This window comes from Dermacentor variabilis, chromosome 7, assembly GCF_050947875.1.
Source record: "Dermacentor variabilis isolate Ectoservices chromosome 7, ASM5094787v1, whole genome shotgun sequence".
NCBI classification, from domain to species: Eukaryota; Metazoa; Arthropoda; class Arachnida; order Ixodida; family Ixodidae; genus Dermacentor; species Dermacentor variabilis.
Genome location: NC_134574.1, coordinates 66,480,129 through 66,745,114, shown reverse-complemented (window position 1 = coordinate 66,745,114; position 264,986 = coordinate 66,480,129). Strand labels below are relative to the sequence as shown.

General features: G+C 47.0%; 4 protein-coding genes and 1 non-coding gene across 7 annotated transcripts; 2 read left to right on the top strand and 3 right to left on the bottom strand.

Moving 5' to 3' along the window:
- Positions 1 to 46,199: 46,199 nt before the first annotated feature.
- Positions 46,200 to 46,272, bottom strand: TRNAL-CAA (transfer RNA leucine (anticodon CAA)). Its single transcript has one exon. It is a non-coding gene; the product is annotated as a tRNA-Leu (tRNA).
- An 81,548-nt stretch (positions 46,273 to 127,820) lies between these two features.
- On the bottom strand, positions 127,821 to 200,802 carry Xpd (general transcription and DNA repair factor IIH helicase subunit Xpd). Its single transcript, XM_075698548.1, has 22 exons — positions 200,566 to 200,802; positions 199,955 to 200,054; positions 199,110 to 199,187; positions 192,126 to 192,188; positions 191,392 to 191,505; positions 186,730 to 186,843; positions 182,636 to 182,689; positions 176,895 to 176,957; positions 174,818 to 174,941; positions 169,258 to 169,354; positions 165,582 to 165,691; positions 162,556 to 162,579; positions 162,340 to 162,482; positions 160,103 to 160,247; positions 151,751 to 151,890; positions 147,413 to 147,514; positions 143,016 to 143,294; positions 136,613 to 136,685; positions 136,462 to 136,532; positions 132,314 to 132,457; positions 130,451 to 130,594; positions 127,821 to 127,992 (listed from the first exon to the last, which is right to left on the bottom strand). Exons 1-22 carry the CDS (start codon positions 200,568 to 200,570, stop codon positions 127,900 to 127,902), a joined length of 2,280 nt encoding a protein of 759 aa, XP_075554663.1. The 5' UTR covers positions 200,571 to 200,802; the 3' UTR covers positions 127,821 to 127,899.
- Positions 200,803 to 201,056: 254 nt separating this feature from the next.
- Arl2 (ADP ribosylation factor-like 2) lies at positions 201,057 to 219,169 on the top strand. The gene is made up of 5 exons (XM_075698547.1): positions 201,057 to 201,575; positions 206,688 to 206,798; positions 210,324 to 210,486; positions 216,271 to 216,351; positions 218,506 to 219,169. The coding sequence occupies exons 1-5, from the start codon at positions 201,511 to 201,513 to the stop codon at positions 218,641 to 218,643; spliced, it is 558 nt and encodes a 185-aa protein (XP_075554662.1). The 5' UTR covers positions 201,057 to 201,510; the 3' UTR covers positions 218,644 to 219,169.
- A 5,000-nt stretch (positions 219,170 to 224,169) lies between these two features.
- Positions 224,170 to 258,460, bottom strand: Snx6 (sorting nexin 6). Of its 3 annotated transcripts, none has more exons than XM_075698543.1 (13): positions 257,970 to 258,460; positions 255,195 to 255,296; positions 252,794 to 252,904; positions 248,434 to 248,555; positions 243,700 to 243,823; positions 239,454 to 239,658; positions 238,447 to 238,522; positions 234,897 to 234,936; positions 233,336 to 233,422; positions 232,951 to 233,046; positions 230,143 to 230,206; positions 227,111 to 227,196; positions 224,170 to 224,387 (listed from the first exon to the last, which is right to left on the bottom strand). In XM_075698543.1, the coding sequence occupies exons 1-13, from the start codon at positions 258,027 to 258,029 to the stop codon at positions 224,325 to 224,327; spliced, it is 1,236 nt and encodes a 411-aa protein (XP_075554658.1). In that variant the 5' UTR covers positions 258,030 to 258,460; the 3' UTR covers positions 224,170 to 224,324. The 3 variants fall into 3 exon arrangements, with proteins under 3 accessions (XP_075554658.1, XP_075554659.1, XP_075554660.1); XM_075698544.1 differs by lacking the exon at positions 257,970 to 258,460 and adding an exon at positions 257,848 to 257,955; XM_075698545.1 differs by lacking the exon at positions 257,970 to 258,460 and adding an exon at positions 257,262 to 257,414.
- A 129-nt stretch (positions 258,461 to 258,589) lies between these two features.
- LOC142587491 (uncharacterized) lies at positions 258,590 to 260,902 on the top strand. Its single transcript, XM_075698546.1, has one exon. The coding sequence runs from the start codon at positions 258,857 to 258,859 to the stop codon at positions 259,277 to 259,279; it is 423 nt and encodes a 140-aa protein (XP_075554661.1). The 5' UTR covers positions 258,590 to 258,856; the 3' UTR covers positions 259,280 to 260,902.
- The last annotated feature ends 4,084 nt before the right edge of the window (positions 260,903 to 264,986 follow it).

Below are 264,986 nucleotides of genomic sequence, written 5' to 3'. Positions count from 1 at the left end.
GTACTCTGGTAGCGCATATAAATTTCTATCGTCCGGTGACAACCATGTCTCAGACAGACAGATAAAAGAGAAGTTGTGATTAATTATGGAAAGAAATGCTATAAGGCTGTCATAGTTTTTTCGTAGACTACGAATATTGAAATGTATTAGCGATAACTTGGGAGTTTCATCACTGAAATGTTTTTTTAAGATCCTGACAAGAAAACATTCTTGCGCAGGTTTAAGATATGCAGCCGCAAACAATAGTAAGCTAGGTGAAAACAGTAAGATCACCTGCACTAGAAATCCGGTACACACGGCTGTCATCTGTCTTTCGCGCCTTGATTACGCAGTGGTCTGTCCAGAGGTGTTTCCAGCCTCTTCCTTTTTTCAGCTCAAGAGCTTGTGCAAACAGCCGCTTTCTTTCTTGCGTAACATGCTCATTAACGTATAAGGGATTCTGATCCTTTTGTGGAAACCCAAGGTTCACAGTGGTCAAGCGAGCCTTGCGTGCATTTTTCAGGAACTCAGTTTTTTTTCTCGGGAGCAAAAGCGTGCAATAATATTTGTTTCTTTTTTAGCTGGTACACGATGTGCAGTATCGACATCTTCAGGAGCGATTTTGCATCCTATAGCATCACCCATAGACTGAACAACCGCAAGACAGCTTTCACCTTTGGTTTCAAGGTGTTGCATCTGGGTTGCAAGTCCAAAGGGTAGCGTTGGCCTGGCGGCCTGGGGCACAGCTGGAAGCATGCGAAGGTCCTGGCAAAGCACGAGTCGACTGCTAACAGAACAACTTGTTTATTATAGCATCGCAAAAGAGCGGCCGGTCAGGTCGACCGAAGTGGAGAGACGGGAGAGCACGTTACTCGACGGAAGAAATCGGAGCCTCTCCCTTGGCGTCCGGGGGCAGCTGCTTTTATACTCTCGGAGTCGAGGGCAAGAGGAACGGCTTGCGAGAGGCGCGCACGTGACGGTGGCTCCCGGACACGTTGTGACAAGAAGTGACGCATCCGCCGGGCCGGCGCCGATCAGACCTCCTCGCTTCACAGTTGGGGAGCTCCTCTCCCCGGCTGCCGTGCTTTGACAAGCGTGGGCACCAACATGCACACACACACACACGAAGACACGTGGCATTGAAACATGCCTGGACGCGCTTGGAGGAGGCGTTGGGGCAGCGCTGAACGGGCCAAAATGTCCGCCGCTTTGAACGAAGCCCCGGCGTCCGTTGCATCCGCGCCGGCTATACCGCGCGTCGTAGGCGAAAAGTAACAAGGGACACCTTTTATTTCTACGTTATTTAGTCGGGAGTACTGTTCCAGTTCAGAAACCCTGCGTGCCAAGTCGACATTTTCATCTTTCAGAGCCCTGTGTTCAACAGCAAGATCTATATTCTGCTTCTTAACCGTCTCGAAAAGTTCATTAAACATGTTCAGGCTGTCACGCATCACAGCAACCTCAGCCCGTAAAGCGTCCATTTCTTTTGCAAACTCAGCATTGGTCGGCATTGTGTAAACAGCACGCAATTTGGCAGCAGCAGCGGCAGCGGTATACACTAAGAAAAATGTGCTTGGAAAGCAAAGGAAAAAAAAAGACCAACCTGTGGCAAAAGTAGAAGTAGATTAGCGACTTGCTCGCGACCGCAACCGCCGCTGCCAAAAGTGAGCGACAGCGTCAGCGATGCCTGCTTATATGTGGCAGCTTGGCCGGTAGAGGGCAGATGCAGCAGACCAGTCACTGTCGTGACGAGGTGGTCAGCTGGGCACCGCACGTGTAGAGGTGATAGCCTTTCCTTGCTTCGGCTCGTGGATTGTTCCGCATATGCTGTCCTGTGGCAAAAGTAGAAGTAGATTAGCGACTTCCTCGCGACCGCAACCGCCGCTGCCAAAAGTGAGCGACAGCGTCAGCGATGCCAGCTTATATGTGGGAGCTTGGCCGGTAGAGGGCAGACGCAGCAGACCAGTCACTGTCGTGACGAGGTGGTCAGCTGGGCACCGCACGTGTAGAGGTGATAGCCTTTCCTTGCTTCGGCTCGTGGATTGTTCCGCATATGCTGTCCTGTGGCAAAAGTAGAAGTAGATTAGCGACTTGCTCACGACCGCAACCGCAGCTGATGAAGAGAAAGAAATGGCGCTGGGCAGCTCATGTAATGCGTAGAGTAGATAACCATTGGACTATCATGGTGACAGAATGGGTACCAAGAGAAGGCAAGCGCAGTAGGGGGACGACAGAAGGCTAGGTGGTGGGACGAAATTAGGAAACTTGCGGGTTGGAATCGGTAGGCGCACAACAGGGGTAATTGAAGATCGCGGGAAGAGGCCTTCGTCCTGCAGTGAACATAAAATGTAATGATGATGAGGATGATGATGATGATTGTGGTGGTGGTGGTGATGATGATGAAATTGATGTCCTGTTGTGCAGCTTAGCGCTCCTGCTGTAGTGACATATTGTCCAATGTGCCACACATTATTCTTTTTTTCAAGAATATGACTAATAATCATAATTTTAATTTATACGGTACAATTGCTGCAAGTAAAAGAGTAGCCAAATCTCTTCTTCCTGTTATTAGTTGTCATTCGATATTCCGAGCATCTACTGAGCGGTGAACTGAAGAGGAATACTTGAATGTGAATATGGTATCATATCGGCAAGAGGCCTGCTATTCACAGTGAGTCACAACTGCAGAAAGAAAGACAGTGCATTTAACAGCACCTAAGTCGGAAAACCTCCTATTCTGTGTGTCAAACACTGAATTTAGTTTCACTTTTTCACTCACTGTCAGACGCTGAGTTCATTTTCCGCGCGGAACAATAATATGCAATATAACATCGCCAAATCTGAAACCATCTATATCGCTTCTTGATTTCAGTTTCTCTTTTCGTTTGTCTTTTTAGTACGAACATCAAGCTATGCATTATATTTAAGAAGGTAGGTAGGCTGTAAGGGTAAACAGCCGCAGTGAGGTACCTTTTCCTTCCGGATCACTTTAGTGCTGCGCGTGCAAAATGTGGAAGCGTAACTCCGAAAGATTAGCTTCCTCGCCCGACAACAGTTTCCGGAAACGTAGCCAAATTGGCGAGTGCTTTCTGAGAAGCACTGGAGCCAGCCATTAGAACCGCAGTAGGAGAATGTCCCTCTTCCATGACTGTTCGCTCGTAGACAGACAATTACAGAAAACGATATTGTATATAACTGTCACAGTTATATACGATAACTTGTTGGTGACAGCTGGGAGTTACAAAATGTGGCCATATTCACGAATGAATTTCAAGCAGGCGAGAAAATGACTAGAAAAAACATCGACAGAATTACTGCGGAAAAGGGCAAGGATGGGCTTCATGAAATAATACTATAATATAGAATAGAAATAATTGCCAGGAAAGACAGAGTGGTTGACCTGAGCTAGTGCGCTCTACTCTGCTACTCTGCACTGGGGAAGAGGGAAGGGGAGTGAAAGTACTGGAACGGATGATGATGATAAGAGAAGTGTTGAGTGCTTATGCACATATGAGACAGTTGTCTTGCTAGAGCCGCTCGTCGAGCTTGGTGTCCTGCAGAAACTTCAACAACACCTTAGTTGCACGCATTGAAGCTGCAGTATCAGGCCATCGGCCGACGATAGCTTCCTCCGATAGTGGCTGCCTGCGAACGCTGGCTAAGAAACTTTCTAACGTCCTTCGCTCCAGCATATATGCTGGACAGTCGCACAGTATGTGTTTCAGTGTTTCAGGCATCTGGCAGTGTTCACAATTAGGGCTGTTCGATTCGCCGATGAGGTGCGCGTAGCAACGGGTGAAAGTAAAGCCTAGCCGAATTCTATGTAGCGATGACGTTTTGCTTTTCGGGGGGCAAACAGAATTTACCATCGGGGTCGATCATAAGTAGGCGTCTGTGAATTTTCCCATCGTGGGCTATGTATGCCTTCGTAAAGTCCTGCATGGGTGCCTTGATCATGGAGTTGGTGTCAGGTCGCGATTAGGCAATCCGTACTTGATTCGGAAGAAGACAAGGCACATCTTGCCTCACTGTCACCGAGTTCATTGTGAGTCACACCACAATAACTAGGCACCCATTGACAAGTGATCACGTGGCCACTTAACTCAGCACTGTGATGACAGACAGACAGACAGACAATGAACTTTTATTGAGGTCCTGAGAGACTAGCCGGCGGAGACCCGTTGGGGCCCCTGGCTCGCCACTGGCTGCTCCCATGTCGGAATCGGGAGGCCAAGCCTCTCCGCTCTTTCACATGCCCTCTGGACGGCCATGGACTGGAGCTTGAGTTCCGTACTAGATGTGGCCTCGTCCCAGTCCCGTTCGCTGGTGAAGGACGGATCCCGTAACGCAGGACACTGCCAGAGCATATGAGATAGAGTGCTAACCTCCTCCCCACAATCCAGGCATTGTGGGTCAATTTCTTGGTAAATCCTGCTTAAGAAACCTCGCGAGGGATATCACCTCGTCTGAAGCATCCTGAGCTTGATCGATTGAGATCTCCATAGATTCGTGTGTGGAGGTGGGAAGTGCCTGCGTTCCTCTTTATAATGGGAGATGATCTCATGAAAGGTTAATAAGGGGTCGCTGTGGCCGAGCCCCTCCGGATCCAATGTAGCCCCACCGCCGTCGCGGCGCGTTAATTCTCGCGCACGGCGGTGAGCAATCTCATAGGGGTTCGGGCGGCCCGGCAGCACGTTGTCGCCCATGTGAGCGGGGAGCCATATAATATAACGCACGGGGTCACAATTAGCTCTGGACTTGCTTTTCAGAATCGCCTCCACCTGTCTCGCAACCATTCCCGAAGCGAAAGCCCTGACGGCCTCGCGTGAGTCAGTGTAGATACACGGCCTTTTTTGAATCCTGCATCGCCTGCGCAACCGCCACCTGTTCTGCCACGTCGGCCGTCACAGCGCCTACCGAGGCCGCAGATAGGAGCTCGCCCTTTTCGCTGACCGCCGGGACCGTGAATTTACCGGAGCGCCCATATTGAGCTGCGTCCACGAAGGCTTCTATGCCGACCGTTTTCTTCAATATCGCCCTGGCACGAGCTGCTCGCCTGCCCGCATTATGCTCTGGGTTAACGTTTCTAGGGAAGGGACCGACGACGTAGGTCCTCTGGAGTTCTCGTCCAGCTGAACCGCCTCGCTGTGACTGTAACGCGGCTGCAAGCCCGCCGCCTCCAAGAGGCGCCTACCGGCACTGGAGCCCAAAAGCCTCGTGATCTGCGCCGCTCGTGGCGCCTCAGAGTTCGAGGGTGGTGTTATGAACGCCGAGCTGAATTAGCCTGTCCGTGCTCACCGTGATCGGAATACCCAGTACCTTCTTGACGCTTTTCCGCATCAACGTGTCAAGCTTGTCTCTTTATGTCTTAGTCCACTGCAGGGCCGAGACTACATAGTTGATGTGGCTCATAAGAAAAGCGTGATGCACCCAAAGTAGGTTGTCTTCGCCCAGGCCCCCCTTCTTATTGGAGACTCTCATAATTAATGTGAGAATATTCTTGGTTTTGGTGGTCAGATGCGCAATGGTTTTGGCATTACAGCCCCTGGCATCGAGCAACAATCCTAGAACTCTAATTGAATTCATCCTGGGGATCTTCTGGCAGTCCCGCGTGTATACATCTATGGGGATCTGCTCGAGCGGCACGAGCCCCCGAACCCCCTGCCTTGCCGGTCTGTATAACATGAGCTCTGACTTGGTCGGAGAGAGTTGGAGAGCCGTGCCCTCCAGGAAGGACTGGGTCACATCCAAGGCCTCCTGGAGCGCCTGTTCCACGGCCGCCTCCAAGCCTCCCGGAAACCAGATCGTAATGTCGTCAGCGTACAGCGCGTGTCCCACGTTTGGTACGGCGGCCAGCCGCTTCGAGAGTCCGTGCATTGCAATGTTAAACAGGAGGGGGGGAGATCACCGCCCCTTGTGGCGTGCCTCTGTTTCCTAGCGAGAATGGTTCTGGTTTGGCCTGCCCCACCTGGACGACAGCCGTCCTGCCCCTCAGGAAGGACTCCACAAACGCGAAAAATTTACCTCCCAAGTTCAATGCCGAAATCTCATTTAAGATGAAGTCGTGCGACACGGTGTCGAAGGCTTCGGACAAGTCTAGTGTAAGAATGCCCCTGACGTCTCTAGTCCTGTTGTCAATAACCTGTCTTTTTAGCAGTAGCATGACGTCCTGCTTGGTAAGAGATGGTCTAAACCCTACCATATTGTGCGAGAACAACCCCTCGCGCTCTATGTGCTTTGAGATCCTGTTAGGTATAACGTGCTCGGCAACCTTACCTAAACGTGACGTGAGCGAAATGGGCCGGAGGTTGTCCAGGCTTGGGGGCCTTCCAGGCTTAGGAATCAGTAGCACCGTCGCCTGCTTCCACTCGTCCGGAACACTACCTTCCTCCCATACCTTGTTGATTTCCTTTGCAATGGCGCTAATGGACGGGTCGTCCAGGTTCCTCGAAACCCGGTTGGTTATGCCATCCTGCCCAGGGTCCGACCTGCCATTGAGCTTGTGGAGCACCTCCCAGATATCTGCCTCAGAAAACTGATCATCGAGCTTTGGGGCGTCCTCCCCCACGCATTGAGGGCATTCCCGTAGTTCATCTTTCCCTACCGGAAGATGCTACCTTGCCGTGTCTCGGAGAAGGGACGTATCGGAATGACCCCCCTGTTTTTGCTTATGCACAAGTCTATCTACGGCGAGTCTCTGATTACCCAGTTTATTATCGAGCAGGTGCTTAAGAAGGTTCCATTTTCCTCCCGTGCGCATTCGCCCGTCTGCTGCCGAGCAGGTTTCGTGCCATTGTTGTCTGCTGAGCTCCAGACAGTGTGCCTATATGCTGTGATTAAGTTCCGTGATCTTCTTTCTCAGCCTGCGGTTTAGCCTTTGCGTTTTCCACCTTTCCAGCACAGAGCTCTTGGCCTCAAGAAGATGCGCCAGGCGCGCCCATCCTGGGGGTCTTAAGGTCCGTGGATATTTCCTTGGTGGCCCTTTCAACGTCTCTCTTGACCTGCGCGAGTAGATCCTCCAGTGCACCGTACTCCGACTCACCTTCGTCCCGTATCTTTCGGAAGAGATCCCAATCAACGTACTTAAATATCCTAAACGGGGCCGCTCTGATCCTGATTGATAACGTTACAATGTGATGGTTGCTTCCTAAATTTTCTTGCAAGTTAGTCCAGGCTGCGTCAGTGTTTCTAACAAAAGCCAGATCTGGCATCATGTCCCTCGAGACCGAGGTGCCTATCCTCGTGGGAAAGCGGGGGTCCGCCACTAGGGTCAACGCGCAGTCTTCTGCCATGCTCACTAAGTTCACTCCCTTCGCCGTTTGTCCATTATAACCCCAGGCCATGTGCGGGGCATTGAAGTCCGCTGCCACTATCAGAGGGCAATCACCCGCTATGGCGACTGCCCTGCCTAGGAGTTCGCGAAAAATTCTGCCTCTGATCGGTCGGAGGGCTGTACACATTGAGGACGAATATGCTCTGTTTGATCCTGCCACTAGGGATTATCTCAACCAGCTGCGCCTCCAACCTAGTGCTAGCATCAGCTCTGCCTATTGTGATCTCGTGCTCCTGGAAGGAAATTGCCTTCTTAACCATCGTGATTGCCCCTCTCCTATGGTCTCCTCTCGTCGAGACAACGCGGTAAACCGAGAAGGTCGCCTCCTTACAAAGGGTCTCCTGTAGGAGTAGGACATGCGGTTTGTCCGCTTGTGCTTTCACAAAGTGTTGTAGCGAGGCCTTGCGCCTCTTGAAGCTGGCGCAGTTCCATTGCCACACAAATCATTTGTCTGTGCTATCCACCATTGTGTCTCTATTTAGTTAGCATCCCCTTGAGCGCGGTGCACTTTCCCGACGCTTCGGAATCCTGATGTGCTTTCTTAACCTTGCCGGCCCCCTTCAGTCTGCTTACGTCAACAAGTTTAGCCTCCATTATCCCCATTCTGCGGTTGAGGGTAGCAATGGCCTCAGATTGTTTCTTGATGGTCTCGGATTGCTGCTCGATAGCTCCGGACTGTGTTTTAATCGCCTCCGCTAATCGAACGAGGAGTTCCGCAAGCCGTCCTTTCGCGATGGTCGCGGCGGGCATGGAAGCCGACACGGACGCCTCCTCCATCAGCTCCACCGAAGCCTCGGTCGACTCGGGAGGGGGCACCTTATGCTTTGCCTGACCCAGCACTGGCTGGTGCGGGCGACGTGCTGCCATGACTGTTCTGACAGTGCTTAACCTCGAATTGATTCGTAAAGCCCTGTGATGAAGTTCGGCGATTTCCAGCATGTGCAGGTAGTATGGTCCTTTCTTTAAAAAGCATGTTAGTGCCTGTAGCACTGATTTGGCATCGCAGAATACCGTCCCTTTATGAGGAGTCGGTGTTCTCGTAAAACGGACAGCCTCCCGTATTCCCGCAAGTTCCGCAGCCGTAGATGTCGATTTGTGGTCTAATTGAAATCGCCGAGTAATCCCAAGTTGTGGGATGACAAATGTGGCCGTTTTGGCAGATGGCGTGACCGAGCCATCGGTATAGTTCCAATATATAATGTAAATATATGGGACACGGTGAGCTGTTTCAAGCCAATGAAGGAAAGCTGGGATTTCTTCATGATTCCGGGTATCTGAAGCCTCATTAGTGGTCTTGACAATGTCCATCGAGGTGTCTCGGGGATGTTGGGCGCCTGGAACCTTGCAGGTATAATGCTTGCGTGACACGCAACTGCTTTAGAATAACCGCAGTGAAGGTTGGTTCTTGGAAGTTTTGACAGAGAACGATGTGAGTGTCTGCTCAGCAGGCGAAGATAGGTTCGTCAGGTTCACAAGACCTGCATATGTCGATTGAACAAGCCCGTGCTGCCGCTATTGTGCCCTTAGTTGACGTGCAGCGTGGCATGCCAAGGCATATCCGCAGTGCTTGTGCCTGAAGGCACTCCAGCGTGCGTATACAAGATGATCCCATATTAGCTAGCACAGGCATGCTGTAGCGTATGTAGCCCACAAGAAGTGCCTGGTACACTTGGAGCAAAGTTCACTCAGCGGGGCCCCATCTCGGTCCAGATATTATACGAAGAACGTGTATGAAGTTGGTCAGTCTAGCCCAAAGTGCAGTAACATGTTTGGTCCAAGAAAGATTGCGTTCTATTGTCACGCCAAGAAATCGGTGGTGGGTGACTAAAGGGAGCGCCATTCCGTCGACAACGATTGGTGGGACATTGACTTGCACGTGAATGCCAACGCTGCACACTTATTTGCTGAGAGTTGCAGGCCTCCACAGCGCAAGTACTTCGCCGTGATGGTAGCCGCACGTTGAAGCCTTGCACGCACTTGTGGGCGTGTGACCCCAGATGACCAGATACAGATATCATCCATGTACGTGCTGATATGTGTTGTTTCACGTAGCTCGTCTGCAAGGCCCACCAGTATGACACTGAGCAATATTGGGCTAAGGACGCCACCCGGCGAAACACCCCTGCGAACGTCATGTCTATCAGTCTCGCCATCCTAATTGGACATGAAATTCCTACAATCCCTTAAATGTACTATTTCTGACTAACGAAGATGCAAATAATACCAATGTGTAAGGAAGAAGAAGGGCATACGTACAAGGCCAGCCAGATCACTTATTCGTAGCCTGGCGTGCAACCACTGAGCCAGCCGCATGGAAAGTGCTCGGCACGACCAATAGCCACTCGGCCATCCAGCGGTTCTTGCTCTGCGTCGCCCGACTTCTCGGTTACGCTTGACGCTACCAGCTGGATTATTAAATACACCCCTTTACAAATGCAATAGGCTCTTACAAAATAGTTAACTCCTGCACACATTTGCACAGCACCATTCTCAGCACACGTTTTATGATACATACCTTGCTGAACTCCTGCTTGGCCTTCACTGCCACCTTCAGAAAATGAAGTGAGTGGTCACCTACATGAAGAAAAGCAGTGTCACCAGTCATTTGCCTCATGGCGTCTGCTAGGATATGACCACATGATGGAACTCAAAACTTACAAATCTGACGTCCATGCACACACAATTGCATGAAATTTAATGTTCTCTTCGAGAAATAGTAAGTACGTCTTGGATAATCTCAGTAAGCTTCGCCATAAAATACATCATAATCTTACTGAAACCACTCAGAGAAGCTTACCAGAAGCTAGATCAGAAGGAGCAGCCAACGTTGCCTCAGGTCCTCTTGTACAACACAAAGTTGAAAAAACACCTCGCTACTGCGTGAAAAGACTCACCTACAGTTGCAGCTTTCAAACGAACACAATTTCTGCAAAGCAAATTGCACCTTAAAAAAGCGCAAACTGCTGCATCGCTTCTGTGTCCACCATTGAAACAGAACAGTGTGCAGCATATACTGATGTCACGGAAAAGATGCTCAATATGCCCTCACCTTCTACATCCGCTCAAAGCGTTGATCGTGCCTCCACGTTGCGAAAGAAACCAACATGGACCTTGAACGACAAATTTCAAGTGTTGCAAGACGTTCGATAGCCAAAACAAAAGGACAAGTCAGGCAGGTAGCTTCGTTACGATGGCACTGAAGACATGGCAAATGTTCTTGAAGAGTGCAAGACTCACAGCAAAAACTTTCCGAGGTTGTCTTCCCTTGCTAAAAGTATTATTTGTGTGCCAGTCATAAGGGCAAGAAGCGAAAGAAATTTCAATGCAGCCAGCCATATTTTGCAAAAGTGAAAGAGATGCCTCAAGGCAGAACGATTGGAAAATATTTTGTTCCAGCTCGAAAACAAGTAGACTTTTGGCAGCAGTGAAAATGTAATGCATGCGCTAAGTTGTCTGATTTTATTTTATTGCAAAAAGCAAAATGAACTAATTTCATAATGTACTGAACGAAATCATTACCGCTACAGCCAATATGTTGTCGAATAAATGTTCACAAATTCAGGTATTCCTTGGCCACGGTACAGCTCACTGCTGGCTTTCATTTAATTTCCTCATTTCTTGTTCAAGCGAGTTGAGTAATATGCCGTAGTTTATGGCATTATTAGTGGGTGGTCCCACCGAACACGCACCAGGATTTGTATCCAATAAGGATACAAATCAACTACCTACGCGGCAGAATAGGGCACGGAGCGCTCCGCATACTCCGCTCCAGAGACCACATAACGCAACGACAACCAAAAGAAGAAACAATTAGGCATACGATAGTATGGACGCCGGGACACACGGGAGTGGCAAGGAACCAAGAGGCGGACAGGATAGCTCGAGGGTACACTTATTACCGAGCATCCAACGTAGGCGACCTCGAGGGGACCGAACCTGTACTCCAAGTCTATTCGGGGATACTAAATTACTACAAGGGCTGCAAAAAGCGGTATCCACCACCTCACAACTCCCTTAGCAGAGAGGACTCTCTCGCGTGGAGGCAGCTACAAACAGGCTCGTTCCCGAACCTAAACGTACTCAGCAAAATGTATCCCACACAATACAATGTCAAATGCCCCTGGTGCCACTGAACACCCACGCTGTATCACGTAACGTGGGCGTGCCAGAAGATAGACATGGTACCCATTATACCAAACCCGAGTGCGGAGCAATGGGAGGGAGTGCTCTCCAGCGATCGCCAGGTCCACCAAGAAGGTCTGATTCGGCGAGCACAACTGGCAGCAGCATCCAGCGGAGCCCTGGACTAAGGGCAACCGACCGTTGTGCTAGAAGATGGACGAAGCCATCTGAAGACCGCAGAAGACCAGCGAATCCAGAGCTAATAACGCTTTCCACTCACTCACTCACTAACACAGCAACGCACCCGCCGTGGTTGCTCAGTGGCTATGGTGTTGGGCTGCTGAGCACGATGTTGCGGGATCGAATCCCGGCCACGGCGGCCGCATTTCGATGGGAGCTAAATGCGAAAACACCCGTGTACTTAGATTTAGGTGCACTTTAAAGATCACCAGGTGGTCGAAATTTCCGGAGTCCTCCACTACGGCGTACCTCATAATCAGAAAGTTGTTTTGGCACGTAAAACCCCATAATTTCTTTTTACACAGCAACGCGAACCCTTGCCGATATTTAGAACGTACTAGAACAAACAAAGTGCAATCATGTTAATGGTCCCGGGCACGCTAAGGCGAGATAGATATTCACATAAGGAAAACATAATTAAAATGTAAATACTTTATGCCAGAGCGTTCTCCACCTGATATTTGTTTCCCTTGCGTTCCCATTGAGGCAGGCTGCCAATACAGCCAACGGGCTAAGAGGACACTCTAAAGCTACATTAATCAGTCTTAACCCACAAGTGAGTACCAGTTTCACAGTCATGTGGTGTGATATCTGCATGTCAATACTGTGAATATCGGAAGGCGGTGGGTCGAAACATTGCGGATATACGACGCTGTCTCCCCAACCTGGGGTATGATGCCTGGCGTGTTTATATCGAAGACGCTAATGAACGCCCGCGAGGGTTTGACTCAACCGCCGGTGGTACTGCGGGCCTGTGTGAGGGGCTGCATCCAGACACTGGATTAGCTGTCCGGGAGAAGTTTGCAACAACGTACCATTTCTTTTTGTACTAAATATATTTTTCGGCCTTCACAACCAATCGTTATTAATCATACAGAACCATTTGAACAAAACAATTCGATATCAAACCATTAAGCTTAAACACATCTTTAATCCCGTGGACTGATAACATCTGGGGATAACCGCAGGGCGCTGCGATCAAAATTTTATTCTTTATTCTTTACCAAGTGTTTCTGCGAAGACAGCAAAAAAATTCCTCACGACAAACAACTAAAGCCAAATATAAATTAGAAAAAACTGCATTATCGCTAACGACAGCCGGCGTAAAACAGTTTATGTTCTAATTGTCTGCCTAGTCAGTTTAATACAACAATGCCATTGTTATTTAGCACAGTTACGTGGCTAGTGACAATGTAAACTTTGTAGCTAGTGACAAGATTATCAGACATGAATATTGAAATTGCTCGAAATGTTCTTCTCCGATGTCGTGCCGCATGATAACCTGTCTCACTTCTGCACCGGCAAACTTAAAGTGAGCGCTTCAGTAGCGGAAGAAAGCACGTGCCCAAGAAAAGTCACTTGTTGATGTCTTCTGGCGCCTTGCTGTCTGCCGCCACGCAAACCGAGCCAGGTTTTCGGGACTGTAGACTGTACTACAGGCCGCGTTTTCCACAAGCACAGTACTACACAATATAACAAGCAAGCACGAAAACGTAGATGCAACCTTTGAAAGTATTTACCTCCTTTATTGTTTTTATTTTCTATGATTTTTTGTTTTTAGTAAGGACACCAAACAGTCCAAAAATGAGCCTAATCGTCTACTATTGTGAAAATCACCGCTTCCTTTGCACTTTTACTGAACACTAAGTTTTTTTTTTCATTTTATTCTTGTGAGAACTTTATTACAGGAACTTTAGAAATAGACCCCAATGAGCGTTGCGTACTCAAAAGCCCAAGTACACTAGAAAAGCCCAAGTACGCGTTTTGCATTATTTGGTATTTTCTCTGCATTATTTTGTACGCATGGCCCACGGCATCCACTAATTTTGGGTGCAGTGTTTCTAAAAGCTTCCCCTAAATTCCAGAATCTGGCTGTGCGCCCGCAACCAATGGGCGCGAAAGTGGTCTACGCTGCTGAAGACGACGTTTTTGTCTCCACCCTGAACACGGCGCTCTCCAATGGCTGTTTGTATCTTTTCCAGCTTTAGTTCTATAATTGAAAGCATTGGAAAGACAACGAACGCAGTATACTTAATGTATCTGCTATACCACCACCTGATATGGTCGCCCAGCGCCTATGGCGTTGCGCTGCTAAGCTCGAGGCCGCTGATTCGACCACGAACTCCGCATGTCGATGGGGGCAAAGTGCGAGAACGGTCGCGTATACATAAATTTAGGTGCAAGTTTGGCACGTGACATCCCAGAATTTCATTTCTTTAATAAACAATTTTCATTAACCACACCCTTCGTGGGCAGGAACAAGATCTCGTGACTCAGCCATTAAGCATCGTGCCGAGCGACTGAATGAGCCTACGCATCTTTTGCACTGAAGCATGATCTCACGGCCTATTCACTAAACTTCGCGTTGGCTCACTGGTATTATAGCTGAATACAAATTTTTTATTTCGCTGACAGCTCTAGTAACTTAGTGTTACATATGTGAAACGTCTAATTCTATCAGTTCTATCATGTTTCGCAATCCTCAAGAATGCGTTATACTACCTTCAGGCAAGCAAATCTCATGACCACTTTCTAATGCAAAAGTATGGTTTGTTTAAATTAGCATAGGATTGTTTCTGTGCGACGGACTTTCAGACTACTGAACATCACACGAAAGACATCACTTTGTCGGCGTAGAAATAAAAGTATTTTTATAAAAAAAAAGAAAACACCGGAACGCCAGTGAACATTTTATTGAGCCTTTATACGTCTACATTTCCATCTCCCTTTATTCTAACTTTTTTAGCGCTCCAGCCACTTATTCTGACATGTACCAGCCATCCTGAACTTCTGCATTTTCTTGTTTTGCTATTAACTACGTATGACGCTTTTACAAAACAAAGTATATTGAATACGGTGACCTAAGCTAAGGTTGTCACCTGTTTTTACAGCGCTAGTTCTCACCGCTGGACGAGCCTAGCCCGGAAAATATTCTCGCTACCCATGGCAGGAGCAAAGAAAGAAAATGTTAGGCTGAGCAAGTTGCAGGAGCCAGCTGTGTCACGATGAAAGTAATTAAGCTGCGAAGGTCGTCACAGCAGCCCGAGACTACGTAACTTGGTTTGTCCCACTAATTTTGTCCGCCCTTCTATGAGGCATTTCAGACTGCATCTTGAGTCAATGCTGCTAAAGCAGTGCTAGCATTAACGCACCGCAGCGACCACTTCGTTTCCTGGGAATGGCATCGTACGTCCTTCGTGATTTGCTTAACGCGCTGGTAGCAACAAAAATGGAATATCTGGCCAACGGAGCCGCGACCAAACACGCAGCACGCGCTGAAGAGACAAACGCCCTATTACAGCGCAGACGCAGTAGCTGAAGGTCCAATGCTGCTACTCATTGTCGACAGCATATGAGTGCGCCGCGACAACGAAACACTCGCACTTCAAAAACTTGAGCAGGACAGGCCAGCCGACACCGCCAAGTTGCCTTCACGTAGCAAGCGCGCATGCGATGCGGATGATGATGATAGCAACCTTATTGTACCACCGGATAAGGAGGCCCCCTATTCCCCGTCCCCGGCACACAGGCCTAGGGGACTTGCCCGGGATCTCCGCGATTAAAAGCAAGCAAAGGGGTCGTGACACTACGCGGCTCCTTCCGCCAGGCGGATGGCGTGTCGCTGTGGAGTAGGGTCCTCGCTCCGCGGCAGGGCTTCCCAGGCCTCTCTAGAATTTATGTTTGCTTTAGCCCCTGTCGAACTAGCGCATCGCCAGATTATGTGATCGAGGGTCCCTCTCGCTTCACCGTGTTTACGCTTATCGTTTTCTCTATCATGTATAACATGGTATGCCCAGACCGGGTTTACGAAGTTCCCAGCTTGTAGGCGCCGCCATGCGACTGTCTCTCTATTGTTTAGACTTTTATCCGATGGTGGCACCAGTCTCCTGCGTAGCCGATAATTTTCGACAATCTCCGTATAATTTTGCAGATGATCGTCCATGTTCGGGCAGTCGCGCGGTTCCACAGCCACCCGGAAGTAGAGAGCTCGGGCTAACTGGTGGGCCGCCTCGTTGCCAGGAGCGGACGTGTGTGCGGGGGTCCAAATTAGGCTAATTTTTCTGTTCAACCATCTACTGGCCAGAACCCTCGCCACTTCCGGCGAGATCCTACCCTTTTCAAAATTTCAGATGGCCGTTTTTCTATCGCTAATTATAAAATTTGCTTCCGTTCCCACGCAAGCGAGCGCTATCGCAACTTCTTTAGCCGTTTCTGAGTTGCCGCTTCTAATGGTGGCGGCCGATGCGGGGGCACTTCGGCCGTCGACCACCGAGGCGACCGCTGCACTCGCCTTGCCACTTGCCGCGTCCACCTACGCAACCGACCTGCTGCCCATCGAATCGAAGCGTTTGAATAGTGCTTCTGCTCTCTTTTCCCTCCTCTCCCTGTTGAATATGGGATGCATGTTACGAGGCAGGGGGGAATTATTAGATTTTCTCGGCAGTCCAGCAGGATGTTTGTCTTGCCTCGTAGTGCCCTATCTGTTTGCAGGCTACCAGTTCGAGGATAGCTGTGCCCGTGGTCGTTCGGCTTAATCTTTCGAGCTGCGAAATTCTGACAGCCTCCGCTATTTCGTCCCAGGTATTGTGCACTCCCATAGAGAGGAGCTTCTCTGTGGAGGTGGTAACTGGTAAGCCTAAGGCCCTCTTTATGAACCATCGAATGAGCAAGTCGAGTTCTCTCCTCTCCTCTGACCTGATGTTTAAGGAAGGCGCTGCATAGCACACGCGGGTTATTACGTATGCTTGGGTAAGTTTAAACAAGGGCCCTATAACGTAAAACTATTCCAATATGTTTCTATTCCAATCTACTGATGTCAAATTTGCGTAACCACCAACGCAAGCACAGGGCGGTCACCCGCAGGGTTGTCTGAACAGACCAATCAAACACTCTCCTCGTCCATAGGAGGTAACTTTTGTTTGCTTGAATAACGAATAACGTTGCCTACACTGAGCGGCTTGTCGTATCTAATTGACTGACAAGAGGTGAGGAGAAAGCTCAAGTGGAGAGGGATTCGATGGGGCCGAGCCACTGCACTGAAAGTCGATAACCGGATGAAAAGGGTGGTGCCGGCGTCTGCGATTGGTCGGCTTTCCCTTACTTAGCTTGCGGTGGCTGGTCGAAAATCCCGGCGGCATGCGACGGAAGCTCAAGAATGACGCTAAAACGGATCCTCAGCAAAGAAGAGTTGGCAGAATGAGGGATGAAACGTGTCGAAAGTGCTCGAAAACGTTACATGGCCACGCAAGAAGTTATACTATACGCAAGTACACCCATGCTCTCCGGCAGGTGCGAGTAGCCAGCGTCTGAGCGATCGGCGGCAGCCATCTTTTATTCCTTTCGGAACGGGGCAGCCTGCGGCTATTGCGAAGAAAATGCAGTTTTGTTCGGCATATTAATGCATCTTTATCGCGTACACGTCACTTTGACGCGGTGAGTTCTTGCGATTTTGTAACGTCGCGTGACAGGCAGGTCAAGTGGGTGCAGCCCGAAAACGTTTTACCAATAGCCGAGGGCTAATGGCGAAAAGGGTTCGAATCACAAATAACTGTTTTTCTTTTTTCTGTCAAATCATGCATAATCAGTGTGCACACGTCATATCAGATGGGGAGGTATCGCGGTTTTCGTGACGTCGCGTGACAGACAGGTGAGGGAATCGTGGAGGGCTGATAGCAGAATTGGAATAGAAAAGTTTGGAATAGTTTTACGTAATAACGCCCCAAGATTGTTTCCTTCAGGCCTCGTCGTTTCAGCGCGATCCTTCTAAGTATGCCAAGGGCTTGCGTGGCAAATCCCTCTAGATTTTTTATAGTCCCATCATTATATCCGTTTTCCTGTATGAAAAGTCCTAAAATTCTGATTTGGTTTACCTTTAGGACAGGTTTCCCTTTTACTTTAATGTCAAATTCCCAGCTACGCTTGCACCGGAGCAACTTTGGGTTGCAGATGAATAATTCCGATTTTTGCGGAGAACATGAGAGACCCCTACTGGCAGCATAGTCCACGACAGTAGAGACTTTTAGCATGTCCGCTATTCCGGCAAACGGGGGCGGTTTGGGCGGATTGCCGGATTTGCGGGGGCGTAAACGTGAGCGGCCAGAGCAGTGCAGCCGCCTGGTAGCGTAGAGTTCAACCAGACGCACAGTGCTAAAACTGCAGTGACCCACTATATCCTGCTTCGCTAGTGGTGCAAATTTTTGGCAGCGCCGTAATTGTGAACACGATTACGCCGCTGTCGAAAATTTACACCAGCACCTAAGCAGAATATAGTAATTAGCTTCCTGCTTGTGTGGTTCAGCTTTGCGCCACCAGCTGGCGCCACCAATCTGGCCGCTCACGTTTACGCCCCCACTAAACCGGCAAACCGCCCGCGCTTGCCGGAATGCCGGACACGCTAAATGTCTCTAGTGTCCGCCGCCGCCCGCAGGCGCTCCTCGATGCTCGCATCACTCCCCTGGCTGGTCCAGAGGGTGATGTCATCCGCATACATACTGAAATTTAGCCCCTGTATACTTCTCAGAGCTTCGGGGAGGCCACTCAAGGCCACGTTGAACAGGAACGGGGAGAGAACCGAGCCTTGCGGTGTGCCCCTGCTTCCTAATTTTAGTGTTGGAGATTCATTATATGGGAACTTCATGCATGCTGTTCTGTCTGACAAGAAGTCCTTGACATAGTCGAATGTTCGCGCGCCTACCCCGATTTCTTGGCGATCGTCGAGTATCGCTTTGTGTTTAACATTATCGAAAGCCTTTGTCATATCCAGGCCGAGGATCACCTTGGCGTCTCTAGAACGTGAATCGATTATGTCATGTTTTAGTCGGAGCATCACGTCCTGCGTGCACAAGCCCGGTCGGAAGCTGATGATCTCGTGCGGCCACAGGTGGTTCTGCTCCATAAAGCGCGTCAGCCTTGTCTGGACTACGCGCTTCATCGATTTCCCCATGCATGAGGTTAGGGAAATGGGTCTTAGATTTTCTAGTTCTGGGGGTTTTCCCTGCTTTCGGATTAGGATCACGTTTGCCATCTTCTACTGGCGTGGCAGGTGGCCTTTAGTCCAAATTTTTTGCATGTACTCCATCAGAGCGCTGATGGAGGCATCGTCCAGATTTCCCAGAAGTTTTTTGGTTATCCCGTCAGGGCGCGGGGCTGAATTAGTTTTTAGTCCCAATATTACTGCCCTTGGGAGCTCCGTCGTACTCCGGGAGGGGGGTGCTATGAGTATCGCCAATGTACATGGTGATTACCTTGTCCATAAATTCCGCGTCTGTACCCTCATGCGCGCGCCTGGCTTTTGATAATCTAATTCCCGATAGGGTTTTCGAATAGGTCGGATCTAATAGGTGTCTCAGCAGACCCCACGTCTTGGAAAGGCTCATGCCCCCTCCATCTCCTCGCATCTGCTGCACCAATTCTGTTAGCATAATTTGATCGCGTAATTTTCGATTGTTTTGTTATGTCTAGCAATCCGTCTTCTTGCATTACGGTTCTATTTTTTCTTCTTTAGTCTGCGCTCCATACGACGTTTTGCCTCCCCCATGTGAAGCAGTTTGCTATCGACTATTTCCGGGGCATCGTTTCCTTCAAGCGTCTTGGTTACCTCTTCGACGTGACGCGTGATGACCTCCGTCCATTTCTCTGTGTTTGTGATTCTCCCTATGGCAGCTTTCTCTCGCTTCTCCCTAAATAATCCCTATTCGGTGATCCTCGGTTGACGCGCACGACGCGTCTTACCCCCTTTTTTAAGGATCGAGGCTAGAATGAAATGATCACTTCCGAAATTGTGCTCAGAGTTTTTCCAATTCAGATCAGTCAGATTTTTGGAGAAGGTCAGGTCAGGGGAGGTCAGGTCTGCGCACACGCTGTTACCCACCCTGGTCGGACAACTAGGGTGCCTTGTAGGGTGAGTCCCAGCCCGCGCGCGTCCTCCCATAGCTGCCTACCTGTTGGATCTTGTTTCGCCTAACCCCCTTCCGGATGCGCTGCAATAAAGTCACCGACTATTAGCAAGAAATTAGTCCCGGCTGCCTGAATATCTTTGCGAAAGAGGGCCTTGAATCGCACCTTTCTCTGCTGTGGAGCAATGTAAAAGTTTAATAGGAACACGCGCGGTTCCTCTTTTCGACCCGTAATAATTTCCAGTAGCACTGCCTCAATATCGCTCGAGTTGATTTCGTGCGCGATTGCCGCAATATTCCTCTTAATGAACGTTGTGACGCGAGATTCCTCACCCCTGTCGCTCGAAAAAGCTTGGTATCCCGAGAGTTTTGCTGCTTTGCCCGTCTCCTGCAGGCCTATAGCTAGCGGTTTCTCATCTAATGGCGTGAAGTGCTGTTGCACTAACGGCCGCTTGCGCTGGAAGCCGCGACAGTTCCAATGCCAGATTAAAGATTCACTTTGCGCGCCTCTGGCCATGTTGGAGCTGGTCGAGTTGTTCCTCCGCTTTTAGTTGCCATTCTCCGATGGCTACTAATTCTGCCCTTTACTTTTGACCTTCACCCGTAAGGGCTTGGATCTGGCTTTGAGACTGCTGTATTGCTACCATAATTTGGGCCACGAAAGAATCGAATTTAGCTTCGATTTTCGCTTCTAATCTTTTCTCTAGTGCCACCAACGAATCAACGTCTTCCCCTTTACGTTTCACTGGGGGTGGTCTAGCCGTTTCGGTAATCATATTTTCCTCCTCCGGTTCCGCAGGCTGCATGGGAGTTGCAGCCGTGGGGATCGGGTGGGTTGGTTTCGATACCAATTTTGATTGCGCATTTGATTGTAAGTTTTCTCTATGCAACTCTTGAGTGAGCTCATTAATTACCTCTTGAAACTGCTCAACCTCTTCCCGTAATTTATCGATCTCCTCATCCTTCTTATCTTTTGCCTGGGAAACCCCTCTGCCAAGGCTTACATTGCTGCGGTCCCTGCTCTGCTTGCGCTTCTTAGTCCATGGGTGCGCCGGGTCCATGGAGCTCTATCTCCCCCTTTGTCTGGATCCGGAGCGCCCCCTGGTGCGGGACCGCCAACGGCCACGCTGCTAGTGCCCTCCGGTTGTCTCCTCCAGCCTCGGAAAGGAATCGCTTCTGACGCGAAAGACCTCGTTTCCGCGCCTGACCTTGGAACGACCCCGGAGATTAACCTCGACAGTCGCTCCGGCTTGCTGCTGCTGATTCTGAACTTGCTGTTGTAGCATGTTGAACTTTCGTTCCCACTGTCTCTTCTTCACCTCGTAAGGAACACGGTAGAGTTCTCTACATTTTCTGTCACCGAGCGGGTGTCCTTTCCCGTACAGTTGGCACTTGGGTTCACATAAATGGTCTTGTTGCTCCATACCACAGCCACGACACTTCAGATTCGTGGGGTCCGGGCAGACGTCCTCGCGGTGTGCGAGCCGCCCGCAGGCGTTACAAACCTCGTACTTTTTGCGGTAGATTACGCAGCGTTGCGCCACGGGATTGAATCTCATCCAGCGAAGAAAATCTGTGTCTTCGAACAGTAGTAAAACTGTCCTCGACGTTACTCCGAGTCGTCGCACTCCCAGGACCGGAGGATTACCATAGATTTGCAGCGTTTTCAAGATATCTGCTGCCGAGAAAGACAAAGGGACTTCATGCACGACGCCTTTCCCGCAGTCCTCCGGCATAGCGACGTACGTACTCATTTTGATCTTTTCCCCTTCGAACACGAGGAGCTTAAAGCCAGCGTATTTTCGCTTCCTTACCGCGCTGACGGTGGCGACGAGAATGGAATTTTGCTTCACATTCATCGAGATGACGTCCTCTCCGGTGGCGTCGGGCTGACGCCAGCCGCCCTAAGTATTACGTCTGCCAAATACGCACTTCCGTATTTCATCAGACGTACGAGACCGCCGTGCGGCCTCATGAATACTTTCTCTGCGCCGTCCGGAAGTCGGGGAAAATGCCTTCCAACCGATTTAGCCGCCATCTTCCCTGCGAGCTTCTCGGCGGCTCGCTGCCGTTCCATATGGCGTGCCTCGTTGTTCACTAGGGCGACCGCTTTCCCTTTCTTCTTTCCGACGTACCATTGCCCCAGCACGTAAAATGTTTTTTTTTTATTGATCTCCGTTCCTTGCACTGTCTCCATCATAGTCGTCGACCTGAGCCTCCACCGCCGCCGGTGGCTTCTCGTCGCTATGTCGAACCTAAGATTTAGCTCACCATGCAGTGCGTCAAAAACTTTTAAAGTCTCAAAATTGGGGGAAAACGAGGGCCCGCCTTAGTAAAATTGATATCATCGGCGTCCGTTCGTCGAGTGCTGTTGATTCTAGCTAGAAACCAAGACCGTCGAATCCAACTTGTGCTGGAGCGGCCGTAGTCGACGGCGGTGCCGAATCCCCCCTCTGACGTCACACGCTAGAGGACACCACTCAGTGATCTCATGGCTAATAACAACCTGTGCCGCTCTTTATGAGCTTCAAAATTAGCTTCCGAAAGCATGCAGCTTAGCTATCACGCGTACATCTCTCTGCGCCCTTGGAAGCAGTCTCATCGACTTGCTGAAAATAGCCAAAAGCGACATGAGCGTCACGAAAATACGAGAATATGACGACGCAGTAGAAGATAGTATTCGTTATGCTCTTGCGGCATAATGTTGTCAAATCGAAATAGAAATTAATCAAATACCTTATAAGCATCCCCTACATAGGTTCCAGCCACCCAGCACAGTTGCGCTAAAGAAATTAATAAGGCGTACCAGAGTATATAGAACGTGCAATTTCGTCCTCTGCGGTGTCTTTTTCTTCGTATGAGACCCCGGCCAAGTAACACTTATCAACAAGCTGCAAGTAGTTCAAAATCGCTCAGCACGTTTCGTACTTTCGAACTATCATCGAACATCCAGTGTAACTACCATGAAAAATAGCCTTAATTTCCCTATTCTTGTAAAGATCCCTTAGTACAATCACGTACCTAAATCGCGCTGGGTACAGCCTGCTCCTTTCCTATCTTCACGCCTTGATGACCATTGCAATGTTCATATTCGTCGAGGTAACACGGTAACATATTCCCATTCATTTCTACCCAAAACTAGCCGTGACTAGAAACACCTTCCAAGTTCCAACCGTCAATATTACTAACCCAGAAAGATTCCGCGAGCAACTTAAGAGGTCCGTTTGACGTACCTTTTCTTTTTCTTATTTTTTCGTATATTTTTTTCTTTGGCGCGTGTATACGTGCATAGTGAATTGACCTATGTGACATCATGTCATTACATGTACCCTCTGTCAACATGACATTATCTCTCACTCAGTAACTTTTTCTGTTTTTTCTTATTTTGTTTTAGGTAAGGTCCTTCTTATAAAATTTGTAAGTGTTCCTTCTTTCTGTGCCCCTCCCCTCTCCAATGCTGTGAAGCCTTGATGGTGCAATAAATAAATGAATAAATAAATAAATAAATGTTCAATTCCTTTGATATCTCGTCTGACCTGAAGAGTAAGCAAGAGTTGTGCCACTTTGAATGACATCATCTATCCCTGATCTCTCCTTATTTATATCCCTGTCCATAGTAATCGCGTATTAGAATATCGAACTATACTTTGTGCGGGTTTTTCTCGAAATGAAATGTTTAATTCTCCCACAGTTACAAAGTAGCCCTGAAAAGGGTGCGTATGACAAAAATCTACTTTGTGCAGCTTAAGGACCACTCGGCGCCCGTGCACCACATGTATGTATATATATATATATATATATATATATATATATATATATATATATATATATATATATATATATATATATATATATATATATATATATATATATATATATATATATATATATATATGAGCCTGGCGTGGTTCGCTCCTTGATCAAAGATCAAGGACCGAACCGCGCCAAACTCAGGTGGGCTTACGCATGGCACTTTCGGTCTCGAGCTGTGCGCGGGCCCGAAATAATAATAATAATAATAATACTTTTATTGCCAATAATCAAATCAGTACATTCATACAGGCCTGCCAAAGCCTTTGAAGGCTTGAGCGGCAGTGCCTGGCAGGCAGCAAAACCATACACGATACATTGATATACCAGTTATAAGCAGCGAACTCAAGTATAGAACACCAAAAAAGGTAATTAGAATTTATAGTGTCTATGAAAAGAAATTTCATTGAGCATAATGAAACACAGAAGTACAGCAATGCGTGTGAACAAAAATTACCGTGAGATGATGCATAACCATATACCAGACTGACCGTCATGCTGCAAAGGAATGGCACAACCACATGCATAAAACACAAGCAGTAACGGTAAATAAATGGAACAAGTACGTCTTTACGAACAGACACGCCTTAGTAGTCTCTTTAACTTATATTTCGTTTTTGCACAAAATGTGCTGTGCGGTAATTTATTGAAGTAGGTGGGCACATAATGGGCCCGAGCTCTAGTGCCGTACCTTGTGGAACAACGTGGCCTCCAAAAGGGGTCCCTGGGCCTTAAGCATCGGGAAGCTGTGTATGGAACTAGGAATTGACTGCACCAGAAGTGTTTCAAAACAACCGTTTGCATTAAAAGATCATTGAAATTCGGCATCGAAAGTACTTTGAAACGGTCTGTGTCAGCATTCAGGTTCAGATCTTAAGATATGTTTTTTAAGAGGGAGTGCAGTATCGCATTTATTCTGTTGTGCCAGCGGACAGCACAGTGCCCGTAAATTGTTATTCCATACCGGAGTAGACTGTAGCCTAAAGCATGTGTTATAGTTTTCCTTACTGATAAGGGCATGTAGTATCTTATATTGTACAGTAAACAGGATACGGCGCGAAGCTTTTTACAAACGTAAGCAAGGTGACTGTTCCAAGAAAGCTCGCTATCAAGATATAAACCAAGATATTTTACAACAGGTGAGTACTTTAAAGGTCTACAAGAACAAGCTGAACAATCTGAAGAATGCAAAACAAGAGGATAGTCAAGGGCTACCCTCCTTAAAGGATTATGGAAGCAGATTAATTGCGTCTTAGATACATTTATAGTAATTAGGTTGTTTTGAAACCAATCCATAGCTTTTGTGGCAGCAGACTGTAAAGAAGCAATCGCATTATAGTAGCTGTGGGCGGTAGTTACGATCATCGTATCATCGGCGTATTGATAAAGAGAAACGGGTATCACGCTAGAGAGGTCATTTACAAAAATATTAAATAATAATGGGCTGAGTATAGATCCCTGTGGAACTCCAGCATTAATAATAGAGAATGCACTATGAACTTCCCCAACTGAGACGACCTGACGCCTACCCCGAAGGAAATTTGCTAACAACGACCAGAAAGCACCCCGAAATCCTAACAAGAAAGCTTATTTAACAGCAGACCATGATGAACACTGTCAAAAGCCTTGCTACAATCAAGAAGGAGCGCACAAGCAACTTTGTTATTATCGAAAGCTATATTCAACTGATCGGATAAATCTTCCAGAAGGGTTTGAGTGCTTCTGCCGGGTCGGAAACCATACTGACTAGGCGACAAAATGCTGTGGGCGTCCAGAAAGCTTGTCATTGTTAACAATAAGTGTTTTTCAAGTATTTGAGCGATAGAAGGCAGAATTGAAATGGGGCGATAGTTTTCAATTTTATTACGTGCACCGCTTTTATAAAGAGGTATAACCTTCGCTGTTTTCAGTTTTACAGGAATTTCACCACTTGAAATTATGCGATTAAGTAGTGTTAGCAAAATTTCTTGGATGTATTCATATGTTCTGTGCAACTCAATAATGGAAATGCCGTCAATTCCAGGAGATTTATTACATTTTAAATTGAATATAATCGATCTCAGCTCTTCCTGAGAAATTGAAGGCAGATATGCCGATTCACTAATGCTGTGACGCAAAGTACAAGAATCTACCTGCAGGTTTGCGTTTCTCATTACACGAGAGAAGTGATTATTAAACTCATCAGAAATATTCTGTCTGCCGCTGGATAAATTGGAAGGAAAATAATTCATTATATCAGCTCGCGTATTAGTGCCTCTAAAGCTGTTAATTAACGACCATGCTTTCTTACTACTGTAACTAGCGGCTTTAAATTTGTCTCGAAAATGTATTCTCTTTGCGGAGCGGATCATGGCAGTAACTTTGTTTCTGAGCAGCTTAAATTGGGCCCGTAGGTCTGCACAATTCGGGGCACGCTTGCATTGGGCCCACAGTAAGTCTTTTTGTTTTATTGCTGCGAGTATGACAGACGACATCCACTTGTTATCCACGTTACGTTGTTTGATATGTATTGTTCGGGTAGCACTATCTTTTAAGTTTTTGAACACTTCCACGAGTTTATCATATATGGCAGCAGGAGACTCTATTGCTAAAAAAGATTGCCAGTCATATTGAGCCACCAGATTATCAAATATTTTCGGATCAAGCACTGAAATTAGTTTTTTAGAATCTGTGGGCGCTGTCGCAGTATCTGGATAACTCATTGAGGCGCAAACTAAATAGTGGTCAGCAAGCTTAATTTCTACAATAGCGGATTTTATGGCTAGATTTTGAGCACGAACGATAACGTGATCAATGCAGGACACAGTGAGCTTACCAGCCAGAAATTCCTCACGAGTCGCTTCACCAATGACGCATTCCAAGCCCCATTTGGAAAGGCTATCGAGGTAATCTGCGACCAAGCCTACAGTAGGACGCAAAAGGTCAATATTGATATCACCTGTGATACACACGTGTTCCTCGAGCGATAAGATTGACAATGTGGAATCGAGTTCGGATAAGAAAAGCCGCGCATTAAAACTAGGAGGTCGGTACACCGATAACAGAATCACCGAAAAAATATCTATAAAAATATAAATATAATTAAATAATATATATAATTAATATATTTAATAATAATAATATAATATATATAATTATATAATTATATATATAATTATATAATAAAAATATAATTCCGATATCTGTTTCATTTACGTTCCCATCCAGCCATGCTGTCTTCACAACCACTGGCTAATAGGACACTCTAAAGCTACATTAATCACTCTTAACCCAGAAGTGAGTACCAGTTTCACAGTCATGTGGTGTGATATCTGCATGTCAATACTGTGAATACCGGAAGGCGGTGGGTCGAAACATTGCGGATATACGACGCTGTCTCCCCAACCTGGGGTATGATGGCTGGCGTGTTTATATCGAAGACGCTAATGAACGGCCGCAAGGGTTTGACTCAACCGCCGGTGGTACTGCGGGCCTGTGTGAGGGGCTGCATCCAGACAATGCATTAGCTGTCCGGGAGAAGTTTGCAACAACGTACCATTCCTTTTTCCAGTGAACATACTTTTTTGCCACTACAACCAATTAGTATTATTCATACAGAACCACTTCAACTAAGCAAATCGACATCACTCCGTTAAGCTTAAATACGTATTTAAGCCTTTAGGCTGGTAACATCTGGCGGACCACAGGGCTCTACGATCAAAACTGCCGTTCTTTATATACTTATTTGTAAAATGTCTTGCAAGGCCCCTACATGGGGCATTGAGTAAAGAGCCATAGAACCAAGTGCACATATAAAAAGTGGCAATCGCTCAACAACATCAAGGTTGAAAAAGCAACGCCAGCTGGGTGCGCCGCCTAAAAATTATAGAAACATATTAACGACACGCACTTGTGTATTAGAACAATAAGAACAACTGAACTTGATACTGGGTGTTTCTGAGATGTGTGCGAAAAATTCCTGAAAGCAAACAACTCTAGGCTGTGTCGTATCGCGACAAGTAACCAGCGTGTCGAAAAGCAGCTCAGAAAAAATTGCGGATCAATTTCGCCATCTCTTTTCTGGCATAATATCCAGCGCCACTATTGCATCGTACAGCGCCACGGAGCACTCCCAGTCGTCCAGCCGGCGCGTCGAGTACCACTGGCCTTGAAAGAGCAGCTTCGAGACGAGCAGGAGCGGATGGAGTGGGAAGAGATAATCACGAAGGTGACTGACCCCACTGAATGGGTGAGCCTTCTTGGCATTGTGCGCAAGAAAAACGGTAAATACGCGTGTGCGTGAGTCCGCGTAATATAAGTGAGGCCATTAAACGAGTACACTTCAAAGTGCTAAGGCGAGAGAAGTGCCTAGGCAGAGGACGCAGAAGCTAAAATTCAGGTTTCTACCTGATTCGGCTTCACGACGAAACGTCGAGAATCTGCACTTTCGCGACGCCTTTCGGTCGCTACCGTTTTCTCCGATTGCCTTTCGGCATATCGTCAGCATCGGAAGTGTTCCAAACGGCCCTAAACAGCATTTTCGAGACAGGAACACAGGTATATGTCGACGACATATTAGTTTGGGGCTCATCAAGGCAAGAGCATGACGCCGGGAGAGTCCTAGGAAGCGACGCCAGGAGGAGGCCAACCACCGGACCGGGAGTTCAAGACGGGCCGTCGGTTTCCGGACCCGAGCCACCAGGACTTCACCCGACCGGGGCCTCCTGCCAGCCCGTTCCTGTGCGTCGCCCATCTACCCGAGCGTGCCGCCAGCTGCTCAAGGCTGGTGAGCTTCTGCGCCCGTGGGCAGGACGAGAACAGTCGGGCTATGGGCCCGAGTTCTACGCCAGCTGCCCGGCAAGGACGCCGCCCCCGTCTGTCGTGCCACTTGCTGCCCGAGGCCGGCGTTCAAGCTTCTGTGCCCGTGGGCAGGACAAGAACAGTCGGGCTACAGGCCCGAGCTCTACACCCAGCTGCCCGGCCAGAACGCCGCCACCGTCTGCTCGTGGCATGAAGCCGCCTGCTTTACCTCTCCAAACCAGGGCTGACGCACTCCGGTTGCCCGGACGACACCACGACCGTTGGTGAGACCGGCGCAACTCCTTTCGTCAGCGTGTCGCCGCGTCGCAACGTCGAGACATTTATGTGTCCCTGGCGTCGTGGCAGGCCCGGACTCGCGCACTAGTTAACTTCATACTAGCCCCAAGTGTGTTTCTTACTGCCGTGATGTCTATTTGAGTGTTTCTTTTATGTTTTATATTTTCTTCTCTTTATTTTAGGCCTTTTTTAGTTCCATTAAAAGTTTGTGTGTGTGTTCGCAACCAACGGCTTTGTCCTCAATTGGTTTCTCGGATGCTTCGCCTAAGAGAACCACCAGAACCTTTGAGTGCACGAACCTTTGTCCCCATATTTGGGCATCACAGACATATTAGTTTGGGGCTCATCAAGGCAAGAGCATGACGAACGACTTGGGTTGGTTCTAAAGACTGCAGAAAAAGCAGGGCTAACATTCAGCCCTGAGAAATGCGTTGTTCGAGTCAACGAAATACACTTTCTAGGGGACGTAATTTCTGCAGGAGGCATCAGGCAGAGTTCTTCCCTTGTTCAGTATATGCTCCAAATTGCAAAGCCGCGTGACAAACAAGCCGCGTAGAGAACGCTCCGAGTTGTAAATTATTTCGGCAAGTTTATTCCAACACTGGCAGAAAGGACGAAGCTTTTGCGCAGCATAATCAAGAAAGACGCGGTGTTTGATTGTACGCCGAATCACGCGGAAGAATGGCGTCAGATATGCCACATTTTAAGTAGACAACCGTTGCTGTCTGTGTTCGACCCAGCGTGTGACGTATCACGCAGTGGCGTAGGCGCCACACTCTAGCAGAACTACAACGGCACTTGGAAACCGGTCGCGTATGGATCGAGAACACTTTCGGAAGTATTCGGAAATAGAAAAAGAAACGATGGTCATTAAATACGGCTGCGAAAAATTCCACCACTTTGTCTACGGCTGAAAAATCGTCATTGAGACTGACCACCGCCCTTTGATTGTTATCTCTAAGAAAGCAATCGGTGGCATGCCACCCAGCCTACAACGTTTCTTTATGCGATTGCTCAGATATGACTTCGACCTGCAATTCGTTCCAGGAAAACAGCTCGTGCTCGCGGACATGCTGTCTCGAGCACCCAACAATTGGGACACGGATGCGGTTGGCACCGCTGACGTAAAAGTCCACGCCCTGAGTACGGTAACGTCACTCATCAGCGACGAAACATGGAAGCGTCTCGCAGCAGCAACAGCCAAGGATAGTTATCTGAAATTGGTACCGCAAAACCTAAACATGAATGAGCCAATAGACGGTCCGTTGAAACCATTTTCACATGAGGTTTCTCATATGAAAGGTGTCCTATTCAAGGGGTGCAAGGTCGTAATTCCAAGCAGTATGGGGCGAGCGACTTAACACAGCATTCACGAGGTTCATCTAGGAATCGGCAAATGTAAAGCTAGGGCTCGTCGTCTCGTCTTCAGGCCTGGCATGAACTCGGAAATCGAGGTGTTCGCTCAGAGGTGCGCTGCATGCAAAACCTATGCGTATAACCAGCCGAAGGAGCCACTTATGATGCATCCCGTTCCGGACCATTCTTGGTATCGCGTGGGAATCGACATATTCCACTACGGCGGCAAGTACTACCTATGCGTCTATGACGCCTTGTCTAACTTCCCAGAAGTAGAATGGCTCCAAGACACTACAGCCAGGACAGTCGTTGAAGCGACTAGTGCTATATTTTCTCGTTATAGCATTAACTCGCCGCATTTTCGCGCACTTACGACTTCAAACACACTACCTCAAGTCCGGGATTCCCAATTACCAACGGGTTATCGGAAAAGGGGGTACAGGTGGTGAAGGGACTCCTTAAGTAAACGTCTGAAGCTGAACAGGATTTCTTGTTGGCACTTTTGCATTACAGGACTTCCCCCTTGGAGTGTGGCCGAGATACTCCAAGGCGGTCAACTACGAACACTTCTGCCTCCTTACGAATGTGGACCAGCCCACCAAGTTTTCAAGCACTTTCAGCTTCAAACCAGCGCGTAGCGACTAGCACCACTCCACGAAGGCAATGTCGTGCGGGTCTAGACCAGCACGATAGCCACTAAAGCACAGGTTCTGAAACCGTCGACGTACCCAAGCTGGTACCATGTCATCACGCCGTAGGGGCGGTCCTTTAGGCGCAATGACACACACTTATTACCGACCGGGGAGGCCTTCCCGCGGGACTCCATTCCCAACGGTAGCTGGGAATGGAGTCCGAGTGCTCGACATCTGCTTTGCACAGCGACGACGCAGCGCCGAGTTACGATAGCGGCGGAGATGTCCCACAGTACGCCGCCAACGCCAGCCAGTGTTACGACAACTGCAGACATTTCGGATAGATCGCCGCCTACACCAGCACCGAGGAGGTCCCTGAGGCAAGCTAGACCACCCCGACGACTGCAGTATGATCAGAACTCCGAACAGAATTCCTAAACACGCTGCGTCAATATTTATACGCTCTACTTTCGTTACAAATGTGTAACTTCGGAATAATCGCTATACCACATCTGTAAATAGTTACGCTGTTTATCTTATATTTTTCTTTCTTTCTCGTAACGAAAGTGGATGTATCGTATCGCGTCTCACACGTGTGCTATGCATGATAAGCTGAGGAGGCGTACTCCTGCTTCTGTGTATATCGTGGCATGATCATCTGAGGGGCGTTCCCCCCTTTTACTGTATAAAACAACTGCTCAATAAATCCAGGGCACTCGTGCTCTGGCAACCGCAAGCACGGGGCCATGTTGATACAGGCAAAATTTTTTATTTTTAAGAAAACTGGATTATCCGGAACAAGACACGTTCTCTGTTCAAGAACAGGTTATCTGTTCTGATTGTCTGGGTTATTAGTTAAATAATTTAATACCATAGATATTTAGCACACTTACGAGACTACTGACTATGCGGAGTAGGTAGGTAGTGACAAGGTGATCCGATATGATTTTTCAAATTGCGCGAAATATATATCTCCTAGGCCTTGCCCACACGAGGAATTGTCTCACTTTTGCGTTGGGAAACTGAAACTTGGCGCTTGAGGAGCGTCACAAAACACGTGCACGCAAAAAGTCAGTTGTTGAGGACTTCTGGCGTCTTCCTGTCTGCCGCCACGCAAAACGAGCCATGTTTTTGGGGCTGTAGAATGTATTACACGCAGCGTTTTTTCGAGCGTGTTATCGAGCTAGCACGATAACATATTCCCTTTCATTTCTACACAAAACTAGCCATGACTAGAACCACCTTCCAGGTTCAAAGGTGAGTATTACTAACCCAAAAAGATTCCGCGATCAGCTTAACAGATCCTTTTGACGTACTTTGTTCTTTCTTGTTCATCATTTTTTTTTGTCCTTTGTGGCGTGTATGCGTGCATGGTACATTGACCTATGTGGCACCATGTCGTTCCATGTACCTTCTGTCAACATGGCATTACCTTTCACTCAGTTCTTTTTTGATGTTTCTTCTGATTTTGTTTTAGGCAAAGTGCTTCTTATCAGAGTTGTAAGTGTTCTTTCTGTGCCCCTCCCTCCTTCAATGCTGTAAGGCCTTGAAGGTACAATAAATAAATAAATAAATAAATAAATGTTGAATTTCTTTTGATATACCCTTTGTGCTGAAGAGTAAGCAGCAGTTGCGCCCGTTCAAATGACAGCTGAGCTTCTATCCCTGATCTCTCCCTATTTTCTTCCCTGTCCATTGTAATCGCGCATTTGAATATCGAATATCACTTTGTGTGGGTTTTTCTTGTAATGAAATGTTTCTTTTGCTCAAAGTTTCAGAATAGCCGGGAAAAAGGTGCGTAGGGCAAAATACTACTTTGATGCAGCCTAAGGACTACCCGGCGCCCGTTCACCACATATATATATATATATATATATATATATATATATATATATATATATATATACATAAACGAGAAGAAAGGGGGTTATTTCAATTGGTAGAGCATCGCACGTGAAATGCGAAGGTTGTGGGTTCGGTCCCCACCTGCGGCAAGTTGCTCCTTCATCCACATTATTTTCCATTATTTATTGTTTGTTTATTTCTTTAATTAATCACAAGTAATTTCCCCTATGTTGTCCTTGGTGTCAGTGTTTATTGGGTTCTTATGATATTACTGTGTATATATACATATATATATAGCTGTGTTCGCTACATATATATATATATATATATATATATATGTGCGTGCGTGCGTGCGTGCGCGCACGCGTGTGTGTGTGTGTGTGTGTGTGTGTGTGTGTGTGTGTGTGTGCGTGTGTGTGTGCGTGTGTGTGTGTGTGTGTGTGTGTGTGTGTGTGTGTGTGTGTGTGTGTGTGTGTGTGTGTGTGTGTGTGTGTGTGTGTGTGTGTGTGTGTGTGTGTGTGTGTGTGTGTGTGTGTGTGTGTTCGGTAGGCTCGCTCCTTGATCACGGATCACAGACCGAACCGCGCCGGGCTCAGGTGGGCTAACGCACGACACTTCCGGGCTCGGCCTGTGCGCGGGCCCGAAAGATTCCGATATCTGTTTCATTTACGTTCCCAACCAGCCAGGCTGTCAACACAACCACTGGCTAATAAGACACTCTAAAGCTACATTAATCAGTCTTAACCCACAAGTGAGCACCAGTTTCACAGTCATGTGGTATGATACCTGCATGTCAATACTGTGAATACCGGAAGGTGGTGGGTCGAAACATTTCGGATATACGACGCTGTCTCCCCAACCTGGGGTATGATGCCTGGCGTGTTTATATCGAAGACGCAAATGAACGCCCGCGAGGGTTTGGCTCAACCGCCGGTGGTACTGCGGGCCTCTGTGAGGGGCTGCATCCAGACACTGGATTAGCTGTCCGGGAGAAGTTTGCAACAACGTACCATTTTTTTTCTCGTGAACGTATTTTTTTTCCCAATACAAGCATTTAATATTAATCATACAGAACCCCTTGAACAAAACAAACTGACATCACTCCGTTAAGCTTAATTACATCTTTAAGCTTCTAGACTGGTAATATGTAGCAGACCACAGGGCTATACGATCAAAACTGTTGTTTTTTATATTTGTTCATTTGTAAACTACCTTGCAAGGCCCTTACATGGGGCATTGAGTGAAGGGGCATAGAACAAAGTGCACATATAGAAAGCGCCAAGCAAGCGACATCACGGTTGAAAAAACAACGCCAGCCGGGTGCACAGCCTAAAAATTACAGAAACACACTAACGACATGAAGTTGTGTATTAGAACAATAAGAACAAGTGAATAACAATAAGATACCGGGTTTTTCTGCGATGATTGAAAAAAATTCCTGAAAGCAAACAACTGAATGCAAAATTTTTATTTTTAAGAAAACTGGATTATCGGGAAGAGCAGACGTTGTCTGTTCAAAAAACAGATTATCTATTCTGATTGTCTGGCTGATTAGTTAAATAAAATAATACTCTAAATATACAGCGCACTTACGTGGCTGCTGACTGTGCAGGGTTGGCACATAAAGACGAGGTGATCTTACATGAATTTTCATATTGCGCGAAATGTCCTTCTCCTAGGCCCTGCCCTCACGAGGCATTGTCTCACTTTTGCGCTGGAAAACCTAAACTGGGCTCTTGAGGAGCGCAACAAAGCACGCGCACGCAACAAGTCAATTGTTGACGTCTTGTGGCGTCTCCCGGTCTGCCGCCATGCAAACTCAGCCATCTTTATGGGGCTGTAGCAGTGCTAGGCGCCGCATTTTCCACAAGCACAGTAACATGCAATAAAACGAGCAGTCATGAAAGCGTAGCATTGCACACTCTAAAAGTACTTACCGCCTGCTTTGTTGTAATTTTCGTTGATTATTCAATACGAACACCAAAAGAATCCACCTGTGAGCCCTAACACCTGCTATTCTGCGAATCACCACTTTCTTTGGACTTTTACAGAACACTAATCTTTCTTCTGTAAGAAAGAAGAAGTGCGCCGTCCAGAGATCCGCAGCCAGATAGCCAGCGCTTCTGAAGTGGGGCTCGGGCTAGACGATGTTCCTGGTGCGACTGGCTAAGCCTACGCTGTTGTGTCTTCCTGCCGGCATACTTCGTGTCGTCCACAGCCATGTCGGACTTCTTTGCCATAATTTGTGGAGGTTCGCTGGGTCTCCTGTCATCCTGGAATTGCGCAGCCGGACTCGCCCTGCCATCATGACCACCGCAAGCGCCACGAGCTTACCACCACCTGCTCCCCAGTCCTCCGTATGCCCCGGCACACTTCGTCAACGGGACCCTCCCATTTTCAGCGGCACTGACGACCACGACGTTGATGACTGGCTCTCATCATGCGAACGCGTCAGTCTGCACAAAAAATGGGATGACATCACGAAATTGACGACCGTCCCTTTTTGCCTCACCGGAATTACCCACTTGTGGTTTCGTAACCAGGAAACGAAGTCCCAAGCTGGACGGTGTTCAAGACAAAGTTCAGTGAGATCTTCGGCTGCCCTGCTGTTCAAAAGCTTCGTGCCGAACCGCGGCTGCAGTCGAGCTCTGAGCAGCCTGGTGAGGCCTTTATCTGCTATATCGAAGATATTGCCACCTGGTGTTTTGAGCCACCGTTGCGTGCCCAGCAAAAACGGTGATTGAAGACGACGAAGTCAAGGATCTTGCGCCAGCTGGAAAACCGTCCTTCTCGTGTCTGACATTTTCGTATCTGGCTGCTGATACTGCTGCTTATTCTTGCCTTAGTGCGTGACAAACTGGTGGAGGTGCGGGGTAATCTAATCTATGCACCAAACCCCTCCGGGCAGCAGGAGCTCCAGCCCCGTACCGGTGGTTACGCCTGTACACCGCGCCATCAGAAGGATCCGTGGACAAGCCCCTGAGTTTGGACTCCTCCCAGAGAGAATGGCAGCTCCAACCACCCCAACCGGTATGGAAGGCACAACGCCGATTCATTGTGCGCTATTCAATCCGCGAACGCCGAATCCCTTCCACGGCGCCATACAGGAGGACGTTGAAGATTTGCTGGTGCACTATGAACGTGTTGCGGCGTTCAACAAGTGGGATGACGCAGACAAACTGAAAAACGTCTATTTCAGCCTTAACGATGGCACACGTGTTTGGTACGAGAACCGTGCAGATCCCTTAACTTCATGGGCAGAATTCAAACGCCGGATTCTTGGGACGTATGCGAGCCCTGATCGCCGAGAGCGACCTGAGCGTGACCTCCAGTCCCGTATACAAATGCCGAACGAGGGTGTCGCAATGTACGTCGAGGACATGACGCGTCTCTTTCGACGAGCCGACCCCAGCATATCGGAAGAAGGTGCGGTACCTGATACGCGGAGTGAAAGAGCAGCTGTTCGGCGGTCTCGTGCGCAGTCCTCCCAAGACTGTGTCAGAATTTCTTTCCGAGGCCATCACCATGGAGCAGACTCTTCGCCAGCGGACACCATCATACGAACGTCAAGTGAACACTGCCTCACCTACGGACTTCTTCGGAGCTCTCGGGGGTCACGTCGATTTCTTTCGAGAGCTCATTCCTTCCGTGATCCGCGAAGAACTCCAGAAACTGTCGGTACCTTCACAGCCGACGCTCAGCTCCTTGTCCAGCGTTCTCCGTGACGAAGTCCAGCATGCGCTTAGAGGACCACCCTTCAACACAGAAGCTCGACCGCTAAGAAATGACAGCCCACATATGTCATATTCGCAAGCCTTGAGGCAACCTGCCCCACCTCCCTCCCCGCTTCGCGCCGCGCGCCCGGCCATGCTAGAGCCCGTCCAAGCTGCCTCGTATTACCAGGACCACCGACAGGCCCCGAGGAAATCAGACGTGTGGCGGGCACCTGATCGCCGTCCCCTTTGCTTTCACTGTGGCGAAGCTGTGCATGTCTACCGACAGTGCTCCTATCGAGAGCTCGGACTACGCGGATTCTCAGCGAACTCGCCGCGACCTAGGTTCGGCCAGCGTCCTCCTGAAATTGAAGAATACGTTGCCCAGCAGCGCGGATCTCCATCAGCTCGACACCAGTCACGCTCCCCTTTGCCGCAGCGGTTTTCTCCGACTCGCCGTACGTATTCAACCGTGGTGCAGGGTTGGTCTCCCAGTCCACGACGGGAAAACTAACCACAGCGACCTTTGGGGGCGAAGCCGCTCAGTCTGGACGTGCTCAAAGACCCCTACTGATGCGTACGCGGACCGACGATACATCGACGACGACAGTACCTGCTGATTACAGAATTATTTCTTTAGACATTCCTGTACTGCTTGACGGTCGTGAATTGACTGCTTCAGTGGACACTGGAGCGGATTATTCTATAATCAGCGGAAAACTGGCCACCCTTCTTAAGAAAGTGACCACGCCTTGGAATCAAACGCCAGTTCGTACAGCTGGCGGGCACATCGTCACACCACTCGGCATGTGCACGGCACGAATACAGATTCGCGGCTCTACGTTTGTTGCCAGTTTGAGCATTCTCCCTCAGTGTTCTCGAGACCTAATGGACTTTCTCAGGGAGCACGGCACTATCATCAACATTCGACAACGCCTCGTCACTTTCTCGACAAAGAGCGCCACAGCGACGACCAACACCACCCACGCTCGGGCATCTCTTCGTGTCATCGATGACGTTGTCACGTTACCACCGCGTGCAAGTGTCGTGGTTCAAGTGGCATATACAAGCTCATACACGGTGAGGCGGTCGTAGAAAGCAATCGCTCTCTCCTGCTTTCTCATGGAGTTTGCGTAGCAAGAAGCCTTGTCGATCTCCACGATGGCCACTGTGAGGTTCTTGTCACCAACTTCAGCTACGAACACAGGCACCTTTTCCCCGGTACTGTCATCGCCTACGCCGACCCGATCGCCGATGTCACTGAGTGTTTTCTTTCCGAGGCAATCGGCACTGCTGAAGCACCTCTACGCAACGTCGACATTAGTCTAACGCTTCCTGAAGAGAACAGACAACCCCTGCGCGAGCTGTTGCTTGAGTTCCACTCTTGCTTTGCACGGTCGTCGAAGGTACGTCAAACATCGATTACGAAACACCGTATCATCACCTATGACGACGTGCCCCCCATACGGCAACAGCCTTATCGTGTTTCCCCGACCGAAGGACATGCTATTCAAACGCAGGTGAAGGAAATGCTTCAAGACGGCGTAATCCAGCCTTCATGCAGTCCCTGGTCATCGCCAGTCCTTCTTGTTAAAAAGAAAAATGGCACGCTTCGATTTTGTGCAGACTACCGGAAGCTAAACAACGTCACAAAGAAAGACGTGTACCCGTTGCCTCGTGTCGACGATTCTCTGGACAGGCTGAGGCACGCGAAGTATTTCTCCTCTATCGATCTGAAAAGTGACTACTGGCAAATTGAAGTAGATGAGCGTGACCGCGAGAAAACTGCTTTCGTAACTCCGGACGGCCTTTACGAATTTAGAGTACTCGCTTTCGGCCTCTGTTCCGTTCCAGCCACATTCCAGCGAATGATGGATACCGTTCTCGCTGACCTCAAATGAAAAAGCTGCCTCGTCTATCTCGATGATAGACGAGGCAGCTTTTGTCGTTGTCTTTTCGGAAACTTTTGACGAGCACCTTCGAAGCCTTCGGAATGTACTCGAAGCCATTCAATCGGCTAACCTGGCACTCAAGCCAGAGAAATGCCATTTCGGTTACGAGGAACTGAAGTTCCTTGGTCACGTCGTAAGCGCGGCAGGTGTTCGGCCCGATCCCAAGAAGACTGCTGCCGTAGCAGCTTTTCCCTCTCCAACCGATAAGAAAAGTGTGCGACGATTTTTGGCCTTGTGTGCATATTATCGACGCTTCATTGAAAATTTTTTTGAAGATTGCAGGTCCGCTATTTCGCCTTACGCGTGACGACACGCCATTCCTCTGGACTGATGAACAACAGACCGCCTTTGGGGAGCTACAACGTCGCTTGTCTTCTTCTCCCATACTCGGTCATTTTGATGAGGATGCTGACACAGAAGTACGTACTGACGCCAGCAATATCGGTCTTGGAGCTATCCTGGAGCAACGACAAGGCGGGACTGAACGAGTTATCGCCTATGCGAGCCTCACTCTGTCACGCGCAGAGTCCAATTATTCCACCACAGAGAAGGAGTGTCTCGCGGTTATTTGGGCTACCATAAAGTTTAGGCCCTATCTCTACGGGCGGCCATTTAAAGTTGTGACCGACCATCACGCTTTGTGCTGGTTGACCAACCTCTGAGACCCTTCTGGACGATTCGCACGTTGGAGTTTGCGACTCCAGGAATTTAACATCACCATCGTGTACAAGTCAGGCAGGAAACATGAAGATGCTGACACGTTATCACGGGCACCTGTTAAATCTCATAATCCTGACGAGGAAGACGACAGCGCCTTTCTGGGAGCCCTCAGCGGGCCGGATCTGCTCGCTAAACAGCGATCGGACGCAGAGTTAAGACCCGTCATCGATCACTTAGAAGGCAGCATCGCGTCCATTCCTCGCCCACTTTCGCGACGGTTGTCGTAATTTTGCCTACGAGGGGGCATCTTATACAAAAGAAACACAGGTGCCGGCGACAAACCACTTCTGCTAGTAGTTCCTCAAGCCCTTCGCGACGACATCCTATTAGCCTGCCACGACGAGCCCACATCTGGTCACTTGGGCTACTCAAGGACTCTGGACAGGGTACGGCAACTGTACTACTGGCCTAGACTGACTGCTTGCGTCAAACACTACGTGAAAGGATGTCGTGATTGCCAGCGCCGCAAGTCACCACCCGTCAAGCCTGCAGGCCTTCTACAACCCATCGACCCTCGGCGTACGCCGTTTGATCAAGTTGGAATGAACCTTCTTGGACCATTTCCCTTGTCTTCCTCCGGCAATAAGTGGATCATTGTCGCAACTGACTACTTGACGCGTTACGCTGAGACGAAGGCACTACCACGCGGGACAGCATCTGAAGTTGCCCAGTTTTTTATGCATCACATTGTGCTTCGGCATGGCGCACCGTCATACATCATCACTGACCGAGGGATGGCATTTGCGGCAAAGCTTCTGGATGACATCTTCAAGCTGAGTTACAAGAGTCATCGAAAGGCCACTGCATACCACCCTCAGACTAACGGCTTGACAGAAAGACTAAACGAAACACTGGCAGACATGATCGCTATGTAGGTGGATGTGCAGCACAAAACGTGGGACGAAATCCTACCGTACGTAACGTTTGCGTGCAACACTGCCACGCAGGAAACTACACGCTTCTCGCCATTCCGCCTCGTTTATGGTCGAGATGTCCAAACTATGCTAGACGCCATGATTCCATATGAAGATACCGACCAGCTCGACCAGTTAGCTCCTGACGTTGAGGAGTACATTCAGCGCGCCGAGGAGGCGCGTCAACTGGCCCGCGTGCACATAAGACAGCAGCAGTATACCGATACAATAAGGTACAATCTCCACCATCGACAAGTGACCTATGAGCCTGGTGACCAAGTTTGGGTTTGGACACCCATTAGACGGCGAGGCCTCAGCGAGAAACTCCTCAGCAAGTACGTCGGAGCATACACAGTACTAAGGCGTGTAAGCAACGTGAACTGTGAAGTGATTGCATATGGAGACCTGCCATCGCCCAAGCGCTGTTTACCACGCGCAGAGACTGTACATGTGGTCCGCCTCAAGCCGTATTTTACACGGTGAAGTGTACAAACGAAACAACCTTCTTTTCTTTTTTTTTTTTTTGCTGTCGTCGCGTCTTCCTCCAAAGAAATACGAAGCGTTTTTTTTTGTTCCCGACCACAGAACACATTTTTCCGTGTGCATTTTTGTATGTGTGCTAGCGCGTTTCCCCCCCCCCTCCACTTTTTTTTGTCTTACCTAATTTGTGTAGTTTCCATGTACATATTGTGTTTGAGCATCGAGTCGGGAATAATGTCACCTGGTGTTTTGAGCCAGCGTTGCGTGCCCAGCAAGAACGGCGATTGAAGACGACGAAGTCAAGGATCTTGCGCCAGCTGGAAAACCGTCCTTCTTGTGTCTGACGTTTTCGTGTCTGGCTGCTGATACTGCTGCTTATTCTTGCCTTAGTGCGTGACAATATTATCGATCTCTGTAAACACGTCAATGCATCCATGACTGAGGGCAATAAAATCAAGCATATAATGAAGTGTATCGACGAGGACGCGTTTCAGATGCTAATTTCAAAGAGCCCCTCTAGTGTTGCCCAAGTTATTGAACTGTCCAAAGCTATGAGGAGCTCCGCCGTCAACGCCTCCTCACCCGCCGTCCTGTTCCCCATCAGGAATCGTTGTCAGGCTTGACCTCTCCTTTTCAAGATTCCACCCTCCTCTCGCAGATCAAGGCTTTCGTCCGGGAAGAAGTTGCTCGCCAGCTCTCCCTCATCTCCAACTGGCCGGAGTCAAGTTCGTTACAGAAGGACAAGCGTCCGAGGTCCTTCCTCAGAAACGGGCGCCTTAACTCACCACCCCATTGACTTACGCTAACGCCGTCGCATGACCACGACCACCGACCTTCCGGGCTCCGCCTCCGATGCCTAGCCCTGTTTTCACCTCCACGCCGCCACGAGCCCCTGTCCATCGAGTAATTAATCCCACGCGCACAGCGGACAATCGGCCCATTTGCTATTCGTGCGATATTCCCGGACACGTTGCACGCCTGTGCCGCCGCCGTCCACTTCACCCACGTGACGACCCACGCACAGCCGCGCACGACCGTCCGTTCGCTTACGCTCAAGACTGTGATTTACCCTTACCCGCTAAAGCCTTCGTCCAGTTTCTGACAGCCGTTCTCTTTCTCTTCGTCGTCACTCCCTCTCCCCGATGCGTCGACGTCCCTCTACCGCTGACACGGAAAACTAAGTGGTGCAGTTACCGAGGGAAAAACTGCGTCATCGCCGCAACGCTTAAGCCCTATTCTTTCGCTGCCCAACGTTATTGATGTCGCTGTTGAAGGTGTCGCTCTGCTTGCCCTCATTGACATAGGTGCCGCCATGTCTGTGATTGCCGAATAACTATGCCGCTCAATACGAAAAGTCACGACGCCTTTCTTCGGTCCATTACTCCGCACGCCCACAGCACAGAACGTCCAGCCGGTGGCTGCGTGCACCGCCAGACTTGAAATTCAAGGAGTGTTCTACACAGCCGAGTTCGTCGTTATTCACCACTGTTCCCACGATATTACTTTAGGTTGAGATTTTCTCTCGCATCACCAAACCGTCATTGATTGCTCCCGTGCAGAAGGCACCTTCTCCTCGCTTGGCGATGCCGTATCTGATGATGTTTCGCTTGCCTGCACCAAGTTGTCCTTCACTGACGACACCCAAATACCTCCGCACGCGTCCGTTCTGGCACCTGTATACTGTTTTGTTGCCTCCAACTCTACCGTACTCTTCACACCTTCCGCTGCTTTCGTTCATCGCCACCTCTCACCACTCCCAACTGTGCTGCTTCGCATTCCAGCTGGTACGACTCACCTATACCTGTATAAAACCACTTCTCATTCCAGAATACGCTGTTTTGCAGTGAATCTCCCAGCACTGTGAGCTTTACGACACCATTACCACGTTGGAACTTCCTATTGGATCGTCAGAGGTCAACACCCTCTACTGTAGTCCCGTAACTGCCACATCGCCTGAAGGTGTTTTCAGCCACGTCATCGACAACACCTTAAACCCCAAGCAACTCCAAGACCTTCTCCATCTCCTCGAGAAATTTCGCACTGTTTTGACAGCCATAACACTTCTCTGGGCCGAACGACGACTGTATGTCATCGGATTGACACCGGTTCTCACTCACCGCTACGGCAGCGACCATACCGCGTATGGTCGACAGAACGAAGCGTCATTGGTGAGCAACTAGCTGACATGCTAAAGCGTGGTGACATTGAACAATCCGACAGCCCATGGGCATCGCCAGTTTTAGCTAAAAAGAAGGATGGCTCGATCTCCTTTTGCGTGGATTACCGTCGATTAACTACGTCATCGAACCTCTGACGCCCCCTACGGACCTGCGTCGCCGAGGCCGCGAAACTGTGCACGTAGGTCGGCTCAAGCCGTATCACGAGCCCTGCGTCCTCACAACACCTTAGGCCTCCAATGCGGCTCCGTCTTCAGCGAGGAGGGAAGTTGTAAGGAAAAAGAAGTGCGCCCTGCAGAGCTCCGCAGCCGGATCGCCAGCGCTACTGAAGTGGGGCTCGGGCTAGACGCTGTTCCTGGTGCGACTGGCTAGGCCTACGTTGTTGCGTCTTCCGGTCGGCGTACTTCGTGTCGTCCACAGCCGTGTTCGACTACCTTGCCATACTTCTTTTTTAACTTTTTTTGTGAGAAATTTGTTACAGGTACTTTAGAAATAAATTCTCCAATCAGCGTTGCGTACTCCAAAGCCCAAACACATTTGTACGCGTTTTGCATTATTTTGTATTTTCTTTGCAATCTTTTGTAAGCGTGGATGACAGCTTCCACTAATTTTGTGTGCAGTATTTGTAAAACTTTCTCATAAATGCCCGCATCTGGCTGCGAGCCAGCAAGCAATGGAAGCTTAAATGGCCGAAAGAGAGAAGTGGTTCTTTATGAGGAAGAGAACGGTTAGCACTGTCTTCTGCAGCCCCTGTGGGAGCATTGTTCAGCGCGGCTGCAGACGACGCCTTCTTCCTTCCCATGAACAGTGCAGGCGCGGCGGAGTTCTTGGTGGCACCCTGCTCCACGCTCTTAGACTGACCCGCACAACTATGGGCCTCTTTGTCTTACGCTGTGGAGCAGCGATAGGAAGTCATGTGAGCAACACGCTAAGCGCTGCACCGTAATTTCAAGTAGCCCCATGGTTGTTACCTAATAGTCTCATGCGCGACCGATGGCGGCGCTGAAAACGGCGCTCCGGTGTAAGAGGCGATTGGAAGATAGGTGGAAGAAAAGTAGGGAAACGACAAAAAACGACGACGTATGGGGTCAGAAAATTTTGTTTTGGGAGTTCATAGTGCTTGTTTTTCTTTTTTAACCTACACTCTTAAGCAAAGTTACATACACCCTTTTGCCAATTTTGCCACTGAACGTGGCATACACGAACAATTATCTGTACCGCATAGGACTTACCACTAACCCATGCTGTGATAACTGTCGCAACTTAGAGACAATTGAGCACATATTACTAGAATGCCCCGCGTACCGCGACGAGCGACAATTTTTTGAGCACCAAATAAACATGATTTGCCACGAACCCTTAACGTTACCGAGCATCGTAGGTCCAATGCCCGGCCCTTCAAAACAGCGACGGGTTTTGGATTTATTGTTCAAATACCTGACAGAAATTGGTCAAATAGGAAAGCTTTAAAAATTGCATCCTTCCTATACAAAAGCCTAAATTTACCCGCCATGTCACCTGTAAATATTAGTATCAGGTCCACTCGGCCATTTCATATTTATTTTTATCCTTTTTTTCTCCCACTGTTTTCTGGAATCTTTTAATCCCATTCCCCATCCCTATACAGAGTAGCATGCCAGCGGTTATATACGCACCGGCAAAATTCTCTGTTTTTCTAATAAAGAGCCCTCTCTCTCTCTCTCTCTCTTTTGCCACTTTTGCCAATAATCGTCATTTGTCTTGTCCGTATTTCGTTTCTTTAACGCAGTGACTACGGTACTTCCAAGTCACGAATGTCATGCCCGTTATCAGCATGACAGAGTATTCTCGACAGAAGAGTAGCGAGCGCAGCATTTTCAAGGAAGGAAACGCAAGCAAGACAGATGACGATTATCGTTGTGTGGCAAATATACACCCCAAAGAGTATCTATTTGCTTAAGAGTGTAGGTGGGACACAAGGCAGTATAATAGGAAGAGCTTGGTGGCGCAACCCATCGCCCCGTTCCAAAGTGGCTGCTCATAACATCCATCCATCAATCCGGTGACACCAGTAGACGGACCCGCCCTCGTCATCCGCTACGCTCACATTATATACCTTTCATTTTCATGCGGGTTCTCGCGCTCTCACTGTGCCTCACGTAGCACGGCGCTCTCCAAACACTGTCTATATATTTTGCTTGCTTTAGTTCTATAAATGACAGCATATGAAAAACAACGAACGCTGTATAATTATAGTATCCGCTGTATCACCACCTTGTGTGGTAGCCCCGCGGCTAAGGCGTTGCGCTGCGAAGCTCGAGGTCGCTCGCATATACTTAAAATTAAGTGCACATAAAGAATCACAAGTGGACGAAATGAATCCGAAGTCCACCATTACGGTGTTCCTCATAATTATATGGTGGTTTAGGCATGCAAAATCTCAGAATCTCACTTCTCTATAAAACTATTATCATTAACCACAGCCCTCGCGGGCAGGAACAAAATCTCGTGACTCAGTCATAAAACATCGCGCCGGGCGAGTATATAAGAGTCTACGCAACTTTTGAATCGAAGCACGATAGCAGGGGGTGCATTCTCTAAGTATCCACCTAGTGGACATGTCCATTTCGTCTGCTGCTGAAGTGCTCATTGGCTGGGGGCGCCTCTCACGTCACCCGCGAGAGGGAGCCACTCTACGATCTCGGAGCGAATAACAACCCGTGCCGCTCTTTATGAGCTTCAATGTTAGTTTACGAAGGCATGCAGCTTCGCTAGCACGCATATACCTCTCTGCGCCCCCGGAGGCACTTTCATCGATTTGCTACAAATAGCCGAATGCGACAAGAACATCACGAAAATAGCTAAAATGAGAACTCAATAGAAGATAGTATTCGTTAGGCTCTTGCTGCATAACGCTGTTCAAATGAAATTGAGGTTAATGAAATAGCTCATAGGCATAGCCTCGATAGGTTCTAGCCACCCAGAAGAGTCGCGACACAAATCTGAACAGGCCATACCAGAGTATACACAACGTGCGATTTCGTCCTCTGCAATGAGTGAGTACTATCAAGCACTCTTTCTTACACGTAGGCATATAAGGCTCCGTACAGTCGAGTTTGCGGCTACTCTGGCGCCATCTGCCGTAGCGATGCGACAGTACTGGGAAGGTGGCTCTGCGGCTCGTCCGGCTCGACGCCTATTACTTCACGCGCACTGCACTTCGTGTGGGACAAGGTTGGGGCCCTTTCGGTTTGTTAATTCGCTTTACCGCCTTTTTTTTTTCGGATACGTCTTGCGACAGTGCAATGGCATGCACTTCATGTACAGGCGTCCAAATTATGGAGGTGCTAAAAATAACAATTGCAACCGGCGATACTGCTGCGTAAGGCTCCCAGCCACGAAGGAAAGCCCGAGAAAAATTGGTATGTTTCCTGGCTCGCTTTACGTACTAGAACGGTAAATAAATGTTCAACTTCTTCTGCTATATCGTCTGTTTTGAAAACTAAGAAGGAGTTGGTGCCGCTTTAAATAAAAGCTTCTATCCCTGATCTCTCCTTTTCTTCCCTGTCCATTGTAATCGTGTATTGGAATATCGAATAATGTTTTGTGCAGGTCTTTCTTGTAATGATGTTTATTTCTCTCAAAGTTACAGAGTAGCCAGGAAAAGGGTGCGTAAAGCGAAACTCTACTTTGATTCAGCTTAAGGACCCCCCGCCGCCCGTTCACCATATGGCAGTATACTTAAAATGCGCGAGAACTCAGCCTATCTTCGTATAGCATCACGGAATGTGTGTATGTATATATATATATATATATATATATATATATATATATATATATATATATATATATATATATATGATAAGAAGCCAACAAACAATCACACCAAGGACAACATAGGGAAATTACTTGGGCTTAATAAATGAAACAAAGAAACGATAAATTAATGCTAATTAAAGCGGATGAAAAAACAACATGCCGCAAGTGGGAACCGAACCCACAACCTTCGCATTTTGCGTGCGATGCTCTACCAATTGAGCTACCGCGGCGCCGTTTTCCCATCCACTTTCTTGGGTATTTATTTGTCCTAGTGGAACCCTGGAAATGTTAGCCAGCGCCACCACTCACAGACCTTGGCGGCGGACGTGGAACGTCCTTTTTGGCGCAGGCGTCACGAGAACGAGATCTTTTTTTTTGGGTGAAGGCAACTGGTCAACGAGGGTCTCGAATCCAGCTGCAATGATGCCTTCGGGTAGCATATGTGGGTTTATTGACCAGTATATATATATATATATATTGTTACGTCCAAGCGCGTAAAAGGGACGCGTGGATCAAGAAGAGGAAAAAAGAGGAGAACGAAGACTGTGCAGCGGCCATTCCTGTTGTTCGTAGCCTGCCGTTCCTGCTCTCGCACGCCTCAATAAACCCCTTTTCCCCGTGCTTGTAACAAATTGGTGGACGGTGCGGGGTACACCTCGTAACCACGGAGCCTACGCTGCTACAACTTCGCCGAAGCCGTCGACTTGCCGGACTTCCGCCACCATCACCTGACATGACTGAATACGCCTGCCAGATTCCCGAAGGTTCTGACGCGGCTTCAAGGCCAGCACCTGGCCTTCCCTGGCAATACTACCGGGTGCCACTCACTTTCGGAGGAAAAGCCGGAGAAGATGTCGACGAGTGGCTCACAAACTACCGAAGGGTGAGCCGATCTAACGGTTGGAACTCGACCGCACAGTTGTCAAATGTTGTGTTTTCCCTTACCGACACAGCACTCGTCTGGTATGAGAATCACGAAGACACGCTCACTTCATGGGAGTTTTTCGTAGAGGAGCTCAGAGCGTGTTTTGGAGACTCTAGCGCAAAAAAGAAACGCGCCGAACAGACGCTTTCGCAAAGAGCTCAGATTCCCGGCGAGACCTGTACGACTTATATCGAAGAAGTGCTGAAACTGTGCAAAATAGTGAACTCTCAAATGTCTGAAGAGGACAAAGTTGGACATTTGTTGAAAGGGATAGCCGAAGACGTCTACAATTTTTTGATCGGTAAAGAAAGCTTGGATTCCGTGTCTGACGTCATTCGCCACTGCAGGACCTTTGAGACGCTGAAGATGCGACGGATAATACCGAAGTTTGGTCGCCTGGCTAATGTCACAACGGTGGCAAGTGTAGACCCGAGTTCGTGTGTTGACCTTCCATCAACAATACGGCAGATTGTTCGCGAAGAGTTGCTCCATCGGGAAGAGATGTACCGTTGCACACCCGGCATCGCTGGTGCGTACTTACCACACGAGATTCGAAACACGGCCGTTTCGACCGCATGGCAACCCACGGTTCACTCAGCGACCGTCGAGTATAGGTCTACCCCACAAACGAGAGGGACCCGAAGCTATCAAGATCATGACTACGACCAACGCCCTCGCCGCACGCACGCCTCCGGGCGGCCGATGCCTAGCCATGATGAATGGGACCCACCTGCTGGCTATGCAGTCGACAGCAACATGCGTGACTACGTGCAAGAACATCGAAATTTGAGGCATCTGCCTGCGTGTTTCCAATGCGGTGTCGCGGGCCACATAGCGAGATTTTGCAATCGTCGCCCAACAACGTGGAATCGTCGATCGGGGTCTTCAACAAGGACCACACCTCCTACGAGGACAACTCAACAGCCATGCTCCACCTCTTGGTCAGCTGGCGTCCCTCCTGGCAACGATTACTGGCAGAGAAGCTTCCGGAGCCGCTCGCCGGCATCTGACAGGAGTTTGACGCCACCGCCAACTTCTCGTGCACCCCGTTTACGTCAATCTCCATCGCCAGTGCGCCGCTCAGCCTCGCCTTCACAACCGGAAAACTAGCTAGCGCGGCCGATGGGGGTGAGGTCGCTCGACACGTGCTATCGACAGAAATGCCCCCTGCAGTTGCTATGATTAAGAACAAAGTGCATGTACTTGTTGATGGTGTTCCTACAATGGCTTTAGTGGATACCGGGGCAACTGTATCCGTAATGAGTCTCGGTTTTAAAGGTCGGTTGGGGCGCAAAGTTGTATTTCCGTGGGACCAGGCTGCAACATTTTGTGGAGTGAGCGGCGAGTCGTTGCGCCCTGTTTGTGTGTGCACTGCTGAAGTGTCCCTGGCTGGTGGAGTTTTCGCGACGGAGTTTGTAGTTATTCCCCGATCGACGCACGAAGTGATTTTGGGCATCGACTTTTTGCGGCAGTGTGGTGCGACCGTTGATTGTCGCACGGGGGAAGTTTGCGTCGATGACCATGTTTCGTCCGGGCTCTTAGTGGAGACTTGCAGTCAAGGTGAACTTTGTGTGTCTGCAGATACTGTTGTGCCTGCGTCCACCTCGGTGTGCGTGCCGGTTGTATGTCGCGGTGAAGTTCCAGGCAGTTTCGATGCCTCCGTAGAACCACTGCATCTAAATTGTGTGAAGAAGAACGTTTTTGTCCCTCATTGTGTGGTATCCATCGACAACGGGCGTGCTGGCTTGTGGACGGCCAACTGCTCGGCAGAACCCGTCCTGCTTCCAGACGGCTTGAAACTCGCCTACTTTACAGAATACACGTCTTCGTCCGTAGCCGTACTAACAGACTCGCCGTGTGAACCTGCTGACGCTCGCCAAGTCTCAGACAAAAAGCTTCTGTCGATGATAAACAAGTCGCTCAGCACAAGGGAGCGCCATACCTTGGTGGATACGCTTTCTAAGCATCTGTCAGTGTTTGACTTTGCGCAGCCGGACAAAGCGTTCGCGATTCCCGAGTCACGAACGCGCCATACTATCGATACGGGATCTGCGCGCCCGATCAGGCAAAAGCCTTATCGCGTGTCGCCTAACGAGCGCAAGATAATCGGGGAACAAGTGAGTGACATGATGAAAAATGGAATAATACAAGAGTCCTCGAGTCCTTGGGCAGCTCCGGTCATACTCGTCAGAAAGAAAGATGGTAACTGGAGATTTTGCGTCGATTATCGAAGATTAAACGCCGTGACTAAGAAGGATGTCTACCCGCTGCCCCGGATTGATGATGCAATTGATTGTCTTCATTCGGCCTCTTATTTTTCTTCAGTGGACCTGCGCTCAGGATATTGGCAAATCCCGATACACCCGACAGACAGAGAGAAAACAGCCTTCATAACCCCGGATGGATTATTCGAATTCAATGTGATGCCATTTGGGTTGTGCAACGCTCCAGCAACCTTTGAAAGGTTCATGGACACCATTCTGCGTGGGTTAAAATGGAACATCTGTATGTGCTATCTTGACGACGTTGTTATATTCGGGCGCACATTCAATGAGCACAATACGCGCCTGGATATTGTCCTCGACTGCATCAAAAACGCCGGCCTGGTCCTGAACTCCAAGAAATGTAAATTTGGTGACCGTCAAACCCTTGTGCTGGGTCATCTTGTTGACAAAGACGGTATCCGGCCTGATCCCCTCAAGACGGCAGCTGTTGAGGCATTCAGTGCGCCGCAGTCAGTGAAGCAACTTCGTAGTTTTCTGGGTCTTTGCTCTTACTTTCGCCGATTTATTCCTGGTTTTGCTGACGTCGCTTATCCTCTGACAAATCTGCTACATAAAGACGCACGGTTTGAGTGGACACCCGAGTGCGAGTCTGCATTTCGTCAGCTCAAGTTCCTGCTGACCTCCCGACCTATCCTTCGCCACTTCAATCCTACTGCGCCGACAGAAATCCACACAGATGCTAGTGGCGTCGGTTTGGGTGCCGTCTTGGTCCAACGTTATGACGACCGTCAGCACGTGATTGCTTATGCAAGCCGCTCATTAAGCAAACCTGAACGAAATTACACGGTGACAGAGCAAGAATGCCTCGCTGTAATCTTTGCAGTTCAGCGATTTCGCTCGTACTTGTACGGACGCCCATTCCTAGTCGTCACAGACCACCATTCCCTGTGCTGGCTCGTGAATCTTCGCGACCCTTGTGGTCGCCTTGCGCGCTGGGCTTTGAGGTTGCAGGAATATAACTTCACTGTTGCCTACAAGAGTGGCCGAAAACATGCTGACGCAGACTGCCTTTCCCGTATGCCGCTTACTACGACGGACTGCGACGCGGACGATTTTGATCATCTCGTCGCTTCTGTGACATCCGCGTTTCCAGAAATCGATGTGTTCAAAGCAGAACAACGGACAGACACCAAATTGGAGCCACTCTTCACTTCTGCCCATTCAAGTGCAACAAGCAGCTACTGTCTACGTGACGGGCTCCTGTACAAAAGGAACTACTCAAGCACGGGTGCACGCTTCCTTCTAGTGGTGCCGGAGCGTCTCCGGCCAGCAATCCTTCAGGCTATGCACGATGACCCTACCTCCGGTCACTTAGGCACTGTGCGCACCCTTTATCGCATTCAAGAACGCTTTTACTGGCCCCGGATGCGACATTCGGTTGAGTTGTATGTCGCCAGCTGCATACAGTGCCAACGTCGGAAACGCCCAACCACTGCCCCATCTGGTCTGCTTCAACCTGTGCCACCTCCCAGCTCACCCTTTCGGCAAGTTGGAATTGATCTGTTAGGCCCTTTTCCAAAGTCGTCTAAGGGGAACCGCTGGATAATTGTCTGCGCCGACTATTTCACGCGCTATTGCGAGACAGCGGCTATACCATCAGCCACCGCCACCGAAGTATCGCTCTTCTTACTTCACGCTATTGTTCTGCGACATGGACCGCCTGGTGTTATTATAAGCGACCGGGGACGTCAATTCACGGCGGATATCGTGGAAGAGCTTGTGCGTTTATGTAACTCGCACCTCAGGCACTCGACGCCGTATCATCCGCAAACGAACGGCCTCACTGAGCGCACTAATCGGACAATCACAAATATGCTTTCCATGTATGTTGCGTCCGATCACAAGAATTGGGATGAAGTTCTACCGTTTATTACTTACGCCTACAACACCGCCAAGCACGAGACAACCGGCTACAGCCCCTTCTTCCTTCTATATGCTCGGCCGCCCCGGTATACTCTCGACACTGTCCTCCCTTTTTACCACCACGACAATCCTACGGTCGCCGATACGCTATGCCTTGCTGAAGAGGCTCGGAGACTTGCGCGTCTGCGGACTTTGGCATCACAAGAAAACTCCAAAGCCCGCTACGACGCACGACATCGGCCTGTTGCATATCACCCTGGTGATCTCGTTTGGCTTTGGACTCCTACAAGGAAGCGCGGTTTGTGCCAAAAGCTGCTGGCAAACTACGATGGACCGTTTGTTGTCATCGACAAAGTCAGCGAAGTGAACTATACTCTCGCGCGCCTCACGAACAATGGTAGACGTTCTGCTAGGACACAAGTCGCGCATGTAGCACGGTTGAAATCATGCACGCCACGACAAGCTTGTTGACTCGCCCAGTGGGCTTTGTCTGCGAGGAGAGGTATATGTTACGTCCAAGCGCGTAAAAGGGACGCGTGGATCAAGAAGAGGAAAAAAGAGGAGAACGAAGACTGTGCAGCGGCCATTCCTGTTGTTCGTAGCCTGCCGTTCCTGCTCTCGCACGCCTCAATAAACCCCTTTTCCCCGTGCTTGTAACAATATACATATATATATATATATATATATATATATATATATATATATATATATATATATATATATATATATATATATATATATATATATATATATATATATATATATATATATATATAGATAGATAGATAGATATAGATATATGGATATATATTGTCGCAGTATAACGCGGACGGTAGACAAGGAGACGTTCAAGAACCGCAGGACAACTTCCTCAAATACAAAACAGGCCAGAGACACGTCTTCTTCGTCTTCGCCGAATCTCGCTGACCCACTAGATGAAGTCCGTTAATGTCCCCATCTGCGTTGTCGTCTGCAAAGAACAATAGACGCATCATTGGTTCCTCCCTAAGAGAGCATCGCCCCGATCCTAGACCAGAAGTGTCACTTGCGGAAGTAAGGGTCTGTCGCATAGTTATTCGCTCACATACGGCTTCATGCGGACAACGTGTACAAGTTCAGGACGGGGCGTGCGGCGCCGCGTACAATTAGGACTGTCGGGTACGACCTCGTGCGTGACGTCACTGAATCGGCGCAATACACGATATGGTCCGAAGTATCGCCTTAACAGCTTCTCGGAGAGGCTTCGTTTCCGTATGGGTGTCCAAATCCACACTCTGTCGCCGACGTCATAGATTACTATTCGACGGTGAAGATCATAGCTCCCTGCGTCGTAGTCTTGCTGCTGGCAGATCCGCAAGCGCGCGAGTTGCCGAGCCTCTTCTGCACGTTGCGTAAACACAGCGGCGTCCGTATCAGTGTCGTCAAAGTCATGTGGAAGCATCGCATCCAACATCGTTTGTACATCCCGCCCATGAGCAAGGGTGAACGGAGCCATGCGGTTCGTCTGTTATTTCGCCGTGTTATATGCAAAGGTGATATACGGTAGGATGTCGTCCCAATTTTTTATGTTCAACATCCACGTACATGGAGAGCATGTCTTCAATTGTCTTGTTTAGGCGTTCTGTTAATCCGTTGGTTTGTAGATGGTAGGCGGTTGATTTCCGATGCGCCGTTCCACTTAGCAGCAAGACGTGATCCAAAAGTGCACCCGTGAATGCGGTTCCTCGGTCTGTTATTACGATGGTTGGTGCGCCGTGTCGCAACACAATGTGCTCAATGAAAAAGCGCGCCACCTCGGCCGCTGTGCTTCTGTGGATTGCCTTTGTTTCAGCGTAACGTGTGAGATAGTCGGTTGCTACGATAACAAAGCTATTCCCTGCAGTAAAAGTAGGAAGCGGACCCAATATATCCATTCCGATTTGGTCAAATGGTCTTCGAGGAACCTGGACGGGTTGCAGGAGGCCGGCTGGTTTCGACGGAGGCGACTTGCGCCTCTGGCAGTCGAGGCAAGTGCGGACGTGGTGTTTCACGGTGGTATTAAGTCTCGGCCAGTAGTATCTCTGCTGCGCTCTGGCCAGCGTTCTCGTATAGCCTAAGTGACCAGAAGTCACTTCGTTGTGACAGGCTTCAAGTACTTCCGTACGAAGAGCTGCAGGAATGACGAGCAGATAGGGGGACCCGGTCGAAGAAAAGTTTCTTTTGTAGAGGACTTTGGCCCGCAAACAAAACGACAACAGGCCTCTTGCGAAAACTCTAGGCAGTTTCGCAGATCGGCCCTCTAAGTAATTGATGAGTTGAAGCAACTCAGGGTCGTCCCGTTCTTGTTGAGCGATGGTGGATGTGTCCAGAACACAAAGAAATGCCGAGAGTTCTTCGGGTGCAGCAGATGACTATCGGCCATCGAGACAGGCAGTCGGCATCCGTATGGCGTTTCCCGACTTGTTAAGTATGGACAGCTGGGCTAGTTGGTTGTGATTAGCATTGTGAAACATCGTTCCAACGCGCAATTGAACACGGACGAGACGAGAAAGACCTTGCCCTATTAGTTGGGGACAAAGAGGGCGGCTTTGTTGTGATGCCAAAAGTTCTGTTCCTACAAAAGGCAAATGAGGCTATCGCAAAAAGCTTTGTCCCAGTGAATGTGTCATTAGCTAAGGTGAAGAAAAAGGCTATTGCTTTATTTGAAGAGCTCAACCTAGAAAAATTAAGAAAGAGCGTCAACGGTGCTGACATTGTGTCTTTGAGTGTTTTCTTTACTGTAAAGACCCATAAAGAATCTGTTCCGTTCAGGGCTATTGTCACTGAGAAGGGCTCCTGGCAGCGCATCTTGTCAAGGTATCTGCAGAAGCATCTTAGTGCCATTCCGTTAGAAGACCCTTTTCTGGTAAAAAATTCTTCAGAGGTTATCGCATATTTTGCTGTCTGCGAAACCTCGTGTCAAAAGAGGTTCGCTTTCTCTATCGATGTAGAAGACTTGTTCTACTCATTGCCTCATCCTGAGCTTTTCCGCGCGGTTAGAAATCACATTGAAGACACGGTACCAGTGGCCTTCCAAAACATTACTGGGTTATCAACCGACAATTCTTTAGAGCTAATATCCTTTTATCTCTCACCCACCATTATCACTTTTAATGACAGCTGTTTTATCCAAAAAGAAGGAGTGTGCATCGGCTCTTGCCTAGCACCAATTTTAAGCGATATTTTCTTAGCAAGTATTGACAAGCGCGCTCAAGCGTCCCTTTACAACGCAGGCGTGCAGAAACTTTTTATATATGTCGACGATAACCTCGTGGTAATGAGTACGACTGATGCTCAGGATAGAGGCAATAGTATAAGAAACATTCTCGATATTTTTGCTAGTAACGCCTTTGGAATGAAGTTCAGGCACGAACTGCCGCAAGATGGTCGCATCCAGTACCTCGACCTGTGTCTTATTTTTCATGGAGCGCGCGTGTGCTGGCAGTACAAGCCGCGGTCGAAAAAAAACAAATTCTTAATTATCAATCGGCCCACTCCAAACTCGTAAAAAGAGCTATAGCAAAAAACTGCATCCGCTCTGCTCTAGAGAAGTCATGCGAACATCAAGTTCGTGACAGCGTCGACGCCCAGCTAAGGCGTCTGGAGAAGGCTAGGTTCCACGGAGAAATCGTGGCCTCGGTGGTAGAGAGCCAGATTCGCGAGGTAAAGGTTGGAGGGAAGCGCAGGCTGGAAAAAGACACACGCCTGCTACAACGCCCTTTCGTAGTGCCCTATTGGCACCAGGTTTCTCACCGCCTCAGGAAGCTTGGTGACAGGTGCGGGGTGCGTGTTGTGTTTTCAGCGCCGGAAAAGCTGGGACGAATGTGTCGCCTAGTAAACGAATCCCAGAAGAAGCCAGCCTGCAAAATAAAGCACACCAAAGCCCTCGTTGAATGTCACGTTGGTGTTGTGTATAGTATTCCCCTCGCCTGTGGGAAATGCTATATTGGCCAAACCGGGCGCTGTCTGAATGAACGCTTGCTAGAGCATCGCAGGAATGCTACTTCACTAAGTAGCGCTGGTCATTTAGCCGACCACATTCGCCGTTGCTCGCACAAGCCAGCATGCAAGGCGTTTTTCGAACGAACACGTGTGTTGCGCAAATATAGCAATCAGAAAAACCGGGAAATTTCTGAAGCATTTTGTATCTCCAATGAAAACGATAACTGTGTCAGCGCTCCTTCTGTTGTACTCTGGAAAAAAATTTATTATCTCAGGGCAAACGTGTGTGTCGATTCAGCTAGGTGGGGCGGGAGATGAGCAAGATTGTACTGAGTGAAGTGAAAAATGTGAATTAGAGGGGAAGAAAAGAAAGAGGGAAAGGTTTTTACACTTTCTTTTTCACTTTTTGCTTTTATTCCTTTCTTCTTTTGGTTTCGACACTTCTGATGACTGTTGCTTGCACCAAGGAAAAATTTTTTGGGTGGTCCTGCGCACTAGCAGGCCCCCCCCTCCCCCTGTGTACATAAAGCCTTGTTTTCCATGAATAAAATCCAGTTGAAGTCCGGCGTTCGTGTTGTTTTTGTCCTCTCGTCCGTGTTCAATTGTGCGCTGAAACGATGTTTCATAATGCCCGCCGACTTGTACTTGACAGTCATGTCAAACTCTTGCAGCCGTAGGCACCAACGCGCCAGTCGTCCCGAAGGGTCTTTAAGGTTTGTCAACCAACACAGTGAATGGTGGTCGCTGATAACTGTGAAGTGGTGTCCATACAAATATGAGCGAAATTTCATAACCGCCCATACTACGGCGAGGATCTCATTCTCAGGTGTGGAGTAATTGGCCTCTGTGCGTGAGAGTGTTCTGCTTGCATAGGCAAGTACTCTTCCTGTGCCCTCCTGCAGCTGCTCAAGAACTGCTCGCAAGCCAACATTGCTGGCATCAGTGTGGAGCAATGTAGGAGCGGTCTCATCAAAGTGAGCAAGCACTGGAGGTGTCTGGAGACGTTCCCGCAAGTCATTGAATGCACCTTGCTCTTCGTCGCCCCATACAAAAGCAACGTCGTCTCTCGTCAGGCGAGTTAACGGCGACGCAAGCGAGAAAAGTCCGCAATAAACCGCCGGTAAAAGGCACAGAGGCCCAGGAAGCGCATGACAGCCTTTTTATCGGATGGTACGGGAAACTGTGCTACGGCGGCAATTTTCTCAGGATCTGGGCGAACACCTGCGTGGCTGACGGCGTGACCGAGAAACTGTAGTTCCTCGAAGCCAAAGTGGCACTTCTTCGGCTTCAGGGTGAGGCCGGCGGACCGGATGTACTGCAGAACCGCTTCAAGCCGTTCGAGGTGTTCTTTCAAAAGTTGCGGAGAACACGATGACATCGTCCAGGTGCACTAAACATGTTTTCCATTTCAGACCCGAAAGCACAGTATCCATGAGGCGTTGGAATGTAGCAGGGGCAGAGCTCAAGCCGAAAGGCAAGACTTCAAATTCGTATAGGCCATCTGGCGTCATAAAAGCAGTTTTTTCACGGTCTCTAGGATCTACCTTGATCTGGCAATATCCGTTTTTTAAGTCCATTGAAGAGAAGTAACGCGCGCGACGAAGCCTGATGAGTGAATCATCTATACGGGAAAGCGGGTACACGTCTTTCTTTGTCACTTGATTTAGTTTTCGGTAGTCCACACAGAAACGCAAGCTGCCGTCTTTTTTCTTAACTAGAACGACAGGAGATGCCAGGGACTCGTTGATGGTTGAATCACGTCATCTTCCAACATTTTTGTCACTTGTTTTATGCCTTCACGTTCTCTGGGAGCCACACGATAATGATTTTGGTGAATTGGTCTTGCCGTATCCTCTGTAATTATGCCATGCTTCGTTAGAGGCGTCCGTCCGACGCTGGACGTCGACGCAAAGCAGTAATTGAACTTCGACAATAGCGTGAGAAACCGCTCTCGTTCCTGCTGCGACAAAGCAGTGCTGACGTCAAGTGGAGAAGCTGGGTCTTGCGTAGGTGCTTCATCGAGTAGCGAACAGCAGTCGCAAACATCCGCAACACCATCAACATAAGCCACAGCCGTGCCCTTTGGAACGTACCGTCGCTTTGTGCTAAAATTGGTTAGTAACAAGTTAGCGCACCCGTCGGTGACATTTACGATTCCTCGTGCGACCGAGATACGGTGAGTAAGCAACAACGTGGTTATTTGGTCTAAAACTCCCTCGCAACGAAACGGTGCGTCACATGCTACCGAAACAAGGGTACATGATCGAGGTGGGATGACGACGTCGTCTTCTGCTAGACGAAAGGGGTTGCGTTGCGGCGATAAGCAATGGACTAAACCAGGGCGGCTCTTATAAAACGTAACCATGCGGTCCGGAATGTTAATTACGGCGCCATATTCTTTCAGAAAATCCATTCCAATTATCAAATCTTCACAGCACACAGGAAGAACGATGAAAGTGGCCATGAAAGAAGAACCCCGGATGCTAATTCTAGCAGTACGTCTTCCAATAGGCATCAGTAATTGCCCGCCTGCCGTCCTTATGCGGGGCCCCGTCCATGGCGTCTTTACTTTCTTCAGGTGGAGGACGAGTTCCTGACTCATCATACAGAAGTCGGCACCAGTGCCGACTAACGCTGTCACCGGCTGTCCATCCACCAAAATATCAATGTCGGCGCTCACAATTTGTTCGGTGTCGGGGTTTATCGGCTTCACATCGTTCTGCGGCGAGAGTGTCGGGGGCTTTTTATTGTCTTGCGGTGGGCCTGCAACGTTAGCCCCAGAAGTCACCGCCTTCACTTTCCCAGGCGTGGGCTGGGCGACTTTCGTCCTCGGAGGTCAGCAAAAGTACGTCCAGTAGGGGAAGGCATTTGAAGTGGAGAGGTTGGAGAGCGCGACCGACGGCCGAAATCGGACTGAACATGCGGCACAGATTCGCCATTCGGGTGCGCTATTGGAGGTCCCTGAAAAGCAGTTTCGTCGCGGCGTAGCATGGAGTCGTCATTCGCACGTCGACAATAGGACCATGGACGAAAACGTCGAAATGATGTGTCTCGACGCCAGCAATGACGCGAAATGTGGCCGGCGCCTCCGCAGTGGAGACAGAGTGGGCGCCTATCGACGCTGCGCCATGCGTCGGTTCTCCGAAATTGCGGCCGTCCCGTAGTGTCGTTTTGCGGCTTTTACCAAGGCGCTGTGAACGCCGGCTGGTGGTATGACTGTAGCTGCGTAACAGGTGCGCGCCTCGAAGCCTGCTCTTGCGGCGGCGACCAAAAAGCGACTGTCGGAGGCTGGTGGTACGGTGGTGTAGCTGTAACGGGTGGCGGACACCGGACAGCGGCTGCGTAGGACATGGGACGCTGGTGATCTTGAAGACCGGCTGCCGGTAACGCCTGGCTGATTTCGTCACACACCACTCCGGCGATTGACGCTATGGGTCTATCCACTGTCGGTGTCAGAATCTTTTGAACTTCTTCTCTGACGAGTTCTCTTATCAATTCCTGCAAGCGGTTCTGATACTCACCAGTCAGTGCGGCGGCATTCATTCTGGTGCTGGTGGGCAGTCGATCGTACTGTCTGCATCTCTGGTGAAGGGCCCGCTCAATAGCCGTAGCCTCTGTGATAACGTCAGCGACGGTGACTGGTGGATTCTGCACAAGTCCCGCGAACAACAGCTCTTTTACACCTCGCATGAGGTAGCGCAACTTTCTTTCTTTGGTCATGTTTGGGTCCGCTCTACGAAAGAGGCGGGCCATGTCGTCGGCGAACATTGTGACCGACCCAATTCGGTTGTTGCACCCGTAGCTCCATCATCTGCTGGGCACGGTCGCGTCGGTCGGCCCTAGCAAAAGTATCCGTGATTTTCTGAAGCAAGTCATTCCAAGTCGTTAGGCTAGCTTCGCGGTTTTCTCACCAAGTACGGCCACTGTCGTCGAGGGCGAAATAAACGTGAGTGAGCTTTTGCTGCTTAGTCCACTGATTAATCTGTGCGACGCGTTCATATTTGTCAAGCCAGTCTTCAATGTCTTAGAAGACTGCTCCGCGATTACGATCGGGAACCAGAGGATGCAAAACGGTTACTTGCTGGGAACAGGAAAACCGGCTGCTTTGACGTGCTTGCGGTAGGCTGGTTTCGGCCATTGCGAGATGTGTGGAGCTCCTGGAGAGAGGTGGTGGGGGAGACGTTCGGGGCAAGGCCTAGCAGTCGACGACTAAAGCGACGCACGGGTGTCGTAACTGGTGATAACGCGTCCGGGCTAGAGGAACGACTGCCAGAAGGACTACAGAGCATCAGGCGCGGTCAGTACCCCGCACCTCCACCAGTGTCACACTACAACGCGGACAGTAGACAGGGAGACGTTCAAGAACCGCAGAACAACTTGTTCAAATACCAAACAGGCCAGAGACACGTCTTAATCGTCCTCGCCGTATCTCACTGACCCACTAGACGAAGTCCGTTAATGTCCATATCTTCGTTGTCGTCTGCATAGAAGAATAGCCACATCAATATATTTTATATACATATATATATATATATATATATATATATATATGTGTGTGTGTGTGTGTGTGTGTGTGTGTGTGTGTGTGTGTGTGTGTGTGTGTGTGTGTGTGTGTGTGTGTGTGTGTGTGTGTGTGTGTTTGTGTGTGTGTGTGTGTGTGTGTGTGTGTGTGTGTGTGTGTGTGTGTGTGTGTGTGTGTGTGTGTGTTCGGTACATGTTCGGTAGGTTCGGTCGTTGATCAAGTATCAAGGACGTATCTGTTTCATTTACATTCCCAACCAGCCATGCTGTCAACACAACCATTGGCTAATAGGACACTCTAAAGCTACATTAATCACTCTTAACCCACAAGTGAGTACCAGTTTCACAGTCATGTGGTGTGATACCTGCATGTCAATACTGTGAATACCGGAAGGCGGCGGGTCGAGACATTGCGGATATACGACGCTGCCCCCCCAACCTGGGGTATGATGCCTGGCGTGTTTATATCGAAGACGCTAATGAATGCCCGCGAGGGTTTGACTCAACCGCCGGTGTTACTGCGGGCCTGTGTGAGGGGCTGCATCCAGACACTGGATTAGCTGTCCGGGAGAAGTTTGCAACAACGTACCACTCCTTTTTCTGCTGAACATATTTTTTTGCCAATACAAGAAATTAGTATTAATCATACAGAACCGCTTGAACTAAACAAGTCGAAATCACTCCGTTAAGCTTAAACACATATTTAAGCCTTTAGACTACTAACATCTGGCGGACAACAAGGCTCTGCGATCAAAACTGCAGTTTCTTTATATATTCATTTGTAAAACGCCTTGAAATTACATGGCGCGTTCAGTAAAGCGGCATAGAACCAAGTGCACACATAAAACGTGGAGAGCGCACAACAATATCAAGCTTGAAAAAGCAACGCCAGCCGGGTGCACAGCCTAAAAATTATAGAGACTTGTTAACGACATGCAGTTTTGAATTCAAACGATAAGAACAACTGAATAACAATTTGATACCGGGTGTTTCTGAGATGAGTGCGAAAAATTGCTGAAAGCAAACAACTGAAGGCTGTATCGTATCCCGACAAGTACACAGCGTGTCGAAAAGCAGCTCAGAAGAAGTTGTGGATGAATTTCGCCATCACTTTTCTGGCATAGTATCCAGCGCCACTATTACATCGTACAGCGCCACAGAGCGCTCCCAGTCGTCGAGTCGGCGCGTCGAGTACCACTCGCCTTGAAAGAGCAGCTTCGAGATGAGCTGGAACGCATGGAGCGGGAAGGCATAATCACGAAAGTGAGTGAGCCTGCTGAATGGGTGAGCCCTCATGTCATTGTGCGCAAGAAAAGCGGTAAAATACGCGTGTGCGTGGATCCACGTAATATAAGTGAGGCCATTAGACGAGTACACTTCGAAGTGCCTAGGCGAGAGAAGTGCCTAGGCAGAGGACGCAGGAGCTAATATTCAGGTTTCTACCAGATTCCGCTTCACGACGAAACGTCCTCGAGAATCTGCTCTTTCGCGACGCCTTTCGGTCCCTACCGTTTTCTCCGATTGCCTTTCGGCATATCGTTAGCATCGGAAGTGTTCCAAAAGGCCCTAAACGGCATTTTTGAGTCTGTACCAGGAACAAAGGTATATTTTGACGACATATTAGTTTGGGGCTCATCAAGGCAAGAGCATGACGAACGAATGAGCTTGGTGCTAAAGACTGCAGAAACCCTGACCCTGACAACCAGAGTTGACAACGCATTTGTCAACCCTGACAAATGCGTTGTTGGAGTCAACGAAATAGACTTTCAAGGGGAAGTAATTTCTGCAGATGGCCTCAGGCCGAGCTCTTCCCTCGTTCAGTCTATGCTCCAAATTCCAGAGCCGCGTGACAAACACGTCGCGCAGAGAATGCTCCGAGTTGTAAATTATTTCGGCAGTTTATTGCACACTGACAGAAAGGACGAAGCTTTCGCACAGCATAATCAAGAAAGACGCGGTGTTTGATTGAACGCCGAACCACGTGGAAGAATGGCGTCAGATATGCCACATTTTAAGTAGACAACCGTTGCTGTCTGTGTTCGACCCAGCAAAGGAAACAAAACTCTCGTGTGACAGATCACGCAGTGGCGTCGGCGCCGCACTCTAGCAGAACTATAACGGCACTTGGAAACCGGTCGCGTATGGATCGAGAACACTTTCTGAAGCGGAGAGACGCTATTCGCAAATAGAAAAAGAAACGCTGGCCATTACATACGGCTGCGAAAAATTCGACCACTTGTGTACGGCTGAAAGGTCGTTATTGAGACTGACCATGGCGCTTTGATTGTTATCTCTAAGAACGCAATCGGTGACATGTCATGCAGACTACAACGTTTCTTTATGCGATTGCTCAGATATGACTTCGACCTGCAATTCGTTCCAGGAAAACAGCTCCTGCTAGCGGACATGCTGTCTCGAGCACCCAACAATTGGGACACGGAAGCGGTTGGCACCGCTGACCTAGAAGTGCACGCCGTGAGTACGGTAACATCACTCATCAGCGACGAAACCTGGAAGCGTCTCGCAGCAGAAACAGCCAAGGATAGTAATCGGAAAGTGGTACTGCAAAACCTAATAACGATTGAGCCAATAGACGGTCCGTTCAAACCATTTTCACCTGAGGGATATCATATTAAAGGAGTCCTATTCAAGTGGTGCAAGGTCGTAATTCAAAGTAGTATGGGGCGATAGACATTGCACAGGATTCGCGACGGTCATCTAGGAATCGACACATGTAAAGCTAGGGCTCGTCGTCTCGTCTTCTGGCCTGGCATGAACTCGCAAATCGAGGTGTTCGCTCAGAGGTGCGCTGCTTGCAAAACATATGCGTCTAACCAGCCGAAGGAGCCACTTATGATGCGTCCCGTTCCGGACCAGCCTGGGTATCGCGTGGGAATCTACATATTCCACTACGGCGGCAAGTCCTACCTGTCCGTCTATGACGCCTTGTCTAAATTCCCAGTAGTAGAATGGCTCCGAGACACTACAGCCAGGACAGTCGTTGAAGCGACTAGTGCTATATCTGCTCACTATGGCATTCCAATGGAGGTTCGTTCGGACAATGGTCCCGAATTTTCGAGCAGAAAAATTGCCACGTTTTCGCGCACTTACGACTTCAAACACACTAGCTCATGTCCGGGATTCCCAATTTCCAATGGGTTATCGGAAAAGGGGGTATAGGTGGTGAAGAGACTCCTTAAGAAAACGACCGAAGCTAAACAGGATTTCTGGTTGGCATTTTTGGCTTACAGGACTTCCCCTCTGGAGTGTGGCTGGTTGCCAGCAGAGATCCTCCAAGGCCACCAACTACGAACACTGCTGCCTGCTTGCGAATGTGGACCAGTCCACCAAGTTGTCAAGCACCGTCAGCTTCAAACCTCCGCGCAGCCACTAGCACCACTCCACGAAGGCGATGTCGTGCGAGTCCAGACGGGCACGTAGGCCCCGAAAGCGCAGGTTCTGAAACCGTCGATGCATCCAAGGTCGTACCATGTCATCACGCCGGAGGGGCGGTCCTTGAGGCGCAATCGCACACACTTACTACCGACCGGGGAGGCCTTCCAGCGGGACTCCATTCCCAACGGTAGCGACGCGGAACCTGAGTGCTCGACATCTGCTTTGCACAGCGACGACGCAGCGCCGAGTTACGACAGCGGCGGAGATGTCCCACAGTGCGCCGCCAACGCCAGCCAGTGTTACGGCAACTGCAGACATTTCGGACAGATCGCCGCCTACACCAGCACTGAGGAGGTCCCTGAGGCAAGCTAGACCACCCCGACGACTGCAGTATGATCAGAACTCCGAACAGATTTCTTAAACACGCTGCGTCAATATTTATACGCTTTACTTTCGTTACAAACGTGTAACCTCGGAATCATCGCTATACCACATCTGTAAATAATTGCGCTGTTTATTTTATTTTTTTCTTTCTCGTAACGAAAGAGGATGTATAGCATCGCGTCTCACACGTGTGCTATGCATGATAAGCTGAGGGGACGTAGTCCCGCTTCTCTGTATATCGTGGCATGATCATCTGAGGGGCGTTGTCCCCTTTTACTGTATAAAACAACTGCTCGATAAATCCCGGGCACTCGTGCTCTGGCAACCGTAAGCACGGAGCCACGTTGATACAGGCGAAATTTTTATTTTTAAGAAAACTGGATTATCGGGAACAATAGACGTTCTCTGTTCAACAACAGGTTATCTGTTCTGATTGTCTGGCTTATTAGTTAAATAAAATAATACTACAGATATTTAGCACAGTTACGTGGCTACCGACTATGCGGAGTTGCTAGATAGTGATGAGGTGATCCGATGTGATTTTTCAAATTGCGCAAAATATATTTCTCCTAGGCCTTGCCCTCACGAGGAATTGTCTCACTTTTGCGTTGGGAAACTGAAACTTGGCGCCTGAGCAGCGTAACAAAACACGTGCACGCAAAAAGTCAATTGTTGACGTCTTCTGGCGTCTTCCTGTCTGCCGCCACGCAAACCGAGCCATGTTTTTGGGGCTGTAGAATGTATTACACGCCGCGTTTTTTACACGCACAGTAATATGCAATATAACGAGCGACCAGGAAAGCGTAGATGCAACCTTTGGAAGTACCTACCTCCTTTCTTTTTATTTTCTGATTTTTTTTCTTTTTAGTAAGGACACAAAAACAATCCAAATGTGAGCCTCATCGTCTACTATTGTGAAAATCACAGCTTCCTTTGCACTTTTACTGAACACTAATATTTTTTTCCTTTTTCTTCTTGTGAGACCTTGATTACAGGAACCTTATAAATAAAGTCCCCAATCAGCATTGGGTACTAAAAAGCCTAAGTACACTACAAAATCCCAAGTCCAAGTACGCGTATTGCATTATTTTGTATTTTCTTTGCATTGTTTTGCAAGCCTGGCCTACGGCATTCCCTAATTTTGGGCACAGTATTTCTAAAACATTCCCCTAAATGCCAGAATCTGGCTGTACGCCCGTAAGCTGTGGGCGCGGAAATAGCCGACGCTGCTGCAGACGATGTTTTAGTCTCCGCCAGGAACACTGCGGTCTCCAATGGCTGTTCGTATCTTTTACAGCTTCGGACAACGAATCCAGTATATATATATATATATTGTATCTGCTATATCACCACCTGACACGGTAGCCCAGCGCCTATGGCGTTGCGCTGCTAAGCTCGAGGCCGCTGTTTCGACCACGAAGTCCGCATGTCGATGGGGGCAAAGTGCGAAAACGCTCGCGTGTACTTAAATTTAGGTGCAAGTTTGGCACGTAATATCCCAGAATTTCATTTGCTTAATAAACAATTTTCATTAACCACACCCTTCGTGGACAGGAAGATCTCGTGACTAAGCCATATAACATCGTGCCGAGCGACTAAATGAGTCTATAGCGCATCTTTTGCACTGAAGCATGATCTGACGACTCAAACTAAATTTCGCGTTGTCTCACTGGTACTGTAGCTGAATACAAATTTTTCATTTTGCTGACAATTCTAGTCACTTAGTGTTACATATATGAAACATCTGATTTTCTCAGTTCTATCATGTTTCGCAATCCTCAAGCATGCTATATACTATCTTCTCGCGAGTGAATCTCATTACCACTTTCTAATGCAAAAGTATTTCTTGTTTAAGTTAGCATAGAATTATTTCTGTGCAATGGACTTTCAGACTACTGGACATCACACGGAAGACATCACTTTGTCGGAGTAGAAATAAAAGTATTGTCACGTGGTGGTGAGGTTCAAGAACACAGTAGCAATACTGTGAAAGACAAAACTAACTTTCATTGGGCGAACCTGTGCCCACAAAAACAGGCTACACTTATAGCACAACGATAGCGGCAAACACGGCCGGCGATCGTCGAAAATCTGATCAGCGGGTGGAGCGTGTCGGCTTTTATACAGCAGTCGTCGAACGTTCCAGACTAGTCGCTTGGATCCGCGTGTTATCCACAAAGTTCTACACCATTCGCGTCTAGCAATGAAATCAGATAACATAAGGTTCGGCGACAAAAAACAGCGGATAGAAGCATCGATAACTTTCCTGAAACTTCGGATACATGCAGGCGCGTTCCGCGCTGTGCAATGACATTTGTTAGGTGGCGCAACGTGTCCCCCGATAAAGACAAGTACACATGTCAGTACCCTCCTCTTAAATAGCATCGACCCGATGCTGCAAACAAACGAAAGTAATAAAGAAGCACTCATAGCTAAGAAAACATAAGGAAAGTTCGTCAGCGTCCGAAAATGGGTTTAAGACGCACCACGTGGACCACTTCAGATCGTGCGCGGCGCCGCTGTGAAAGCGAAATGCCGTCTGGCACGACCTCATAGTCCAGAGCGCCAATACGTCGGATGACCTTGTAGGGTCCGAAATATCGTCGAAGTAGTTTCTCACTGAGTCCTCGTGGGCGTATCGGGGTCCATACCCAAATACGGTGGCCGGGCGGGTACTCGAAGAAGCGTCGTCGAAGGTTGTGGTGTCGGCTGTCCGTCCTCTGCTGGTTCATGATCCGCAGGCGGCCGAGCTGTCGGGCTTCTTCGGCACGCTGGAGATAGGTGGCGACGTCAAGATTTTACTCGTCAGTGACGTGCGGCAGCATGGCGTCGAGCGTCGTCGTCGGGTTCCTGCCGTAAACCAGCTTAAGCGGCGTGATCTGTGTTGTTTCTTGCAGCGCCGTGTTGTAAGCAAATGTTACATATGGCAGGACGGCATCCCAAGTCTTGTGTTCTACTTCGACGTACATTGCTAGCATGTCGGCGAGGGTCTTGTTCAGGCGCTCCGTGAGACCATTCGTCTGCGGGTGGTAGGCAGTTGTCCTCATGTGGCTTGTCTGGCTGTGTTGCAGAAAGGCTTGCGTGAGCTCTGCTGTAAAAGCCGTTCCTCTGTCGGTGATGAGGACTTCTGGAGCACCATGTCGCAGCAGGATGTTCTCGACGAAAAATTTCGCCACTTCGGCTGTGCTGCCTTTCGGTGGAGCTTTAGTTTCAGCGAAGCGGATGAGATAGTCCGTCGCCACGACGATGCATTTATTTCCGGAAGCTGATGTCGGAAACGGTCCCAACAAGTCCATCCCGATCTGCTGGAAAGGTCGGTAAGGAGGCTTGAGCGGCTGTAATAATCCCGCTGGCCTTGTCGGTGGTGCCTTGCGTCGTTGACAGTCTCGGCATGTCTTGACGTAACGGGCGAGATCGGCAGTAATACCTTTCTTGTATCCTCGATAGCGTCAGGGAGAAACCGAAGTGCCCAGCAGTCGGATCGTCATGTAGGGCGTGCAGTACTTCTGGACGCAGCGCCGACGGAACAACAAGAAGGTAGTTGGCGCGGACTGGTGAGAAGTTCTTCTTCACGAGTAGGTTGTTTTGAAGCGTGAACGAAGACAATCCGCGCTTAAATGCCCTAGGGACAACGTCAGTGTGTCCTTCCAAATACTCAACGAGGCCTTTTAGCTCCGGCTCTGCTCGTTGCTGTTCAGCGAAGTCTTCCGCGCTTATTATTCCAAGGAAGGCGTCGTCATCCTCGTCATCTTGCGGCGGCGCGTCAATGGGGGCGCGTGATAGGCAATCGGCATTTGAGTGTTTTCGTCCGGACTTGTAGGTTACAGTGATGTCGTATTCTTGTAGTCTGAGGCTCCACCGCGCCAGCCATCCTGAAGGGTCCTTTAAGTTAGCTAGCCAACGCAACGCGTGATGGTCGCTGACGACTTTGAATGGCCTGACATATATGTAAGGGCGGAATTTTGCTGTTGCCCAAATGATGGCGAGGCATTCCTTTTCAGTCGTAGAATAATTGCCTTCCCCTTTTGACACGACCGGCTAGCATAAGATATGACCCGTTCATGGCTGTCTTTCTTCAGGACTAGGACGCCACCGAGACCTAGGCTACTGGCGTCAGTGTGGATTTCGGTATCGGCGTCTTCGTCGAAATGTGCAAGTACCAGCTGCGACTGCATGCGTCGTTTTATTTCTTGAAATGCGTCGGCCTGCGGCCTTTGCCACTTGAACTCGACATCAGATTTGGTTAGATTTGTTAGCGGCTCAGCGATGCGTGAAAAGTCCTTGACAAAGCGCCTGTAGTAGGCACACATGCCAAGGAATCTACGCACTGCCTTCTTGTCGGCGGGCTGAGGGAACTTTGCGATGGCAACTGTTTTCTGCAGGTCGCGACGTACTCCAGATTTGCTGATGACGTGGCCTAGGAACAGAAGCTAATCGTAAGCAAAGCGGCACTTTTCCGGCTTCAGAGTCAGCCTTGATGACTTGATGGCCTCTAGTACTGTTGCAAGCCGCCTAAGGTGATCGTTGAAATTTCCGGCGAAGACAACGACGTCATTCAAGTAAACGAGACAGGTCTGCCACTTCAATCCTGCGTGATGAAGGCGGTCTTTTCGCGATCTCTCTCGTCGACTTCTATTTGCCAGTAGCCAGATTTGAGGTCCATCGACGTGAAGTATTTAGCGTTGCAGAGCCGATCCAATGCGTCGTCTATCCGCGGAAGGGGGTATACGTCCTTCTTCGTGATCTTGTTCAGTCGACGATAATCCGACGCGGAAACGTAGGGTTCCGTCCATTTCTGCAAGAGGACAACAGCAGATGCCCACGGGCTTTTCGACGGCTGGATGGTGTCGTCGCGCAGCATTTCGTCTACTTGTTGCCTAATAGCTTCACGTTCTCGCGCCGAAAGTCGGTAAGGGCTCTAGCGGAGTGGTCGAGCGCACTCTTCGGTTATGATGCGATGCTTTGCAACTGGTGTTTGTCGAATCCTCGATGACGGCGAAAAGCAGTCTTTGGATCGTCGGAGAAGACTTCTGAGCTGTTGCTGCTTGCTCATGGGGAGACTTGGATTTACGTCGAAGTCAGGTTCGGGGACTATGGTCGGCGGGGTAGCTGCGGCAGAATCTGAGAGGACAAAAGCATTGCTCGTTTCTAGAATTTCCTCGATGCACGCGATTGTCGTGCCCTTGCTGATGTGCTTGAACTCTTGGCTGAAGTTGGTTAGCGTCACTTCCGCTTTCTCTCCGTGGAGTCGAGTGATCCCTCTTGTGACGCAAATTTCACGGTGGAGTAGTAGATGCTGGTCGCCCTCTACGACGCCCTCGACGACGCCCTCTACGTCAGCGGGTGTTTCGGTGCCGACGGAAATAACAATGCTGGAGCGCGGCGGGATGCTCACTTGATCTTCAAGCACACTCAAGGTGTGGTGACCACGAAAACTCTCCGATGGTATCGCTTTATCTTGCGAAAGCGTTATCGATATCGACTTCAGGTCGATGATTGCGCCGTGTTGGTTCAGGAAGTCCATGCCAAGCATGACGTCTCGTGAACACTGTTGGAGGATAACGAAGGTGGCAGGGTAAGTCCGGTCATGAACGGTAATTCTTGTCGTGCAGATTCCAGTCGGCGTAATGAGGTGTCCTCCAGCAGTCCGAATTTGGGGGCCCTCCCATGCAGTCTTAACCTTCTTCAACTTGGCGGCGATGTGTCCACTCATTACGGAGTAATCGGCCCCTGTGTCGACTAAGGCAGTGACTGCGTGGCCATCGAGAAGCCCGTCGAGGTCGGTGGTTCTTTGTCTGGCGTTGCAGTTGGGTCTTGGCGTCGGATCACACCTGCGTCGTGTTGAACTGAAGCTGGAACGTCGCGTCGTCAAGTCGTCTTTCGTCGGTGTAGTCTTGGCTTCGTTACTTCGTCGGGACGGCGGCGTGTCGTCATTAGGTCGTCGAGATGGTCTCTTCGTCGTCTTCGTCGGCGGCGGAGGATCTTCGTCAGTTCGACGAACAGCAACCGCACCTCCATCGGTTGCTGCTTTTAGTTTTCCGGATATGGGCTCGCAGAGCGGCCCGGGGCTGGGCCTGTGTATGGTCGGTGCTGCGGCGACAGGTAGCGGCCTGGTGACGGCGAACGGTACGGTCGTCGAGGGCTCCATTGAGTAGCGGCGAGGTAGTCGGCGATGTCACGTCGGCGCCCTCCAAACTGTGGACGCAGCGCGTTGACGGCGAACCCTCTCAGCCCCAAGTCGCGGTATGGGCATCGGCGATACACATGGCCGGCTTCTCCGCAGTGATAGCAGAGCGGGCGGTGGTCGGGGGCTCGCCAAATGTCCGCCTTCCTCGCGTAGGTACGCTGGGCGACGGGTGGGCGTGCTGGCGGCGGCGGCGGTGGACGACGGAATTGCGTCGTTGCAGGGCCCTGGCGCGGTCGCGGAGGTCATCGCTCCTGGCTGTGGCTGCGGTAACTGAGGTTTCACCTCAGGAACTCTAAGCGATCACTGAACGTCATCTTTCACGATGTCGGCGATCGAGGCCACTTGAGGCTGCGACGAAGGCAGGACCTTGCGCAGTTCTTCGCGCACAATGGCCCTGATGGTCTCTTGAAGGTCGTCGGAACAGAGTCCATGGATGGCGTACTGCGGCGTGAGCCCCTGGCGGTTATATTGCCGGGTGCGCATCTCCAGAGTTTTCTCGATCGTCGATGCCACTGTAGAAAACTCAGCTATGGTCTTCGGCGGGTTACGAATAAGTCAGACGAAAAGTTCTTGCTTGTCGCCCCGCATCAGCAAGCGGACTTTTTCCTCCTCCGACATTTCCGGGTCGGCGTGCCGGAAAAGACGGGCCATCTCCTCCGTGAATATCGCGATCGTCTCGTTTGGCAGCTGCACTCTGGTTTCTAGTAGAGCTTGGGCTCGCTCTTTCCGCGCGACGCTTGTAAACGTTTGCAAGAAGCCGCTTCGGAACAGGTCCCACGTCGTTAAGGTGGATTCTCCATTCTCGAACCAGGTCCTGGCAGCGTCTTCCAATGCGAAATAGACATGCCGCAGCTTGTCGTCGCTGTCCCAACTGTTAAACGTAGCGACCCTCTCATACGTCTCCAGCCAGCTTTCCGGGTCCTCAAATGTGGAACCGCGGAACGTCGGTGGCTCCCTGGGTTGCTGCAGAACTATTGGGGCTGCTCCGGCTGCCATTGGGGCTGTCTTGGTCGTCTCTGGACGAACTACTTTGACGATCTTCTTGGTCGTCTCTGGAAGAATTCCGTGTCCCGGGGGCAGCTGCTGTAGCCGGCGGCTTGCTCGATGTTCCGGAACGGCGCTGGTGTTGTCTTTGCGGTCCGGGCATGGATTACGGCTTGTCGGGGGCGTCCGGTAGGTGAACGTAAAGCACCTCCACCAGATGTCAAGGGGTGATGACGTTGAAAAACACAGTAGCAATACTGTCAAAGACAAAACTAGCTTTTATTGGGCGAACCTGTGCCCACAAAAACAGGCTACACTTATAGCACAACGATAGCGCCGAACACGGTCGGCGATCGTCGAAAACCTGATCAGGGGGTCGAGCGCGTCGGCTTTTATACAGCAGTCGTCGAATGTTCCAGACTAATCGCTTGGACCCGCGTGTATTCCTTAAAGTTCTACATCATTCGCGTCACGCGATGAAATCAGATAACATAAGGTTCGGCGACAACAGACAGCGGATAGAAGCATCCATAACTTTCCAGAAACTTCGGATACACGTGCCCCCGATAATCCTAAACTTCGGATACAAACGTGTCCCCCAATAAAGACAAGTACACGTGTCAGTATTTTTATTTAAAAAAAGAAAACGCCGGGACGTCTGTGAACATTTTATTGCGCCTTTGTACGTCTGCATTTCCATGTCCCTTTATTCTAATTGTTTAGCGCTCCAGCTGCTTATTCTCACATGTACGAGCCACCCTGAACTTCTGAATGTTATTGTTTTCGTATTAAATACGTACGACGCTTTTACAGAACAAAGCATATTGACAACGGTTATCTAAGCTAAGGTTGTCACCTGTTTTTACAGCGCTAGTTCTCACCGCTGGACGAACCTATCCCGGAAAATATTCTCGCTACCCATGGCAGGAGCAAAGAAAGAAAAGGTTAGGCTGAGCAATTTGCAGGAGCAAGCTGTGTCACGACGAAAGTAATTACGCTTAATTAAAATTATATTGCGAAGGTCAGCACAGCAGCACAAGACTACGTAACTTGGTTTGTCCCACTGGTTTTCTCCGCCCCTCTAACAGACATTCCAGACTGCATCTTGAGACAATGCTGCTAAAGCAGTGCAAGCATTCACGCACCGCACCGACCACTTCGTTTCCTGGGAACGGCATCGAACGTCTTTCGTGATTTGCTTAACGCGCTGGCAGCAACAAAAATGGAATGTCTGGCCAACGGAGCCGTGGACCAAACACGCAGCACGCGCTGGAGAGACAAACGCCCTATTACAGCGCAGACGCAGTAACTGAAGGCCAAATGCTGCTACTCACCGTCGACCACATGTGAGTGCGCCGCAACAACGGAAAATTCGCACTTGAAAAGCTTGAGCAGAACAGGTCAGCCGACACCGCCAAGTTACCTTCACGTAGCAAGCGCGCATGCTGTGCGGAATGCCCCCCCCCTCTGACGTCACACACTAGAGGGCGCCACTCAATGATCTCGTGGTTAATAACAACCTGTGACGCTCTTTATGAGCTTCAAAATTAGCTTCCGAAGGCATGCAGCTTCGCTATCACGCGTACGTCTCTCTGCGCCCATGGAAACAGTTTCATCGACTTGCTGAAAATAGCCAAAAGCGACATGGGCATCACGAACAAACGAGAATATAACGACACGCAGTAGAAGATAGTATTCGTTATGCTCTTGCTGCATAACGTTATTAAATCGAAATGGAAATGAATCAAATGCCTTATAAGCATCCCCTAGATACGTTCCAGCCACCCAGCACAGTTGTGCTAAAGAACTTAATAAGCCGTAGCAGAGTATATAGGACGTGCAATTTCGTCCTCTGTGGTGTCTTTTGTTTTCTTTTTTCCTGTGAGACCCCGGCCAAATAACACTTATCAACAAGCACGAAGCAGTTCGATATCGCTCAGCACGTTTCGTACTTTCGAACTGTCATCGAATATCCAGTGTAACTACCATGAAAAATAGCCTTAATCTCCCTAACCTAGTAATGCGCGAAAAATTATCTCACCTCTGCCTTTTTCAAAAGATCTCTTTTCACAATCACGTACTTCAATCGCGCTGAGTACAGCCTGCTACCTTCATATCTTCACGCCTTGATCACCATTGCAAAGTTCATATTCGTCGACGTAACACGGTAACATATTCCCATTCATTTTTACCCGAAACTGGCCGTGACTAGAACCACCTTCCAGGTTCAACTGTCAGTATTACTAAACCGGAAAGATTCTGCGATCAACTTAACAGGTCCTTTTGACGTACATTGTTCTTTTTTGTTCATCATTTTTTTAATTCTTTGGCGCCTGTGTGCGCGCAAATTGAATTGTCCTATCTTACACCATGTCAGTCCATGTACCTTCTGTAAACATGCCATTATCTTCCACTCAGTCCTTTTTTGCTGTTTCTTCTGATTTTGTCTTAGGTAAAGTGCTTCTTATCAGATTTGTAAGTGTTCTTTCTGTGCCCCTCCCTTCTCCAATGCTGTAAAGCCCAGAAGGTACCACAAGTAAATCAACAAATAAATGTTCAATTTCTTTTGATATATCGTCTGTCCTGAAGAGTAAGCAGGAGTTGTGCCACTTTAAATGAGAGCTTCTATCCCTGATATCTCCCTATTTTCTTCCCTGTCTTTTCTAATCGTGCATTTGAATATTGAATAATACTTTGCGCAGGTTTTTCCTGCAATTAAATGTTTATTTCTCTCAAAGCTACAGAGTAGCCGGTAAAAGGTTGCGTAGGGCAAAAATTTACTTTGATGCAGCTTAAGGACCACCCGGCGCCCGTTCACCATATATATGTGTTCGGTCCCTGATCAAGGATCACAGACCGAACCGCGCCGGGCTCAGGTGGGCTAACGCATGACACTTCCGGGCTCGGGCTGCGCGCGGGCCCGAAAGATTCCGATATCCGTTTCACTTACGTTCCCATCCAGCCATGCTGTCAACACAACCACTGGCTAATAGGACACTCTAAAGCTACATTAATCACTCTTAAGCTACAAGTGAGTACCAGTTTCACAGTCATGTGGTGTGACATCCGCATGTCAATACTGTGAATACCGGAAGGCGGTGGGTCGAAACATTGCAGATATACGACGCTGTCTCCCCAACCTGGGGTATGATGCCTGGCGTGTTTATATCGAAGACGCTAATGAACGCCCGCGAGGGTTTGACTCAACCGCCGGTGGTACTGCGGGCCTGTGTGTGGGGCTGGATTAGTTGTCCGGGAGAAGTTTGAAACAACGTACCATTTCTTTTTCTAGTGAACATATTTTTTTGGCCTGCACAACTCATTAGTTTTAATCATACAGAACCACTTGAACAAGACAGATCGACATCACTCTGGTAAACTGAAACACATCTTTAAGCCTTTAGACTGGTAACATTTGGCGGACTACAGGGCTCTGCGATCAAAACTGCTGTTTTTTTTTATTTGTTTATTTGTAAAATACCTTGCAAGGCCCGCACATAGGGCATTGAGTGAAGGGGCATAGAACAAAGTGGCCACATAAAAAGTGGCAAGCGCGCGACAACATCAAGGTTGAAAAAACAACGCCAGCCGGGTGCACAGGCTGAAAATTACAGAAACATGTTAACGACATGCAGTTGTGCATTAGAACAATAAGAACAAGTGAATAACAATTTGATACCGGGTGTTTCTGCGATGATTGCAAAAAATTCCTGAAAGCAAACTGAAGGCAACATTTTTATTTTTCAGAAAACTAGATTATCGGGAACAGCAGCTGTTGTCTGTTCAAAAACAGGTTGTCTGTTCTGATTGTCAGGCTGGTTAGTCAAATAAAATGATACTATAGATGTTCATCGCAGTTAAGTGGCTACTGACTATGCTGAGATGGCTGATAGGGACGAGGTGGTCTGACATGAATTTTCAGTTTGCGCGAAATGTCCTTCTCCTAGGCCCCGCCCTCACGAGGAATTATCTCACTTTTGCGCTGGAAAGCTTCAACTGGGCGCTTGAGGAGCGCTACAAAACACGTGCACGCAAAAAGTCAATTGTTGACGTCTTGTGGCGTCTCCCGCTCTGCCGCCACGCAAACCGAGCCATCTTTTTGGGGCTGTAGCGGTGCTACGCGCCGCATTTTCCACAAGCACAGTAATATGCAATATAACGAGCAGTCATAAAACTGTAGCATTGCATACTTTGAAAGTACTTACCGCCAGCTTTGTTTTAATTTTCGTTGATTGTTTAATGCGAACATCAAAACAATCCAAATGTGAGCCTTATCGCCTGCTATTGTGCGAATCACCACTTTCTTTGCACTTTTATAGAACACTAATCTTTCTTCTGTAAGGAAGAAGTGCGCCGTGCAGAGATCCGCAGCCGGATCGCCAGCGATACTGAAGTAGGGCTCGGGCTAGACGCTGTTCCTGGTGCGACTGGTTAAGCCTACGTTGTTGCGTCTTCCTGTTGGCGTACTTCGTGTGGTCCACAGCAGTGTCAGACTTCTTTGCCATACTTCCTTTTTATATTTTTTATGGGAAATGGGTTAAAGGTACTTTACAAATAAATTCTCCAATCAGCGTTGCGTATTCCAAAGCCCAAACACAGTTGTATGCGTTTTGCATTATTTCGTATTTTCTTTGCAATCTTCTGTAAGCGTGGACGACAGCCTCCTCTAATTCTTAGTGCCGTATTTATAGAATTTTCTCATAAATGCCAGCATCTGGCTGCGCGCCTGCAAGCAATGGGCGCCGAAATGGCCGAAAGGGAGAAGTGGTTCTTTATGAGGAAGGGAACGGTTAGCACTGTCTTCTGCAGCCCTTGCGGGAGCACTGTAAAGCCCGTGACACATAGAGTTATTATAACCAACTCTAGAGGAAAAGCTGGCCCGAAAAAGTGGGAAGCGCTAGGGCACCGCCCTGTTGCTACTGGTCAATGAGGCCAGCGCAGTTACTATTGAAATAGCCGAAAACAAGTACAGGTCACCTTATGCTTTTTCATTTGAAAACGCATACCTGATGGCTTTATGAAGGTGATTCGTTAATATTAAGTTTACGGAAAGTGCTTGCTAAGTGCGTGACCTATGTAAATCATGATGTACACATTCATGCAATAAATGATGACACGAATTTCGGTTTCGAATCTGTGTTTGTTGAGATGCGTAGTAGTTTCGTACAGTTTAGGTGTGACATGCGATGGTGCGTCAACATCTGACGCTATGGCAGATGCGTGCCTTTTGGGCCACCGAAGCCCCCCGTGCTCAGGCATATACCTTCACATGTAAGTAAACGAATGTGTCTTCTTGTTCAGAAGACCACACGAGTAGACAGCTCCTGTCATGCATAATAATCGTTTGGGAAGTGTCACAGTAGATCATTTTTTACATGCGGAGCGGTGTTTTTATTTGCAGATTTCCCTTCAGTAGGAAATTGCTGTACAGGCGGACCAGCGCACCGGAATTGTACTGGCGAATCCACAAGCAAGTCATAGAGTCTGTTTAATTGTTGCACTTTGAACAATCATGCTTCTACAAAGGCCACAGCAGAAAAACAGCCTGATGCCGAGTATTTCTGTCCCACGAAGCAATCAAGAGAAGAGTGCCTAATACAGGCGAAATCGAGTGCATGAACCCACATATTAATAGCGCAGGCGTTTTATTAAGTGTGCAATATTTTCAACACTTCCTTGCATGCCAGTTCATGTGGTATATTTTTTCTGGTCACAAATGTGTGGGCAGCGAATCTATTTGCATGATCGACTCCTGGCCTCTGGGACAGTTCACTTGCACTTGATGCTGAGTATTTTACATGTATCCATAGACTGCAGATATGCACATCAGTTCCCTACGAGCATTTTCAAAATTCAATTATTTTATACATCAGGCACATATATGCAATACTGACATAATCTCAAATACCACTAAGCAGCTTGGACACATTTTTGTTGAGTCTACACGCAGGTAAAATAGGGAGATCATGTGGACAGCTACAGCTCATTTTCCTTAAATCAGTGTGTACAAGGGGTATGCAAAAATAACTTTTTTCTCGCACACCGATTATTTTGCTGTATCAGCAGGAGAACCCACCACGTTAGTGTAACCTATGTTGTACATCACACTAATATGTGCTTTAATTTACCAAGTCAGATGAGTTACTTTTATGGCTCATTCAGTGAAATCACACAAGCTACATTCATCAATCTTCTATTGGATTTTGCAAATGTTTAATGACACATGTTTCCCTTTTATGTAGATATGCAATGTCAAGCCCTTCCGTGTGTTCTAAAGGTAAAATTTAAGCTCTAAATTAAAGAAGACATTTCTAGTCAGAAACAACAAGCAAAAATAGTGAATGCATAGTATCAGAAGCCCAAGGTACAGAAATTATGAGAAATGTCGAATCATGTTAAGGAAAGAATGGTATTTGAAAATGCAAGACTCTTTAGTGAAGGTCAGGCAAGTCAATATACTTAGAATACTCTGCAAAATTATGCGACTGATGCAAAATTACGCGAGTCACTTAGGCATCATGAGACCGTTGTTTCATAAATTCAGAAACAAACCAAAAAGCAAGACACGCAAAAATAAAACAAATTTAATGATGCTCTCTCCACACTGTGATAAATAAATATAAACGAATCACATCTAATGTGGACATATCAGACGCCTTGTGAAACACTGAAGGAAAAATTCAGTTTCGAGCTATGGCACTTGCCACAAAGATGTGGGGGCCTTGCACCAATAGTGATAGTTACCACTGCATTTAGAAATTGAAAGCATTCGTGGAGACAAGGATGATTCTTTATATTTTTGGCTACCACTTCAAATGCCTCCACCAAGTGTTACGATGCTGCACGCAGCCATATTAAGGATCTCACAGCAACACCTGCAGGTAAAAAGCAAAAGTAAAGTGCTGGTGTATTCTGGACACTAGCTTTGAAAACTTCTAAGCAAGAACAGTGCAAGAAGTAGACGTGAGAACTGCATTTGTTTCCATAATTCCCCTTTTGGGAATGGCCTTTTCTTTTTTCTTAGACGATACCTACACCTAGCCACAGCAGCTCCCTCATGCAGACTCTGCAAGCCAAGAGGCCGTGGAGGCAAATGCAGGTAAGAGGCAAGAAGCAATAGCACTGGTATTGACATTCATCTAATTTCTTTTTCTTACATTTAGGCAGCCAGCACACCCTGAACAGCCACCTTGACTGCGGGTGTGTCACCGTAGTCGCCAAGGAAGCATTTAAGGGAAGGCAACAGGCAATGTGAACAGCCACTTCTCCATATAAACAATACCCTTTCTCTAGGATGACTCCTACGCCTCGCCACGCCAGCTCACCTGTGCAGACTCCACCAGCAAAGTTGCCGCGGAGGCACGTGCAGGTCAGAGGCAAGAAGCAGTAGCACGGATGTCGACATTCACCCAATTTCTTTCTTTTTCTTACACTGAGGCAGCCAGCACACCTCGAACAGCCACCTTGACTGCGGGCGTGTCAGCAGGTTCCTCTTGTACATATGCTCATAATAAACTTCAGTAAACTTGAACTTAATATTAAACTTGAAGGGGGGGGGGGGGTAATTGGGACATTGATGCATTGCTTTTCTGAACATTTAGTGTACACATACATGTTATACTTTGCAGTGCTACAGAGCGTATTTTGAAGCTTCCCTCTATATTTTGCACCTTTAGTTACGTACGTGTTAAAAAAATTAAATTATGGGGCTTTACGTGCCAAAACCACTTTCTGATTATGAGGCACGCCGTAGTGAAGCACTCCGGAAATTTCGACCACCTGGGGTTCTTTAACGTTCACCTAAATCTAAGCACACGGTTATTTTCGCTCCCATCGAAATGCGGCCGCCGTGGCCGGGATTCGATCCCGCAACCTCTTGCTCAGCAGCCCAACTCCATAGCCACTGAGCAACCACGGCGGGTAACGTACGTGTTCTGTGGCCCTCAATGCAGTTGATGTTGTAGCAGCTGCTTTGTCTGTGTATTGCACATTGGATTAAGCTTTTGATATCCACATGTGCAAAAGGCCTATACTTCTCTCACATACACAAAATAAGGTTCTATGTAGTTCTCAGTGTTACAATAAAATAAAAGTAAACAATCCGATCGTGAAATTGTGTTTATTACAGTAATTCCTATGAGAGTTATTGACAAGTTGACAACTTGAACTGGTCAGTCCGTCATCGGAAGGAATTGTATGTATACATATAGAAAACAAGGGGTTATGTGTGTGTTTTTGCAGGGGCGGGGTATAGTATTAGCGCAGTACGAAAAAAACGTATCAACACCGTCCTCTAGACCCATTGCTTTAAGGTACTGTAACAAAGCGTATTACACATAAAGTTCATAAACTAACTCTGATCTTAACGCACGCCAGGCGACGCGAGCTACATTTGCCCCGACTCGCGTTCGCGACCGCACCGGATGCCCTCCATATTATTCTGGTTAATCTTGCTCACTGCACCGCGGCAAAAGAACGATCATGAGGGCAGGTGCCTTTAAAGTATATCCACCTTGCGAGGCACCGCTGTGCGTGCCAGAGCAGCTGTCCGGGCGAACATACTTCTTTGCACACACCTGCCTCGGCGGCACCGACCTACGTACCGTTCTGCTTCGAGCTTTGATTCGCTCGCACTTGTCCCTTGGGTGCCCTGGTGTTCCTGCGCCGCCTGCTTTATTATATTCTCAGGTGCTCTCCTGAGACTTCCGTTTGTCGGTTACATGTGCCCTACCAGCTGGATCAGTACTTGTAATAAAAAAAACCCCGATCTATCGTCGCGACGTTAGATCGCGACAGCGGCTTCTGCAACATACCTCGCCCGCGCGAAGAGAATTACGGAACGCCAACGAAGAATTTGACCACAGCTTCGAGCTCCAAACTCGTAACCTCGTCGAGTGACACTTCTGCAACAGGCGTGACCGCTGAAAACCGCATACCGCCGGAAACTTCAACAGGACCATCCTTAAATTGTATAACTGCCACCTGCACGGCCAACATCGACCACACCCACACCATCCCGCAAAATAGAAAAAAGAGCCCAAACACACGGCTGCACGCACACCACATCCCCACACCATAGAGCACACTACAAGCGAGACGCCATGCTGCTACGCTGCTACGGATACCAGATTAAAGCTGACCACTGTCACCAAGCCTTGCAAGCGTCTCAGGAGCTGGCAACGTCGGCGCGTAGCAACATGGCGGCGCTCTTGCGGTTCCCGATTTCAATGCATGGGCCCTGTGGGTACAGTGGCTAGAATAGGGAAGTGTGATGAACGCGCCAGCTCGCGCGTGGCGCTTTGGAAGGAAACTTCCAGGGGGCGCTGCCACACGCATACACGTCGGCAGCGACGGCGGCTAGCAGCCGCAGTGCAGGGGCCCTGCGCGGAATGCGATCATCCACGCGCGGTCAGGAATGCAATAACAAATAAGAGAGCTTCACACTACGTATATGCTCGCTCGTTCATGGCTAGAAATTGCTATATAGTAGCATAGCTCCTTACGAATCACAGGGCGCCAACGTAACAATCCGATTGAGCGCACATCGATGGTAGAATGCGCCTTGTTTTGTCTGGTTATCGAACGCAAAGCAAGAAAATTCCCAGTGGTAACTCGGAAGCAAACATTTTATTTTCAACACATTGCTTTCACAAACAACTCATATTTTGAAGAATTGCTTAGAATCTGTAGAAAGCAAACCATTCTCAGTAATCGACGATATTTTGATACACGACACGCCAGAGCTAGTGCTCTTTTTTCACGAGAACAACAACAAAAAAAACATTTTGTTTAAATAGTTTACAAGCAGTTCAAACAGAACGTTGTCAGCCTCTGCTAAGTGACGCGCCTGAGCTTCAGTGCTTCTTTTCACAGGAAAACGCGCTCTCTTTGTTGAGTGCCTTCGTGTAGAAATGTGCAAACGGGTGACCAAAATAAATTTTGTAACCTGGTTGGTGAATTTGGGGCCATGCTGTGCACAGCCTAGCATGGCGTCTTTTCTTTTTTTTTGCAGGCAGAAGACAAGCTTTTCCAAGAAGTCACTGTGCAGCTCGTTGTAACTGAACCACACCGAAAAAAGTAGTTTCAAGGGTGTCTACATATGAGAAGAGCTTCTCAGAAGGGTATATGAGGCCCCGCAGAACTTGATGAACATCGCCAGCTATTCTTTGGATTCGTCGGCGAAAACAAGGAGCTCGTCAAAGCATTCCTTGCACGCAGTCCTCAGGATTGTTTCGTGTACAACATGCCCTGCCATGTAGAAGACTAGCTGCGGATCACTCATCTTTTCAAGGTACTCATGGTATGGAAGCATTGCGGACTTCTTTATCACGTGAGAAGCTTCTACCTTCCTGCTATGGCTTGCATCCTAACCACTGAGGAGAAAGGTCAGATCGCCCTCTTCACAGTTGCCACTGCTGGGCGCATTGACCAATTCGTAAAAATTCAAACAGTTCACAACGAGCAAGAATTGGGCAGAAGAGGGATGGTCGTTGCCACCAGAAAATCGTCTAATGATACCAAACAATTTCTCTAGGCAGTCTTGCCTCAGCCGGCGCGTCAGCAGCTACTTAAAGCCAAGTTTCTCACGAAGGTACTTCATTAGATCAAGCATGGTCTGAAGGGTGACCCTTAGTCCCTTGGCAGTGCTTGCTGAAAGAAATCCTGCTGGTGACGTTCCCGCGTGAGCCTCCCATCGGTTTAAGCAGTCTCATACATCCTTGACGTGCCTTTCATGTTCAGAGTCAGGTTTCAATCCCTCAGGTGGAATCCGTGCTGTCATTGCCTTTACTAGCTTCCACATTAGCAGAACAAAGGCTTGACTTGGTGCGGGGTCACCCAGTGCTCCTTTTTCTTGTAGAAAAACAGGCCCCGAAGCACCTGGGGAATGAAAAGGTGCAATGCCAGGTTTACCTTCATCTTTTCAAAGTTGTTAGGTCTCACGTGAGCAAGAGTGATCTTCGGCATCACTTTAAGGGTAAGTGGACACTTATCCTCTATGTGTGCTGCTCTGATGTGCTCAGTATAAACAGAATCTTCAGGCCTTTTGCACCTTGCTTTAAGAAGGCCATTTCGAACGCATGTTATCCGGCTCGGAAAATCCGAAATGAAGAGGCGTCTTCCAGTGTCAACAGGATATGGTGCAGATGGTTTTATGGACGTCGAGGAGCCAGAAATCACAAAAAGCCGCCACATTGAACGGTTCCATGAAGCTCCTTCCGCCGTGATATAATCTACCTTCAGTCCAGCCTTTTCTGCGAGCTACACGGCTTCTGTTAAGATCTTGCACAAAAGCAGCCTTCACATCTCCCCTGGAAGCGAAAACGCCGAATATCTGGTGCCAGCTAGGAACCAGTGAAAGGTTGAAACATGATCACAAGACCGTGATTGCAGGGAAGATGTTTGTAATTTCCCAATGTGAATTTTCCCCAAGTCCACCACTCCTTCTACTTTCCCTCCTGCGCCAACATTCAAGAACTCTGACAGCTTCATTTCGTCCACAATCAGGTCACCATGGCACTTGAATTCCTCCATAGATTTGGTTTTTCTTTCAATGCCTGTCATAATAGCAGGGTTGAGGCCAAACCCATCCTTGTATTTCCGCATGTGCACCTTCAAACAGCTTCCGCTTGGAAGGATGAGTATGCCATCCCGCCCGACATGCTCGTCGAGCCTCAAGTTTTTCATTAGCATCATCACGCAATCCAGCAACCAGTCCGGATTGTACTACATACCTTTCGTTGATTTTTGACGAGCAGCTTGAAAGCATTGCATAACAGCAAGTCTTTGCTTCGGTGGAAGGGCGTGTAACCGGTCTGCGAGGAAGCCCTTTTCAAGTTCTGTATTTTTGTCTGTTCAATTTCTCAGTAGTTTGAGTGTAAAGTGACAGCTAGGCTTTGAGCCGGCAAGTGGCTTTTGCGTGCGCTCTTCTACGTTTTTAAATTGCTGCAGCAGAAAAAGAAACGAGCACTACTTCCCAGAGGTCAGGGCGCGTGGCGTTGCTTAAGCAGCAGAGCCGGCGCAACTCGCACCGGGCGATGTGTAAACGTCAGCGCGCGCCCCCTCGCGGCTCCCCTGTGGGCGGCTTCACTGCGTCTCGTAGGCGCTCCGTGCAGGTCGCCACACTTCCCTATTCTAGCCACTGTACTGTGGGTAGCTTGTCCTCTAGAGCCAGTAAAGTAACTCTATGCCGTGACATTCCCATAGAGAAAATGGTACCGATGTTCGCAGGCGATGCTAGCGCCGCCTGGATTCTAAAGGCAGTTACACTAATACCACAAAACTGTTTACTTACTAATAATAGATAATGTTTCAAATATTATTCTCTTACAATCTTAATTTAAAAATGACAGGCGACGTCTGAATAATTTCTAGTTGCCTAGAAAGTTAAATGTGTATCGAAAGCGCAATGACGCTTGTGAGGAGTACCGCGCAGCAGACGACCGACGCCGGTGTCGTCTGCTTCTGTTGTTGCTGCTGCGCTGCCCGCTTGCTTTGGCCAGGTATATCCCAAGATATATATATACATACATATATTCTTATATAAGACTCAAAATTAGCGTGTACATTTACCTTTGAAAGTTGGCACTGCTGCATAGGCCGAGCGAAATCACGACACTAATCACAGTAACTTGCCGCCAATAAACACTTTATTATAACATCATCGATGTTTAACTCTCGACAGGAAAGTAGCGAGCGCAGCGTTTTCAAGAAAGAAAACGCAAGCAAGACAGACGACGATTATTGTTGTGTGGCAAATATACACCCCAAAGGGCGTCGATCTGCTTAAGAGTGTAGGCAGGACATTAGGCATTATAATAGCAAGAACTTGGTGGCGCAACCCACCGCTCCGTTCCAAAGGGGACGCTCATAACTGCCATCCGTCAATCCGGTGATATCAGTAGGCGGACCGGCCTTTGTCTTCTCCTACGCTCAGATTATACAACTTTCATTTTCATGCGTTTTCTTGCGCTCTGAGTGTGCCTCGCGTAGCACGGCGCTCTCCAAACACTGTCTATATATTTTGCTTGCTTTAGTTCTATAAATGACAGCATGTGAAAGACAACCAACGCTGTATATATATATATATATATATATATATATATATATATATATATATGGCGTTGCGCTGCGAAGCTCGAGGTCGCTCGCATATACTTAAATTTAAGTGCACATTGAAGAACCGCAAGTGGTCTAAATAAATCCGGAGTCCTCCATTACGGCATCCCTCATAATCATGTGGTGATTTCGTAAAACTATTATCATTAACCACAGCCCTCGCGGGCAGGAACAAAATCTCGTGACTCAGTCATAAAACATCGCGCCGGGCGAGTATATGAGAGTCTACGCAGCTTTTGACTCGAAGTACGATAGCAGGGGGTGCATTCTCTAAGTATCCACCTAGTCGACATGTTCATTTCGTATGCTGCTGAAGTGCTCATTGGCTGGGGCCGCCTCTCACGTCACCCGCGAGAGAGCGCCACTCTACGTTCTCGGAGCGATTAACCCGTGCCGCTCTTTATGAGCTTCAATGTTAGCTTCGCTAGCACGCATATACCTCTCTGCGCCCCTGGAGGCACTTTCATGGACTTGCTACAAATAGCCGAATGCGACAAGAACATCACGAAATAGCGAACATGAAAACTCAATAGAAAATAGTATACGTTAGGCTTTTTGTTGCATAACGCTGCTCAAATGAAATGGAGGTTCATCAAATAGCTCATAGGTTCTATCCACCCAGCAGAATCGCGACACAGATCTTAACAGGCCGTACCAGAGTACATACAACGTGCGATTTCGTCCTCTGCAATGAGACAGTACTATCAAGCACTCTTTCTTACACGTAGGCATGTATAGGCTCCGTACAGTCGATTTTGCGGCTACTCTGGCGCCATCTGCCGTAGCGATGCGACAGTACTGGGAACGTGGCTTTGCGGCTCGTCCGCCTCGACGCCTATTACTTCATGCGCACTGCACCTCGTGTCGGACACGGTTGGGGCCGTTTCGCTTTGTTAATTCGCCTTACCGACTTTCTTTTTTTTTTTGGGGGGGGGGGGGGTACGTCTTGCGACAGTGCAATGGCATGCACTTCATGTACAGGCGTCGAAATGACGGAGGTGCTAAATATAACAAGTGCAACCGGCGATACTGCTGCGTAAGACTCCCAGCCGCGAAGGCCAGCACGGGAAAAATTGGTACGTTTCCAGGCAGGCTCTATGTACCAGAAAGGAAAATAAATGTTCAATTTCTTTTGAGATATCGTCTGTCCTGAAGAGTAAGCAGGCGTTGCGCCACTTTAAATGACAGCTTCTATCCCTGATCGCTCCCTATTTTCTTCCCTGTCCTTTCTAATAGTGCATTTGAATATCGAATAATACTTTGTGCGGGTTTTTCCTGTAATGAAATGTTTATTTCTCTCGACGCTACAGACTAGCCAGGAAAAGGTTGCGTACGGAAATAATTTACTTTGATGCAGCTTAAGGACCACCTGGCGCCCGTTCACCATATATATATGTTAGGTCCCTGATCAAGGATCACACACCAAACCACGCCGGGCTCAGGTGGGCTGACGCATGACACTTCCGGGCTCGGGCTGTGCGCGGGCCCGAAAGATTCCGATGTCTGTTTCATTTACGTTCCCATCCAACCATACTGTCAACACAACCACCGGCTAATAGGACACTCTTAAGCTACATTAATCACTCTTACCAAACGAGTGAGTACCAGTTTCATAGTCATGTGGTGTGATATCTGCATGTCAATACTGTGAATGCCGGAAGGCGGTGGGTCGAAACATTGCGGATATACGACGCTGTCTCCCCAACCTGGGGTATGATGCCTGGCGTGTTTATATCGAAGACGCTAATGAACGCCCGCGAGGGTTTGACTCAACCGCCGGTGGTACTGCGGGCCTGTGTGAGGGGCTGCATCCAGACACTGGATTAGCTGTCCGGGAGAAGTTTGCAACAACGTACCATTCCTTTTTCTAGTGAACATATTTTTTTTGCCAATACAAGCAATTAGTACTAATCATACAGAACCACTTGAACATAACAAATCGACATCACTCCGTTAAACTGAAACACATCTTTAAGCCTGCAGACTAGTAACATCTGTCTGACTAGTAACCACAGAGCTCTGCGATCAACACTGCTGTTTTTTAGACATGTATTTGTAAAATACCTTACAAGGCCCCCTACAAGGGGCATTGAGTAAAGGGGCATAGAAGCAAGTGCACACATAAAATGTGGCAAGCGCGCTACAACATCAAGGTTGAAAAAACTACGCCACCCGGGTTGCACAGCCTAAAACTTATAGAAACATATTAACGACATGCAGTTGTGTATTAGAACAATAAGAACAACTGAATAACAATTTGGTACCGGTTGTTTCTGTGATGATTGCAAAAAATTCCTGAAAGCAAACAACTGAAGGCAATTTTTTTTTTCTTTTTAAGACTTCGGGAACAGCAGACGTTGTCTGTTCAAAAACAAGTTATCTGTTCTGATTGTCTGGCTGATTACTTACAGAAAATGATACTATAGATATTCAGCGCAGTTACGTGGCTGCTGACTATGCAGAGTTGGCAGATAGGGGCGAGGTGATCTCATAATGAATTTTCAAATAGCGCGAGATGCCCTTCTCCTAGGCCCTGTCCTCACGAGGTGTTGCCTCACTTTTGCACTGGGAAACTTACAGTGGGCGCTCGCAACAAAGCACGTGCACGCAAAAAGTCAATTGTTGACGTCTTGTGGCGTCTCTCGGTCTGCCTCCATGCAAACCGAGCCATCTTTATGGGGTTGTAGCGGCGCTACGCGCCGCATTTTTCACACGCACAGCAATGTGCAATATCACGAGCAGACATGAAAACGTAGCACTGCATACTTTTAAAGTACTTAGCGCCTGCTTTGTTGTAATTTTCGTTGATTGTTTAATGCGAACATCAAAACAATCCAATTATCAGCCCCATCGCCGGCTATTGTGCGAATCATCACTTTCCTTACACCTTTTACAGAACACTCATCTTTCTTCCTGTTTATTTTTTCTTTTTTGTGAAAAATTGGTAATAGGTACTATAGAAAAACGAGAAAAACGGAAGACACTTTGTCGAGATTAAAGTGTGAAACGGCGGAAACATGGCACCATTGCCAATGGCGATTTGTTGCATCGGAAACACCACGGATGCACACAACTCGTACACTGTTATGTGAATGTTTGTTTGTTTATTAAATGCCTGTAACGTCGTTTACGCCTATGTCTATCGTTTAGTTATCTTCACAGTCCATCATTTCAAAGCTGTCATCTGGGAGGTTGTCGGCTTGCAACTCATGGCCGGTAAACTCCTTGTGCTTTAGTTGGTCCACATCCAGGATGGCTGCTTTTCAGCGCCGGACTGTTGCAGCGCCGTTTGTGTATCAGGAGGAGACGCGTCTTCCAAGGCGGTGTCGGGGTGTAGTTGGCCATCCTCATCATCCACTTCGCTCCATTGACTTGTACTTGGTCGGCTTGCCGCGGCAAGATGGCGGTCACGGAGCTTCCGAGCTTCATTTGCCTTGGTACCCGGAGATGCAGCGAGTCGCTTCAAACGCATTGCCTCTCTTGCGTTGGCCCTTAGCGTCCCTGGGCTCTGTGGTGTCGGACGCGTTTCGCCGCCCTGATGCATGCTACGTATACGCTCAGCCTCTCTTGAACGCCGCTTACGTTCAGCGACTGCCGCACGTCACGTGTTGGGAGACACTGTTTTGGCGAGACAAGGCATCCTTCCCTACACGATACCGCAATGTAAACTGCCGCAACCGCCGCCGTCACACCACACCCAAACAGACAGTCGCCTCGCACGCCTCGCGAAAGTGACGTCAGGCCACACGTCGACCACTCGGGAGGCCACCTCAAGCGCCTGACGACAGTGACGTCAGGGCGCACCGCCGAACACATGGCCGCCAAGCGTGCCGATGTGATGAGTCATCCCGCGCGGCGCCGAACCACCCCGACACCCGCAATTGACGACAGTGACGTCACGCTTGGCCTAGCGACAGTGACGTCACGACACAGAGGAAACCAATCAGGAGGCCGGAAAGCTGTGACAGTTTCTGCTAACCACAGATGACCTTGACAATGAGCCATTTATGACCTTGACAATGAGCCATTAAAGGCTTCCGCCTTAATAAATTCTACAATCAGCGTTGCGTACTCCAAAGCGCAAACGCATTTGTGCAATTTTGGCATTATTTTGTATTTTCTTTGCAATCTTTTGTAAGCGCGGAAGACAGCCTCTAATTTTGAGTGCAGTATTTATAAAGCTTTCTCATAAATGTCAGCATCTGGCTGCGCGCCTGCAAGCAATGGGCGCTGAAATGGCCTAAAGAGAGTAGTTGTTCTTTATGAGGAAGGGAAAGGTTAGCGCTGGTCTTCTGCAGCCCTTGCGGGAGCGCTGCTCAGCGCGGCTGCAGACGACGCATTCTTCCTCCCCCTGAACAGTGCAGGCGTGGCGGAGTTCATGGTGACGCCCTGCTCCAGACTCTTCGACTGACCCAAGCAACCATGGGTCTCTATGACTTACGCTGTGGAGCAGCTATAGGAAGTCATATGGGCAACACGCTAAGCGCTTCACCGTGATTTCAAGTGGCCCCATGGTTGTTACCTACTAGTCGCGCGCGCGACCGATGGCGGCACTGCGAACGGTGCCCAGCTCATTACTTTTTGAAGCGAGATCGGGATGCCTTAGAACACGCACCTATAAAGCGATATAAGAAGGAAGAAGAAGCATGTGCTTGGCTGCGGTAAAGCTAGGGAAACTATGGAACATGTTTTATTAGAATGTGAAGACGTCTACCCAGCGGTCGATTTAGGCACCACTGGCCTCCTTGAAGCCCTTAGGTTCAGCGGGAGCAGTGGAAAAGTAAACATGTCCGCAATAGGCATTAGTAAGAGGCGATTGCAGAATTGGTGGAAGAAAAGTAGGGAAACGACAAAAAAGGAGATGTACAAAAGCGCAGTTCGTAATAGGGGATCAGAAAATTTGGTTGTGGGAGTTCATCGTGTTTTTTTTCCTCTTTTTTAACTTAGATAGGACATTAGGCAGTATAATAGCAAGGGCTTGGTGGCGCAACCCACCGCCCCGTTCCAAAGGGGACGCTCATAACATCCATCCATCCGGTGACATCACTCGGCGACCTGCCTTTCTCGTCTGCTGCGCTCGGGCTATATAATAGCTTCATTCTCGCGCGTTTTCTCGCGCTCTGACTGCGTTTCACGTAGCGCGGCGCTCTCCAATCACTGTGTATTTTTTTGCTTGCCTTAGTTCTCTAAATGACAGCATTTCAAAGACAATGAACGCTGTATATTTATTGCATGTGCTATGTCATCACCCGATGTGGTAGCCCAGCACCTATGGCGTTGCGCTGCTAAGCTCGAGGTTGCTGATTCGGTCCCTGCGGCAGCTTGTCGACTGGGGCGAAATGCGAAAACGCTCGCATATACTTAAATTTATGTGTACGTTAAAGAACCCCAAGTGGCTGAAATTAATCAGAAGTCCTTCATTACGGCGTGCCTCATAATCATATGGTGGTTTTAGCACGTAAAACCCCAGAATCTCGTTTTTTTTATAAAACAATTTTCATTAACCACAGACCTCACGGGCAGGAACAAAATCTCGTGACTCAGTCATAAAACATCGCGCCGAGCGAGTAAACGAGAGCCTACGCAGCATTTTAATTGAAGCACGATAGCAGGGGGTGCATTCTGTAAGTATCCATCTAGCAGGCATGTCCATTTCATATGCTACTGAAGTGCTGATTGGCTGGGGGCGCTTCTCACGTCACTCGCGAGAGGGTGCCACTCTATGATCTCGGAGCTAGTAACAACCGTGCCGCTCTTTATGAGCTTCAAAATTTGCTTCCGAAGGCATGCAGCTTCGCTAGCAAGCATACATCTATCTGGGCCCTCGGAAGCACTTTCATCGACTTGCTACAAATAGCTGAATGCGACAAGAACATCATGAAAATAGCGAACATGAAAAAGCAACAGAAAATAGTATTTGTTAGGCTCTTGTTGCATAACGCTGTTCAAATGAAATGAAGGTTAATCAAATAGCTCAAAGGCATAACCTCAATAGGTTCCATCCACCCAGCAGAGCCGCGACACAGATCTTAACAGGTCACACCAGAGTATTGACGACGTGCCATTTCGTCCTCTGCAACGTGTCAGTAGTATCAAGCACTCTTTCTTACACGCAGCCATGTATGAGTGGAACTACATTGTTATGGTCTTTCGAGGAAGCAATTGTACAATGCGGTGTTTTTGATTATCTGGCAGCCATCGGACCTTGTAAGCGCTGGGTGCACATATGCAATTATTCTTGAGATAAGAACTAGGAAAAATGCTTCATCTAACCTAGAAGGGACGCGCATATCACTGTTGAATGGATCTGTGTAATAGATGAAGATCAGCACTCACTAAACAAGGGAAATTATATTTTCTTTTTCAATTCCAAAACTTACCTGCGTTTTCGTGCATACTTAAATATTGACGTGTGAAACTACGTTACCACATTTTATTCAGGTGTGAGTGTGTTCACGGCCTCAAAACTTGTCCCCTTTTTCTGAAATTTCGCATGAACGCAGGGATAGTATTTCGTCTGCCCCATAACATATCAATTGTCACGACACTTGCTACCTTCTTGCAAAGTGGCGTGGTGTCACCGCCTGATGCAAGAACTACAGACACTCCTAATTTCACGACATGTAACTGTGCCACACCTCGCGAAATTGCAGCACAAGAGCTATTACGCTTTGACTGAATATGCTCATCTTGTGCGTTGGTGCCCTTCACTACCATTACAAGCAAGAATGCTGTCCCTCGCCGTATACATAGTTTTATCAAACTACACGACATAAGAATGAGAGTGCCCGCCGTGGTCGCTCAGTGGCTATGGTGTTGGGCTGCTGAGCACGAGGTCGCGGCCACGGCGGCCTCCCGGCCACGGCGGCCTCATTTCGATAAAGCGAAATGCGAAAACACCCGTGTACTTAGATTTAGGTGCACGTTAAAGAACTCCAGGTGGTCGAAATTTCCGGGGTCCTCCACTACGGCGTGCCTCATAATCAGAATGTGGTTTTGGCACATAAAACCCCATAATTTAATTTTTAAGAATGACAGTAAGTCAGTGGCTGCATGGTGAATAAACACACATGGGACACGTGTGTGTCATTTTTTGTAGCTATGTCCACTGATTCTTCAGTGCGAAACATCGACAGGGCACTTGCGAATTCTCTCACCAAGGCTGCACTGTGCGGTATGTGTATCTGGTGCCTTGGAAAGAATGTTCACCATGTGAGCTCGTCGAATATTTCAATCTTTTTGACAAATGCTCAAAACTTACTTTGCAACAGAGCCTGACGAGCAATTTGGTGCGCCACCGCTAAAATTATAGAGTACGCCGTATCGCCGCTGTCTCGGAATCTGGCACATGCGCCAATGTAGAACGTGGTATATTGGATCAAATAAACCACGAAATAGGCCATTCCTATCTTTGGCCATACAGGTGCAATAATTTACGACTGACGTGAGCACCAACGCCAGATGAACCACGCTACATGCGTACTTCGCCCTTGAGTCTAACGAATGAAGTACAGCGTTCAATGGTCACTTGCATGCCTCGAACAAAAAAGTCAACCGTCCAGCAGACAACAATCAGGAAAGGGCAAATGCTACGATGCTGGCCGCAGCTGTTGCACCTTGTCCAGTTCATCAACCCACTTCAGCCTTTCAGACGGTGTGCGTACTGGCAATGGTGGTTCTTGGCTAACCGGGTCTGCTGTCGGAGCCGCCATCGTGGCGTTCGCGGCGGACAGCGAATCGCATAAAGGGCAAGGTATTGTCAGTGGCAGTGGGGCCCCGGGAATCTGGGCCTGGGCTACTGAGCACAGTTTACAAGCCTGCCGAGATGACGCACTGGAGGGTAGCTCGGACAGAATAGACTTGACCTCGGCTGTGACACGAGAAGGTTGGCCACTCGCAGCAGCGCCGCAGGTCGTACCTTGCGACGAAGACTGTGTGATCGAGGATGGCACCTGAGCTGCTGAACATTGAGGCTGGCCGGTGGCCGGAACATCGTAAAAATGAACTTTCGATGGTTCTTGTGTCATGGAGGTGGATACCAAACCTGGGGTGAGATGGGACTGGAAGGTCGGCCCAACATCCTGCACTTGGGCGCTTTGTGGTGGCTGAACACACGAAGAAGGTTGCGGCTGGTTGCTGGATGGAACGTCGTGGACTTGTATACCTGGCGTCAGTTGTGTCAAAGGGGACATAGTTGCGGAAAGTTGAAAGTACTCGTTCACTGGTACATTGTACATTTGAACGCCAGGTGGCATCTGTGCCACAGAGCCTATCGGTGCCATAGTTGTGCAAGATTGAGGCTGGCCGTTGACGATACCCTCTGACATCTGAAGGCCCGACGATGCTTGCGTTGCAGGGGACGTTGCCTCGGCCTTGAAAGGCTGAGGCTGACTGCTCGCTGAAAGGTTGTAGATATGTGCATCCACAGGTGGTTGTGCCTGTGGCGACGTTGCCACAGCGTTGGCTGTTGGAAGCTGGCCGGGTGTGGGAACTTGTCGCATCTGAACAACTGGTGGCGCTTGCGTCTGAACGGAGGAAACCGGCGCCATAAAAGGCTGAAGTTGGCTGTTTGGAAGTTGGCTGTACATCTGCGCGTGAAACGGTATCTGCGCGGTAGACGACGGTGCCACAGCCGCGGATGGATGATTTTGGGTGCCTTCTAGAAGGCCGTGCATCTGGACGCCCGGCGGTACCTGTGTCGAACTGGTCGGCGGTGCGGTTGTGGGCGGTTGAAGTTGGTCGCTCGGAGACATATTACACATCTGGATTTCCCATGGTACTTGTGTGGGAGAGGGTGTTGGAACAGCCGTGGGTGCTTGTTGGGCACTCGTCGTAATTCCTAACGTCTGGATTCTGGACGGCATCTGTGACGGACTGGGCGGTGGTGCGGTTGTGGTCAGATGAAGTTGGCCGCTCGAAGAGATATTGCACATCTGGATTTGCCATGGGGCTTGTGTCAGAAAGGGCGGTGACACAGACATGGCTTCTTGTTGCTGGGTGCTCGTCGTAATTCCTAACGTCTGGATACCCGACGGTGCCTGTGCCGAATTAGTCGGTGGTGTGCTTGTTTTTGGTTGAAGTTGGCCACTCGGAAGACTATTACACATCTGAATTTCCCATGGTACTTGCGTCAGAGAAAGAGGTGGCCCAGTCGTAAGTGGTTGTTGCTGGATGCTCGCCGTATTGCCAAACGTCTGGACTCCCGACGGCACTTGTGCCGAGTTGGGCGGCGGTGCGGTTGTGGGCTGTTGAAGTTGGCCGCTTGGAGGAATATTACACATCTCGATTCCCCATGGTGCTTGTGTCAGAACGGGCTGTGGCACCACCGTAGATGGTTGTTGTTGGGAGCTCGTCGTATTGCCTAACGCCTGCATTCCAGAAGATACCTGTGTCACAGGGCTTGGGGAAGTGGTTGCTGATATTTGAGGTTGGTTGATAGGTACACCGTTGTACATCTGAACTTCTGGCGGTACTTGGGGCACAAAGGGCGCGGACGTAACCAGGTATTGTTGAGGCTGGCCGCTCACTACCTGTGGGGCCTGTCCTGCGGGCGATGGGGACACGGCACAAATCTGTAAGCCCAGTTGGGAGTGACAGTTTGCACACATCAGTGTGGTGGTCACAGGCATCGCTGTGGCGTCTGTCTCAGAAACCGATCGCATTATCACGTCAGGCTCTGAGACCGAGGCCATTGTGACGTCGGATTCAGTCAACGACGCCATGGAGACGTCCGGCTCTGTAATGGACACCATTTCTACATCGGGCTCTTCCACCGTAACCATGGCAACGTACTCTTCTGTCAAGCTCATCATCTCCGAAGCTGCCTCGAAAGTTGACCCCGTGACGGCTTCCATAAAAGTCACGATGTCAGGCGTCTCGAAGCGTTTCCTCGCGACCTCGTCTTGTGGCACGACTTTCCCTGCTGCGACAGAATCGATCACGGCACACGCCTGCACATTGTTTGCCGCATTAGATGTGTTCGCGGCGCACTCCATCAAGGAGTTTTGAGTATGACCCGGCTCTCTATTAACCGCGCTTGGCGCATTAGCGCCGGTCTCTGCCTGGGTGCTGTGGTCATGTCCCGCCTCACAGTTAACTCCATTTGACGCGTTCTCGGGGGATACTGTCTGGATGCTCTGGTCACGTCGGGGCTCGCAGTCCACCTTGCCTGATGCCTTTGACATCTTCGGACGATGGCGCTTCCGGCGTCGTCGATGTGATCTGCGCCTCATCTTCAGTCCTTTCAGTCAAATTTCGATTGCAGGAAGCTGCCCCACAGGCCCTTGCTGCAACTACTTCGATGTTCCGAATTTCGCCCACTGTTTTCTAATCTGTGTGTGCGCCATCCTGTCTGCAAAAAAGAAAAGTGACATGATCAATCTACTTTCGCGATGTCGTGTACAGACCATGCTGTCCGCGGGCAACAGCGATGTGCCTGCGAAGTCATAATGCTCCTCGCTGCACGAATCGTTAAGCCTACCTTATGAAGTAAAAAGTACAAGTGAGTTAACGCGTCACCATACTGCTTTGGAATACCACCCTCTCCTTACAATAGGCGTATTGTCGTATTACGCCTGATAAATAATTATGCCTTTCTTGTTATTAGGTTAGTATTGCGTTTTTTGTAAGGTTGTCATGTAGCATTGTAACATATCACGTAACAGTACCTTATCTACGCGCTTGAGGCGTACCACTTAACATATATTGTCACTGTATTGCATCTATTGTATATATATACTTTATATACCTTATTATTATTATTATTTATTATAAATGCTCTCTCTTGCACATGCCCACTTTAGCTAGCTTGGTTATATATATATATATATATATATATATATATATATATATATATATATATATATATATATATATATATATATATATATATATATATATATATGTGTGTGTGTGTGTGTGTGTGTGTGTGTGTGTGTGTGTGTGTGTGTGTGTGTGTGTGTGTGTGTGTGTGTGTGTGTGTGTGTGTGGGTGTGTAACTTCCCTTCCAAAAATGAACTGAGTTGCGAGTCGGCGCTTGTGTGTTACCTTTGCTTTGTGTCTCGTTTGTTGTACAGGCGGCAGTTTCTCGACATGAAGCACAGCATAAATAATAAATAGTTTGGCAGTTTCTGCATAAATATGCACCACGGTAATTTCACTGCGCATTAGTGGAAAATGTACTTCCGGTCATACACTTAGAATTATTGAATTTGAGCCATTATATTATGACTGTGTTTATTGCTAGCGACTGAGAAAAACAATTCGCATCTAATCGAGGCTTGACTAAGCACCGCACACATGAGGACACAACTGAAGGATAGGCACACGCCGAACAATGTTCCGCGTGTGTGTTTCTGTCATGATGCGTTGTGAGCACTGTTCTGAGGCAGACATTAATCGCAAGCTCACCTGCGCTTCCACCATAGAAACTGAGGCTTTCTTTTTTGTTCCTTCGACCGCAGCCTCCTCCAAGGCTCTGTTCATATTAGTTCACCTCTTTGGACTTTATTGTCTCTGCACGTACAAGTCAACACAGAATGTGGCACCACTGCAAGTAACACCAAGGGCCAGAATACTCACATGGCATGTTTCTAAACACTTCCCCTTGAACCGTGATTTGTTATATTATACTAACTTTTGTTTCCCATTTATTTGTTTGTTTGTCATGGCTTCATCACTTCTCTTTTCAGGAAGACTGACAAAAGAGGGAATATTGGCCTGCAAGCTGCCCATGCCAAACTATAATGAGCTCAATGGTCCCCGTAATGACAACAGCTCTTCTTGGAACTTCGTGCCTCACCATGAACAGTTTTCAAGTTTACCAGATGGAGGGGTGGGATTCCTATACAGAAAAGCAGTCTACAGTTTTGTATGATACCGAGCAGGAACGCTAAAGTTTAACATACACGCTTACATGATTTTAAGATCATTTTATAACAAATGGAGAAGTAACATGTTGGGTCCTGATTTGCTAAAACGATCAAAAGCACTGAATGAAATTTTGAGAAAATGACAGCTCATGGTTACTGAATCCCTGGTCGCCACTCTTACTTGGTTCATCAACAGTTAGCATGAAATCAATAACTAGACTAGCTCTGAGCAGTAAGATAAGAGGTCCGAATAAAGGCAATTAGGGTTACAAGAAAACTATGAGCCGACGCGAGAAGTCAGATACTCAGCAATTTTTTCTTGCGTTTTCAACTTCTTCTCATGCAGTCCTAGCCTGCGCACGTTTATTTTCTTTTTCAACATCCTCCCACCTCAAAGGGTTGTAGACTAACTCGAGCTTCTAGAGTTTCTGAGCTGGTCTCCGCATGAACTTCCCATCTTGTATCCTGACTCGCAGACCCGCAATGCACCCCGTCTTGACCTGGAAAAAACTTCTGCTACCCGCCCAAGGGGCCACATACATTTTGAAATTCCGGGGTGTTTGGCGAGAACGACGTCATCCACTTTTAAGTCGCTAGTAGCAGCCGATGGGTAGCAATGCAGTGAACGCAGCTCGAGGAAGTACTCTTTTCTCCATCGTATCCAATGGTGGTCAAACAGTTTTTGACGTTGCCGCCACTTCTTAGTCAAATCGTTCGTTGTTGCTTGCGTGCACCAAGTTTCATACTCCGGGCTGTGTTTTCCTTAAGCAGCAATCAATTAACGCCCGACCAGAAAATGAGCTGGGCATATTGCAGAAGGTTCCGACGCGTAAGTATATGCGTAGGTCAAGGGTCGTGAATTGATCACCGCTCCAACTTTAAGCAGTACTGTCTCGGTCTCTTTGGTAATCAGGTAGCTCTTTCCAACCACTTAGGCAGGGAAGACCTTATTGAGTGGATCAACCTCTCCCACCAACCTCCCCACCAGGGCGCTGCTGGCCCAATGAACGCCCGCTAGACGCGATGTTTGGCGAGGAAGGACGGAAAACAAGAGCTTTTAACAACATCCCATATGTCTCTTAGGCTCTGTGGTGCCTTCTTGAAGGCCACTGCGTTATAAGAGTACAGTGTCAACGGCACCCCTTTGCGAACTAGAAACATTCGGAACGCTAGGAGAAGGCTTCCATTGTGAGCCCGCTCGTCAATTCCAGGTGTACCGATCGGATGATGGTGCATATGAATAGCAGAATAGCCTTGTTCAGGCGGGGACTGTCAGGGCTGTTTGCTTTATATGGAGTGGTCCTGCAAAGTCTAGCCCAACTACTTCAAAGGCTCTCGAAGAAACCAACCGATCGAGTGTCAGGCGAGCATACAGCACTTTTGTTGGATTCGCGCAATACCTCTTACAGACAAAGCAGGCATTTATAACTCGTTTGGTTTGCCACCGAACAATAATAATACAGAAAGCCGGTGAACTTGTACCATGGTGCCCGCAACCCCTCCATGCAATGCTCTACAATGCGCCTCGATGATTACCAACGTACGTCGTGAAGCGGTGGTGTCCCGGTAAAATAATGCGATGTTTCTCCATGTACGCGGTTCCATTCGTTTAAGTCGACCTCCAAGTCGAAGCTGTTTCTCTGGTCAATGAAAGGGTGAAGATCTTTTATGACGAAGTTTTTATGAGCAGCATTTTCATGCAAAAGCCATTGTATGTCCGCAAAGAAAGCCTCTCGTCGGACACGACAAATTTAAAACGTTTCAGCGTTGATGAGCCCTTCAGCTGACATTGTCTTCGCACTCGCTGCTGGCTTTCTTCGACTTCGATTCGCACGCTAAGCAGTGATACGCAGACGTTCTCGCAGATCGTTGACCTTTTTCATATCAATTAGCATGTCCGCATGATGTGATGCTTGAAGAAGAACGCTTGGCGGGTCATACAATGGCTCGAAATCCCGGCTAGCTCTAGGAACTGCATCTAGTTCTTCAGGCCATGCTGATATCAGCTGGTCGTACCCTCTGGGACCATTCCACCAGTTGCTGTTCTACCTCATGGCTCTTGCAGATATTCCCCGAGTCAATGAGTAGCATGGATTGTGATCACCTGGACAGCAACCAGGCCAGTGGCGTCTAGTATATCTGTCACTCTTTTTTTGACGAATTGGCCCAACTTATTCTGTTGCCCACGGATCCAGCTCAACAAGATCATGGGGTCAGACCACATTAACACACAGGCCTTGAATTCCATGACGACCAGATATATTTCATTAGCTTTACTTCTACGACTGCTGCCATGAGCTCTAGTCTCTGATGCATCAGAGCTTTTGTCGGTGCTATTCGCGATTTGGCTTCTACGAGCGACGTGATTGTTTTGCCACGGATGTTGACTGCCCTCGAATAGGCTCAAGTTCCGCATCCTTTCAAGCTGGCGTCAGAGGAGACACGAAGCTCAGCAGTCGCTATATCCGTGTCCAGGCCAGCCCTTACACATATTTAAATCGTCACAGAAGAGAGTTGGATGACGTTTGCGCACCATTTTTTCCACTGGGTTTTTATCTCTTCCGGCAGCTCTTCATCTCATGGGCTCTTTAAGACCGATAAGCTCTGAAACAGCAGCTTTGCAGTCATAGTAAACGAGGGGACTATGTCAAGCGGATCGAATATTCTAGAACCAGTTTTAATAGGGTGCGTTTCGTGTAGCCTTGGGCTTGACACATGTATTGGAACAGGAAATTTGCAGAGAATTCGAAGAGGTCATTCGTTGTGCCCCATTGCATACATAAAACGAACGTTTTTTGTACCCCTTCTACTTGTTCTTCGTTGTGATCAAACACTTGTAGTACTTTGTTATTCGTTTTTCACTTACGAAGGTTCATGTCTACGTCTCTCATGATGGTTTTCGACCGCCTGTAGATGTCTAAAATTTCTTCGAAATGTTTGCACCCACGAACAAATCATTGACATAAAAAGCTTTGTTCAGGATTGAAGCTAATGCCTTGTCTTCATTTCGTACGATGTCTACGTGATGATAGACAATCGTCATTAGCAGAAACGCACTAGATGTTGACCGAAAGGGCATCCGAGTCATACGCCGTTCTACGATGTCATTGCTCTGGTTACCGGGGACTGTATCGAACCGAAGAAAGCGGAATGCATCTCGATCAGGCTCTTGTATTTCGATTTGGAGAAACGTCCTCTCGACGTCCGAGCTAAAGGATGTGGAGTACCAGCGAAAGCATATCATGACCTGCAGCAGTTTCATGACCTGCAACATGACCCATTTCCAGGCAGTCATTAAGGGATGGGACACCTTGTGCATGCGACGAAGCGTCGAACACTACTTTCAGCTTCGTAGTCAGTAATTACTCTCTTATCACTTCTTTATGAGGCATAAGCAGCTCGCTAATTAGGAATGCTTTCGGACACCAAGTCCGAGTGTCAGAGAAAAATATATTGCCTAATGACCATGTCGCATCACTGTAGCTGTTCGTCATGTAGCGATAGCCTTTAACCAGCTTTTGTAGGCGAGTGAGAGCCGCATCACGGTTATCTCCGAGTAAATTATTGCGCTTTTCTTTCCACGGTAGCGCAACGGTAGATCTGCCATCATATTTACTGATCGTCTAGTGGAATCGCTCCAGAGACTTGTACGTGATTAAGTCGTTTTCATTGGTGATACGTATCGCTTCGAGTTACCAAAACAACTGCAAAATCTGCGAGGTTTCTTTGTCGTCAGGAAGACTCTCCACTTGTAGAGCATAGAGCATCAAGTTCGTACCGCGTTCGATTAATACTTGTATAGACTTGGTCCTTGGAGTGTCCATCCGAAGGTGGAATTTATTGCGACTAATCCTTGGATGTCTATGCTGCGTTCCAGTTCTCCGGTCAATACCTTCCGGAGACGATCTGATCCGATGAGTAAACAAAGTCCGGGTTCGGCGTCTGGTCCAAGAAAACACCATTCTTCCGCAAAAAACCTTGCGTTAAGCCGCAGCTGCCTCACAGAGTTGTTGTCGATTGATGGTGCAGAAAGTTCGTGGCAGATAAACGGTACCATGATTGCTTGCATAATGAAGAATTGAGCGTTGTGCTGGCTACGCAACGGAACTTCCACGATTTTACGTTTTTCAGCCCTTGACTGAGTCCCACTCCCAAACGTGTTGAAAGCAATTTTTCTCTACCCAACGATCTTCAGTCGTAACCTTATTGCAAAATCTTCTTTGGTAAATGACCGTTGGCTGCAACCATCAAAAATACCTCTGAAGCATCCAGAATTAGCGTCGTGACCAGCCCAAGCACGGAACGTCTGCAGGTATACTACGTTGTCTGTCCTAGAAATAATGCACGATGACTCGTTACCTCGGAGTATTGCATTTGACGACACAAATGCTGTCGTGCTATTAGAGGATATTGCTGTACTCTCGTGCTTCTTGTAGTTCGGGTCACACATGGTGGATGCATGTCTCGCGTGGTAAAACGAAGGAGTGAGTTTTAGATTACAAGACCTTGACTGATGACCTCGTGACATACTGCTGAAGCAATGTTGTCCTTAATTAGTTATTGCTTTTTTGCAGCCAGAGAAAGCTTAGCGTCCCAGATGCGTGTGACATGCCTATTGGATTGACAGAAGAAACACTCGCGTCTTGCCAAAGACGCATTATGTAGAACAGAAGCGGTGCTGTGGTCTCGTGACTTTTGATGTGCATCTTCTGAACGCGTGCCGTCGGTGTGAAACACTGCTCCCGGCTTTTTAATTCAACCCATATGAAGTTGAGCAGACCTATAAGCTCGGCTTCTGAACACGCAACCGCCATCGTTTCTGCCGAAACATGAATGGGCAAGGCAGCACTTGAGGGATGCAGTCACGGATAAACCTGTTCGTCTTTTTCATGCAGGTCTTTGTCTCGTGCATCGACACTGCTTCTTTTCATCCCATCGACGGTCAGTGTGCTGCGCCGTGGAATGAACGACATCACCATGTGCCAGTGACGATGCTCTTCCATGTGAACACTGGATTTCGCAACGACACCGATGGCTGCTGCCCTGAACGTTATCGGCATTAGCGTTGGCTATCCGAAGTAGCATCGACATCATCAAATTTCTTGGAAACCGCCCCTCATGGTTTCTTCGCCAGTGGGCAAGGCACCACCCGAGGGATGCAGTCACGGCTAAACCTGTTCGTCTTTTTTATGCAGGTTAGTAGATATCGCAATTCCTGTGAATTTAAATGTGATTCCCTCTGTTTGGTTGTGCTGCCTTGCCCAGGCGTCTTGCTTGAATGTTTTACTGAGTGTTTTGACTCATTTTGTCTACTTGCACTGTTGTTAAGCGGGGACGTTGAGCTTAATCCAGGCCCAGGGATAGCAGATCAACTCGAAGAAATTCTTCAAAATCAAAAAGCTTCTTCATGTGAACTAAAGGCTATCGGAGTTAAGCTAGACTCGCACATTACTGCGACAAACGTGAGACTGTCTTCCATTGAAGGTAAACTGGAAGTGCTTTCACAGACAGCCAAAAGGATGGAGACATTCGAGCAATCGTTTGCGGAACTAAACGAAGAGATTGCTTCACTAAGGAGAAATGTGGACAACATTGAAGATTATTCTCGACGAAACAATATGCTCGTGTATGGTATTCAGGAGTCTGAAGCAGAGACTGTAAATAGTCTTAAGGAACATATTCTAACAGAAATTTTTGAACGCAAACTTGAAATAAAAGTAGAGAGCCTAGAAAGTTTACACCGCCTAGGAAAAAAAGTGGTAGGGAAAGCGCGTCCGGTGATTATAAGGTTTTTTTACTTCGCTGAAAAGGCGGAACTTCTCAGAAATGCTTCGAAGCTGAAGGGAACTCAAATGTACATTTCGAAAGACTTCTCACCTAGGCTAAGAAAAATTAGAAAGCTGCTCTGGGCTACTGCCAAAGATAAGGAGCCTGAGGGTAAAGTGTACTTTAAGTATGACAAATTAGTCATTAACAAAGAGGTCTACGCGTGGGACGAAAGGAAAAATCAAAGGTTTAAAGTAGCTGAAGCCGCTTCACGCGGTATTTATCTCAGCTATGAGAGTGGTAAACGAAAGCATCACAACCGGGGGAAAATGCGGGTCGTCCGCGAAGGAAACGCGCCAATGCTTCTAGTACTTGACAAGCCACAGGTTCAGAATCACTGTCCTTTTTTTTTACGCCCATGGTTTTCCGAATCAAGCGAAGCATAAACCGCCATCGGTTAATATTAACGCCGGTAGTTCTCTTGACGTCAAGACGACCCCATCGCTAGGTACAGTCGCGATCAATATGAAGGTGATCGCGCGAGCATCGACCGGCGGGCCTTTCCAGTTGCATAGCGGCCGATATCGGAACTGCGTCGATAAAGATTGCGTTGCCTCTTTCCCTCGTAGGCTCTTCCGGGCTACAATCGTCACCCCTTCACTACCTCGCCACCTTTTTCCTGTTTGTTCTCTGGGCTTCGGTTTATCTGCATTGTATATCATTTCTTTTTCATTTTTGCCGATATAGCAGGGGCGGGTCTTTCTGCCGTCACAGGTTTTGATAACACTGCCACTGTTTCTACGGCCCACTTGCGCCGGACTGGTAATGCATAGAAAAAAGAAAAGTCACCGGGCGTCCTCAGTGTGCAGCTTCCGGCGAGCATGTCAGACTTATCAGAGCCTCTTCGTGACACATAAATGCCGTTTCTTTTGTTCCCGCCTTCAGTCGCTCCCAACATGCCACGGCCGTTAACTGCGGAGGAAAGGAGCGAAATAATCGGTCTAGGAAAGGCAGGCTTCTCTCAGAGAAAAATTGCTGCCATATAGTTGGCCGTGCACCGAAAACTGTAAACCGTACCCTCCATGCCTGTTTCAGAGATAACCGTGTAGCGGATGCCCCTCATCGTCGCAGGCCCAGAAAAACGACTTAAGACGAAGAACACCTCATCGTAGCTGCAGCCGTCCAAGACCCCTTCAGAACAGCAAAAAAAATTGCCGAGCAGCTCGACGTTGATGTTAGTCTGCCCACTATTCGAAGGCGACCTCATGAGGCAGGACTCAAGAGTCACGTAGCCGCAAGGAAGCCCCTCCGTACAGCAACTCACCTTCAGAAACGGCTAGAATTTTCCAACCGTCACAGAAACTGGACGTCGCACCAATGGCAGCAAGTTATATTCAGCGACGAGTTCTCCACTTGCTGGAATCCTCCGCGTCTGGAGGGCCTCCGGGTCTAGGTAAAATAGTAAGATAGGAATGCGCATGCTTTTTGCGCATTTCAAATTTGATTTTTTCTTTCTCTTTTCCGGAAGGTACGATGAGGACAACGTCCTGAACTTTGCTGCCAGCGGATGTGTATCTGAACGTGTGGGGTGCCATCAGCTACGCAGGCCTTGGCCCGCTGTACCACATTCCGGGGAGGCTGACAGCTGAAGCTTACAGAGAAATTTGTAAGAGCATTCTTCTCCCATACTCTATTAATGGACCCTTCCCGGACGGCTGCTTGTATTTTCAACATGACGGGTGCCCTGTACACACTGCATCCGTAGTGCAGGAGTACCTGAACAGCAGTGGCATCGCACAGCTGGAGTGGCCACTGCAGAGTCCGGACCTCAACATAATTGAAAACATTTGGGGAATTATAAAAGCTAACCTGGATCGCATGCATCCGGACAGAGGGAGTCCAGAAACATTGTGGCAAGCGGTAGAAGGCGAATGGAATCGCATTCGAGGAGACCCGACCATAGCACAGTCACTCTATGCATCTTTGCCCAGGAGAATTGAAGACCTCCAAAGGAAAGGAGGGCGCCCTATCAAGTATTGATAGAAAGTCAGTGCATGTCTGAAGCGGGCATTATCGACAGAGTTTATGTTGCATGTTATGGATGAGCACAGCGTGCTGAAAATTATCCTTTTTTTTTTTTGCTATGAATAAAATATTGATCAATGTTGTGCCTTAGTTCGTTGTGACTATCTGATAGCAACTTTTGCGGCTGCAGGCAAAGAGTAGAAACGAACGGCAGTGTTAGACAACGAAACAGTTGATAGTATTATAGTATTGTAGTATTGTAATTACAGGAAAATGAAGGCGCAGTAGTAGACGTCACCCCTGGTACCGAAGGGAGTCAAGAAAAGGAGGGAGAAATTGCGTAGTAGAGGGCACCGGAACGATGCGGGGGCACTTGAGACTATTTTCGTGCTGCTAATGTGGAAGTGCTGATTCGAGATGTCATAGATCAGTATCTGATCTTTAATCGGTTGACTTAAATAATCCCAACCATGAGTATTCATTTATAACCCCCCCCCCCCCCAAGAATGACATAGATCATGCCTTCACTTTCTTGATTTTCCTCCATTCACTCTATTGCTAACCGAAGTTCAGGTGTGCAGTTATCCCTTATAGAGAGGTATCGGAGCCCACGTAAGTAATGGGTTAGAGAAAGCACCTTTCCATTCCTATCACCAACTACCTTAGGCGGTTTTCGGTGTCGTTTTTTTTTTTCTGGACGCTACCACGTCCGCCGCTTTCTCCTGCCGATTACTCATGTATCGCTTTTGCGTTAATAATTTCGATCAGCTGGGAGCTTCAAAATGTGCTGCCCTCGCAGAGCTAATAGATGCGGCAGTGTGCAGTGCAAATGAGGAATTAAAGAAAAAAGTGAAACCTGACACTATCGTTACTGTGAAGACTGCCCACTCTTTGTGGAAGAGCATGAGTGCAACGGAAGCTAGCGTAACTTCATTCCTGAAAGGTAAAAAACAATGCCGCGCAAGGCGGCTTTTTCTAGCATAGGTTGACGCTCGCACGATTAACTTCCAATTGATTGCGTCCGGTCTAGCAGTATACACAAGATTACGACAAGTGCGTATCTGCCTGCTGACGCGTAAAAAAAACAACGAAATTTGGTACTTGCTAAAAGGGAGTGACAGAGCTCAAGGAACAGCGAAAAGAGAGAGGGAAGCTACTCTAATGTTCCCCTCGCCATCGAGGGTGGTGACGTAACGTGTGGCTGCTCCTTTCCTCGGTCGCCGCTCGAACGATCACCTTCATATTGATCGCCACTGTACGTGCCAGTTACGTGTGATATCCCTGAACGCTAGAAGAATTGTAAACAAAATGGATAGCCTTGAAGTTCTGCTCATTTCTTACGATCCTCACCTACTGGTGATTTCCGAGACATGGTTACATAGTGGCATTCTTGATGAAGGAATTGTGCCACCAGACCACGTCATATACAGGCGCGATCGCGGCTCACGTGGTGGAGGCGTCGCTGTGATTGCAAAACGTACAGTAAACGTAACGCTGCTTGAACAGATTGATCAGCATGAAAGTTTGTTGTTGCGCGTTACTGCGCATGGTCTCACTTTTTTTTCTTTGTGCTGTGTATCGGGCACCTGATGCAGCGGATTCTCTCATGTATAGTTTATTTGACCGCTTACTACTTTACCAAAACCGGAACTTAATTATTACCTGTGATTTTAATTTGCCTGCTATTGATTGGGATAAATCGTAATTTGGCCTGTCTGCCTCATGTGATATTATTCTTGATCTGATGTTTTCTTTAAACCTTAAGCAAACCGTTCATGCATACACCAGAGAGACATCTGTCTTAGACCTTTTCTTTGTTAGTCAAACCTTTTTTTGATGGAGTGCTTAGTGTTGAAGCTGGAATCTCGGACCATCGTCTGTTGTTCTTCTGCTGTGTTTCGCCAATTGTTTCCGGGATGCGTTCGGTTAAAATTATCAAGGACTACGCACGTGCTGACGATAGCGCAATCATCGACTCTTTACAATCACGGTTAGATAACCCTTGTAGCAATGACATTCATAGTTTATGGCAGCACTTTAAGAATACAGTACAGTATACTGTTGAACATTCTGATCCCCTTAGAAAGGTTCGTATTAATCGCCGCAATCCTTGGATAAGTCGTGAAATCATTCAAATGAAACGCTAAGTAAGGCGCTGTAGGAAGAAAAAAATACATTGTCCGCAACAGTTCCAGGTTCGAAAAGAGGAACTTGCCTATAAGTTAAAATTAGCGAAGTCCCGTTATTTTGGCACGACACTCCCCGAATTTATCAGAAGTGATCCCCAAAAATTTTGGAATTTTCTAGGTCGCAGGACTGACCACTTGACCAAAATTCGAGTTAATAACAGCGTTGTAACCGACTCCACGATCATAGCGCAAGGTTTTAACTCGTATTTTCAAAGCGTGTTCTTTATGGAACGGGCAACCACAGCTAGAATTCCAGTTGAAGATCCTGGTGACGTACCAACTATCTCTGTGAACGGTGTTGTGCCTATGGTGCGTAAACTCGCAGATAAAAAATCCGCAGGTCCCGATGGGCTTCCAAATGCCTCTCTGAAGCGTTTTGCAGCACAGATATCTATTTTCCTAACGAGGATCTTTCAAGTCTCGTTACTTTCGGGAGATGTGCCGGAGGACTGGAGAATGGCCCGAGTTGTGCCAATTCTAAAAAAAGGAGACAAGCAAACCATTTATAATTATCGACCAATCTCAATCACTTCCTGCTGTTGCAAGCTGCTTGAACACGTAGTTTCTGGTTATCTTAACTCCTATCCTACTGAAAATAACATTTTATCACCTTCACAACATGGCTTTCGGAAAGAAATGTCCACTGTGACACAATTAGTTACAACAATTCATGATTTTTCTGTTGTGCTTGATAAATCAGGGCCGATTGATGTACTTATTTTAGATTTCCGCAAGGCATTTGACACAGTTCCCCAAAGTAAACTTATTTATAAACTGAAAAGTATTGGCGTCCCTACTCACCTTGTTAATTGGATTAATGCTTATTTAAAACACAGGACACAGTACGTAGAGGTTAATGGTTGTACATCTGAAGTGCTTCCAGTTACGTCAGGAGTACCCCAAGGAAGCGTTTTAGGCCCGCTGCTTTTTTAATTTATATTAATGATTGGCCGGCTGCTATTTTCGAAAATGTCTCTGTCAGGCTTTTTGCAGATGACTGCATTCTTTTCAAGAGCATAAACGAGCGTAATGATCATTACCTCTTACAAAACTCGCTATTAGCTGTTCATCAATGGTGCCTTAGATGGAATATGCAACTTAACCTAGATAAAACTGCCCTCTTGCGAATTTCGCGCAAAAAGCAGGTTTCTCCTTTCTCTTACAGCCTTCCGAATCATTCTATTATGGAAATCACACATCATAAATACTTAGGGGTTGCAATAACAAACGATTTAACCTGGTCTGCGCATATTGCAGACATTTGTTCCTCATCATTTTCCAAGCTGTGCTTTCTGAAGCGGAAGCTTAGAGGCGCTCCAAGTAAGCTTAAACGTCTTGCATACACAACATTTATTAGATCAAAATTAGAGTACGTGTCGGTCTTATTGGACCCGTTCACAAAAAAGGACATTTACCAGCTTGAGATGGTGCAAAGGAAAGCGATTAGGTTTATTTATAACAAATACAGAAGGCTTGATTCACCTACGACACTAATGAAAACAAATAACATCCAACTACTTCAAGTACGTAGGAAAATCTCCCGTTTGTTGTTCCTGCATAACCTTTTAGCACATAAACTAAACATTTCGCATCCCACTGTACTTAGACAGCTATCGTTTAGACGAACACACCACACAGGAAGTCATTTACTGGAACCAATTTTTGCTAGAACTGAAACATTCAAACACAGTTTTTTCCCGAGGACCGTTTCCGATTGGAACTGTCTTCCGGGGGCCAATTTCCAGTCCCTTAATTTTGTTAAAGCTCTAGAAGAGCATTTGTTTGAGTGAATGAGTGCTGTATAAGTGCGTATACGTGTATATATGTATAAATATGTATGTGTATACATATTTTTCTGCTTGTTTATTAGCGGCAATCTGTTAAACTGCCGTTCTTTTTTTTTATGTCACAGTGTATTTCCATGCCTTGTGTAGCCCTTCCTGCATGGGCCATAACTGTTGGCCTGCAGTATTCTGAAATAAATAAATAAATAAATTTCCTGGAGGGTTGACAATGGTACGTTTCCTTACTGCCTCTTCCCGCTTCTCGAACACAAAAGCAAGTACAATGCCACTAGGTAAAGCGTTACGCATGATGTCTACCAGCATCGCCAAAAAATTAAGCGCTGGTATGTTCAGTGCAGTCGGGCAACAAATACGCACTTGCGCGGCATCGTACAACTTCCGAAGACCTCTTACATCGTTTCCCGACACGACGCGCAGAAGGTTTGTTAGGTTTGACAAGTGATATTGTTCGATCTTTTTGCGGTCACCAAATCTTTCCTTAAGAATCTCGACGGCGTCCACATAACACGATTCTGTGATCGGTAAACGAGCGATCGACGCCACCGCCTCTCCCGCGAAGCAATTCCGCAAGTAGTAGAACTTGGTCGTGTGTGATAATGTCTTGTTGCGATGAACAGTTCTCTCCAACTGTCCCCAAAATCCTGACCATCGATGAATGTGTCCCTTAAATGTGGGAAATGGTAATCCCGAATGCGAGATCGCGAATGCAGCAGGTATTGGCGTCGAGGAGTTTGGGAGTCACCATCTATCGTAAGCTCCTCGCGGGCGTAGTATAAGGGATCACGCGGCGCGTTCCTCATAGGTTTTGCTATCAGCGCTCACTGAAAACACCACGCGGGAGCTCTCCCGGACATTTCTGTAAGTACTTTCGAAACGAGAGTAGGTTTTTAATGTCTACATTATAATCTTGGGCAAACTGAAAGCACGGAATCGTTTACAGACGCTATCTCTTTACCGAATACGTACAGTGAACGCCACTGCGCGCGGTCGCCGTGATGGAGTCTCCCGAACCGGCTCCTTGCGTGAAAGGTAGGCAAACGCCGAGAGCAAACTATGTGAAATATGTTATAGTGTTTGTATAACTAAATGGAGCGTAATAGAATGAAGCCTCAATGCACTGCGCGTCTGCATGCAAGTCCGCGCACAATGTTCTGCTTTCGCCGTGTGCGCGTTTTCGCACCGTGTCATGAGCTTTAGGCCGCACAATATAAGCATTTGACAGTATACAAGCAACCATTGTTGCGTGGGCGCTATCAGAGCTGTTCAAAAATAATTTCATTGTAGAGACTTCGACGCCTACGCGGACTGGGATGCGCCGTCGCGACGATTCAATCTTTTTTTAACGCGATAGCGTTAAGGAACTCGTGTCGCAGAAAAGCCGGTGTCGTCGGCGTCGGCGTCCGCGGCGTTGGCCGTGAGCGATAAATCACGGCAGGCACTTCATAAATAAAAAGCAACTTCCAAGATGGGCTGGGTGGGAATCGAACCAGGGTCTCCGGAGTGTGAGACGGAGACGTTACCACTGAGCCACGAGTTTTTCTAAATTCTTGGACGTTTCAATATTATTTCTCAAGTTGCGTCGCACTATATATTTATCGGTGTTCTCAGCGGGCGATTTCCCGCTGCTTCTTTTTTTGTAATCCAGTGCATTATTTCGTAACACAAACATGATCATATGCCACGCTTTTTTTAATGTGCTTCTTACCGCTCCCTTTCCACTCCAGCGAACTTGCCAGTATTCGCCTCGAGCTCCACCACTGGAAAAGCTGGCGCCACCGTCGGCGTGACGTGTTAGGAGGGATCACGTGGACATAGCGGCCGCGTCAGTTGCTTCGGGAACTCCGAAGCGAGCTGAAAACGAGTTTGAATTCCCTCGTATGCTGCGGTCTTCATTTAGTGGCGAAATTGTCCCGCTTCGAGTGTCTCCTTTACAACGCTTGGACGCACTACAATAGATAACGGCTGCCTTTGATGGCGCGCAACATGGTAGACTACTGCTCGGTGCCGGCCGGACGCACGTAACGGAGGCCGGTGTCTGCCTTATTCACACCTAGCCGCAGGACAAGAAGTTGCGTGAAACTTGGCTCGCGAAACATAAAACCGGCAAACAGTCATCGGCTACAACTCGAGTATGCAGCAAGCACAGACGCGAGGAAGATTTCTGCTACGGCGCCCGGTCTGCGATATTCTGAAGACGTGCACTGAGACGCTCGCCCGAGTCTGCTGCACGACTAATGTCATCACGGTTTGGTCTTTGAACTTGTCGATGCTATATATTGGCGGCGAGGAGTTACGGAGTCCTATACACGGAGTTTTTAACGCTACAGCGTTAAGGAGCTCGTGTCCCAGAAAAGCCGGTGTCGTCGGGGTCGGTATCGGCGGCGTTGGCCGTGAGCGATAAATCCCGGGAGGCACTTCATGAATAAAAACCTTGCAAGATGGGCTGGGTGGGAATCGAACCAGGGTCTCCGGAGTGTGAGACGGAGATGCTACCACTCAGCCACGAGTTTTTTTTTCGATGCTTCAAAGCGGTATAAAAGCGCCTCTAGTGAATGCGGTGTTGCCTTAGAAACGAGCCGTAGAAAGTGATACTGCGGTGTATATCGGTAATTATGACCATGTAACTTACAGAAGTCGCAGTTACACGAGTAGCGAAGAGCGTTTCCGCTACATTTCTTCTGCACTTTCCGCACACGCAGAGCCATCTTGCGGCAAACACAGAAGACCCCCTCCTCTCAATGTACGGCGCTGCCCCGACAGGTGGCGCGCCACGCGCGCATTGGGGCTGTGCGGGGACCGGTGCGAGGCGCGTCGCGGCCCGGACACCCTCTCCCCTGACGACGCTTCGCCATGCTCCCTCACGGGTTGCATAATCAAGCGTCCTTCCTTTCTTTAGATCACTATCTGTATCTCTCTGCCCGTGCCGATCACGACGTTTGGCTGGCGTACATCGTTTCCCCCTCCGAGACACCGAGTTTTTAACAAGCTTGCCCTCCCCCATCCTTCGTTGCAATTGCACCTTGCGGCGAAAGGAATCTAGGGACGAAGCACTTCTGTCTAGAGCAATATTTTCCTCCTGGTGTTTCTGCGTGCTTGTGAGCCAGTAAGAGGGAGGGATTGCATAAATTGATGTGGGATGTTGAATTCTCTATAATTATAGGTTAGTGTGAGTGAGAATGTACGAACCTGGGCGACCGAACCAACAGCAGTGCGCTAGCCTCGGAAAGACAGCCGTGGTCTGTGGGGATGCGCGACTCTCGCGCGTCCCCTGATATGTTTTTCCCGCATGGCGCGTCTCCTGTAATCCGGCTTCGCCGCGTGGCCTGCGTGATACCCGCGGCGGTCGATGTGGTTGGGGCGCAGTGCGAGAGATGGCGCGAGTGTTGCGCTGCTAACGCCGCCTCACGGCAGGGTTACTTGGGGGCGCAGGGGTGAACAGGATGGCTCTTTCCCGGCGGGTCGGGGAACAGCGTGGACGTCCCACGTGCCGACCCATGCTTCTGCGAGACCGTCTCGCGTGGCCGCCTTGGAATGCGCCACCGTTCGTGTGACAGTACGCGCGAACGACCAGGCGTTGGGATCCAGCATCGGGCGAACATATTCGATCGCTATCCGGTCGCGGTGAGTCGGACTTCTAGATTTGTCGCGCGCCCATCGGCATGTTTTGTGGATAGCAACTAGGCTAGCAGGCATTGATCTATGAAAGGTGCAATAAATGCCCTTGTGATTGTTTGCACTACTGTGTTGTCGTTCCTTTGTCCCAAGAGCACGGGAGGAGAGAACCCACATCTGGCGCCCAACGTGGGGCTCTTGGGTCATCGGACGATAGATTTAACAGTTTTGCTTCGTTCGAGACCTTTGTTTGAACCGAAGCCTTGGGCTAGCGTGGATGTTGATCGCTGAGCGAGGCGACGGTGGCTGTAGTGTGTTTGAACATGTCAGCATGCTAGGCCTTTTCACAAGTGTTTTTTTAATGACATTCGTCGCTACGAGAGCCACGTGGTCTGCCTCCTGGGAGAGCGAGGCTCAGCGCCCGCGGAGCATTGGCAAGCCTGAAGCGAGTGAGTACGGAAGCCTCGTGTGTGGTTCGAATTTCTCATGTAAATAGCTTCTCCTATCTCTTTGACTCTGATGAAGTCGCGGCTCTGGGAGCCGGGTGGCCGCGGGCCACGGGTGCCGCTACGGGCTGACTGGTATTGCGGCCTGGCACCGGGCGCTCCGACACCGTCTGGGACGGTAGGCGCCGTCAACTCGGATGCTGTGTGCACCGAGCGGAGTAGGGCCACCTCACAAAGCTGACGTCTCCTCGCGACTGCCTGTTTTGCGCTCATTTTGGGTGCTGTTTTTGGATACCGGTTGTTGTCAGTGTAGCGACGCTTTAGGCCTAAGGCTTTACGAAGCTGCCTGTCGCACGCGGAGGGACACAACCTGGTGGCCCTTGGCGCTGAGGTGTTGCAATTTGCTTCCCTCATTCTATTTAGCCTCGCACGAATTGAAATTACTCGTTCGACTCAAGGAAGCGAGCTTCGTTCACGTGAACTTAGCATCTGAGTAGCTGACTGATATTTTGCTAGCCGAGTTGAACATCGTACCACGTGGGCGATGAGCATGCAGACTTCCTCTCCCTTGCACTACTTTAGTGTTTGCCGAGTGTGTTGAGTGTATGCAGCGTGAGTGGAGTCACCCCTGGTTTGCTGCCACCTGCACATCGCCTGCGCTGTTGCCCTGGACTACGATCGAGCCACCCCGGGCGATGGTGATGCTGTGGCCAGTTCGGCGCAGCGACTTCGGCGGCCACCTGTCTCCAGCTCACAACCCTCGGCGGCGGACAAAAGAGCCGGCGGTCACCGACAGCTACGGCGGCTCTTGCCAGCAGGGCGCGTCGGCGCGAGCGACGCTTGCTCGTACCGACTACTGCGTCGTCGTTTCCGGAGTCCTGGCCTGGCATCGTGCCGTCGAGTCTGCAAAGCTGCTACTGTGACCGGCGGACGCCAGCGGTGTACCCATGGACAATGTCGGCTCGCATGCTATGGACAGCGTGGACATTTCCTCGGCGCGGCCACTGTTGCGTTGCTGTTAGACCGTGGGACATGTCTCGCCGGAATATGTGGTGATTTAAGGTTGGGGGGATGTGGGGATGCGCGACTCTCGCGCGTCCCCTGATATGTTTTTCCCGCATGGCGCGTCTCCTGTAATCTGGCTTCGCCGCGTGGCCTGCGTGATACCCGCTGCGGTCGATGTGGTTGGGGCGCAGTGCGAGAGATGGCGCGAGTGTTGCGCTGCTAACGCCGCCTCACGGCAGGGTTACTTGGGGGCGCAGGGGAGAACAGGCTGGCTCTTTCCCGGCGGGTCGGGGAACAGCGTGGACGTCCCGCGCGCCGACCCATGCTTCTGCGAGACCGTCTCGCGTGGCCGCCTTGGAATGCGCCACCATTCGCGTGACAGTAAGCGCGAACGACCAGGCGTTGGGATCCAGCATGGAGCGAACATATTCACTCGCTATCCGGTCGCGGTGAGTCGGACTTCTAGATTTGTCGCGCGCCCATCGGCATGTTTTGTGGATAGCAACTAGGCTAGCAGGCATTGATCTATGAAAGGTGCAATAAAGGCCCTTGTGATTGTTTGCACTACTGTGTTGTCGTTCCTTTGTCCCAAGAGCACGGGAGGAGAGAACCCACAGGTCTGAGCAGCCTGTTGCGGAGAACGAACGCCGATGTACTTTTCAGCTCACCTGTTTTCATCAGTGTCGTTTATGGAACGAGCACTCCGGTGTGGGCAGCCCCATGCTCGACCAGAGGCGCCGAGGGACCGGGCATGGCACTGCCACGGTGCGTGGCACTCCCGTGCCACCGCTGGAAATCACCGCTACCACGTTGTTATAGTTGCTGCTCATCGATTATGGTAAGCACCCACTATGTGGAATAGGCTAAGAACCGGGCCCTACAACGGTATAACAAAGCATACTGCGCCCAAATGCAGCAAATGTTTTATTCATATAGAGAAACATAGCTAGGCCTACTGGCTCACAATTACACTGACTCGATCGTACTCCCTCCACACAATTTTCACAGGCTTGAGACAGAGCTTTTGTGAGCGACGAAGGCTGTAAATGGGAACATGAGTATATATGAACGGAAGTGACTGCTGTGTTTGAGTAGAGGTGTGTGTGAACAGTAGTGGATGCCAGTGAGCTTCAAAAGGCGTATCACCATGTTTGACTAACGGCGAATATGATTGTATGTTTGTGTGAATATGAGTGAGTACTGTTCAGTGAGCGTTGACGCGAGTATGAGCGTGAGTGGGTGCCGGTATGTATGTATGTATGTATGTATGTATGTATGTATGTATGTATGTATGTATGTATGTATGTATGTATGTATGTATGTATGTATGTATGTATGTATGTATGTATGTATGTATGTATGTATGTACGGAAGTGACCATTAACGTGAATCGGTAGCAACGCGAGTGTCGGTTGATTGTGCACAGGATGCGAGTGAGCGCAGGTGCGCACAAAAATCATTCAATTGCACCGCCAAACTAAAGCATGCTATCAAAACGACGATCTGTCGCCTCACGGCAAGGCATGCGTCTTCCGAGCTAGATACAGTTCCTGCTACCGGTGCCCGTGCACAAAAGCACATTATAGTGAGGATATTCCTGCTGCTTAAAAAGGCTCTGAACTACCTTTCATCTATGTTGATAAATGCATTGAAGTTAAATTAGACTTTGTGGCAAGGTATTTCTGAAATGAAGTACTTCAATCCGTTCAGCAAAAGCGGAGTTCTTGGCAGTCAAACATGCCGTTTGCGGTTGGTATTTCCGCCCCATCTTAAAAGACTTGCACTTGGCCGGAACGGGGTGTGTTCACAGCGTTCCGCCTTCTGAACATAGCCTACGCCAAACGCGGTTGTCCTCAGCGAACCTCGGTGCGCTCAGTCGTCTAAAGAGCCATCTAAAACCCCTCAATTTTCCAAAAGTAGCGCCATTCTTAGATCTTGCCGCCGCCCCGCTCTCCCCGGCGTTTCCTCCTCCCCGCCTCCTGTCGCCCCAGCGCCCTCCACTTCCCCATTGGACAATCTGTGTCACGCGGAAGCACGCGTCCCGCTTTTGTACATTTTTTTTCTTTCCAGCGCGCTCCGACCGCCATTGCTGGCCCAATGCGATGAAAGTACGCGCGGACGGATTGATCGCGAGAGGTCGCGGGATCGAATCGCGGCCGCGGCGGCCGCATTTCGTTGGGGGCGATATGCAAGGACGTCAGTGTCCCGTCCATTGGGGCCACAAGGAACCCCAGCTGGTCAAAAGGAGTCCCCCATTACGGCGTGCCTTTGATTAGATAGTGGTTTTGGCACGTAAAACCAAAGAACCAATTTTCCTTCTCTGTGTTGTGTGCCTTCAGTGTTTCAGTTAAGGCAACACTGCTTCCCTGCGAAAACTTGCAACGCAAAAGAATACAGACGCACGTAGTATACAGATTAAAATGAGCACTTCAACAAAAGTGTTACTGCTGCTAATGAGGGGGGCGGGGAGATAATTATTTTCGGAACATCTGTCCAGTTGTCCGAACAAGCTGGTTGTTGCTATCAAATTACAACCACTTGCACTGTAATAAATAGATAAATAAAAAAACGATTTCATGTGCTGGTACATTGTTCAAATTATCAATGCTGTCTACGTGTGAAAACGTTGCTCATGGCCGCCACAACCCGTGCATGAGCTACACACATCTGTAGAAGGCGCGGAGCAGAAGCGCCGCTCTTGCTAGGTGTTGCTGGCACCAGACACTACGAATCTCTCACGTGCTGGCCGAACAAAAGTATCCAGAAGGTACGTAAATCAACCTACGAAACCACGTATACATACTTTCACGCAGTCAAAACCTGAAACTGAGGTAATTACGCACCTGTTTGGACACACCGTGTGCATGCGTCGTGTCTGAGCAACGCGAACTCTCAATGTGCGGGCGCTTTGCGTCTTCAATAATGGTCCTTTTCTCCATATTTTGGCGCATTTCCAACACAATATTAAGGCCAGTTACCGACTGACGAAGCAATATCTCGCCTCAAAAACTGCTCCGCAGGGCCCGAACGAACTTTTCTGTTGATTTCCTCCGGTAGCGTGTTTGTCGTCGTCTGCTACATCAGGGAACTACTAGCAGAACAACAACGAACTAACGCATATATGCAACGAATAACGCAACTAACGCATGTTATAATTGCTTCGTTATAACGAAGCAACTATAACATTTTATCGGTCATGCTTTAAAAATTAAATTTGGAGTTTTGACCAGCCAAAAGTACGATTTGATAATGAGGCACCTGATACAGGTACATGCATGAACGTTATTGCATTCCACCCCCATCGGAATGCGACCGCCGCGGCCGAGATCGAACCCACGACCTCAAGCTCACCAGCGCAATGCCACAGCCACCAAACTACCGCTGAGGGTCCGGCCATGCTTTATTGCAGTGAGTTTTCGACTGCTGTAACGATAATTGAAATGCGGGACCTTACACAGTAACGGTTATAGCAAAGCAGATTTTTGCACGTGGCTCAACGTATGTATCGGGTACCAAAACATGACAAATACAGTCACTGATGGAATTTTCAGGTGCCTCGTTTTTCTAACCTGCGCGATTATGCGGACGTCTGCGGCGACACCGCCCCATGTCGCTGAGATAACGTAAACGGCAACGAAAATTTTGGAAGGCGCACAGTGCTCCACTCAATTTTGTTAACACTATACGCGCGCGATGCCGCAAACAGGGCGGCCTTGAACATTGCCGCAGCGTCGACGTAACATATACATGGACGTTGCTCGGAACCAAAGCGCATGTTTAGTTCCCAACTACCGACGAAGCGGCGGTAGTTAGGCCTCATGGCCTACGCCTAACCACTTTCGCCACGGCTGCGATGGACTGCCGATGTGTGGCGGCAGAGCAGCCGTAGTCTCGTCACCAATATGTTCGTACCCGGAGATTTCACCAGTGATCGAGCGTCAGCTCTCACGCGCGGGCTGGTCGGACGACCGCAATAGCTGAGTTCGCGAACGCGCGCGCCGCTCTCCGTGTACGAAATATCGTTCGACGATTGTACTCAGCGAGAGCTACTTTAAACTACGCACTCGGGACCGCCGTGCGCGTTTTCGGCCAGCTGCTTGGCTGGGCTATAGACCATAGCCGTCAAGCCAACTTTCTGAACCCGTTTAACCACACCAGGGGCGTAGCCAGGGGGGGGGGGGAGGGGGGCTTATGGGGCTTCAGCTCTCCTCCCCAATCGAAATTTTTTCGTGCTGTCAATGCACCGCCGAGCAAAGCAGCCCCCGGCACCGAAAATCATACTGGATTTTGTCTAGAATATCTTTTTCATGCTCGAAAAGGCATTTCACCGCGAAAATAGCACTCGGTCTGGATTTCGTGGCAGCGCCCATGCACCGGGAGCACGGAGCAAGACATTTAGGAGGTGAAACTCCCGTCAGCGCGAGCGAGCGCGGGCGACCAGATAAGGTCACAATTGTTGTATGCGCCAACGGCGCCGTATACAGTGGCGGCGCCATGCGGCGCGTCGTAGAAGCCGCAGCGAAAAGAATTGGAGGACGCTTAAGCTTCGCCTTCAAGAGTGGAACGCGACAGCGTTCCCGTCGACCCGTCAGACAATGGGCTACGGCGCAGCGACTACGCGCCCCGCATCGGACGCGGTGAGCGTCGAGCAACGCAACGTTCGGCGCGACAACGAAATGTGCGCCTGAGCAAGCGACGCACGCCTGAGCCTTAGAAACAGCTCGTTTCTAAGGCAACACCGCGTTCACTAGAGGCGCTTTTGTACCGCTTTGAAGCATCGAACTCGTGGCTCAGAGCCATTCCACTTCCGGCCACCACAGCGAACGGACATGCAATCATGAGCTCCTATGGAGCGGCTCAGGCGGGCGTGTCCCGCGGTAACTGGCTCAACGAGAACGACGATAGTGACTATCAGATTGTTTTGCCGCAGCTGCCTACGGGTCGTGTCGCGTTGAACACCGTGTTTTTACACGGCGACATCCCGGCGAGGCCTTTTAAGGTTGAAGATTTTCGTGACGGCCCTGCGCCCTACCGGATTGCTGCCTGAAGTCGTTGCGCTGGGAGCGTACCAGATAAACCATGTCTGGGCGGTCACCATGTGTGGCGCTGATGCAACAAAGCGTCTGCAGGCCGTCAGGGAGCTTCAGGTGAAGGGGCGGCGCTGCCTCATCATCGATCCGCAGGACCGGACGGTGAAGTTGCGGCTGCACTGGCTACTCCACGGTGTCGACGACGAGGATGTGAAGACGGCATTTGCGGCCTTCGGCAAGGTGCTGGAGGTCAGCCGGGAGCGCTGGCGCGTTGAAGGCATCAGTGACAAAGGCTCGACGACGAGGACCGTGCTGTTGAACTTCAAGAGTGGTGTCACCGTGGATGACCTGCCCCATGACATCCGGGTCGCCGGTGAGCTGGCCCTCGTCGTCGCCCCTGGACGGCCGATGCAGTGTTTGCGCTGCAAAGGAAACGGTCACATACGCCGCGACTGTTAAGTACCCCGATGTTCTCTGTGCCGACGTTTCGGGCATGTTGACGCCAAATGTGAGCGTTCTTATGCCGCAGCGGTAGGTCAGCCTGAAGGTGACAAGACAGCAGAGGAAGCCATGGACGCGGCTGAAGCTGAGGAAGCTGCCAGAGGTACAGGAGATGTAGCCAAACTGCAGGAGACCACCACTACAGTGGCACCTGCTGCAGAGAAGACACATCGGCCCCCTAAACTCTCGAATAAATCTCCGAGGACACCGGCAACGGCAGAGAAGGACGTTGAGAAAGGGGAGTATTTTCCGCAAGTTGTGGTCGGCGCGCTGACCGACTGCAAGGACGAGGCAGCTGACGGGACCACCAATACGTCGGTTGCTGGCGCGGCCGTCAAGCGACCGCTGGAAAAAGACCTCAAAGGTAGCCATGAGGCAAACAAGACGGATGAACCGCCTGCAAAGGCGCCTCTGGGGGGACGCTCCGGTTACAAGCCAGTGCCGAACGTCGGGGCAGGGAGGCGTGTCGGGGACAATCCGGCGCCGCAACAAAACGACACCGGGCAACCGGACAAGCATGGTGACGTCTAGCGTTGTGCTAGACGTTAAAGGTAAGCACCATGCTTCGGGTTTCCCTATAAAAATATTAGTGAATGATGGCTTCCAACCTGTCTTTTAGTTCCGCCACACTTAATGTGCGAGGACTGGCTGCCAAGAAAAAGCAGAGCCAGGTCTATCGACTCTTGGTGGACCAGGACATTGACGTGTTGGCAGTACAAGAAACAAAAGTTGAAGGGGAGGAGGAAACCGGAGGCATGGTGCTTCGTTTCACGTCTAAGTATTTTGTGTTTGTTAGCCATGCCGTGGGAACATCTGCTGGCTGCATCATTTTTGTTAAAAATTTGCAAAGCCTTGTGATACAAAATTATTTCTCATGTGTGTCGGGTAGGATTGTGTGGTGCGATTTTTCGTTGGGCGAGCGTGACTGGCGGGTCATTTGTATTTATGCACCAAACGCGGATAAAGACCGAACCATTTTCTTTTCGGAGATTAAGAAGCATCTCAATGTCACGAAACAACTGGTTTTGCTAGGGGATTTTAATTGCGTATTGAGTGGGAGGGATAGAGCGACAAAAAAGAGACCGGACGACAAGAGCACCGTATTGTTAAAAGAACTGATAGACGAGCATGATATATTGCCGACGTTGCCGAATGTCTAGAAGGGGAACGCGAGGTGCAGTACACGCATTTTCAGGGCTCTAGCCATGCTCGGCTAGACAGGATTTACGTGTCCATTCAAATCATACCTGCATGTAACACTTACACTGTGCTACCCATCTCTTTCTCGGACCATTGCTTAGTGAAATGCAATGTGGGTGAACAAAAAAGATGCAATAGTTTTAACTGGGATCTGTAGAAATTTAACGCAACGCTACTACGCGACGAGCACTTTATCCGTTTTGTGTCAGAAGAAATAAACGAGGTTAAACTAGACGGTAATAAGCAGATAGGTGTTGATTGGGAATTACTAAAACAAAGTTTTAAAATAAAGGCAATTGAAAGAAGCAGCGTCTTGAAATACCGTGAAAAAATGAGAAAGAACGGGCTGAAGGAAACATTGCGGAAACTAACTGCGCTGGAAAGCAAAGCGCCAGGTCTTTTTAAAGAAGACCTACTTAGGATAAAACAACAGCTGGAACAATTCGAGGAGAACCGCCATCGCGGGGCGCTCGTTCGAGCCAGAGCACAATCATGGGCCGTGGGTGAAACGCCCACGAAACGGGCGCTAGGTATCGAGAAGACGCATGCGCGGCGAAACGAAATAGAAGTGATGGAAGAGAATGGCCAAGAACTGAATGACCGGGAGAGCATCGCAGGTGCCTTTCACCGGCATTACGAGCGGCTCTTTGCATACCAGCCAGTCGATATCGAGGCATACAGAGCAAACTATCTTTCCCGTATGCCTCAACTATCAGCGGAAACGAAGTCACTTCTAGAAGCACCCATTACGCATGCTGAAGTAGAAAGTGCTATAGATAACCTGAGCCCTAATAAGTCGCCAGGCCCGGATGGTCTTGGCGCGGCCTTTTATAAAGCGTTCAAGAACGAGTTGGTGCCTTTGTTGAAAGCGTTGTTTGACGAAGTTTTTGCTACCAACAGATTACCACCGTCTTTCTCTGAAGCCCATACCGTCCTTATTCCTAAGACGAACCAAAAAGTAATGCTGAGGCTAGTCACAGCATACAGACCCATTTCATTGACCAACACGGATGACAAAGTTTTAATGAAAGTTCTTGCAAGCTGATTACAGTCAATGATTAAGGATCTTGTAGGACCACACCAAACTTGTGGTATAAAGGGACGCACTATTGCGACAAATGTACACACGATGAGAGGCGTCTTGGAATGCTGTGACGATTTTCAATATGCCGTTGCCATCCTGCAGATAGATTTAGAAAAAGCCTTTGATTTTGTCCCACATGAAATTTTGTTATTAGTTCTTGAGTACGTGAATGTAGGATCAATCATCGCTGATGGGGTAGCTCTGGCGTACCGGAACTGCTCAACACGGCTGATTATTAACAAGACACTGGGGGCCCCCGTTAAGATAGAGCGTTCCGTGCGCCAGGGGTGCCCTCTCAGCCCGCTTTTGTTTGCCATCTATCTAGAAAGCTTATGTTTGGCAATTATTCAAAACAGTAGCATAAAGGGCTTCAACCTCATGGAAGCCGAAGTGAACCTCCTGGCATATGCAGACGATGTAGCGGTGTGCTGTATAACTAAAGAAAGCATTACAGAGGTAACAACCATTGTTTAACATTTCGGAAACACAACAGGGAGCTTTGCAAATAGGAATAAGTGTCTCGGTTTTTGGCATGGTGAATGACAGTCAACACCGGAAATGTTCACCAACATTAGATGGATTAAAGCGCCAGCTAAATACTTGGGCGTTCCGCTCGAACATTACCGGCGGAATGAGGACTATTGGCTAGAAGAGGCCAAACGACTCAAGGAAAAAAACAGATTGGAAAGGTGCTCATCTCTCGATGTTTGCGAGAGCTACTGTATGTAACTTGTTTTTAATAAGCAAAATATGGTACGTTATGCAAGTTTTCTGTTGCTCTCGTTTAAATGTGCAAAGGTTCCACAGAGTTTTTGCTGTGTTCATTTGGGCATCAGAATGGGAGAGGTGCAGCCGCACGAACTTGTTTAGGAGAGTCAAGGACGGGGGCTTAGGCCTGTCACATCTTTTTGTGAAGCAGCTAGTAAATCGGTTTTCTTTCTTTCGAGACGTGCATGACCCCTTTCTGCGCACAATGTGCCAGTTACGACTGAGCAAGCATCTGCCGATGTACGTGGTCTGCAATTTAAGTATGCCTGGTGCTCTTCGAGGGTACCTAAGGGAAGTCGTTGACAGTGTCCGTTTTCTGTCCGTACGTTTTTCTAATGATTATCTCTTTTCGGTGTCGCAGAAGAAATTGTACAGGGATGTAGTTGACATGATTATGCCGGTTCCGATGCACAGAGCCATAAACAGTGGAGGACAGGGAAACGACGTGTTAAAGCGTGTTAAGAAAATGCAGGTGCAGCCAAGCACTAAATCCTTTTTCTTTAAGTTCCATACCGGAACTTTGCCGGTACGGGCCTTTTTACAAGAGAAGGGTTTTTATTTACCATGGGGAGCAAACTGCCTTATATGTAAACAATTAGAAACAATTGACCATGTTTTTTTGCATTGTTGGGCAGGGGTTTTCTTTTGGGACGTTCTTCAAAGAACACTACAGAAAGAATTGCCTTTAAGCCCATTAGGTATTAGATTTTTGACGGTAGAAAATGAGGACGGCATGCCATTGGACTTAATTATGCTAATGGGCCTCCACTGTTTATGGAGGGCTCGAATGGCCGGTTTCTTTTGTGAGCCTGACAGCCGGCCTGCGCGGCTTTCCGGGAAGCTATTTCCAAGTTCATTGATGTAATTAAAGAACAAGAATGTCCTCCGGATTGGCTGGCGAGGATTGAGCCCCTCGCCACATTAAAGGAATTTTAAACTTGGCATGGCCAGCCACAATGTGACTGACCGCACAATATGCATGCGCACAAAGTTGAATGTGTGTGAGTGTGTATTTATGTATCGCTTACCTTATTTCAAGAATTGATGCCCTTTTGTTAGCTTGGTGAAACTTCCGGCAATAAAGAGAAAAAAAACACTCGTGGCTCAGTGGTAACGTCTCCGTCTCGCACTCCGGAGACCCTGGTTCGATTCCCACCCAGCCCATCTTGGAAGTTGCTTTTTATTTATGAAGTGCCTGCTGGGATTTATCGCTCACGGCCAACGCCGACGACACCGGCTTTTCTGCGACACGAGCTCCTTAACGCTGTCGCGTTAAAAAAAATGCAGCGTCCGGGCAGGCGGCTCCGGCGTGCTCTCAACGGCGGTAATTTCTTTCCAGGCCGCCAGCACGATAACGGCTCCGCGGGCTTGTTACCTTTTCTGGTCGCCGCAAACAGCGGAGTTTCCACTCCTAAATGTTGCTTGCTCCGTGACCGGGAGTCACTTAACGCAAGCAGCCCCATCCGAGCACAAAGTTTTAATGGCGTTTTGATGTCAAACGGGCTCACCACGGCATCTCGCGGAGGCCGCGGAATCTACGGTGTGCATGTATATAATTTCCGAAACTTTATGGGTATAAATATCAAACTTTTGATGTGAAAGGTGCATTGACATTTCCAAAGTAGTGCTTTAGATTTTCAATTGCGGAACTTTGTGGGTCTAATGCTGTTATAAAGATTTGATGCCAAAGGTGCATTGACTTTTCTAAAGCCTTGCATTGGAACGTAGAACGGGACAAGCCAAATCAGCACACTGTTAGACAAGTTGACAAACCACGCAGCGAGGTCCGATGAAACGAAGCGTTGTGGTGGTTCATTTGTGCCGTCATGTCTCATAAGAAAATACCAAATTTTTTTTCTCCTACGCCAAAGCATCCATGTTAAGACATTAAAGCCCGCCAAGGTATGTTCTTATTTTTCCTACTTTGACTTTTATTCGCTAGGACACATTGAGCGTCTTCATTTTTTTTTTTTTTTTTGGTCTTGCTACCCTACACACAGGCTGCCAGAGCCAGCCAGATGTTCTTCTCGTGTTGCCCTGACCACCGCACGGCGCACTTCGCTGCGTGTTCAGTTTGCTCTGGCCGAGTGGATTCTCGCCTGGCAGAGTTTTAGACGCTTTCTGGCTAGCAGACGAGAAAAAGAAACAATGGTCGCTCGCCGCCATCACTGTGGGGACTCAACGGATTGCACCGCCTTTGCTTGAGGGCAACCTCTCCGCCGGTGTAGGATACCGAGCAGTATGCGTATAAAGCCCCTTTATCCACGCGCCACTGCCGCTGCTCGGTGGTGGCGCGTGGATGCAGGGCTTTATATGCGTATTCTCTGTGGACCAAGCATCTCACATTTTCTTTTTCAATATTCCTTCGGTAGCCACATTAGGTGCGCAAAGTAGGCATTCAATTGTGGCTAACATATTTTCCTTGGTTTTTTTTTTAAATTTCGGTGTCCCTAGCCCAACAAAAGGAAAAAGATACATTGTTGCGGCGCAGCGAATTTGTGCATGGTGAAAGTTCGCTTTTGTTACTTCTTCCTTTGCGGAAAAGTAATGGACCACGGGACGCTTCAGTTGCCGGATACTCTTATTATATTATTGCGATAGCAATTATATGGACACTGCAAGCGCATTCCTGCTGTCACCGTCGCCCTAATGTTTTGTTAAAGTCCAAGGGCGATAACATCGTTACCGAGCGCTACAAGCTGTATGTGCGAAAGCGTATGGGAAGGGGTGGGGGGGGAAGGGAGAGCTGGAATGGGTGAGCCGACGATGGTGACTCAGTCTTGTGTGCGCGAAGGAGGAAAGCGGAGAGCAAGCTATTCACCTTCCATCGCGCGCGATACATCGGGGGGAGTGGATGGAATGGGGCGGCAACTAGGAGTCTGTGAATCTGTGATTGCGCAACATGTTTATTTGCTTCGTTTGACGCATTATACACCGTGACTTTTTCTTAGATACGTACATTGGAGACTTATACGTATATTTAAAGATCTTGTTGGGAGATTTTGTGTATACGTGCAGTGAACTTTGTTTACACTGACACACTGATTTTGCCCTTTAGCAAGCTGTGTCTTCGCACTTGCATATCCCATTGTATCTTCGCATTTCTAATGTACGAGGGCGAGTCAAATGAAAGTGAGCCTACCCACTCCACACAATAATGGTTCGGTTCATTATCTGCGAGGCATGTGTGTAGAAGAGAGGCATGTCTCATTTACAAAAGTGACAAGGAAGTGTGAGGATAAAGGTTCTGTAATGCTCTCATACATTCGGTTGAACATGGTTGCGTGGTATATTGGAAACTCCAAAAGTTGAACAGCATGGTGCCATGAAGTTTTTGACTGCTGAAGGTACTTCGTAAAAAGAAATTAGTCGCCGTATGGCTGCCGTGTACGTTGAACATCGCATTTTATTGGCCACTGTGAAGCGTTGGAGCAAACGGTTCAAAGGAGGACGTGAAATTTGCAAAGACGATCCGAGACGGGAGTAAAACCATCGTGAAATCACCCTTCACAATATTGCAAAAGTTGATGAGGTGATGAAACAAGAACGGAGGATAGCATAGATGAACTGGCAGAGCGTCTGAACATCAGTCACGATTCGGTTCACGCCATAATTCATGAACATCTCTGTCATCGACTTTTGTGTGCGCAATGGATGCCCAAGATTTTCACAATCACACATTTTCACAGCATCACAATGAGGGTGATGATTTCTTGCCTCCAATTGTGATTGGAGACGAGCCATATGGTGCCATTACTACGAGCCTGAAACACGACGGCAAAGCTTTCAGTGGAAACATTCGAATTCACCACGCCCAAAGAAAGCAAAGGCCATCATTTCTGCCGGAAAGGTGTTGTTTACCTTTTTTTTTATTGTCAGGGACCATTACGGATAGAATTTGCTAACTCTTGAGAGACTATCAATTGTTTCCGATAGTGTGAAACGCTGGAACGGCTGCATGTTGCAATCAAGACGAAACGATGTGGAAAAATTGACGAATGGGCTCATCTCGTTCCACGACAATGCCCGTCCCCACATTGCTAATGTATTTAATACAAAACTGGCAACGTTCAAGTGGGAAACGCCGCAACATCCGCCACACAGCCCAGATCTTGAGACATCCACATTTTGGGGCAAAAAAAAAAAAAAAAACCTGAAGGGAACCACATTCGCGTCGGACGATGACGTGAAAGAGTCAGTTGCAGATTTTTTGAAGCAGCGACCCAAGGAATTTTACGAGACCGGAATCACGCGACTCCTTAGTCAATGGGACAAATGTTGAAATGCTCATGGAGACTACTATTAAATGAAGTACCCCGTTTGTCATATATTCGCATTGGCTCACTTTCATTTGACTCGCCCTTGTATATTTTGTAGAACTCCTGCTTTTTATACGAGCTCTCTGTTGCGACTACAATTTCGGTGCAATTACTCATTATACACGACCGGTAACAGCTGCTCCTGCGTAATAGATTGGAACAAATGCCAGAGTCATTGATATTTTGCACTGGCTGTCGCATACGTACATGAATATAAACATGGTTCTTGAATGACAAAGTTTGATTAACGTATTTGTCCTCAACTTGTTCATTTCATGGCCTTTACATTTTTCATATCAGCGGCATGCACTGCTTTGCTGGTGTCGAACTGATATAGTTCCAAAGTTCGTGTGATATTTTCTTTACTTAGTAAATAGACAAAAACATGGAAGCATTGATATCAGTTACTTCAGGCACAATTCTTGGGGCATACGGGTATATTCCTTTATAAAAAAATACACATTTAACTTGTTTTGACAGTGTGTAACATTCGACAATTCGTTTGCATAATCTTTGGCAATGGCAATGCAGTTATTATTCATGTATTTGATCCCTCGACAAATTGTTTAAAAGGAATCTTTAGCTCGGGCCCCACTCAGACGTGGCCTATTTAAGTACATGTAAAACACAGAAACGCTTTTCTGAGATAACCTCTGGATCGCTTTTAATGGAATTTGTTGCATTTGAGAGAGAAAGTTAAATTGTATTGTCTGTTGGAAGCGGAAGTTCGATTTAGGGCCTGAATTTAGTTTTAAAAAATATTGAGAAATTTGAAAGTTCGAAAAAAATAGGAGCACGACGTTTACAAATTAACAGCTTTGCATCAAGAACAGATATCGCGGTTCTGTCAACAGCATCTATTATAACAGTCAAAGCAGACTAATTTGGTATGTTAATGTGTATCTTACGTGAATCGGTTACGTTGTGTACAAGGGTTCTGCAAAAGCCGTGTTTCCTGAAATTTTTTAGATTCATGTTTAACATATCAATTTTGTCCGCTGTAGATGTGCTATTAGAAGAAATTCACAGAATTGTGATATCATTTTTCATTGTTGAGTTGCAGTTTTAAACTTGATAGTTTCATTTTTTGAAAATTTGCGATTTTGGCCAATTCTTAATAAAAAATTGATGACCTAAATGAAAAATTTGAAACCAGCAGTCACTAGAACTCCCCCCCCCCCCCCCCAAGTTTTTCTTTTAAATGCAACAAACTTCGTCAAATTTGGTGCAGTGGTTGCCGAGAAAAATGAATTTCCCTTCTACATGTATTTAGATAAGAGCACCCAAGCTAACGCTTCCTCTTAAGGAGGATGCCGAGCTACAATGTAAGCCCCCTCCGAACAAAATTTCTGGCTACGCCACTGGACCGCACCTCTCGCACGGCTGGTATTAGCGACAGTGCAAAACGCTCATACATAATTGTCGTTGTTCCTGAGTCACGTAACCGTACGGCAAGCTGCCGACTGGCAATTGAAATTTGCCAGGTACCTTTCTTTCTAGCGTGTCGAAACCATCTCGCTTGCGTTTATTTATCGTAGACAAGATAGCAACATTTCTATTTTAATGCTATCAGAGCATGTGCTTAAACTAATATTGGGTATAACGAATTTATTTTCGTGTCGGATGAGTCATTGTTGCAACGAGGTTCAACTTAAGAATGTGCTTATCATTGAGAAATTTCTCTATGACGGCATCATTAGTACATTTAGATAACTTCGACATTCCAGAAAATATGCCACATATTCTTGCATGTAAAAGGATGACCCTAGGCAAGACTTGCCATGGCAAACCAGTGCCTGTGGCGCTGTTCTGCAGAGCTTGAGGTCTCCAGTTGAATCCCGGCTGCATGCTGATGGGGGAGCATGCAGAAACGCACATGTACTTCGATTTAGGTGCAGGTTAAAGAACTGTACGCAGCCAAAATAACCTGGAGTACCCCACTACAGCATCCCTCATAAACAGATAATGGTTTGGCATGTAAAACACCAGACTCCTATAATTGTTTTACTGGAAGCATGTCTGAAAGTTGAAAAGAAAGCAACCGAATGTCAAGAGGGTTTTGCAAAGTGGAGAAGGAAAGCTTTATTTTACTGTCTCGTTGTATAGCATGTCTCTTTGTACAGCATTTAAGTAAGATGTAAAATAAAGTACACTTAACGGAGATTTCTAGAGTTGCTCAGTAATTAATCGATCAGAAAGATGTTATTGTAATTCCACTCCTGCCATAAGCCACATAGGACTGTGGTATGTAATTACAAAACAACTAAAATAAATCGTGTCAGCATCCCACCATCACCACTTACGTTTTCATCCTGGTTCTGGTTCTCATCCTCGAAAAACTGAAATGAGAAAGGGTAGAACTTGTTGCTGGGCGAGTTGGTTGGGATCTAATGAATACATTGTTGCGCCAAGAAGGAAAATAACCTCTTTATATTCCTTTTTGGCAAAACAATGTATTCATGAAAGGAGAAAGCAGCATCTGCCTCACTGCAGAATGCCTCAAGTTCATGCCATCCAAACCTTCAAGAAGCGATTAACAAATGTGCATAGACGCTTTATTAAATTATATTGATGATGGGAACGATGCCAACTGTAGTGATCCCCCCCTCACCCCCGTCAGTGAAGCTGCACCCTGCTCTCCAGTTTGCGCTTAGTTTCATCGGACTGTAGTTGCTCAGCTGTGAGTAGAGACACTCCAAGCTGGTCCTCCTGCAGCCAGAAACACGAAGTGTGAGTGCAATGGAAACTGGTCAGTGCACACAAATAGCACATACACTACACATGCACTACACAGCTGTACATTACAAATAGCACACACTGAGCACTGCACAATACTCACTGTAATGTCAGTTTTAAAAAAAGTGCAATATAGGCAGTCCATGCAAACGAGTTCATTCAATTAAATCAAAATTAGTATATTTGCGATACTACAGACGAACTACATGGAAGAATAAACATACTAAATAAATACTGGAGAATTTGAAAACAAGAGTGCCAAGCTTGTCATCCTACTAATATAGTCCGCGACAACACAAAAACACAGAGAAAAATACACATCTGTCCATTCGAGAATTTGCATAGATGTGCTGGCCAATTACATTCACTCATTTCCATGACGTCACAATTGCAGTGCAGCTCTTTCAATATAAGGGTCTCTTGGGAACTACATTTTGAGCAGGAAGATGCAGTGTGGTTCTGTGGGCAAAGCTCGTCCTGAATTCTTAGCTTCTCATAGAGCATAGTTGCACACTCAGGCTACACTTTATGCTAAGCAGCCGTTTCCTATTTAGCCACTATATTTATTTGGCTGGGGGCAAAGCACTGATAAAACATGATTGCCAGAGACGGAAATGGAGCTCATAACTTTGAGCTGCTCTGCGATGACCTTCATGATCTCATTCTCGTCATGCTGTCACCGTCACGCATTCTACTATGACCCAGTGACCCAGGTTGTCAAGTAGTTTGACCACTAGGTACGTGTTTGTGCTCGTGCTGCCGCAGCAGCCATTGCATCGTCATCATTCCTGTTTTGTCCTATGAACCTCGTCATGCCATCATCATGCCATCGCCATGACGCTATTGTTGCCATACACCGCATTCGTTATGACACTGCTGCGTGATGTGTTTCATTGCATCACTCTAACTTCGTCACACCATTATCATCACGCCGTCATCATCACATTGTCGTTTTACTATCATCATTCAGTTCAGTAAGGTCATCTAATTGTCATCATGCCGTCATCATACCACCTTCATTGTTCCATCAATGCCAATCTTTTTTCATCATTCTACTGTACCGTACTTACTCGCATAATGATCGCACTCGCGTAATGATCACACCCCTGAATTTTGTCGTCAAAATTCTATTTTTTTTATTTCCCGTGTAATTAATGATCGCACCCCGAACTTGCTGCAGCAATATGTCGTGTGCCAAGTCTAGCTAATATTGATCACGCTTACCATCTGTCGAATGCTACGTGAACGACTCTTCAAGACAAACTAAACGGTCTGCACGCACCAAGCATTCTTAAGTAGATGCCTCATTTCATTACTTTCATCACTTTCCGCACTTGCACGACTAAAAAAAAGCTGCAACCAAATTTGCCTTTATTATGTGAAGGCTTTATAATGGTTGTGGTCAACAACAACAAAAAAGGCACCTTTCACTTCTCATCTGCACTCGTGGGCACACAATAAATCGCGAGCAACGATAGTAGCCATATTTACACTGATACGTTAAAAGTGTACCCTATTCATACGCTGACGCTTGTAACACAGCTAAGATATTCACCCACCCTTAGCGGTAACGTGCCGTATTAGGATAGTAGCGAAGACAGATGCCGCAGTTTCCGCAGCATGCCGGCCACGCGTTTCTATGTCACTGGCAGCTAAGCGCGCCCATCTGTTTCTGTCCCCTCAAAGTGGACATGGCTATGTTATTGCCGCAAACTTGCTGATATTAACAATACTATTCATTACTGATACGGAAGAAACTGTTTCAATGCACGTAATGTACTCACGAGAAGAAAAAAATCAATCGCGTTCGGTGCGTTCGACTTGCTCCGCCGGCCGCCATTTTTGTTTTGGTGTCCCGCAGCAAACGCGGGACGAAAAAATTTTTTTTTTCCACAGGACATTTAACCCACGTAATGATCGCACCCCTGATTTTGCGTCAATATTTCTGACAAAAAAGTGCGATCATTATGCGAGTCAATACGGTAATTAACTGTCATCATTCAATCGTGGTTATGTCCCCATTGTCATACCATCATCATCAGAGAATCACAATTATGCATCCATTGTCAGACTTGCCACCATGCCATTGTGGTCGTTCAATTATCACTACAGATTTGTCAACAAATTCTCGTCATGCAGTCACTGTCACGCCAATGTAGAGAACATAGATATAATGAAGTATCGGATATACAAGAAAGAAAGTAGGAAATACACATAAAATTTGGAAATTTTTTCAGGCCAATATCGGCATACATGCTAGTATGAATATCAGGTATAACAAAGGAGGCATTTCTGTGTTGGTTGCAACTGCGTTATAACAATGTTTGACTGTAGTACTATGCAGATGACTACCACAAGAGGACACTCATCTATACGTATGGGCACACATCTACCGAACGCGGCGAGAGCGGAGAGGGCAAGGGGTACTGACCCTTGTGAAAGGCTGTGCCATCTGTCGCAGGAAGCGCTTGACGACCTGCAATGCCTCCTCCGTGCTCAGGTTGCAGAGAGAGTCCTGCAGGTGCTCCTGTATCCAGCGAGGCAGCTTGCTACGCTTGTCCCACCGTGAGAAACGCTGCGTCATTGTTCGCATAGCCAAGGTGTCAATTCATACAGCACAGATTTCGCTCAACATTAGCAGCATTCTCAGACACAATCACCGCTTCAAAATGTTGTAATGGTGTGTAAGGAATCGCACAGAGAAAAAAAGCACAAGCCATTGAGGAATTGAAGGCCTTTTTTCATAGGTATGAGTTGGCATGCCTTAGGTGCATCTAGCAAGCATTCTTAATTTAGGGCAGTTTTCCCGCTGACTGCGCCCAGCAATGTTGTGGTTTACAGAGACTATTCTATTCTTCCTTCCAGCAGATATCAGTGTACAATATGATATTTTTATGTTTTCCATATTAGCTGCAGGAATAAGATAAAGAATTGATGTAACGTCCGATCTTTCCACTGTGAACAGTGCCAATAAACAAACAAGATACATAGTTTGTCTTTCTTGGATGCATCATTGCGGACCTACACCCGCATTCCCCGGCATCTACAATCAAGTATGTTTATATCAAACTAAAAAAAGTGTCTGACAGTTACCCCAAATAAAGTATGACTGCTCAAGACACATTTGATACAATACCAGGGCAGCTACAGCAGAAAAATATGTTTGCCTTAGCCATGACAGCGCCATTTTAACCCGTTGAGGGTAGATTTTTTCCGCCATATGCGACTGCCCAGGGTTGATTTTTTTTTTATTGCAGATTTAAATTCTTCTTGGGGACTTATTTTGAAAAAAAATTTACCGCAATTTTTCTAGGGTGACCGTAAAGTGAGAAAATGCATATTGCGTTTGTATATATGTACTCTTCATTCATGAATAACAACAATAAAAAAGGAAATAAACTTATGAGAATTAAAAATTTTATGTATTTTTATCCACATAGTTCAAGGCCTTGAAAATGCGCACACGAGAATATTTCGCAAGACTCCTGCTCTTACACCAATATCTAATATGTACGTCCATAGCGTAATCGAACTGTGTAGGTGCAAGCACTCAAGAAAACTGTGTGGTTGTGTGCCCGTCAAAAAAGCACAATGTGTGACAAACTTTCGCTAATCGTCACCTGATCGCCAACCAGAGGCAATTAGTTTTCGCGAGTGTAAAAAAAAAGCAACGGAAACGCATGCACGGTGGCATCCTTTCTATGCGCACTCCCATGAGCACTAAACGAGCAAGAAAGAGGTGGTAGCCTTTTTGAGCTATTAGGAAACCCACATGAGTTCCTCGAAAGAAAAGCCTCTCAGTTGAAGAAAAATTTTCCTTTGTAGCAAAAAAGTTTTCTTTGTAGCAAATGCTACGATTGGGTGGATGTCTTATTTTCCTTTAATTACTTCTCTCCAACGTGCGGGTTTCCACAGAACTATTACGTCAAATTCTTGCCTTTGCTTCAAGTTGTTGACAAATTCGACTTCGCCCTGCTGTCTGGTTAGCTCAGATGGTAGAGCGGCTGCCCCAGAAAGGTGGTAGTCCCGGGTTGGTGTCCAGGACCAGGACGAATTTTCCTTCAACTGAGAGGCTTTTCTTTCGAGGAACCCGTGTGGGTTTCCTTTGTGGCAAATGCTACGATTGGGTGGGTGTCTTAGTTCCTTTAACTAATTACTTTTTCCAAGACTGTGAAAGTGCATCACAAGATGAATATGTTTCACTGCTACCACACCTCTGCTGCAGTTGTTTGTTTACACCTTGTTCAACTACTCATTAAGTGCAGATAATAGTTGTACAGCAGCGTTTGCCGACCTTGTCCGCAAAGATCATGATGCCGTAGTCAGTCTTCCCGCGAAGCGCTCGGCCCACACATTGTGCAGCGTGCCGCATGGCATCGAAGGTGAGGAAGTCGTTCTCCCGGATCTGGAATTGGTCCCGCAGAAACTCCAGCCGGGCCTAGCAAAGAGAAAGTGGTGAGGCATCATCATTCTCTTCTCCGTCAAGACCACAGTATTGTCAGTTGCCACCGCTATAGATGGCTCAACTCTAAACGTTCTCCAATCACACCGACAACCTTGGCTCATCCTCCATGCATTCGACTTTTCTAAATTTATCACTCCGTCTGATCACATGCCACTCGTAAATATTGCAGCACATTGCTTTTATTTTACTGTGTTTCGTTATCATTGCTGACACCACATCCAAACATCTAGTGTTCCAAAGTGTGAGTTCTTCAATTACCTTAGCATGTTGGTGCAATACATGCGTACTCGAAGTTGTGATGTCATCGCCACATCTGAGAGCACCTTCAGCTCGAGCCTTCCAGCCATACGTAGGAATCACGAGTACATCGATTCACACTTGCCCCACGCCCATTTTGCATGTGTGAGATAGCGCATTAGTGAGTGATGAAGGGTGTGAAAAGACGCAGGTGTGAATGGGAGTGAGTGTCGGTGAAACTGACTGGACACAAGTATAAACAGGTGTGAGTGCCGCTTAACGTAAGCACAAACTGCATGGTGCTCACTAAGTGCTGCCTGCTGCAGATAATGGCAAGATATTTAAATTATCACCTATTAAAAGTGGGCAGTACGCTTCCAATGGCAGTATGCCACATGCGCTGTGAAACAAACAGGTCAAGAAGCTCATCACAATATGGTTGGTGACAATAGTTGTGAATGCGATGTGCAGTGACAACCCGTGCAGAGATTTGCTTGTACCAGAAGAGAAAAGTGAGTGCGGGCCAGTGTTTTCACACAAGACGGGCAGTCGAGTACCACAAGGAAAATACCGTGGCAGGCGTCTACTGCTCTCGATCGCACGTGCCTCATACCTTTTTTTTGTTGACATTGTATATGGATGACGGAAAACGTGTCATATGATCGCAGCTGGGTGTTGTACTGAACGTTATTGCTGAAAGATTCTGTCTTCCAGGAGCATATCGTCCAGTAAAAAAGAAGCGCGACTGTACTTGGCCATTTTTTGTGCTCTCTATAGCGAATGCAATCACCAGAAAATCATATTAAACAGGATTGTATCAACGAGGTTCTACTGTTTACGTGAAACCCTTCCCCCTATTAAATAATTGTAAGGGCAGTCGACTCGCGTTACAATGGACCCTGATAATCTGACATAAAACGTCAGTTTTCTCCGAAGTCCGTAATATCCAAAACGCCTCACTTCCAAAACTTTGGTCGCAGTGTCTAACAACGTTTTTGCAAAGAGTGAGTGACGAACATGCAAAGTAAAAAACAAACAAGAAAGTCGCAGTTTCAATTGAAGGGTGAAGCATGGATCGCAATAGCAAATTGGTAGACAGCTATGCAAAGTAAGGATAGTAGTTTTGTCTCGCTTGTTGACCATGGAAAGTCGCTGTCAAGACGATGGAGTGAGGAAGCGCAGCAGCAGCAGCCAGTGAATTGACCTTCGTGCTGTCTCTTGCTTCAACGTGAACTCAACGTTGAAAGCACAGCACATACGACGCTACAGATCACTTTCAACATACGGTGGCTGTGCAGCCGTGCCATAAGGAGCAGCCGCCAGAGTAGAACTCCCCTCTCCCTTGACTCCCCCGGTGCCTCGTGTGCAAGAGAAGGCGGCGCGTTTCTGGCCCACCTTCCTCTCTCATGCATGCAATACTGAGCCGCAATCGTCAGCTGACCTACGCAAGTCAGTTGTTAGCCCATGTCGACAAGGCAGAAACACGTTTAATACGCCTGATTTTGAAAACAAGTGCGGCTAACTTCGTCTGCGGTAGCCAATATTCCGTTGTAGCGTGGTCTGTCAAAAGCGAACTTTGTTGCATTCTTCCGTTGCAGTGGGAAGAGAATCACTTAAATTCCAATTCGTCAACAGCTACTGTGCTTGTCACGATCATCACCACTGCATTGGTCCTTTCTTGGGGAGCAAAAGTTCAACCAATGAAGTGTTTTTTATTCAGTTAACGGCTTCGCTGTTGCCTAGTTCCTACAACACATGATAATTACTATTCCCCCCTCCCCCCTTGCTATCCAATCACCACAGCGATAAAAGAATAACACAAATTTATACATCACTGTTCACACATCGTGGCCAAGTCTACAAATTCACTTAACTCAGAATTGGTTGTATTTGCTCCATGACTCAGGACCCTCTATGAGCTATTGTTATGCTTTCTGTCTATCATTTCTTTTCCACAGCTTAGCACATATACAGTGCAGTCCACTTATAACGATACCAAGAACGAAAAATCCAATGGTTATAAGCCATCATCGCTAGATCTGTACTGCAGTAAAAAAAACTGCCGAACATTTCTTTGTAGCTTCAAAACCAAATTTGCCACTTGCGATAAAAAATCTACATTTTAGAAAGTAGGCTGTAAAAATAAGATGTTTATTTATACCTCTAAGCAGCGTGTCAAGCGCTACGCACCCTGAAAGTCAGAAATCTGCACTAACTTTCGCGGAAGTTTCAGGCTGACAATGGCAGTGTGCATTGTGTCCAGCTGCTGCACAAACACCGGCGGCTGTAATTTAGCGTGCATGAAATCAATGAGTGGCTCAAATGACGACAGTGCTGTTTGGGTGAAAATCGGAGTCCGTGTCAAAGACTGGCCATTGACGATTTCGATGTCACTGCCACTGCTGTCGTTGCGTCTGCCCCACACTGCCAACATCTGTCGCAACAATGATCACCCCGTTGGAGATCTCTTAGCACTGCCTCGTTCTGCGATCTGCACTCAGAAAGTTCTCCATCAAAGCAGCACCTATTACATCATCAGTAGCAATGTACTCCCAGAGTTTGGTAATGTCAGTGGCTTCCACCCTGTTGGATTCACCCATGGGTGTTTCAACCTGGCGTACGAAGCCCGTCTCAAAGCTCGTACGTTGAGTCTTGCAAAATTGGCAGCTTCATCTCAAGTGACACAGCTCTACGCTTTGAATCACACACCGAACATTCTTAAGCAGATACCCCATTTCATTCCTTTCATCACTTTCCGCACCTCCATGAAAAAAAAAAGCTACAACCAAACTTGCTTTGGCTATTTTATTTGTAGGCTTTATAATGGTTGTGGTCAACAAGAACAAAACAGGCACTTTTCGGTTCTTCTCATCTGCACTAGTGGGCACACAACAAATCGCGAGCGGTAATGATAGTAGCCACGTTTACAGTGATACGTTAGATGTGTACCCTATTCATACGCCAACACTTGTAACACAGCTAAGATATTCGCCCACCCATAGAGGAAGCAGTAGTGAAGACAAATGCTGCAGTTCTCGCAGCATGCCTGCCATGGGTTTCTATGTCACTTGCAGCTAAGCGCGCCCATCTCTGTTTCTGTCCCCTCAAACTGGACATGGCTGCATTATTGCCGCAAACTTGCCGGCAGTAACGATATTATTCATTACTGATACGGAAGAAATTGTTTCAATGCGCGTAATGTACTCACGAGAAGAAAAAGAAAATGCATTTGGCACGTTTGGCCTGCTCTGCCAGCCACCATTTTTGTTTTGGTGTCCCGCACTGTTACAATGGTAGCCGCCTATTTATTGACCTGTTGTCATCCCGCAGCAAATGCGGGATGAAAAAAAAATGTTTTCTTTTCGCGAGAAATTTAACTCGCGTAATGATCACACCTCTTAATTTGCGTCAATTATTTTGACAAAAAAGTGCAATCATTATGTGAGTAAATATGGTAAGATACTTTTGTTGTGTGAAGTAAATAAATACTACATGTTTTTTACACTTGCATAGCACTCTCTCGTAGTTCCGTTTTTGACAGGTAAGTGGGCAATCTTGCGCTATTTCGGTTAAGCGGTACTACCATTTAGTACATACATTTTCTGAAGTACGGTTTAACGAGGCTTCACTGTATCCATAAGATGATCTTCAGCCAACGGTGAGATTCACTAATTGCAAGATTTAACTGTGTCTTACATCTAGCTGTGGTGCCACTTAAGAAGGATTCCATATACACGTACCCGAAGGATCCTGCTCTGCGTGTAGACAAATGGGATGCCAAACATGAGCACAGCCCTGCCAAGGTGGTGGTCTGTAAAAGAGAGCAAGCTCTGAGACACTCCGCACTGAGGTCAACAAGGCGTGGAAAACCAACCAGTCAAGAGTGCTTACCAAAGTCAACACCTTCGGACACCTTGCCTCGAGCTACAGAAAGGAGCACGGCCCCTCTTCCATTCTCGCAGGCCTGCACCAAGGCAAAAGATTTCAGGTTCACTGGTGTAAACACTGCTCACTTGCAACATTTTCCAGCTAGTCTTGAAGCCACTCTTGAAGCTACAAAGCTTCAAGAGTGGAGCTCCTGCACATGCGTTAGCTTGCCAAGTGCAGTGGAAACCCGATTATATGACTTTCTCAGGACCGCGAAAAAGCATAGTAAACTTGGGCTTGGAAACAAAAGTTACCAAAAAAGTAAATGCGATAAGAATTAATGCTGCAGTAAAGGTAGCAATCATGCTTTATTCAAACAAATCTTTACAGCACTCCACTGCTCACTGCCGCGATTCCCGCCAGCCGGCGCGAGCTTTAAAAGAAGTCGGTAAGTTTCTTTTGAACCTTGTTTGATCCGTGAACCAAGAGCTTTCACTCGAGTTGGGGAACGTCCAAAACGAGGTCCTCTGTGGCGTTGCATGAACAGATGAAGTTCCGGATGCCGTCTATGTGCCCTAGCACCTTGGCGAATGTGGTAGGCACAGGCACGGCATCTGTAGCCTCGTCATTGTCCTCGTCCGATGTCGTAGCGGTGTCGGCACTAGGCAAAGTCTCCTCGATGGCGTCATCCAGCGACACCTCGCCGCAGATCACAATGTTGTCGTCGGCCTCCACGTACTCGGCGAAGGTCGTGGTGAGGTTTAAACCTTCGAAATCGTTTTCGGCGAAGCCTGCATCGGCCTCGAGCGGCATCAAGGTTGTTGCATCCCCAGCAGAGGAGGCAGTCTCTCGCTTAAAGCCACGGTGCTTGAACGAGTTAGCGATTGTGCTTCGCGACACTGCGTTCCGCGAACTGGCAATAAAATGCATGGCGTCGAGCACAGTGATCTTTTTTTCCGACTCGCTGCGCTCCATAGCCACTAGCCGATGCTGCACTAACTGCTTCCGGTACTCTTGCTTGACACACTTAATGATGCTGGTATCCAGTGGCTGCAGCTGGCTTGTGCAGTTGGGCAGAAAAGAACAACTTTCATGTTCCTCAGGCTGGACATATCGGGTGGGTGGCACGGTGCGTTGTTCACGAAAAGCAATATTTTCCTCGCCTTAGCACCCATTTTGTTATCCAGCTGCTGCGAAAAATTGCTGAAGAGAGAAGACGTCACCCACGCCTTTTTGTTGAAGTTGTAGCTGCACGGCAGCGTCTTCAAGTTCTTAAAGCACCGTGGCTTTGCAAACTTTCCAACAACGAGCACAGGCAGCCTCTCGGAACCGTCCTCGTTAGCACAGAATAGTGCTGTCACACGCTCTTAACTACGCTTGCAACCATGACAGCTGTCACCCTTAAATGCAAGGGTTTGCTCGGGCTGCATATGGTAAAAAATACCGCTCTCATCGGCGTTGAAAACGTTGCTTGGCTTGTATGCAGCGATCATCTCCGGCAGCAACTCCATCCAATCGTCCACCGTCGAAACATGCCCGGAAATGCTTTCTCCGCAGGAGCGACTGTACACAATCCTGTTTCATTTTTTAAAGCAATCCAGCCACCCGTTCGATGCCTGAAAGTTGTCGATGCCCAGATGCAATGCCACAAGGTCTGCCTTTTCTTTTAGAATGGCACCGTCAATGTTGATCGCAGAGCCCCGTGCTTGATGCAGCCACTTGACGAGAACTTTTTCTAACTTCTCATGCTGTCCTTCTTTTGCCACTTTCCGCTTGAGCCCGAACTTGTTGGCATTCTGCAATATCACTGCTTTGTTTGCCAGCATCGTCTTAAGCGAAGATTTGGGTATCTTAAGGTCCCGGGCAATGCTGGCTTTTGTGGCCCCATGCCGCTTTTCCACTACCTCGATAACATTCAGCTTATCGCCGAGCGACAGAACTGTCCTCTTTCGGGACATCGTGCGTCGCATTGCTCCACACAACTCAAAACCTCCGCTGAATGTTGGTCGCTAGGATTACGACAAAGAACATGTGGAATAAACCTAGGCCTCTCTGCACTACCTTGTCAGCGATCTGCTGCTGGGAAACTGGAAGGAGAGAAATGCTTCCCCAACGCGACGAGAGGCGATTCCGCAGAGATGAGAGGGAGAAAGTGATTGCGGAGAAGAAAAGGCGCTATTTCAGCACAGCAAGTGTCATGGGCGGCTGCTGGTGGGGGAGAGAGAAACGAACGATGAGACGAGGCAGGGAAGAAAGCTGCGCCGAAGCAAACCAGTCGAGCGGTGTCAAACGCTCTGCATGCGGAGAGACGGAGCGAGGAAAGAAACCCGCGGCACTTTTCTTTCGTCCGCCGTTCCATCCCGCACTTCGCGAGGGTCGTCGTATAACGTGGGTCAGGCGTAAAATTGCGTCAGATAAGCGGGGTTTTTAATGCATTGCTTCTATGGGGACTTCATCGGGACTGCGTTAATCCGTCATAAAACCCTGGTCGTCGCAAAACCGGGGGACGTATAAGGGGTTCCACTGTACCTAGTTTGCTCGCAGCACTGTCAGCCAACTTTTATTGCGATAGCAATTACACAGACACTCCAGCAACATTTCTGCCGCCGCCTTGACATTCTGTATAAAGTCCAAGGACTATAAAATCGCCACTACGTGCCATATGCTGTATGTGCAAGTGAAAGCATGCGAGGGTGCAGCTCATTCTCATGCGTGCATGGGAGAAAAGCGAGGGAGAAGCGCACTGTCGCAGTCTTCCATTGCCGTTGCGCACTAGGTACTAGGAGCAGGGTTCTACTTCGGCAGCTGCTGAGTAAGGCGCGGTCGCGTCGGCCCTACCTTAGAAGGCGATCCGCGATGGGACAGAGTACGCGATGAGCTTTGTGTGTGCTATTTTCGCTGCTTAGTTCCCGTTGAAGCAAGAAGCGGCATGAAGGTACATTCGCTCGCTGCTGCCGCGCTTCCTCTCTCCAGCAGTTTTGACAGCGAGTTTTCACGGTCATTGAGTGAGATGTACTCATGTTTGCTTGTGTGAGCGTGACAACATTCTTGTTAATTTAGTTAGTATGCCCATGTCTACATGTTTATATGGCCGATAAGGTTACTCTTCTTGCTTTGTACAGCTGTCTAATAATTTGCTATCCCAGTTGATACTTTGCCTTTCAGCTGAAACTGTGACTTTTTCTCATTGTTTTGCACCTCAGCTAGGGATCGCTATGCTGCTCGACCCTCTAACCATATTCTAGAACACTCTAAATAGAGCCGCCCCAGCATGCCCGGGCCGTTCCAACAGGAGTGATGACAGCTGGGAGTGGCCACATGCTCCTCACTGGCCACTTGCCGTAAGCACCGAAAAGTCCAGCGTTACAAGCGAGAAAATTATGAGAAACAGTGTCAGAGGCACCGTCGCGTAGTGTGCGGAATGTGAATGGCTGCACCCTTTCGCAGACAACGAGTCTGCTCGCTGTTGGCAGCCTCTGACGGAGCACACATGCCGAAGCCCTTCTGGTGCAGCGTGGTGCAATTTTGGTCAGCTTTCCGTGTTTGGCGAAGTTTCGCGCAGGAATTTGCGTTTGTATTACCGCAATTGGCGCAGCAGTCCCACCCTGCACATGCGGCAGGTTACCTCTAAAATAGAGCACCAGGGCTGCGAATGCGCTCAGATGTGCCAACAGCTATGCGCAGCCATGGCCGTGCTAGAAAAGGAGATGCGTGCCAACCTGCACCTCACTCCCTTGCCCGTCCAACTCTCAAAAGCACTTGATTGCGTTACCGCAAGCTCGCTCCCCCTCCTTTCCCCTTGCTAGCGCGGGAAGACTGCCTTCATTAAGCTACTATCCTTCTTGGCTCACCTTCGCATGCTTTCACTCTCATCCAAAGCATGCAAAGCATCTCATTACACTTGGACTTTATGCGAAACATGATGCTCTTCCACTTTGGCGGCCGCTCCTGGTTGCACGGCACATAATTTGAGAGGTACGTTCGCAAGCAGCTGCTTGTAATTTAACCATTTGATCATCTGTATCCACAGCAGTCTCTATTTACCGTCTCAGTATACTTTCATAGCAGCAATGAAATTTCCATATGGTATTGAAATTGTAAAATTCTTTATAGCATTGAAATTATTTATAAACACACTTCGGTATTCTGAGGTCCTAAATACATGGTGTTCTAAGGACAAGAAGTTATAAAAAGCTTAATACTTTGTTATATTGAGAATTGATTACATTGAAGCTTGTTATAGAGTCACCGACCGATTTTCCGGACTCCAAAAATTCGGACATGCTCGATTATTCAGTCTGCTTCGCGGCACCGCCATTCTTCCCATAGACCATAATGTATAACAACTGCCGAAAGCTCGGACATCTTACAACCTCTCATCTAATTTTTTGGACACTCCTTGAGCCAACTTGATTGAAAGCACCATGCACTGACTCTGGTTCAACTTGCTGGACGCCATTTTTGTTTTGAACGAAGGCTCCTTGCTGCCCCACGGAGTGGCGCTACTGCAAATCCCCGCTCATCATCATCGTTTCTGCCCAGTTCGATAGAGTCATGGAGGATAGAGTGGCTCTACAGCAGTTCCAGTTTCAGCTTAGTAAGCCATGTCAAGACAATCCAGCAGCTGATTTGTTTCTTCGCGCACGACGCTGCGAGTAGGTCACGTTTTTCATTTGTGCGACTGGTGTCGGCATGGTGGTGTTTGCTTTGTGTGCTGTGTCAAGGCCTCCTTTACTAGATGCCTGCCGTATTGTCCGGTAGCTCGGTTCCGGGCCCTCTCCCTTTTCTCTCCTCCGCGAAAAGGCAACGAGCGCCTCTCATGGCAAATGCCTGAAACTTGCAATCATGTGCTGCGGCCTCTGAGATTAACATGGCATCTGTCACTGTCTCGGAGGCCTGCAATAACGCTCACTAACAGACGCCCGCGCATATAACGCGCCGGCGGATGCGTTCAGCCGCCGCTGCCACATCCGCCGGATGTTGAAAAGGCAACGAGCGCCGCCTCACGGAATTTATGCTGAACTAACTTCAACTCATGGAAACGCCGCTACAATGGGAAAGCGAGCAACGCGGCGGGCATCTAGTAAAGGAGGCATTGGCTGTGTCGAGGTTCCGGTGATCCAACGCGGCATACGGAAACATCGCGTCAAGTGTCTAATGGCGCCGACAGTGTCCGCGCAGATTGCACTGGGGAATGCCGGCAAGCGGGTGCGAGCAGGCCTAACATTTGTCGCCTTCCAATGTGCTCCTTACTGACGCGAAAATGTTCTGCTGAGACCTGCGCAATGGTTGCATTGAGATTCCGGACACCATCTCATTTGACAGTTACACAGGTGCTGACACTGCTTTACTGACATGTGCAGAACTTGACGACAGCGAGATCATTCGTCAGGTTTCTGCTGCACCGCCGGACGATGACTCTTGAGTCGGAAGATGAGGCACCATGTGCTACGCTGCCGTCGCATGTGTAGCGTGTACAAGCAGTGACTGTGCTTTCATGACCCTCTCTGAGATTCAGGCTTATCTGATTGGGCGTAAACGGAACAGCGTGCAACGGCGCTTTCACGATTTCTTCAAGCCTACTGCCGAGCCCGAATAAGTGCGTGGAAATAAAGGATTTCATTTTTTTTTCTCAATCTGCTTTATCGGACACCTGTTTATTCGGACATTTCCGCAGTCCCCATGAGGTCCGAATATAAGGTTGGCGACTGTATTGAGGTTTAACTGCATATGCATCGGCTCATGGACAATGAGTTTAAATTATGTACTCCTCAAGTACCTGCAACTTTCCATTACGATGCATTTGCACGAACATACTGTGATAATAACAGGCATAACATTAAGAGATAGGGCAGTGGCAGTATGAATTACAGTACAATTGTGGATACCTGATATTCTAGTTAAGAAAGACATAAAAATGGGCACATCATCTAATGCATGCAGTAGAGCAGGTAGTCGGTTGTCTATGAAGAGCAACAGAATGAGTGCCAAGAGAATAAAGATGCAGTTGAGAGAAACAAAAACAGATTAGGTCTTGCAGTGGACACAGAAGGCTGATGAAGACGTGAGGACGATAAATGTGACACCACAGTTAATGCGAGAAAGGAACATCTGCGACTGAGAAAACGGAAAGAAATGCAAGCAGGACCCTTGTAAAACTGTGAGATGAGGCATGACAGCAATGGTGAGAATAGAGGGGCTTTGAGGCACAGATAGAAAGCAAAGAGGATCAGTGCTACAAGTTGCACCGGCAGCTGTTTCCTGCCAGAAAAAAAGGAAAGGAAGCATCACATCATACTTGTGCAAATATAGTAATTGCTCCCGCTTGGCATTCTATGCGAGCTTAACTTAAATAAATTCGAGTGACTGAACAGCCGATGGTCATCACGCACATACCACCACAAACAAGCACATACACATTAAGTACCTTGACATAGTTTGCCAGTGCAAGCGCTGTCTCAGCTGAATCGGGCGTCTCGAGGAAAAGCAGCTTGCGGCGCTGCAGCTGGTCGAGCACCCCCTGCTCGTACCAGGCAGCCACCACCGACTCGAGGTACACGTACGAGGTGAAGAAGCACACCATGCCATCCGGCACGCACGACGCCAGCTCCACCAGCAGGGCCCCATAGTTGCGCACCACCGACACCTCATCACGCGTCTCGAAGCGCGAGCTCAGGGCCACCTGGTCGCTGCCCTTGCTCACAATCTGCGTAGTCATTGAATGGCATTTGTGAGAAACGGATTGCGCCATCATCCATGCCCTGTGGGAAAGGCACTGAGCTTATCAACAGTAGGAAAGACATTGCTGGGAGATTTTCTTGAGCAGAAGAGCTCAGGATGTTCACAGGTGCTCTCACAAAAAAGTGGCAGCTTCGTCCAAAGTGTCAATGACAGCAAGGTTTAGTGCTGCACTTGACTCTATTGTTTAGGGCCTCTACTGTGGGATTCAGCCACACGATGTTTGCTCCACAGCCCAGAAATCTTGTATGGGGTCCAACTGAATGCCATTTTAAATTTGTATGTTTTTCTTTTTAATGCAATTAGCATTCTTAGATTACTACACATACTTTTTGAAGGCTGTCCGAGAACGTTTTCCCGCGAACTTGGGTCACTGCGCATGTGCCACAAGGTATGTGCTACAAGGTATGTGCCCCTCTTTAATAATCGTCTTTTATGTTGAGTTCGGTCACTAGCTATGAATAACTGGGTATGTGCCGCTCTCCAATGAACATCTTTGACGTAAACACGGGACACTGGTATATGTGTTACAGGGTATGTGCTACAAGGTTTGTGCCACTCTTCAATAACCGCCTTTTATGCCGACTTCGGTCACTAGCTCTGAATAACTGGGTATATGCTACAAGCTTTGTGCCACTCTTCAATACCCGCCTTTTATGCCGACTTTGGTCACTAGCTATGAATAACTGGGTATGTGTCGCTCTTCAACGAACATCTTTGGCACAAACTCGGATCACTGGTATATGTGCTACAAAGTATGTGCTCCAAGGTTTGTGCCATTGTTCAATAACCGCCTTTTGCACCGACTTCGGTCACTAGCTGTGAATAACTGGGTATGTGCCACTCTACAACGAGAGAGACAGAGAGAAAACTTTATTTGGTCCATTAAGGGTTTAGCGTTCGGTCTTCGTCTTCATCACGGCAGACGCTTGACCTTCTTAGCAGGGTTGGGCCCCTAGTCCAGGGCTACACTGAGCCGCGCTGCTTCGCTTGCGTGCTGCACCATTGCCTTTGGGCGGCAAGCTCGCAGCTGGTGAGCCGGCTCTCCCACTACTCCGCACTCTGGGTTTTGTGTTGGTGGAATGTGTAGTTATGTTTACACTCCCAGATTATATGGTAAAGTGTGGGAGTTGCCCCGCACCACGGGCATGTGTTCCTACATTATGCAATGAACATCTTTGGCACAAACTTGGGTCACTGGTATACATGCTACAAGGTATGCGCCACTGTTCAAGAACCACCTTTTGCACCGACTTCGGTCACTAGCTGTGAATAACTGGGTATGTGCCACTCTTCAACGAACATCTCTGGCGCAAACTCAGGTCACTGGTATACGTGCTACAAGGTATGTGCTACAAGGTTTGTGCCAATGTTCAATAACCGCTTTTTGCACCGACTTCGGTCACTAGCTGTAAATAACTGGGTATGTGACACTCTTCAACGAACATCTTTGGTGCAAACTTGGGTCACGGTATATGTGCTACAAGGTATGTGCTACAAGGTTTGTGCCACTGTTCAATAACCGCCTTTTGCACCAACTTCGGTCACTAGCTGTGAATAACTGGGTATGTGCCACTCTTCAACGAACATCATTGGCGCAAACTCAGGTCACTGGTATATGTGCTACAAGCTATGTGCTGCAAGGTTTGTGCCACTGTTCATAACCACCTTTTGCACCGACTTTGGTCACTAGCTGTAAATAACTGGGTATGTGCCACTCTTCAATGAACATCTTTGGCACAAACTCAGGTCACTGGTACATGTGCTACAAGGTTTGTGCCACTGTTCATAACTGCCTTTTGCACCGTCTTCAGTCACTAGCTGTGAATAACTGGGTATGTGCCACTCTTCAACGAAAATCTTTGGCGCAAACTCGAGTCACTGGTATATGTGCTACAAGGTATGTGCTACAAGGTTTGTGCCACAGTTCAATAACCGCCTTTTGCACCGACTTCGGTCACTAGCTGTGAATAACTGGGTATGTGCCACTCTTCAACGAACACCTTTGGCGCAAACTTGGGTCACTGGTATGTGTGCTACAAGGTTTGTGCCACTGTTCAATAACCGCCTTTTGCGCCCACTTCAGTCACTAGCTATGAATAACTGGGTATATGCTACAAGGTTTGTGCCACTCTTCAAGAACCGCCTTTTATGCCGAGTTCAGTCACTAGCTCTGAATAACTGGATATATGCTACAAGCTTTGTGCCACTCTTCAATAACCGCTTTTTACGCCGACTTCGGTCACTAGCTATGAATAACTGGGTATGTGTCGCTCTTCAATGAACATCTTTGGCACAAACTCAGGTCACTGGTATATGTGCTACAAGGTATGTGCTACAAGGTTTGTGCCACTGTTCAATAACTGCCTTTTGCACCGACTTCAGCCACTAGCTGTGAATAACTGGGTATGTGCCACTCTTCAACGAACATCTTTGGTGCAAGCTCGGGTCACTGGTATATGTGCTACAAGGTTTGTGCCACAGTTCGATAACTGCCTTTTGCACCGACTTAGGTCACTAGTTGTGAATAACTGGGTATGTGCCACTCTTCAACGAACATCTTTGGTACAAACTCGGGTCACTGGTATATGTGCTACAAGGTTTGTACCATTGTTCAATAACCGCCTTTTGCACCGACTTCAGTCACTAGCTGTGAATAACTGGGTATGTGCCACTCTTGAACGAACATCTTTGGTGCAAACTCTGGTCACTGGCATATGTGCTACAGGGTATGTGCTGCTCTTCAATGCATGCCTTTCATGCTGACTTGGGTCACTAGCTATGAGTAATTAGGTTTGTGGAGCTCTTCAATAAATCTCTTAGATGCAACCTTGGTTCACTGGGTGTGAGCCATAAGGTATGTGCCCCTCTTCAATGACAAAAGAAAATCATTTAAATTTCTCTGGTGCTGGATGGAGTCGAATCTTCATCATGTATATTCAGACAATCTTGCCTGAATATATATTCACACATGCTTCATGCGGGGATTTCCCTGTGGTAGCACTAGTTGGCTCAGCATGTTTGGCAACAAGTGCATGAGAGCAGCCGAGATGCACAAGCGTCATACATGACGCGTTTTGGCGGTTGCAATATAGGGTGTCAATGCACTGGTTCAATGATAATCACAGTAACATCAACATTCATCGTGAGATTAATTCTGCTGGATCCTTTTTTGTTTGTTCTTCTCAGTCAATGAATATTGAATGTTCTTGCTCTTACTGGTTTCATTTTAACGTGCAATTTCACCCTTCAACAGTCCTTACTCTATAGCAGTCCTAAATGGTTATTTATGTTTAGAATTTTCACTAATCAACCCATTTCTTGGCCAATCCTCGTTAGTGGGCATTAGCCACGACTTGGGCAGACAACAATGGAGTCGAAGCATAGAAGGCTCCAGGGTACTGCAGAACTGTAATCCTTACACCAGTCACAAGCACAGCAAAAATGGCAGCTATCTGAACCAGCGCCTTCTCTAACTAGATGCCTGGAACTAGATGCTTGCTTTCCGATAGAAACCATTAGGCCCCTTGCTGCGAGGAGGCATACACAGATAGCGCTTGCCACCACTCTGTCCGCAATCACATGATCCCTCTCTCCCCCCCCCCCCCCCCCCCCGGGTGCAGCAGTAGCCATGGCCTTCAAGATTGCGAGCACTGACCGGCCATGCATCTGGGTGGCTGTTTACAAGTGGCCAGCAGCACCCTGGCCACAGGTACCCTACCGACACAAAAGGACAAAAAGGAGAGAAGGAACAGCTGTGCATTTGCAGCTTACATTCCAGGCAATAGTTAGAGGAGGCATTGATTCAAACAAAAAACCAAGTTTTGAATACGATTGACTTGTCTATGGACTGGATTGAGACATAAATGCACAGGTTGCCAACGTAATGCTGAACACTGTACGATTTAGAATATTTATCTTAAAATGGTAAATTTTGCCATTATTGAAACCTAATGCGAGGGTTGAGTTGAAGCAATGAAAATCATGAAACAAAGCTCCGGTTACAATCAAGTAAACACGGTACAGCCAGTAACAGGCCGGAAATTAATGTTTTCTATTTTGCACAGGAAATGACTGTATGCTCACCAGAGGGCATATGCTGGGTCGTGCCAAGGTTATGCTGAGAGAAGCAGAGACGACGGGCCGAAAGTCAAGAATCTTTGGGTACATCTCTACTGGGGACAGCGTCTGCAAGACAATGAAATCTTAAGCTGCTGCCATACGTTTCAAGTGATATACGCTAGTAGATACTGCAGCGATCTGTCAGTAATTCCCATGACTAACATCCCTGATCAGATGTGCAATTAGCGCCACTCTGAGCAAGTGTCGTTTCAAGGCTGGAACCTTGGAAAAAACAATGTTGAAAGCATTGGTAGCGTTATTGCCAACAAGGACACTGCAATGACAATGGCACAAAGTTTTTTTTTTTTTACTGTCACGAGCAAAGACTACACTTCAGTTACAGGCATTCTCTCGGTGTTACTTAGCTCCACACATAGCTCCATGGCTCTGTCTGCCACCGCGCCACACAAACTGCACCCTCCCTGTCTAAGTCCCCACCACCTCGTGCTCCGTGCAGCAACCCCACTACTAGGGAAGTCCGCTGGTACTGCCACTCCCTCCTCGCTTTACACAGTAGCTCACACAATTCACAGTGGTGAAGCGTCCAATAATCAGCACTGCAAAAGTACACAGAAAAATATTTCGCACAAATATTGTATGTGACACTGCATCATTTCGCTTCTGGCATTCGTTGTAGAATTTATGGCCTCCGAGGTAGATGGTCCCCATCTGGGCCCCTGTAAACGAGTCACAGAGGATCAAAGGAGAAAAGCCTTTGGGAGAGCAGCTCGTCAAAGGATGCGTGTTTACCATGCATGCCAAGTGTGCTTACTTTCAATACATTATTTTTTCAACAGCAACCACCCACTACCCCCTCCACCACTTTACAGTCACTTTGTCCTTGGCCATCGCCCCTTAAAGGGATTGACGGCCAATTTTCATGGTACCTATTTTTTTTAATGCAATGGAAACCTTACCGGTCACAGTGTGTAGTCATGAATTCATAATGCAGAAAACATTGTCGAACATTTCTTTTATCAGAATTTTTTGATCTGCAGCAAGGATGTAGTTGTTTACTGGAACCATGCTGAAAATGGTGATAGGTGAGTGCAATAGCAATCATGCACCGGCATTAGTGGGAGGCAGACGACAAGTGTGGTCGTAATTATGAGAAAGTATTATTTTGTTTATCAAGTCAATGTTCCTGTAAGTCATGTTTTCCGAAGTGTTAAAGTATTTCAACAACAATAGCTACATGTTTTCGTGGTTTCCTGCCCAACTGAATTAGTACTTGACCAATCAAAATGAAACCAATCGGATTGAAAACGAAATGACACTTTTATACATGATATGCAGTGCAGCGTGTTGCTGTAGCCATGTGTACGGTTTTGATTTCCGAAGCATAGATTAAAGCGCAAGTGTCTAATAATATAGAAACTACAATTTTAAGCAATACCTATGTCGTACTTAGTCACAACCGACTTACGTACAGTAATCTCAGACTAAATCCTAAGTAACATGATCTTACTGCCAGGCCTCGTCACTGATGGTTTTTCAGACTTTCTTTGCCAACTTAAAATTAGAATTCCCACTTAAATCGTGAACAGCGTGCTGGATTCCACCACTATAAATCATGGTCATGCCATTTCAATCCACGTCTCACTACACATTCTGGCCAGTTATAAGTCCCTTTAAAGGATGTCTTTAAAGGAAGTCTTCTTCCTTTCCACCTCACCTAATTTAACCACTGGTTCACACTGCACAGTTGTTCACAAAGGTACAGTGGCAATATAGAAATATAAGTGCACGTGACTTGCATTACGCAGCACTGATTTGCAAAAGTAAGCAAATAGTGAAAGCGAGGGGCTGTTATGTTTGCAGCATGGGAAGGTTGGCAGTTATGTACAACAGTGTCCCAGCAAATCGTTAATCTGAATCACTATCTTTTCATATCATGTTTATGTGCTGGCCACCCATCAAAACAAAAAATAATTACATTCGAAGCCATTCATAATGATCCCCGACATAACGGTCTAGCGGTTACAATGACCGCATTTCAGTGCATTTACGATTTTCCAATCCGGCCTATTGAAACTGCTTCCAGATATAATGAACGGTTTTCCAATCACTGTACTCTTACAAAGAACACTATGAATCCACTCACAATAAAAAGAGGGTCACAGGAAGTACCAAGACATGAAAACAGGACCAAACTGGGTGCATAGCAGCGTGCACCGCACTCCAGTCCAATCATGACAATGATACGGCCTTCGAGATGATTGAGAGAACGACCATCATGTGTGGACTTCGGAAGCCACGAAGGTCACTCGCTTTCAAGTCACGCCTCCAGGAAGGAGGCGTATAGCATAAACAGCGAGGTGCAGGGCATGCACAGGCATAATTGTAATGCTCGATCGCAATGCGCACTCGTATTTTGTGACCAAAAAAAAAAAAAGAAACAAAAACTCCCTTGACTGTAATGCACACCTGTTTGCCACAACCTAAAAGATGATAAGTCCTTCACAGTACTGTGCAGCTCATTCTTTTGTACAGAAATACAACCTTCTCTCGTTTGGAAAAACAAGATTTACTCCAAATGCACTAAAGTTGCGATAAATAAAAGTCACAGTTTTGCCCAAAAGGCAAAGCATCGATTTCGATAGCAAATTAGTAAACAACTATACAAAAAGTGAGTTTAGTAGTTCTATCGGCCACATAAACTTTTAGGCATTCGCTTACCAGCTAAATTAACGAGCATGGTGTCACGCATGCACAAGCAAACATGAACACACCTCACTGAATGACTGCAGAAACATTTTATCAAAACGCTGGAGCGACGAATTGTGGCAGCAGGAGCGAGCCCATTGACCTTTGTGCGGCCTCCCGCTTCAACGCGAACTAAGCGACAATAACACAGCACGGTGCGCCTGGATGCGTAGACTTGTCTCCATCGCAGATCGCTCTCAAGATAGGGGCCGTGCAGCCGCTGCAGTAGAACGCCTCTCCTATTTGTGCCAGTCCCGCACGCAAGCTTTGGGAACTCCGAAGGCCCGTGATGCGACCCGATTTCCGAACTCAACGTGTCTTCGCAGTTGGCGCTTCCATGCTGATAGAGCAAATGCAGAAAACGGGAAGACAGATGGTGGACTAACCTAAGCACACGTGCTCCAGCACATGGAGGAAACTACAGCAGCTGGGCTCGAAGCACTACGAGGTGGCCATTTTGAAATGGCGATGGCAATATGGTAATGCACATTTATGGTTGTACCCGTTTCTAATGCGCACGCAATTCTTTCACCCGTTTTATCGAAAGAAAAGTGCAAGTTAGATTCGAGTAAATAAGGCATGTCCTTCCACCGTGGCAACAATGGCCACTCAAGTGTTTCTGTTGTTACTGTCGATATTCCCGCAGCCTGAGTCGGCGAGAACATTGCATCACGCACTACCGCCACACAATGTTGCAAACGATCGGCGGTTACTACGCTGTTATCAGGCGATTGTGGTTTGGCGGCACATCGTCTACGCATTACCGTTTGCCGATAACAGTTTGCGATGATGAATGACGTTTTACCCTCCAAGCATCAAAATTTTTTGACAACTTTACAGCTCTTGTCTAGCTGACATGCAGTCGTAATGCGGAGACTATGGTGTGGTCAGATGTAGAATGGCGGCATGCCACAGTAGTTTCCAAAGTTTACGCTTCGGGCCAACTAGAACGCTTCGCTCTCTTGTGCAGAATAAAGTGATGTCCCACTGAAAGTAAAATGTATCGCAAGGTCTCAAATAAAAAATAATGGCAGCACTTGGTTTTGAAATTACAGGTGATCGAAACCGGGCGCCATTTTGGAAGAGCTATACGATGTCGCATTTCACTCTTTAGATGGATGTTTTTTAAGGAAATTTCCGGCTAGATGTGGGAACGCACCAGGTACAAAAATAACACTGGAAATCCGGTTTTTGGACCAATGTGCTGCTGAATTACAACTGCTGACGCCAGCTTCCGTGTGATTAATTTTTGAGGGTATATAACAAAACTACTGATATAACGACCACTTTTCATGGATTTATCGAGTTTCTTATAGACAGGTTTAACCGTATTAGAAAGCTGCAACTGTCTTCAAATGAGAGGAGTAAGAATGGCCTGGCACTCTTGTTATCGTCAGCTGCAGTGCTGCAAATTGCAATTTCGCCGCTCTAACGCAGGTCGCTCATACTAATTTTGTTGCACGTAAACATGTGACTGTCGTCATTTATACATATACAGGTTAATTGACTCACTCTGTTCTGGGTTCACAGCTGGACATACGACTGCATACAGCCACATAATGCGCAACTTTCCAGCAGCACCTTGCCGAAACTCACCCCTGATGTGATGATGACAGATTGAAAACGGTTGAAGACGGGCTTGATGGACAACGAGGCGTCCATGCAGGACAGGTTTATCACAGGGTTTGGCACACCGGGACTCCGCTCGTCGTACGGCTCGACAATCACCGTAAAGCCTGCAACACCAAAGCGATGGCTCAGCCACTATTGCACTGGCTCCAGGGGTAGACACCTACACTGGCAATTGTCTTTGTCAGAGCACCGTCACACTAATATGTTACAGAACTACCAAGTCTCTGGCTGAAGAGACTGGAAGATCCATAGATGTTGGACCACAAGTGTGCTGCAGAACTGCAGCACAGCCAACTTCGGTGAAATTTTGCACTTTGTAAAAAATGTTTCAGATGAACAGTGTCAAAGTGAAATTTTTTGGCACTGAAGTGATTTTTGCTGAGGTCTCCCGCAAATTTTCATTCCTATTCAAATTATGTCATCAGCTGACATGACGATACCTGACCTGCCTAGGCCGACATGCATCAAGGCGAACAGGTAGCCATCTGTAACTCATTTGCCCCCTTCACTGAAAGTGAATGGTGTTGCAGAAAAGAACCCAAGAAAAAACATACTAACCGGCAAAACGTGCAAAACGTACGACCCAAAGTCACTAAAATATTTGGCAGACTCCCAGCTGTGGTTGATGTCTACATAATGCGAAGCATTGCATGAGGAGACACACAAATGCATGCCAAGCCCATGCAGCTCAAGATGTGCGTTGTCATCCAGCCTTGCTCAGCAACTTTGTTGTTCTGAGCACTTTCGCGGGAAGTTTTGACTTGCCCAGGTGGCTAGAATCGTGGCAAGTTGGTGGTGCTCGAGCAGCCCGAGGCATGCTTTGTTGTTGTCCTATTGCAGGTTTTTAATGGGCGACAGCCTATTATAAAGCATTCAGTATGCTTCCAATGGCATCATGCCACATATGCTGTGAAACAGATAGGTGAAGATGCTTATTGTGATAGGATGGCCGGTGATAGCATTGAATGTGACGTGTGACAACCCATGAAGAGGTTTGCTGGAACTGGAAGAGGAAACCGAGGGCGTGCCAACATTCTCACGTGATACGGGCGCATAAGTACAGCAGGAACTACTGTTCTCAATCACGCATACCTCCCACCATTTAATGTGAGTGTTAAGGGCCCCGTGTCGCAGAAAATCTGGCGTCAGTGTCCAGTGTCAGACATCGCTACAGCAAAAAGAATTTCGAACCACGCATACCCAACCACGCAGGCCCTCCATGTGGCACAAGGAAGTTACTGAACTACAGTAAAATCTCGTTAAACCTTACCAGCTTAAACAGTAGTTTCGTTTTAAAAGTGGTAAAGTCATATCCCCGATTCAGTGGCCACTGAACATAATAAGTTTTGTATCCGCATAAACCGTACCAGCTTATTGCGTGCATATCAGTCAACACATAGTGTTTCCACTTTTCGTCGCGCAAACACAATGGTGCATTGTCTCCATCGGGCGGCCCGGCAGAACAACAAGCCTCAGAGATCAAAACAACGGCCTCCAAGCGCCCTGTGCGTTTGAGTGTGAAGCTGCATCAACATCAACATCATTTCGGCACTGTGCCAGGCCATGCCAGAGAGCATTGTGGCATCATACAAGCAACGAGTCGCATCATGCCGAAGCTCGGGTAAAAAAGATACTGGGTGCTCAGCATAGAAGAAAAATTAGACATTGTTCATGCTATCGAACGCGACACGAAGAAGTCTGCACTGGCACACAACATGGATCTACTGTTGACTACGGGAACAAGAACAAGAAGACTACGGTGCAGCATTTGGAATGCGAAGAAGTTACTCAGCAGCGCTGCTGTGACCGCGAAGAGATGTCGGCTATGACGTTCCGACTTTTCGCCATCGTTGCCTCTGTTGTTGCCGAAGTGTCACCTAGCGAGAGTGATGAGGACAACACAGAAAGCGACAGCACGGACTATTCAAGCCCGCCAGTGGCAGAAGCTGCACGTTACGTCAGCCTCATGAATGCATTCGTCGTGACGAGAACAACACCCCGCAATGAAAGGGGCGTCCCGAGACTTCTGCAATGCTACCACGCCGGTGCATGGAGAATATACAATGCCAACAAGGAATCTGCCATGCAAGTGTTTGCCGAAAAGAGGGGCTGGCTGAAAAGCTGGCTCGCAGCTTCAGTAAGTTTGAGGCCGCTGTCATCGCTGCTAGGCCGCCATGGCATCAAACGAAAATAACACTGTTGTCGTACGAAGTGAACAAACACTGCATGTTTTCCCCCCTTTCATCGCATTCTCACTGAGTTCCGTTTTTGACAGGAAAGTGGGCGATCTCATGCTATTTCGGTTAAGCAGTACTACCGTTTACTACATACTTTTTCCGAGCTCTGGCCTACTATGGTTTAACGAGGTTTGGTATGATTTACAACCTACAGACATGGTAGCATCGGAGTGTAATTTGAATATACGAGAAAACACAATTCTGTTACACGGAAACTCAAACACAAACCCCTTTTAACGCAATAGCATTTTCCAGCTTCCGTTTGAGGTCTGTCTTATATTAGGAGCAGCGCAGCCCCCTTGGTTCCTTGCACACCATCAAAAAAAGAATCGCAAAGCTCGCCTTGGTGCATAGTGTTCACCACCAGTGTTTCCTGGTAAACATTATTTACATAAGTTGCAGTTGCCAGGAAGCGTGAAAAGCACTCAGGGATTCAGGGATCATTGAATGCTATCGTGTTCCACTCTTAAATGCGAAGCTTAAGCATCCTCCAAATTTTTCTTGTCCACATGTAATGTAGCAGCCGTAAAATGTATCATATAACAGTTTGGCAATGTATTGAACACTGGTGCTGAAAGTCTTCCAGGAACGTACGAGCCAGTAAGAAAGAAGCGCAACTGTATTGGTAAATTTTTTGTATTTTTGATCGTGAACGTTGTTGCTAGGAAATTGTAAGAAACAGGATCACATCAACAAGGTTCTACTGTATTCACCAAAAATTGTCTATTGTTATTTCTATGAATACGTAAATTTGCTGACAATCCTGTTGTTCTGAACAAGCGTGGAAGTTACCACAGCACCAATACAGAAAGTAGTAAGTGTGCCTTCCTTATCTCTCCATATACAAGAATGGTGCCACATGAGTGAAACGTGTTGGAATTTCAGGAACGTAACGCCATCTGTTACAGTAGCACTCTGTATTCTTTTCATGGATTGTTACCAGATGGCGCTTGACTCATGATAACACAATAAAAAGAGCAAATGATAGGCAACAAGTGACATATGACGGACGGTGTGCAGCCGTAGGAACTTGTTGTGGAATGGCTTAGAGCTGAACCACAGGTTGCCATGTCAGGTCGTAGTGTATTTATTTCATTTCATTTTTATTCCTTAAAGACCCCGTAACAGGGTATTACATAAGAGGTGGGTTACACAGAAATAAGCAGAAACAATGTGTTAATCTATGGTGAAAGGCGATTAGTGACACTTTCTATGAAGGTGGATGGACAAGGGATGGCAGCGGTGTCGCTTGGAAGGCCATTCCAGTCAGCAGCTGTACAAGGAAAAAATGACGTAGAAAAGGTAACGGTGCATGCACGTGGGCACACGACCTGAAGAGAATGACCAGTGCGATTAGATATGCGTCTTGGTGGAACAATGTATGGCGGTATACCCATCGAGCTATGAAAAAGTTTATAGAATAAAGAAAGACTGGCGATACGGCGGCGACATGAGAGAAGGGGTAAATTAGATTCTAATTTTAGTGATGACACACTCGCATCATAAGAATATGAACAATGAGTGAGTCTAGTAGCATGGTTTTGAAGTGACTCAAGGGCGTCTTGAATATAAGCTTGTCGCGGGTTCCAAATTGGTGAAGCACATTCCAATTTTGTTCGCACGAGAGTTTTATAAGCTAACAATTTTATGTTCTTAGGTGCGTTATGTAGATGACGTCACAAAAATCCGAGTGTTTTATTTGCAGATGATATGACGTTAGTGATGTGTAAAGCCTAAGAAAGGTCCCGGCAGAAAGTGACTCCCAGATACTTAAACGATTTTAACTGCTTAGACAGGAACGCTGCTAATCGCATAAGAAAAACAAGTGGAAAGCGGCGGAGGTTGAAAGATAAGGTTTTGCATTTGTGAGGGTTAAGTTCCATTAGCCAATCACCGCACCATTGCTTTACATGGTTAAGATCACTTTGAAGGGTTAATTGATCAGAGGCGTTGACAACAGTGCAATAAATAACACAGTCATCGGCAAACATTCTGATATTACAAGATACATGAGTTGGTAGGTCATTAATGTATATAAGGAATAAAAGCGGGCCAAGGACGGACCCTCGCGGAACATCTGATGTTACTGGAAGGGAAGCAGAGGTAGCATTGTTTACAGAAACAGCCCGAGAGCGGTTATTTAGAAATTCACTGATCCAATTTATGATGTCGGGGTGAAGATTTAACAGTGAACGTTTGAGTAGAAGGCGCTCATGGGGTACTTTATCAAACGCTTTCGCGAAGTCCAGAAAAATGGCGTCAGTCTGAAAATTGCAATCTAAGTTTGCACATAAGTCGTGCGTAAACATGGCCAATTGAGTTTCGCACGAAAAACCCCTGCGAAATCCATGCTGCATAGGATTGAAGGAATTATTTGAATCTAGCTCGATAGTTTTTTTTCAAACAATCATATACCAAACTCTAGGGTCGGCCTAGATTCGAAGATTACAAGATAACACGCCAGTTTTTCATTGAAATTGATAAATATGGTGCATAGCTAGCTACATCTAGAAAAGTCAGTATCGCAAACGCTACTAGCCACACCAGTAGTCAACTGAAGTACATGAGTGATGCTGCCATTTTGAGCTGTGTCGTATCAAAGTGCGGCATGGCTACACACTGTTACAGTGCATACTAGAATAGAACAATGTAGTGTGCCGTTATCATAATGACACCAAACAGGTGATACCAGTATGCTGCCGCTTTAAAACGCAAAGTTGTACTAGCTGTAGAGGCATCGTCAAACGTTCAAGCTGGGCGGGACTTCGGCATTGATGAAAAAAATATCCGTCGTTGGGGGGGGCAAGGGGAGACTCTTTTTGCATGCGACCGCCACAATGAGGAGATGACAGCTAAAGAAAGATAGCAACGTATATTGAGCTCGGTGTGTTCATATTCAATAAATGCTGTTTTCATTTTGTGAATGCTTTTCTCACTTTTTTGTTCGACCTACATTCGAGGTAAGTTTTCTTTTTTCTTTTTCCTGGCTTCAGACTTTCAGGGGTCGGCCTAGAAATGGGGCCAGCCTAGATTTTAGTAAATACGGTATTTATATTCTGGTTACTTCGTTGTCTGAGTTAGGTTGCCACTGTTTGATGAATATTTTGTACTTGTTATTTTGTGTCCCTAGAACCACTGACCCCCCAGCAGTAGGATCACTGTAAACATTTTCCCACTGGATATTCATTCGGACATAATGTTTCGTCAAGCATCTCCCATCACTTAGCCAACTTTCAATAAACCAGACACCTTTTCCTTTAGATGCTGCCTTTTCTTTTACAGAACTGAGGCCAGGCACAGATATAGATGACATGTTTGGAGAACTTGAGCCCACCGCCAAGATTCCTGAAGTACAGTTGACTTCCATTATTTCAACCCTGACGGGACTAACGAAATTAATCAAATTATCCGGCGGGTCAAATTAAACAAAAGGGAAAAAAACACCTAAGGAAACCATGATTGGCAGCATCTGCTTGATTTTAAAATGCCCCAGAATCAAATGTGCACCCACTCTTTACCTGTTCCATGTAGAAAACTAACAGAGCAATGACATTAGACCTTCTAAACAATTTATAAGTTAAACATGCACCCCATGTTCTGCTAAGAAAAACGTAGAATGCTGCCAATTCTGGCAAGAAGAAGACAAAACCAATATACTTTAACTTCACAGAATAGAGATTCCTTTACCTTAGTGGGCATGTCAAAACTTCCCGCCAAAACACCTTGCCCGAAAAAGCTGCTGACCCAGGCCGAATCTGAGGAGCACACACATACCAAGCTTGCTGAAGTCACGAATGCAACAATGCGCATCTCGGGCCACTTGGACCCCACCAGCTCGGCCGAGTCTGCTAAATGCTTTGTTGACTTTGGGTTGTAGGTTTTCTCAATAATTACGTCTTTTCTCGCGTTCTTTCCCAAAACTTACAAACGAGGTTCCGCTATTCCTGGGTAAGCCGAAAATAGGCTTTTTCAATGGGAAATGGCATGTGTGCAAAGCACTGACTGTGCCCTAACTGCCACCAAAATGACAGCTAAGTGCCAACAAGGTGACAGCAAGATGACAGCTGCCACTAGGGGAGGCACCAACTGCAATCACCACTGGAGTAGGGATCATGCATGATGACCTGGCAAAGACTAAGTTCAGGATAGAAATAAAGAAAGTTTAATCCCATAGAAAGGTATCTGTGCCAGCCGAGACCTTCGATCAGGATTGAGTTAACCGAACAATCAAATTAACGGGAGTTGGATTAACAGAAGTCTACTGTATTAACATTTTAAGCCCTTAATTTTGAGCTGGATTAGTTTGTACCAATACTTCTGTGTACAAATCCTACTTTTTTATGCCGAACTTTTCCTTGGTTTGCTCTGCAGTAAAGAGTCAAGCACATCAACTCATTCATTTAATATGTGATGGCTAAATGCTCTTGTAACTATAATTTAATGGTATGCATTTGTTTTGCTACCATGAGTGTAGAGGATATCGCAGAATTTTATGCATTCTTGTGAAAACGCTTTGCTGGCACCTTACTTAATGTTTCTACTGAATTCAATGTATAAACTATCCAATTAAAGGGGTGGAGACGTCAAAATTTTCGTTCATGCATTTGTTAATTCAAACGTTGCGTCATACTTCAGGGAGCACGATACACACAGCGGGATTCATATATATCCGATAAATAATTTAATAATAGCATTATTATACCGAGCGATTTCGGTTTCGGTTTTTGGGCTCCGGGGGATGCTATGACGTCACAGAGGAGGAAACGCAACATGGCTTGGTCACGTGAGCCACAAAAAATAGTGACGTAAAACTATGCTGCGTCGTCTGCTCGCGCATATGCGTGCTCTGCCAGCAGAGGTCAACAACTGGCGATTCGAAGTGCATGTCGCGATTATTATAATTATTGCGAAGAGCGACAACAACGGTAAGAAATTATTGCGGCTTGTGAGAGTCGGTGATTTATTCCGAGGCGCCGTAAGTTTTAGCTTTGAAGTGAACCGGAAAAGGCCTAGCGACGATATCGGCGGCGCGGAACGATCAGAGGCGGTGAAGCTGCCATCGCTGCCAGAGTGACCACTCCTCGGTCGCTGATTGGCCGCTTCGCTGTACGGCTGCCGCACAAATGGGTCCCGGGCCCGTCCTCTCTACGGCGAGGAAATCTCGCCGTTCGCGAGCAAAACCACTGTCGCATGGGGGCCCGCGAAGGGCAAACGGCGTGCGGCGAGTTTCCGTGCCGGTAACGTGGGCGGGCCCTCACATTGAGAAAGGCCAAGGGAACGAGAGACTGCTCCGAGCTGCCGAACTATGCGACTATGCGAGGAGAGAAGCAGACAACACGAACGCCGCATATCCTGGTCCCTTTCGGAGTCGGCCGGCTAGTGTTACACTCAAACGCGTCCGCACGGCAACTCGCCGCTCGCAGTTTGCTGTTCGCGGGCCGCCGTGCAGCGTTCGTGTTGTTTACTTCTCTCCTCTTGTGTCCGTGTCTGCACGCCTTACCCCTTCTTTGCATTAAGAAAGGATTTCTATATGCCTGTAGCTCGGTCATAGTGGAGGCTATGCTCGGTCGCTCGGCTCAGCAGGCTCCGTAATCGGCATTTCATCGCTACTCATCATACGTCACGTTTTTGTGCTAGTGTGCTATGACGTCAATATTTTCGTTCCTCCTCTGTGATGTAGTAAATGCCGCGCTAGCGATGGGTCTCGACTACGAGAAGGAGTTTTTAATGACTTTTTGGAGCTGAATTAAAATTATTTTGAAATGTTTGCAGCGTCCAATACCTCGTTCTGGGTGTCCTTGCATACGGATGCAGCCTACAAGATGCTTTTTATAGCCTCAAAATTTGGTGTCCCAACCCCTTTAAGATTTCTTTAATGATCACATTATGTGCGAAAAATCTGCAAAATAAGAGAAGTGCCGGGGACTCAACACACTTTTCCGGAAAAGGACTCGGGAACTAAAGGCTTAAAGTGTGCTGGGCAGACCACTTCTCGAAGCAAAGGCACCAGTATGTCTTGTGTTTATCTGAATACCAAGTGGAGGAGTGTCAGGATGGACCGAGATGTGGGACCACACACCTTTGGTGTAGGTGCTCACGAGGCTGGCGAAGTGGCAGAGGCGCACCAAGGGGCTGAAGTTGGTCGGGTCAGGCACTTCCAGGGTTCGCAGCAGAGACCGCAAGCGCTCCGCCGCAAATCGCAGGGGCTTGCGCTCCAGGCACACCTGCAGTCACAAGAGCGGCAAAGTTCAAGCGGGTCGATGATCCCCGTCATCATAAAACTTAGCACAAACTAGAGGCAGTCAAGTTAAATGCACACGTACACCCGGCGTCAGAGGTTTACGGACCACACAAAGCGCAGAAAATGTAGAATTTCCAAGAGCTTTGCGACTGTACCCAGTAAAGCCACAAAACACTACGCTGCGCAATTCTCATCATCTCGTGACTAATTAGCACTCGCAGCGGCAAAGGCCTCGCGACTTCCTTCGCAGTACGACCCCAGTGCAAAACCTGCGCCTTTATCCAAGACATGCTTTTTAATACTGTGCTAATCTTTTGCCAGTGGGCTGGTTGGCAACAGCCTCGCGATGAAGCCAGCGGGTTTGATGCCAGAGTGCGGGACCACGTTAAGATCACTCTTCATCCTTAACACCTTCCGCCATGTTTGATATTGGGCACGGATTGCACCGAGTCAAAATGAAACTACTGTTTGCCACAACCACTGAGGACAAAACCGTGGTCACTACAGACGTGATCATGAAAGGCAACTACCAGTTCTGACAGCACACCACCAACACGGTGTTGCGCGCAGCGATAGACCCGAGAATAAAGGCTATAAAGGCACAAATTGCATTCGTATGTCAGTTCCTCTTGTTCTCATACAGTTTCCGCTGACCACTATGGCAATGCAGATTCTGCTGCTTAGTTTCGGCTGGACGCTAGCACAACATTTACTGCTTTGCATCGCACATTTTTGATGCTCCATGGTCGCCATGACCCGAGGGTTGTCGCAAATTAACCAGTGTCTAAATAGGTCCAAATTAAAAAGTTTGAGGACATTAAATAATTAATATGCCTGCTGGAACCTAAGAATAAGTCCAAATTGTACGAGTTCCCAATTAACAAACAATACGAGCACATTTTTGCTTCCCTATTTGCATCATGCAGTAGTTTATGACACCTGGCTTCCCACTAGCCCTCGCTAGCTTTGACCATAACGCATAACTGTAAAGCTATCTTTCCTACAAAGCAGTTTGCTAAGCTAGTCAAATTTTCAAAAGGGGCACCGTGCCATGAACACCAGGAAATGTGACAAAAGAAATGTATGCATCACAGGATGTCCTTTGTAATGTTCTCATCACAAGTTAATCAGCGCCCATGCTACTTAGAAATCTTGCAAGTCTTTAGAGGAATCTTCGCAAGAAAACACAGCACCACTGTTCATTCCACTTGCTCTCCGGCACAGGGCCTCTCCCTGCTCCCTAACATGCTCACACAGTGTGCACTGGAAATAACGTCACACTTTTGTCTTTCCCTGAGCACTAATCAATAGAGAAGTCAAGCCCACAGTAGTGCTTTCCCCAACAGCGCCCGTCTTAAAGTTGGGCTGCCAACCATGTCAGCAACTCTGTTATTGAAGTGTCTATATGATTGCAAGTTATGCTGGGTGTTTCAGCGAATACTTTCAAAAATCTTTTAAAAGTTGCCTGTGGCAGATATCACAATTCTAGTTCATGAGCTGCTCTACTAGAAGCGGCGGACAATACCTGCGCAAAAAATTGAGATGCAAAATTGACTAATTAATAAAAATTCACTAATTAAGTTTTACACGAATTACACCATGGCCCATATTGCAATTACAAATTATAGCCGTGGAGTTTCATGCATGTCATTTCATGCACTGAAGCACACAAATAATTGGAACACCAATGCATTTCTCCGCAAAGTTCGGGAATTTATATCTCGAAACTGGTGTCGTCCTGAGAATTTGTTCCACATAGATCCGCCTTGCGAAGTCCACTGCTAGAATTTGTAAATTGCAATATGGGTCATAAGATTATTAGCTAAAAAGTTAATTAGTGTATTCTCGTTAATCAGTCAATTTTGCATTTTAATTTTTTGTGCAAGTGGTGTCCGCCCGCTTCAAGTAGACCGGCTCATCAACTAGAATTGTGATATCTGCCACAGGCAACTTTTAAAAGATTTTTGAAAGTGTTCGCTGAAACACCCTGTGTGTTGCTCCAGTAGGCATGCGAACCAGCAGTTAGGTGCATCGCTTGGCATGCCGAGTGCGTTTCGATGCGGCGGTTTCCTCACCTTCTGCAGGATGTCCTTGAGGAAGGCGGCGGGGCTCTCCTGCACCATGTGCTGCGCCCGCAGCCGCATCTTGAGGTACTCCAGCAGGCGCCGCAGGAAGGCCACAAAGTGCTCCGCCAGACGGATGTTGCCCGGAACCGCCTCTACCCGGAGGAGGAAGCACGGTCACTCACACCGGTCGTGCCAGGAACGAGAGAGGCACCAGAGGCCGCTTACCTTGCAGCACCTCGTCGGGAAGAACTGGAAAAGAGAGACAGCGCGTTCACCACGTGCATACACACCTTAAAGACTAGCAAAAATTAAAAATTAGATTTTGGAGTTTTTTTTTTACATGCCGACAACGCAATTTGTTTAGGAGGCATGCTGTAGTGGGGCATTCTGGTATACTTCTGACCATCTGGAGTTTTTTTTAATGTGTGCCTAAATCTAAGAACATGAGTGCCCTTGCATTCTGCCCCGATCCAAATATGGCTGCCACACTGGGGATTGAAACCATGAACTCAGCAGTGTGAAACCATAGCCACAAGCTACCGTGGTGGGTAATCCTCAAAAGTTTCACATGAGGGCGGTTCCAAACTGACATGCAACAAATGACGTGTAATTAATTCTTGTAATGAATTATATGCTTTCTGGTAATTTTGTAATATAATGACTACTTTGTTTACTCGGTAACACTCACTGTAATTCAATTACTTTATTGAGCAACACGTAACCAGTTTCATTTTTGACTAAACAAGCTTTAACAGATGATGCAGCCTTGGGCACTTAAATTTAGCAGGAACTGCAGGGTCCAAAAGGTTGAAAATATGTACGTGGGTTACCTTCTTCCCGCAAGCAGCATCCTGCAGCTACGCCTTCAATTATCTGGCAGGCCTGCATCTCTCTTGGAAATCAGACCTCTGAACCTCTTTCAAATAAGAAATTTCTTTTTCTCTCTCTCTCGCCTGGAAGCATGTCTAAGCGGCCTTCGTAGGCAGTAAGAGCTGCTGCGAATTGAAGCCAGTGATTTCACAAGACGCCTCCTCCACTTGGAACAAATTTTGTAACTAGCACCAGCTTTGACATATCTGCACTCAAAATTGCTGAAGAAGCACTCCTGTTCCACTTCTAGAAAACTACTTTTTGTGCATAGAAGCTCAAAAGTTCATGGATCCCCAATATTGTAGCACGCTATGGGAAAGCATATCTCAAAACTGGTACCATTCTCAGGTTTTGTTCCACATGGATATGACTTTTGAATTCTCCAGATACAATTCATAAATAAATATATGTTCTCTAAAGTAATTAGTTAAAAGTCATTTGGTAAAAATAATTAATTATTCAAATAATAAATTTGATTTCTTGAGGAAATAATGTTCACCTCCGAGAGTATTCTATCTCAAGAAGTAGAATTGTGCGACATGCCCCTGGTGATTTTTAAAAGTGATGTTAATTATAAAACAAAAACATCCTGTACACGTGACTCATACCTATTTTTGCAATTGTAGCACACAAACGGTATTTTAAGGCTGAATATGCCGCTTTAGATATTTTTTTACATCACAGCTTTGCCCACCTTTTCAAGGAATGTTAACATTTGCTGGCGTCTGTAACAATCAGTCGCTTAAGAGGAAGCTTTAGCTTGGGCGCTCCTATCTAAACACATTGGAAAAGAGAAATCCGTTCCTCTCGACAACCACTCAAACAAATTTGATGCAGTTTGTTGCATTTAAAAGAAAAAGTTAAGCTCTAGTAACTGTCAGTAGCAAATTTATGATTCAGGTTGTCAATTTTTTAATAAAAATTGTAAAAGTTGAAAATTTTTAGCAAACGAAGCTATGAAGTTTTACAGCTCAGCAATGAAAAATGTCACAAGTTTGCAGACTGCATCTAATAGTACATCCAAAACAGACAAAATTGATGTGTAATATGTACAAGGCTCCTAAATACACCACTTAGTAGGACTTTTGCAGACCCCTTGTAAACAATGTAACAAATTCACATAATATATAAATTGATGTATCAAAATTTTCAGCTTTGGATGCTCTAACGGATGTAGTTTACAGAACTGCGATATCTGTTCTTGGCGCAGAGCTACAAACTTGTAAGCATAGTGGTTCTATTTTTTCAAGCTTACCAATTTTGAAAATAACTTTTAAAGAATTCAGGCCCTAAATAAAGATTGCTTTTCCAACAGTCACTGAAATTTAACTTTCTCCTTCAAATGCAACACATTTCATTAAGATCGTCCCAGTGGTCTAAAAAAGTGTTTATGTGTTTTACATGTATTTGAATAAGTGGCCTCAGAGTTTGGCCCGAGCTAAAGCTTCCTCTAAAGTCTAAATGGCTAACTAGTGCTGTATAAAGGGCACAAGAAAGAGGTCTATGAATTGTTGGCCAACAAATTCAAACTACACTTTATAGTCTCGCTGCAGATGTCTTTGGAAGAAAACGAGTAGAAGATTACCGAAATTTCTAAACGCAATTCTTGAACTGAATTCTAGCATTTTATGTGCCAAAAGCATGATTCAATTATGAGGCACACCGTAGCGGGGGACTCTGGATTAATTTTGGCCACCAGAGATGTTTAATGTGCCACAATGCATGGGACATGGACGTTTTTGCATTTCGCACCCATCGAATTGCGGCTGCTGTGGCCGGGATTCCCGCGACCTCATGTTTAGCAGCACAATACCATAGCTGCTAAGCCACCGTGGTGGGTAAAGCAGTTTTTAGTGAAGATAAACAACATATGAAGGGCTGCAGAGGAGGCTTTGAAAAGGGCCAGGCCAGCTCATTCTATTTGAAGTACATTTGTGCAATTTTAATAAAACAGGGATAAAAGTAATGTTAGAGTAATAGAATGCTTTTTAAGGATTTCTCATATTTCGTGTGGCAATAACTGGTAACCGTAATCAATTATATATTTGAAATAATTAGTCGTCATTGGTTACATTTATTCTGTAACACACACAGGTCTGGATGATTCGCAGGGTTATTAACTCATATCAGCCCACTGGGCTGTGAGGGATTCTACAAGAGAAGGCTACGGATTAAATTTGACCACCTTAAGTTTTTTAACATTCGATTACATTTAAGTACACAAGAATCTTTGCAATCCATTTAAGTTGCACTGTGGCAACTGCAGCTGGGACTGTTGACTTCTCATTCTCAGCACGAGGAGGCAACTACGGCAGAGACAAGTGAATCACAGACGCTTTGGCAGTACCACAAGATCGTGTTGGGTGGGAAAGTACACAGACCAGGGTTGGCGAGGATGAGGTCAGCCTCCCGGGCTTCCCGTGCCTCGCGAAGTCCTTCCAGCAGCTGCTCATACTCTGTGCGCAGCTTCTCGGCATCCTGCTCCTTCAACCTGCACGGGAGGAAAAGGTTCTGTCCAGGAGTTTTGCAAAGGCACGCTTCATACCCCAGTCCGAGGGAAGGGACCCCTCTCGGAAGTGGCTCTGCTTCACCTGTCACCTAATGCATTGCGAGCATCTTGCTGGAATTCGGCACTATCAGCAAGACTACTAAATAGCACTCGCTTGCTGATTTAGGTGTTTGCAGGATTTGGATTTTGCATCACACTGCAACACTGCTTCATGCAAAAGAATGTCGGCATTGATGCTTGAAAGCAGCACGGAACTTACACACGATGGGTTTATCAGAAAAAAAAATGCTTTGTAGTTGAAGCTAACTTTGTGCCAATCTGTTGACCCAACTCAGCAATACCATCTTTCCAAGGAAGTCATTCTAGTGACTGAGCTAACGAGGAGGTTACCATACGGCATGGTGAGGGTGAATTAACCACTTACTTATTCCCTGCATTTTCTTACCTGAAGAAAAGCATCAATGCTTCTTATACATACTTCCATAGGAGGTCAGGGCATCGAAAATTAATTTCATACCATTTGATACTTGAGGATGAAATTCACAGACTTGTGATGAAAAACTGAACCTGGTCTCTGGCACAAAAGAGGATCTTTTCACTGCAAGCCTCTTCCCTTGCAAATCAAACCGTTGAATACCTCATGGCAGCCTAAATAACGGTGGGTACTACAGAGATGTCCACTACTACATTGGCACCTGAATTAATGCAGCCTCATGAGTTCCGTGGAATATTCAGCCTCACTGGTCTCAATGGCTTCCGTGGCGCCTGAATGTAGAACATGCTTGCACACTTGTATTGCTTATATTCCTTTCATCTGCGCTGCATTGTTCGTGTTTGAATTTATCCTGATATTTCACTTTGAGTATAAGTAATTTGTGACAGTTTATTTGTGACACGTGAACTTCTCAGCAGCACCACCAGATGGCACAGCGTGTACAAAAATAACTGCAGGTGAGGAGCCCGGTGGCCGATTGACATGCTTCTCAGTGTTGGCATGTGTTGGTGCGCCATAAATATTGGACGTCATGCGCAGGGTTCGCGACGGTGGCGCTAGATGGTACCGAGTGTTCTTGGGGTAGTACAGAATAGGAGTCCCAATACGGCACACCCCTCATACATAACTTGTTTCAACGATGGCCATACATTGTGTCAATATATTGATTCCATGCGAAATGCATTACTGTCGACAATCCTCGTGAGATGGGTTCTCCAAATTTTTTTCTATATCAGTATCAAAAACTGCTCCTGCTATCCTTTCGCGATGCATCCAGTCATACTTCAAACCTAACATTTGGATGGAAGCTGCTCTGTGGACACTATCTGAAACTGCGCTTCTTATGCAGCCTAAAGCTTTGTTGCAGCTGGCCTTTAAAATTATACATAACTCATTCACTCTAAGTAACTAAAGTATGTCACCATAATCATCATCAGCTTATTTACGTGCGGTGCCCAGTGTATTAACGGCCTCTCCAAGCAGTAGCCCATAGTTTATCTTGTGTCATCTGACTCCACCCTTCACCTACAAATTGCCTGATCTCATCACACCACCTAATTCATTGCTATACTAAAATGCATTTCCCTTCCCTTGGCCCCCCATTCTATTACTCTTGTTAACTGTTAATAAACCACTGGGTATCTGCTCTATGCATTATGTGACCTGCTTAATTTCTCATCTTCTTAATTTCAATTACTGTAACCCCTTCAGGTACTGTCCGCACAATTGTGCATACCACAGTAGTGCATCAAGAGATGAAAAAAAATTGCACAGAAACTATGAACGATAATTGTCAATGTAAGCAAATAGCCAAACACATCTAGAAAGCAATTCCCTGTATTAAAGGAATGATGGACTTGAAGGCGCATATCATATTGTCACGTGGTGGTGACGTTGAAGAATACAGCAGCAATACTGTGAACGACAAAGCTAACTTTTATTGGGCGAACCTGTGCCCACAAAACAGGCTACACATATAGCACAACGATAGCGGCGAACATGGTCGGCGATTGTCGAAAATCTAATCAGCGGGTCAAGCGCGTCGGCTTTTGTAGATCAGTTGTCAAATGTTCCAGATTAACCGCTGGGACCCGCGTGTCTTCCACAAAATTCTACACTATTCGCAACGCACATACATGCAATCAGATTACACAAGTTGCGGTGAAAGACAGTGGATGGAACCATCGATAACATTCCAGAAACTTCTTTTACATGCAGGCGCGTCCTGCACTGTGCGGTAACATTTGTTAGGTGGCGAAACGTGGTCACCCGATAAAGATAAGTACACGTGTCAATATATGCTTGGGTAATGAACATACTTGCATAATAAATGCATCCTCATAATCGCATCCCCAAGTTTGGTCCGACACAGCCCGTGGCTGAATGGCCGTGCTAAAGATTTTACAGCGTAAGCCGTTGTGGGCTTGTGGGTGAAGAAAAATCAGACAGACACTGGTGCCTGGTGTTCACAAATTCCATTTTTAGCCAAGCCCACTCAATCAGGCGAATCTGCGGCCCATCTGTGGGAGCCAAGGAGAAAAAGCGTGCCATGGGAAGCGTGCGTAATGGGCACGTGAGGAGAATCGAGGAGGAAAGCGCATCATGGAGGAGCGTGTCACTACTTTGAAATCATCGAGGGGCTTTGGGCCTAACCAGTGCTGCCTCGTTAGTCGGTGACCAAAGTTGCAGTGTGGTGCCAGGTCAACCAGACGCTTCACAGTGGCTGTATGCGGAAGGCACTTGGAAAGTGAAGAAACCACCTTGACAAAGAAAGTTGGGGCCCGGATGGCATGTGGAACAGTCGAATGGCGGCAACTTGGTTTGCAGTCAGCGTGTTTTCGACACTGTGCCCATGCATCAATCTGCAATATGGAACGAGGCACCGTACGGTGCGCGCAATTTTGCTTGCCATTCTACATTAGTTTAGTGGCGTTCGCGGCACAGTGCCACGAGGAAGTCCAAATAATCAAGCAGGTCTCAAAAATTAGTAGTTGCCAACTTACTTCTCTTTTCTTTTCCTGTACTCGCTTGTCTGCTTCATACAATGACCGTGGGTTTTTCGTCATTAAACTTTCAACGTCCACAAATTTAAATGGATAAAAACAATCCAGTCACATGCTTCGATTCTCGAAAACGTGCGGCTGTTTTGTCTGCATGCTTTGCATATGCAAAACGTCTAAAAATGCTGTATTGGTTACGGTGTGGTATCATTTACAGTGCAGGTACTCGCAACTCCCGCAACTTATAAGCAGTCTATGCTGTAATCAACAGCAGAACACTAATTACATGCTGCTTTGAACATTTGGAAATATTGTACAACTGGTAATTAGGGGTCGTTCGTGCCAGCCACGGTAACTCCTAACGAAAGACTCGTGACGTGACCCAACACATTCTCTGTAAGTGCAATTCGCACAGACCTGGAAGGGTCAGCACGGTGATGGCACGCCAAAGATGATGAGAAAAGAAAATGCATCACAAAGACAGACGACATAGCAACACGGGCCCCGACACGAAACCCCTCAACATCCAAAATGTACATAAGTAGCAGACTCACTCCTTGATGGTGTGCTCAAGGCTGTCAATGTTCTCCATACTGCCTTCAATGGTCCGCTTGTTCAGACGCACACTCATGGACTCGATGCAAACGTTGTCTGCACAAAAGACGTCACACTTTGTATGCCCAGAAATATCTGCATATCTGAACAGAACTTCCCACCCGACAAATTATTATTGTTTGCACTGCACCTTGTTCACCGTTTCTGGGTGTATACCTCTATTATATATTGCATTTGCGCTCCATTTCGTGTCATATTGTTTGTTTGAGAGCTAACCTCTCTCTTCCTGTTATCTTTGTTTTCCGCCTTTCCTATTCCCCCAGTGTAGGGTAGCCAACCAGACGTTATTCTGGTTAACCTCCCTGCCTTCTACTTATCGCTTTCCCTCCTCCTCCCTCCTAACAACCATGTATATAGAGTCGTGTGTATTATTTTATTAAAAATAAATATTCTTTTTTGTAAGGCATTCTTGGCATTATCTGAGCAGTACTAAATACGCGAACTTAGTTATTTGCAGGTTTCTAACATTGGAAACCAAATTTCCCTTAGCGCTCTCATTATGCTGAATTTTGGCCATTGGTGCCTACGGTTCTACCTTTCATTGCAAAATTAAATAAACTTGAAATAATCATGGTTCACTCAAGCGGCCCGTCTCAACTGCTGAGACGCGCACCATCCAGTCGACGATTAGGAGAAGCGCCTGTAGCTCCAGGCACTAATAAAGTCACATCAGACAGAACTGCATACGGCAAACCATAATAGACCCTTAGAATGTAAAAGCGGCACTGGCAAACCACAAACAACCGCCTACTGCGGAAGCTTTCTCTGTTCAGTGCAATTATGAGTTTCACAAGTGTTGCAGTGAGCGCAAAGCTAAAGCACGGCGATGGCCAAATGACCAAAATTTAGTGCATAGTACGTTAGGCCAGCTGCAGTGATAAAGTCGCCCAGCCTTTAAAATGATTTTTCTATGCGCGTTCTGCGCTCCAAGAAGCCGCGGAGCAGAAAAGCACTTCACAGTGGAACCAACTGAATACAGTGGAACCCCGTTCACACGTTTTTCACCGGACAGAGAAAAAAAAACGTAACAGCCGGGAAAACGCAAGTGAGGAAAGCTCCAAAAATGAATGAAAAAAGTGCAGCTTCAACTATAGACAATTTATTTCCACAGAGTGCGCTTAGACCTTAAAAAAGTCCAGTATGGTGGCTTGCCGTTTCTTTCGCTCGCTAGAAATCACCACACGTTTCTCAATAGCCTGGAAGGCCGCATTGCTGTCAGCATCGCTGTGAGGTGCGACGTACCAGCGGAGGAGGTCCAGAGCCGCGACAGCTTCTCCAAAGCTAGGATTTGGCAACTCCCCGGCATCATGCGGCTCGTGCTCCTCGTCGTCACCGCGCCACGGCAATGGCAACGGACGAAGGAATATCCGCGGGAAATTTTGCCCTCTTTGGCGTAATCAGGCTAACCTGCTAACGATTGTTTAGTATTGCTGCAGAGCGCGCGCGTCCGAGCAGCCCGGTTGCGCGCAGCGCGGCGTGGTTTCGTGAGAAATGTAAACAAGAGAGGAGAGCTGGCCCGATAGGTGGAGCAACGCCATGAGCAACGCCAACTTCCGGCTTCCCTTTAGCTATAGCTTCACAAAGAGTAACGTCAGGGCCTCTCCTGAGTTCCCTTCCTCCGTGAGTCGACCCGTCCAACAAACCATGCGGTGACCGTAATCACAGTGATAGTGAGAGCATTTTTCACGTATGGCCATCTATTGGCGGCCTCTCGAACTGGCATGCGGCTTCTTGCAGCAAGTTCCATAGCCAAGCCCGGCCAAGCCCGGTCAAAACTCGTCAAAAACCAAAATGGCAGTTGAAGCGCGTTGCCTACTTTAGCCCAGGCGGGTTCGGGTTGCGACACATCATGCGGGAACGTTTTCACAGCTACTACGTAACAGTAGGGTTCCTTATACATTGGATCCTATGGAAGCTATGCCGGGACTGGATGAAAACGACGTAGCAGCTGGGAAAATGCAGCAGTGAGGAACGTAACAGCGGGGTTCTACTGTAACGACACTGGACCTTAGCCAGCGTACGGGAGGCATCTCGGAGCCGACAGCAGCGCCGCCGCATTGTCCTGAACAAATGCTGCCTCTCGGGTGCTCCGATGCCGACACCTACCCCTCTAGCCACCATAGCGCAGCGTATGTCAAGGCGTGTGCTGTGATGTGTGTTGGTCGAGGGCCTTGGTGCGTGTAGCTCGTTGGCTAGGTTGTTCCGCGGGTGGTCCTACGCTTCGAAATTGACTCTACATAGTCACACAGTTGACAACCACAGCAAATCGTGGCTCTTATTGCACGCTCGACGTGGCAACGAAAGTCAAGGTTTTGAAGGAAGTAGAGAAGGGAGGTGCCCCCAAACAAGACATAGCGCGGAAGTACGGGATCAAGCCGAACACGCTCTCAAACTAAATCAAGAACAAGTGCACAATAATGGATGCATTTGAGAACGACAAGTTCAAGATGTCTTGGAAGTGAATGCGCACCGGCGCTTCCCCAGAGTTGGAGAAGGCTCTGCTGGTTTGGATTAGGGAGGCCCGGAGCAACAAACTTCCTCTCAGCGGAGACATCGTTGCGATGAACGCCCGAACGCTTGCAGCAATGTTGGGGGTCACTGACTTCGTTTCGTCAGATGGATGGCCGACGTACTTTAAAGATCGCCATGACCTGGCTTTTAAGAGCATGTGTGGTGAAAAAGCCCCCGTTAACCAGGAAACATGCGCCACGTGGAAGGACAGAAAGCTGTGTGAATATCTCGGCGAATACAGACCGGAAGACATCTTCAGTGCAGATGAGACTGCACTCTTCTATCAGCTTCTACCAGGGAAGATCCTAACATTCAAGGAGGACGACTGTGCTAGGGGCAAACACAGCAAGGACAGGGTGTTGGTGCTGATCGCGGCAAACACGACTGGCACGGAACGATGTCGCTTACTTGTGATCGGGAAAGCCGCCAAGCCGAGGTGTTTTAAAGGCGTAAAGACGCTGCCTGTGGACTATGAGTCGAACAAGAAAGTGTGGATGATGGCTGAAATCTTCAAGAGCTGGATAATGAAATTGGACCGCAAGTTTGCTTCTTCGAACCACAAGGTGTTGTTCCTTGTGAATCCCTGCAGTGCTCACGTGAATGTGTCAGCCTTGAGTGCAATACACCTCGCATTTTTGCCTGCAAACACAACAGCTGTTTTGCAGCCAATGGACCAAGGCATCACCAAGAATGTTAAAGTCCTGTACAGGCGGCACCTCCTCGAGCGCATGATTTTGTGTATGGATAATTCCGCAAAATACGAGGTGAGCCTGCTCAGTGCCATTAACATGTTAGCGCGAGCATGGGATCGTGTGAAGCAAGGAACAATTGCAAACTGCTTCAGGGCTTGCTGTTTTGTGGCAGCTTCTTCTGAGGATGCCTCTACAATTTCATCGGAGGAAGCATCAACAAGCGAGCTTGACGGCACTGATTTTGGTGATGCTCTCGGGGACGTCAATTTTGAAGATTACGTCGCCGTAGACAAGGCGGTCGAAACATGCGGTGCACTAACGGATAAAGAGATTGTGGAGATTATTCCGCCCCAGGAAGCGACGATGACGTTGAAGACGAGCCGCCATCTAAGGCTGCCGATGCAGCTGCGGACCTTGCTCTCGCGGAGCGCTTCTTCGCCGCTGAACGTAACGCGGAAAAAGCGTTCCACCACATTTACAGCCTGCAGAACTTGCTTTCAGCAGCGCGATTCGGCAAGAAGAAACAGAACAAGATGACCGACTATTTTTCTTAGAGAAAATACTCGATTTCGCTACTAATAAAGTGCTGTTTTTGTGTTTTTTGCTTAATTGGAAGTTCGTTTAATTCGAAGTTTTTTGCGGTCCCCGTGAACTTCGTATTAACGGGAGTCGACTGTATGTATGTTACTGTATACTATATCTAGGCCTCACCATGTTTTACAATGTTAACAATACACGAGAAGATTTCTAGGTCGTATAGTTCCAGCATTCCCATAATTGGACCAGTATGAGAGATGCGAGTGAGCATGCAGCAAATAAACATGTCAATCCGGGGCTGTGTTAAGCGCATGATTTACTTTTTTTTAATAAGTGCTTCCGGTACGTGTACAAGTGCAAGGTAACACTAAGACTTCTCACCAACAGGAATTTACAGAATGGGAAACTGTGTACCCTTCCAGAAACCAGGCTCTAGACAACAGCAGCAAGAGAAAGTGCTTGTTCAGCCCCCCCTCCCCCCCCTCTACAATTGAGGTACGCGCAGTTGACTAAAAAATAGATGTTTTTGGGTTCGAGCTGTGGTAGCTACATAATTCATTGGCAACGAAATCAAAATACTTTAAACAACTGCCTTTTTTGAAGCTAGACTAACACAGGACCTTTACAGCGAAGCTGTATACGGCTAGGTTCTCATAAAAAATGTGTTTGTGGGCAAAAGCCGTGTAGAATGGAAAAAAGTATACAGGTTGTCCCACATAACTTCAGCCAATGTTATAAAAATGAAAGGCAGTCCGGACGTGAGTTGAACTGAATGCATAATGTTGGCCCTAGCCTAGAGTTACTGAGGCTATTTTTATTTGCCCCTTAATTAACAGATTAGTCACGTTCAATTAATCAACTTTTTAAGTATTGGCTGCAGACCCCAAGTGGGATACACAAAGTTGTACAGCACCTTGAGAAACCTCTAAAAAACATTGTTTCCAACACGTTATATCTCATGTGGTCCTTTCTTCCACGTTCAAAAGAAAGCCCACAAATATGAGAGTCTTTAAAAAAGCTTAGTCTGCCTATTACTACGCACAGCTGTAAGCAACCGTGACAAGCATAAGCTGGAACTATTAACTCTGAACATGACCGACGGTTGTACTTTATAGCCGCTCTTACTATTTCTAATTCCTTTTGCTCTCTGTCATTGGCTTGCAGACGTGAAGTCACGCACTGCCATTATTACTGTGACTGGCGAGTTGGTGCGACGGATGACAAGACGTGTGCAAAATAGCAAGAAAATAATTGCTACAAAGTAACCAGCATCTCTATATGCATCTAAGATGCAATACAGTTGAACCTTGATGCAGCAAACAGCAAAAAAGTAATAAAATCCTCTACATAGCAAATCAATTTACTTTTCAGAACTTGATGTTGGCAGAACGCCTTTACTTTAGTCTCAATATAGCTATGTTTATCAGCTGTATCAGCTGATGTACAGGAAGACAAAATCTTTAAACAGAAACTGTACCGTGGCCAGCAGTAGTGAGAAGTCTGCATTATGTGCTGTTGCTTTCATACACCCTACACTCAGCAGGATGAAAAATCGGGCAGGTTGGTGTAGCGTCATGGTTGCAACGGCACAAATGGACACGGACAGAGTAAAAATGAAGGGAACAAGAAGAGCAGCAACGTGTGGTGTTCCCACCTGTTCGCTCTGTCCGTGTCCAGTCGCACTGTTGCAACCACGACGCTACACTCGGCACCTTGGGCAAGTTTGGTGCAGAAGTGCGCGAAAAGAGGGACCACCCACCAATGTTGTGGGCCTCGTCAAAGATGACAACAGCGTTGCGGCTCATCTCCTTGGAGACCACCTCGGCGATCTTGGGGTCCAACAGGTAGTGGTAGCTGTACACCACCACGTTCGCGTGCAGCACCTGCACTCAGGAAACAGCCTGTACGGTCTACAGTCACCGACCAATCATTCAGACACACGCATGAAATGCCCAAAAGTCTGAATAATCAGAAGTCCGAAATACTGGATTCACCCAAAAATAGCGATATTATATTCCACAAATGGCCAAAAATGGTGCGCTGTATTTTCGAATCATACTTTCAGGGACATCTTCAATTTCGTGTGAACAACGCAATGTGCATTGGCATCTACGAGCGATGGCATTCTTGGCACAGTCCCAAGCACGCTACCTTATGACAGCAGGGAAATGCTACCGCCCATCAACACACCCGGTGCCAGCCATGTCAAATATCATGAAAATGAAAAGTTTCTTTAAAGGTAATCGCCTGAGAACACGGTGCAAGTGCGTGAACTTGTTGCTGCATGCCTGTGGCCTAGACATTGTGTTGTCGCAATATTATCGCCAATGCCTTTTATGCTATTTCTTTTCACACTTTTCGTGCTTTGTCAGTGGTCAGAGCAATCATTCGCAGCCATTATCAATGAAATCGGCCGACCATTAACAGTGGATGATAAGATTGGCATAGAATTGAGCGGAATGAATTGCCACAAAATTGCAGCCCATATCTCTACCACTGTCGTGTTGTTGCTACAGAGGGACGAATGTACAGTCAATGCATGCACTAAATTCTCATTGGCGACTACTTGATTGACTAGGCTTCGCCAACTTCAGTCTCAAGGAGTCGCCGGCGACGTATCAATACGAAAATATCGCTATTTCTCCTCAACTCGATTGCCAAATCAGCGCGCGGTCACATAGTTAGAGTCCAAATTATCGCACAGCGTGCTGCAAGGTGTCCAACATTGCAGTCGTCCTTATGCATTAAGTCGATGTGGCTAGAGGCAGTGCCGTAGAGCTGTCCGATAAATAGGTGTGTGCGAATACTCAAAAATACCGAATTTTATCGAATAGTATTATATCTTTAATATTTGTATTCAATTCGAAAACTAGGTATTCTAAATGCTTTAAATATTCGACTGGACACGAATATTCGAAACAAATCAAATATATTGCTGGCTACGCGGGAGTAAACTTCGTTCTTAGCATTTATTTCTATTTAATATAAGAAAGTGTGCCAGTGGGAGAATGCCAGTGGGAGAAGAGATAGGGGTCGGTCGATCCTTGCCCAGGCTATACTCGTGGGCAACTTCTGCGGCTATGGAGTGAGAGCTACCAAGGCAAAGTAAGTGCAAGTAAGATCGCTCTTGAAAGAAGTTGCGCATTGTCATTCACATTTGTTCAAGCTGGGGAAAGGTAAAATAAACACATTTTCACAAGAGAAAAATAAGACAAAAGCACCACTCAGTGTCAAGTTTGAGTTGATCTTATGCTTTCCTCTTCTGTGTTAGGGCAAATGCGAAACCACCACACATGGATGCCATGCCGATTCTGTACATGTTCCAAAGAACTAAAATCGCTGCCAAGCTATGCCAGAGTATCTAGCACAACGTGTACGCACTGAAGCTTCATTCTTGTACATTTCTCCTCATTACCATAGAATGTTGTTTGCAAATATATAGAGCTTCTTAGCCTGCATCCTGTTAAATTTTAATTAATGAAATTCTGGAGCGTTATGCGCCAAACCAAAATCTAATTATGAGGCATGCCAAAGTGTGGGACTCCAGATTAATTATGCCCACATATGCACTTAAACCTACGTACACGAGCATTTTTGCCTTTCACCCCCATCAAAATGTGGCCGAGATCAAACCTGCAACCTTGAGCTCAGCAACGCAAGACCATAGCCAATAAGTTCGTTGTAGTTGACAGGCTGACTTAGCGACTCATCAACAGGATTCAATTGCCCAGAGCAACAGAATGGATAAAAGATTCGACTAATTTATTCAGAGTTTACTTATATGCAGCAAGATATGGTACACCACCATGAATCAGCAAGAAAAAAGAAGGACTCACGGCTTGCCGTGCCATGAAGTAAGGACACAGCTGGTGCACCCGCCCATACTCCTTCAGGTCATCCTGCACGAATGAGCAAATAGAATCGAGATCGCAAACTGAGCCACCATCAAGACCACACAAAGCTGGCACAGTAGCAAGCAGCACACCGCTTCCAGCTTTCCAAGAAGCCAACCGGCATGCTATCTCACTTTGGCTAAGTTGGTTATCAATGGGTAGTATGCACCACTGAAGGAATTTCACAAGAGCCACAGGACTGGTAATTGCATCATTTTATTATTAGCCGCTTCCAAATATCGTATTTACTCGCCTAATGAATGCACCGCCAAATTAGCCACGAGAAATCTGAATTTCTTTTCCTCGCGTAAGGAACGCACCCTCAACTTTGCTGCTGTGCAGTCCCACGATCGAATGGTCGTGCTGTAGTTTTTCGGAGAGACTACAATCTTTGACTCTCGCACTTATGTTTAAAGCAAGCGCACTTAATGCTTAACACATTATTTCCTCCAGTGCTGACGCAAAGGCACCTCGCAGATTCGAGAGAGAAAATAACGCTAATGGCTCTTTGCAACATACCCAGTTTACGTACTTTACGCTGACATAATAGCAGAGCACGGGAGAGTCTAAGTGAAGAGACGGCTGGCACTTGATCTGCATAGTGGTCATAGTCGAGCGTAATGCCGAATTTGCGTGTCTGTGGCTCGCTTTTCTGCCTGTCTTGGGTTTTGATGTGTGTGATGAACCTTAGGGGAGACGCGGCAACTGAAGTGGTCAAATTGTAAAAATTTTCGATTTTCCGATTAATTTTTTTTTTTCCGATCCACGGACCATTATTTACCTTGTAGTGAAATATTATAACAAAATACACGGTAGAAATCAAGAAAACAGCACTTTCCTAGAATGCTGTCATCAAAAAATGCGAAAAAAATCTGGCTTCGGAAAGCCCCGTCGCACCGTAGATCATTTGGCTATCCGTTGACGCAGTGCCGCCATCTTGGTACCATCGTGAAGAGGAGAGATCGGAGGCAAAGATAGCTAGAGCGATGTATTTCTCCACCGAAAAATAAACCAACAAAATTAAGCGAAAAAACGGCAAATGCGCCATTGTGACTGGGCGCAGTAGTCACATGAGGCACAGGGCGCACTCCTATTGGCTGTTGTAGATTTGAATTGCTGATGAACCTCTTTCGTGTTCATCTGCGCAGCAGCGAGCTGCGCATTCCGATTAATGTCACTGATGATTGTGTCAGCTTAACGCACGTGTTCTGTGATGAGCCCCAAAGGAATCAAGTTCTGAATGGGTATGAAAGACCAAGAAAGGCATGGAAAAGAGGGAGAAAACCACTCGTAGAAGCAGATGCTACCGAGCTTGTCAACGGCGGACATGGTTGACCGGTAAAGCGCATTCGTGAGCGATGGTGAAAGCGCGTCCACGAGCGATGGTGAAGGCGCGTCCGTGACAGATGTTGAAGGCACGTCTGCGGGTGAAGGTGAAGGCGCCTCTGCGAGAAATGGTAAAGGCACGTCTGCGAGTGAAGGTGAAGGCACGTCCGCGAGCGATGGTGAAGGCGCGTCCGCCAGCGATAGTGAAAAAATCAAAATAGGGGGATGGCAGAGCTGATGTGAGAAAACTATAACGGTGGGGAGGTCAGTGCCCCTCCCACCACCTTCCTCCATCTGGCTGCTGATTGTGTTCACTCGTTTAACTGCTTCCCGAGTGCTTCGACGACACGCAACAAGCCGCGGCTGTCGACGTTAAAGAATGGCACTGCTATAACAACTGCAAAGAGGTGTCATGGGTAGCAAGCGATATGTGAGCACTGCCGAGGCATCGCTTTGGTGGCCTGAAAAGGAGCCTTTTAAACATTGGGAGAAGGTTGCCGCTGCAGCCTGTCAGCTTGAGAGATGCCAAAGAAACGCTGAAGGGAGATCACCACAAGCATCTCGCCACACACTTCTAGTGGCTTGCACATGAAAAGCTTATGTCCATCAGCCTTGCACGCTACACGTGAAGCTTGCCGTCATCCTTCTCCAAAGCATCCAAGTGCTCCACATAGTGCAGCGGAAGGTTCCTTGCGAAAATGAAGCCCCAGAGGGACTGAATCATCTGCTGGGCCTCCTGTGAGGACAACGTTGAGGCAGCCTGCCCTACCACGTCATCGCTGCCATCGTTGCCATTGCTATCTGATGCAAGCATGTTCGCAACAATCGTCTCATCGGTTAGAAGTACTTAGTTTCCAAATCTACAGCCCTGCACTTTCTTTTCACTGACAACGTTGTGCATTGCCGACAATCAGCGGGCGGATCAGCAATCTTCCGTTTCGGCACAAGTCAAGCGAAGCTGAGAAACTGCGTGGCCAAGAACGGCTTCGATACAACAAACAAAGACAAACGCGAGCAATTAAGCTGTTTGCAGAACTGCGTTGAATGAGGTAGATAGAGGTAGCTTGTGAGCAACATGCAAGCGATCTGCTTGCAGTGCAGTTAGCGCAGTCCGTTCGTGTTTCCTAGGGTGGGGCAACATAGAGCTACGGGCACAGCCCATTTGTGTTCGGAGGGGTGGAAGGGCGATGAGAGAGAGCCGCGCGGAGATGGCTGGAAAATGAGCACGTGGCGGCTGTTGGAGCAGCGACCCATTGTGCAGCAGCTCGAATTTCTCACTTTCTTTTTTCCTTTTCCAAGATTTCGCATTTCACTACCTTCTGGCTTGGACACCCAGCAGCCAGACTTCATTGTAATAACCGATAATGCTGCATCAGGGCATTGTAGTGAGTGGGTTATTTCACTATGAAAAACATACAAAAGTGGACGGTGCAGCAGCTTCTCCTTGTTATAACTGATGTATTGTTAAAACTGGTACCGTTATAAGTGGGTTCAACTGTATTCAAAAGGAATGCATCTACAGAAGTAACAAGTGAGCATGGATGACTGCTGCTATTTTTGAAGACTACGTGCGCCTTCTGGATAGACGGTTTGACACAAAGAATTGGCAAGTGCTCTTCGTAAATGACCATTATCCGAGCCACGGGAAGATCGACAACCTCAAGGTGATGGCTGTGAAATGTTTGCCTGCAAACACAATCACGGTACTGCAGCCGATGGATCAGGGCATCATTGAGGCCACCCGCACGCTGTACCGCAAGGCACCTTTGCAGTGCATGCTCACAGCATATGACGCCAGCAGGAGGTACAACATTGATTTGCTTGATACTATCTATTTGCTGAATTTTTCATGGAAATAAGTCGCACCTTCGAAGCGACCCTGACGATGACCGGACTTGCAGCGATCTGTACGAGCCTGTTCGAAAAATTGCTGGCCAAGAGGTAGAAGGTAACTTGGAGACATTTGCGTTGGCTGACGCTGCTGCTCCCGTGGTCGTCCCAGCGACGGATGCGAAGATACTAATTGACACTGTTGATGGAGCCGACCAGGATGAAGAGCCACGTGAAGTGCCAACTATGGTGCAGATGCGGGAGTACCAACGCCTGCTGCGAAATAAGGTTGAATGCATGGGTGGTGACCACGGCCTCATGCAATGCTTGGTCAAATTAGAACAGGGGTTGCTCGCGCCCAGTAAGAACTTGAAACAGCCAAGGCTCACTGCCTTTTTTGCACCTCAATAAAGTTTTACTTCACTGAATACACTGTATTTTGACTTCATCGCAGTTGTGGCGCAATCAACGTGCGACTGCTTTAGCTTTCCTCAAGTGGTTTCTTATATAGAATTACTGATTATAACAAATTTTTTCACTGTCCCACCGACTTCATGATAACGAGGGATTACTGTATACCGCAAGCAGCTCGTGACTGAACGTGCTGTAGTGCACTTCAGCAGGATTCAGCTTCTGTGAGAAAAATCTCAGTGAGCACCGGGAGTTGCACTGGAACTGTTGTAAAACAGAGCCAACAGCCGCACTAGGTGCATCGGTGATAAGACACATTGATGCAATATGTAGGGGATGCACCAGCAGGGTGGCACCTGCCAATGCGTTTTCGCAGCTTCATAGGACTCTTTGGTGTCAGACGTCTAGGACAGTGGAGAAGACGGAACTTTAGCGGTCTTGAGAAGCTAGGCCAGTGGCATAATAATTCGGATGATGTTGGGAAGAAAATGGCAGTGGAAGTAGAGCAGTTCAAGGAACTCGTGGAGCTTTCCCAGTGATGTTGGGCGAGGAAACTTGCGCAAGGCTTGAGCTTTCTTTTCCAATGGCCAGATTCCTTCGGGAGTCACGCGATGCCCGAGGAACTCAACGTTGTGAGCACCAAAGACACACTTTGTGGGGTTGATGAGAAGGCCATGTTCCCGGAGCCGAGAAAACAGCAGGCGTAAATGGTTGCTTCGCTTTTCTGGAGAAGTGCTAGCCGCCGGGAAGTCATTCAGGTATGCAAAAGAGGAGTCCCTGGTTGGCCTCGTTGATAAATCTCTCGAACGTCTGAGCAGCGTTTCAGAGCCCGAACGGCATGCGGGCGTACTCGAACGGCCCGAATGTCGCAATTGCAGTTTTTGGGATGTCCGCTGGCTCAACAGCAATTTGATGGTAGGCCTTCACAAAATCTATATCGCTGTATATTACCGTTTCAGCTAGTTGGCTGCAACGTCATAAATGTGGGGGAGTGGACAGCGATCAGGGACGGGGCGTGCATTGAGTGCATGGTGATCGCTCAACAACGCATGGGCGTCAATCCCATTGGGTTACCCTTTGGTAACATGCGGAGAGCTGAAAACTACTCGACAAAGGACAGATCACACCCAGTTGCAGCGTGCAGCGGCTATGACTTAAGTCCCAGCACATCGCCTGCAAGATAAGGCGTTTAATCTTGGAGGTCTCGCCGTAGAGCTGCGCATTACAGGTAATGCAGCACTTCCAGCCAGCGATAATGGAAACGCTATTTTTTGCCCCCAGTGTCTATATCAAAAATGGTAATTTTTTCTATCTTCACACGATGCTTTCCCTTGTAATTCAAACATGACATTTTGCATGGAGGTTCCTCTATATCTACACTGTGTTAACCCATGTGCCGGGCAGCCGTATTTTGTACTTTTAGAAGCTATTTATGGATGGTCGCACTGGTGTCGGTTTACCTGAACATGGTTAGATAAGTTACTGATACACTGCAATAGTTATCTGAACACACTTTTGTATGTTTTTGGTTGTTTTTGTCTGGCAGTTGGCATGCTGTCTCTGAGAGTGAGATATTGGACATTCTCTTGGATAGTGACAGTGATGACAAGAGTTGCGACAACAGCACTTTCTCTGAGCCTTCTTCTGACGAAAATGAACCTGATGGTTAAGTGGGATTCAGAATCACCAGAGGACAACCGTGCGTGCTGGAGTGCTTCAAACTTTCTCACACAATGAAATGCTTGTGACTTTAAAAACTGCACACAGTAAAGTGTGAATGATTCTCAAATGTAAATAAATGTGCTTCGTGATTTTTCCACCAAATGTTTGACCTAGGTGCTGATGGCACACCGAAAAACGAGCGTGTAGCATACTAAAGCTTTCGGTAAAAGAACATGCGATACAGAAAGCCCACGTGCATGCACTGCAGGCAGCAGCGAATGGGTTAAGTTAGGTTTTTTCACATGGATCAAACTTTTGTTGGAGCTGGCACTTAAAACACAGCTGTCGTCCTCAATACGACGGTTAACAGAAGCCCACACAGCCTTTCTCGCTTGATGGACTGTACAGGGTACAGAAGCATCAGCATTCGAGCAAAGCGCTGACAATGAACTTACCACACTGTAGATGCCAGTGGGCAGGGGAATGTCTCGGCCCTGGGCGTCAAAGTTCTGTGCAGAGAGGACAACAAGATCAACGGTAAATGCGGATAGTTGGCATTAGCGCATCATTCCATTAGACAAAGACAAAAAAAAGACAAAAGCGACAGGACTGCACACTGACTAGCAACTGACATATTTTATTAATCGGAGCTCGAGCGTAAGCAGGCGCTGCTTCATTACAAAGATGCCATAGCAAGAAAATTAATGCAGGCATTTTAGGTTTTTTGCATAAAGTCAAAGTACCGTAGTTACATGATTGTAAGTCGACCACTTTTTTAAAATTTGAAAATCTGAAGTGAGGGGATCGACTTACAATCAAAACCAAAACATGGCACCACCAGAAAAGCGAGACCAACGAGAGCTACAACGTGGTTACAATTTTATGTTCGCTCTATGGCCCTACCCGTAGCTTATCGCTATCCCGCATGTTTGTTCGTTTTTCGGAAGGGTTTTTCAACGTTTTTGAGAGTTTTACAGTGCACACAACACTCATGCGCTGCTGTTCCATTCGCAGCGGCATCCTCAGAATGGCGGCGCTTGCGGGGAGTATCGGTAGTTTATGGAAGAGCAGACACTGCTCGAGGATTTGTCTTTCCCTGTTGCGCTTAGCTTTATCTACAGTTTGACAAAAGGCATTGGTTTGACGCGTTCCACTTGACTGCCGGCTACATGCTACTTCTATGCTTCCTCAGTCGTCATGAGTGCTCCAGGCCCACTAATCATTCGCCACTCGTTCACAGCAGCGTTCAAGAGGGCTGCCATCCTTTACGCCGAAGAAACAAATCACTGCGGCAGCGGGCCATAAGTTCTATGTTTCTGAACGGGTGGTGCGAGAGTGGCGACTGCAGTGAAGCGAAATTTTCACCTGTGACGGCAGGTGACGAATTTCCCACGTGTCGAAGTCTGGATGCTTTCCGGAGCTGTAGGCTAAGCTTGCGGCGTACGTCGCTGAAATGCTTGGTCGGTCCCTGCCAGCGAAGTGCGACATGGTCATGAAACAAGCCCGGACCTTCGCCTTTTAAGGCCCTGCTCCGCCGTGAGTACGAGTGGCTGGCAGCAGAAGACCGCGAAATTACGCCAACTGGACCTGTCAAAAAAACCTCCCGGACGGCTGCGTGTGGTTAGGTGCATTCGGCGTGGGCTGCTGTTCCACAAGATGTCGTGGTGCGGTCGTTTGCCAAATGTGAAATTTTGCTGGACGACAATGCGCTGTGGGAACGCAGCAACGATGACGATGGCAGCACTAGTGAAGACGAGTAGTCCAGAGACCATGTCAGCTACTCATAAATTTTCGTTATCGAATGCACCCTTGGGTATGCTCTCCTTTCTTTTTTTTCCTGTCACGCGATATGGGGGGGTTGACTTACATTCAAGTCGACTCACAATCGTGTAAATACAATATGTGCGTGAACTCGCCATGTTGAATGTTTGACCGTCAGGTTACCAGGTGTCTGTCACAGTGAAACATTGTTAATGCAAAGGTCATTAATTTTGAAAATCTGAACATTCAGAATCTTCCTCTGGTCCTGGCAGGCATATGCCGTATTTAATGGCACCAAAATCTCGTTAATTGGGATGCATTTGGCGTACAACACTTAATTTGGACAAACCGTGGAGCCCAGCAAGCTCAGAGAGCCGCAAATGCGCAACATAAAAGAGCAAAGGCAGCGCTAGCATCCAACCAAAACGAAGCGACAGAGTCCGCATTGCCATTCATCAGCGGAAAACGACAGGAACTCTGAAACGCTTCATGTTTCTTTGTCTTTATAGCCTTTATTCTTTCGTATGCACTGCGTGTTACATTGTGTTGGGCACGTACCTTTAAAACTGCGTAGTCGCCATTGTGATCGTGTCAACAGCAACCACAGTTCTGTCCGCAGCAGTTGTGCCAAACAGTACTTTTCTTTTTACTCAGTGTGTGCATTGGCCATGCCTTTCAGAAGTGCGCAGTTACAATCTGTGATTGCGTCGATCGTGACTGTGCTTTCGTCTGCAGTGGTTGCGGCAAGCAGTAGTTTCATTCTAACAGCGTTTTGGTCGCGTGCTTTCACAACTGTGTTGTCAACACTCGTGATAGTGGTATCGATAGTGACGATGGCTTTGTCCGCAGCGGATGCAGCAAACAGCAGTTTCACTGTGACTCAGTGCACATTGGCTGCGTGTCTTCAGAATTGCGTGGTTGCCCTCCATCCATGATTGCATCGACAGCAACCACGGTTTCTTTCGCAGTGGCTGCGGTGAGCAACGGTTTCATTTTGACTGAGCGCAATGTGTAGGCGATACCGCAGCTCGCACTGGCATAGAATCTGTAAACGGATAACCTGTTGGCCACCAAGCTCACTGGTGAAAAGCATGCCCTGGATGAAGACGTGGGTTTCACGCCACGGCCACAATGCCAAGGAAGCAGCGAGGCCCCTTCTGCCGGGAGCACTAATCAGTCACGAGATGATGGAAGTTGCAGCTTCTGAACTGCTTTTGCGCAAAGCAGAATCAGGATTTGCCAATTCATTCGGTAAATACAAGAGAATTGAAGCTTCTGAACTGCTTTTGCACAAAGTAGAAACGGGATTTGCCGATTCATTCGGTAAATAAAATCATGTTGTTGTAGTAAGCATTTGTTTATTGTTCTCTTTGTACACTCGACAATTAAACATTCGGTTAAGTTGGACATTCTTCTTAGACCTGTGAAATTCAAGTTAATGAAGTTTTACTATAATATGATGCCGGGCTGCTTTTGCTAGAAACAAGATAGTGAAGGTGATGACATGTCAATATGATTAGCAAGCGCAAGGAGCGAAAGCCTGGTGCCTTTAAAAAAAGCTTGTTTCAATCAATAAATACATCGGTTGCTAGTTGGAATGAATTCTTGTCGTTAATCTCTTTCCTTCATCTTTGTCTTTTGCACTGCAGGAATAATGGCAAGATCAAGGTACGTCAAGTAAGCAGGGGCCTTAATATCAGTTCAGTGAATTACCATCATCATCCTAGTTATGACCGCTGTTGGATAAAGGCCTGTCCTAGCAATCTCCAATTACACATTTTATGCCAGCTGACGCCTCATCCTATGCCAACAAAAAAAAAAATTCCAAAATTTTATCAAACCACCAGAGGCTCTGCCGTCGTCGATTTGGCTTCCCTTCCCTCTGGGAACCCATTCTGTAACTCCAATAGACCACCTGCTATCTTCACTATGCATTACATGGGCTGCCCAGCTTCATTTCTTCATCTCGATTCACTCCCCACTCCAATTCAATAAACGCAATCCAACAATATGATTCCTCCATTTTGTTTCAGATGAAGTGAAAAGGCAACCCTGAAAAGGCTTCAGCAGTAAGCAGCCTGACGAAGTGGCTGCCTCGTGACAGCAACAGAGAGGTTATGTTATAGATGTGCAGACCGAAACGAAAAGACCACAGTTTTACCAAAAAACGTTTAGTTTCTTCTAGCACAATTACGCCAACCTGCAATTGTCTTGGTGCATTACATTGGTTGAAGAAACAGGCAGACACAGGCTGCACCACTTATTTACAACCTGCCCGCCCAGACTGCGAAGAAAAAAAATTTTTTTTTTTTCACAGCTAGTGGTTTCCAGACTTTTGCTTGCTACTGTAAAGGTTAACTTTCCAGAGGAACTACAAGACACATGATCAGCATTTATGTTTGCCATCTCTCTTGCATGTCATGTTGTGGGTGCCTCGTTTCTGCGAGTGTTTACATTCATGTGCCGATGTCCTTTACGCAGCAGTGTTTAACCAACTCATTCTTCTGCAGTGTTGCAGTGGCCCATTATCTTTATTCCAGCTGGGTTTTACCATAGGACGGTGTGCACATGATTATAATTTCTCTCTTCTTTTTTCTCATGGATGAACTGAGGCATAGATGTCATTCGTATGACAGTACATCCCGAATGAAAAAAACTTTGCATTGTTCCAAACATGAGCGAGAACTAAGCCACGGTAAGCATAACATTTAAGGTTGGTACAATATAAATGCAGGTAACTCGGGTGATTACAGAGTTGCCATAGAAGACCACTCAAGGTCGTGCTCACCTCAAAGAAGGAACAGCACTGAGTGGCTGGGTCAGTGGCCTGCGCCCGCCGGTACGAGGCCGTCAAGCTGAAGCACCGGCCGTCCACTACCCGGCCGTCCCTCTCCAGACTAACCTGCAACATGCCAGATGTGCTCTAGTCACACAGTAAACCCTCACTCTAAATATGAAAGCATAAACTATGGTGCTTAACATCCTGGAACATACACAGTAGAATCCAAAGGACACCGTGATTGGGTGATTCTAGACTAATTTCGACCATATGGGGTTCTTTAACATGTACAAAAGCACAGTACACCTAACCTAACCTCTAACCAGGGTTTTCCCCAGGAATTGAATCAATGGCTGGGGGGGGGGGGAGGCGGGAGGCTAGATAAACTATACAAACTGTTTCTTTTTTAGTGCATTAGTTAAAGAATAGACGTCTATTACCCAAATGCTCATCCCTGTCATGTATGTTTTCCTTTTTCTCTGTATACAAGTGGAAGGCAGTGTTTTCTATTTAGTCTGAAGAAAAAAAAAACACCTATTCTTTAGAAATTTAGTTTTTACTGAAAAAGGCCAGTATTCAGTTCTTAAATGTCTGACCATTCTTCAGTGTATAAGGACGTTTTCAAACTTGTTGCCAGCGCCAATGACGAGATTTAAGCTTTTGAAACAATGTTTAGGGAGCACACAGATTATGCTGCACTTATAAAGCGGGCACAGCAACGAGGACCGCTACAGGAAAAGATTTTAGTAAAAAAACTGCGGCAACCTACTCAGAAAAGCTGAGACGCGGCCATGTAAACCAAGCGTAAACACAGGTAAACATCAAAGACCAGAAGTTTTCTGGGATGTCTTCCGCTGGCTGAAGCCTGTGGCGTCACCTGTAGGTGTTTTTTCTTAGAAGGGTTTATACAGGAAGCACCATAGCTGCATGCTGTTTTTTTTTTCATTTAATTTCATTATAAAATTTCCATTAGGTTGCATCACTTGTTTCCAATATTGTTTAGCATTGTTTGTATTTAAAAAGCATTCTCCATTTAAAGTTTTGTGCCTCAAACCACATCCCTTCCTTTTTCTTTTCACCTGACACCCACTGCAGCTAAAGCTTCCTATGGGGCTTCATATTTTCAGAGAAATTTGGTCCTTGGTTGGAAGCCCCTTAAATTAAAGTAGACAGGTGCCTATTTTCTCTTTCTGTCTCGCTTTAGATGGTAACGTGGTATTTCACTCCTCCTTTTATTGGCGCTTTGACCAAACTGCCCAGACGTTTAATACAAGAATTGACATGAGTAAAATTTAGAGCTTCAAGGGGGTTGTCCAGAAGAACAAGGGGGGTTGTTTACACACCTCCTAGGAGGGTGTGTAGGGAGATCACTGCTTCTAACCCTCAGCAGCCTGAAATTTGGCCCCTTAGTTCACCAATCTTGCCTTCAAGTATGGCTTCTCAGCAAAGTTTCAGTTGTTATAAAAGTGACCTTCCTAAGTGCAGAGCAAGGCTCTGAAAAACTTAACGTTGCTGCTTTCTAGCTCATTTGTTGTCACCTTCTTCACTGTTGCTTTCTTTCTGACGTCGGCTGAAGTGGGAGACGGCTCCATGGCAATATATCCATTACTATCATAAAGCTGTACATGAAGTTAACATTGACTTCTGTTAACATGAACGCATTGGCTAGTTGGTCATTTGTATTCAGGCGGGAACAGTGCTAAGGGCACAGGCAAAGGGAAGGCAAATAGAAAACACAGCACACTATGTCATGTTGCCTGGAGCTCTTGCAATGTGTACTTAAACTTGATTACCTAAGCCGCGGGGGCGGAGTGCACATGAAAGCGTGGCTGGGTTCAGTAAATTCGTACTCTCGATGTGAAGGTACCGTCGACGTACGTGACACAAAACCATACCATTCGTCGCAGACTCCCAAATTTATCAAAAAATAATTGTTTTCTGATTCAAATTTGCTTTTTTCCGATTGCCCAATAATTCGGAAAATTCCGCAGCCCCTTTCCGTGTAAGAAAAATCGATCAGTGACTGTACTCAGTTGCACAGAAGGTCAAATTCCAATAGAATGAAATTTCGATATAACAAAGCAAATTGCTGATTTTACCTACTTCATCATATCAAGGCTTAACTGTGGTTACATGCCGTGTGAATGATATATTTCACTCTGCAGTACAAAGCAAAGCCAGCCATGCTTTCGGGTTCACTCCGCCCCCACGGCTGATAGTGTCGGCCGCAGTGGGAGGACGCTATGCTGGAAAGCTCCGGCAGCAGGGAGTGAATGCTTCATCTGCCTCTTGCTCCAATGCATCTCCGAAACTTAAAGGTAATGCAAGCTCCAGCACTAAATTTGCAGGAAGACAGCGCACTGTGCCACACCACCTCAGCTTGCCCAGTGATTGCACATGTGGCACACCTCTAAAACAGGGCACGTGGGCTGCGTATGCGTTCAGCTACACTGACAGCCGTGTGCAGCCATGGCCGCAATAGAAAAGGAAACGTGCGCCAACTGCCCCCCAAATTTCTGGAATCCTTGGCACGAGACACATGGGCGAAAATGCAACATGCTTACAACATTTACAATCAAACCTCGATGTAACGAAGTTATACTTGTAGTGAAATACTTCGTTAAATCGCAAATTTCGTTAATTCGAGGTTTTAAAGTTTCGGCTGTAAAAACAACTTCACAAATTCTCAGAGCATTCATGGCAGATAGTATCTTGTCAGTAAGCGCTTATAAACAAATTGCAAGGAAGTCGGTCCGTAATAGTGTGGTTATGAGTGCCAGCGTGCTGTAGGTCGCTTTGAGAACAATGTATCGACGTGGCTCACGATGTCCGAAATTTGCTTGCAATGCGACGTGCGGCATCATAAATCTTGGATGCCGTGGCTGGCCGCACTTAGTGTCCACAGTCCCCATCATCAGATGGCACCTACAAATTAAATACATGCGTAAAAAGGCACGGATATCTGTGCCGAGCAAGAAAAAGTCACAGCTTTGCCAGAAAAGCTGAGCATTGATGACGATAGGAAGGAGACGATTAACTACATGAAGCAAGGTTCATAGTTGTGTCAGTGTCACAGTGCCCAAGCAAACATGACAACCTCTCATTCGATGACCACAAACTCGCTGTCACAACATCAGTGAACGCTACACACCATGTTTCAGAAATTTGAGATTACGTGACCACCAACAAGTACTAGATGGGTATGCAAGCAATGTGCAACAAGGCACCAACTGTGTCGGCTCGGCCTTTGCATTTGCTGTAGATTACCCTCGAGATACGGCAGGTGGTCCGCATGTGAGGATGGGATACACGCACTAGGGGGACAAGACGTCCTCCCTGGTAGCGCGTGCTCGATCACGTTACCGTGCATTCACTCTCTTGCAATGCATCTGCCTTGTACACAAGGAATCGTCAGCTGCCGTGTTTTTTCTAGCACTCCGAGCTATTGTGCGCCCTGCTGCCTCCACAACTTGTTTACACATGCAACAAACGGTGTAGCAGTGTTCCCTGCGTACTGTGTCCCAGTTCACACGCTTCGTAGGATTTTTTGCCGCTCAAGCTTTTTATGTGGAAGGACATTTAAAATAACTTTTGCCTTGGTCTACATTTTTAGTTTCTTGATAGATTTACTAGCCACAATGTACGAAAGCTGCGGTAAATTGAAACCGTGTCACGAAATTGCATAGGTAAGTAAAAAAAAATCACAATTTTCAATGGAATTAAGATCGGGAAATGAGTTTCTTACATAGCAAATTTCATTAAATTGAGGTTCGTTGTATTTAGGTTTGACTGTATCAGATATAACAAAGTCTTTTTTTTTTTTGTCGCCTGCAGCTTCGTTATAATAAAGTTTGACTGTAGTTCATTCTTGCATTTCTAATATTAAAGCAACCTGCAGCTTCATCAAACAAGTCTATGCCTCCTAGAGACATATCAGAACGAAGTAAGGGAACAACACTAAGGGGACTGATCAGAAACAACGCTTCATCACGTTGCCAAATCTTGTGAGATGACTAACAGTAACTAAGGAAGGCTACTTTATTTTTCTTTATCTGCGTTGGTCACATTTCAGAGCAAGCACTTGGAGCACGAGTAAGAACAAACATTGCAGAGAATCGGATTAAAGATACTTGCGCTACTGTTCATGCAGGTGAAGCCTGAAAAACAAAACAAGACCATTTGGCAACTAAACTTTTGGTTGTCACTGTCCAACTTGTTTAATAACACTAAAGTGATAAATTACATATCACACAGACCTAAAAGATCAATGGTCTGGACAAAATGATGACGAAATGTGCTTACTAGAGTAACAAACCCTAGACAGCCAAAGATCCATTACTTCAACCCTGGCAAAATGTACAAAGGCTGAAATTATCATGTGTTCTAATGGGACAAAGTGCCCATATTGTATGCCCACCTTTTGAATGCTTAAAAACTAAATGCAGGTCAAATTATGAAAGTCAACCGTGCACTGTAAGATTTACTTAAGAGTTACCACTGGGCGCAAGATACTACGTTTACACTTTCTTTCTAAACTGCCTTCTAAAGTTCGGTAGTATCAACAGTTTACCTCTGCGCTTCCATACTTGCACGCTTTCTACTAAACCTTTGTAACTGCACAATAATTTTGCGCAGAGCATCTCAGATGACCATCCACCCTTCCGTGCTTACCTGTGGGTGTATGCAGAGATTCTTGCGAGAAGTGAGACACAAGCCCAGCAGAGACATCTCCTCCCCAGTCTCTTGCTTGTAGTGCTCGAGCAGACGACGAAGCTCCTCCACCACCTGCAGAAGGCGCAACACAGTAGGGGCAGAGAGCGTGATCCACAAACACTCACTCTCGCTGGTAAGCAGCGCAGATTATTCTCGAAATCCTGCAATCTTCTTTACCCCTGGTCTAATGGTGTCATTACATTGTTATAAATTTCATTATATTAGTTGCCACAGCTAGAGAGGCTCCCTGTGTCATGTCTTGACCAAACCATTAGCTATGGGTATGAAAAGTGCTAACCTTTTTCTTTCTTTAAGTTGACTGAGAATAAAAAATAATGGGTGACAATCTAAGAATGCTGTGGCAGATAGACCACTGTCCAACTATGAGAATTTGTACAGGTGTGCCAGCCAATTACATTCAGCCATTTGCACGACGGCATAGTGGAGACAAACTTCTTTTAATGTCAGTGTTCCTTGGCTGTGCGACGCAGATGGAACAAGGGCAAGTGCAGGGCACTTTTTTGGGTGGAGATTGGGCCAATTCTTCAGGTTGTCACCCAGTACAAAAGAGGCGCGATCACGCTGCCAACTCCTTCCTTCACTGCTCAGCTTGGATGACGCTACGATGGCTCGTCAAAATGCACAGCGCATGGCTCAAACGTTGCAGATGGTTGAAAAGAAGTACACCGCACCTTCTCAATCTCGGGCATTGTCCGTGAGCAGTACAGCAGCTTTGATACCATGGCAGGAAAGGCCTAGAATGCAAGAATAAAGAAAAACAAACAAAGCATATTGGGACCGTATGACCACAATTTGTGCTCATTCGATTTATACCCTGGGGCACTCTCACTCACGATCAGGCCCAACTGCCATCAAATTTTTAAACTGCAATTGCTCCATTCTGCAGTTTGCGTAAAAGAACCAATGACAATGGAGAAATTGAACTCCAATGGGAGGCGCTCATGATCAAAAGTGCACTTGTGACACCTGTATTATTTCTGGCCCCCACTGTGGCTTTAAGATGCCCAATTTAGAGGGCCGTTACATCAACTCAAAGTACCTGCATCAAGAATGAAGCCATCCCAATATATTGCATGCACAATGGCTCACTACGTCAAAGCAATCATCAGTATCATCTTAGGCTGGATGAAGGCCTGTCCAGGCGATCTCCAATTATCCCTGTCTTCCATGCACTGACTCCAACCTATGCTTGCAAATTTCCTAATTTCATTGCAACACCAGGTTTTTTGCCATCTATGGCTGTGCTTCCTTTCCCTTGGCACCAATTTTGTAACTCCAGTAGACCAGCAGTTATCTGCCCTACACATTACATGGCTTGCCCAACATCATTTCTCCCTTTGAATTTTCAGTAAAATATTGGCCAACCCTGTTTCTTCTCAAATACCAAGACTACCACTGCCTTCCTGTCTCTCAACATTTCACTTATTATTTTTCATTGTATCCCTAATTGTACAGGCAGTCCTTAGCTCCTATGTGTGTCACCAAGCTCCTATGCCCTTCCTGCCATTAAACCATACAGCGCACAGACAAGCTTGCAAACCGACCGAGCAGCCCAAGACCCTGGGGCCACTGCCTTTTTTATCGCTGCTTCACAGAAATGCTGTTGTTAGACCATAAAACACTCAAAGCACTGCACTCAGTTACACGAATCATCTGCAACGCTGCGGAGGCCAGCAAGACTTCTCTAGTGGGCATGCCTGCAGACACAAAAAAAGAATGGTTCTGAACTAGTTGAGAAAATAGTTCACCCCAGCAATTATGCTAAACTTTTCTTCACTTAAACTCAGTAAGAAATAAAAACAAGTTTTAACCCTTAAAAATGACCGCGCTGTGCTATACGGCGGCTAATACATTCTTTTAGATCGTTTTTCTTTTCATTGTTTTCATTTTGGGTTTTTCACTTTCAGCCCTTTGCAGCAGGCTTGCAGCGAAGCACAGCCGGGCCGATGGGGGCACTCTTGGTGCAACATCCAATTTAACCTCTAATATTACGACACTAATTACGACCCTTAAAAACCACCGTGAGAAGTTCACACGAGGCAAATCTCCCGTTGTCCCTCAAAAATGAAGACAAAGGAAATGTGTCATGGTGTCGAACCCATGACCTCCCAGGGCTGGATGCCTAAACCACTTGACCACGAAACATGCTAAGTGATACATTCTCGATGGCCGAATTTCTTGTGTAGCTTTGATATGTTGCACCCCAAGTATAGAATTGAGTACAGTAAGGCGCTGGCAATAGCCCCCATGCAGATGCCACTACAAAATCCTTTCTCTCTCTCTCAAATAAATGCTACATGGTGGTGCAACATCAGCATATGTGCACAATAGCACATTGGCAGCCAAAATGGCCCCATCAAGACATAAGTGTCACATACTAAACAGTAGCATTAAATTGAATTGTTCATTAATGTGACACAAAACAGCACACATGCTTTCTAATATAATTCAAGGGATAAAAAACAGATTGCACATGCAAAAAAAAACAAGAACAAGACCAAAATACACATACTTTAGAGAAGTAATTCTATACCATTTTTAAAAAACATATTGTCTAATACATAAAGAAAGTCAGCACTGCCATTACCACAATGTTAAACAAACATTGCTATCGAAATGTGGGTGTGAACTCTAAACACACGTTTCTGCCAAAATCATGTTTCTGGTAAATAAAAACAGAGTGTACCGAAATCAATAATTTCAAGTGCAAATGAACACACTTATGCAAAATAGCAAGTCCTGAAATTTACGACGTCAATTCAATGTTTTCATGTTATGCCAGTTAGGAACACTCATTTAACTGTAATAATAACAACAAACTATGTACCGATCTAAGAGTACCTATATTAATGAACCTGCATTGCACTTTTTCAATTTGGCCATCAAGAAGGACACCAATGCTACTCCACAGTACCAAGCAATAAGTAGTATGGCATCTGTATTGCAATGTCATTGATGATGAGGTACGGATGCCATAGCTACAGGTACAGCCAAGCTAACTATTCTATTAATTAAATTCCACGAGGTTCATGTACCAAAATCGTGATCTGATGATAAGGCATGCCCCATTGGGGGGGACTTCAGGTCAACTTTGACTACCTGGGTTTTTTTTTAACGTGCACATAAATCAAAGTACACAAGTGCTGTCTTTCACCCCCACCTAAATGCATCTGCCGCGGACAGGATTGCATGTGTCTTAAGATGAGCAGTTCAGTGCCATAGTCAGTGGGCCAACACCGCAGGTCATGGCAATATGTGACAGCAATATACGCAGGGTTCTTAGTTTTTGGGTAAAACCCATTCAATACTGCTTCTCTGCACCCCAAACAAAATGTATGGAAATCAGGTTAAACCCGATTTCTGCTCATAGTTTGCCCTTTCGTGAAGGGTAGATACGAACGCAGGTGTTACACAACTAATGAACGCTGCCCACTTTTTCCGAGTGAGTGGCCAAGATGTATAATATTATTAGCAGTATTAATGCGTGAATATGCTGTACGCCCCATTTTCGCTTAACATTCAAGTGAAAATCAGCATGTATAAACATTTCATATATTCAGCGTCTGCCGACCTTGAGTTAACAAAAGCTTGTTGCTTCTTCAACAGCCACGTTTACATGAATACGACAGTGGTGCATTGTGTTGCATTTCCCGAACGTCGCTTATATGTAAACAGTGGTAATGGACTGGGAAGCGAAGTAACACAGTGATGGGGTTGCTGTGCAATGTGAAAAGCTGCTACGACACTGAGAGGATGTTTGCCCAACTATGTTAATTAATTAATTAGTGTTTTATGGCGCTAGGGCTACAACGGCCAAAGAGCGCCAGCAACGATGTTTAGTAGTGCGGTAGAATGTTATAAACATGTCAGTGGGTATAATAGGTTGCAATGCCTGTGATGTACTGCGGTGGCTGTAAAGGCCTAGGAATTAGAATCATAAGGCTTGCATTTCTTGGGAGAATTTAAGATGATTATGTCGGATTTCGGGTAGCGTAGGGAAGATGAGTTTAAAAGCGGTAAGATATATTCTTCAAAAAATTCACATCATTAAGATAACTTAACAGCCGGTCGAGGGGGAACATCGGCTCAGCCGATAGGAAAAATGCAGGATGCATAGGTAAATTGGTGCGGTAAAGTTCAGGAAAGTATTTTTTTCGCGTGGCTTCTATGCCAGGGCATTGTATAAGAACATGAATGACTCTGAGTTGATTTCCGCATCTAATGCAGACCGGTGGGTCAGTACCGGTTAGCAAGTATGAGTGTGTTGCATGTGTGTGTCCTATCCTCAGTCTCGACATGATTACTTCCTCCTGTCTATGCCGGTGTACAGGTGTTTGGGTAATGTAGGGTTGGATGACGTGAAGTTTGTTATTATTTTCTGTGTCCCAAGCTTCTTGCCATGCGCGACGCAGTATTCCTCGAACGACAGGTTTCATATCTGTATATGGAACATAACTTACATCTATTTGGGGCCTTAGACCTGCTAAGGCCGCATTTGCGTCTGCTGCTTCATTACCAGATATACTAGTATGGCCAGGTACCCAGCAGATTATAATATGTAGCCCTCTCTTGTAGGCTAAGGCTAAGCTGCTGATGAGAGTGTTTATCACCGGATTCTTTTTGTTTTTCAAGGTGTATTGACCGGACCACACATAAGGCATCTGTGTATATTATCGATTGATTGATCTGTTTTGTTGTTATTTCTTTAACTGCGGGGAGTATAGCGTGAGCTTCAGCAGTGAAGATACTTGTGTATTTGTTTAATCTTAAATGTGCCACAAAATCTGGACCGATTGCAGCACATGATGTTGTTTCAGCAGTTTTTGAAGCATCAGTGTAAAATTCTGGACACTTGTACTTACTCTGTAGTGATAAGAAGTGTTGTTTTATAGCTTCTTGGGGTGTATGCTTTTTGTTTGTTTCTGTGAACGAGAAGTCACAATGTATGGTGACTGATTCCCATGGTGCTACTAACTCATTAGTGTTATGCGGGTGAACGTCCGACAGCAATATGTTGTTTTCTTGACATAGCGACAGTGCTTTCAATGGAAATGGCTTTGCTAATGATGGTCGCTTTGTAAAGAGGGTTTGCGTTTCTGTGCTCTTCAACATTTGGTAACACGGGTGTTCTCAGTTGGAACTAATCTTAAGTGTGTACATAAAACTACAATACTTACGTTGTCGGTCTAGGTTCCACTGATTAGCTTCTACGTGCAAACTTGGTACAGGGCTAGTACGGAATGCACCTAGGGCTAGTCGCATGCCAAGGTTATGTACAGGATCCAGAATTTTTAAAACAGAACGTGAAGCTGATTGGTAAACAATGTTCCCGTAATCGATACGTGTTCTAATCAAACTGTTATACAGCGAGAGCAAGCATTTCTTGTCAGTTCCCCATAGCTGGTGCGAAAGAATTTTGAGGATATTCATAGTTTTTAAGCATTTCATTTTTATGTTTTTTATATGTTGCACAAACGAGAGCTTATCATCCAATATAACGCCAAGAAATTTCTGCTCCTTTTTTACACTAAGCACATACCCGTTCATCGTAATATTCGGTTCAGGATGTATGCCTCTTTTCCGAGAAAATAACACACATGTCGTCTTTTCTTCATTAAAGCGAAAGCCATTCTTGTCAGCCCATTTTGAAAGCCTGTTCACTCCCAGCTGAATCTGCCTCTCGCATATGGACAGATTGCATGATCTAAAGCTTATCTGTATGTGACGTTCGAAGAAGGTTGGTTAGTTGGTCTGGTTGGTATCTCGCTATTTTTATTGCAGGAGCATAATGTGGGATCCAGTAACACAGGATGACAACCAACAAGGATGAAAGGCACGGCACTTTTTCCTTCGTTAAAAAAGTGCACAAAACAAAGTAAAGAAAGGATTGTGAAATTCACCTATTTGTTGTTTTTGTGTTTTTGTTAATGTGGTTTCTTTTGAATGTATTATAAATGTCTGGCAATGAGTATTTGTAGAGATGAGTTCATCACATGATTGGCGAACAGAGCTCTTTGCTATTGTACTTAAACATCGTTATAACGAAGTTGAATAATAATAATATTTGGGGTTTTACGTGCCAAAACCACTTTCTGATTATGAGGCACGCCGTAGTGGAGGACTCCGGAAATTTTGACCACCTGGGGTTCTTTAACGTGCACCTAAATCTAAGCACACGGGTGTTTTCGCATTTCGCCCCCATCGAAATGCGGCCGCCGTGGCCGGGATTCGATCCCGCGACCTCGTGCTCAGCAGCCCAACACCATAGCCACTGAGCAACCACGGCGGGTAACGAAGTTGAAGGGGGAGCCAAAATTACTTTGTTATATCTGGTACTTTGTTATATCCATTATTACCATTTACTACAATATATGTCTAATAGGGTGCACAATTGTAAACATGCAAATAAGAAGACAGCTTTGAGGCACGCAAACTGCTACACGGCCACTCATGCTATAAAACTTGAATAAAACAACATAAGAATCTTCAGCATGCGCAACACGTATGCGACTTCTTAGCACTTGACATGACAGCCTTTAGTCTTCTGTTCCACTGTAATGGTCTTTCGCATTTGCTTTCCACTCGGCTTGTCACGGTCAAGCAGCATGTATGTGGGACACAACACAGCGCTCTGTTGTGTGATCGAGGAGGCAAGCGAACTTCGCCGTGCCGGCGTGGGTCGGCCGGCTGCCAGCTGCCAGCCCGTGCGGCACGTCACAAGGAGAGGTAGATGGGAATGCACGGTCTAGGTGTGACCCCCAAGATTGCGCTGCAAATATCTCGAAGGTAACGTCCAACCGTGCCTGCCTGCACAGCGCACCACGCAGTGGAAGTGAATGCACTAATCTTTTAATCTTTTGCACCACCACGCGGCGTGGTGGCAGCACATCTCACGCCGCCAGGCATGCGCAAGGGGGAGAGGCCAGTGGAGAAGTACGAGAGTGCGCTGCTGCTTGTGCTCAGATATGCAGCTCCGCATGGCGTTGAGAAATACCAGTGTTGCTCGATCGTTTACTCAACAGGGCAACACAGGAGTCTTGAAATGCCACAGCAAATGAGTGCAGAACCCCTTGGAAAGCAATGTACTTGGCGTGCAACGGTCAGGTATTTTTGGTTAATGAATTGAGTTCATTATATGCATTGGCAGGGCACTTTCACTTCGTTAGAATGAGGTTTTAAATAGATGGATCTCTGAGGATTTCAAGGGGAAGTTCATCTACTTCGTTATAGCCATTATTTCTTTATAACACGAGGTACAAGTGTACATGGTACTGCAAGTGATTTCGCTTGTTTAAAATCGAATGTTTTTGTGCAGAGGGTGACTGCTGCTTGTGTTTACTATGCAAATCTCAAATCTTGAAGGAAAACCCCCCATTTTTTTCCAGATTTCCATTCAAAAATAACACCTGATTTATGCCCTGCTCCCGCCCCCCAAACACACATTAAAAAGAAAAAATGAACCCTGAAAACGAAGGATCTTAAATATGTAACATCTGTACCTCAAAATCATTTATTTTGAGGTAGAGGTGCCACATAGTGCTGAAACGAACAAACTCAAGGTTATTGGTTGCTAGCTGGTCACAGCCTTGCTTGTTCCCCGAGCACTTAAGCCTGTCCCATGCATGAACAGAAAAGGTGTCGTCCCCAGGACTGACCTTCTGGTAAGCAAGGATGAGTGCAAGCAAGGTGACCGTTTTTCCCGTGCCCGATGGCATCTCCAACACCCCATGGCCCTGCAAACATACAGTGATGTACTGCAGAACAGGTAATCATATGCATTTCACCATCACTTAGCAAGAGGAAGTAAGATGTACTTGCACAAACAAGCATGCAGCAGGTGCTTCGGTATCAGTAAACAACTGTGCTTAAGAACTGCTCACGTGCGCAATGTTAGAAGTCACACTAAAGAGAAACCCTTAAACTGCACAATCTCACCATGTACTGGGTAAGAGGTTTTGTGGCTTCACATATAATTTTATGACCGACTGGCCATATAATGCTGCGCATTAAAGCTGCTGCACTTGTTTCCCCTGTCTACACCCACGTGTGGCAGCTGCAGCGATGTCACAAACTTGGTGAGCCAATATATCATGACGCGACACTTCCTGGGTACTGAAACCGAAACTTGTTCGCAAAACCAGTATTGCCCTAAGTTATTTAAGGCACTCTGGTACTTTACAAGACTATTTCCAAGGTTTAGCGAGTCTGTGCCTTCAATTCAACAAAAGAAAAATACTATTCTGAAATGTCATGTCAGCATGTCTTTAGCTACAGGAATCCTGGAATACTTCTGAATGTGGTAAGCAAACATTCGCAGCCGCTAAACGACACTCTCACCAATATTTGAGCGGCACCTAAGCAGTACCCATGCATGCTGCTGGAAGCCCTTGAAAAGCTTGAATCCTAAACCTAATCTTGATGCTTTAGTAACTTGAACCTTCGGCCACTCAAGGCAACCATAACACTGCTGAGCTCTGGCTCAACGAAGGCTGGCACTTACCTTCGCGTCGAGGCACTGCTTGAGTTGTAGCATGTAGGAATACTGCTCAGGGTAGATGTAGTCGTAGGGGAAAAACACCGACAAGCCATCAACGTCGATCCTAGCAGGAAGAGGCCATACGCTGATCATTATACACGCTAACATGGACACAACAAACACCCGTGTCACAAATGCGGTTTCGATTCTCATTGAGATCAATCTACAGTGAACACACCGAACGAGCGTGCATTTGGAAACGATCGTCTAGCATCCCTCGATGTGTAACGACTAAAGTTCAATTAAGACTGTCCAAGCAACTGAATTCACATACGTACTACGCATTATGCGCCGAATAAAACTCTGGAAGGGCGCATTCACAAAGTCGCAATAGTGCGTCGCACAGCGGCAGGCTGCGTGAGAAGTCGCCTGGAAACAGCGCCTCGCATCAATTCGGAGCAAGCTCTCCGCGGTCCGTTGCCGCAAAGATTAGGTGACGGTCACCGGGAACCAAATTTCAATAAGGCAATGGTCAATGCTACAACAAGAAGGAACACTACGCAACCGAAGAGGCCGCGCGTCAAAGGTTGTGCGGCCCGACAGCGGAGGAAGATCGCACGACATATTTCGCCTACTTCATTCTGAAGCTTGTGCAACTGTCGGCGCAGGGCTCCAGTCACCTCCCACACGTCGTCGTGTATGAATGTATTGTGTCAACTCGTGAAAACCACAGTAGTCATTGCAAAGAAAAGGTTGCGGCTACGCAGCACCGGCATCCACAGCTCGCCATACACTTGTGTAGTGCGTGCGTGTGTGCGCACCGTTGCCAAGGCAAGCACGCTACACACGCTACCATGCACGCTACACACAGCGCGCTCATACATGTTTGTGTGACGCCAACAAAGGCAAGCCAAGCCAAGCAGCATGTGCGACACCAAACTTTTACATATTATAATTACCATTTATGGCTATTGGCTTATTAGCACCATTTTAGTTCAATTTTTATGTACTTTTTTACTTAGAAAACTGATTGTAAAGTGTACTAGAGTAAGGTTACCAATACAGACAATTTATCACCATCATCAACTAACACACTTGGTTTAATCCAATCCAATCCAACTTTATTAAAGTTTGTGTTTGGTTTTTGTTTCACCTTTGCACCTTCACTTGCGCCCACGAAAATCTACACGTTTTTACGCCCACCGTTCCCTTGTGACGGTGCCCAACGCGCCACTTGAGCGCAAAATATTGTTCGCCGCTTGTTCCCGTAATGGTGTGACTAACAGCTAGTGGCCCTTCTACTCGCAGAAAAGCCAAAATGTCGTACAACCGGCACGCCCGCGAAGTTGCGTACTGCACCGACTAGTCTAGTAACGTGCTACCACAGGTGCTACCCTAGCTCACAGTGCGTTGCGGTTTCTTGTGCATCGGCGGTCTTTGCGAACTAGTGAACCCGTAATCCTGTTGTGGAAGAACAGCTGTGGGAGACCGGGCATCTTGTTCACCGCGTTTGACAGGTCGGTACCCAACGTTCGGTACCGGCATTGCGCCCACTGATATCGACCTGCGACTCCTCGGCAATGGGACTGCACACCATTCTCAAGAAGTTGAAGCGCAAGGAGAAGGAGATTCGAGTCCTTATCCTGTATCCTTTATACCTCACGAGACATCACTCGTGATGCAGAGTGCAACTGCACTGACACTTAAACGAGCTAAAATCATTGCCCCATTACCTATTCCAAGCATACAGGGAAATCCTGGATCAGCTATGCATTAATCGCTTTTATTTGCAAGGCAGAAGTCTTAGCAAGTGTAGCCACATGGATATTCAGTGTTCGCATGCTTATGACGACCATCCTTGTTATTTCTGTGAAGTATCATGCTGCGCTAACGAGCTCGAGGAGGCGAGTTTGATCCCGGCCTAGGCGGCCGTTCAGTGAGGCCGAAATGTAAAAGCGCTCATGTGCCTAGATTTTAGGTACGCGTTAAAGACGCCCAGGCGATCGAAATTGATCTGCAGTCCCCCACTACAGCGTGCCTCATAAGCAGATCGTGGTTTTCGCACGTAAAACCCCAGAACTTCAATTTTAGGGCTCTTATTTCTGCTAAGCATTCCTATGCTTTAGTGTAGAAATGTTCACCGAAAATGAGCGCGTACGGTGCCCCCCCCCTTTTTTTTCTTGCAATTGTTGCCGTAAATTTGAGTGCTCTGGAAGCTAGTGTGGGAGGCGGCGCGAAGAGGTAGCCGCCGTAGCCACGGTTTGTTTATGCCGGCCAGCCATCGTGCTGCGTGATCTCTGGAGCGGCGGACACCGCGCTCAGGTCGAGCGCACTAGCGTGTTCTATTCTCGTTTGGTTTGGTCAACGCCTTTGTTTGGTTTGGTGCCTGTAGATATAGCACAACCCACTACGGGGGATTGGCCATGAATTGGGCGGCAGTGGGTCGAAAAACAATAAATACCTACTGAAAATGAGATATTAAATGAATTCTAATCGTTAATAATAATTTTCATGCTATAGTTTCTTAAAATTAGAAGTTAATATTTTTGGTTTCTTGTGGTGGAAAATAAAACAGTAAAATTAGCATGGAAGTCTTCTTGTTTCCATTACAAAATTATGAATAAAGGGAAAATGAGACATCCACCCGTTCATTGTTTTTTTTTTCCTTCAACTATGAGGCTTTTCTTTCTAGGAACCCGTATGGGTTTCCTTTGTAGCAATTGCTATGAACGGGTGGATGTCTCATTTTCCCTTTATTCATTGCTTCTCTCCACCTTGCGGGTTTCCGCAGAACTACTACGTCATTACAAAATTATATATGGCATCACATACGTTCCTATTACAGTGTCCTAGTGCCGACACCCCCAGAGACAGAATGATAGGCAGCGTAATGGCTAATCCAAGTTGGCGGAAGGGACCTGCTAGAAGTCGTTTTCTATGCACGTTGAACCTACGACACTCTGTAAAGAAATGATCCATAGTTTCGGGTTCGCGCTACCTGCTTGTGAGCTCATCTTCTTCTTCGCCTGCTTTGGAAGTGATAGTCGCACTGCTGCACTAGCATGTACATGATGTAATTTTTGATTGTCTTTCTGTATAGCTCGTCATCGTGTGTGCTAAAGAGTATGCGGCGCCAGAACTTCATTGAGCATGTTATGGGCTGCCAAACGCATCTTTTCTAACATGGCAAGTGTTGCACATTCTTAACGTCCCGTAGGCATAGAAAGCCTTGAAAGCAAAATGGAGTAATTTCAGTACACCAAAAAGAAAGAAGTGAAGGTATACCTTCACTTCTTTCTGCACAACTGGCTCCATTTTCATTAACCTTGCATTATTTTTGCTGTGCCATACCTTAGGATGTCAGTGATTTGCAACAGCTGTAGGTCCTTTTTATGTTTACGCATGCAGGCCTCAAAAGATTCCGGTTTCGCCCTCTGGAACGGCCTCCTAAATTCCGCAGGTAACAAGGACAGTAGAAATAACAATCGCTGGCAAATATGTATGACACTCCAGCTGGTGCAGCTTTTTCTACGCTGGTAAAACATAGTTTCATAAGTGAATTTTGCTGCTAGCTACACAAGGCATCTACATACACATACGAGCTCGACACCTGCGGAACATTTTTTTTGCAGGTTCACATGGCCACTGTCAAACATGATCGAGCCTGATCCGAATTGAAATCATTGATTGCAATTAGCTGCCTCCCACAGCTTGGGTAAAGGAGCCAATTGCGATTGAAAGTGTGCTGAGTGGCATCTGTGTTATATTTGAACACATCAAGATCTACTTACGGGACAAGCTTATTTTTCGTGGCCATCTTCCGGTACCCTTAAGGGACTGGAAGTTTTCTGGGTTCAACAACACACTGCTGTCATGAACCCACTGTTGCCGCATCACGGCTAAAAGGGTCTTTACTGTATCAGTAGAGGGCATGCAAAATACTAATTTCTTTACTGCATCTCATTTCACATCTTATATTTTTCTTAGGGAGGGTTTGTATACAAAGGAGTGTGAAGCATGCAAAACTTGTATGCTTGAGTGGTGCTTAGGTTTCTGTAGTACCTGCTTTGAGTGCATGAAGGGTGTTTCCCTCCACACACATGACACTGCAACACTGGCACAGGTACTGACAAGGTCACTCAATAGGGGAAGCTTTAGGTCAGAGTAGTGTACTCGCTTTCACTGGCTCACCTTAGCTCCATATCTGGCAAGTGTCTCAACTTCAAAAATATTTCCTTGGAAATGAAGGAAACTTGCTTCAGCACCCTTAACTTCACCAATGCACATGACAGCCTTCTGGAATGCCCCCTTGACAGTGATCTACGAGCTCCACACATAACCGTATGTGGTGAGACAGGTTTGCACATCATAGTGGGCTTGGAAGGGTGGGGCCATGTGAGCCCTTCTGTAATCACAGCTGTGAACATCAGGAACGAACTGCAGGAATTTTCAGTTGATGTTTTTCTCTTATACCCTCTCAACATTGAGCATTGATGTCGGTGCTGAAAATAGCGTAAGAAACCTTGCTAGAGAGAGAGAGAAAATGCAAACTGTCATTGATCATCTCTGTCAGCACAACTTGCCAATTCAAGACTCCAACTAAATTTAGCTTTCTCCCTAGCAGCCATGCCGACAAACGGCTGATCTAGGTTCAGCTGCCAGTTCACTGCAATGTTGCCTCGTAGTAATCATCGTGGTGCTGCCTTGTACAAGCCTGACAAAAAAAAAAAAAAAAAAACTGATGTAGAAATAATTTTGCTGTGGTACCATTATGGTGTGTCATCATGATGGAGACAGCAATTCATCATTTCATTGTTTCCAAAAAGTAGTAGACGATGCATAACGGGGGGCAACATGGTTAGGGAACTTGTGCATTGGGGCTGACACTATGGTGGTTTGTTCAATACACTTCACTCCGTACGACTCTGTTATTCCCGGCAAGCAGACTATTGCTTTATTTATATATATTTTTAATATGTTACTGGTGTTTCAAGTCGAGAAGTTTACTTTGTTTAGGCAGGCGCTTTAATAAATTAGCGATGCACGCTTAACCCTTTGAGGGTCAATTTTTTTTAATTGCACATTAAATTCTTCTTAGAGACCTATTCTGAAAAAAAATTACCGTAAATTTTCTAGGGTGACCATAAAGTAAGAGGAAAATATTTTGCATTGGTATATATGTACTCTTCATTCATGAATAACAATAAAAGAGGAAATAAACTTATAAGAATTAAAAATTTGATGCATTGTTACGCACATAGTTGAAGGCTTTGAAAATGCGCACACGAGAATCTCAAGACTCAAATGTTCCTGCTCTTATACTAATATGTACTTCCATAGCGTAATCGAACTGCGTAGGTGCCCGCCCTCAAGAAAAATGTGTGGTTGTGTGCCCGTCAAAAAAGCAAATTGTGTGACAAACTTCCGCTAATCTTCATCTTATCGCCAACCAGAGGCAATTAGTTTTAGAGAGTGTAAAAAGAAAGCAACGGAAATGTATGCACAGCAACATCCTTCCTATGCGCACCCCTTCGAGCACTAAATGAGCGAGAAACAAGCGGTCACCCTTTGAGCAATCAGTAACAAGCCAGCAATCAGTTTTGCAAGCGGAAGAAGCCGAAACTACCCGCGGAACAAAACCCAAACCGCCACCACCACAAACCACATGCCAATGCGTGAGCGGTAGTATATAGAAGCGCAGGAGCAAACTAGCTCTAAAACAAACCGTGCAACGAAAACTGAGGGAGGCATGCGAAAAAAATTTCCTGCATTCCCACATAGTGGCAGCACATTACAGAAAATAAAAGGTAGGAAATTGGCACACTTTTTAAACGTACAGACGGTGCCATAGATATATGGCATCAACCATTTTTGGACTTGTTCGCGGCGCCGTATATTTACGTCATTGACCCTGAAAGGGTTAAGCTTTGTTTGGTTTGGCTAGTTTAGTTTTCTGGCCCAGCATCAGTGTTACTAATGCCTTAAGCGGCAGGAATATTCTCGCTCATATACTTTTGTTCGCAGGCACTGGTAGTAGGAATGATAACTAGCTGGAAAGGTCTGAAGTTTATCAGGACAATAGTTATACCATGAGGCGGCATATTGTTTTGATAGCATGCTTTAGTTTGGTGGTGCAAGCAGAAGGTACTGTTTTCTTATTCAGCGTCTTTAGTTGTCAATTTATTTTCTCGCAAGAAATTTAGAGGCGAGTGCAAACAGCACTTGTTCCCAGATTTGGAGCATTCGGCCTGGCCATATCACCACTAGTTTGCTTTCCGACACTTTGCACTCAGCCAAATTACAACTCGTTCACTTCGTTTCCAAGTCATGCATTTACACTAATACAAATGACATTGCCAAAAAAAACCATCGCTAAATTTGGGAGACCTGTTTGAAGAAATGCAGCTTGGTCCGATTGGTTATTTACTTCTTGCGTTTCACCTGGGTTTGAGAATTCCTACAGGTGAGGGGTGTCTGCTGTGTTCCCAAGCCTGGACCCTACCTCGAACACTGCGTACCGCGAGCATGGTCAAGCACAGGTTCATCAGGCGCGCACTACCTATCACATGGACTAGCTCACTATAGAGAGAAAGGTGCACCCCAACTCCCAAATGGAAGTGTCCTGTAGTGCTCTCCACTTTGGTTTACGACGTGCTTGAAAGCCTCTTGGAAATGCGCCACGGCAATGCTCTTGAAATGTGTGTGCTTGAAACTTGTGCTAGAGAGATGACGATTTGCCTTAGCACGACTACCCCAGAGGGCTTGACAATGCAGGCAAGACAACACTGCTTAAGAGGCTCAACGGGGAGGATACGTCAGAAGTGTCCCCCACACTTGGCTTCAACATCAAAACCCTTGAACACCGGGGGTAAGCATTCCTTTTTCCCTTACTATGCACAGTGCGGTCCACTGGTAAAAGAAACACAGAAGTTAGTATTTTGCGTCTGATCGGGTCAGTTTCAACCCTAAGTCCTTGGCAATGACATTATTATCCGTATAGGTCTGCAGAATGTATGACGTCAAGCGCTGCTTCACTATGAAGTTGATGATGTGTTTAAGTTCTGTTGGTATGAATGGTATAAGTGTCTCCTTTAAGGGAGATACAGGTAAAAAAAAATCATGTTTTTTTAGATTTTGGCTGCAAAATTATGCATCAGCTATCTATTTTCATGTGCAGAAAGATTGAGGTGTTTCTCCATCCAGAAAACCGAAAAATTATTCGAATCGAGCCGTGGTAGCTGTAAGGGTCTCATTTTTCCATTTATACTCGACTGATGAGAGTTAAAACCACAAGTTCTGCCCAGGTGGTGAGCTTTTCTGGTCTAAGAACAAGCAGGCACTAGCCCTGACTGATATGTAACCAGCTCGTGCTCTAATTTTCACCAATACTCAGCCAAATTCAAGTGCTATTGTGGAGATGGCCACTACCATAGGCATACCGTGGTTCAACGAAGGCTTCAAAGAAGTTCTACAGGAATTAGGCATCTTTCCAACTTGGGAAGTTGTCTTGCTTCAAGCAAGACGGAGAATAATCAGACAGCTGAAGCTAAATCTCATCACAGTGCAGCAAAGAAAGCTAGCCTAGAGGAGGAAGCTTGGAAGGATCACGATTACAAGGGTACCACTTTTGCGGGAGGAGAATTTTAAAGTTTTACCCTTCTGCAAAGACTCGACTGCATTTAATACATTTTGAGGTATCCAATTCAACATAGCCCACATTATACACTGGCCACTACAGGATGCAACTACCAGCATTCTTGTTCTCAGTGCATGCGTGTTCTGATGCAGGCCCTCATGTCGCACGGCTCTGGGCTGTTTGGTCCATCTTGATTTCAGTGGGATATTTCTTTTGTATTTCTTTATTTTTAAATATTTTTGCGTATTGGACTACCTTGCATAATATACACGAGGTGCAAAGAAAACTGAAAGATGCACTTCCTGACATGGTAAAACAGACAGACACTTGAATTGCCATTACATGGCTACTTGTGTTGGTTAGGAGGATTGGCAGGGAACTCATGGTCTGAAATTAATGAGCCCATCTTCAATGTGAACAAGGGACCCACAGCAGTCCCGAAACATCATTATACATTTTATTTCTTTTTAAACCTTAGTAGAGTGCCTGTTTAATTTTGACAGTGTGTCACCCTCACTGGGCAAGTTTTCGTTGAACCTTCGACTATAGACTAAACTAGTAACACAAATTAATTAACATCCGCTCACAAGAGACTTGCTTTACATTAATGCTGCTAACTGCTGAACAGTGTTATTCAGAAAGGGTATGTCATATTTCTTTTTGCACATATGAAGTGACAAACGTTAATAGTAGAAGTGATGCATGAACAGGCCACATTAATGGAAACGTCACTGGTACCAGTGGCAGTTACCGTTAAACCTCAGTAAATCGACCTTGAAAATAAGGGGGGGGGGAGTACATACCAGTGTTTGCTGTATAGTACTGTATGATTGGAACTTCTCAGAAGAACTATAACAGGCTGTGTTTACTGAAACCGGTTTAATTGGCAAACAAGCCATAATGAAAACATGACAGTGTTGCCAGTGTTTTGCAGCTTCGTGCATTGCAGTTTTACAAATTTGACCAGTACATGACAAAGCTCAGTGTATCCGCTCTCATTGTAGTCAAGAGAGCTTGACAGAGTACCATCGGGTTAGGTAAAAGCATTGATAAAAATGAAGCAGGTCAGTGACTGAAATCCAAATGGAATGAAAATTTTCTCAGTTCGTACGGATCCCTTGTTCACAATGAAAGGCCTGGCCACTGCGCTGAGCACTCAGCGACATTTATAATTATCTCCTTGATTTCAAACCATCTGCTTGGGCCAGCCAAGCACCTAGTTCTAAAATAGCACTGTACGCTAGGCGCCGTGTTTAGCCCTTCTGTTGTGAACAAGGCAGGCTGGTTGGTCGGTTAGTTAGTTAAGTCAGGCTTATTGGCGAAAAAGCAACTTAGGCCATGCTGTGCCATCGAGGTGTTAGAAAAATGATAATAAAAGCAGCAAAAGCTGCATTGCTCTAAAGCTTACTGAAAAAGATGATATCACCTAAAAAACTTGGAGAAATGTCGCTGAGGAGCTCAAGTAGTTGTGAAAAAGGGATCCACGCGAATCCTGCAACATCATTTTGTTTCAACTCTGGTCAGCGACATCTCAGTTCTAGAAGCAAGTTCTCGGTTCTCAAATCGCTCAGTTCTAGAAAGCCACATCTACATGTCATTACCCAAGTTCAGCGTGTGACACGTTTGATTAAGCAGGGCAAAGGGTTGACGTGGAGATGGCGACTTAAAGCAGTCAACAGTGGGCGAACAAGGGGTGCCTCAGGCTGCAGCCAGTGTTCTGGGAAAGGGACTTGTACTTGTTGGAGGAACAACTGCTTTCCTCAGCCGCATTCATATGAGTAGCTACGGTAACTGTCCCTCCAAGGAGCATAGACGGGTGTGGAACAGTGAAAGTTGAGAATGGGGGAACTGGAAATTTTGAAAAACAGGAAATATTTTTGGTGGTGAACGCAACCGGAAGGGTGACGAAAACTCTGACATGTGAGCAGATGGTGTCAGTTTGGTGGGTTTTCCCCAAAAACAGAAAACGTGAGGAGACAGATCTTGGGCAGTGGAATAATCTAGTTCCAGCAATGTAAAGATAAAAGTTATCTGCATCAAAAGGTATCCTGTTAAACCATTTAAATGCCTTGCACGAGTGTGCTCGTCTGGCCGCGAACGCACAAGTCTGGCCCTACCCGAGATAAATGCCAACGTGAAAATGGTATGGAAGGGATTTGACATTCTGTTCCCATTGGAATGCAGCTGCTGCAGCTGGGGTCACAACCTGCAACCTTGAGCTTAGCAGTGCAGGCATGGCCACTGCTAGTGGGAGCACGCGTGCTTGTGCTAGCAAGCGCCATGCCCAGCACCTCATGAAGTCTTGGCAGACGACTCCCGAGGCTTTTCGCCAGTCGCTTTGATTATGCCTTCGCCGCAAGACTTCATGAGACGCTGGTGGCGGGGCACCCCGCGCAGCAATGCCATGGGCTTCGTGTTCCCACGAGCAGTGGCCACGCCTGTACAATGCCATAGCCACTGGGCCAGTGGGGCGGGTAGAAATTGAATTTGTTACACTCTAGAAAAATGACCGGCAACCACAGGATTAAGAGGAAAATGTGCCTTTAGGAAAAGGAATGAATGAGCACAACAAACGTGCACCTTGCCGAAACTTGCCCTGATGAAGTTGAGTCACTTCGCTGGTGCCAGACTGAGGCATCTCTAGTTCACCCACGCTGCAGTTGATTACCTGTTGGACTTGGGGTGGATCACGTATTGAAGTATCTTTCTCAAGTGACGGAAGTGGTAACACGTGGCACTGTCATGCGGGGGCTGCAGGTTCCGGCTAAATATGTGGGACGTGGGTGGCCAGAAGTCCCTGCGGGGATACTGGCGCAACTACTTCGAGAGCACTGACGCGATCATCTGGGTGGTGGACAGTGCCGACCGGCGCCGCCTGGGGGACTGCCACCGGGAACTTCGGACGCTCACGTGTGAGGAGGTGAGCCCCGCTCTTTGGCATATCAGTGCTGATATATTTGCTGTGTGACAGACTTCACGGTGTACGTTTACAAATGCTTCTTTTTTTTGTTTTTGTAAATCAAACCAGGGAAGATGTGGAAGGCTTGGCAGAACAGGTTGTTCATGCATTTGTTTGGGAAGTTGGACTATTTTGTGACTGAAAGTATAAGCGCTGATGTTAATATGCCATGCTGTAGAGTGCTGGGATGCACTAGACCGTAGCGGTACAATGATGCCGCTATAGGTGTAGGTGAACACTGCACTGATTGATTACTTTTGTGTGTCAAGCATTTGTTCGCATTGCTTTGCTTGCTTGTGTTCATGTTGATGTTGCATTCACTGCACTGTATCTACCCGGTGCCTGTAAAAGGCCAGAAAAAGTGAATTTCCACTTGCGTCCAGACACTGGGGCATGCTGAGGTCAGGCTTTCCTGCCGCGTCTGTAGAGCGCACCACCTGATGCATGTTGCACAGTGTTAAGAGTGTAACTAAAGTAGCTTTATGTAGTTTGCAGCCATTCTTCACAAATTTTATGAATGCAAGTTTAGAAATATTGAGTGCCTTTAGCTCTGTATGCTCTGCAGGCTTTGTGGCACAAAGCATCAGTATACTGCCTGTAAATTCACTTAAACATTTTTTCTTATCTTTTCCCTCTGTTCCTTTCACTGAGATGCAGAAGATATTATTTCTTCAAAAACAAAATTTGCACTACGAAGGGTTGAAGTGTGAAAGTGACATGTGTTTCGCCTTTAAATTGTAATCTTCCGCCCAGCCTAGAAAGCCTGTAGTAAGGTAATGAGACAGTTTTAGTTTAAAGGGGCTGACAACTGGCCAGAATGTGTTCCATGATTTTGATAAAAAATGAAGAGGCCATGATTTATAGTGATGGAATCGAGCACGCAGTTCGCAATTTATGTAGGAATTATAATTTCAAATTCACAAAGAAAGCCACAAAAAACCACGAACTGGCGGTGAAGCCTTGGTACTTAATACTTAATGGTACTTAATAATATAAGCTGTAATACTTCAGATCACCTAAGTCAGCTGTTATCCAGTACCGTATACTTATTGCTTAAAATTACAGTTTGTACATTATTACGCACTTGTGCTTTCGTGTCCCTCAGTGCATGGCAGCACACATTCTGAGCATGCATGCAAGCTAAAATCCTTCCAGCTCACTTAGGTCTTTGAGAGACAACATGCTTGGAAAATCAGAATCGCGCACCTGGCTATGGCAACACACTGAACTGTGTATCACATGTAAAAGTGCTGTTTCACTTTCGAGAACTTAACTTGCCTTGGCTAAAAAAAGCACCCCTGACTTGTTAATGACCAAAGCTGCTGAACAGGAAATCACGAAAGCACATAGCTATTATTGTTAAATAACATGAATCGCAGGAACGTTGGCTTAACAAAATAATACAACTACGGCCACACTTGTCGACTTAGTCTGCCTCCCACAAATGCTGGCATATCATCTATTGCATTCGCCTATCACTGTCTCCAGCATGCTTCGAGTGAGACTAGATTCTCACTGCATATCGAAAAATTCTGATACGAAATGTTCTGTGGCATTTTTCATGCTATCACTGCATGATTGGACATTGACTGGTAAGCTTTCCATTGCACAAAAAAAATGGGTACCGTAAAGATTGATAGTCTGTCCCTTTAACAGTAGCATAATAGGAGGGTTAAAAGAAATAGCCTTATCATTTTGCAAACTAACTGTGCAAATATATATATATATATATATATATGGAGAGAGAGAGAGAGGTAATCTATTAGAAAGGCAGAGAGGTTGGCCTAAGCTAGCATGCTCCGGCCTGCTACACTGCACTAGGGAAAAGGAAAGTGGGACAGGAAAGAGTGATTAAAGATGATCATGAGGACGGGAAGAAGGGATGCATATATACACTGACACAGTCCAGTTAAACCTCGATATAAGGAACTTTAATATAACGAAATTCTCGATATAGTGAAGCATGTCACTTTTCATAACCTCTTTTCCATAGAACACCACCATAATCAGAACCTCAATATAACGAAGTCTGTTTGTATGAGATTAATGAGAATATACTGAAATTTTGCTTCCGCAGCAAGGGCATGCTGAAATAATCAATGGAAACTTCTGCGAATGCAAATACTCATTGATTGAATTACAAGCGACTGCTTGCAAACTCAACTCTCAAATCGCGTGCCGCATGACAAGAGGGACAGCCGAAGTGGAGCCGCATCATGTTCCGTATAAAGTCCAAGTGCGATAAGATCTTATCAGGCCCTGCGCACTGTGTGCTTTAGGTGCGAGTGAAAGTGTGCGAGGGTGAGACAAGAAAGATGGTGGCTTCATGCATGAGTGCCGCCTCCCTGCGCGAGCAAAGGGAAGGAGGGGGGTAAGTTGGCGTGCGTTGCGCCTACGCAGCCGCGCACCCTGCTTTAGAGGTAATCTGCCACGCGTGCATGTCGAGACAGCGTGGCATCATGTAAGCTGTCTTCCCGCATGTTTAGTATTGAAGGATAATCTGAAGTTTTGGTGATCCGTTGGAGCAAGAGGCAGATGAAGCATTCGCTCCCCGCTGTGGGCGCTTTTCCTGATAGTGTCTTCCCAGTACGCGCGACACTATTAGCTGCGGGAGGCGGAGGGCACGCGAAAGCGTTGCTGGCTTCGTTTAATTCGTAGTGCCTATGTGAAGATATTGTCGACGTGGCATGAAACCGTATCATTCGTCGCTGACTCCTAAATTCATAAAAAAGTGAATTGTTCTCGCATTCAAATTAGCTTTTTTCGATTGTCTGATAATTCAGAAAATTCTGCGGTCCCTCTCCATCTAAGAAAAATCGATCGGCAGCTGTACTCATTTGCATAAAAGTGCATATTTCAATACAATTAAATTTATATATATAACGAAGCGAATTGCCGATTTTACCTACTTCATTATATCAAGGTTTAACTGTAGTTTCCTTAAAACGTTGCGTCTTTTCCGGTGATCTTCAAGTAGTCCAGAGCAGCCTTTGTAGCTATTGATGCTACTGTATAGTCACACGTCTTTTCCGGTGATCTTCAAGTAGTCCAGAGCAGCCCTTCTAGCTATTGATGCTACTGTATAGTCACACGTTGTGGACAAAATAGTATTTTCAGTCAATGTTTGCCTGCCAATGCCTGCTAGTGTCGAAGCCAGCATCTTCCGCTGTGGTGTGTAGAGAAGGCAGTTGCTGCAAAAAATGGTGTTTTGGTCTAATGTGATAGCGTTGTTTACGGTCTCGGAAATGCTATTCAATTATGTTTTGCGTGTATGTGTGAAAAGTGCAAGAAACAATGCAATGACAGCTGGGAGCACATTGTATTTGTACTTTCTGTACCTGTTGATCGGTGGCGAAATCAGTACAAGCCAACGCATAGTGAGCCAGCTGTTCGTGGCCTCCAAGGTAGGATGGCATGAGCTGTCTTGCCTAGCTCTCAATCTTGTCGATAGGCGGCACTGGCGTTCCAAAAGTTTTTCTTGTTAGGCCTCAAAGTGTTTGAGATTAGAAGCAATCTTGGAAGCTCTTCAAAATTATCATAATACTTTGTCGTCGAAGCAGCTCGAGACTAAGCACAAGCTGTTTCACACATTTTACACACAAATTTGCCGCGAACGAAGTGAATTCTACATCAGCAACACTAAATTCACTTTGAAGCGGGTGGCCGGGACCACCGCCGTGTTGCCATAGTGTGAACATAAACCACGCAAATGCAATAACGTTGAATCTGAAAATATTGTGGATACAATTAATGTTATGGGTCGTCCATGGCTCTACGCACACACATTGCAAACTTGCTATTCTGCCAAGAACGGTAAACTAAAACTGTCTGTTGTGAGAAGCAAAAGTAACAGAGCCCTCGGCATTTTTGAAACAACTATTGGGCGTCACTTGACCGAGCAGCTACTGTTCATTCTAGTTTAAAAAGGCCCTGAACCACCCGTCGAGCTGGGTGAAATAACATAGTCCGTGTGTATCATACACTGCTGTGAACAACTCACCCAAGTTTTGCTGTCGTACACGGTGCGTGGAGCTCGCAAGTGGATCTTGAAGTCACTTTGCTCTCAAACGCTCACTTTTCAACAGGAGCCGGCTCCTCATTCTCTCCGGGACACTTTGTTTCACGATAAAGCAGATTCCCATATGCAGCTGCTATTGGTAGCTGTGGTCCGCTATGTAGCATATTTACTGCGACCACTGCGAGGTGCCACCATGAGTCCACTGGCTAAGTGCACTGTGGCTCGCTAAGGACAACCACGTTTGGCTTACGTTTAGCGCATTGCACGTACCAAAATCAAAAATTGCGGTGTCTGCATCAGCGTCCAAAATGAAATTTTAACTGTGCACACCGGTGGCATTTAGAAGGCAGAGCGTTGTGGGCGCACATCGCCTCGTCGTAGCCTTCGCACTGCAAGGCATTGAAGAAGGAACAGGAGCACATTGGAGGTCATGTTTGATTGCCCATTACTCCGCTTCTGCTGAACGCATTGAAGTACTTTTTACAGCAAATTATTTCTGAAATAGCCTATTTTCACTACAAATGCCTTTCTCCACTTTGATAACAAGTGGTTCAGGGCCCCTTTTAAGGTGGTTTAAGGTCTGCTCATATGGCAGAAAAAGGTTAACTACAACCAGCAATAGCATCTTTGCCAGCTAATGCAAAAATAGAGGTTGATACTTTAAAAGGAACACTAAAAGAACGCAATCCGTCTAGATTAATAAAGTGTTTTTCAATAAACTCAATTTTCGTTGATTACACAGTAGTAGGTTGACTATTAGAAGAGAAAGAAGTTTTCTTTTTTTTTCTAATTTTGAGCCAACACCCTTGGGCATCTCGGCCATTGTGGTTCAGTAAAAGTTCTTGAGCTTCTGAAGTTCAGCCTTTGGCTCTTTTAGAACACTAAGTGGTTCACTTGTACCAAGAAAAGATTTGTTTAGGCCCGTGCAGATGCAATCACAATCCATGGTGCCACGACAAGCGATAATTTCAAGGGAGCATCATAACTAGTCTTCCTTTCTTTTTGTGTTTTTTTAAGTCTTTCCTGGCTTACCAAGCATCTTCTCACGGTAACAGTGCCATTTTTTTTTATTGCAGAAGGGTAATTTACTAACACACCTCAAATAATTTTTCTCTTTAGTGTCCCTTCAAAAGAAGAGTCCATTAGTTTTGCACATGAGGGTGTACATGGAACAGCAAGTATTGCCATTGGTTAAACCATTGCCTCTTTTACTAGATGCCTGCCCTTTCCATTTTCCACTCTCAAATACTGTCACTTGTATGTCCAGTGCCATGTGTGGTTGGTGGAACCACCGGGCACAACCTCGCGTGGCTTCTCAAATCCCCATCATGCGTGCACACCAATCTCAAAGGTTATTAACCTCGATCATCGCTCAGCCTATATTTGCGGGCATTACAGGCGACAGCTATTCTACAGCCAGACAACCAAGCTTTAAAAAGCACACCCAAAAGATTGTTCCGACCGTGGTTTAACCGCGGCACCACCCACGTAAACACTGTATGCTAGGTCACTAGCCATCGGTACCGCCCATGATAATAGTGTCACTCGTGAACGCCACCTCACAACACTTGTTCACAACCGAGGACAGGCCCATTCCACTGGGAGCGCGAGCCATTTCACATTCGTCTAGTAAAGTAGGAAGTGGTTAAGCATTGGGTTAATAATGTGGCAAAATCAGTCAGTTGCTGGAGGTTAACCCTCGAGGAACTTCTCATTCGACCGTGCAGAAACTGCTCGGAAGCAGCCTGCTGGTGCTGGCCAACAAGCAAGACCTGCCAGGGGCCGTGCCTCCCGACCAGATTGCCGAGGTATGCGAGCCCCCGCCCCCTGCTCATTTGGATGCAGTTCTCTGGCCAGGGATTTCTGTGTCTTTGTGTCTAATTAAAGAGACAAGCGCCATCAAATTAACTTGCAGCATGGCTGGTGGCAACAGCCCCCATCGCAACATACTTTTGTAAATTTCGTGTCAAGCACAAGCTGTGACTGTTGAGTATTGCAGTCAGATTGCTTGAAGAAAGCATGGTCCTGCAATTGTTAATCCACTGTTATAATGGAGGGTAGCATGTGGGCTTTTAGGGTGGCAGCCAGAAGTTGTAGCAGTGTTCTCGTCCCTCAAAAATAGCTACTGCGCCGACCCGGATGATCTACAAATTCGACCGGTCAAGTACGTGCTTGACATCATTGCCCCAGTCCTAACACATGTGATCAATCGAATCTTTTCTTCTGGCGATTTCCCGAGACAGTTACAAATTGCTAAAGTCACCGTTATTTTCAAAGGCGGTGACAAAAATAATGTATCAAACTACAGGCCTATTACCATACTGCCCATTTTTTCCAAAGCTATTGAAAAGTTAATTCACATAAGAATGAACAGCTTCTTGAGTCGCCATAACATCATAACTCCGTTCCAATTCGGTTTTAGTAAAAAACGTTCCACGGAATCCGCGTTACTTCTTCAAAAAGAGACTATATTAGATGGTTTCGAGCGTCAACTTTGTATACTTGGAATATTTATAGACTATTCGAAAGCCTTTGATCGGATTAATCATACCACACTTAAAAAAGCTAGAGCATTACGGATTCCGAGGGGCATTTTACACACTTATGCAAAGCTACTTGAGTGATCACCAGCAGCAAGTACAACTTAATAACTATAAATCAAGCTTTCGATCCCTAAACAGCGGAGTACCGCAGGGAAGCATCAAGGGCCTCTACTTTTTAATCTATATGTTAAGATGTAGTAAGAATAGATGAAAATACCCAATTTATAGTTTATGCTAACAATACTAGCTTATTTTTTTAGGATCAAATTTATTGGAAATTCAATCCAGAGCAAATAACGTACTCGCAAAACTGCACACCTGAAGTGTGCACAACTCGCTAACCATAAATACGTCAAAAACAAAAGCGATTTTATTTAGAGCTAAAAACAAGAAAGTCAACTTTGATTTAGCGCTTTGTCTTGGTACATCAAAAATTGAGGTGGTTCCTGATGTGAAATGTCTTGGCGTACTCTTTAATAAAAACATGTCCTGGGATTCGCAGTCCAATTCTGTTATTCCAGCCTTTCTCGTTTGGTTGGTATATTATTGCACACACGTTTTCTTTTGCCGGAGAAAGTAAAACTGTTGTTGTATAATTCACTTTTCCTTTCAAAACTGTGCTATTGCTACCTTGTCTTGGGAACCACCACAATTTCCAACATTCTCAGGCCTTCTAGATTACAGAAAAAGGCTGTCCGTTTGATTGTCAATGCTCCATATAATGCACACACAGGGCCCATCTGTAAAAACCTAAATGTAATACCTGTTGTCAACTTGTACGATTCTTTACTAATGACACGCTACAGACAAGGCATTAAAACACACAATTTGAGCTTGAAAGAACTTGCTAATTTGACTGAAAGAATGCATGCTTATGACACGTGCGAAATCACTTTTTGGTTTACACCACGGACCCGTACTAACTATGGCCAACAAATGATTGCATATACATTGCCTACTCTTTTAAACAACCAGCATTGTTTTCTGTAATGCTGCTGCTGTTAAGTTTTGATATTGTGCTGAAAAGTTTCTCCAAGTTTTCATAAATTTTGATGTTGTGCATAAAAGTAAAGTATTTTTGTTTTAATGTTAATTTCAACACTTTTAGTTTTGGCATTGTAAGCTTATCGCATACGAACATTTGCTGTTGCCCCTGTGAAAGTGCAACTATCGGGTACAGACCCCGTCAAGCTTTTGGCTTTTAGTTTGTCCCCCCAGCATTTTTGTACATGCTGCAATGTACCGTAATGCTGAAATAAAATGAATGAATGAATGATGATTACAATTTAGTGCAGCTGCAGTACACACATCATACATGACAAATTTCAATTATTAGCATACTTGGATAGTCGTTACAGATGAGTTCGAATTTTTATTTAGGTATGGCTGTTCAATTTGGGCACATCCACAAAATCGCAGATGCTGGAGCTCTCTGCCATCAACAGCCTTCACTGGAAGATGCTTGGCTGCAGCGCATTCACAGGCATGGACGGACTGCTGGATGGCATAGAGTGGATGCTCGACGACCTCTCCAGGCGCCTCTACTACATGGACTGAGCAGAGGCACACTTGTGTGCGACACATTTGGCCAGTGTTGCTCATCAGTCAGCGGACTACGGTGGCTTGTCACCAGAAGCACACCCCTTTGCACAGCAGACAGGTTGCAATGCCATGTTTGCTATGCTCTGCAAGTGGTTTCCCATCTGCTTGGTTTATGGAATCGGCTGAATAGCTGATAGCGTTATCTTTTGCAGATGTGAAACGGTGACCTTGTCTTTTCTCAGATAACAAAGACATATGGCCACTGGAGAAGAATGAAGAGGTAGTGTTAATGTAAATGGATGTGCCATAGAGGCTGTGGAGGTACTGTTGAATTCTTGTGCATTCCTTTGTGTCACAAGCGCTGCACTAAAGCCACCGCTTCGAGAAGCCAACTTGATGTGGCTTTTCCGAAAGTGAACTGTCTCTCGCACCTCCAGAAATGTGGGGTGTGAAAGGTATGCCAAGCAGAAATGTACTCTATGTATTTTTGTGGTGTTTTAGTTTCGCCTTTGATGCTCATTAAACTTTGTGGGTAAGCTAGTCTGTTTCCTTTTACAAGGTGTGCAGTCCACATCTTTACTACCAACTTGACCAAGCCGCTGCACTTCCCATCACTTTTGCATCTCCTTACGTCTTCTTTCAAGGAACAAAGAGTGTTCCCGGCCCCAGAGCAAACCTACCATCCACTGTAAACATATCACCAGAAGAGTCAACTAAGCTCCGACTGACAACCAACATTTCTTTACAAATGGGGGGAAAAAAAGGAAGAGGGGCACTGAAACCAAATGTAATATAGTGCTTGTTTCATGGGTTGCTGGCTTGTCCTGTTTCTCTTCACTGTGCACGTTGGCTTGTTCACCCGTGTTGTGCTGCGCTTCTGAACAATACACTCTTCTGAAAGAATGTGCTTAGCCGGAGAAATTGAAAAATGCCTTGCAAGGCTAGCTAGATCCGCCTACAGCTTCCTCCCCCTCCTAATAGATGTAAAAAAAATTAGCAGAGGCTTAGCTCGGCTATGCCAGGATATACGTAGCGAAAGCTAATGCATAGTTGTTAGCCTTGGTTAATCTTCATTGCAAGTCCAGGTTAGTCTGGTTGTCTAGCTATGTTGGGGCGTTTAGCCAGTCGTTCGGCGCGCTGTTCATCTGTTTCCTGGGCGATTCGTTTCCTCTTCATCTCGTTACGATGTCGATTCCAGGCCTCCTCCTGCTTATCAGAGTTGTCGCCGTCCATACTGCCGCCTCAACTGTGGTTGCGGCGCACGCGAGCTCTCCTTTTCAATCCTCCGACATGTTGTCAGGCAAGCAACGACGCTGGCGAAGCGAGCGGAGGCGAGCGCAACGACGAGGAATGCGGTGTGACGTCATACCAAACGGCGGCAGCGGAAAGGCGCGGCGCTGCGCAACGGCGGAACACCTGTGGCTCGGTGCTACTAGTGGCGCATGCGCAGTAGTGACTAGGGAGCGAGAGAGATAAATATCCGCGGCAAGGCGTGCGTTGTGACGTCATGTGCCTCCTCAGAGCACCGCCACGCCGAAATTGTAAGTTTGCGGCCAGTAAAGCTTTTGCTTTAAAAGCAGGTATATCGCCAGGGAACCTCTAGAGATGGGAGGGATGACTGACCCCCCACCGCCCTCCTACTATTTCTTCCTACACGCTGCTAATATACTGCCACACTATTATCGCGAATTTTGGCTATATTTCTACATACCCCGGTCGTCAATCTGTGTTACTTCCTATATCTGAATAAAATAGCTCCTGCTTACGCTGCCCCACATATTCTGTGCTTCCATCTACCAAAAGCAGAACAAAACACCAAGACGAAACCAGCTTGGCCATGGCATTGCTAGAAAATTAAAAGTGCCATCAACAAGCTGAGCTTGTTATGTGGCTGTTCTTACTGTAAAGGAAACGGCTCATTGATGGAAACAGCGGCATAACCATCGTCGATGGTTAATGATCGGTTGTTTACAATGATGCAGCAGTTGAGTCCACGATGTAAGCAACATGTGCATAGCTAGGAAATCATCACAAACACAGGCTCATGGAGGCAGTACTTTGGAGAGCGATGCGAAAAAGTGTGGCATTCAGGCTTCTTTGACAGATGTTGGTCAAAGCTGCTGTTCAATCTATCACATGTGCCAAGACAACAGCACCTAGAAGTAGAAAAGGCCTCTTCACGTGCTCCTTTCCATAGCTGTTACGATGAGATATGAGGCAATAAAACAAAATTTACCGCGGCAACCTCCTAGAAGCCTGGAGTTCCTCAAAACTTCTGCCCCATATCAGTTAACGATACCAACGAAAGATCCAATAAGACAGGAAGATACAGAACAGAAAAACAAGAAAAACATTTACTCATGAAAACTAACTATCCAATCTCGCTTTTGGACACAAGAGGTCAACGTTACACTTTGACTTAAGCGAAAAGGGCCACAGGAGCACAGCACAGCACACTACGCTGATGCACGTGAATGTACAGCTTGCGGGCTTCTGGCACCTCGCAGGAGTACCGACCACCACGGATTCGGGCTTGGCGAGCTGCGTAGGCCATCACGGCTTGAGTGCGCCGCTGTTTGCGTGCCCAGGCTTCTAAAGAGGGGTACTGTGTACGCAAGAAAATACAGCATTGCCGTAAGAGTGTAATTGCCTCGCACAAACGCACAATCCCGGGGGTGATCCGGGTATCGAAGGGCCCCCCACAGAAATGGCAGAAAGTGTAAAAAGGGCTAGTGGTGACACAAAGTTTCATTGCCGAAGCTGCGCTAGCACACTGGTAGGGCAACCTCTGTCGGCTCGGGCCTCCAATAAGTGTGACTCGGCGTAGTAGATATGACCACGTACGAGCACTAGCCACCACTCGTCAGCTTAGTGTTTGGAAAAGGAGCAACATGAGGTACACGCTCGCCGTAGGTGCAAGGCACCACAGGTGGGCTCAAGTCTGAATGATGCCCAAACAAAGGGGCTGGCGGATCAAGAGGAGAAACGTGTACTATCCTGGATCTTCTTGAGCATGAACATTGGAGCGCCGTGGGTTTCAGCAATGAGATCACAGCCCAGCGGCACTGCAGAATCGCTGTGTGCATGTGGGACAAGAGTAGCCTCCGTTAGCGATCATTGCATCATAGGCATGCTCACATGTTGTCCACTAGGTGCTTTTCTTTCTTTCCGTTTGGGCTGCAGCTAATTTATAGTCCACGCTACGCAGATTCAAGATCAAACGATACGTTCCTCAACCTTGTGGTTTGGAAGCGTAATTTTCACTTTCATTTCTGCCTTCAAATTTATTCATACTGCAATTTTAAGAAAACAGGGATAGACGAGGCGTGTGAAGGAAGCTACAGACGATGTTCATTTAGTTCATGCTTAAAAAAAAAAAGTCGCAGTTTCACCCGAAAGGCGAAGCACCGAGTGTGATAGCAAGTTATTAGATGGCTATACGAAGTAAGGATAGCAGCTTAATCGGCTGTATAAGCAACTTGTAAACATTTGCTTACTGACTAAATTAACAATGATAGAATGTGTAAGCGCGACTGAACGAGGACATAGAAAGAAACGGACACAGTGTCTTTCTACGTCCTCATTCAATGGCGCTTACACATTCTATCGTAGATTTAAACCAACTAGCCCGCCAACGTGTTTTAACTAAATTAACAAGCACGGCGTCACGTGTGCACAGGTAAACATGAACACATCTCGCTTGATGAGCGTGGAAACTCGCTGGAATGAGGAATTGCGGCCACGCAAAATTGCCGTGTGACTGGTTGCTCAAGGCACTGCGTGTATTCATGGGCTTCTTTCACACTCGGAAAAAGATTTGTCTACCACACATTCAGCAACAGAAATCTGTATCGGAAGTTTTTCATGTTGCTCTACAATTTTCTCATTGACACTTTTCATCTAATTATATTTGAGAAGTTTAAGACTAATTATTTTAATTAGGTAGAATGAAAACAATTCGAATATCTCCAAGCGATGGCGAACAACATTAAGTTTGTTCTGTCTAGCTACGTAGCATTTGCATATCTTTAAACTCTGCCTAAAGTTAGCTGGGACAGCCTGCATAGTTACACAAGTAATAGAACAAGGGCAGCATGCCAAAAAAGTTCAACGCTTCAGCTTCACCTGTAAGAGTAACGCGATAGCATTTAAAAAATCAAGTGCTTCTCGTGCTTCCTGGCAACTGCAGCTTACGTAACTTATGTTTACTGGGAAACGCTATGCACGAAGGCTAGCTTTCTGGTAGAAACGCAGCCTCTTGCTTGGGCCGTGGTGCAGCAGACAATAGCGCCATCTGGAGGTATTGCAAGGAATGGGGCGTGCCACATTATGGCCTTTGAGATTTGCACGCATAAATCAAGGAGGCCATGGCCGCTCTATGAATGGTAGCAACGCTGGAAAATGTTTTTTTCAAGTTTTCGTGTAACAGAATTACGTTTCCTCGTATATTCGAATCCCAATCAGACACTATCATGTCTGTAGGTTGTGTGCAAGTCTTACTTTACAATTTTTTTTCATGTATTTTACCTTGAGAAATTCACTGTCATTTCCTTGCACCACATGGAGGGCCTGCGTGGTTGTGCATGCGTGGTTCGAAATTCTTTTTGCCGAAGCAGCGTCCAATGCTAGATGCCAATGCCAGATATTCTGCGACATAGGCCACATAGCAAACTTCACTTATATGCTGGAAGTGTCCTCCAAGAAGCCTTCTGCCGCAAAGATTATTCAAGTCTGCTCATTAATAGCAGAGATAGACTATTTCACTGCTGTGAACCGTCGATTACAGCAGGTGAGCTACACTGCCAAGCGGTACACTCTCCACTTGCCCCGCCTAGCCTCTGCAAGCGAAATTTCTTCCCAGCATTCTCCCATACTGGAGCTCGAGGATCCCATGATGCCTACGTCACAGGCCCCTACTTTATTTTTTTCTCTCTTTTTGCGGCGCGGCACAATTCTGCTGACGGCAAAGTAAAACAAAAACATGCAGACATTCGGTTTGCATGTTTTATTTCTCCAAGCTTCGTCTACTCTAGCAACATACTACACAAATAACACATGTTGCTTTGAATAATTCTCGAGGTCGTCACCATGAGCAACGTCAGAGTGCGAACACGTGTACAAAGGCTCACTAGAACGTGTACGTCATCCTCTGGCTTGGAGCGTGACAGCTGCGAGGGGAAGGGAAAACTGCGTTCGATTTGAAATTTCAGATCTTTCTGCCGCGCATAGTGATGCAATACTTCGCAGACACTATCGGTATCGCGCACTGTGCTCTGCACTTGTCAGCTCAAAATTGCCACGCCTGGTGAGGGGCCCTTTAATGCTATCGCATTAATACAATGGGGGGGCACAGCACCGCTCCCCTTCAGAGCTGCCCCTAGTTCCCCTCGTTCAGAGAGCCCGTTAGACAACCGATGCCATCGAGGTTCATTCTGTAAGCGAGCTTAGAACACCACTCCCGCACCACTTTGGCGAAAGTCACAAATGCGCCAGAGCTTCTCTTTGCAGTGGTATCAAGAGTCAAGGAAGCGAACAGCTGGAAACCTGAATAGAATGCTCTTTTATTTCACATACCCAAAAAAGACCCCCTTGTTTCTGCTTGTGGCAAAAAAAGAAACAGGAAAATAAATATAGTACAGGAAAATACTCTTGGGCCGGTTGTTGCGGTTGGCAGTGGCAGGTGGCCCCCCGGGTTTTCACACTTTGACCGGCTCGTTCTTGAGCAGCGCTATGCTGCTCTTGAGCAGCTGAACCTGCGCCTGCATGGCAAGAGGTAATGCTTTGGTCAAGCCTCGTTGGAACAACGAAGGATGCGAGAAATTTAAATCTGAAGCGTTTTTCACCAATGTCGGTGCGTAGCGAATACTATGTGCTCGTGACAAATATCAGATATAACCGATGTATGTTTTGCGTTTGATACGGCTTCGGTATTACGAGGTTCGTCTGTTTCTGTAATAACATCAAATTCCAAAGAGGAAGGTAGCAGCTTTGGTAGCAGTAGCTGTGCCTTTTAGCAGCAATCAGATACAGTCAGACTTTTTTTGCAATGCAGGACGCAACAGGATAAATAAAATTCCCTTCAAAATATCTAAAATCATCCGTACATGTACATGCAAATTAAGTGGCCACAAACATAATGAGAGGGCGGACTTTCAGTCTCTCAGAAAAAGAAAAAAAGTACTTGATACTATTATAACGTGAAATGATGCCGCAAAGAAATGGCAAAGGACACATGAAAGCAGATACACTTGAATTGGTATCTATCATTACTGCGGATTGCTCTCGCAAAATACAGCGAAAGGATCAGTGCATAAACAATTTACTTGTCATTGTCTATGTCTGTCACTGTCGGTGGGAATGGCATCACCCTCCAAGCACAAAAAAAAGGCGCTTTATATTTGCGTCACAAACGTGAATACAATAAAGGTACATTTCGAGGCCGGAAATTAGGTAAAAAGAAACTGGTTACACAGTTAAACCTCGATATAACGAAATAGGTAGAATTGACAATTTGCTTCCTTACAACAAAATTTCATTGTATAGTAATCCAACCTTTATGCGAATAAATAGGCACCGATAAATTTTTCTTGCACAGAAAGGGGCCGCAAAATTTTGTTAATTATCGGGCAATCGAAAAAAGCTAATTTTAATGAGACAGTTCATTTTGATAAATTTGGGAGTTGGCAACGAATGATACGGTTTTATGCCACATAAACAATATCTTCACATAGGTGCTACGAATTAAAGCCAGCCACACTTTCGCACGCCCTCCGCCCTCCCAGCTAATAGCATTGCTCGCACTGGGATGACACTATCAGGAAAAGCGCCCGCAGCAGAGAGCGAATGCTTCGTCTGCCTCTTTCTCCCACGGATCACCAAAACTCAAGATTACGCAACCTTCAATACTAAACATGCGGAAAGACAGCTTACACGATGCCACGCTGTCTCGGCAAGCCCGCTCTTTGCACACGTGGCCGATTACCTCTAAAGCAGGGTTGCGCGGCTGCGTATGCGCTCAGCTGCGCTTACAGCCATGTGCAGCCACTGCAGATACACACGAAGCACGCCAACCTACCACTCCGCCCCACCCCTTGCGCGCTTGTTCATTCCCCTCCTCTTCTTTCCCTTTGCTCGCGCTGGGAGGCAGCACTCGTGAAGCCACCGTTCTTGTCTCAGCCTCGCACAGTTTCACTCGCACCTAAAGCACACTGTGCGCGGGGCATGATAGGATCTTATCACGCTAGGACTCTGTACGGAACATGATGCTGCTCCACTTCGGCTGTCCCTCTTGTAGCGCCACGTGAGATTTGAGAGCAGAGTTTGCAAGCAGCCGTTTGTAATTCAAGAATTTGACCGTTTGCGTCCACGGAAGTTTCCATTTATTGTCTTGGCATGCCTTTGCTGCGGAAGCGAAATTTCAGCATATTCTCATTAATCTCACACAAACACTTCGTTATATTGAGGTTCTGATTATGTGGTGTTCTATGGACAAACTGTTATGAAAAATGAAATGCTTAGTAATATTGAGAATTTCTTTATACTGAAGTTTAGTATAATACTGAGTATAGTATTGCTTGAAGCAATACTAAAACAAAACAATGAACCAGTTTGCATTGATTAAGTATTCCTTAAAACTAAGTTTTCGCTGATTTTGCTGCAACAGGCTTATAGAAAATTAATGTTAATATTCTATTAAATTTCATGCACATACACTAGCATCAGTATGTCAGTGATGTCACGGATTTCAAAGTAATTGTTTTTTTTTTGCATTTGGACCATTGCAGCCGAGTAGAAATTCTGGAACCTTGGGAAGTTCAGTTTGCCAATTTTGGGTACAAAATGCTTAGGTATTTACCGGGAAAAAAATTAACCAGGCCCTAGCAGATGCTTTCAAAATCCAGGAAGACAAGGTGTTTGGTGCGGGAACTTCAAGGCATTTGCCACCAGACTAATTTTTGCACCTTTTCTCACACTGTAGAGGCCAATAATTGTAGAAACTAATACCGCTCAATCTAATTTTCTCTTTAGAGTCCCTTTACCACTGCTGTCTGGCTAGGGACATATTCTGTCACGGTCACTTTTGACAATAGTATTGCCGTGAATGCCGATTGGCTGGTGGAGCACTACGTCACACAAAGGAGATAGCAACGTCTAAGTAATCTTTACAGAATTCGTACCCTGGTCAGACCGAACATTTAGTTGCAGGCAGGCAGTTAAACCAGTTGGCATCTCTGCAGCAACCCGCTTTTCCAATAGGGAAGCACACAAACAACGATTCCAACAAACCAAAGTGCTCTCACTACAGGCTTTAGTGCGGAGTGCTGCCTCGAATTGGGTGCAGCAAGGCTGAAGAATACTGACCCAAAGAAAGCAGAATTACCCCAGCACAAGGACAAAGAGTAAAATGGCGCTTATCTCCGGCAGTCGCCATGCTTCAAGGAGTGGCTGGCAACACCAGACACCCTTTGCTTGTGGCGCGTACCTTGGCATGCTTGAGCTCCAACTCCACAAGCTCGAGCAGGTTCTTGCGGAAGTTGCTCACGCGGCGAGTCTTGAAGTCTGTCAACTCTGCAGAGGAGAGGAACATGGCAAGGAGGTTCACTTTGCAGCATATGTGCGACCTGCATCGTTTTACGCGACATGTTCTGACATTGCTATTTTCATTAGCCCTCACAGCTTTGGGATGTCCCTTTGGCATGCGCAACGGGCAAAGTGCCAGAAGGCATTGCGTAAGTATTCTGGTAGGCATGCGTGTTGGCTGGCCATCACTTTCCATTAGTTCACTGCTCTCGCAAGATGGACGTATCCTGGTCAGATTGTACGCACGTCACAAATGCTTTAGCACTGGCACAAGCGCAAATGACTGTTCTGTGAAGTGTAATGACTCACTTATACAGCAGAACCTTGTTTATATCTTGCTGTTTATTACGCTTTCCCAACTCTTGCACTCTGAAACGCTGGTCCCATTTCATTCCCACAATGTCATGTGTTTAACTATGCAGTTTTACGTCAGAAACAGCGATGGCGCACCATCGAACCAGCATCGTCCGTTAACGGTGCCTACACTGACCACTGCTTGTTGCCGTGGGAAACTTGCTTTGCAGGTTTTTGAATAGGCTGTTTCAATTTTCAATATATTCAATTTAGCGGGTATAACAGTCGGGTTTTCTATTCAACTTAATGTGCTTGATGTGACAGCTTTTCTATTCATCTATAGCATTACTGAGAGTAGTGGAACTTGAGGTTTTCTCGGATAATGCATTCTTTTCGTGCATCTTGCTGAAAGACATACCACGGTGTTCTATTGCGTACAGCCGATGGATCTGAGCTGCAAGACTGTGCGACACACGCAGATTGTGCTTACTGCTATCGCTTGTGCGAGCTATTTTGCCTTTGAGGCAAAAGCTCGCCCAATACTTGTTCGTGATTTTCAGTCACCTTTCTTGCCAATGCACTAACTACTGCTAAAATATGTCAGAACACCATGCGACATATTTAAATGATGGCTCAAGACCTCAAAAGGGAAATTGATGAGTGGCTACGTATGGCTCACACGATGGAAGCGTCACATGTAAAGAGTTACATTTATAAGTATGCAAATATCAAAATTTTCAAATACGAATCGAATAAGAATACTTAGCTTTGAATCATGAAATGCACATGCATTTATTAGCAAGTTCGGTTAATTTCTTACGTTGGCACATTGCAATTACAATGGCAGTGTTAAAAACTAGACTTGTAAGCCATTATACTAACATTGCATATTTGGCTCATGTTAACTTGGAAAATTTAGTGATACCCACTAGCTGTCCTCACCAGCCTGTGTCTTAATTATACCGCATCAAACGATCGTAAACTCGGAGTCATTTGACCCTATGCCAGTCGACTCACTTTCTGTCAAGTGATAAGCTCAGAATTGAAAGTGGCGCTGCAAAAAAAAAAAAAAAAAAAAAGAAGTGCACCCTCGCTGCCTACAAACCTGTGCCCCTTGCTACTGAAAAGCTGGCTTTCCTGCAAAGTATAGACCATTTGTGGCTAAGTGTGCTTTACAGACGAAATTTCGCTAGAGACACTAAATCCATCGCAAAATTCGGCACAAGATCGCCCCAATATATTTAGATTAGATAAAAACAAATGCTAAGAACTACTTTTTGCTCCCGCACAGCCACCAATATATTCGGTTTGATTCAAATACTCGTATGCAACCGAATATTTAAACATTCCCCAATATTTTACGAATCAAATGCGTATATTAAAAATATGTTTGATAATATTCAAACCTTAGGAATATTTGCACATCCCTAACTAGAGTTGTACTTTTTCATATTTAGCAGGCAACTCTGCAGAAGTTATAAAAGTAGTCATAGATGTCTCTTATCGAATTTTACAGTCCGGTTGCTTTTGATGCGAGACACTTTCTACAGAGTAGCTGCTTCATACATAGCAATTACAACTTGCAGAAGTAAAGCCCAGAAAACACGTATGCTTGCCAGTGCACACAAACTGGCAGTTACGCGGACGGTGCGATACATCTTGTGCAGTGCCATGTTAACCGAGTGACCACAGAAACGTGCCGTTCTGCTCATTCCATAACTGCGGTAACTTCCACATAATTAGATAATGTTGTGATAGGAGATTGGACTATTTGAATGGTGCGGCCGAATGCGCGTGACTGCTGTGAGCGGCGAGGGACGAGGAGGAAGAAAAAGGGCTGGTGTCTGGGCGGAGGCGACAGCCATGCGAACTGCCCGAGCAGTTCGTCTACCCAAAGCCGGTGTTCCTGGGTGTGCTGGCCGGGCTGTCCTTAGGCTTCAACCGGCCTCCACCGCTGCTGGGCGAGCATCCGACGCCGGTGTGTTCCGGTGCAGCTAAGCCTTCCGGAACGGACTACCCTGTGGTGGGCAGACGTCCTGACCCAGCTGTCACGCGAGTCGTTCGTCGTGTGCTGGGCACTCGCCCCGGCCTCCAGCCCCTGCGCCACCCACTGCTCCAGCTTCATCGTTGCACCTCTTCGTGCCGTGAGTGATAACGACACGCGATCAAACGCCTTCCTAAATTGATGCTGTGCTGGACTACCTAAGCGACAGACACTCATGAAGTGAACCGTGTGTGTTATAGTGTACGTTAACCTAATTCCGTCCCCATGTCATTAAAGCCACTCTATGTTCATTGTGCCATCCCCGTGTTTGAGGGCTGGGCCCAGATCATCCTATCACACATGTTGCGACACAAAACTACAGATGCTCATTTTATGCCCAGTTACATGACGCATGCCTACATCTTTCATGTGTAACGCACTACTTTTTGCTCGCAAATGCAGGCATGGAGAAAAGTCTGTAGCCTTCCTAGCACTGCCCGCTATGTATGGAACACAGTATACTGGATCACTGCCTTTACACTGGTGTGACCAAGTACTCCTTTGCATCAAAGCACTGCACTGATGTAGTAAAACAAAGGTGCTCTACGTTGACAGTGTGTCACGTGTGCCCATGCTCCCTGAAGTTTATCCCTCACCCTGCTTTGCCTGTTTCGAGATGCCTTCAAACTTCTCACAGGCCTCCTGCTGGGCTGCCTCGGCCTGCAATGACACAAGAAACACGCCACACCCTTGAGCCTAAAAGAGCTTGTAAGTCGGAGAGGCGCGGCAATAAATGGCCACGTGACTTGGGTTTCTCTACGGGCAAGTGACAATTTGATGTATGGGGCATCACGTCCAAAAGAAAGGGAAGAAAAACAGCAGTCATTTAACTTGGTTCCCCGTTACTCAGTGCACTACGGAGGGCCCCTAAGCTGTTTCCCAATGCCTTGTAGTGAAGCACATTTGCGTCACTTTTCAGGACATTAAGACCTGCATTTAGAACAGCCAATTGCTTCTGTGTTTGTAGATGTTGGGCATGGCAGTTTACTATGGCCACTCCTACGAATAAAGTTAACCTCTTTATAACCATGTCTTATAACACAAAAATACCTCTCACAAAATACATCTCTTACAAGCGTACAGACAGTACTGATCAAAAATAACATTGCTACCAGGTCCATGGGAAAGAAATGCAAGCGGGTTGCCTCTTATGAGCCAGCAAAGGGTCTCCAGCAGATTCTTACGGCTGTTTGGCATCTCGCCGTGCCAATGTGAGGCAGGGGAGTGACAATTACATGCGTGCACCCTTCATCATTGCGAACGTGCAACTGCACCATCGATGTTGCACTTCTGACTGTGGTTCAACCAACACAACTCAAACCGCCAGACTTTTCTGACAGAGGAGCAATACGTGGATCCGTGCTTCGCTACTACGACCGTCAACCTAGTTTGCATATGTAATCTCACGAGATCAAGTGCCAATAAAGTCTACAGGGATAAACATATCGACAGTGCGTTTCCCAAATGTCTTGTGACCAGGTTCACTGGGTGTCGGCAACCGCAGTTGCAGTTTCATGCCTAGTCAACAAGGAGGAAACTGTTCGTGGCCACCATTTTGTGGCAACCCAACACGCAATTCATGTCGAAAACAGTACATGGTGTCCAAAAATTTGGTTATTGCTTTCATAAATTGGTGCTAAGGGGTAGGTTGGACCAGGTGCTAAGGATGGTACTAAGGGGTATGCAGGTGGTGGTGCCGCAGAGAAGTGAGCATATTCACGCAGGTCCGAAAAATTGGGCAGCTGAAAAGTCAGTCAGCAACTGCATTTGATATTTTTGTTACCTCAATATACCGTATTTACTTAAAGAAGGACGCAGGGATTTCTTTTTTTCAATTTTTTTTTAGCAGGTTGTGAACTTTACACGAGGCAGGCTCATAGCTATCCATTGAAACCTGGAACAGTGCTCAGACAGCAATGCAGAACAATTTAGGAATAGATTTACAAACACCGACGAACTTTCCGGACACGGACAATGGCATGAAAAAAAATCGTGCAGTCTGAAACAACTAATTCGACAGTAAAATCGATTTCAATGTTTTTTCGAGTACCAGCAGAGCTGAAGACACATTTACAAACTTTTGATAACTGTTGTTCTTTAATCCTTTGAGGGTAGAAGACTTGAATATAGTAGAACCTCGTCCATACATTTCAGGGAAAGAAAAATGAGAAAGAACGTCCTAACCAGGAACACATACAATCCGAAGTAACTAAAATATTTGACAGACTCAACTGTAGTCGACATCCACGTAATGAGAGGCGTTGCACGGACGATTGCGGCACGAAGCACCTGTGCGCGTTGAGCCGGTCGGGCTTCAGTGGCCCAGAGACATGTTTTGTTTTCCTATTGCGTGGCATTTTAAGGCAGCGATGGGAAACAAACGAAATCAAGCTGCTGGGTGACGCCGGATGCCACGAGAGTGAAACCTGCGCTTACATTGCACCGCTTGCCGCAGGCAATGGTGATGTGTTTCCACCGATTGTATACAAAAACTTCGCAGTACTCTTCATACGACACTGCACTCCGTGTGCCATGAACCAGATAGGTGAAGAGATGGGTGAAGTTGCTTATCGCAACAGGGTTGGCGGTGATAGCCATGAGTTAGGCGGGAGATGACCCAAGAGAAGATTAGCTGGTACCGGAATGAGAAACTGAGGGCGCACTGCCGTTTTCACACGAGACTGGCGGGAGAGTCTCGCGGTGAAGCTGCCGCGGCGAGTGGCTACTGTTCTCGATCGTGGGCACCTCTCGCATTTTCTTGTTCGCACGGGACCTAGTGTCCGGAAAGCATATAATGCGATTGCTGTTTGGCGATGTACTGAACGTTGGTCCTGAAAGATTGTTTTCTAGGAATGCATGAAGCGGTAAAATTAAGCGTTACTATTAGGTCATTTTTTAGGTTCTCGATCACGAATGTTGGCGCGGAGAAATCATACATAACGGGATCCCATCAGCATGGTTCAACTGTATATCGCAACGCGAACAAGCACCAAACGGTCAATGCCGTATATTCATGGCACCATCTGTATGGTTCAAAAACGTACCAATTTTTCAAGTCTTGTTGCCCAGCAAGTGTTGGGCAACAAGATGTACCGATGTATGCCCCAAAGATGTGAGCAAAAGTATGCAGACCAGAGACAGCATGGTAAAGCTGATTTTCTAATGTAAGTTGAAATTGACAACTGCAGTCAAAACTTGGCATCAGCAAACTATCCAGTGTACTTGATAATTTCAGTTAATGCATGTTAATTACGATGAAATTTAGTCTTTTTTCGGTGACCCTGTGGTCTGTACACTTTTGCTCATGGGTATACACCTGCCTTGAATACAACTGTATCGCAGGATTATCAAGACAACATCCAGAAGCACGAAAAAGGGGTAGCAGGAAATGGAGCCGTACTGACCGCTTGGACCTCTTTGTTCTTGTTGCGCGCCCGTTCCAGAGCACGGTTGGCATTCTCGTAGTTGGCTAGGCAGCGCAGCCGCCGGTAGAGCAGGTCCTGCACAAAACCACATGTTGTAGCTAAAGCACAGCGTGCACCCGCAGTCGCAAAATTAAAAAGAAAGATGGGTGAAATATCTGCACATACAACCTTTGCAAGTATAAGTGCACACGACAGTGTCTTGTAAAGGTAAGCAAACATCAAAATTCTTTGATTAATAAGAAGATTTACTCTGCTTTTCTTGCCCACTTCCGTCCCATCGTCTTCTACATTGACCTTGTGCAAAACTTATTTGTGGTAGGCTGAAGGCAGCCAGCGGCCCTGGAGACAAACCCCGGAAACGTACCTTGGCAGCAGAGGTGTCACGCATGTAGTACCGCAACGTGTCCGACAACTTCAAATCTTCATCCGTTGCCACCCGGCCTTCGATTTTCTGCGCACAATGGGGCATGGAAAGGTCAACGATACGGCACCGCCTCACCCTCAAGTTACCGTTACTTTACGTGACTCGATGTCCAGAGTAGCAGGTTATAACATTTTCTATGAAATTGCATTGTTTCCAAGATGTGCATCAGCATGTTTTGTTAACTGGAAGCACGTGCGATAGCTTCGTTAATGCGATTAACTGATTTGAGCAGCATAACAGCGATGCCAACATAAGACAGTGACAAGATAGGGTCATATGCTATGCTGGCTGAACCAACCAACGAAATAGCCTAGCAGTGACTCCGTTTTATTAAATTTTTCGGTTAATTTAATCCCTACTAAGTCCCAGCTGGCGCAAAACCATTTAAGACTCGTTATTTCACCCACTATATGGTCCCAGACTAAATGCTTCAAACTTGACTGGTCAGCATGCATATGCCAGGCCACCATGAAATTACTTTGGACAGCAGAATGGCGAAAGTGAATGCTTCAAAGACAGACTACCTTCTGCCGAAAGCACCAACTTCTGGCCTGCCCGTGGCAGTTTTAAGTGCAAGTGGCAGCTCACAATGCACGATTACCATATTTGCCCAACTAACAGAAACATCTAATTTTGATGCCATAAAAATTGATGCCACACTAAAGCTCGCTATGAAATTGAAACCCATTCGCGGTGTTGCCAAGCGCTTACTGTCAGAGTCAGCACCATTGTCACAAGATGGGGACAGACCAACTTTTTGGTGTAGTTTGGCAATGAGAATGATTTCTTTATAAGAACTGAGAGAAAAGAAATTATCTTATGTTTGAAGTGTAAAGAAACATCCAATCTGCGAGCACGAACTCTGCAGGCATCACCTCTTCATGATAGCCAGGATTGATGCTACATTTTTCTTGTAAGATGAAGTGTGCATCAAATTTGCGAGAACATTGTTTTGTGCTTTGCTGCAGAAAACATAGGTGCACTTTACGCTTGGAGCGTGTTAGAAATGGGTAAATACTGCCAAATAAATTGGCAGTGTGTTCGGGCGTTTCTTCTGCCTGATCAACAGACTGGATAATTAGATCAATTCCCTATGGCCCCGTCAGCTTAAATTAACGCACACTGACTGTCATGCCCACATGCAACTCTGCATTTCAGACAACTGGGCAGTGACAGTGGTTGTCGTTGTCGGTCCTTTAGAAAATTTAGTTACACTTTTAACATGCAGCAACACTGTCCACCTTTACTTTGCACACTCGTGCTGTTGATGACAATTGCAGATGGCACATCTTTCCTATGCATGAATTATCACTGCCAAGAGAACATACTGCAGATGGTACAAGGGGAATGACCGAAGTCAGAACTCGCAAAGAAATTACATTACTTGAAGTCCTTCAGGAGAGCAGTGCTGTCATGTAATGACCGCGTCCAAAGTGAAACAGTTCAAAGTCATACCCTGCTGCATGCTTCAACAAAACCTGCACCATTAAGCACAACTCACCCGAGCCTTCTCGAAGGACTCTGCAACCTTGGGGAAGAACCTGGAATGCAGGAAAACGACTCAAATGTGGTCACTGAACGCAATGTCAGCAGAGATTTAACAACATGAGAGCCTCATCATTTTGAACCCACAAAGCCCAACATAATTTTGATACAGACTTCCATGGTCAAAATTCTGATTTAGGCACAAGCAACTTAACACAAAGCCCATATTAAGATCCTTGAAATGCTGAAGCAAAGTTCTAGTTGTGAGTAGCTGAGCAACACAATAAGCCAATGACCAATTATTTTGCTAATAAAGCTTTAATGCAAATAACATTTCATTGCTTGTTTGGAATGAATGTACCCTATTGCCAGAAATAAAAGTGATCAAAGTGTTCCAATTTAATTTGATATAGAAAAGTTTCGGTTTTCTGGGGTTATGCCTCGCTAGTCGCCGAGTGATAGTTCAGACAGATTCATGGCCCCCACCAATGGCCCCACCAATGGCCCCACAGGCCGTAAATAGACTTCGCTGGGAACAAGTCCCAAATGGATGATGCAGTATATTTACAGTGCTGACTGGATTTTTGAAAAACGTCACACACTTTGAAGTTTTTGTTGCTCACCAAGTGCTGCCACAGTGTATGCCACCAAAATAATTTTATTATTTTTTTTGCTCTGTAGTTTCTTGGTTATCGTTCCACAGCTTCTTTACACTGGTGTCAGTGACCACACACAAATCCAAGCGTTCAAGAGCACATGTAAGTTACGCTTGGTTTCATCTTGCGGGCCATTTTTGTTCGCTGCAGTCAGAAAAATTGACATCTTGTTTCCAAACTCTCAAAGAGTCACTGCTAGATGCTCACTGGTCTGCTGCTCACAGGGGCGCAACTACATCTGGTCACAGGCTGTTATACACGAACGATACCGCTGTATATAACAATGCTGCCATGCCTGCATTTCTTTTCTCGGGACTCAACTCACCAAAACTGATTGCCCCTCATTAGAGACTGAACGAAGGATTACTGCAAGTTTGAATAGTTTGGTCTTTCTGACAGGTGCACTCGCATGCATGGTTCAACTGCACTGTGGTTAGGCACGCTGGTTGCTCTGCTGAAAGCGAGTCGAGTGGTGCTCCCTTCAATGCGGACATAAGTGCCAAATCAGAATATATTTCCAAGAATCAACATTTTTTTTATTTAGAGAAAAGCCTTACACGGCTCATGGGACGAAAAATCCCATGTCTGGCGTTTGGCACCAAAATTCACAGGGAGTTGAAACCTTGACCTTTGGTGGGAATTAAGATCCACAACCTTTGGTGTTAATTAGGGTGAATTAAGCCGTCAATTTCTTTATGAAAAAAGCGTGAAGCCAAGGCAGAGAAGCATCAGCAGTGTTAATTAAGGCAAAGCTAACCTTTTAAGGACGAGACAAATACCCCCCAAAAAAATGTATTTTCTATATGAATGTGCAAAACACATCGAGAATAACCATAATCAACGAAGAGAAATAAAGATATCTCGCGGAATCTTTTTCAGCAAGTGGGGGGAAACTTCAGGCAGACGAACGGTAGAGGGCTCACCCCAAGCCACCTAAAGGCTTCGTTTTCAATTTGCACCGACAGCCCTCGTCATATGTGAACCATAGGTGTACATTTCATTTGCTTTGCACCACATGTGTGACAGTGGGATATCTTGCATTGGCCAGTCTTCTGTGACCTTGCTTTCAAAAGACGGTGAGTCGCGTCCCAAACTCGTTGGGGCCGAAGACTAAGCCAGAAAAGTCACTCAATGCTGAAACTTGGCAAGATAAAACTTTTTTTCTGGTATGTTGCCTGTAGGCAACACTTATCAATAAAGGGTTAAGGCACTCAAACCCATGACCTTTGGTGGGAGAAAACAAGCAATACGAAGTAACAATGCATTAGAATGAAAATGTCAAGTAATGTAATGAATGTCTCGTCAGAAGGCGGGCTTTCGCCATCACCCTCTTTAGCGTATCCTAAAGCAACTGTCAACTTTTGTTATAAGTATTTATGGAAGGCCATCTGCATTCACAAATTAACAACATATGTTTACCTATAAATATCTTTTGTCACTTTATGGTCACTAAAAAAAATTGCGGTATATTTTTTCGAAATAGGACATTCTGAAGACTATAAATCTGCAATAAAAAATTTGACCCTGGGAGGTTGCAATTCGCAAAAAAATTTTACCGTGAATGGGTCAAGTTATAACGACGACAGAAATTTCGGACACCTTGCACCCTGCTGTTTGTTTATTTTGACTTTGCCGACACGGCCGTCTCGCCTGCTAATCTACTCATCGAGTCGAACAGAAATAGCAATATTTCAGTTAAAATATGTCGCCAGCACGGTCATCGGCTATGTTGCTGGTGCCTCTCACGACAACCTAGTTAAATGCACTAAATCCAGTTGTCAGTGACCATAACGAAACCACTTAGTTCCAAAGGCTGCACGTTTGCTCTGTCATGAATATTATGCGTGTCTTGCATTTCTTCACTGGCGTGTTAAATAACATAGTCCAGGGAGACTTCTTTCAAGCAGCTTCAAGTGGCTCCGCCCTTGACATAGCAATTAGGCACGGGATGCAGCAATGACTTCTGAAGATACCTTCGATCGTTCGGCTAACACAGCGAGGCTGACTTCTCTTATGCTGCAAGGGGATGGAGATAATGGAGATAATGCACGTATTTTCTGGCCACTTCTGGAATAAAGTGAAATATTTTTGGCGGTGACATTTGGGACATCCGATTATTCAAAATTCTGGGAGGTTCCAGTTGGTCTAGATTATCACTCACCGACTGCACACAAGTACATAAACACTTGCAGTCTGTCTCCTTTGGATGTGGCCACCATTATTCAGAATGAAATTTACACGCTCACATTACGCGGACGAACAATCAATCAAAGGCCCGGTGCAATCAATCAATAAATCAACCAATCATTTTCATTTTATTTTCAGGGAGGATAGCCAAAACCTTCAGTGCAGCATATAAACAATAGAACACAGGGCCGAGAAATGGCGAGTCGCCAGGGAAGTGCACTTAACACTGCTTAAGCCTTTCTGTGCCAACATTTGTTCCTGAAAATGAAGAAAATTTTAAATACTTATGAATGATTCATCGCAAACAGTTTTCATTATGCCACCAACTCATCGTCCTCAGTGATGGCGTCAAGGCGCGGAAGCATGAGAAAGGTCTGAAGCGTTGCATAATGCCAGTTTGTGGAACTTGCCTTCACTTCAATACAGCGGTGTCATGCAGTCAAGCATACAATAGTGCAGTGAAACATACTAAGAGTGCAAAAGGGTCACTGTCACGAGACATAAAACATGTTCCTGGTTAAGCATGGCAGAAAATACTAAGAATTGTAGGGCTCTAATGTATGGTATGAAGTTGCAGTGGTCTCAAAATCATTTTCTGGTACAACGAATTTCCCCTGTGCCTAACTGTTTAGAGATTTTTATGCTGTTCGTTGTAATGAAGTTCGGCTGTGAATTTCGCAGTGCTGAAAAAAGACAGGCCTGTGAATACGGAGGCTGACTCACTTCTCCAGCTCGGATGACTCGACTGTAGCTAACTGGGTGAGGCAGGATGAAATCTTGATGTAGCTGTCGGCCACATCTGGAAAAAGAGAGGAGGGACATCTTCAAGAGTGGCTTTCGCCACAAACTGTGCCCCACGCCAGGCAGCAGCCCAATCCTCTACCTCAGTGTGGAATTACAAATAATAAACAAACAAACTTCTCACTGCACAAAGATGCAATTTTAAGCCTACCAAATAAGACATGCATGACAGCAAGACTGAGATACATGCTAAGATATACGCTTAACTTATATAAACTAAGACCTAATAGTATTGCACCCCGAGGCAGTAGCAGACCACATTTGCACAGATCTGCCTTTGTAATCTTCGCAAATGGCTTCGAAGCTCTGAAAGCACGACACATTGCATGATGCCGATTCCCGAAAGTTAGCTTCGGTTCAATACAGCAATGTTACGTGGTGAAGCATATACATAGTGCGGTGAAACATACCAAGAGTGGGAAGGGGCAATTTTCACAGGTCATAGTATCTATTTTTCTTAATTATACACACGCGCAGCCGCCGTGTCTTGTTACAGTAAGAGCACCAATACGCCTAGTAAATATACTGGCAGGCTTTCAGAGCTGTTTCAGACGTGCCTGCGGGGATTTGAGCCCTTCGGGACAACAAAAGGCATGCATTCATTTCTTGGACTGCGCGATTTTTCAGTTTTTGTGGCCCCTAGGGAGTTTAGATTTAGCCCCCTAGATATTTCCAGCCCCTGCCCCTACTATGTGTTGTGCTACTCAGATAACAAGTGTAAAATAAGTAAATTCTGAGGCTTCCTTGCCCTATCATGTGTAGTAATGGTGGACTTGGCCATAGCCAACGTGGCCGGTGCTGCAATTGCCCGCTTGGGGTTAATGACCCCTACTTTCACTACAGCCATGCCATTGCCCCTACTCCCTTTTCTGGACACTGATCATTCACCCACCCACCACAGATCCCGCTTTTCTACACCCTGCACTCACTCTTGTGGGCCCGTGTCATGCGGTCGGCCTTGGTGGTGGCGTCACGCACGTGCGTGTGGTACTCCGTGAGGAAGTTGCGCTCGTGCTCGAAGAACTCGTCCACATCCTTCTGGGTCGATGAGAGGCGCAGGTCGTCCGCCGACTTGCCCAGGTGGCTCAGCAGGCCCGCCAGTCTCTCCTTTTTGTTCTTGCCCCGCACGCTCAGCTGGGAGCACACATTTGCACCGGGCATTAATGCACGAGAAATGCTAGCAACATGCTCTGGAATCTATTGGTACCTGCCAACTTGTGAACACTGAAGTCCATGAAAGCCCCACAGACATGGCACAAAGAGGGGGTATAACACACTTTCTTTAAAGCTTGTCCTGAGTACATATGTGTTGCGGGATACATGCATACTTTAAGTTGCTTAGACGCAGCACACAGGCAGCAGCTTAGAGCAGCAAACTAACACAGTTTATAGATCAGTGACATTGCTATTGCCAATTCTACCTGCTTCAGGAACATGTCTGAACAAACTTGCTCAAATCAGGTACTCCTATGGTATAGTCGCTGACCTATGATTGGGAATCGATAGGAACTGACAAAAAATAGGAATAATCGGAAGTCCAAAATACCCGCCTTGCTAGAAAATAAGCAAAGTTATTTCACAAGTGGCCAGAACAAAGCTTGTCAACATGCACATACACTTGTCTGCAATCTAGGGCAGTATTCTCGAAAAATCAATTACGCGAGTATGATCACTTTCTCAAGACTTCACAAGACTCAGCAGCAAACACATGAAAGCATATGGCGAACAGCATTCCAGTCACTGTGTGAAGATGATATGCGTCAACCTATCTGGTGTCGAGTTGCGACGATTTCATGAGACTGATTGTATGCCTGAAAGCGATTGCTCGAAAATACCGCCCCTGGTCAGTCAGTATTTCCGACACTGCCATCCAGTTGTTACAAACAGCCAAAAGTATAGTCAATGCATGCATCGGATCTCCACCTGGTAACACAAGCAGACCGCGCTGCAATAGCTGAATGATCGCAGGTTTCTTAGCAAGAGTTATTGTCTGCCATCTCCCTCACTTAAAGGGCCCTGAAACACTGTTCTAAGTAACCATAGAATTGGCTCACTATTAAAGGACGTTGTCTCTGGAATTTTATGCCGCAAACATTTTTCGGATCCTTCTAGTATATGTGAAGTTATCACACCAATACACAGCTTTCGCTCGCTTTTTGTGTCTGCTACTGCGCTGGCAACTATACAGGGGAGAAGCCAAGGGGGGCAAAACCCTGGCCAAAGTTGAGTGCATTGAAGACAAAAGGACTTGTCACGGCACTCTATGGTGGTGGTGGTAAACTACGCTATGCAGCACGCTGCTGCAATCTCCGAGGACACGCGCAGCAGACGCAGCTATGTGCAACTGTCATGTGTGGACCGACAATGTAAAGATGAAAAAGAATTTTGTCTTTTTGAGATCGCAGACATGTACAGCATAGGGTGCTCTTAGCATAAGTTGCCGGAGTTGCAAAACAGACCAAGCAGCCATGCGTACCCGAGAACTGAAGCATGTGATCAGGATCTTTGCATCAGTTTAAATTTACGAATGTTGAATGTCGGAGGATTTGCGGTCTTCGCACAAGCAGGAAAATTAACAAAAAAAAAAAAAGACTGAGAGGCAAGTAAGTCACCGGCTAAATGTTCAAGCCTGCTTGCTTATTGAAGTTTCTCCACATCGCCACTCACTCCACATAACTAATGTAGAATGGCAACCTAAATTTTCGGCACCTTGCAGCGTCACATTCAATTTCTCAGACTGATCCGCATGCGCACGATGTCGACAACATCCGAGCCAAGCTGTCACCATTCGAGTGATGGCTGTGCCACCCTCACTTCTATTGTGGAAGTGGTTCCTCTGCTTTCCAAGTGCGGTACAGTCACTCCAACGCGTTTTGTTGACTCAGCACCAAACTGAAACTTTGGTCGCCAACTCCTGACGAGGCATGGTGGTTAGGCCTAGCTAACAGAGGTGTCAAGCGGCATGCCGTCACAGGAAGCTCGCCCTTGATATGTGTGTAACCGTAGACAATTACATAATAGAGATTGGGCATGCGATAATGCACGACAGTGCGTGTGAGGTGGAGTATGGTTTCTCGAGCAATTAGCTGCGGCAACTATAGTGCAAATGCCTGATAAATTTCTATGTGCATGTACTGGTAGGAATGGCAGAAGCTCACACGTGGATATACAGTCAAACCTGTTTACAATGCACTTAGGGTTCCATGAAAATTGGTCATCATACCTGTAGTTTTTTTTATATGTAGACCTGTCTTTCAAAACACGAAAAGTTAACGCCACTGTAGTTGCCATTGGCTGTTACGACTGGACACCACTTTGGTCAGAATACGATTTTCAGTACATTTGTGTTCCCAGTACTCCTCCACATCCGACTGCCAACTTACGTCAAAGACATATGAAGAAAGAAATGTGGCGACGTGGCTCCTTTGAAACAGTACCCGCCCGGTTCTTATCTGCCATCGTGGCAAGTTATCTTGGCAGAGAGCAAAAAGCGATAAGCACTTTTGCAATGGTGTCAAGCGTAGGTCTATGGTCTCACATGGTCTCAATATTAACTGAAAAATTCTATCGATATACCAGAGCCGGCTTTATGCGGATTAATGTTGCATTCAGGATAAATATTATTACGCTGACTAAATTTTAATGCAAAGGCTTTTCCTGGGCGTGTAATGTTGCTTCTACCATTTTAACTCACAACAGGCATTTGCATGTTTACCCTGTTTCGAAGAGCAATACATAATAAATATAAAGGAACAAGGTTGTGTAAGGAAGATCAAGCCCTATGAGGCTTGCACACCTAAACCGAAGTTGCAGTAAGGACGACCATACATTACTTCTAACTTGCAAAATTTTTCCTGCGTAACTGTGCGTCGGCTGTTTAGATTAAAACTATGGGATCTGTTCGTCCAATAATGCAGCATTGCAAGGAAGGTCCCTGCTGATAAATTACGTGCTAGCGGCTTAGTACCCTATTACTATGTATTTACGAAGTGGCACCGTCAGCAACAATTATGTTAAACAATGCGTGAATGGACATTTTCCTAGGCTTTACTTTAATGCATTTGCATTCTTTGACACTTCAAGCACTTTCAGGGGCTAGCTATCTATGCATACATCTAACTATTTTGCTGTCTACCTGCGCCACTAGGTAGTCCATTAAAAGATTATGGGGTTTTACGTGCCAAAACCAATTCCCGATTATGAGGCACGCCGTAGTGGAGGACAACGAAAATTGTGACCACCTGGGGTTCTTTAACGTGCACCTAAATCCAAGTACACGGGCGTTCTCGCACTTCGCCCCTATCTAAATGCGGCCGCCGTGGCCAGGATTATGCTAGTAGATTCAAGCAGTTTAACAAACGCGCCAGTTTTTAAAATTGATAAACATGGTGCATAGCCAGCACCACCTAGAAAAGCCAGTATCGCAGCGGCTACTAGCCGTGCCAGTAGCCAACTGACGTACCCGGGCAACGTTGCCATTTTGACCTGTGTCTTATCAGTACGAGGCGTACAGTCATTGCAATGACACCAAATGGGCGATGCCTCTATAGTGCCGCTTTCAAACAAAAAGTAATTGTAGCCGCAGAGGCATCGTAAAACGTTCAAAGCCAAGCGGGACTTCAATGAGAAAAACTTCTGCCATTGGAGGGGGTAATGGCAGATGCTTTTTGCATGCGCTGCAACGAGGATGGCATTTACTGACTGCAAAGAGATCGCGACAAGGCTAGCAGCGCCGATGACATAGAATGAGCTCGGCATGTTCATATTCAATAAATGCTGTTTGCATTTTGTGAACACTGTCCTCGTTTTTTCGTTCAGTCTACATTCCAAGTAAGTTGTTTTTTTTCTGGCTTCGGACTTTCGGGGGTTGGCTTAAAATTGGAACCGGCATAGATTCAAAGTAAATATGGTACGTTTTGATATGCAAGGCACTATTCCTTGTTCACAAATACGAGCAGTAAGAAAAGTCTAGCCTCAATAACATTTGCCCGCTATATATGAAACAGCATAACGAAAAAAAGTTTTCAAGTGGAGGTTTCACAAGTGCTTAGATTTGTCAACTTGTATTCATAGCAGCCAGCCATTAGCCAGTTTTTAATCCAGGCATGCCTGTATTAGAGTGGCGGTGACTTAACTACACAAAAGGGCGCTAGAAAGAATAAAAAGCAGGCCTACCTCCTTCTCGTACTCGAGGAAGACATGGAAGTTTGAGTCTGTACGGAAGACAGGGTGCAGGGCCAGCCGTTGCAGGAACAACTCATGCATGGCCACCGTCTTCTTGAATGTCGCCAAGTACTCCCTGCACACGAGAGAGAGAGAAATAGAGAGAACAGCAGCAGTGGATGGATAAATGTCCGTGCCAACCACTCGCACAGAGAAACAAAGGTAAGCTAAACGGAACTGCAAGATGGATGTTCACAGGAACTGCCGGTGCCCTTAGAAGCAGCCTCATTTAGGTGCAAACACTTTCAGGGAGTCCCAACATGACATGACTTTGAATGAAACCAATGTACTGGAACTCAAAACCTGAGAAAGAATATTAGGAAGCGTTAGAGTGCCCCGAAAACCCGATTTATAGCAGAACCCCATTCTTATGCACCAGAAAAAAAAAAAATTTTGAAAAGCAACGTCCTAAGAAGGAAAACGTACAAGCTGATGTCACTAAAAAAATTTACAGACTACTGCAGCTGACATCTACATGATACGAAGCATTGTTTGAATCCCTACAACACATGACGCCAACACGCACAGAGTTGGTGGGGCCTAAGCAACCTGTATTGTTTACCTATATCATATTGTTTCGAGACGGTGACGAGAGACAAAGTAAGTTGAGCTGGTGGGCAAAGCTAGAATACAATGCCACCACAGTGAAACACGACGCTCACTCTGCACCACCTGCAACAGGGAACAGCGGCGTGCTTGGGTTATCGCTTGTTAAAAGCATGCAGTACACTTCCGACGGCACAATGCCACATCTGCTGTGAAACAAAATGCTTATCACAACAGGGTTGGCAGCAACAGCTGTGAATGCGACGTGCAATAACCTGCAAGGTTTGCTCAGGCCCCCCTGCTCTCGATAACACACCTTGCGTCATTTTTTGATCTCGTGGGATCTAGCAGCCGGAAAACATGTCAATACAATCGCTGTTTGGAGATTTACTGAACGTTGGTGCCATTTTCCAAGAATGTATTAACCGTTCAAAAATTTTCGTTTTAAATAAGAACGAATTCTGTGTTTTACTTGTGAGAACAACAATACGGTTATGAGGTGCACTGTAGTAGAGCATTCCGGATTTTTTAACGGCTAATTTTGACCAGCTGGGGTCCTTTAACGTGCACCAAATTCAGGATACACAGCTGTGTTTTTGCACTTCTCCCCCCCGTCAAAATGCGGCTGGCATGACCAAAATTCATTCTCGCCTTTTTCAGCTTAGCAATAAAACACCAAAGCCAATACGCCGCCACGGTGGGTTCAACTGGCAAGAAATAGGCATAACCACATTGGGTCATTTCTTGTGTCGATTGTGAATGTTGACGCTGGAAAGTCGTATGAAACAGGGTTGTGTCAACGATCTACTCTACAGCTCGGACCACCTATAACATAACAGCTTATAGTGCTGGACCAAACATAATGTGGTCGTTTCTGACTCCCATAGGACTCAATGTACTATATGCACAACACAGTGCGTCGACGAGAGACAAAGTACCGATTACATTGCAGTTGCAGGAAAATCCCGCAGACAGGCAAGCGAGGCAGTGAGCGCAGTTTTCGGCAAAGCGTGCCGGCCGAGGGGAGAGTGACGAGGGCGATGCAGAGGAGGAGGAGGAGACACGGACTGAGTGAACGAACAAGAAACAGAAAAATGCCTGCCGCTGCACGCATGTGGTACGCAGAGAACAGGTGTGCATTGCTGCTCTGGCTTTTCAGTTTGTGTGCGGAAAGTAAATAGTCGCCGACAGGTATTTTTCGAACATAGACAAAGGTCGCTAAAGTGTGAATTATGGGGGAGGCTGGAAAAACAAACTTAGACGGTAAAAATCGATTTATTTTTTACGACTCCAGCACCACAGAATGATTGGTCGTGGCCACGAGTTCATTGAGCGTTCGCCCTTCGCAATGCAAATCGCTGTGAAGTGCATACTCTGCAACACCACGAATTTAAAACAGTTTTGAAAATCATTTTTTTTAAACACTGTCCACACGTGAATTAACAGTTCCTATCAGTAGTCGCACCTGCCAACTTTGCTATAAGCATTTGTGGTATTTGTGGTACGCATTTGTGGTGTGGTATCTGTGGTATTTACCAGCCGATTGCTGCAAGCCTTTCTTCACATGCACTGCCGTTAGTACAGCTTGTGCACGTGCTTTTGCGCCAGATCAACGCATATTCGTCTAGTATGGCTACGAACATACAGTCAAATCTCTTTAACGTGAACATGCTTAATTTGGACTTCCAGTTCCTTCGAACTGGCACCGTGAACACGTCACAGTTATGCTTATTCCAATAGGTGAAAATGTCCAGTAATTTGAACACGCAAGCACTTGCAACGGTTAATTCAAACATACCACCTTCCGACAATGCTCTCTGCAGCACGCCACATCACACAGCAGCGCCTCCAACCCTGGCATAGAGGCAAGCCTTAGAAGAAATCCCTCAAGGCACCACATCAAAAAAACTGGTGGAAATTTCACCTTCTCTCAAATGGCAAGGTCGCCGTTTCTGTGCCTCGCCGTAATGCTCCAGCCACACTAGCAGCAAAACACGCACCGCGGGAGGGACCGGTCCTGGGCCGAGTTTTCGTGGCTCGTCGCGGCAGCAAGCGAGCCACGAGCGAAGAGCAACAAGGGTGGTCCCCACAGTGACGTATGCGCTAGAAACTGGTATCACGCAGACCACTCATTTCACGCTATCGTTTGCTCGCTTCAGCTCTCGCTTGTTTGCTTGTCTTGGTTGATCTCGTTCATGCTTGTTTTTTGTACAATGACACGTTTAAATTGACTCATCTCGATGGAAAGGCTGTTGGAGACTGTGTGCCATATCCAATTCTGTACAACGAGATGAACCCTACATACAGGTACACCAAGGTAACACTCAGTACATCGTTCTTGTCTTCTGAATGCGGCGATGCAGCAACAGGAGGGAGCACACTAACATGATTACGATCAGCGGCAACGACCTCGTCCTCTTGATAAGTCATGACTTTCGTTATAAACGTAGTGCGAACAAGGTAAACACAGTAATGATTCTGTCAGCAGACGAAGGAAAAAACACGCGGGCATGCAGAGGGAAGCAGCAGCAGAGGCCCAGTCCTGGTCTCAGGAAGTCCCGCTGCTCCGGTGGCAGAGATAATCAGCGCCATCTAGCAAGCTGGTGGGAAAGCATATCCGCTTCCCTCCCATCCTCCCTCGCAACTACGCCTCCCCTCACCCTCCCTCGTAATTCCATCTTCGACAGTCTCCACACCAGCACCGCCAGCCCCGCCCCATTGGCCCAGCGCCAGCTTAGCCCGCTCCCTGAAGTTTCGTTTTCCAACGTAATCGGGAAAGCGAGCGTTGGCCGGCATTGGCCAGTTTCGTGGTCCTCACTCGCTGTGCATTTGCGCGCCGCAGTATTTCGCGACTCGCACTGTTCATTAATAGTGCTATGGTGCACAAATACTTCAAAAACAAGTCCTTTTAATTCAAACTTCTTGGAAATGAAACAAATTTTCGGGCCCCTTCAAGTTCGAATTACCGAGATTCGACTGTATCAAGCGCGAGCTCCCCTGGCGGCATGGCGCCCGACACCCCCTGCGAAACGGCGTGGGCACTTCTTTCTCCACGCCCTGCATCGTAGGTTAGCGCACTCAGCGTGATGAACATGCGGTTTGAGCAAGAGCCATCTCGATGTCAGTCAAATTGCACCGCACTGGCCGTGTCCGGTTACGTTGGCTGCGTCAGTGCAGCATGCGCGTTCACGCTGCGTCGGTCTACATACGCACCTTAACCGAGCAGTTTTTTCCGTCTCAGTAGTTTGAATTTTGTATAATTCAAATTTTCGTAGCATCCCCCTCGGAATTCGAATTAATGACCTTTGATTGTAACAGCTTTTCTACGAAGTAGCTTTGTCTTTCTCGAGACGCACAGTGTTATTTTATTACACAGAGGCTAAACATACAGCATTCTATGGGCAGAACACTGTAAGCAACATTTGTTACATGAAGTACTCTGTTACACTGAAGTTTCTTGCATGAGTATTTTAACTGCCATCTGACATTTACCCATGTTTTCATCTTTACAATATGTAACAAACTGATTGTAAATGCAGAAATGCTACAAAAGCTGCACAGATATTGCAGTCATAGAAGTGCATGACTCAATATTTCCTTGTAAGGTGGTTCTGGTCCGGCACCATATACTTGGACGATCATTTTCAGAGATACTTTCGGCACTTCATGCGACTAGAGTTAGATGCACAAGTCAGCGACAGCGCTTTCGGCATAGTGCCATGCACATCGTTATAGCACAGATGCTGACGCGTCTGTGGCACTTAGTCGCGCAAGATTTTGTAAGTATCCCTGAAAATGATTGTCCGAGAATAACGCCACCATTAGGCTCTCAATGCAAGAGTTCATTCTACATTACCATTATAATGCACGAACTTAATGTTGTACCCAATCTAGAAATTTTTAGTTGTGAGGCATATCCTTTGTAGCAAATCCAGGCAGTGTGAAAATTTCTCGCATCCACAGCAATCCCTTCTGTGTATTTACGGGATGGAATGTAAAGCGCTCCTTGAATGGCAGCAAGCACATTACCACGGCTTCATTCCAGAAATCCATTACACAGCCTAGATATCAACCTCCAACGGCATTCATAATTTCCAAGCAGAACTGCAAAGGACGAGGAAGCAGTTGAGGACAACTCACGCCTCGAGCTCCTGCTTCATCTTGGTGAACTCCTCCTTGGTCATGGAACCCTCGCCCTCGCCCAGCTTCTGAAGCTTCTCCCGAGAGGCGTCAAAGTCCGGCCGAGGAGGTGCTGGCGGAATCTGCAGTATGGGAGTCCAGAACAGCTGCACTCACTGGCGCACACTCGCAACACTCAGTTCCAAGAACAAGGATGTCAAGCTTCAAAAGGATCTGCTGTGCCATTGCAATTACTTTTATGACCACAAAGCCAACACATACATAAGCTGCACTGTAATGTAATGCCATTTACGTACGCAATATGGATACGTGCTGTATCGACTCATGCAATGAACGCACTCACGTAATCAATGCACCCCCAACTTTGCTACTGTGCACTTCTGCAATTGAATGGCCGTACTGTAGTTTTTTGGAGGCTACAATCTTTGTCTCTCGCAAACGTGTTTAAAGCAAGCGTACTTAATGCTTAATGCATCCTTTCGGCTGGTGCCAGTGCAAAGGTGCCTCGCAGATTCGAGAGGGAAAAAACGACCAGCTCGTTTACACTAACGTAATAGGAGCACAGAAGTACAGTAATAGGAGTGCACGAGGGAGTCCAGAAAGGGCAACAGGCACTTGATCGGCATAGTGGTCACAGTCAGAGAGTCAAATTCGCATGTTTGTGGCTCGGCGACATGTCGGGAAGTATCCGACACGCATGCATGCTTATGCTTGCCGGTTAATTGGGTTGGTGCTGCTAGCTTTGGAAACTAATGAGTGCAATTCGCAATGTCTACAGATAAGTGCTTCTTCAATGGCACTCGAAGGGATTGTAATGCTATATATGGTGCGAAGCACCAACAAGACAGCGTCGCTTCCTGCATGTACATATTGTGGACAAAACTCAAACGAGTTCAGTGGATCACAAGGCTTTAGTGCCGAGAATGAATAGATTCCACCTTCAGATGGTCAGCAAATGACCTCAGATGATGCCGTTTGCGGTGATAGAGAAAAAAAAGCAGCAGGAAGGTGACAAGTGCAACACCTGCAGGGAAAATCCCGGCCTCCCCCCAGGAGATCGTTTTGAGTGCTACCACACAATGCCGAAGTACCTTTGTGAGCCTCAGAAATGAAGCTTTTCGGAAATCATTCACTTCAATGCGTTTGTCTACCTCCTAGCGCTTTTTCTGCGTGGTGTCCGAAGTGTGCAAAAATGCGACGCCGTGTGCACAATCGTGCATGCCAAAGCAGTGCACCAAACGCAAAAGTGCCGATCAAAATATGGTATGTAAAATGTATTGGATACATCTTGAAACACTTCCAATTTGATGTGTGCTGCAAGTTTGAATATTATTGATGAAGAGCTTTAATAAAATTACAAGGCTTCAGGCTTGCTTAAGGTGTCCGCATGTTATAATGTAGCAGGTTTTGTTTCGTTCGCTTCTTCAGAATGTTGAAACATCAAGCATATTTCTCAAGTGACTGGATTGGTTCTTTCCAAGTACGCTAGACATGAATTAGTTGTTCTCATACTTGATTTTCCTTTAGGGAATCCTTGCATGGAGTTTGCATTCTGTAAACTTCACAAAACCGACTGAAGATTTGAAAATGCTGAAGTCATTCTACAGCTCCACTTTTCATGGTTCTGAAGATACAAGAAATGCACTGCAACTAAATTTTGAATGAACGAAATATTGGCACTCAAAGAGGTAAACGTCTCGAAATTGCACAGTGTCTTACAAGGGTCATTGTAGTGGAGGTGTCTGGACTATATTGGAGTGCCTGTGGTTCTTTAATGCAAGCGTAAATCTAAGCACAAAAGCACTAGGGGAATGTGCCGCCACCGGACTGCAGCCACTGAGTGTGGGAATCGAACCTGCGACCTTGCACTCCAGCAATGAAACACAAAAGCCGCTTAGCCACCGTGGCAAGCCTACGAAGAGGAACTCTGTGAAAACGTCCTCTACTTTTCTATAAAACATCAACTGCACAACAAAGGCTCTCGCACTGTTTCACGCATGGACTGCTTGTGGTGTCATTAACAGCTGGCCGAGGCATGCAGACTGTGCAAGTGATAGATGTCACGGGTGCGATATAAAGCTCATGCGGCTACTGGAGGATAATCGTAAAAGTGGAAACGACAGACCCTTTCCCTATTTTGTCAGTATGCTTCTAAATTTAATTTCTTGGGCTTAAAGTGCTGAAACCACGATCTGATGAGGCATGCCGTATCGGGGAAGTTCAGATCAACTTTACCACCCGAGGTTCTTGTAACACGCACCTAAATCCAAGTACGCGCGCATTTCTGGATTCAACCTGCACTGGAACACAGCCGTCATGACTGGAATCGAACCCATGGCCTTGAGCCTGACGGCGCAACACCATAGCCGCTGAACTACCGTGGTGGGTGCAAGTTCACTTCTCTGCATTGCACGTTTGCCCAACTACTAACGACAGCAGTGGTCGCGGTCCAAATGAAGATGAAGTGCTAATGTGTGCTGGGACCTGTCTCTTACAGATGGTTTCGTCATGAGAGCCACGTCTACGTTTTCCAAGTCTCAACAAAACACTGCTCGTACACGCCGATTGCAAAAAATCACTATGCCACTTATAACTTGACAAACTGCCTCATGGGAAAGCTGGTTTTATAATTATGAAGAGGGTCCACTGGGTTATTGCTGCACAGGGCAAATTGCAGTATAGTGCTGTTGGCCGCAGTTAATGGTTGTACTCTACTGTGCAATGCAGTCAAACTTATAACAATATTCAAGTGCCACGAAAATTCCATTGTTACAACTGATAATTGTTATAGCCGGCCTGCATGCAAAAAAAAAAATTAAATTGGGGACTGGTGTAGCCGTTCCAAGAAAACTATAATGGCGGGGAGGCGAGTTCTCCCCACCACCTTCCTTCGCCTGGCTTCCAATTGTGTTGACTCGTTTAACTCTGCTTCCCGCGCGATCCGATCACGTGTTGTTAACACGCAATCGGCGTGTCGGCGTTCCAGAATGGCGCTGCTATAAGAACTGCAAAGAGAGACCACAGGCGGCCTGTGACATACGAGCTCTGCCGATGCATCACATTGGTGGCCTCAAAAGGCACCTTTTAGAAAATGCGGGAAGGTTGCCATGGCAGCTCCTCAGCTTGAGAAATTCACAGGAAATGCTGGGATGTGAACGCCAAAAGCATCTCACTACGAACTTCCCGCTGGCTAGCATGAGAAAACTGCCAAGTCTGTCAGCCTTACTTGCTTTACGCAAGGCTTGCCGACATCCTTCTCCCAAGGCCTCTAGGTGCTCCACGTTTGAAGCAGAACGTCCCTCGCGAAAACAAGCCCATGAGGGACTGAATCGTCTACAGGACCTCCCACGGGGCAACGTTGAGGCAGCCTGCCCTGCCATGTCAGCGCTACCGTCGGGGTCCTCACCGTCTCTATCCGATGCAAGCATGTTCGGGACGATCGCCTTGTCGGTTAGAAGCATTTAGTTTCCTAATCTATAGCAGTGCGCTTTCTTTTCACCGGCAACGTCGTGCATTGCCGATGATCAGCGAGTGGATCAGCCATCTTTCAGTTCAGCAGCAAGTCAAACGAAGCAGAGAACAATGTGGCCAGAAACAACCAACTGTGGGGGCCCAGCGAGCAATCTGGGAGCAGCGCCAGCAGCGTTGTCAGCGCAGTTGGCGCCGTCCATTCGTATTTCAGATGGTGGTGTGGTGCAGAGCAATGGGCACATTCCATTCGTGTTCAGAGGGGTGGAAGGGTGACTGGGGGGATGCGTACGAGGCTGGCATGCATCTCATGGAGAGAAGCGCGTGGCGGCAGTTTGGATGGCAAGCGATTGTGCAGGGGCTTTCACTTTTCACTTTCACTTTCTTTTCAAGAATTTCGCATTCCATTACCTTTCGGCATGGACACTCAGCAGCCAGACTTCACCGTTATAACCAATAATGCGGCATGGGCACATTGTAGTAAGAGGGTTATTTCCCCATAGAAAACACACAAAAGTGGACAGTAGCAGCTTTTCGCTGTTATAACCTATACAATGTTAAAACCGGCATTGTTACAGGTGGGTTCGACTGCAGTGGTATAATGAAGAGAACGCCACAAGAGTGGCCGCTGCACTTGGAAGCACACATGGCTACAACACAATTTTGAATTGATAAATCATGGTTGTAATGGTGCATTTTAAGGACAGGACACAAAGAATGTACACAAAACAGTCGCCGATCCTTTGTGCATTTTTTCTGCGTCCTGTCCTCAAGACATGCCGTTATAACCATGTTCCATCAAGCCAGCAACCAACTAGCCCATCTAAGTCTGTTAATCACAATTTTGAATGTTTTACTTGCTGGACAATCCAATCTTCCCTACAATACTCACGATGAAGCCTGCGTAACTTTCACATTCCTCCAGGGCATCGTGTAGCCAGATGAACTCCTCATGCTGCCGCAACACCGAGAACTCTGGCTTCTGGAAATCGGGCAGCGTTGTCTGCAACAAAAGTAAGTGCTCGATGCTATATGACAGCACAGAATTCATACTACCGTTGGCCGACATGAAACTAGCTCATTTTCACGAAACATAACAATCAAACCTCTATTTGTGAAGGAGGCTATCGAATTAGTGGATGTAATGAAGCATATGTGCACATACGGCTATATGCTTATAACGAAAATGACTATGGTATCTCTGTGTCAGATGGTAGGATGAGCATGATTTGCATAAACAAGGAAAATAGTGTCCTCGCACAGCCACTGGATAAAATAAGAGATGCGTCCTGCCAAGTCAAACGGGCTGCGATGGGAGCAAACGTGACAGCAGGAGTTGCATTCTTGGCCGCTAGGCTGGGCCAAACGGCGCTGGCTATCTGGAATGGGATGCGTCAGCTTCCACAGGCGACCAAGACAACAGACTGGTTGTGCCGCGGTGGACGACACCACTTACAATGGACACAGCAGGCCGCACTTTTTTTTAACCAGCCATGGTCCGTGTTTGGTACAAGTTATTATGGCGGCATTCTTGCATAAAATTTGAAAGCAAAAAGAAAAAAAAGTGAACTTCTTTCAAAGCTGAGAAAAGAGAAATACAGTAACAACAACAGCGCCTGCCCGATTTTTCAAGTCTATAATTTTTGGAGCAGGATGTTGGGCATGGCAGAGACGAGGGCACGTAGTTGCACTCTGCCTCAGCCCCAACACCTGGGACTTGCTGTGGCACCAAGCATGAAGGCCGTTGTACAAGATAATGCCAGCTGCCTTGATTTTAAAGTTCTTCCCAACACCCGTGGTAGCTGACTTACTGGACCAAGGGGGCTAATGCTCTTGGCCAAACTGGGCAGAGAAGCAAAGTTTGTTAATTATTATAAATTAGTGTGAGTACATTCTTCACCTAACCATTTTTCAATACATTTCTGGCCCTTATTTTGTACATCCCTTTCAATGAGCTCGTAGAGGTCTCGTGCAACAAAATTCTTGATCACGTAAATAGCCTAGCTTCAGATACTGTAAATATAAAGCAGCCTCTGTGCCAAATTTCACACCTCGCATGACGCATCACGAAAAGCTCATAAGATGAAATTTCAGACAAAACGAAGAAACCTTGCCACTACTGCCGATTGGAAGTGACGTACGACTGAATGTGTGGCTCCGCAGTGCAACGTCCGAGATTGGGCGGCGCTCACACCGCAATGAAAAATCTCAAAATTTCAGCAGGTCTGGAAAACCTGCTGGCTGGCACTAGCGTCAGATCGACTCACCATCAGGTGGACACGTGTACTTAGGTGTTATTTAAAGGCTGCTAATAAATTAAGGAATTGCCAGCCCTGCTGTGTGATAATTTGGGCAAGTTGGAACAATTTTAGTAGTTCTAATAATAGAACAGTTCTAATAGCACACTACGCCAAACAAGGAACAAAAGAAACATGACAAAAACAAGGACACAGCGCTGTATCCTCGTTTCCTTCACATTTTTTTTTTTCTATGCCTCATTTGCATAGTGCACTATTCGCCATCATGCCTGTAGCTTTCCCAAAGTGGTTTCAATAGAGTACTACTCATTTATTACCAATATGGCAAAAGTGAAAGCTTGTTGCAGTTGGCCATCAAAAGAAAGAAAAGCCAGGAAAGCTTCTTTAAAAACACTTTCCTGGAAATAATCAAGGACGTAAATAGTGTGAGCTTGAGCCATCTGGAGCTTTCCCAGCTGTAGCTGGTGTCTATATCCACACCCCACCTACGAATTAATCCAAGTAACAAAAGCTGATCGTGAAACCTATGCTGTTGCCCATGGCATGCACCGATCGCAGTAAGCCAGATACACATCATGGCGGCAACTTTTTCGACACCACTTATTACCTGGGAAAGCTGAAGCTTGCCCCATCAGCTTAACTGAAAAGTTTGGGCTGCCTGTCTTGTGGTTTCCCAGCTATTAGCCTTTTGTGGTGGTGTCGCCCTCAGAAAGTGCTTGAAGCCCAACATGCACTACATCCTCTTATACAATGTCACAGCCTCAACAACACATTCAGCCTTTCCACATTTCACTGGCACCAAGATCACACTTGGTCAAACTCGCCGCAACAAAGCGGTGTTGGGCTGATTCATCAATACACTTTTAGCAGCTTGTTTCATTGTTACGTCCTCCCAGCTCTACAGTCATCCTCTAGTAATCTATAAAAAAAGAAAAACAATTTCAGCGGGGTCTTACGGCAAGCACACTGCCTCAGACGCACAAAGGTGACTGCCATTTTCCTGCACCGTCATTTCCAGAGGAAGAGGCACCGTACCTTGGTGTGCACCGTGAACTTGACCTTGTCCCTTTCGCTCAGGGCATCCGAGATGTCCACAAGTAGGGACTGGTCCGCCAAGTCAATCGTGTCTGACCGCATCTGCAACAGAGCAAAGGGATCCAGCGTACAGTACTCGCCATACAAGTTTCATGCAAGTGGGTAGCGTGACCTGCACAGCCGGGAATGCTAAACAGACACTGGGAAAAAGTACTAAATGAGCACCGACTTGACATTTCTTACTTTTTTTTTTGCTATATAGGTCCGAACACTATAATCCCCTGAAAAATTGTGGAAAACATCACAGAAGTGTAATTAATTCACTATAATACTTATAACCTTTTAAGTGTTTACTGTCTTGCGTATTTTGACTATCTGCTAATTACTGTCAATCGTTCTTTTCTATAGTTCCCCATTATGTAATAGCTGTTTGTTCACTTTTGCCACAACAGCTTATTACTATGCACAATGCCACCTTTAGAATTTTTTTCTTTGTTGTACACGCTTTGTCCCCAATTATCTGAAAGATGGCTGCCATTTTGTTAGCTACTGCATTAATTTCACAACGCATTCTTTTTATTATTGCACATACCAGCTTCTTGTGCTGTGGATTTTGACAGCTTCTGCTCGAGAATAGTTAACCGTTTGTTTCAAAGAAAACATGACATTATGCTACGAAGTAATGAATAAACCTGGCACTTTTCAGTAAGTTCTTGAATATGGACCAAGCACATCAAAACATCTAAATCAATGACAACGCTGGCATTGGCACTACAGTTACGGCTACAAATTCAAAACAATTACAGTCTGCCTTCTTTTGCTAAAACAAATCTCTGCTAAATGTGCAAATTAAGTTTTTAAAGAACCTGCAAGCCTAAATTTATCTACTGCTACTGTTTAGGAACGCCATCATGGGTGCATTCCAGCTGAATTCAGGAATAAGTTTTTTGCACGCTACCTCTGAAACGCATGCATCGTGAGAACTGATAGCATCTGTTGATCGTTCGTCAACTGCCTCAAAGACTCATTACTGGTATCACAGGAGCATGCCTTCCCACAATTTGTGGAGCTTAAGAGGTGGCTGCCAGATGTTCTATAACTGCCATCCTCGTTAATTAGCAGCTGCCGTCAAATGTTGTCGACTGGCATTTTAACAAATACCAACACTGATGCTTTGAGAAGCGCGCAGGTTTATTATACAAAGACGAATCATAAGATGCAGCGCGAGGGAAATTGAATGAATTCACTGGCAATAAGCGTCACACAAGCTGCTTTTGTCAAAAGAGCGTAATGTTGAACGAAAAACAATTGTCCTGAATCAATGGAATTAACCATCCTGCATTCTTACTCAGTTCACGAAGGAAGAAGTGCACTATGCATCAGTGGACTTCGCAAACGTAGATTCTTCACTTCATTTTCTGCCTCTGATTTCAATGTTAGTGCCACTGTCATAAGTGCAAACCACACTACAGAGACTGCTTTCTCCACCATTATCGTGAGCAAGAAGTGGGCTGCACTCAAAACCAGTAGTACAAGCACGAAATGATAAATCGAAGGTTCGCTAAACATGTGTCAGCATTCTACTATAGCTTACGAACTCGTTTAAACACCATGCATTGTCGCACTGCGTTTGTTACTGATAGCTCTAAGCTTGTTTTAAGAAGGAAAAAAAAATATTGGCGTTAGCGCTTCCAAAGCAGCACATCGTCTATGAGAAACGCCATAGTAGTGGGCGGCTCCCGATGAATTTGAAGCTCTTGAAAGCAAGCCCAAAAGCAGGGCACACGAACGCCGCGACCGGCAGTCGAACCTGCGAACTCGTGCTCAGCAGCACAGCTCAATACACCGCGGCAGACATCTCGACAAGATCAATCTACACGCGAGGTGGTCTTCACTGGGGGCAACGGGCGAAGCGCGATCGAGTTGGACAGCGAACAAGTTGTACCTGCTTCGCAACGCCCCAACACGCAAGCGAAACCACCCTCAACTGCGGACGTTCAACCGAAAAACGCGGCAAGGAGAACGGCCGAGACAACGGCACTATGGACCCGGCTAAGCAAAACATACCATGGCGCACAGTGAGGCTAGCCCAGGCGGCTTTGCATTTCACAAGTGTGGTCGGGAAGCGGCAACACAAATGGGACAGCTGGTATGCGGAGCAGCAAGAGGCGGTGACGGATTTGCACTAAATTTTGCTCGAGAGGTCAACGCTCAACGCACACACATACGCTGTCTGGGAACGCCTCTGCAGCTGACAATGTAGTCGTAGCACGGCGACACGCCTCCGGCGCAAGAATGTACGGGCGCAAAGCGCAGCTTCGGAAAAACACGCCAGGAAGCTGGCTGCGCATATCAACACACGCGTGCCGGCCGGCATTTTCGACGACGCAATGGCTTGAGCGATGTGCAGCGCTACTAACACAACCAGCGCGGGATGCTTACGACAAGAAAAAGCGTTAACTGCGACACGAATTTGAGCGCGGAGAACGAAGCAAGCCGAACGGGGCGACAGGTTTGCGAAAGTCAGGTTGACAAACTTTCTAATGCGCAGTAGAAGCAATAATCCAGTCCACCGGGAAAACGCAGGGTCCTCAGCGATGAATACGTCGCAAATTGGACGGAACGGTCAGCAGAAAAGTGGTCACGAACTTACGCGGCCGCATGTTTCGGAGAGCCAGTATTGAAACACGTCCCAGGCCGGTAGGCCTAACATGCTCGTCGCGTTTTCCCCGACGATTGCCTAAAAACTGAGAATGCAGCTGGGGGCGGGCTTACCTTGAGCGAGCTGTCCGCGGAGTTTGCTGTTTCATCGGTGCCGTCCTGAAGAGTCATCATCACGGCGCGGTGACGAAGCAGACAGCACGATCTGGCGCGACGAGTTGCGACCGCCGCCGGCCTCGCTTTTCGGCCGCTGTGTTCGAAAACGCCCACTAACACCCCCCGCCGGTGGTGTCACATGGCCCACTAGCCGGGAGCACGCCGTCCGACAGCTGATAATAGTCAAACCAATGAGTCAAACGGTACGTAAAGAGCTGCTGGAGCTACGCGACTTGCGAACAGTGTCTTTGAATGCGCTTGAGAAAACGATCACACGAGGACCACCCGAAATCGGCTGACGCTGGTTCGTCTAACAATTGAAGAAAAAAAACCAAGAAAAGCCACTTTATTCGCACGTGCCATCAAACTCATTAAACATACTCCAAGTTCCGGACTAGCGTACGTGAGTTCAGTGTTTGCGAAATGAACTCTTTGCCCCAAACGCGCAGAAACTGAATTTGCGCTTAGCTCTACGCAATTGCTCTAGGCGACCGCTGGTGAAAATGTCGACTCGATCCGAAAGACGGTCCGTTTCAATCCAAGCCGAGTGCGAGCCAAATAGGAGTGCGTGTGCTTCACAAAAGGCATTGGCTTCACAATGTGTGCTGCCCACGACCGTGGTGTGCGCGAATTCGTAGAAAGTAGCGGCATGTAGTGGTCTGTGTCCTTAGTGTTTTTGGCCTAGTGATTTGTTATTGTATCCCGCATTTCTTGCTGCAGAATACTGTGGACCACCAGCGCATTCGCAGCGTTATAAAGTCTGCGAAAGCACTGCTGGATAACGATTCCATTGCCCTTCCGTGTGCGTCTTTCGGCGACGTAGTAGCCCTTCGACACCGCCAGCCATGGGCAAGAAGCGTTCCAGGCCAGAGCCAGAAAAAAAGGACGAAGAATCCGACCGGCCCAGTACCTCGAAGGAGCCGTCGACGAGCTCCAAGCAACAGTCCGTCCAGCAGCAGTCGCAGCAGCAGTCGCAGTCCGCGGCGTCTGCCTCGACCAAAAGCAAGCCGCGCGTTTGGAAGAGCCTGAAGCAGGTAGTGACGGCGGAGCGCCTGCAACCGGGAGCGTACGCAGCGCTCGAGGCAGCGCCGTCGTTGCGCCCCTGGCGCAAGTACTCGGACATGACCGGCCTGGTGGCACCGTACACGGACCCGAAGACCAAGCTGCGCTACGCAAACCGTCACGAATACGCGCGGCTGCGCCTGCTCACTGCCGATCAGGTCAACGGTTATTTGGTGCTCAGAAGGGCTGCTCTGCCAGTCACGTAGGATGACATCACTGTCCACGCACTCTTGCCGATTTCCCGTGGCTTGTCGTCGAACCTGTGTTCACCGTTCGCCCGTAGGAAACGCTTAATTTAATCGAATGACCTGGCATGAAATCCGCCTGAGTACGGGTTCACGGTGCGTCAGCTTGTGGGAAGCTGTCGTTTTGTTACAAAGGCGTGCTTCAACCGGCCGTGAGCTGTCTGGTGGCGTGCCCTGCCTTCCGGTGGTCGATATAAAGCGCTTCACATTTTGCAGTATAATAACTGTGCATCGGCTTGCCTCGGCCTTACTCGCAATGTGTAGTTGGCGCCCGTGATCACGACATAAGTAAACAGAGGATGTAATGCACATGTAGTGCAGAAGAACAAGACCCACGCAGAAAATGCATAGCAAGCCTAACGCTAAGCTATCCTCTGCCCCTTGTACTGCACTCATGCATTCCATGTAAGGATGCCATTCAGCCTTCCTGTCAATATTAGGAAGACTCGGGGCTTATTCAGGTGACAGATCCGCACTCGCATCACCGTGTTATGCTCTACATGTCGACTTTTGAAGTACAGTAACTTGGAGGCTATTTATTCACTTACAAGCCCACTGCAATGCATTTTGGACAGTTATTTCCAGTGGCCAATAAGATGTGAGATCAGCTCCTTTCTTTCGTTGCTGAACACATTCTTTTGTGTTCCTTGCTTTGGGAACTATGAGACGGTTCCATGCCTCACTCACTTGGCGGGATGCTTGTAAGCAGTCAGCTCTGCAAATAAACTTGCCTTCAGGTTGTGTTGAAAGATGTGAGAGAGAAGTGTGCCAACATTATGTACTGTAGTGTATGATCAGCAGGCCCTTTCCGAAATGTATCCGCTGTGGTAGCTAAGCTGCGCTACACAGTTGCACTGCTTAGCTCCAGGTCATGGGTTCGATCCTGGTGACATTTTGATACGGCTGAAATGCATGAATGCTTGTGTACTTAGTTATAAGTTCACGTCAAAGAACCTCAGGTGGTCAGAAATGAATCTGGAATCACCCACAATGGCATGCCTCGCAATTAGATTGTGGTTGAAGCACGTAAAATCCGAAAAATTAACCCATTAAGTACTGGCAAAAACCCAGAAGTGCATTGAGAAAATGTCTTCTTTTATTGTGCATATGGATAGCATATTATTTGCAGATTTAAAGTATATTATGACTTGAGGGTAGCAGTAGGTTCCTTGCACGCAACTTCTTTAGATGAGTCACAAGATGTGTCAGTAGCACAGAAAACACCTCCTTTGCTGTCTATGCTTTCATGGTGAAGCAGTTCATCTTGACACAATCAAACGAAAGCTGTGCTTTCATGATGGGCGCGTAAACATGTGACTGCCAGCAACAATTTTTATATCTCTACTGGATAAACGTAAATGAACAGAGTCTGCAGGACCCCCAACGGGCCAGAGGGAACTCGCCAAAACGTCAAGTGGATTGGAGCAGCCAAGCCGGTGATGATTGAAAGAAAAATTGTAGCCGAGTAAGACTTGTCCACGGCACCTAAAGGGTTAATTAAAAAAAATTCCAAATGTATCGTTCTGTTTACTGCACCTTACTGTTCACACAAAGGACAAAATCAATTAAACAAAAACACATGTGCATGGTGTGTCCGTTTCAATTCAAGTATGTCAAATACGGAGCAAGGCACATGTGTTAGGTGCAGATTTAATGGCATGAAATAGTGGTTCTATTAGAAGTGCATTGCTTTTCAACAACTCAGTGTGGCATCATATGTGCACTAATTTTCTCAAATTGGGTTGAATAGCACACTTAGGTGACTCATTTAAGATTAATACATTCTGACAAGAAATAAGGATTGTTTTAACTTCAATTTTGATCATCTCAAAATTACAGGTACCACTTTTCTTCAACTTTGAATTCAACATCGGTTGATAAATGTGCTTTCTGACATAGCAAACGAGTTTGAAAAAGCAAACTGCCTAAAATATGCTGATTAATATATAATGACATTGCTTGTGCTTTTAGTCAATAAGTTTTTAATACACTGATTTCACACTATCATGCTGCTTTGACATTTATTATCATTGCATCATTATGGCTGTGGCCAATATAGATGCATGCCACGTGACTGTGTTATTGCAGTTTTATATGCGGAGCCAAGAAATGTGCATAGATGGAGGGACGCAGGCTTCTGACGTAGCTGCAACAAAGTGCGGGGTGCCACAAACATTCTAATTACACTATGTGTCTAGGTGCTGACCTCAGTAAAAGCACCGTTTCTCGGGTAAGAAACTATTTTTTGTTGCTATAGGTGCCTTCGCACAAACTGCAGCGCTATAAATTGTAGACAATTGGTTGGTCTTTCGCAGTACGGACATTGATGCAAAGAGCGTCAACGACAGAAATCCACTGGCCCGGGCCGCCAAGCGCATCGGCAGCACCACCGCAGTAATCGTGGCCCTTCGACGGGCATCGCGTGCCCAATTTCGTACGGTATGGGCCGGTGCAGGTGCAGCGCACGCTGTATACCGCAGGCAGGCATCTGCTACGTCTGCGGTCGGCTCGGAAATCGCGCGGACGTTTGCCCTAACCCTGGAGGCGATGCGTTCGCGCAACTTCCGAGAGACAGCCGATCCGTCGGCAGGCAGTCCCGGGGCCTTTCGGGTTCACTCCCAGAGAACGACACACGCACTACACCTGAGATAGCATTTCTAAAGCGCGACGATGAAAGAAACGATGCGCAAACTCACGGCCGCCATCGCTGAACTGAAAAATGACAGTAGCGCGCGCGCGCCGCTGCACCGCTGCCGCCATTGATGCCAATACAGTCACCCCGTCGATGCCGCAACCCGTAGGCGCCGGTAACGACGATGGCAAGAGCGCACCTAAAAAACGCGTGGTCGCCCGCGATCAGTCTTATCTGAATCAGGAATTAGAGATATTGAGAGCACGCTCTCGGCGATTAGGGAGAGCATCCGCTTCCTCGGCGAGAGCAAGGCCCTCGTGTTGTCCACCCTCGCGGCCCACGGTAATCGGCTGGGCCAAGTGGAACACTATCGAACACGTCGTCACTTCCGCCATCGACAGGGGTAAGCCAGTCTCGCAACGCGCACCCACGCCCAAACGACCCCTCACGCGGCCCCCTTCCACCCGCCGGGTGCCCAGGCCGACCCCCACAGCCAGGCCAAATTACCCGTTTCCCACTTGTCAGTGGATCTGCAGGAGCTTCGCCTTGAATAAAGCCTCCCTGCAGCAATATCTCCGCAGCCACGAAGCCGAGCCCCACGTCATCCTATTACAAGAAACCGTAATACCCATTGCCACGTTCTCCGGATACCAGTGGTTACCCGGACCCTCGATCGGTAGGACGCAATACCGCCACGCTGGTATCTAACAAGTTCTCCTGCCTAGCGCGTGACCTCAACAGGCCCGAAATTGAATGCGTCATGGTAGAGATTCTCCCTGGCAACGTGTCTCGACGAAGCATGTACGTCCTCAACGTGTACAGTATACCCCGCAACTGCAGACAACGGTTCAAACGCCTGTTGCAGAAAGCCATTCGCTTCGCCGGCTCCAACCCACTGGCAGGCGACTTTAACGCCGCGCATCGCATTTGGGGCTACGCGTACGACACCCCCAAGGGTAACGAGCTCTGGCAGAATGCGAGCGACATGAACCTTAACCTCATTACAGACAAGGCTTTTCCCACCCGCACCGGAACGTCCACGCAAAGAGACACCATCCCGGATCTCTGCTTCGTCAAGAACATCGCTCACGTCCGCTGGTCCAACCTTTTGGCCGATGTCGGTAGCAACCACTTTCTACTGGCCGTACACTTCCCAACCGTTGGCGCAGGAAGACCAAGTCCTACACGTGGGTCGATTGGGACTTCTTCAGTAAGACTCACGCAGAAAGACTGCCTCCCGACGACGCCCCGAACTTCGAGACGTGGACTGCTCAGCTCAAAGCCGACGACGCTAAGGCCACTAAAACCATCAGTGCAGACTTGCCCACCGAGAAGATGGACAGTCGCCTCGCCCACCTGCTTGAGGCCAAACAGTCCCTACTGGCCCGCTGAAAAAGGCCGGCGTCTCAATCGCAGGCTCCGCAAACGCATATCCGAGTTAAACAATTAAGTGTATAGCGGATCACTGCCACACCCTTTCCAAACAGCAGTGGGACGTGATCTGTAACTCGATCGACGGGCAGGTCCGTAACGGTAAGACGTGGAACCTCCTTAAGCACCTGCGCGACGACACCAGAACCTGTACTAACCAGCGCCATTCGCTCGCGAAGATGCTCTATCAAGACAAACGGACCGCACCACCGGAAGACGTACGTCACCAAGACCCTCATACAGAAATATCTCCCGCTTCCCACGGGTCCGTTGACTCCTCATCCCGAATACACCGGTCCCAACAACACCCTCCTCGCTCGACGCCGACTTTTCCGCCGAAGAGGTACGCCAGGCTCTCCACAACAACGGCCGCTCCGGCCCCGGTCCCGATGGCCTCACCAACAAGCTCCTGCGCAACCTGGATGACCCCTCCGTCATTTACCTCACCCACACCATCAACGATGTATGGAAGAAAGGCGAGATACCCGACGCCTTGAGCTCGCCCATGTGATGTGCATTCCCAAACCAGGCAAGGCGTCCATCCTAGATCACCTCCGCCCCATCTCGCCTACGTCGTGCGTGGGTAAGGTGGCCGAACACGTCGTCCTCAACAGGATCGATCGATACCTCGAGGACCACGAATGCATCCCGCACCACATCATCGGCTTCCGACCCGAGTTATCTGCACAAGACGCCATGTTACTCCTAAAGCATCAGATTCTTGACGGAGGAAACACTCGGGACACCCGTGCCATACTCGGCCTCGATTTGGAAAATGCATTTGATAACATGGCGCACTCGTCCATCCTGAAGCTAATCACAGACCTTGGGCTCGGGCGTCGGTTCTATGACTTTGTCCGCTCCATGCTTAGCGGGCGCAAGGCCGACCTACGTGCAGGAGACTTTGTGTCGGAAGCAGTCGAGCTCGGACAGCGGAGTATACCCCCCCAGGCAGCAGTCCTCTCGCCGACGCTTTTCAATCTCGCAATGATCGGGCTCTCCGAAGGACTCTCGAAGATCTACACCACACCATTTACGCAGACGACATAACCATCTGATGCTCCGCAGGGTCGGATGGCTTCATCGAATCCGGCCTGCAGGAGGCCGTCGAAACCGCCGAGTCCTACCTCAACACGACTGGTCTCAAGTGCTTCCCCACCAAGTCGGAACTGTTGCTATATTCGCCAAAACGCCGGGGCGCCAATCCCAGAGGGTGGAAACCCCCCGGCCGAACGCAATATCACCTACCGCACCAGGGACGACCGTACCGTCCCCAAGGTAGACTTCGTGAAAGTCCTGGACATGATCATCGAGTCCCGCGGAACCAACAGCCAAACGGTGCAGAAGCCTAAGACCAAGACGGAAAACGCCATACGATTCGTACGCAGCGTGGCTAATTGTCACCACAGCCTCAAAGAAGACAGCCTGCTACGTCTCGTACCCGCGTTTGTTCTCTGCCACTTCCCCTACGTCGCTGCCATGAAGAATTGACTGCGCGCTGAGCGCAATAAACTCAACGCCCTCAATCGAAAGGTAGTGAAACGAGCCCTCGGGCCTCCCGATCTCCACTTAGAACCACACAGAAACTCCTCGAGCTCGGCGTGC

Excerpts from the sequence above, each read along its gene's own strand:
- LOC142587491 (XM_075698546.1), top strand. The coding sequence starts at position 258,857 with ATGGGCAAGAAGCGTTCCAGGCCAGAGCCAGAAAAAAAGGACGAAGAA.
- Snx6 (XM_075698543.1), bottom strand. The coding sequence starts at position 258,029 with ATGATGACTCTTCAGGACGGCACCGATGAAACAGCAAACTCCGCGGAC. Across the intron at positions 255,297-257,969 it reads CCGCGGACAGCTCGCTCAAG|ATGCGGTCAGACACGATTGA; the intron begins GTAAGCCCGCCC and ends GCTCTGTTGCAG. Across the intron at positions 227,197-230,142 it reads CTCGAAACAGGCAAAGCAGG|AGTTGACAGACTTCAAGACT; the intron begins GTGAGGGATAAA and ends TCTCCTCTGCAG.
- Arl2 (XM_075698547.1), top strand. The coding sequence starts at position 201,511 with ATGGGACTGCACACCATTCTCAAGAAGTTGAAGCGCAAGGAGAAGGAG. Across the intron at positions 206,799-210,323 it reads AAAACCCTTGAACACCGGGG|GTTCCGGCTAAATATGTGGG; the intron begins GTAAGCATTCCT and ends CGGGGGCTGCAG. Across the intron at positions 210,487-216,270 it reads GGACGCTCACGTGTGAGGAG|AAACTGCTCGGAAGCAGCCT; the intron begins GTGAGCCCCGCT and ends TCGACCGTGCAG.
- Xpd (XM_075698548.1), bottom strand. Across the intron at positions 162,483-162,555 it reads TCCCGACGAGGTGCTGCAAG|AGGCGGTTCCGGGCAACATC; the intron begins GTAAGCGGCCTC and ends TCCTCCGGGTAG. Across the intron at positions 132,458-136,461 it reads CGCAGAGCAGGATCCTTCGG|GCCCGGCTGGAGTTTCTGCG; the intron begins GTACGTGTATAT and ends TCTCTTTGCTAG.